The 232,500-nt window shown below is 28.6% G+C and overlaps 53 protein-coding genes across 53 annotated transcripts; 22 read left to right on the top strand and 31 right to left on the bottom strand.

Moving 5' to 3' along the window:
- Nucleotides 1–7,222: 7,222 nt before the first annotated feature.
- GO595_009184 (uncharacterized protein) lies at nucleotides 7,223–7,810 on the top strand (the record flags this gene model as incomplete). The annotated part of the gene is made up of 1 exon (XM_067922841.1): nucleotides 7,223–7,810. One exon carries the CDS (start codon nucleotides 7,223–7,225, stop codon nucleotides 7,808–7,810), a length of 588 nt encoding a protein of 195 aa, XP_067770596.1.
- A 404-nt stretch (nucleotides 7,811–8,214) lies between these two features.
- Nucleotides 8,215–8,493, top strand: GO595_009185 (uncharacterized protein; the record flags this gene model as incomplete). The annotated part of the gene is made up of 1 exon (XM_067922842.1): nucleotides 8,215–8,493. The coding sequence occupies one exon, from the start codon at nucleotides 8,215–8,217 to the stop codon at nucleotides 8,491–8,493; it is 279 nt and encodes a 92-aa protein (XP_067770597.1).
- Nucleotides 8,494–21,891: 13,398 nt separating this feature from the next.
- GO595_009186 (transcription factor Dp) lies at nucleotides 21,892–22,686 on the bottom strand (the record flags this gene model as incomplete). Its single annotated transcript, XM_067922843.1, has 1 exon — nucleotides 21,892–22,686. One exon carries the CDS (start codon nucleotides 22,684–22,686, stop codon nucleotides 21,892–21,894), a length of 795 nt encoding a protein of 264 aa, XP_067770598.1.
- A 3,243-nt stretch (nucleotides 22,687–25,929) lies between these two features.
- GO595_009187 (ubiquitin-like protein nedd8) lies at nucleotides 25,930–26,934 on the bottom strand (the record flags this gene model as incomplete). Its single annotated transcript, XM_067922844.1, has 1 exon — nucleotides 25,930–26,934. One exon carries the CDS (start codon nucleotides 26,932–26,934, stop codon nucleotides 25,930–25,932), a length of 1,005 nt encoding a protein of 334 aa, XP_067770599.1.
- A 24,237-nt stretch (nucleotides 26,935–51,171) lies between these two features.
- GO595_009188 (CAMK family protein kinase) lies at nucleotides 51,172–52,344 on the top strand (the record flags this gene model as incomplete). Its single annotated transcript, XM_067922847.1, has 1 exon — nucleotides 51,172–52,344. One exon carries the CDS (start codon nucleotides 51,172–51,174, stop codon nucleotides 52,342–52,344), a length of 1,173 nt encoding a protein of 390 aa, XP_067770600.1.
- A 1,856-nt stretch (nucleotides 52,345–54,200) lies between these two features.
- GO595_009189 (STE family protein kinase) lies at nucleotides 54,201–55,679 on the bottom strand (the record flags this gene model as incomplete). The annotated part of the gene is made up of 1 exon (XM_067922848.1): nucleotides 54,201–55,679. The coding sequence occupies one exon, from the start codon at nucleotides 55,677–55,679 to the stop codon at nucleotides 54,201–54,203; it is 1,479 nt and encodes a 492-aa protein (XP_067770601.1).
- Nucleotides 55,680–61,501: 5,822 nt separating this feature from the next.
- Nucleotides 61,502–62,014, bottom strand: GO595_009190 (Cap protein; the record flags this gene model as incomplete). The annotated part of the gene is made up of 1 exon (XM_067922849.1): nucleotides 61,502–62,014. One exon carries the CDS (start codon nucleotides 62,012–62,014, stop codon nucleotides 61,502–61,504), a length of 513 nt encoding a protein of 170 aa, XP_067770602.1.
- A 607-nt stretch (nucleotides 62,015–62,621) lies between these two features.
- GO595_009191 (Rep) lies at nucleotides 62,622–63,581 on the top strand (the record flags this gene model as incomplete). The annotated part of the gene is made up of 1 exon (XM_067922850.1): nucleotides 62,622–63,581. The coding sequence occupies one exon, from the start codon at nucleotides 62,622–62,624 to the stop codon at nucleotides 63,579–63,581; it is 960 nt and encodes a 319-aa protein (XP_067770603.1).
- A 2,207-nt stretch (nucleotides 63,582–65,788) lies between these two features.
- Nucleotides 65,789–67,972, bottom strand: GO595_009192 (Adaptin N terminal region family protein; the record flags this gene model as incomplete). The annotated part of the gene is made up of 1 exon (XM_067922851.1): nucleotides 65,789–67,972. One exon carries the CDS (start codon nucleotides 67,970–67,972, stop codon nucleotides 65,789–65,791), a length of 2,184 nt encoding a protein of 727 aa, XP_067770604.1.
- A 2,813-nt stretch (nucleotides 67,973–70,785) lies between these two features.
- GO595_009193 (small GTP-binding protein) lies at nucleotides 70,786–71,373 on the bottom strand (the record flags this gene model as incomplete). The annotated part of the gene is made up of 1 exon (XM_067922852.1): nucleotides 70,786–71,373. One exon carries the CDS (start codon nucleotides 71,371–71,373, stop codon nucleotides 70,786–70,788), a length of 588 nt encoding a protein of 195 aa, XP_067770605.1.
- Nucleotides 71,374–71,662: 289 nt separating this feature from the next.
- On the bottom strand, nucleotides 71,663–72,073 carry GO595_009194 (calmodulin-like protein 1; the record flags this gene model as incomplete). Its single annotated transcript, XM_067922853.1, has 1 exon — nucleotides 71,663–72,073. One exon carries the CDS (start codon nucleotides 72,071–72,073, stop codon nucleotides 71,663–71,665), a length of 411 nt encoding a protein of 136 aa, XP_067770606.1.
- A 4,928-nt stretch (nucleotides 72,074–77,001) lies between these two features.
- GO595_009195 (RhoGAP domain containing protein) lies at nucleotides 77,002–78,480 on the bottom strand (the record flags this gene model as incomplete). The annotated part of the gene is made up of 1 exon (XM_067922854.1): nucleotides 77,002–78,480. One exon carries the CDS (start codon nucleotides 78,478–78,480, stop codon nucleotides 77,002–77,004), a length of 1,479 nt encoding a protein of 492 aa, XP_067770607.1.
- A 451-nt stretch (nucleotides 78,481–78,931) lies between these two features.
- On the bottom strand, nucleotides 78,932–79,930 carry GO595_009196 (uncharacterized protein; the record flags this gene model as incomplete). The annotated part of the gene is made up of 1 exon (XM_067922855.1): nucleotides 78,932–79,930. The coding sequence occupies one exon, from the start codon at nucleotides 79,928–79,930 to the stop codon at nucleotides 78,932–78,934; it is 999 nt and encodes a 332-aa protein (XP_067770608.1).
- A 62-nt stretch (nucleotides 79,931–79,992) lies between these two features.
- Nucleotides 79,993–81,204, top strand: GO595_009197 (uncharacterized protein; the record flags this gene model as incomplete). Its single annotated transcript, XM_067922856.1, has 1 exon — nucleotides 79,993–81,204. The coding sequence occupies one exon, from the start codon at nucleotides 79,993–79,995 to the stop codon at nucleotides 81,202–81,204; it is 1,212 nt and encodes a 403-aa protein (XP_067770609.1).
- Nucleotides 81,205–81,481: 277 nt separating this feature from the next.
- On the top strand, nucleotides 81,482–82,372 carry GO595_009198 (uncharacterized protein; the record flags this gene model as incomplete). Its single annotated transcript, XM_067922858.1, has 1 exon — nucleotides 81,482–82,372. One exon carries the CDS (start codon nucleotides 81,482–81,484, stop codon nucleotides 82,370–82,372), a length of 891 nt encoding a protein of 296 aa, XP_067770610.1.
- Nucleotides 82,373–82,850: 478 nt separating this feature from the next.
- Nucleotides 82,851–84,326, bottom strand: GO595_009199 (serine/threonine-protein phosphatase 6 regulatory subunit 3; the record flags this gene model as incomplete). Its single annotated transcript, XM_067922859.1, has 1 exon — nucleotides 82,851–84,326. The coding sequence occupies one exon, from the start codon at nucleotides 84,324–84,326 to the stop codon at nucleotides 82,851–82,853; it is 1,476 nt and encodes a 491-aa protein (XP_067770611.1).
- A 6,214-nt stretch (nucleotides 84,327–90,540) lies between these two features.
- On the bottom strand, nucleotides 90,541–91,983 carry GO595_009200 (TBC domain containing protein; the record flags this gene model as incomplete). The annotated part of the gene is made up of 1 exon (XM_067922860.1): nucleotides 90,541–91,983. One exon carries the CDS (start codon nucleotides 91,981–91,983, stop codon nucleotides 90,541–90,543), a length of 1,443 nt encoding a protein of 480 aa, XP_067770612.1.
- A 113-nt stretch (nucleotides 91,984–92,096) lies between these two features.
- GO595_009201 (putative centrin-3) lies at nucleotides 92,097–92,621 on the bottom strand (the record flags this gene model as incomplete). Its single annotated transcript, XM_067922861.1, has 1 exon — nucleotides 92,097–92,621. One exon carries the CDS (start codon nucleotides 92,619–92,621, stop codon nucleotides 92,097–92,099), a length of 525 nt encoding a protein of 174 aa, XP_067770613.1.
- Nucleotides 92,622–93,208: 587 nt separating this feature from the next.
- On the bottom strand, nucleotides 93,209–94,423 carry GO595_009202 (U3 small nucleolar RNA-associated protein 18-like; the record flags this gene model as incomplete). Its single annotated transcript, XM_067922862.1, has 1 exon — nucleotides 93,209–94,423. One exon carries the CDS (start codon nucleotides 94,421–94,423, stop codon nucleotides 93,209–93,211), a length of 1,215 nt encoding a protein of 404 aa, XP_067770614.1.
- A 343-nt stretch (nucleotides 94,424–94,766) lies between these two features.
- Nucleotides 94,767–95,693, bottom strand: GO595_009203 (SWI/SNF-related matrix-associated actin-dependent regulator of chromatin subfamily B member 1; the record flags this gene model as incomplete). Its single annotated transcript, XM_067922863.1, has 1 exon — nucleotides 94,767–95,693. One exon carries the CDS (start codon nucleotides 95,691–95,693, stop codon nucleotides 94,767–94,769), a length of 927 nt encoding a protein of 308 aa, XP_067770615.1.
- Nucleotides 95,694–101,612: 5,919 nt separating this feature from the next.
- On the bottom strand, nucleotides 101,613–102,218 carry GO595_009204 (small GTP-binding protein; the record flags this gene model as incomplete). Its single annotated transcript, XM_067922864.1, has 1 exon — nucleotides 101,613–102,218. One exon carries the CDS (start codon nucleotides 102,216–102,218, stop codon nucleotides 101,613–101,615), a length of 606 nt encoding a protein of 201 aa, XP_067770616.1.
- Nucleotides 102,219–110,999: 8,781 nt separating this feature from the next.
- Nucleotides 111,000–113,558, top strand: GO595_009205 (uncharacterized protein; the record flags this gene model as incomplete). The annotated part of the gene is made up of 1 exon (XM_067922865.1): nucleotides 111,000–113,558. The coding sequence occupies one exon, from the start codon at nucleotides 111,000–111,002 to the stop codon at nucleotides 113,556–113,558; it is 2,559 nt and encodes an 852-aa protein (XP_067770617.1).
- Nucleotides 113,559–119,366: 5,808 nt separating this feature from the next.
- Nucleotides 119,367–119,981, bottom strand: GO595_009206 (CAMK family protein kinase; the record flags this gene model as incomplete). Its single annotated transcript, XM_067922866.1, has 1 exon — nucleotides 119,367–119,981. One exon carries the CDS (start codon nucleotides 119,979–119,981, stop codon nucleotides 119,367–119,369), a length of 615 nt encoding a protein of 204 aa, XP_067770618.1.
- A 366-nt stretch (nucleotides 119,982–120,347) lies between these two features.
- GO595_009207 (60S ribosomal protein L18) lies at nucleotides 120,348–120,908 on the top strand (the record flags this gene model as incomplete). Its single annotated transcript, XM_067922867.1, has 1 exon — nucleotides 120,348–120,908. One exon carries the CDS (start codon nucleotides 120,348–120,350, stop codon nucleotides 120,906–120,908), a length of 561 nt encoding a protein of 186 aa, XP_067770619.1.
- A 682-nt stretch (nucleotides 120,909–121,590) lies between these two features.
- Nucleotides 121,591–122,055, bottom strand: GO595_009208 (putative 40S ribosomal protein S18; the record flags this gene model as incomplete). The annotated part of the gene is made up of 1 exon (XM_067922869.1): nucleotides 121,591–122,055. One exon carries the CDS (start codon nucleotides 122,053–122,055, stop codon nucleotides 121,591–121,593), a length of 465 nt encoding a protein of 154 aa, XP_067770620.1.
- Nucleotides 122,056–123,212: 1,157 nt separating this feature from the next.
- Nucleotides 123,213–124,871, bottom strand: GO595_009209 (Alpha amylase, catalytic domain containing protein; the record flags this gene model as incomplete). The annotated part of the gene is made up of 1 exon (XM_067922870.1): nucleotides 123,213–124,871. The coding sequence occupies one exon, from the start codon at nucleotides 124,869–124,871 to the stop codon at nucleotides 123,213–123,215; it is 1,659 nt and encodes a 552-aa protein (XP_067770621.1).
- A 1,445-nt stretch (nucleotides 124,872–126,316) lies between these two features.
- Nucleotides 126,317–134,692, bottom strand: GO595_009210 (uncharacterized protein; the record flags this gene model as incomplete). The annotated part of the gene is made up of 2 exons (XM_067922871.1): nucleotides 126,317–128,781; nucleotides 129,241–134,692. The coding sequence occupies 2 exons, from the start codon at nucleotides 134,690–134,692 to the stop codon at nucleotides 126,317–126,319; spliced, it is 7,917 nt and encodes a 2,638-aa protein (XP_067770622.1).
- A 4,844-nt stretch (nucleotides 134,693–139,536) lies between these two features.
- Nucleotides 139,537–140,343, top strand: GO595_009211 (F-actin-capping protein subunit alpha; the record flags this gene model as incomplete). Its single annotated transcript, XM_067922872.1, has 1 exon — nucleotides 139,537–140,343. One exon carries the CDS (start codon nucleotides 139,537–139,539, stop codon nucleotides 140,341–140,343), a length of 807 nt encoding a protein of 268 aa, XP_067770623.1.
- Nucleotides 140,344–147,669: 7,326 nt separating this feature from the next.
- On the bottom strand, nucleotides 147,670–148,998 carry GO595_009212 (Protein kinase superfamily protein; the record flags this gene model as incomplete). The annotated part of the gene is made up of 1 exon (XM_067922873.1): nucleotides 147,670–148,998. One exon carries the CDS (start codon nucleotides 148,996–148,998, stop codon nucleotides 147,670–147,672), a length of 1,329 nt encoding a protein of 442 aa, XP_067770624.1.
- A 1,758-nt stretch (nucleotides 148,999–150,756) lies between these two features.
- Nucleotides 150,757–151,923, bottom strand: GO595_009213 (uncharacterized protein; the record flags this gene model as incomplete). Its single annotated transcript, XM_067922874.1, has 1 exon — nucleotides 150,757–151,923. The coding sequence occupies one exon, from the start codon at nucleotides 151,921–151,923 to the stop codon at nucleotides 150,757–150,759; it is 1,167 nt and encodes a 388-aa protein (XP_067770625.1).
- A 3,312-nt stretch (nucleotides 151,924–155,235) lies between these two features.
- On the top strand, nucleotides 155,236–158,451 carry GO595_009214 (uncharacterized protein; the record flags this gene model as incomplete). The annotated part of the gene is made up of 1 exon (XM_067922875.1): nucleotides 155,236–158,451. One exon carries the CDS (start codon nucleotides 155,236–155,238, stop codon nucleotides 158,449–158,451), a length of 3,216 nt encoding a protein of 1,071 aa, XP_067770626.1.
- A 647-nt stretch (nucleotides 158,452–159,098) lies between these two features.
- Nucleotides 159,099–159,710, top strand: GO595_009215 (uncharacterized protein; the record flags this gene model as incomplete). The annotated part of the gene is made up of 1 exon (XM_067922876.1): nucleotides 159,099–159,710. One exon carries the CDS (start codon nucleotides 159,099–159,101, stop codon nucleotides 159,708–159,710), a length of 612 nt encoding a protein of 203 aa, XP_067770627.1.
- A 544-nt stretch (nucleotides 159,711–160,254) lies between these two features.
- Nucleotides 160,255–160,644, top strand: GO595_009216 (uncharacterized protein; the record flags this gene model as incomplete). Its single annotated transcript, XM_067922877.1, has 1 exon — nucleotides 160,255–160,644. One exon carries the CDS (start codon nucleotides 160,255–160,257, stop codon nucleotides 160,642–160,644), a length of 390 nt encoding a protein of 129 aa, XP_067770628.1.
- A 404-nt stretch (nucleotides 160,645–161,048) lies between these two features.
- GO595_009217 (Carbohydrate-binding family 6 protein) lies at nucleotides 161,049–166,401 on the bottom strand (the record flags this gene model as incomplete). The annotated part of the gene is made up of 2 exons (XM_067922878.1): nucleotides 161,049–163,039; nucleotides 164,457–166,401. 2 exons carry the CDS (start codon nucleotides 166,399–166,401, stop codon nucleotides 161,049–161,051), a joined length of 3,936 nt encoding a protein of 1,311 aa, XP_067770629.1.
- A 2,698-nt stretch (nucleotides 166,402–169,099) lies between these two features.
- GO595_009218 (ribosomal protein) lies at nucleotides 169,100–169,861 on the top strand (the record flags this gene model as incomplete). Its single annotated transcript, XM_067922880.1, has 1 exon — nucleotides 169,100–169,861. One exon carries the CDS (start codon nucleotides 169,100–169,102, stop codon nucleotides 169,859–169,861), a length of 762 nt encoding a protein of 253 aa, XP_067770630.1.
- Nucleotides 169,862–179,621: 9,760 nt separating this feature from the next.
- On the top strand, nucleotides 179,622–180,176 carry GO595_009219 (Ras-like GTP-binding protein Rho1; the record flags this gene model as incomplete). The annotated part of the gene is made up of 1 exon (XM_067922881.1): nucleotides 179,622–180,176. One exon carries the CDS (start codon nucleotides 179,622–179,624, stop codon nucleotides 180,174–180,176), a length of 555 nt encoding a protein of 184 aa, XP_067770631.1.
- Nucleotides 180,177–180,984: 808 nt separating this feature from the next.
- GO595_009220 (uncharacterized protein) lies at nucleotides 180,985–183,660 on the bottom strand (the record flags this gene model as incomplete). The annotated part of the gene is made up of 2 exons (XM_067922882.1): nucleotides 180,985–181,616; nucleotides 182,370–183,660. The coding sequence occupies 2 exons, from the start codon at nucleotides 183,658–183,660 to the stop codon at nucleotides 180,985–180,987; spliced, it is 1,923 nt and encodes a 640-aa protein (XP_067770632.1).
- A 2,171-nt stretch (nucleotides 183,661–185,831) lies between these two features.
- On the bottom strand, nucleotides 185,832–186,386 carry GO595_009221 (Ras-like GTP-binding protein Rho1; the record flags this gene model as incomplete). The annotated part of the gene is made up of 1 exon (XM_067922883.1): nucleotides 185,832–186,386. One exon carries the CDS (start codon nucleotides 186,384–186,386, stop codon nucleotides 185,832–185,834), a length of 555 nt encoding a protein of 184 aa, XP_067770633.1.
- A 1,665-nt stretch (nucleotides 186,387–188,051) lies between these two features.
- On the top strand, nucleotides 188,052–188,693 carry GO595_009222 (uncharacterized protein; the record flags this gene model as incomplete). Its single annotated transcript, XM_067922884.1, has 1 exon — nucleotides 188,052–188,693. The coding sequence occupies one exon, from the start codon at nucleotides 188,052–188,054 to the stop codon at nucleotides 188,691–188,693; it is 642 nt and encodes a 213-aa protein (XP_067770634.1).
- Nucleotides 188,694–195,466: 6,773 nt separating this feature from the next.
- Nucleotides 195,467–196,630, top strand: GO595_009223 (glycylpeptide N-tetradecanoyltransferase 1-like; the record flags this gene model as incomplete). The annotated part of the gene is made up of 1 exon (XM_067922885.1): nucleotides 195,467–196,630. One exon carries the CDS (start codon nucleotides 195,467–195,469, stop codon nucleotides 196,628–196,630), a length of 1,164 nt encoding a protein of 387 aa, XP_067770635.1.
- A 429-nt stretch (nucleotides 196,631–197,059) lies between these two features.
- GO595_009224 (uncharacterized protein) lies at nucleotides 197,060–198,145 on the bottom strand (the record flags this gene model as incomplete). Its single annotated transcript, XM_067922886.1, has 1 exon — nucleotides 197,060–198,145. The coding sequence occupies one exon, from the start codon at nucleotides 198,143–198,145 to the stop codon at nucleotides 197,060–197,062; it is 1,086 nt and encodes a 361-aa protein (XP_067770636.1).
- A 605-nt stretch (nucleotides 198,146–198,750) lies between these two features.
- Nucleotides 198,751–200,016, bottom strand: GO595_009225 (NPL4-like protein; the record flags this gene model as incomplete). Its single annotated transcript, XM_067922887.1, has 1 exon — nucleotides 198,751–200,016. The coding sequence occupies one exon, from the start codon at nucleotides 200,014–200,016 to the stop codon at nucleotides 198,751–198,753; it is 1,266 nt and encodes a 421-aa protein (XP_067770637.1).
- A 2,672-nt stretch (nucleotides 200,017–202,688) lies between these two features.
- GO595_009226 (polyadenylate-binding protein, cytoplasmic and nuclear) lies at nucleotides 202,689–203,951 on the bottom strand (the record flags this gene model as incomplete). The annotated part of the gene is made up of 1 exon (XM_067922888.1): nucleotides 202,689–203,951. The coding sequence occupies one exon, from the start codon at nucleotides 203,949–203,951 to the stop codon at nucleotides 202,689–202,691; it is 1,263 nt and encodes a 420-aa protein (XP_067770638.1).
- A 367-nt stretch (nucleotides 203,952–204,318) lies between these two features.
- GO595_009227 (Casein kinase II regulatory subunit family protein) lies at nucleotides 204,319–204,921 on the bottom strand (the record flags this gene model as incomplete). Its single annotated transcript, XM_067922889.1, has 1 exon — nucleotides 204,319–204,921. The coding sequence occupies one exon, from the start codon at nucleotides 204,919–204,921 to the stop codon at nucleotides 204,319–204,321; it is 603 nt and encodes a 200-aa protein (XP_067770639.1).
- A 144-nt stretch (nucleotides 204,922–205,065) lies between these two features.
- Nucleotides 205,066–205,641, top strand: GO595_009228 (Bromodomain containing protein; the record flags this gene model as incomplete). The annotated part of the gene is made up of 1 exon (XM_067922891.1): nucleotides 205,066–205,641. The coding sequence occupies one exon, from the start codon at nucleotides 205,066–205,068 to the stop codon at nucleotides 205,639–205,641; it is 576 nt and encodes a 191-aa protein (XP_067770640.1).
- Nucleotides 205,642–205,968: 327 nt separating this feature from the next.
- On the top strand, nucleotides 205,969–207,129 carry GO595_009229 (WD40-repeat-containing domain protein; the record flags this gene model as incomplete). The annotated part of the gene is made up of 1 exon (XM_067922892.1): nucleotides 205,969–207,129. One exon carries the CDS (start codon nucleotides 205,969–205,971, stop codon nucleotides 207,127–207,129), a length of 1,161 nt encoding a protein of 386 aa, XP_067770641.1.
- Nucleotides 207,130–207,813: 684 nt separating this feature from the next.
- GO595_009230 (Copine family protein) lies at nucleotides 207,814–209,433 on the top strand (the record flags this gene model as incomplete). The annotated part of the gene is made up of 1 exon (XM_067922893.1): nucleotides 207,814–209,433. The coding sequence occupies one exon, from the start codon at nucleotides 207,814–207,816 to the stop codon at nucleotides 209,431–209,433; it is 1,620 nt and encodes a 539-aa protein (XP_067770642.1).
- A 1,103-nt stretch (nucleotides 209,434–210,536) lies between these two features.
- Nucleotides 210,537–211,565, top strand: GO595_009231 (CAMK family protein kinase; the record flags this gene model as incomplete). Its single annotated transcript, XM_067922894.1, has 1 exon — nucleotides 210,537–211,565. One exon carries the CDS (start codon nucleotides 210,537–210,539, stop codon nucleotides 211,563–211,565), a length of 1,029 nt encoding a protein of 342 aa, XP_067770643.1.
- A 169-nt stretch (nucleotides 211,566–211,734) lies between these two features.
- GO595_009232 (rRNA 2'-O-methyltransferase fibrillarin) lies at nucleotides 211,735–212,643 on the top strand (the record flags this gene model as incomplete). The annotated part of the gene is made up of 1 exon (XM_067922895.1): nucleotides 211,735–212,643. One exon carries the CDS (start codon nucleotides 211,735–211,737, stop codon nucleotides 212,641–212,643), a length of 909 nt encoding a protein of 302 aa, XP_067770644.1.
- Nucleotides 212,644–213,057: 414 nt separating this feature from the next.
- Nucleotides 213,058–213,525, bottom strand: GO595_009233 (Archaeal ribosomal protein S17P; the record flags this gene model as incomplete). The annotated part of the gene is made up of 1 exon (XM_067922896.1): nucleotides 213,058–213,525. One exon carries the CDS (start codon nucleotides 213,523–213,525, stop codon nucleotides 213,058–213,060), a length of 468 nt encoding a protein of 155 aa, XP_067770645.1.
- A 4,156-nt stretch (nucleotides 213,526–217,681) lies between these two features.
- GO595_009234 (small GTP-binding protein) lies at nucleotides 217,682–218,314 on the top strand (the record flags this gene model as incomplete). Its single annotated transcript, XM_067922897.1, has 1 exon — nucleotides 217,682–218,314. One exon carries the CDS (start codon nucleotides 217,682–217,684, stop codon nucleotides 218,312–218,314), a length of 633 nt encoding a protein of 210 aa, XP_067770646.1.
- Nucleotides 218,315–220,677: 2,363 nt separating this feature from the next.
- Nucleotides 220,678–221,376, bottom strand: GO595_009235 (uncharacterized protein; the record flags this gene model as incomplete). Its single annotated transcript, XM_067922898.1, has 1 exon — nucleotides 220,678–221,376. One exon carries the CDS (start codon nucleotides 221,374–221,376, stop codon nucleotides 220,678–220,680), a length of 699 nt encoding a protein of 232 aa, XP_067770647.1.
- A 1,858-nt stretch (nucleotides 221,377–223,234) lies between these two features.
- On the bottom strand, nucleotides 223,235–225,163 carry GO595_009236 (DUF5057 domain-containing protein; the record flags this gene model as incomplete). The annotated part of the gene is made up of 1 exon (XM_067922899.1): nucleotides 223,235–225,163. One exon carries the CDS (start codon nucleotides 225,161–225,163, stop codon nucleotides 223,235–223,237), a length of 1,929 nt encoding a protein of 642 aa, XP_067770648.1.
- Between the last annotated feature and the right edge of the window lie 7,337 nt (nucleotides 225,164–232,500).

Consider the following 232,500-nt stretch of genomic DNA (forward strand, 5'->3'; position numbering starts at 1 on the left):
AAGAAATTTAATTGTAAATAAATATATAATTGGTGATGAAGACGAGCTAATCAAAATATTACAATTATTAACAGATACAAATGATTCAGAACTCATAAAAGCAGATACTGACAGTCATTGTTGTAAAAGTGATACTTATGATTATGTTAGTAAAATATATATTGAGAAAAATAATGTAACATATAATGTAATTAACAGGATACTTTTTGATAATAATATTGTCTAACAACTTTTTCAATCTCATATAAAAAATTATATGGACAAATATAAATTGAGTTCGAATTAAGTCTTAACTGTAATTGCATCTCCAGCCTCAACCATTTGGATAGAAGTATAACGCTGATAGCATGAAGAAATCCATCTTCCTTGGGCTATAATTTTGCAATCAGCAATTCCAGCCAATGATGGTTCATGAGCGGCATTTTTACGAAAAAAATGTGTTGAATAACACTCTGGATTCACTCCAATTTTTTTAAATTGCAATTTAAACTTTCTCCTAAATGTTCTATCACATAATGTAAAGACATTCGATTATTCTTCATTTATATGACTTAATTCTATCCATTTTGGTAACCATATAAAAGGGGAATATATTGTGTTCGAACGACAAATGTACACATTGACTCTCCTCCCTGTTTGATCTGTTGTAGAATAAGGAATGAGTAATACCAAACGTCCGTCCTGATCATATGTTATTTCTTTCCACATTAATCTGTACGCCTCGGAAATTCGTAAAAAGCCATAAAAGCAAACTTTCTATTGTTATAGATTCTATTTTATTTTTAACATTCTGATTTGTACTTTTCGCAAAAAACTATCATAAGTTGTATTGTGACATACTTTTTAGCATTTGGGAATATATCCCCCTTCATTATTCTTTTCAAGCCAAGCATGTACGACTTAAAATTATTTGTTTTCGTAAAATCATCTAGCTGAGACGAATCATTTAAGGTAGGAATAGGTTGTTTGAAAGTGTTGACTTCTATAGAATCTCAAAAAGCACGTAATTAGATGTCAAAGAAACTATCAATCTAACAAGTTATAGAAATGTTTGAGAAATATGGATATAGTTCATATGAGGATTTCAAATATATATAAAAGAATGAGACACACATTAAAAATCAAACAATCTGAAAATAAAACTATAAATAAAATTAATCAACAAATTAACATGTCAAAATAATTCAACTTATATCCTAAACTCTAATAAAAACAATATTATGTTGAAAGCATTAATGTTTGCTATTAAATATAGACTGCGGTGAAAAACCTGTAGACCAGGATGTAAAATAGCCTTTTACTGATTTGTCTGTGGTCGTCACAATTTGAAATAAATTTGTCATTTTAATGGAAGTGGTCGAGAAGCCACCTTCAAAGCTGAAAAACCTTGATCTTTCAGTATCAGAAGAATTAAAAGATAAAGAAATTTTAATATCTAATATACGAGAATGCACCATTAGGTCTTCTTCGATGAGAGAACAGATCTATAAAATCAGTAACTTGGTCATAAATGGCAAATCTGTTTCTCTACAGGCGATCACCAATATCTCCCACAAAAGAATGGAAGGTGAAATTTCACAAGGCAGAGTAAATCCGATTGTTATCCCTGAATGGGCGAAAGAAGGGAGTATACCAATAGAAAGAATGAAAAAAAGAATTACGATTTTGCACTGCATATTTGCGGATGGGTCATATTTAAAACCTCTTGTTGTTGTTCCAAGGATAACTATAGACAAAGAACTTTATGATATTGGTATTAAGCCAGAAAAAAAGTAATGATCTGTAACCAGGAAAATGGATTTATAAATTTCATTTTTAGGGGTACGCCATGTTTTTTTCCCCAAATAGAAAAAAGATTAGAATCTCATCGAAAGGAAGATCCATACTTCGATAGATCTGCAGTGCTGATACTAGATGGATTGAAGCAACATTTTACAGATTATTTTGAGGATGAATGTTTTGCATTTAACGTGGATCTTGCAGTAGTAATTCCATCCCATTCAAGTGATCAAGTGCAACCACTTGACTTACTTTTGTTTTCTTTGGCAAAAAAAGTAATGCCAAACATACGTAAATCTGATGGGTTAAGCCCTCAAACAAATGATATAATAAGATTGTTATGAAAAATATATTCCAAATATAGATACTGTTAAATATAAACAAAATAAAAAGTTATTTGGTTATGATAAACAAGATATTGACATAGATTATAGATTAAATGATCTGTAAAAGATTATTAATAAATCGAATGTAAATATTAATGTTTAAAACTATTATAAGGCAAGCGATTTAATGAAGAAAATTATGTATGAATATGGTTGTTTTGATAATATATATGAATTGAGTGGTGATATTGCTAATAAAATTCGATTAGAATGTATATATTTATGAACTATATGGAAAAATATACATTTGATTGAGAAATACTATTATATTGATATAAATGGAGCATTAATGTCTAGTGTTATATCGATACCTATCGGATAATTTGAAAAATGGTAATTTTATTAATGCAAATACTAAAATAAAAGAATTAATTGAAAAACTATATAATATCAGAATATTTTTCAAAAATAACAACAACAACAACGAGTTGACAACAACATTAAAATATATGATGAATACATGTTTTATATCAAAAAACCTGAAAATTTCATAAATAAACAAGTAAAAAATTTAGATAAATATATAAATGAATATAAACCTTATATGATTAAATATGATTATGATAATAATATCACATTAATATTAACTTATTTCGAACATTATAGTTTTCCACAATTTTTTAGATCTGTATTATATATATGAATAATATTAGAAAAATAATATCATATATATATTATTTTAGAGTAGTTTCTTTGTTAATATCAGAGGAAGACTACAATAAACTATACAAAATGTATAATATTAATAATAAGTTAAAACAAGTCGAAATAGAACATATACTTTCCGAAGTATACTAGCGATCACTTAATATTTAAAATTTGACCAATCGAATTGAATTTTCATAATATATCAATGCAGTCAACAAATTCAGGCGAAAGACGTTTATTTTTTTGTGATATACAGAAATAATTTTTAGTCACAGATTTAAGCATATATAGAAAATTAAGTTTGCCATGCGACCAAACAATAACCGTCGCTTTTTGACTACTAAGGTCGGGACGATCTCAGGGACCCTAGGGTCAGGGATCAGAAATCCCTGGGATCGTCCCGACAACATTATATATATATTAATGATTTAGCACACGATATATTATACTAATTAATTTATTTTAACAAAACGAATAACGCATGAGACTAATAGCTAATAGTCACACTAAAAATATCGAAAATCGTAAATCCAGGGCAAAAAAGTGACAAGCATTTTGAATACTTTTGAGAGAAAAACAATAATGCGCAGGGCAAAAAAGTGCCAACCAAAAAACACTCTCAATCATCTCAGAAAAAAATTAAATGCGTCTGTGAGCCATTGAATTTTTATCTAGCAGTGGCAAAATATCAGAAGGCGCGTGATTTTGTCAAAATAAACGTGGCGCCAAAAGTTTATTTAAGCCAGAGCCTCAATGCATCTTCCTGAAAGTTGTTCAACCAAAGATTGATCTTGTGTTTCCTTTCAAGGGGGCCAATATGAAGATGATCACTACTCCATTTCGCCATTTGGACTGGTCATGGTCTTGACATTTTCGAATATTGAATTTAGGTCCACCAACATTTCATCCGACCACAATCATTGATTTCGAAGCACAAGTGTTAAATGGTTTGTTTCATTCTATGTCCTAATATTCTTTCTCTCTGATAATTGATCAGTAATCAAACTCAAACAACACATTTTTTATAAACACAATAACAGCAATGACCTTAAGACCAGCGAAAACTCTCATTTTTTCGTTTTTTCAAACTAATAATTGTTGATATCTATTTTTTTAATTATTCCATTTTTTCCACTTAAATTCACTGGTTAAACAGATTTTATAAAGGTCTGCGTTTCAATGAAGTATCGATCACATTTGTTGATTTCCTACTCTTGGTTTTACATTTGTTACGGGTTAGGTTAAATTGGAAAACAACATAACCGTCCGGATAAAACCGTTTATTTATAAATTTGCAGATAGAAATGGAAATAAAAAAAGGCACCCCCATTGAATTCATTGATTATATTGAAGGGAGAATTGGGATGAGTGCTTTTGATGATTTCAAGATCGATATCAAAGACCAAATGGCGATCCATCGATGTCCATATTCAATTGTTGAGTCCAAAAAAAGAGACATTACATCATATGTTTGTTATAAGTGCAGGTTCAAGGATTGCCCAAGCCACTTCAGTGTGAAGTTCAGAGATTCAATCCTATGTAATTGTTCTGGTGAATGGATTCACAATCACTCTATGAATAAGAGATACGTTGAAAGTTTTTTTTGCCTTATTACTTCAAAACAAAAAGAGGAAATTAATGATTTGCGTTCTAAATATGCTTCGCCATATTTTATTAAAAAAAATTTGAATTTATCAATCTCTTCAAATCAACTATACAACTATTCGAAATGCTTTGACAAAAACATTTATAAATGAAATCGAACAACTTGAAACGGAATCTCAAGAATGGAGTAAGAAGTATATTGTGACATTTCAAAAAAAAAGATGATGAATTCCATGATTTAACTTTAATTAATAGCTCCATTATATTCAAACCCTATGCACAAGATATCTATGTGATGGACGATACTATGTGTACTAATAAGTACAGGTATCCAATAATTTTATGTTATTGCTACGACGAGAATGACAAAGCTCAAATGATTGCTTTAGGTATTTTATTGGGGAAAACATTCAATGATTTTGTTGATTTTTTAATTATTCTTTCCAAATATATTAATTTTAGAATATTTATATGTGATCGACTGGAATCTCAAAGAAAAGCAATTAAATATGTTTTTAAAACTCCAAAGATTGTATTTTGTAGAGTTCATATATTGAGAAATGTATCAGATCATTGTGGTGTTAATTCAGTAATATATCAAACGCTAATAAAATTATTTCATGGAGAAATGAAAGCATCAGATTTCGTTTCACTGATTAATAATGAAATCCGAAAAAATATGAAAGAAAAACCTCATTTGCAGTCATTATTGAAACATCTTTAGTATTATGATCCGGAGATATTAGCTCATTATATACTAAGAAATCATTATACTTCGAATTTAGCAGAAGGAAATTTTTCTACAATTAAAAATTGGATAGATCATACAATTGTTACATTAAAAGATATCATTGATGCATTTTTATTACATGCAGAAATGCTTATTAAAAAAAATATTGCAACAATAAGAATTTAAATCAATTTAGATTTATATCACGGTAAGCAACTTGGTAATTTATGTTTCAATATTCTAAATACTGAATACGAAAAAATGAATAATATTATAAAAGTATATGTACAGATTTCTCCATTATTACATAGTATTAATTCTGAAGATTGTAATTGTAAAGTTAAAACAGAATTTGGTTTACCTTGTTGCCACATATTGTTTAATAGGTATAAAGCTGGTCTATTTCCTTTGGTCAAAGAAGAAGATATTCCAGACATTTATTTTACACAGCATTTTGATGAAACAGAAGAAACAGAAATTCAAACCGTGCAAGTAAATAATAATTATAATATGTATAAGTATACAAATCTTATGGATATGGTATCTCCAATAGCAGCAGATCAAATAGAAATCCAGAAATACATAAATTATTTGACAATCTTTTCATAGGATTTAACAATTTAAAAACATGTTCCACAGGATCGCCTGAATTTATTGCACAGAGAGGTCTACCAATCACAAAACAATCTTTATTTGTTGATCACCAAAAAAAATGCGGTGCACATAAAACAAAAAGAACATATCGATGCCATAAATGTGGGAAAGAAGGACATAACTCAGCAACATGTAAATAATAATAAGAGAATTAGACTCATATAAAGCAGTGGGAAATAATAATAAAAAGAAAAGAATGATGAAAGTAAATAGAAAAGAATGCTGAAAGAAAAGCAAAAAGAATGATGAAAGATAAACGCAAAGAATGCTGAATGATAAACAAAAAGAATAATGAAAGTAAATAGAAAAGAATGTCGAAAGATAAACAAAAAGAATGATGAAAGATAAACCCAAAGAATGATGAAAGTAAAGAGAAAAGAATGCTGAAAGATAAATAAAAAGAATGATGAAAGATAAACAGAAAGAATTATGAAAGTAAAGAGAAAGAATGATGAAAGATAAGCAAAAAAGATGATAAATGAAATGAGAAAAGAATGATAAAAAAGCGAAACAAATGATAAAAGATAAACAAAAAAAATAAAGATAGATAGGATTGCTCTATAAAAATGAAATTAAGTGAAAATACACATAAATAATAATATATTAATTAATAAAAAATCGTATAAGATATGAACAAGAAAAAGAGAAAAATAAAAACAAATAAAAAATTATATTAAATGAATATAATTAAAAAATTATATAAATTTCTTGTATTCACAATATATTTTAATGAATTAACATAAGAAACAGAGATATCATACGTTTTTCGTTATTATTTATAAAATAGATTTTCAATACGATATCTCGTTGAATAATGTTGTGTTTTAAGATTCATAATATTCAAATTAATAAAACAACATAACTAAGCAAATATAATAATATTTAATTTTGATCTAGAAAGTCTATGCATCTGGTTTCGACAATCACAACATCTCTTCATAATGTTGAACTAATAATGGAAACCTCATGATGAATATTGCAATAATTTTTAATTTCAGTAATATTCTCTTGCATTAATATTTATTTATTTTAATTTCAAAACGCTCATAAAATACATAATAGTAATTGTTTTAATAATATTGCCAATTTTTCAAGAAGTTAAGCTTGAGCAACAATAAGCATTACATTAACTGTTTCTTTGAGTGTTATTTTCTAAATTTCAAAATTTTCATACTGAAATAGGGGTTTAAGAAAACATTTAGATGAACTTGCAATAAAAAATATCAATGCACAATCACAACTTATATTTATATAAATTCATTTCAATATTTGTTTTGAATGAATTTTTTAGCTGACTATAGCAATTGATTGCGATTCATGAGTGTGAATTGATTTTATTCGTTATTTATAGTTCTTTTCTTTTTTTTTTATCAGTGATCAAACTTAAACAACTCAATTTTCTAGAAACTCGAGAATAGCAATGCCAACTCTCACATTCACAGAATCGAACACATTCATAGAATTAAATACATTCATACTATCAGACACATTCACAGAATCGCTTCGAAGTGATGCAATAATATCATTTACATTCACATTGACGTATTCGCTGTCAGTCACGCATACAATAACTATATGTGATACACAAACAAATTCATTTTCGCTTTCCGCTGTTGGCACGTCGCTCACTCACATTCAGACGGAGGTCGTCTACCACGAGCACACAGTCGTTGTGTATTCTTCGTGCTACAGCTACTACACAAATTTCTTCACTGTCGTATATCCAAATGAGTCACAAGCGAGCGACAACAATGCGATAATTATCACTTCGGTTTGCGCTGCTGTTGCTGCTGCCATTATAGTCTCTCTGCTTGCCGTTGTATTGATTCGTTTTCGGAACAATAAACAAATGAGGAGCGATCAAGAACAAGAACAAGATTTAACCAATTTTGAAGAAAAAGTTTCCGAAACTGGGATCACCTTCACAATTGGGATGACAAGCACAAGCATCGAAGTCGATTCATCTGCAGATGATTTCAAGGAAGACAAATTCGTCGATCAAATATAATTTTCATTTCATTATATAAACTCATTACTATTTTGATTATTATTTTGTGATTTTATTTTATTTTTTTGTTATTTAGATTCCTGTTTGATATTGAATTGATATAAAGCACAATCGTGTGGGCGAGTTTTGAATGACATAATAAAGTTTAGATTTAAACCGTGAAGTTTTCACATTTTTTAATAACCATTGATATTTTTGGGAACGAGTTCCATCTATATTTAATTATGACTCGTGATTAAAATCACTCTTCTCTCATACATTTTACTTAATACGTAATGTTGGGGAATACAGTTTTTACATCCAAAGAAATTTTGAATATGAAGTAACACAAAAAAAAAGCATTTATAGAATCGTTTCGAAGCGACGCCACCTTGTCGCTCACGTACACGCTAACTCTATGTGCCATGCACACAAATTCGCTTTCTTCTTCCGTCGTCACCTCGTCACTTACAAACGTTCGAAGTGAGCTCGTCTATGATCACAGAGTCGTTGCGTATTCTTCATACTACAGATTCTACACGCAACTCTTCACCGTCGTGTTCCAGGCCTCCCCTCCATCCGCTGGCGGCATCACGGCGCCAGCTTTGACTGGTATTGTCTGCGAGTCGGCTGTGGCTATCGTTGCCGGCATCGTTGTCTTCTTGGTGCAGAGCAATAAGGAAAAGAAAGAGTCATTGGCATAAATGGAATTCAAAGACACACTCGACGTCGAGTACAAAGCTTGTCGAAGAGATCAGTGGAAGCATCGAAGATATGGCGAAAGCGGCCGAGGACGATTGGATATGAATATGATTGTATAGATTAATATAAACTTGAGTGTTTTTGTTTGAGCCAATGTGAATCAACGCTTTGAGAGATACCATAAAACGTTCAAGTTTTGGGGTATAAAAAAATTTGAAGTGTGCAATGTTTCACCATGAAAAAATATTATCATAAATAATAGAACTTAGTGAACATTAATTTTGTTTTATGGAACTCTAAAAAACCTCAACAACATAAACAGCAAACTCTATTATAGATTCGCATAAATTATCAAAATAATTTATTTTTGAAAATCAATAAAAGTGCAAAATTCTCAATCAAAAGACAATATTTAATTCGTTGGCATAAAAATACAAATAGAAAATATTTATTACTATTGATTCGGATAACACTTTTTGCCCTGGGATCACGACCATTGAAAATTCGATGAGAATGGAAAAATAGTTTTCGATCATAAATACTCGGAGCATAATGACATTCGACGATGACATAAATATTTTGACACTTTACATCAAGAAATTGTATTAACACATTAAATTATTTGAATGCATTCAAATGTATTTTACAACCAAAATTATTCAATGGGTTTTCCTTATTTGTCGCGGCAATTCAATTTTGAATTAAGAAATCGAATGGAAAATTATTGCTGTCACTTTTTCGCCCTATATCGGTACGGTTAGTTATGAAAAAGTTAATATGATCCATTCAAAAAGTTGGGCACTTTTTTGGCCTGGATTTACGATAAGCCAAAAATATCAGCACTTGATATTATTATAGTAATTGAAATCAGAGTAATTAAAACATATTACCCGATAGATATCTATCTAAATAAATTTACATATGTATTTGGAAAAAGTCGATCATTTTGAACTTATGAATCATATGAACTATTGAATCAAAAATCAGTCACGACAGCATTATATACCGTGCTGCATTCACTAAAGATTGCATTTTAGACATGATAAAGTTGTAGTTCCAATTTTTTTTTTTTTTTATTAGGTTATGATGTTATTGTAAAATTTATTGATGGTTTATCTTCAGAAATATAATGAAAAAAGTATATACTTACATCCTGAATTTATTTTTCTCTGATTAATGGATCATTTTCATTTTTTGTATGAAGTATTTAATTAATATTATTAATTCACATGTGAATGCATGGTAAATCTTTTTCTAATTTATTACATGCAGATTGTGTACAATGCTTGCATTTATGTGTGGTTAATATTTAATTTTTCACATTTCTTCATCCTCTTTGAAATATTATTAATGGCTTATAATCCTAGCTTCTTCTTATCATTAAATTTTGGTCCAACTGATTGTATTTTGATTTGCATCGATATTCCATCATTATTTGTAATTCAATTATGTATAAATCGATTAAATTTCTTTTAGTAGGAGCAACTCATGATTTGTCACTTTTTCGAATAACTAAGACCACCTTCAGCGGCATGTCGTAAAATGACCTCTTGTATCTATTTTATTTTTTTTTATCAAATATGGATTATAATGTTGAATGTCATCAAGGAAAATAATGAAGATGTCTTGAATGATGAAATTGAATTAAATTTTGACGTTTAGTGATATATTAATCTTCAGTTATTTTTTTATTGACATATCATCAGAACAAATCTTTAATCATTGAATTCTCAGTAATTTTATGTTAAATATTCCAAGGAATAAGATTATGGCCTAAATTCTATGTAGGAGATCTCAGAATTTAATAGATTGCAGCAGCAGCAAATATCACTGCTCAGACAGGAAGAAAGCCGAATATACTAACCTCCATTATTTGGACAAAATAAATAATATACAATATTATTTAATTACGTTCATTGCACATAGTACGTTATATTTTTGCAAGTCATAGATGAAAAAACATCTAATGCTTATGCAAAAGCTCATTCATGTTTTATCATAATTTAAAAACAAAAACAATTGATAATGGTAAATGGTGTGTTCGCAATTTGGGGATCCAGACCTAATGTTAATTTTCACCTTAGTTAGCGAATGAAAAGAAGGCGAAATTTCAGAAAATGAAATTAATTCATCAATATTCTAATAAAATCGATATTCGATTCTGGTACCTTGAAAAAATGATTATTTGATGTAATCGATAATTTGAAAAAAAATGGTTTTCAGAGCTTAATTAGTGATATGAATTTAGGGAAAGTAATTAATTATACGTGGAGATCAAAATTTCAAGCACGTGGAGCTCCACATGTTCATGCTCTCTTATGGTTGGAAAATAGACCTTATCTTGATATTATTTCAAATACGTTTTTTAAGATATTATTTCCAACTTAACCCCTAAATTACACAATTTAGTTAATGGAGCTATGTTTCATAATTGTAATATTGCTGAATGTGAGAAAATGATCCTTTAGCAAATTGTAAGTATGGATTTCCGAACCCTATTCGCAAAGAAATACATATAACTGATGAGGGTGAAATTTTATTACCAAAAGATATAACAACTCGTTACATAGTGGATTATTCACCTTTCTTTTTACTTCGATTTAATGGTCATTGTCATGTTCACATTATCGAAACAGGAGAACATAATATTTGTTGGGTTTAATCAGATGTACCCCGGGGACTGTCCCCGGGGACATGTCCTTAGGTGTTCAATTTTTTAACACACACTGTGAAGATTCATGATGTTTTTAATTGCATTTTTTTATGATTTTACTCATACTATATTATAAAAACATCTATTTCAAATAAAATATAAGATCCAAATATGAATTAAGATATTAATTTTTCATTATTTTTCATTAAATTATTTCTTGAATTCATATTTAGATTTGGAATTAATAATTAACGGCTCCCTGGTCGGACTTTCTGTGAAGAATGAACTTTGATCAACTTAGCGAATTATCTTTTTCTAATGGGTCAGATCTCAATTGTTATCTTAAAGAACTAGCAAATAGGAATGGATTCGATATTAATCTAAAAGATTCAAAACATTCGGATAGATTACGACGATTTTATTGTACTATGCATCAATCTCATAAAAATGTACAAAATTTGAGAAATACAGGGTGTGATTTTCGTTTAACTTTCAACAAAAATAACAGTGGAATATATATTATATCAAAAAATTCTAATTTTAAACATTTACATGAGATTCAAAATCCAAAACAAATAGACAACTCAGTGCAAGAAGAGATTGCAACAATGAAGAAAATTGGTATTCCAAATTATTATATAATTTATTATATTGAGCAAAAATATTCAATTTCAATCACAAGAGAAGAAATAAAAAAATTCTCATCTGAAAGTGAAAAAACAAATGAGTCAGAAACAGAAATGATTTCTCAATACATGTATGAAAAAGGTGATTGTTATATATTTGAAGATAAAAATGGATTAATTGCAGATATTTATACTGTTACACACGAAGAGAAAGAGAATTTAATCAAATATTGTGATTTTTTAGTCGTCGATGGTACATCAATTGCCAATTTTTTGTGATCGGACAATAATACCAATTTCACTCCGAGGGAATAATATGGAATTAATTTCAGGGGGAGTTGCTTTTTCTCCATCGAAGAATTTTGAATTTTATTTTTGATTGATTTTTATTATATTATCAATCGCACCCAACTTAAAATGCATAATAAGTGATGAAGATCCTGGTATTTGTTCAGCAATGGATGAATATCCGAATTTATGTCATCTTTTATGCTTGAAACACAAAATTTCCACAGTCCAGAATTTGATATCGAAAAATCATCCAAATAGAGAACGATTTTTAATGTTACTTAATATTTTTTTTATTCACGTTCTTCTGCTCAGTCAAATGAAGCCTTAAATAATATTTACAAGGAATTCCCTGAAATTATTCACTATTTTGACACCAATATATATCCAATTAGATCAAAACTTTTGGTCTCATTAAGACCGAATGTATTTCATTTTAATCATACTTCTTCACAACTTGGTGAATCATATAATAGTATGATTAAAAGAGATTTGACAAATTCTATAAAGCATCTCTATGAGATCCGTGATCACATATCTATCAAATTTTATCAAAAAAAAAAATCTTGAAGAAAATATTCGAAAAAACGCTTTTACTTTTCATCATCCATTAATAGATGTTTATAAACTTGATATATCTAAAAAATAATGTTCAATTATAGATGCTGAAATTCAGATTTTATTACAAATTAATATCAAACGCATTAATAATGATCACTATATTGCTATTGATAACAATAATAATGAATTTAATTCAAATTTTCTCGATTGTGAATGCCATTATCCTGCACATGCTGGATTACCTTGTTGTCATTTAATAGCTTTATTCAAAATAACAGGTAATGCATTTCCTATTCATTTAATAAATTCAAGATTCATAGGAAATTTAAGTGAAATACAAATAGCATCACATGAAACTGAAGAAAACCCTGAATATATAGAACACTTAGGAACACTCGAAATGCCTGAAGACGAACATTATCCAGAATATCCAGAAGAAACAGAAGAATATGAAATAGATAAATTTTCTGATTATTTATACGAAGAAGAAGATGATCAAGAATTTGTTCCAAAGGAACAATAAGAGGAAGAAGAGGATTCTAGTGATTCAATTGAATTTATTGATGAATTTGGTTTTTCGTTTGCATGTAATGACAAATCTTCAGAAAAAATGCCAAAAATAAATTCAATAAATTCTTATCAAAAACTAATGAGTATATATAAAAAAATTTCATCAATAGGATCACAAAATTTAAATGTTTTTAATGAAGTTGAAAAGGATCTAAATTAAATATATGATAAGTATAAACAAAAAACACAATATGGAGAAGTTAAAGAGAAAATAGGAAGAAAAAAGGGAAGACCTAAAATGAGAAGATTATTCAATAATTCACGAATAAAATAAAAACATGAAACTAATAAGTTTTTTCTGTAATCCAAGGATTTTTATCAAACAATATCAAAAAATAACACTAAATCTTGTAATTTTTTTTATGGTTTATCAACACATATATAATTTTCATGATGCATTTTACTAATATATTAAGATAAACTCATATTTTTACATTCGTTTGTGTAAGTTTTTTTATGATCAATTTTTTGATAGGAATATTTAAAAGTGCTGATTTTATTCGAGAAGATACTTCGAAGAAATTTTATTGTGTTAACTTAATTAAGCAATTTTTTGAACCCTTTAAAGTGAGGTCCATGATTTAATTTTCTATACTGTATATATTGTTATATCTTAATCTTAATATTTTAGTCAAAATAAAAGTTTGAAAATTTTTCAAAAATAGCATGGGTAGGGGATCAATTTGTCAATTTTGAATTCGGTTTAATCGTATTTTTGAGTTTTTGTATTACCGATATATTCAATTTTTACTCTTTTTTTCGAAAATCATGAAAAAATGCAATTAAAAACATCGTGAATTTTCACAGTGTGTGTTAAAAAATTGAACACCTGGGGACATGTCCCCGGGGACAGTCCCCGGGGTACATCTGATTAAACCCATATTTGTTCACCAAATGCAATTTATTATTCATAATTTATTAATTATTAATTAATATTTTTATGGCTTCGAAGTAATAATAATTCTATATCAACTATGAAAATTCTATTTATATGCTTATTCATTTAGTAAAGTGTCTACCCGTCACTCAATACGAATCATATTTGAAAAATTGACATTCAAAATGTTCTCTAATGTAAAAGTTATATGAAGTATTTTGCTTTATATTCTCTTCTCTACAATATTTTTATTTGAAACGAACAGATATCTAAATTATGTTATGTCGTATGTCGTATAACAGTCAAATTTGAATCAGAATACAAATGTATTCTCAAAAATATATTTTTCTATATGAATTAATATATCGATTAAATTAAAGAAAAATAGACATTACTTTTCTTGAATTTGGTTTCTTTTTTACAAATCTTTTGTGTTTGAGTATTAATTTTATTAAATGACTTAATTTAAGATGATTTACTATGGGTTGAACAAGATGAAGAAATTATAGGGTGTCTCACATTACCGTAGAATTTAAATGAATAAACAATATTAAAATAATCATTAATTAGGGCCTAACTGGTTGTCACCAGGTGACTGTCTCCTGGTGACATGTCACCATGCAGTCAATTTTTTCACTATATAGTTAAAAATTAACTCTCTTTAGATCTAAGTATAATATGAAAATTTGGTACACCTATGTTTATCATGTTAATAATATCTTCCTTAATGTATTCACTAATATTTGTTGAATGAGTTATTATTTTTGGATTCGAATGTTCGATAATTGAATTTGGTGATAGTTTATAAACTCCCTGTACATTTTTATTAAATACAATATGGAATGGTAAATCATTTCTGACACGATTACAATCATTAAATTTTATTTTTGCATTTGGAAAGATTTTTTCATATTTATCTTCAGATGCAACAATTAAATCTTTACATTTTTGGAATTTTTTTTTTAATTTTATTACAGTATACATGCCAAGTTTCTTATTATTGTATACACTTACATCCAATTGATTATACTTTGAGTTTATATGCTTCTTTATTAACATTAGACATTCATTTACAAATAATTCTAAAAGTTGCATTCTGTGATCTGTCCATTTCTTTAGATTTCCAAGCTCACCTTCAGCACCATTAGTTGTAAAATGTTTCCAAAGTCCTAAACTCTCCAGATGATATGGAGCATAGTATTTATTATCATCTAAAGGATTTTTCAAATGTTTGAAACCAGTTCTATTGATTTCGTTTTCAAGTTCACTTCTATAATCATCTTCTGATATTCTTCTATTTATGAATTTCCATTACAAATCGAGAATTTTATAAATTCTCTTCATTATGTCTTCGAAAATGCGTGAAATGTGTGAACAGCAAAATACTATATTCGAATCAGGATATATTTTTCTAATCGCAATAATTTGGCGTCGTAATCAATTAACAATAAAAATACAAATATTACATATTGACATTTTTAGTGATTGTAAAATGTCACAAAAACATTTTTATACTATATTGATAATTATTCCAACTTCAAGTGTGCGTATATTATTATTTTAGTTAAAAACTAAAAATGGAATGAATAAATAATCGAAATAATTAGTACATGCCGTATCATCCAGTAATACAATATCATTTGCAAATGGACAGTTTTTAATTATTGAATTCATTATTAACAAACTCTTAAATCTATTATCTTCATCATCTATCCAAACAACATTATAATTTTCATCTTTTAAAGCTTGAGTATAATCAAATAATTTTTGGATTTGTTGTTCAAATTGATAATTTTTTGAATATCTGATTATATTATATAATTGATCAGGTAAAATATCAGGGGCATTAAAGCGACAAATTAATGATGCTCAAATAAATGAAGAAATTCAAAATCAATCAGATTAGATTCATGGGTATCACAATCAAAACTTTCATTAAGGGGATTTGTTTACATTTCAGCATGTTGAATAGAAGGTTTTGATATAAGAACTACATCTAAAATTAAAGGTGTATGTGAACGATCAGTAATAACAAGGTTTCAAACTTTTCGATTTATTGCATAAAAAGATATCGAAAAGATATAGCTCAAAATTTACTTGGTGATGGAATAGACGAAATTGATGAAAGTTATTTTTTCGGTGCTAAATACAACAAAGGAATAAGAAGAAATTTGGGTTTATGGCGAAATAGACAGTAAAACAATGAGAGATGTCGCAGAGATTTGCGAAAATAGATCGAAAGAGATTCTCATTCCACTTATTTGTTTAACAGTTGAACCTAATTCAGAAATTTGGTCTGTTGATTGGAAGGCATATAATACTCTTGGTGATTTAGGTTTTGTACACAAAACAGTAAATTACTCAGAAAAATTCGTAGATCGAATCACTGATACAAATACTCGAAAAATAGAAGGTACATGGAATCTCATGAAAGGATTTTTTATAAAAAATGGATTTAGAAATAGAAATGAGCTCATTTCTATCATATTTCTATCATATATGATTCGAATCATATATTCATGTATGCTGCTTTCGAAAGAAGAAATATTGGAAATACAATCGAAAAATGCTGGAAAGCAATAATTGGTGAAATTTCTTGATTAACTGAATTATAATTTTGAATATTTTACTTACTTGATTTTATCATTTTTTTTACTTTTTCGCCACCGGTTTCTCTTTGTATTAAATACAAAATACGTTATTTTATGTCAACAAAAATCACCACCCACATCTGGCTCAATAATACATAACAAAGAACACTTCGAATACCTAATGAGAGAAAGCAACGGGTAATTCATTGTTCAATTGAACAGGTTTTTTAAAAAACTAAAACAAACCTTTGTTTTAGATCATTAAATTTTTATTAATCATAATTTCACACACAACCCATCAAATCATCTGATTTTTATTGCGTAGGTTATCTCTTCTGACCTATTTTGAGATTTCTTTTCCTTCTTTTCGTCTTCTTGTTATTTGTAATTGATATTATTTTGATCGTATTCCTAGCGGTTTTTTGGATGATCTTTTTTCAATCACAAATAACGCATTTATCATTGTATTTCCACTTGCGAAGTAAACGCAAGTATTCGATCATGCATGACTCGGAAGTATTTCCTCCTTTTGAATGCAATATTTCATACTTGCAGGGGTTTGACTTCAACAAATCGTTCATGACATGCGTTCGTTTTCCCGTGTGCAATAAATATCATCGGATATTTTTTGCCTGAACAAGAAATATTAGCAATTACTGAAAAGTTTTTGTTATGATCATCCGGGAGCTGTGCATTGACTTCTTCCTGACCTCTTTGGGCAAGAACTTGGCTTCTGACAAAAACATGGTTCCACGAAGTCTTGTGTATATTGATGATATCATCGTCTTCATAATTTGCTATTGCATTCAAATGAAGATTGGCAAATTCATCAACTTCTTCTTGAGAAATTTCCATTCTTTTCTTCTTTCTCATCTTTATGAAGGAAAGGCCATTTCGTTCACAAAAGTCTGAAACAAAAATGGTAAGAGAAAGGTATGTTTATATTGGAGCGTTCTTGTACATCTAAAGACTTCCATAATTATATAAGAAAAAGTCGTAGTTGTTTCATCTTCACAACAATTACCGGAATAATATATTGGATTTTGATGTAATCTGCAACTGCTTTTTCTTTGGAGTGAATCTCCTTCTTCAAACACCATTCTGCTGTCCGGCACGATAGTTTTTCTCTTTGAGATAATTTTTTTTTTATTTTGAAAGAAGCCTGGACGGGACATCTGTACTCTTTTGAATATCTAAGTTTCATGTACAAATCAAAAACATGAAATATATCTTCTATCAATGTTTTGTCTTCGTGATAACGAGTCCAATGCCTTTTGGCTTTGAAACGATGTGATAACTTGAACTGGTTCATAATGGCCGCACTTTTGTCAGAACAGACTACGTTAAATGGTTTACAATAAATGAAAACTATGGAAAAACTGGGTAGAATAATGAGGTTCTAAGTGTATCAGATTCAATAATATATTTTCTTATCATTCACTTTTTGAAATGATTATGATCTCTTTATCGAAAATCGGATAATATTTTCAGAGGAGTGCAATCTACCAATTTTTATTGTAAAAGCTTTCAAAATCTATAAGTGAATTAAATTTACATTGTATATCAATATACGGATAGGAATAAAAGAATCTTCTGATCAATTTTGCAAAAAAATTATTTTAAAATTACAAAAAATTGTATTCGATATAATCGGTTTCTATTTAAAAAGTGGTAACTTTTATTAACGTTCATCATTTAGTTCGAAGCATCGTTTTAGAATAGTTCCTGATTAGTTTGTTATTTTCTACAGTCCAATTCTTTGTCCAAAATTGTAGAAGACTTTAATCGATATGAGATTGTTTTAATTTTTCGATTTGGGCATTCTGACGACCCATTATTCTTTGATTATTATTTTTTTCCCCTTTTTGCTTGTTTAATTGCTTGGCATGTCTAGCAGCATATGGATCTTTTGGCATCCCAAAAAAAGTGCGCGGGTAAATGTGATGTGAAATACAGGAAATAATGATATTGATTGATTGGAAGATTCAAAAGAATAATACTCAAAATCGATCAGAAGGAAAAAGTTTTCGCTTACAAGTAGATGAAAGCAAATACAATAATCAATTTTGAACATGTTAATTTTTACTTCATAATATAATTCATCGATTTATCCTTTTCGGAACATAATATGTTTCAAACCTCGAGAAAAATTGCTATATCGCATGATACATTTGATATTTTTAGTATCAACTCCTATGGAGATTATTTTTATTGATATTGGATGAAATTATGTTCAAATGATTCAAAAAATGACTCATGAAAATACTATAAGAAAATGGTTCAAAAGATTTGAAGAAGGCTCAGAATATCTTGATGACGAACACCGTACAGGGAGACCTAAAAATACTTCATTAGTTCCAAGTGCAGGATCTTTTAATGAACTATCCATTTTTATCAGCAGAAGCTATTGCCAATATGTTGGGAGCTCCTAAGACAACAATTCTTTAGGTTTTACATGATAAAATTGGTAATGTGAAGTTGAATTTTCGATGGATCCCCCATCAACTCAAAAAGCCAATAGGGTTCAGGCTGCACACGAAATGTTAGAAATTCTCAGAAACAATAAAAACTTCTGGTGCAACATAATTACAGGTGATGAAACATGGATATATTGGGAAAACAACAATACAAGTCAATGGTTTCCAATTGGAAGCAAAAGGCCAGAAATTCTCAAAAGAATTATGACGGTTAACAAAACGATGATTAGCGTATACCTAAGTACGGCAGGGATTATCTTAATAGATCCTTTATTAAATAATATAAAATTTAGTGCACAGTATATGATACAAGGTATACTCCAAAAGTTAAATAATAATGTAAAACAAAGAAGAAAAAGGTTGGGAGTTTCAGGTTGTTTTTTACATATCGACAATGCACCGTCACACAACGCGACCGTTACTTCCGACGAGATACAAAATTTAGGCATTCGAAGAATGTCTCACCCTGCTTATTCACCAGATATTGCTCCTTGTGACTTTTGGCTATTCGGTGTTGTAAAAGAACGGATCAAAGGCTACACATTCAATAACGAGAACGAATTAATTATAAAAATTTCGGAAATTCTCAATGGAATTTCAACACAAGAAATTGAAGATGTATATAAAGAATGGTGCCGCCGTCTAGAATGGGTTATTAATAACAAAGGGGAGTACTACACAAATTAATAAAAAAATTTTTTATATCTAGTTCATTTATTGAGAAAAAGTTGAATTACACGAACTTTTTGACCCCCTATATGTATTAATCATCAAAAAATAATGAAATAATTCTTTGATCAAATTTCGAAATATATAAATATTCGTACATTAGTATAACCTTTAAATATTGCTTAAAAATCTACTTTTGTCTCTCTTCTAATTAATTTTTTGCTTTTTCCTCTCTTTCTTTCGAATTTTTATGATTGACATCTAATCATTGAATCTCAAATAAGATCATTAATAATGCTGAAATTTATATTTTATATCATATTTTATCACATTAAAATTTTGTTTGCTAAAAAAAATTCTTGTAATTTTGAAAACAGACCTTTTTGGAATTCGGCTCAGCAAGGGTGGCCCGCAATAACGAAAATACATTTATTTTTTGTCAACAAAAATTTTTGTGTGAAAAAGTGGACAATTTTTGTGGCCGGAACTGATGCCAGGCATCGTTTTTATAAACACTAGTGCCCAAGTTATTGCCGGTATTCCAATTCTTCCAATCTGTGGCACTTCCAAGAGACAAACAACACCATCTTTTGATATTGTTGATGAACTTTACCACTTCCGTACAAACTTTTTCATGCGCGATTTCAAGATCAAGAATGATGCTGATCATCTTCTTATTTACTTTACTATTATTCTTTTGCAATGAAATGCCTCAAATTCTTCGCAAAGAATCCAAAGGATAAGGATAAGTGCCAAAAGGAAATACTATCCTGGAGCATGAACGCATTCCCAATCCCATACGCAGCCAATAAGCAATGCTGCTCATCAAAGATGTTATCTAATTCGTCTGTTTTCTATTGAATCTATTTTTTCTAAAACTTATATCAAAAGACAGCATAAAAATTTTTGATAAAAATCCTTTTAATACGATCAGCTTCAATATCAACATTAATGTTATATGATATCATTTATTCAACCATATGAATCAAAGATTAAAAGTCAATTAATAATGTTAGCTTTACCCTTGATTCAAGATGCATCAAACTTGGTCCGATTTTAATTATTATTAATCAAAAAATTTTTAATGTCATTTAACTTTGGAAATAATTTTGAGCTTAAAAACAATTATAATACATATTCATCTTTTGTAACAAATGTTTATCATATTAATGAAATAAATATTAAATATATATTTTAAGCAATTGATGAATTATTGAAAGACTTTGTTTTGTTAACAAAATTTTAAAACCTCAGAAATTAACCGCTTTCCGGAATTCAAATTTTCAGATGGCCGATAGAGTTTGTCACTTATGCGAAAGATTCAATTCCAAATTATTATATGAAAGAAGATAAAAAAATAAGTTTTGATTTGAAAAGTCGATAAATTCTGATTTTATAATTAATGAAAAAATTATTGTTCATGTTTTAAATCCAAAAATTAAATTTTAAAATTTTATAAGCCCAAAAATAAAATCAAAAATATTATCGCACATAAAATTTTGAAAATGGTATTTGTTTTTTTAGATGATGATAATGAAACACATTTGTTTATTTAAGGCAGTAACTGTCTTAAGTCGTTGTGGTGCTCTAAAAATGAGCATGTTCCACTGCTTCATTTCATGATAACTAATTGGAAACGAATTTGGCAAAGTGATGCAAATGAATATGGATAAAGAAAAGTGATTTGTTTGTATATAAAAACCATTATACTTTTTATTTTTATATGTTAATGGATTTGTTATTTTCATTGTGCTATTAAATTTTTATGGTTAATGTACTTTATTGTTTACTTATATCTGTCTTCATTAAAAAAAGAGTTTTAGTGGCATTACTTATGAAGATCTCAATTGATTATATTAAAAACTATCCAGAAATTTTCAAAAATAATAAGTTTTTATTGACAACTTCCAAAAGATAAACTTAAAGGAACAAGTTTATTAAAACAAAGTTGATTAATTTCGAATGAATAATTTATCTTTTCATTGTTTTCTTCTCAGGCGGGAAAAGTTTTGTATCGTCTTACATTTTTGAAAAGTTTATTAAAATTAAATTAGTCGATACAACAATGGCGCTAAAACATAAACATTATCACTCGGTCTGTTGTGCTTCATCTTGTTGCATGTCCAAGGTCTCAAACGGTATGCTTTGTTGTAAGTCTGATGGTTCAAATGACATTGCTTGATGCAAGGAAAGTTTATCTCTGAGATTATTGAAAACAAGAGATTCCAAACAAGACAAGTCAGGTATTCTTCTTAAACATTCAACTTTTAGACGATGTGGAAAAGATATCCCCTCAAACACGTCCAATGGAGAAAAAAATAATGGAGGTGAACGTGAAATAATCACTAGTTCATGGCCATTTAAAGATCTTTGAATTTGTCCATTACCAACATCTCTGAAGCCGACAAAAATAGACGAAAGCTGTACTGCTGTTGCAGGTCTTTGTGTTTTTCTATTTCTTTCAATAAGTAATTTATAATATATCAACAATTTAGTTTTGACAACAAGCTCTCGCTCTTTTTGAGCTATTCTTTCAGCAATTTGACTTTGTTCAGGAGTTCCTAGTTTTAAATCTGTGTTAAATTTTTGGTAGGTGATTGTCTTTTTATCTTTGTTTACAAATCCAGCAGCGCATAAAACGTTCAAAACGTCATAAACTCTTCTTTTTAGAGTTCTTTGATCATTAGTTGTATCCATTGTTTTTTCTCCAATAGTTTCAAAGATTTTATCAGCTACTTCATCAAAAGTTGTTTGGCCATTTTCTTTTAATATTGAAAATACTTGGCTTGCCATATTTGTTAATGACATTGGCTTAGCCGAACGAGGCACTGTTTCATGGCTCATTTTGTATAAAATTGCAAACGAACTGTCGGGGCACCCCATTTTGTGATCGTTTACTAAAATCGCAACAGAACAAAGACAACGAAGTACAAAAGCCGTAAACTTTATTAACAAAAAATCATACGAAAAAACAATTTTGTTATCTCCTCAATTGAGTATATTCTTTTGTTGTGGTATCAATGGTGAAGGTTTCAGTTGAGTAAGAGGAGATTTTGAGATGTCATGTGATTGTAATTAATTTGGGCATGCAAATTTGCATTCCAGCCGCTTCTTTAATTTGATGTTGTTTTGATGTCTGATTTGAATGATGGTTTACTTTTTTAGATGTGCGTTGATGCTTTGAATGAATTGGCGTTTCTTCGATTATTATAATACGAGTTTATTCCTTTGACAATTTGTTGTTATTGCATTTCCTGTGATCGCTGTCTCAAGATTTCATAGAATTATTTGAAATAAATAACAAATCACGATTCTATGATAAAATTTCAACATTAATATTTGAAGTTGAGACTGGACCATGGGTGACATCCAAATTGAAAATGCAATACGAAAAATTTTTTAATTAATTGAAGAAGCTGCAATACCTGTTGTAATAAAACTATGTATTTTGACAATACAAAATTTTCGAATCAAAAACTTTTTCCTGTACTCAATATTGCAATATCATAAAGTGAATAATCAATTGAACGAAACTTATAATTAATGTAGCTTAGATATAAATGATCTGCCTCTGAATGAATGTGATTAATGAATACCCCATGATGTTTAGCAGTTGCTTCATAACTTCCATAATTACTTAAAATTTCATTCAGATCTCCAGCATCCAGATGAAAATGTCAAATGAAAACGACAATGTTCTCTTTTTGAATAGAAATAATATTCGTTCGAAACAACAATTGCTGTCTTTTTACTTCTGGCATTATAATATATCTCCATGAAGTTGTAATTGATCTTCAAAAGTACTATCACTTGGGTGATTTCGATTTATAGTATTTGGTAAACAAATTCGATTATAATAAAGAGGATCATCGAGTCGTTTGATACCATTTTCATCAACTTCAATATTGTATCAAGACCAAATTTTGCAGAGTCAATTTTTTTCAAAAGACGATGATAAGAGATTCCAACTGGATTTATATGAACTTGATTTCCAGTGTAATTGTACATTGCATTTCTTAATTCTGGAGGAGCACCACTTTGATGAATGCACTTGATATCGTGGACGCAAAAATCAAGACCAAATATTCTTGATATACATTCTTCAACTGAAAGAACACGAGCATATATTTGGGCGAACACTGCATTATCTATTGATAAATTTGCTACATATGCAGGTTTCGGTTTCATATTATATTTAAAAATATAGTGTGCAGTTGCAAAAATTGCATCTAAATTTTTCGCGGTCTGAAATAATATTAAATGAACGTGACCTCTACACAACAATAATAAAAGTGGATTATATTCTGCAACTCTTTTCTCGATTTTAATATTTCTAGATGATATTGACCATAATATGTAAGGTGAAGATGGATGGAAAAACGATATTAGAATGTATCCTCAATATAATAATTTTAATTTATCTTATGATAGATATGATATAACTCATTTACAATATTTTGATGATGTATTATAACAACTTATAAGTTGATTAACTATTTTATCTTATCTAAATGTTTTCTCCATAGAATCAACAAACAAATGTTATAGATGCAATGAGCGGAAATTTAGAAAACTGGTATAATGCAGTAAATGTAGCATATAAGTTATCGGAAATTATATGAAATTATATGAAAGTATGCGTATTCTACATCAACTTCAGATGGAAACGTTGGTAAAATGAATCAAACTGATACTACTCACGCTACTATATATACAGATCGTCTCAAAATTATGAGTATAAATAATTCATGTTAATTGTTGATCAGCCTTTTCTAAAGCTCCTCTACTATTTTTTCTTTCATAAAATTAATAGTTTGTTGTTTTTTTTCAGCAACTTCTTTTGCTGATTTTATTCATTTCGAATTTAGATAAGCATTACTAGCATTCTTACTTTATACTATTTCTATTTGTGATCTGTATTTTCTTACTTTACTTTTATATAATTCATTCAATCGTTATATTTTATATAATCTGTATTCAATTTGAATTGTTATTTAGTCAAAAAATGATAAAAAGTGTCGACATCGACATATATAGTGAGAGCAAAAACGGTCGAAACGATAGAACACGAACAGAGAAAAATTAACGGCTAACCGTTATATGTAAATTCCGAATTCGAGAATATTGTTTGAACCTATTTTGTGAAATTGAATTCTGTCTACTTAATAATTAAGGACAATGAAACCAATATTTTGAATGCAGGCTTGGATTATCTATGGCATTGTCTGAACAAGCTTATCAATTGTTTCAGAGGAAAGATTATTCCAGATATCTTGGATAATTATCTATAGCTCATGAATTGTTTTGCATGGTTTCTAGATTATGTTTAAATCGGGAGAGTATGGAGGCCAATCTTCCATGAAGTTTACCCCTAAAGTAGTCAAGTAACATGTATGTTTCATTCGATATGTGAAGTTTTGCAATGTCCAACTCTCAGCGAAAAATAAAACATTTTTAAAGTTTGTCCCATTTTGTTTGTGAAAATTGCATCAATCTATTTGTGCTTTTTTCTCACTTTTGGTAATTTTGACCGAACATCTCGGATTAACAAACTTAAATCCCATGCTTTTGAGTGCGTTTGCTACGGTGTTTCGATTTCTGGAAACTTTTTTAATAATAAATCAGCTAATTGCCTGCTTGTAATGTAGTGGTTGGTTGTTCCCGTTTTGGCAAAATGCAACAGCTGTTGAAACGGTGTTGTATGAAATACCTAAATGATTTGCTGTTGCCATGGTGTTTCGTCCCATTAGGTTGAAAATGTTGTAGATTGCCTGGTAGAAATATTGTAGAGGAACATTTTTTATCCAGTTGTTCTGGTCCATATTATTAAACGGTCTATTTTCAAAATTCAAAGAATTAAATTTCAATTGTTTTTGATACCACTATAGTATTAGTTTATGATAGAGTTGTGCTTTTTTATGTGTAAAAGTTATGACCATACCTTTTATATTGTCTTCAACAAAGAAATCAATTATAATATTTTGAATTAATGATCGTTCGAAATATTTGAACATTATGTTTCATTGCCAACCTTTGGTACAATTCATAAATATCCAATTATTTTAATGAATTGCCAAAGAAAATTTACAATATCTAGATATTGGTCAAAATATTTAAAAGAATTATTTAATCATTTATATTTATCCTAGTTCTGAAATAGTCAGGAGCTATCTGTGGCATATTTCCTTCTTTAATAGCTTCTTCGATCATCATGCGGTCCTTGTCCATAATGTCTTTTTCCTCTTGAGTGAAATCGTTATTGATATATAATGCATCTGGAACACCTTGCTGAACTGTTTCGTTTGGTATTGGTGCTGTTGGTATAGGCGCATTTCTCTCTGTTTGATAGAATTGTCTTGTTCCTTCCATTAATGAAAGATCAATATTATCAGAAACCGCTTCATTTGGAGGTGGGAAATTTGGGAATGTAAACACTGTTCTTGGCACAAGACCTGATCCAGGAGTTGCTCCGAATAGTTCGCTTAGTCCATCGGTGATGTGTTCGATGATGCCGTTGGGTGTAAATTCGGGGGGCTCCAAAAGAGGAACAGTTCTTGTAAAAGTGGCGCCGGGGTGCCCGTGATTATCCATAACATGATATTGCTTCAAACTGGTAACCCCTTCCTTCGTTTCTTCAATTACATGCTTCATTATACCGGCAATAGTTCTTGCATTATCTTGCAGTTTTTCAGGTGGATCTTTTTGGGATTGTGCTATAAATGACAAGACTTTGTGGAATCGTTCTTGGATGATAGCGATTTTGTATCGCATGTTACCAAGCTGACGATCAAAGTCTCTGGTCTCAGGGCGGTAATTGAATATTTGTGGTGAAATTGATGTTACATTGACATGAAAAGAAATTGGAAGATATTGTGGTGGTTCACGTGGTTGAGGAACTGCATAAATTGTTTCTCCGTCACCAATAGAATAATCTAATAAAGTTCGTCCTGAAATTAATAATTTTCCTTGATATAAAAGACGAATTTTATCTATAGAAAAATTGTTTTTTTCGCATACAGCTTTCTTAATGTTAGATATTGAGTATGTTTCTGGTACAAATAGTTCGATTTTTCCTTTTTTTCTAAGAGATCTAATAATGATCTTGATGATCTTGTTTGGTGAACCAAACATTTGCTTTTCATATCAAATGTCTGTATTCACAAATCGATTTGTAAACTATACAATATTTTTGCTTCAGTGATGAGAAAAAAATTTGTTGTTTAGTTTAAAATATAATCAAAAATTATATGGTTAAAATTATTTACATTTTTTGTAGTTTTAACATTTACTTATATAATAATCTTATTGAAAATTAACATATTCAATTTATAAAAAATTTACCTTTTAAGGGTTTAAAAACATTTTTCTATAAACTTAGCCTAAGAAGGAATGGATTTAGCTAGTGTTTCAATTGTATCTGTTGTATTTTTCATGTCTCTAATCCATGAAGTAATATCTTGACTGACATTGGATAGTGTAGAAACATCTGAGAGGATACTGGGATTTTTGTTGATTGCTTTTTTCAATTCATTTAGAAGCTTTTGAGCAGATGAGTGCGATTCGTAGAATCTCCTTTTTGCATCCTTAAGCATATTGTAAGGCTTAGTATAGTCCCATCTCAATGTAGTACTATTGCCAACTTGTATTTCTTGTGCAGATAATAAAACTTTAGATTTATTAACCTTTGCAGTTTCAAACTGTTGAATATTTACTGGCTTAAAATCTATATCTTGAAAATTCGAAAGAATTGGAACAAATGAATTAAATTGTGACATCAAAATCGAATCTAAGGGAAAACTTTGTAGTTTTGCTGTTTCTTCATTACCGCTGCTTGTACAAGAAAAAGAACCGATTTTATTACAAGATTCATCCAAAAGATCAAATGATTTTTCAGATATGATTTTAATTGAAAAATTTCCTTTTTCCAACTGATCATAAATTCGTGCTGGAAACCGAACCAAACACGCTTTTTTGTGGTCAATTATTTGTGGTTCTTGGATAAATTGGCTCCCTTCCATTTTGAAGACTTCAAGTAGGTAACTTATCGTCTCAAGGTTTTTTGGTCAGACATGTTAAAACATAAGTATTATTGAATACATCAGCCGTACATGTCTATTTGTAAGAATTGTTTAGAAATACTATAACAATTTACTTAGAATCAGTTCTAAAATGTTTTTATATAAATAACTATTGTAATTTTTATATTAATTACATAATATATCAAAATGTATTATATTATTGGAAAAAATGTCAAATAATATTTGTATTTTTATTCAATCAATAATTATATACATATTTGGAATTGTAATTTTATATTTGTGTATATTGACAATAAATAAATAGTTGATAATTTTTCATTATTTATATAGTTTTAAAAATCAATTATCATATATGAATAATTACCAATTTGAGAATAATTTGAATAAATGCCCTATTTCATGAATAACTTGACATATTAATTTATCTGAAAATATCATTAAATTGATTATGAAAAATAGTCTATATAATTTTTATTAATATATATTAATTAGACATATCTAATGATATATGAAAAAAGAAAAAAATAAGTTTGATCTTATATGTGTTAATATTATGCACATTCAACAAAATCAATTGAAATGAATATAATCAAAAATAATGCACAATATTCTAATTATCAAGAAGATGGTAATGTTTATGATAAAAACATTAATATTATCATCATACAGCCAGGTCAAGAAAATAATACATTTTTATATCCAAAATAGTTATTAAATATTTCTAAATGTTCATTTTCATTTATTTTTTATTTAGAATATATTATAATAAATGAAAATATTACGAATATTTCGAAATACAATTGTCCACTATTAAAATGTATACATCATTTAGAAGAAATATCGCCAATGATCGGAAGTAATTGATTTTTTAATGTTATAACGAATGATGTTATTGTTCCATTAATATATTTAAATACTACATTTGGATCATTAAATATTATAGAAAATCAAGTAATAAATCAATCATTAATTTGCATTTTTACAAATAAATACATATTCTAAATCATCTACATTCATTTAAAGTAATACATTAGCAAAATCATTTTTAATAAATTCACCATCTACTATTATAAGCATCTCAACATATATATTTTATCACACAAACATTATCATTATAGAATACACGAATAAATTCATGGACATTTTCATATATTAATTCATCACATACATATATTGAAACAGGATACATTTATTTATTTTATTTTTCGAAAATTTAAGAATCAAATCACATTAAAATTTATTTTAACCAAATACATCAAAGCCATACCCTCCAACTGCTCAGAGCTTTGTGTAATTCTTATGTATAAGAAAAATGAAAATTTCATTTTCCATACTAAATCATACAATATCTTAATAAAGCCTGATCAAAAAGGTTGTTCCACCTTTCCCACTCAAACCTCTCAAATATTGAATGCATAGTGAAACATCTTTTTTTTAACACTATTTTGTGGTTAACCACATCGTTTTAGAACTTTACTCAGTAACCATTAGGCCCTCCTTGGTGATTTATAACTTCCTGAATCCTATTTGTCATCGAATCCACCAAGTTCTTAATGGTGTTACCATCAATTTCATTCCAAGAAAAAAATGCAATTTCGCTTAATTGATCTACAGATTCAGGTGATAGTGCTTCTACCTTGTTCTTCAAGATAGACCACATATTCTCGATAACGTTAAAGTCAGGTGAGTTCGCTGGCCAGTTTTCGATGACTTTGCACTTATTCTTTGAAAACTCAGTTGTTTTTTTGCTGGTATGTGAAGTGGCTCCATCCTGAATAAGAAATTATTCATTTTCTCCATATAGCTTGTTCATACCTTCAATCATACCTGTATTGATTATGCAATCATTAATGTATACAACAGAGTTGACACTACTCTGGATAGCAATTAATGGTGTTTTGTACTCATAGTTGATTCCATCAAACATTATAACTTTGGGGGTGAACTTTCTATGATGATTAAAAATATCATCACAGACTTCCCCTCGCTCTCTCCAAAGCCACCTAAGGCTATCGCTTAGATAAAAATAAGATTCATCGACAAACAACACCTTTTTCCAATCAGTTCCATTTTGGATATGAAATTGAGCAAAATTTATTCGATCTTGCTTTTGAGAATCAGTTAGAAAAAAGGTATTGCGGGGTGGAAGATAGCTGAATCCTTGGCTCTTCCGAATGTTGTAAACAGTCTAATAACTAATAGGACTTGTTTCTGAAAGGATATTGAAAATTGTTCTTGTTCCCATTCTTCTATTATTTAGCGTCATGCTGTTGACTCTATCGATAGTGGCATCATTTACAATAGATGGTCTTCGAATTGGAGTAGTTTTCGTAAATACAGTTTTATTGTGAAAATTTGTTTAAATCATTTCTAACTTATATCACAAATTTTCGACAATGCCCAGTTTCCCTGAAAATTTGAGTATTGTTTTTTATTTGAGATATTAGCTGAATGATTTCCAAACGATTCTTTATCATAGATTCTGGCATCTTGTATTCCATGATTGATATAATGAACGGTACCCTTTCAAATTGGTGGAACAACCTTTTTGATCGAACTTTATAATTTTATTGTAAAATCGGAATTGTGAACTTAAAGAAATAAATCATTGACATAGCCTGTTTGCGTTAACCCCATTTTCTAATGTTGCCCAGTTTTTCTGTTAGCAGATTTACACTTAAATTATTTTTAAAAAAAAATTTTGAAACCGTTTTGTTTCAATGGAATTAATTTTGTCAATTTATTTCAATAAAAATATATTATTTTTAATTATTAAAAATCAGGGTCTTTTTTAATTTCTAAGTTTGCTAACATTAAATGGATGCACAAGAGCTAAAAAAGTACCTGTTTTCAAGAAATAAAGTAACTCCAATTACCGAACTTTTTCTAATTCGAAGTATCCCAGGATATAAATTTCCTGCTGCTAAAGAATTTAGAATAGAACATTTTTTCTTTGATGTCCCCGAACTTACGAATCTAAAAATTGAAAAACTAAACGAGATGCTCCTTGATTTTACACCTCTTAATGAAGCCCTTCAATCAATTTCTTTTTCATTTAAATATTCTAATGACATTATAAAAATTTTTCAATCCAAAGTAGAACGAGGGCAAAAATTAAGTAATTTTGAATCGTATTATATGCTTATTCAATGTCTTGGATGGTTTATACTTCAGGATACGTTTCAAACAGCTGACTCATTTATTGCTTTAGTGCATCTTTTAGAAGCTTCTTGTATTGATTTTAATATGCATGCAAATCATATTTTTTTGGAATTTGTACGATATGCTACTAAAATCCCTCGAGATTCAATATTTAAAATATTGATCAATCCAATCAATGAGCATATTCTCAAAACTACAACTCTTGATAAATCATTTTCATTTGGATATTTACCATTTTTTAAACGGATTTTTGAACTCAAAGACGATCAAATTCAAAACGAGAACGTTAAATTTCTATCAAATCTATTCAAAAGTGATCGTCAATGGCTAAACGGTCCCTGGCTTGGTACACTTTCATGTATTCTTTCACCATATATCAAACTTCTTGATTTAGATTCATTGTTAATTCTTTGTAAATGTTCTGAACGTTGTAATGCGAATTCTATTTGTGAGATATTTTTAACATTACCTATCTTCATTTTTGAAAAAGTTCAATCAACAGATGTTATAACAAATCCAGATATGTTTCAAACCAAACTTCCTAAAGAACGAGAACATATTCATCATGGAGATCCTCCACAAGAAGTATTTGTTATGCCAGATCCTGAAATCATTGAATCCAAAATTGATATTTATACACTTTGTAATCCATTTTTCAAAGAAACATTACCAATTTTTTTACCAATGTTACAAATTATTTCCAATGATTGTGCTCAACAAATAATTTTTTCCATTTCAGAACTTAAAAACAATATTCTTGAATCTCAATATTCGATTGACTTTATGTTTATTATTATATTAATACTTCAACAAATATCACAAAAAACTTCATTTGAAAAGATATTTAGTTTTTTAGTCAATGATTTAACATTTTATTCCGAATGTAATTTATTTACAAAGTTTGGAATTTCACCTGAAGTAAATTTACTTCGAAATTATATCTTTGAAATAATCAAAAACAATAATCAAAATTTACTTATCGAATTATTTGCAACATTATCACATAAACCATTAATATTTTCTGAATTAATAATGCGTTCATTATATAAATTTCCATTAGAAAATACATTTTATATTACTAATCGAATATTATCATCATTAACAGAAGTATTTTTATCTATAATGCAACATGATTTTCCTATTAAATATATTAATATTCAAAGTGCACGTTCAGTAATATTTTCATTATTATTTAATATTTTAGAAGATTCTAATTCGATGCAAATTTGTTTTGAATCCAAAACATTTACATCTGGTTTTCTTTCATTATTATTTGTACCTGGATTAACATCATATATAGCTGATTTATTATTTAAAGGTTTATCATCTGTTACGACATTACCTGAATCTACATCATTATTATTAATATCAATTTTTAATGAATGTAGTCATTGTAAAGATAAAAATAACTTAGAAAACATAGCTAATAAATTAGCACAAACAATATTACGCGCAATATTACATAATAATTTAATTGGTCCATCATTTGAAATAGTTTTAGATTCAGCACTTCAATATTTACAAATATTTTCATCACAAGAAATGCTTGAAACAATATTAACAATTATTTCATTTATGTCATATGAAAATCAACAATTAGATATAACATCATTACGTTTTAATTTAATTTTAGATTTAATATATAAAGTCGAAGGTAATAATCCATCAAAATCAACATTAATTCTTTTAAGGAATTTATTAAATAAATCTACAAACATTTCATTAGAAAATGTATTTTTAATTAGAAACCCAGGTTTTATTAATATAATTTTAGTTGCATTTTCAAAATCATCTAATTTTAAAGATGTAATTGAAATGATTGATGCATTATGTAATTATTCAATCGAGAATATTAATTCTTGTCATAAAGGTGATGTTGATTATTTATTAATTAAATCTTTAATGGGATCATTTAAATATAAAAGAAGGAAAATTCAATTCGATTTAAATGATGAAACTATTGTTGATTGTATATTAAAATTAATTATCAAAATTATTTCTTTGATTTCAAGTTATAATGTTGATCAAGCATTTCTTAAATTAATTACTCCAAATAAAGGAAAATTATATCAACATGCAGAAAAAGCTATAAATTTATTAACGCCTATTTTTATGTCATTAAGAAATTCTACAATTTATCCAATATGTAATGAAACTCCACAATTATTCATAAAATCAATTGATAAGAAATATGTTATAAATCCATTTTTATTTTCTTTTTATGTTAAAATTGATGTGCCTTATACACAAACATCAAATAATAATTTTATCTTTATGCAAATTACTGATAAAGAGAAAAAAAATATTTTTATTTTATATTTAGATAATAATAATATTTGTGCTAAATATAAAACAAATGGTTTAAGTACATTAGCAGTTATCGAAAAAAATTTGCCATCAAATCAATGGTTTTTATTTACATTTGCTTATGATATCGATCAAAATGGAATTTATTATGTTTATTGTAAAAATGGTGAAAATATTTCAGTTGGTTGTGATTTTCTTCAAATGAATTTTTTAACAGATCCAATTATGGAATTTGGATTTTGTAATAATATTATACCAATTGATATAATTCCACCTGTTTTAATGGGAAACTTTTGTTTTATTGAAGGATCTATACGTGATGAAAAAGTATTTGATGAATTAGAATTAGAAAATTTTGGTAATTTACCACAAATAATATTTAAAAATGATTCTAATATTATAAATATTAATGATAAAAATAAACGAAAATTTTATAATATTCAAGAATCATTATTATCATATAGTACAATTAATGATTTTATGAAATATTTTAAAGAAATTAAAAATAATAATTCATCATATTATTTAAGTCAAATATTAATAGTTATGTCGAATTGTATTAATTATAATGACGTTTTACAAAAAGAATTTTCGACAAATATATTTAATGAATATAGTAAACAATTACTTGGAATTGATATAAATGATAATATATTAAACATTGATTTTAAAATCAAAGTAACAGATATATCAAAATTATTTAATATTATTTTAATGAATATAAAAAATGATTTCATCGATTATCGATTATATTTAACTTTTAATAATTTATTTGAAAATGTTTTAAATAATTTCGAATTATCTCAAGAAATATTTGATAATTTTATATTTAATTTATTCTTTTGGATGAAATCGGATAAAATTACTCTTAAGAAAATATTTAATGATTGGCAATGTATAATTTCTAGAAAATTAAAACAATTAAATGAAAATACATTTATTCGAATATTTATACAATTCTTTTTAGCTATAAATTATTCCACGAATAAAAACATTAATGAATTTCAATCAATAATTTATTCGATATTAAATGAATTAACAATTTATATTAAATCTGAAATAACTATAAGTATAATAATATCATTAACTTTAACAATTTCGAATAAAACTTATCAAGTATTAAATTATTTGAATTTTCTTTCATTAATAATTAAACGAAATCCAGAATTTATTAATTTTAATTCTTTAGATTCATTAAATTTATTATTTGAAGATAAAGAAAATGAAGAAATTTTTAATGCAATTAATGATTTATATCAAATTCCAAATAATTCATTGATAATTAAAAAACGAATTTTTAATCTTGTGAAATATTATTTTGGAAAATATAAAACAAATATTAAAATATTAAATCCTTCACTTGATTTATTATGTATTAAATCATTATTTATACCAATTGATATTATAGAAACTCAAAAAATTATTGAATTAATGGATAATAATAATGATTATACTGATTTATGGTATTTTTGGCCTATAATATTTTCATTAACTCATCCAAACAATGAAATAAATGATAAAATTTTTAATTTCTTAACAAACAATTCAAAAGATTTTGAAAATATTTTATTATTATTTCAAATATTATTATCATTAAAAATGTTTAATGTTGAAATAATTAGAAATAAATATTATAATAATTTAATATTAAAATTCTTTAGTAAAGATTCAAATAATTATCAAATAATTTTATATTCTTTAATAATTATTTATTATCGATTTTCAAATCAAAATTTTTCTTCAAAACTTCTTGAATTAATAAATAAAAATGAAAATTTATTTGGTATAAAAATCGAATATCATAAAAAACATAAACAAGAATTTGATATAAATAATTTCATTTCATTTTTTAATAATTGTAATGATTATAATTTAATATGTATTCCTTATAAATCTAAAAATTTGAAAAAAGATTTTTATAAATTCTTAAAAAGTTTACAACCATTAAAGTCAACATTTTATTCACAAATATATAATTTTATTCGACTTGATATAAGAGATCATAAAATAAGCTCACAAATTTCATTAAATATTTTTTCTAATTTCGAAACTAATCATATCATAAAAGTAAATAAAGTTTTAAATAAATTATTAATAAACATAAAAGAAATATTTAAAACAAATATTAATAAATTTGAAATTAATAATTATTATATATCAAAAGAAATTAAAACTTTTGATACATTAATCGAATTTGGTAAACAAAAAATTAATTTTGATAGTAAAAAAGAAAAACATTTTGAAAAATATTTAAATTGTTCACTTAAAACAACTATAAATCATTTATATAATAGTAATAAATTTAAAGATTGGATTAATATAAATGAGTTTTTAATGCCTAAAACTAAACTTATAACTAAAATGAAATGTAATTTACTTAAAAAAGATAAAAAAGAAAATTGTGAACTTGAATTATTATCTACGAAAATGATTATTAATTTTAAGACTTATAAAACATTTATAATTGAATATAAATTAATTAATTTTATTATAATTAATAATTTAAACATTGAAATATATTTATTTGGATGTTTTTCTGTTTTATTACAAATAAATTCAATTAAAGATAAAATCGAATTTGAAAATTTTGCAATAAAAAATAATTTATTAATTCTTAAAGATTTAGATATATTAATAAAAAATGAAACTAATCGATGGAATAATTCCGAAATATCAAATTTCGATTATATATTATCATTAAATATACTTAAAGGTAAATCATTTAATGATTATAATAATTATATATATTTCCCTTATATTAAACCGAATGATATAAATATAATAATATATGATAATAAATTATATTCACAACAAATTAAGCAGATGTTTACTAATAAAAAATTTGATATTAAACCATTTAAAAAATTAAAAATGATTCCACCACAATTTTTTAATAATAATGATAATAAAAATGAAATATTTGATATTGAAGATCAAAATATTTTGTTTCAACTTCATAAATTAATTGAAATTAATTTCGGTATTGATACTAAAGATCCAATTTTCTCTGATAATAATATGCATAATAATAAATATGCAAATTCTATTTTCTCTTTGATTTCAACTCATAAACATATTCGAGGAGGATTTTTTGGATTAAATAATTCGATATATTATTTAACTCCAAATCATATTCGAATAATTCATATTGATTGGAACCAATTAAAAATCATTGATAAAGAAACAATTCTTATTCATAATACTAAAACATTAAAACTTTCAACGAATGAAATTGGAATAATTTCATATAATTCTTATAATAATACAATTTATCGAATTGTTTCATCAAAACTATTCACATTTGGTCTTTATAATTTCTTAATTACACATTTTAAAATCGATAAAGAATTTATTTCTTATATTATCGATTCACATATTATAAATATTTGTAAATTTGATACTTTCCCTTATTATCAAAAAATTATTTATACTGAAAATAGTCCAATTGTCGATTTCGATTTTAATGCTTCGTTAGGTATTATTTCTTATTATACTCAAAATGGTAAACTTAAAATAATTTCGGCTTCAAATGGGTTAATAATTGGCAAATATAATTATGATAAAGATCAAATTAAAAAGATTTTAATTGCTGATAAAAAACCTTTAGTAATTGTCGAAGTAAATTTGGAAATTAATTTACATAATTTAAATGGAGAAATTTATAAAACATTTAAAATATTTAAAAAAATTAAAATGTGGAAAAAAATTTTAAAAGGTAAAAAGCAATTTTTATTGTTGGTCGATTCTGATGAATGCTGTTTCTTAACTGATTTATCAATGGATGACAAAAGTCTTTTATTGGGATCTAATGGGAAAGTGGTGGATATACAATACATAGAAAAAATTGGTTCTGTCGTAGCATTAAATGAAGTTGGACAAATAGCTTTTTATCCATGTTGATTAATTAACGTTCGTTATTTATTGAAAAATGACAAATTTATGCTATAAATAAAAAATTTTTATTATTATTAGTTTTTCTTTGCATATAATATTGGAATTAAGTTTTTTTTATGACGATCTAATAAGAATATGATCGATTTGATTTAAGAAATCTTCTTCATTGATAATGATGTATTGTTGTAATGTTAGTAATTTATCACTACTCCTTCATAACTTTCACTTCTATAGCAATTTATTTTTACATTACTTACATTACACATTACATGTGTTAATAGTATATATATTTAACGATAAATGTTTAAAAACGTCCACTTTGTGGCCTATTAAATATTTGTTTTTTTTACGGTAATGATTTTTAACATTACACTCTTTGTATACAGATTTGAATACTAACCGAATTTTAAGCGATGTAGATATAAGGGCATTATTAAGAAATCCGGAATTTCAATCATTACAATTTCGAAATGACCAAGTACTTTTTCTCCGTGAATATTGTGAAAATGTGTGTCATATTTTGCTTAACAACAAAAAACTTGAAAAAATATTCGATGTAAGTAATGGGGTTATAGCAAATATTAAACAAAAAATGCAAAAGATGAATTAAGGCGCCCCAGAATTATTAATGATGAAGAAGAAAATCAAATAATTGGATATATAATTGAAATGGCAGAAAAAAACGAATTCCTAACGAAACAAGAATTATTGCTGTACATAAAGACAAAATTCGGCGAAGAAGTTACAAAAGGATGGCTTGCTGGATTCTTTGAGAATTACAAAGATCAAATTGGATTCACCAAAGCTATTCCTCAAGAGAACACAAGAGTGAATGTGCCTAGAGAATTTCTAGATAAGCACATTGAAAATATAAAGAAATATGTTGTTGGGAAAGCAGCCGAATAGGTTTTTAACATAGATGAAATGGGTACAAGCGAATTGGAAGATAAAAAGATAAAATCGGTTATAGCACCAAAAAATATGTGTTAAGCATATGTTATGGTACCTGTAAAACGTTCAATTAGGCATCAAACATTAATTTCTTGTATCAGCGCAGCAGGTGATGCCATAACTTTTATATATATTCGAAATATATATTTTTCTCCAATGACAATAGCTTCTAGCCTAAGAGTTTATGATATCTGTCGTACAGGTATAAGAAATGGAATTGACCTGAAAATTTCAATATCAAATCCTCCATACTTGAAAAAAGAAATATTTTATGATTATATTACAAATATATTTATTCTATATGTTAATAATCAGCAAAGTATTGAGGGGTTTTCAGATGAGTTTGCTGTTTTATTCATAAACAATCATTCTCCACATTGGGATCCTGAAATTTTGAAAATTCTTGCCGAAAATCGAGTTATTGTTATCACATTTCCTCCGCATACCACTGATATTTTTCAAATGCTTGATTTGGTGATATTTGGTGCACTTAGAAATGTTAAAAAAGTTATCACATCAAAACGAACCTTGAATGATGTTGCAGCATTAGCTGAAAAGGTTTTTAGAGCATATGGGCAAGTTACGACCAGTATTAACGTTCGTCCTAGTCTTGAAAAAGCTGGCATATCTACTGGCCTTAATGAAGATATAAGGAGAATAATTTTTGATGAGGAAAAGGTTCGAAATTCATTCGAGTTTACTGAGATCTGAAATATAAATTTGATAAAATACAATTTATCACAAATAAGATTAAACACGAACTGGGGTTAAATTAACAAATAATACTTCCCAAAAGGTATAATTGAGTACACATAAAAAATTTGAAAAATATATAAAATTTAATGAAAAAAAATGAAAAAAAACAAAATTTGAAAAAGTGCGCATAACATTTCACCTGCTTAGATTCTTAAGCTTAAAAGTTATTTGTAATAATTAAATTGCATATATTTTATATATTTATCAAACATTATTTCTTATTTTTAGTCTATCAAAATATATTTTAATTTTTTTATGTAAATTTTCGAAAAAGTGCTAAAGGGGTTAGTACCCTTAAATTCGGTTGATATTTTTTTATCCAAATTTGTAACACCATTTGTAAAGTAAATATAGTTTTATAACGGATATCTTATAACAATTACAACAAAGGGGATCGAGGCGTAGCAGTAAAAAACCATGTTTCGCAAAATTTATATTTTTCGTTTTTAATGGTTTATATCGTAATTTGAATGGTATCGTCCCCGCTACCGTACAACATAGTATTCTAACAGTAATATCATGGGTTATATCTGAAAAACTTAACACAATAAAATTTTATTGTGAAGCCAGTTCACAAAAGTTTGAATGCTTATAAGTATTTGCGCTGTTGTAAAATACGTTGAAAGAATCCATTGTCTATCTGCTCATTCTTTATGAATTTTAAATATGATTCATCATCAGTATATTAGCCACCTCAACAAACCAATTATCATCAATATTACCAACAAGATTCTTCTGATATTAACTATATACGAAATAATCAAGTTATATTTAATACATTCCAATTTTAATGCTATAATTTAAACCATAAACCAACAGGAATCACATAGAGAAATTCGTAAAAAAGTCAAAGGTCGATAATAGAATCGCTGAGAGCGTATTTTACATGTATTTATGTTATTCATTAATGTAATTCATATTGTAATGTATAATGTTATTTATATTGTTATTCATTAATGTAATGTATAATGTATTGTATGATATACTGTATAATGTAATGTATACTGTTTTTTATATTGTTATTCATTAATGTATTGTATAGGGGGTGGAAAAAGTCCGTTCGTCAGCTTTTTCTTCGATTCATATTAGATATTAATGAAATCAAATTATATAAATAAAATTTATAATAAATATATTAACATTATTATTATAATACTTTTTTTCAAGTAAATATGATGCATGAAGTAAAACTACTTTTTTTCAGGATACCTCTGAAAGAGAACGTTTAATCATTTTAATACAACAAACCGGGAGAAACTCGATGTGGATTGAATCTGGAGTGCAAAAACCATACAAACCCAAACAAACTATTGCCTCCAAAAAAGTAATGATATCTGTTATATGGTCTATAACTGGTATCAAATCAATAACAATGCTCTCGATAGGCCAAAAATTTAATCGAATTTTTTTTCTGATAGTGTATTTGGAGATTTGGCGAAAAGAATTTCAACGAAGGGATATTTTTTGCATATGGATAACGCCCGGCCTCATTTGGTTCATGAAAAATTGAATGAATTGGGGATTAAAAGACTTCCGCAACCCACGTTTTCGCCAGACCTCGCACCTTCTGACTTTTTTCTGTTCGGATATATAAAAAAAATGCTCGAAGGTGAGGAGTTTGAAAATGAAGATCAACTTTTTCAAAAAATTGAAACATTACTGTATAATATTCCTAAAGACACCTTAAGAGATGTATATAATGAATGGATGAACAGACTTTTAATTACAATTGAAACTCAAGGTGAATACATATCATAATAAATAAACAAAATTTCTTTTACTTTTTTATTCATTACAAAAAAGGCTGACGAACGCACTTTTTCCACCCCTTATATTATGTTATTCATTAGTGTATTGTTTGATGTTATAATCGACATTTATTGTTCAATTTAGCTCATCATTATCAACATTCCTGTTTTCTTTATCCTTTAGTGTTTTTTGTTGTATTCAAGTTATATCTATTCAAAAGCTTATCGTACTGGGGAATCATTCTGAAAACTCGTTAATAATCTTGGCCATTGTATAAAGTGTTCCACCCCAACTGTAGTATCTCACTCATTTTTTAAGTTTTTTTAAATTTATTGATAAAAATGTAATGTTTATTAAATATACTCTTCATTTGTTTCGATAACTTTTTTAAGTCTTTTTTCCCATTCGTCAAAAACGCTTTGCAAAGTTTCTTTCGGTATATTTAATCATATTGAAGTCACTTTTTCTTCAACCTCTTCTCTACTCTTGTATTGAAATCCCTTCATTTTTTATTTTACATATCCAGATAGGAAAAAGTCTGAAGGAGCTATATCTGGGGAGTAGGGGGATGAGGTGCCCTTTTGAGCTTGTTGGAGTCCATATATAAAGTTGTGAATCTCGACGTATGCGGTTTTGCATTGTCGGCATGTACAGTAATTTTTCTTGTGTAATTTTTAGGATTTGTACCATTTTTTTTGGAAAGTTTTGATTAAATATATTTTACATAATATTGTGAATTAAATGTTTCTCCCTTTGAAAGAAAGTCAATAACTTTAAATCCGTGGGGATTCCAAAAAACCGTCAACATTACTTTTTTTTGCGTAATAGTCCTTTTGTTTATTGTACCTCGTGGTGTTCCTCGTGGTATCCATTGTCGAACATAATAATGATCATAATAAAACCAGGACTCGTCACCTGTTATAAAATATTTATTACTGTTATGTCTTGCAATCTCTAATGTCTTTAAAAGTTGAATTGATTTAGTGACTCTTTGTTTTTTAATATCTTCCGTCAGTAAATGTGGAACCCACTTTAAAAGTTTATTTTCATAGCCAAGCTTTTCAGTAAGATGCCTATATACAGTAGTGTTTGGTATCTCTGTTAACTTAGCTATTTATCTTATTGAAGCATATGGAAATTTATCTAAAATTTTCAAAATTTTTAAATCAACATTTTCGTCAATAGGGGTAATCGGTTCACTAATGTTAGGTGACATTGTTTGATCAAAACTTCTTTGTCTGAGGTATTTACATACTGTTGAATATGAAATACATTCTTCGCCCAATATGATCTCCATTTCGGTATGAATCGCTTTTGCTGACATTCCCTTCATCGCGACATATATTGTGATTAATTTTTGATCAAGCTCCATAATAGAGGAATAAAAATTTTAAACGTCATTTTTTTGCATTCAATAAAAAAAAATTGGATTATTAGTTAATGATAGACTTGACAAAAATTATTTTTAAATAAAAAACGAAACCCATTAAATTTAGTGTTTTTATTTATATAAAAAATATTATTGTATCTATTATATATGAAGAGATACTACGGTAGGGGTGGAACACCCTATATTTTTCACGATATTTTGAATTCAAAAAGTCGGAAGTTACACAATTATTTACGACTTTTTGTTTAATATTGAAAAAATTGAAAGAAGAAAGAAATTCAGAGAAAATATTTTTATTCTATATGGATTTAAATAATTTATGTTTTTCGTCAAAAATAATATGAGTGTAATTAGGAAATGTCAATAGATGGAAATTATTATGGTTTAATTTTGACATATATTTCATTCAGATACAATATTAAGATGTCAAAACATCATTTGCAAGCATAATCAAATTATTAATATATTTAGATCACATGTATAACATATGAAAAAGTGGTCGTGATCCATTCCTTCAAGCAATCAAAGTCATCAGCAGCACGACTTTTGGTCTAGATGATTACATTAACTATCATACATTGCATTACATTATCTATTTTACATTGCATTACATTATCGATTTTTTATTGCATTACATTATCTATTATACATTGCATTTTATAAAGTGAATTTAATGAACAAAAGTTACCCACACATAATTAAAAATTGATCAATATATGCCTACAAATTTCAAATATCATTTTTTGTTAATCTGACATTTTATATTTTATCAGGATTATCTCGACGAAAATAGGAAGTATATATAACAATTGAATAGGTAATATTTTTTCACAATTCCTAATAATTTGAATACTCATTCAAAAATGGCATAACGAAAAAGAAAAATTTATCGAATATAATGTTATAACATATGGAGAATTTGATTATGATATTTATTTTTAACTAAAAAGCAGGTTCCTCAATTTTTGCTTTTTTTCCGCAACTTGAAAAACAATCAGTCGAAATCGTTTTATTAAACGAAATCTCATCTGATAAAATAAATGAAAGCTTTAGAATCTGTGATGTTATTCTCTTCTTACGATATTATAAATTGAATAGACTCATAATAGAAAATATTCACAATAATAAATGCATTATGACGATACAGATTATTAAACCTCTCTTCACAGTACTCAGCATTTTTTAATACGCTTAATTATCGCCATCATAATTTAATGGGATTTAAGTCGGGGGAGTTGGGTGGCCAATCAGTAATCACATCGAGTCTCTTTTTCAGTTAATAAATAGAAACAACAGATGTGTGGCACACCCAATCTAATTTTCCATGAAGTTCATTCATCCTATTGATGAAATCAGGTTTATCCATTTTGCTTAAATTCACAAATTTTTCAGTTATTACGAGTTTGCTCTCATAATCACATGAAATTACCCCAAATATCATGATTGACTGGGAAAATTATAAATTTCTTTAAATTGAATTTGGAGTATTATATCATAATTATGACGTATTTAAATGATCCGATCTAACCGTAAAAAAATTCAATTTTTTTGATTTTCGAACGAAAATCAAACTGAAAGCTCGGTTTTCAAATTTAGGAAATAATTTTTAATTTTGCCCATAAGATCCCTATCATTTCTCTATTCCATATTCCATTTTTATGATCACATGATTCATTAGCAATAAGTTAACCATTTTCAAATTTTAGCTCAAATATTTTTGCAAATTGCTTTGCTGTTTTTGAACTTATTTCAGCATTCTGAATTAGTTCATTAACATCTGAAATAGCCTGAAGCAATTCTTTTTGATAACTTTTAAGTGTTGGCATATATAAAAGCCTTTTAACGATTTTAGCTATATATGTACCAGAACCAATCTTTTCCAAAAGGTGCCTGTAATATATAAATTGTATTAAGTTTCTTTTTTTAGACAAAGATTCTATAGCTCTCCCTTCATCAGAAAAAATTGAGATTACGGTCAGGATATTAAAACCAATAACTTTTTCCAAGCATGAATAAAATATTTCATAATAATTTTTGGATTCTGATGTAATATTACGACATATAATGGGATTGAAGCATTATTGTAAATTAATAATGGAACTGAATTGACATATGGTCTAAGCGCATAGAAAGAAGCATCTAATTGCATATATGACCCAATGTGAATTACATCTTGAACCCGACATGAAATCCAGACAAAGCATTGAACAGAACAATTTTGGTATATAAATAATTTATTATAAATAATATTATCATATAAATAATAAAAATAATATTTACGAGTCAAATTAATAATTTTCTAAAATTATATTACAATGATTGATTTTTCTTAATATCCTATTTTCATGCGATCTCGAGTAAATAATTTTTTATAGAAAATACTTTAAAATGTCATTTTCCGTGAGGTTGTGATTTTTTTACCGATCATCATCAGAGGATGATTAACGTTAAATTTCTATCTGATATAATAAATATCATTTTATGTTAGTTTTGATATAAATATTATATTTCTAAATGTACAGATTGGAATTCAAACATAATGATTAGTAATGACAACGAAATAATATCATTTGAAGATTGTGATAGTGACATCATATTTTTAAAAGTACAAGAGAACATATCAAGTGAATATGATGATGAAAAAAGAGAGTTTATTAATGAAGAGTGTGTACAAATTAAGTTATTTAATGTAAATAGAGTACCGGGAATAATATCTTTAAGCCGCAATAAAACGACTTTAAGGGTTCCTTCGAAAAACTGGAGTAAATTTCACATTAAGTAATAAAAAGCATGCATCGTCAAAATTTTCATATTGTGTATATTTTCTATGAGTTCATTCAATTTTTTTCATTATATACACAAAAAAAGAGCTCAGCAATCTAAAGCCTCCAGTTTTTGCATCAGAGCTCAATCTTGATCACTTATCACCGAATGATATAATCAGTGCTGAAATTCTTATAGAAGATGATGAATTCAAAAATATAAAAACTTACAACTAACAAGTTATATCAGTTTCAAATGCATGGGTTGGAGCTCTTGAATATCATGTAATCATTCCTCCTCATGATCCAGAAGATGATGTAATTTCTCCTTTATTCATCCAATTCATATTGAATCGAATTAGATAAAATGATGTTGAAATTTCTATTATATTGACATCAATGATATCTCAAGGAGTTAAACCTAATTTGATTATAAATACTTTGGATTCTATCGAAGAACAAAATTATGAAAATTACATTACATGTGATTTTACATGGGATGAAAATAATCTAGCTGTTCAAAACTTAGAAAATACTCGGCCGATGATTCAAAGTAATTTTGATCAATTAAATGTAATTACCAAAAGAATGACTTCAATTAATAAAGGCTTACATTTATTACTATTTGTTCAAAATAAAACTAAAACAGGCAAAAGGTAATTGATTTAGCATAGCTGCTAGCTTAATTGATGGACAAACAGCTCATTCTGCATTCGCTTAATATTTAAATACTAATGATGATTGTTTTTCTGGGATTAGAATTCAAAACCAAAGAGGTGTTGTATTATCTATATGATTAAATATATTAGTATTGATCGGATAACAATGTTATCAAAATCAGCTTAAGAATTAATTGAAAATTTATCAAAAACATTAGCTTTAGTAGTAAAAAAGCCTAATCCTAATAATACTTTTGGTGGATGTAATGTTTTATTATTTGGTGACATGTCACAAGTTCCTGCAGTATCAAATTTAAATGATGATTTCCAAGAATCACAATTTCAATTTTTTAATATTTAATGTTGCGATTTATTTTCAAATTTGTTTTTCAGAAAAAGTCGTAAGACAAGATTCTGATCAAATACAACTATTATCAATTATTTGATCAAATAAGAACTTATAAAGAGAATACTAAATTAAGTCAAAAATTATTAAATATTCCCAGATCAAGATAATTAAAAAATATTCATTCAGTCGATCAATATGATATAGTTGATAATTTTGTAGGTAATGGTGATCCTGATGGAATGGTAATATGTTATAAAAATATTGAAGTTAATGATTAGAATAATCGAATTCTCCACAAAAGAGCAAGTGCTGAAGAATTAGTAATTATTGATGCTCATTTAAAACTAATGTTAAAAATGCTTATATTGCAGATCCTTTTGTTGAAGATCTCAAAAAATAATTTAGATACACATAGAGAAATATATGAAACAAGAATTTCTTATGATTCTGAAATAAGAATCCTATCAGGAGCCTCAATATTATAGTATACAAATTGTATAGTTCAAAGATCTTTATCACTTTGCATTAATGCTAGAGTTAGGCTTCTAAAAAATATTAATAAAAAAAACCTTATAAATGGTGCAAGAGGTATAGGGTGTTCGGTTATTTCGCGCAATTTTTATGAATATGAGATTTTAATTAAAATTAGTGATTTTTTATTAATCACTGATGAAATAGGATCCATCATGTTCGAAAACCCATTTGCAACGATTTGCTCATTCATCAAAAACTTTCACTTGACTTTCGTTGAGCAATTATGGGCTTTCTTTATTATGAGAAAATGATAACTAGGTTCGAGTCAATTGGCATACTTTTTTTGACATTTTTAGTTTTATCATATGAACTTTGAACAAGGCTGCATTTACCTTCAATTAGGTTTAAGACAGAATTATGACAATACTGTATTTCACAAGCAATTGTTCATTTTAGAATTTCCAGGTTCTCTTTATTTAACATATTTCGATATTACAAAATTTATTCAAAATTTACCATTATTTATTACATGTAAATAGCACACCATCAGACGAAATAATGATATCAATTTTTCGATATCATGTTCCAAATGTGATCAAATAATTTTCAAATTGCATTTACAAAAAACCTCTGAAACAGGAACAATAGGCTGCAGAATTTTATGCGAACATGTAATCGACCTTCTTCATGAAGAAACAGATAATTCTTCCAGAAAGTTTATATTTGTGTTTCCATTGGATTAAGAAATAATTAACAATCATAAAAAAAATTTCCAAATAATTCATCCGCTTCGGATGATTGGCAAAATAATATATAAAAATACTTCGAATGTAATTTTAAAACATTTTTTAAGGCAAATTATTTTTTCAAATTGTTTGTATTATAAACTTTCGAATCAAAAAACGAAATGTTCAAGTTCGGAGAAAATTATTTTTTCGAGGAGTGGTTTTTTCTTCATATATAAATATGAAGAAAAATCAGATATCGAGAATTTATTATTAGTATATGAAAATTAACCAGTTCAATGCTTCATTTGAATTTTACCTGGAGATTCAGGATTTCTATCTATCGATGGTGGTTGTCTTTATATTCGAATAGATGCTTCGTTTTATGCTTTACGTCCATATGTGTATTCAATACAACTTTTAATATTCAATAATGTATCGATTTCTTCGATAATTATTTTAGGTCCATCGGAATCTAAAAATTTATATTCACTTATCTATGTATAAAAAATAATTACTAATTCTGATCGTATAAATAATTTACCAGTATTATCTGATGAAGGGAGTGCTATTGAATCTTTTGTTAATCATTTAGATTAGAAACAATTTTTATGTTATATGCATTTAATTGAGAAAATTGGTTCGGGGTCTTTTATCGCACAAATTGTGGTAAGATTATTATCTCAACCTAATATTGATAGTTATGAGATTTAATTAGTTCAATCTATTGCAGATGTTAATGAACTCATTATTAATGAAGAAATCGATACAAAAACGATTATGAAATTTGGGAAAATATTTGATATACAAATATTGAATAATAATCTTATTGCAAAAAGTAGTAATCATCGAAATAGTTAATGTAATAGACATTAGGAATCTCAACATGCTCAAATCACATTGAAAGTTTGCACAAAAAAATGAATGTGAATGTTTTCCGATTTCACAAAATTAATCGAAGATTACAAATTGATTTAGATACAATTTATGATATTTATAATAATTTTGAAATAAATTCAGAAAAACAAACTCATAGATTACTTTGCAATTTAAAGATAGTTGCACAACAATCTTCAATCGTTCAATGTGAAACATGTTATATGAATTGTGGGGTGATATATATTCAAATATAATCGGAATTAATGATTTTCCTTGCATACATACTATAAAATGCTCATGTTTATATTTTGAAAATCTTGAACTTCCAGTCTTTAATAATGACATAAATTTTGTTGAAATACATCCATCATTTGATTCTTGGTCGTTTTCTTCAAAAGCACCTGTATACTTATATGAAAAAACATATGATGAATATAATTATTCCAAACAAAATATTAAAGAATGTGATTTTATATATGAATTAGTCAAAAATATATATCACATTAAAGGATGCTTATTAAATTTGATAGAAACTTTTATGGAGATTTCCAAACTATGGGGTGTCGAAACTAATAACAATAAGGAAAATATAAATAATGTGAACTTCAAAGCAAAATTTAAATATAAAGCATATAAAAAAATAATGAGTATTAAATAATGAATAATGTTTCAAAATAATAAAGTATACATATTGTAATATTTATAAATTAATGCTGAATTTTTATAATAATGAAAAACGAATAATAGGATATTATTGTATAATTTTTTGGAGTAATCTGAATGTTAATAAAAAAATGATTTTAAAAAATATGCATAAATATATTAAAAATATTTTTCTATAAAAAAATAACAACCATAATAATTTTTACCTTATCATAAATATGTCAAACTAAATTAAAATACATTATGATATGAACAGTAAAAATGTATAATTGTATATAATTATCATCTCACAACATGATTTTTTTGCCTATGTCTGTTCGCATTTATTGTCAAATTTCATATCGTCATTGAATTTATTTAATACAAAAATAAGAATATTTTCATTATTTATTCAAGTATTCAAATAATTACAAACATTTTATGATTTACCTAATTATTTTGTTATTATTTTTAGAATATGAAAAAAAATAAGCATTCCGTAAAAAAAAGTCAAAAAAATATAGAATCATTGAATCGAACCATTGGAATAGTTAACCCTTTAAATAAGTTACATGAAATTCATATAAATCAAATCAAAATTTATATATAACTATATTAACTTTCGAAAATGCAATAAATTTCCACTCCCGACTATTTTTATTAATGAAAATTCATAAATAAATATCATCATTTAATAAAAATAAATGAAGATATGACTAATTATTTAATTTCTTTGAAAGATGAAGTATCAATAGAACAAAAAAGAATAATAGATAATGTTATTGATGTATTAAATTGTATAATCAAATAATGAATAATTCTATTCCATCTCTTGCTCATGAACCTGTGCCTTTATCAATAAATATATTCATTTTTCATTCGATCCCCCAACAAAAATCAATGCAACTAACGAGCTTATTACAATTATTAATGCATTTAATAATGATCAATGTTTCGTTTTTAATGAAATTAATAGTCGAATACAAAATTGAATTCAAATTGAAGCTTCTATAAGTGGCAAAGCAGGTACAGGGAGAACTTTTTTAATTAATGCTATCAAGAAACTTTTGATTTCGAAAGATATATGTGGTGGAAGAACTGTTTAAATCTGCATTTGGGATAAATTCACCACAATAGACGAAGTAACAATGACATCTGTCACAAAAAAATGATCCAAATTTATTTTTTTGGTGGTAGAAGTATTTTGTTTTTTGAAGACCGTGCACAAGTCCCTGCAGTTTCTAAGACATATGATGATTATTCCGAATGGATTGAACTATTTTACAAAAGCAAATTTTTTATAGAATTTAATAGATTCGATTTAAATATTGTCATGCGTCATAATCCTTATGAACATACTTTCATTTAATTAATTAAATATATAACATATGTTCGAAATAATTTATATTGGGTCATATTTTTATATGAATATATAATGAATTTATTAGAACAGAGATTTATACCCGAAACAATTGACACTGTAATTCATACAATAGATAATAGTGTAGGGGGGATTAATATGGATGGAATGGTCATCACTTTTATTAATCGAGAAGAGATGGAAATGAATATTATAATGCAATCCTATTAAGAAGATTAAATGGAGATCATATTCAAATCAAAAATATACAAGCAAAATTTATCATCGATCAAAAATGTTCATATTATCCGAATGACTATGATGTTCCAATGGAGCACGAACGTGAAATTCAAAGTCAAACAGCTCGCATATATCAAGCTTATAAATAAAATTGGAATCTTATATGGTGTCATGAAAAAGAGATTGATAAAATCTATTATTCCATTTCATCTTCATATAGCACCAAATTGTAGAATTTTGCTCCTACAAAATTTAGATATTAATAGGGGATCAATTAATGGTTCACCGGGAACCTTAATGGAAAATCTATTTTTGTGTATCGATTTTCAATCGAATTGGCATGGGTTGCAGAAAGTGATTTTTAATAAATAAACAAGATTTTTTCAGAATTTATAATATGTATTGTTTTATTTAGTATTTGATTTTTTTTTCATACGACTTATTCTTGATGTGATTTGTTTTTAGTATGGTTTGAGATAGATACGATTTTCACTTTTCTTGTATACCGTCAGTGACGAAACAGCTGTTATTTCAAATTTTCAAATGTTAAATTTCAAAATTTTGAAGTGCTTTTGACTCTTTTGATTTTCTTTCTTTAAGCAAATTATAAACATCATCAGATGTTATTAATTTGCTTGCCAATGAAAACCTTTTAGTTGCTTTTATCATTGCAATCACAAGATCAAATAGTTGGATAATGTTAAATATCTTGGAAAAGTGCATACGATAATATTATTTTTTCGGAAATTTTTTATATCTTTTGTATTCTTTCTTGCTACATGGGAATATAAAAATAATAATATTGGTTGATCTGGGTTCATGTTATTCCTTTCTCTGTATTATATAATTAGATAATTATATAATTATATACAATTAGTGAAATAAATTTTAGAATAAATTTTAGAATATTCTAGAGATAAATCTTGATCCGTTTAATTGCTGAACGTTAAAAAACGTTATTGTTCTTGAAATTGTAATAAAAAGTGGCAGATCCTCAAAAAATTGATAATTTTACACCATATTTCCTTTGATGAACCTGTGGCGTCCTATTGAACAGGCTGACCCATTATTTAGTGAACTCTATGGGCTTGTAAGGACGTTGTCATTTGAAGAATTTCAAAGTCAATATCATTATGTGAAAATAATTCATCAATCACGAAACTCAACAGTTCGTCTTGCTACACATATTGAAACAGGGCAAAGTGTAATTATGAAAACCATATATAAGTCTAAATTGACAAATCCCAAGCAAGTTTGTGCACTAGCGCGTGAAATCAAAATCTTAAGATTTTTTGGCGAAAATAGACATATAACCGAACTCTACGACGCTCTTGATGTAATAGATGGAATTTATCTTATTCTTGAGTATGCTGAAGGAGGTGATTTATATTCATACATTTCAACACACAAACATCTACAAGAATATGAAATCAAGCGCTTTTTTTATTCCATTGTTAAGACTGTTTCTTTTATGCATATTAATGGTTATGTTCACCGTGATCTCAAACTTGAAAATATTCTTCTAGATGAGAATGGTCGTGTTATGTTAGCCGATTTTGGATGTTCACGCGAGTTCAAAGAAGGTGAATTTACATCATCTGTATGTGGAACTGTTCAATATGAACCACCTGAGATTCTTCTTTGCAAGAGCTATGACGCCACAAAAGTTGACTCTTGGGCACTTGGTATTATTCTCTATGCGCTCTTCTTTAACAAACTTCCGTATAACGGGAACTCTGTTTGTGAAGCGCTTGGACAAATCGTTCGAGAAGAAATAGTTATCCCGAATGGAATTTCCGAAGACGCAAGAAAGATTTTACATGGTCTTTTATGCAATGATCCGGAAAAAAGGCTTCGTGTTGTCGATCTTCCGAATCATCCATGGTTAAGAAGGGTTCATTTGATGCAAAAGAACTCACAAAAAAAGGATAGAATACACTTGGCGGCGTTGAAAACTATGCAAGAAAGTAATACCGAAGGAATGGATGAAAATAAACTTGTATCTTATCGAATCATGAAAAGAAAGTATCAAGTTGGTAAGATGCTAAATATGAACCCTGTTGAGCATGATATGGGAAGAATACCAACCCCAGAAGCAAGGGCAAGAGAATGTCGATCAAAGTTAATATTGAGACCAATGTCAGCTAATATCGCACAGAAAAAATTGCTGGCTTCTCTTGTGCCACCATCGAAGTTTATTTAGTGATTGTTATAAAATTGTTACTATAATAAAAGTATTTTTACATCAGTGAGGTGAGGTGTTGTCAAAATATATTCGTCAGAATATTCTTGACGCATCAACATTTGAAAAACATTACTTCTCGATAAAAGATATTGAATCTAACCATCAAGTATATATAATATATTATTGTGTACATAATTGATGATTTAATTTAATATAAATGCTATATTATATTTGAGTAAAGATGAGATAAATTTATTTTGAAACAAAAAGTGATAGAAATTGACTTTTGATAAGTGAAACTGTCCTTTGACCAATTTCCGATCTCTTATGATTACTTTTTGTCATGATGATAAAATTCGATTCTCATCTATAAGAATTTGGTTAATATCTATATCAAGCAATGATGGAAATTTATGTTTAGTTTTCATGAAATAAATCATTAAAATTGTTTTCGATTTGCAAATATTTGTTGATTTCATTTAGATTTACTTCTAATGAAATTATTTCATTGCAATTTATTATTTCGTTGTTATTAACATTAAAACTATCGCTATAAGTTTCGCTATTATTATTATTATCAATGCTTATGTTTTCATTATCTTTGTTATTTAGTTTAATATTTATGTTTTCGTTATTGTTTATTAATGTCAAATTATTTGTAATTAAAGATATTTCAAAGTTTAAGTCGGTGAAATCGAAAGATCATTTGTTTTGTTATCGAAGATATGTCCGCTAAGTAAATTCGAAAAAGGCGAAGGTGAATCATCGAGCGAATGAAATGAGAAATTCCTTAAATTCTTAGTCAATGCAATTCCAGTGTTTTCTTTTATTTTTTTCTGTTGATATTCTTCGAAAGTATCTTCGTTATTACTATTGTTATTGTTATTATCATTTTCTTCTTTTATTTCTTCGTTTATACTATTCGCAGCATTTAAATCTTCTTGTGAAAACTCTTCCCATGAATAAACTTTTTTCGGTGTGAAGAAAACGCTAATTAAATGAAACGTGATGATCAATTTGCGCTTTATATTTTGTCTTAAGTAAATTCTTTTCTTCTTTTAACTTTTTGATTTCGTTTAATAATGTTTCGATTTGTAATATATGTGAATCAAAGAGATCAGGCGAATGTTCATATATAACATTTGTTGTTGTTGTTCTTTCTAAATTATTGTTTGGAATGGGAATTAATGGCGAATCAGTATATTCTTCATGAATTTGAAGATTCTTCTTCGTAGTTGTGATGATTTGATCTAAACGATTCGCTTTTCGGATAAAGAGTGTTATTTTCTTATTCATTATTATAAGTATTTGTTTCTATTTCGTTATCTTTACTTTCTTTTTCGATAATATTTTTTGTTTCTATTTCCTTTTCATCGTTATCTTCTGTATGAGTTTCATCATCAATACTTTTAGTTTCTGTTACATTTTCATTATTGTTGTTTATTTGTATTTCGTTTGCATTGTTATCCTCTGATATAGTTTCATTTATGTTTTTATCTCTATTTCATTGCTTTGAACGTTTTCTTCCGAATGTGTTTCATCAGTATCATTTTGATTAGATTTAATTGCATTATAATACTTTCGACTTGAACTTGGGAGTGTTGGCGGACTAAATGTTCCATTATTTTCATTTGATGCTTTTAATTTATTAATTTCTGAATTCAAATTTTTATTTATTTTTTCCAATTGTTTTTTTTCTTCAGATAATTGAACAATTTTATTCACTTGTTCATTTATTGATAATTTTAATGGTTGAATCAAATCGTCGTCATTAGAACAACAAATTTTATTAAAAGTTGATCTCATAAATATATTTTCGAACGATCATTTTTACGATAATTTTAATACTCATTTACTCATTCCTCACAAAGTAATTAAAATGGCTCTGCCTCCGCGTCTCTCTTTTTCTTTTCATTTAATGCAAACTTAATCACATCAGATATTTCCTTTTTGGTTGACACCCTTGTAAGAAATGGATGCCTTAGTAATTCCTCAGCCGAAGGCCTTCTATCTGGATTTCTTTCGAGACATTTGCTACAAAAGTCATTAAACTGTGGAGACCATTGTGACTTATCCGCACACCCTGAAACACCATTAACTACAATAAGATATAATGCGCGCATTGGAGGTTCATCGATATATGGAGGTTCACCATCTGCCATCTCAATGCACATGATTCCGAGAGACCATATATCTACCTTGTAATCATATTCAAATCCTTGAATAAGTTCTGGAGCCATCCAATAAGGGGTGCCGCAAACGGTTTTGCGTTTGGAGTTATCGGTGTTCAATTGAGCAGTATAACCGAAATCTGCAATTTTCACATCACCTTCTAACGATACTAAAATGTTGTCACTTTTTATGTCACGGTGAATTTTGTGTGACTTATGAATGACAACAAGAGCTTTAAGAACCTTCTGGACAAAATAAGCAATGTTAGGCTCAGTAAGATTGCAAATTGTTAGTACATCAGTGAGCATACCACCATTAATATATTCCATGATAATGTAAAGCCAGTTTTTTGATTCTACTACACTATGGATTTGAACAATGTTCTCGCTACGAAGAGCTCTTTGAACTTCAATTTCATTCTCGATAATTGGTCGTTCATTATGTGCAAGATCAATAGCTTTTACAGCAACTGTTTGACCAGTGGAATTAAGCTTTGCACGAAAAACAGTGCTAGTGCCTCCTGAACCAATTTGCTCAATATCAGATAATATTGTCTTTGGATCAACAATTGGAATCCTGTGAACATCAATAGGTCTAGGTACTGGCGTGACTTGTGTGTTTGGTTTTGGCTTTGGTTCTGTTGACCCTTGCATAAAATTCATAACTTGGATAACTTCACTAGGATGAGCCAAAACCTGTTGTCTGTTTATTCCGGAATTCTGAAGTTGGCGTTCCATCCATTCTGGAAGTCCCGTAAGTCCAGTTTCACTATTCATTGAAACATGAACTTCATGTTCACAACTTTGTGGTTCTGAAATAAGCAAAGGTCCATCAAAACTTCCTTCCGGCCGTACTGACATTTGTGCTTTTGGGTTTTTAACAACGCCTGCAACTCTTTGTTGAGGCATATATTTTGCAAGTTCTTCTGGTACATTGTGAAACTTACCTCTTGAATCAACTTCTACAGAAACTACATGTTCTACAGCTGTTGGCTCTCCTATAACAAATTCTTTTGGTCCTAAATCAAGAGCATCCAATAAACTCTTTAGCATCTTATTGTCACTTTTTCTTTGCGCAAAAATTTGGTTATTTTCAATGGAAAACGATATTTTTGACATTGAATTTCCTATCGGGAATGGCAACTGTATATAGCCGTTCATGAACTTGTGTTCGACAGTCATCCCCAAAAAAAGTGTTGAATGTCGTGAATACCAACCAAAAAAAAAATAGCAATGATATGTTATTATTTATTTGTAAAGTGAAAAATTTAATGTCTTCAGATAATCTTGAAAAAATAAAATGACTAGATTTTTAAAAATATACTAGATATCTTAATTCATCAATATTACAATCTTTTTCATGAAAAATCTGATTTGATACCTTTTCATAGAATTGGCCCACGATTAATTTTCGATAATAGCCACTTTTTTTATCGGAAAAATCGATTTCGAAAAGTGGCGTTATTTATCGATTCTTTATATAAATTGAATTTAATCGAAAATTTCTGGATTGAATGAGAAAACGTTATTGGATAAAAACCTTCTAATTTTCGTGTTGTCTGTGCTGTAATTTGAAATAAAAACAATAATCAGAAACACTTTTTAATTAATTCGTAAATATATTCAAATATTTTACACGCGTAAACTATAAAAAAAGTTAATTGAATGCTTTATATTCCGAGAAAAATATAGTGCTCAAATTCATATAAATTTTTACTCGTGAAAATTTGGTCAAAACGCGATTATTAGAGATAAGACTAAGTCAATAGGGACAATATTCATATTCTTTTCATTACAATCTTAAATAAGAAATTTTTGAATGGTTTTTAATCGACCAAAACCGTTAATTTATCGATAAAATCAGTTAACGGTCGTGCAAGAGCAACGGCCTTATCTTAAAATTCGAGGTAGGTATATAATGCGGTCGGAATCAATCCCAGGGACCCTAGGGAAACTTTTTCAGAGGGACGATAGCACCACTTTTCACATAAACACAACAAAAACCTCGCATAACCAACACGAATTGTCCCCGGTTATATTTGGCCGGACATCTATCCTATTACTTTTATTTTTGGCCGAACAAATATCTTTTTTCAGTAATTAACTTTATTTTTCATAAATGCTCCAATTTGTGACTAAAACGTATTTTTGTACTTCACAAAGAAAACCGTTTTCCTCCTGAATTTATCGTTACTTAAAATCCTAGATATATAGTAGTGCAACAATGTAAGTGTAAATTTAAGGATTATTTAGTATCTGATGTTTCAATGCACGCTGATTTCATTGAACGTGATCATTATGAAGATTATTTTTGTATTTATACGAATGAAAATAGAACTAAATATAAGAAATATGAATATAAAAGTAGAAAACCAAATTTTAAAATATGGTTTAAAGAAATGAATGGTAAAGAAATTGAACCAGAATATTTTATGTTAGAATTATTATTAATTTATTAAATAAAAATCATTTTTTATCGATGTTTAGTATTGAGAATGCTACGAAAGGAATAAAAACTAATGTTATTGCTGCTCCTGAAATTATTGATCAAGATGATTTACAAGAAGTTTTAGAAAATTATCCAACAAATGACCAAATAACAGAAAAACTTAATACTATAACTTCGATTACATTACCTCAATTATATTATAATAAATCAGAAACAGATGAAAAATATTCTACAAAAAGTCATACTCATAATACAATAAATAATGATTTAACAGTAAATGGGAATGTACAAGTTACTTCATTAAATGGTTTTCAATTGTCAACAGCAGAAGGTGGTAAATGAGATACAAAATTATATGTACCATCTATTATTACATTAAAAGATGATGGTGTTGTAGAAGGTGGTCAATATATTGATATGCTAATAATGCAATTATGATAAAGATAATACATGGAGAATTACTGCTAATACTAATTCATTAGATTTTAAATCGAACCTGGATCATTATTAAGTTTTGGAAGTAATGGTAATATTCAATGTTCAACTATAAATAATGTAGATACAACTAAAATATCTTGAAATGATCATAATCATGATGAGATTTATGCTAAAAAAGATCATGAACATACAAACTATGCTTCATCAGATCATACTCATAGTTATAATGATTTAAATGATAAACCACAGTCATTTCCACCTGAAGAACATATTCATAGTTATAATGATTTAACTAATAAACCTGAAACATTTCCACCCTCAGAACATACACATACTGAGTATGCTTTAAAAAATCATAATCATGATACAAAATATGCTGCTGCAAATCATACACATAGTTATAATGATTTAACAGATATTCCTACAGGTTCAAATACAGAAGATATTCATTGTTCAACAATTAATGGTTTTGCTTTAAATTCCGGGACCTTCAGATTCAAATTTAAATATTAGTGTTCCTTCAATTGCAGTTATTAAAAACGATGGTGTTTTAGCAACAGGTCCTTACATAGATATGCATACTAGTGATGGATATGAAAATGATTATAGTTGGAGAATACAATGTATTGAAGATGATATAGCATTTAAACCAAAACAAGGAAATGGTTTTCATTACTCCTCATCTTTTGATGCAATAGGTTGTAATAAAATAGTTTGTAGTGAAATTATGTACTCTGTAAAAACTAATGGCATTATTAATACAGGAAATATAAAATCCGATACTGATCAATTCACTAGTTTAGAATCTACTAAATTAACTTTATTTCACAGTATAATTGAAGAATCAGGTAATACATATCAATTATTATGGAGAATTTATGGATGTACACCTACTGCAGATAAAAAATATGGAAGATTATATTTTGAATCTGTAACACAAAAGAAACAAAATGATGGTACTTTTCTTGATATATTTAGTACAATATATCATATCGCGACTACATTTAATACATTCGAAGGAACTGGAGGTCTTGCACAAATAAATACAACTATTATTCATAATGCTCCTGTTTCAGAAGACTTAACACAATTTCAAATTGGTTCACCTGTATTTTTAACAGGTAATGTTTATGCTTTAACCAATGAAGGTAAATATGACACAAATACTTCATCAATTGATTATATTCCATCAGTTGAAACTACAGGTACATATAAAGAATATTTAGGTATATGTGTAGCTAAACATGAAACTGGTTATAAAGCTTCAATAGGTGATGTCATTAAAAGAGAAATAGAAATTTTACAAGATACTATTGATTTTGTTACACATGGAGATTTTGATTTTAGAGTAAATAATACCGCAGATTATGAAATAGGTGATGTAGTATTATTTGATGGTAATAAATTATCAGATGATTTAGTAATAATTACTATAATATTAAATTCAATAGTTGGTGAAGTAACTGGTAAAATAGATGAACATTTGTTGAGTATATTTAAAGAATAAAAAATATTTTATTTCATTTTATTTTTTTTATATGGATCCAATTTATAAAAGACAAAGAGGAATACAATATTTATTCGGAACACTAGTTAGAAATGGATTAAAAAATCAAAATTCATCATTAAAAGGTAATTTGAGTCTACAAAATTTTATTAATTCTTTGAATGAATAATGTAATAGGGAGTTTAATTCTACACCTGAATTTAATACTGGTACAAAGCCATTAGTTGAAACATACAACAATTTAGTTAATTATTTCATAGATGACAACTTAGAAAAAATTACAGATAAACAATATAAAAATAATCATTTAAACAATTATGAAGAATCTAAATATAATTTTATTAAAATTTTTATCGAAAATGAAAAAATTACACCTATTAATGAAAAAATTGGAAGAAAAACAATTCCAGAGCATTATGAATATTATATTAGAACGATTATTATAAAATTGAATGAGATGTTTGCACACAAAGTTTTTGAAGCTAAAAAAAAGCCTCTCAAATTTAATAAATATTGTGAAGAATTAAGGAAATATTTATATGGTATTGAAATAATTGATAATAAAATTGGGAACGTATTTACATTCGATTCTGCTTATAGTAATTATTTGTTACAATATTTTTAGTAAATTTCCTTATGACAATATATATAGAAATTATAATATTTATGAAGATTCTAAGAATTCACCGTATATTAACACAGGTTTCAAATCTCGTTCGAAAAACAAATATTTATTTGATAACTTTTTACTTCCATATCATATTGATTATTCAAAATTAGATCCACAATTTAAACATAATATAAATTATTTTTCTTATAAAAGAAATAAAAAATATCAATTAAAATATATTGGTAATAATGGTGAATATCAAATGGATTTATTTTTTTCTGGTTATGATGAAACCACTAAAACAGAAACAAAATATTGTTATTTATTAGCAGTTGAAGTTAGGTCCAGATTTTTATTTTATGCCTATACTAATACAAAAATAAATGATAAAATAACTACAAAGAAATCAATAGAATCTATAGCTAAAGCTTTATTTAATTTATATAAGGGAGGATTTAATCCTAAAATTATACATTGTGATTCTGAAAAATCATTTTTATCGAAACCTTTACAATATATAGCAGCACATTTATCTGGTGTAAAAATAATTCCAGTAAAAAGAATAATTTTAGAAGATAAATCTTATCCTATTCATACTTCTTTAGCTATAATCAATAGAATTTGTAGAACTATCAGAGATATAGCTGATAATATGGGTTTAAAAGAAATAGATCCATATCATATGAAGAAAATTGTTAATAATTATAATAATACTTATCATAAAACATTAAGTCAATTAAATCACAAAAAAATTTCACCATTAGAAGCTTTTAATCAAAGAAAATCTTTTGGTTTAGAGTTACATAAATTAAATGATAAAATTATAAATCAAGAAGGATTCTTTTTAAGTCCTGGTACAACAGTAACAGTTTATAACACAGATCAATTAAAAAAGAGATCAAAAATATTATCAGATATTTATATAGTAGATAATTTCGAAAAAGGTAAATATAATATTTATAATGAAAAAGGTATAAAAATGTCAGTACCAAGATATTTATTAAATCCTGTGCCTTATCATATTAATTTTAATAAATAAATACTTTTTCTAATGATATATTGAATTCATCCATTAATGTGTTATATTCTTTATTATATTGTGAACTAAAATCATAGCCATTAATCTTAATTGAGTTAACTTTTTTAATTGGATTTACATGTTTTAAACATCCAGGTTCAGGATCTTCATAACTTGATTAAAATCAATTTCTAAAATTGAACTTATAGCTTGTACTAAATCATTAGCATTAATAATAATTTTTCCACTATTATCAATTAAATTTGCTATTAATTTCATATTATTTGTTTTTAATATTGCACTAAATGTTAAAGCTATATGTTTATATAAAGCACTAGCATTATCAGTATTAAGTTCAGTTTCTCTTGTAATTATTTTTGGTGTTTCTTCATTAACTTCAGGATAATGTGCTGGTGTTTCACTATTGTTATTATTAATAATAACTTTACAATTAGCACTAGAACTATTATGTTCAGTATTATTCTTCCCTACATGGGGTGAGAAATCACTTATTTTAATCATAAAAAATAATGATTATAATTTTTTTTATTCAATTATTAATGCCGTATCCAGTAGCTTCTTGTATATAAGTACCGATAGCACCTTTGATAGCACCTTGTTCACCATTCTTATTTTCTATCATTTCAGTAACAGCTTTTTTACAAGCACTAGTATAATAATTTTCACCAGTTTCTTTAATAACAAACTTTTTAGCTTCATCAAATTTATCTTGTAAACGTTCTTCATCTAATAGAACCAGGATAATTAACAATGTTATTTTGAACAGTATAATCAGCAACCCTACCGTTATTCTTAAGAACTTCATAAGCACGATCTAAATCATATTTAGACATAGGAGGATTAAGAGGAGGAACCAACTTACGTTGTAACACACTTCCCTTATTACGTGAATAATAAGATTCACTAATAGAACCAATGCGATGAGGATCAAACATAAAAATAAAAGTGGGAAAATTTTATATTAATAAGTGATAACATAATTTAATTGAACCCCTAAGAATTTTTCTGTAATTTCAGTACCAGGAACAGAAACCTTTAAACATAAAGCGATACTATCGCCTGAATTCAAATTACGTGCTAACCTCGTACGGAATACTTGAGTCTGTTGGGCATTGGGAGTAAGGTACCCTGACTTGATAACATTTTGATTAGGTTCATATAATGATACAGGGGCAGCAGGGGTACCAAGTGACATTGATTGAGCAACCGTACCATCGGGGACATAAACTAAACCCCATAATAATGGAATATCGACATCAGTGATCATCTTTAAAGTGAAATTCTTTACTTTACGCATACCTTGAGTAGCAACGGCACTAATCAAGGTTGTATTTACTTGATCACCAACAGCAGAATCTCCAGAACCGGTATTGAATGTGATATTCCCAGAACAGTTGAAAGTCTCATTAGAATACTTTACAGTCTTCAATGGACGTCCACGTGAATAACTACGTCTACGTAACCTACGAGGCATAACAATAAAAAATTTAATGTTGTGGGAGATTTATTAATTGAGGGTGAATAAGATATGAAGGAACATCCTTACGGCGACGATCATAACGGATGGCACCTATAGAGATTATTGGGAGAACAATGACCCAAACCTCAACCATCTGAAAATTCTCTTTAATAAAGCCCTTAAGTAAGCCAACATTACTGGAGTAAATTGACTTAACTTGGCCTTCATTGTCTGGCATAAGGCATGGAGCAGGGGGTGTAAAAACAGGAGGTGGAATTGGATACGGTTTTTCTTAATCGTCAGATTGAAGGGCATCGGGACAAACATTACTAAAATCAAAAGAATTGTCATCAAAGCCAAAATTATCAAATGTATCTTCATATTCCATTTGACTAAAAAATAAAAATGATATTCCCACATCAGTGACAAGAAGGAATTTACTTTTTCCTTAATTCATTAAAAACTTTGACAATTACAACACTGCATTGAATACTTTATTTACGATCAAATATTTTGATTGAATTCTGAACCGAAACTTTCAAAATGTATGGGAATAATCATTATAGAAAAATATTGAATGTCGTGATTGATCATGAAATATTTAGATCACTTAATAAAAATTATGGGAGCAAAGAGAGGAATCAGAAAGGACGCTACAAGGTTACCAGTGGAGCCACCAAGAAGAACAATAGTCAATCCGAGAGCAAAGCGTTGGGTATTCACATGGAATAACCCCCCAGATACATGGAAAGAAACATTAGAAAGTTTCTCAATGGTTAGTTACATGATTGCTGAAGTAGAGTTTGCACCAAGTACAGGAACGAAGCATATACAAGGTTACATTCGATTTGATGAAAGAGTTTATAAGAATACTTTAATGGCCAAAACTAATTGTTTCTGGGACATTGCTAGAGGCAGTGAACTAGACAATTATAAATATTGTACTAAATATGGTGGAGAACATTATGAATATGGAGAAATGACTATGGAGACTCAGTTATATAAATCCAAAGAAGATAAAATGAAACAAATGTTATCGAATGTTATGACTATGAAATGGGAACAATTTGAAGATAAATATCCAATTCAAGCGTTTTATCATCAGAAGAGATTGGAGAACTATAAAATAAGTCACATGAAAGTACATAATGATTGGCCAGGTCAATTGGAGAAAAAGAACTATTGGATCTGGGGACCCCCTGGTACAGGAAAAAGTCATTGGGCTAGAACTAAAAAACCGTTGTCCCAGATTTATCCTAAAATGTGCAACAAGTGGTGGGACAGTTTTAGGCCCGGAGAACATACACTGGTCATATTCGAAGACTTTCCATCTGATGGGAGACCGTTTGCGCAGCTCATGAAAATATGGAGCGACCGTTACTCGTTCATAGGAGAAGTTAAGAACGGAGAAGTTATGATCGATCCTGGCACTTTTAACCTAATCGTCACTAGCAATTATTCAATCGAAACTGTTTTCCCAGGTGACGATGGACTGGCAATAAGACGAAGATTTAAAGAAATTGAGGTGAAAGGGCCTGAGGATTTGAATTTACAAAGGGACCTGGAACCGTTAAATCAATAAACAATTCATTTGACAATTATCCCTTAGATTTTATTTTATCGAAATTGACAGCGAAAGTGACACAGATAAAAAAATGGAACAAAAATTCTATCGGTCGAAAGACGATCAAAATGAATTGAATTTGCAAATAAAGTATTCAAATCTGGTGTCCGTTTTTCATTAAATTGGGACGAAAATTCATATTTAGGTCAGGGTAACATGATCTTGAAAGGAGGTACCAGTTAACGTTTTTCGAAATATGGGTCCTGACCTAAAATTTTTATTTTTAACGTCCTCAAATAACGGTCTTATTTAAAAAATAGAATTTAACCTGACCCCCACCCCTAGTACACTTTATACTGATCACCTGTCTACGCCCTTTTATAAAAAAAGTGCTCCGCGGAGTCGGGCTACGGCAGGTTTGTGATAAATGCACTCATTCGCCATTAGGGCTCTCTTTGGGGGAGGAGGTACCTTGGATTAAAGAAAAAGAAAAAAAGAAAAAAATAGATTGCCCATTGAGTGAACAAACTTTGTTATCGTCACTATGTGCTGAGTCTAAAAAAAAAAAAAATAAGTTAACCAGAAAAACAATCATAAGATTACAATCCTGAACATCAGCTCCAGGAGGATTTCTGCAATAAAGAAGAGAGTGAAAATGAATCACAGAGTTGGACGACCTCCTTGTTTAACTGAATCGATGTCAGATTATATTGAGATGCTTTCTTATGCTAATGCTAGGCTTACAGATGGAGACATTGCCTCAGCTGTAAATAAAATATATGCAACAAGTATCTCAAAGTCCACAATTGTTAGAGCAAGAAGAAAGCAGGGTTTTATTTACAGGTCGCCATATATCAAGCAAGAAGTCACAGAAGTACAAAAACATATGCGATTAGAGTTTTGTCAATAAGTACTTGATAACCAATCCCAAGTCAGCAATATAGTTTTTGCTGATGAATGCAGATTTGAAAGAGGGCCCAACAATTGCTGGAGAAGGATAAAGCGCGGCCATCGGAATGATACATATTTTGCTGAAAAAACCAATTTCAATCCTGGAGCTATGGTTTGGGGAGCAATTGGGATTGGTTATCGGTCGCCATTGATGAGATGCTCAGGTTTCGTTGATGCAGGAGAATAACAAAGAATTATAAAATATAGCAAAGTAATTCAGACATGTGTCATGAAATATGGTCAATTTAAGTGGTGTTTTATGCAAGATGGCGCTCCTTGCCATAATGCATCACAAACAATAAAGTGGCTATCTGATAAAGCAATTGTGGTTCCTGGCTGGCCACCAAACTCGCCCGACCTTATTTCTATCGAAAATATTTGGGCGATCATGAAAAGAAAAATCAAAAAATATGAATGGAGATAAGGTGATTCGATTTATTCTGTGCTGAATAGAATTTGGTTTTCCATTGATAGCAAGTTTATGGACGCTCTCATAGCCGATTTCATCAGGAGATGTGAACTTGTCAGGGATCTTGGAGGAGGAAGTGCTTTGCAGTACCTTACCAGCCACATTAATGAGGTAAAAAACAAAGTGGCTATAAATGAAGGTAAAATGTGGAAAATCGATGAAGATGTGAATTTGATCAATCTTCAAGCAGAGTTCGGAAACAAATGGAAACTGATTGGGGAACGCCTAGGAAGAGACAAAACAGATGTTAAAAATCGATTTCAAAATCTCAGTCAAAGGAAAAACATGATAGATTGAGATCTGTTGTTTCTCTCCCAAGCATTGATCAACTCCCCTTCGATCCGAGTTCTGTTTTTGGCAATTGGACACTTCTTGAGCTGACTTAATTGAACAATTGTTCCTTGATTCAAAATTGGAAAGTAAATTGAATGCTTTACAAATATATTTGAAATAAACTAAAAGCGATGATGCTATAAAAAAGTTAATAAACCGTAGAAATGAATGCAATCCACTTACCAATTTTGATTTCCAGTTTATCTATATGATCCAATCAAAACTCGAGAAAATTTTGTCACTCTTATAAATTGTCAGTACCATTACGATCAACTTTTATTTTTGTTATTTTCAAAACGTCTATCATTTTGAATCTATACATCTTCATATTTTAATATCATAATTTCACTGATACAGATGTAGCATAACTTCAATGTAATATCTCTAACACGATGTTTTTTTTATATAATTTGATCGTTACTTCAGTATAAAACAGTTATTTAAAAAAAATTTATTGAAAGACTGAAATTATTTAAATCAACAAGTCATCAACCAACTGATCACTAACTTGTTGTTTAGTCTGTGAAGTTTGTGTTTGTGATGGAATATTGCACATTCCAAATATATTTCCAGCGTTCGTTCTCAACGCAATTTGCAATTCATTTTTATCATAGTTTCCTGCTTTACTTTGATCAAATTCGATCGGAGTTACAACTTCTATAATTTCTCCAGATTCAATTGCATCTGGAAAAGATGGATTTTCTTTCATTACTAAGCCTATTTTATTTACGTTTATGGCCAATGCTAATTGGCTCAAACTTGAATTTGATTTATTTGCTATTCGTAAGTATAAATTATTTTCATCAAAATCAATGAACATATCTATAATTTTTTCATTATCCAAATTAACCTTATTCCAATTTCTTAAGTTTTCATTATCAAACCCGATATCATCGTTTGCTTCAGGAACAAATCGATTCTTTCTTACAAAATCAGAAGGTACAACATGGAGCACCCCGGAAACCGTTCCCATGTTCTGAATTAATTCTGTCAAAACTTCGCCGTCAAATTTTTGGTTTTCGTATTGAATTTTGTCCTTGCCGAAAAAGACAATTTCCTTAGAGAAGTCTTGATCTGTAGATAATAATCTCCAATAAATTAAAGCTCTGTTAACAACATCCGGAACATATTTATCCTTAACAGCTTCATTTAAAATGAATTGTAATTGGTCTTTCGAACTTTCCGGATTTTTCAAATATACTTTGACGAACGCAGTTAACAACTGTAACTGTACATATGGTTGTTCATCGCCAAATGTATCTAAAAATGGGTCTAACAATATGTCGACATTTTTTATCACATCGCAATATTCACCTAAAATCCAAATTCCAGCAGCACGTGCGCGCGCATCTTTTAGACGCTCAATCGAACCGCAAATAGTTTCTATTGTAGATTCGAAAGATCCAGGAAATCTCCGTAATATGTCACATAATACTATCACTGATTCTTCTATAGCATAATCAGCTTTACCTGCAACGAGCCTTATAAGTATATCAACACATCTACGAACAGATGCTTCGATTTTTATCGCAATTTTTCCAATGCATCTAATTGTCTTTCGGACAAACATTACATCGATTTCGTTACAATACTCAGAAAACTCATCGAGTACAATTTGAGTGTTTTGAGGACCACAAATTGTTACAATAATTTCTAATTTCTCCATTTTGATATATGATGGATCATTATAATTACAAAAGAACACACGAATTTCACGCGTTAATGACTTCGGGTACTTTTGTACGAACAATGAAAGTGTTCGAAGTATTACGTATTGGATTTCAGGTTCTGCAGATGTGACTAATGTGATAAATGGTGGTATAATTTGTGGGAATATTTCGGCGTTTTTCTTATGTGAATATGGCATAAATAAAAAGATACACTTGAAGGAACCTATAACAACTGACGGGTTTTTGTGTTTGAGATATGGAATTAATCGATCGATTAAAAAGTCGGCATCGTCAGCAGACTCGGGTTTGTATCGACTGATGGCATCGTATAGAATAGTTTGACACCATTCGGTGCAACTTGTGGTGGCTGATAATATTGGTGTGATTGATTGGGAATTAAGTGTAAAAATGGGTGTGGACCGTTTTTCATTTATCTCTGCAATGGCTGCTGTCGCGTTTGAAACGACCATAGGATTCTCGTCTTGAAGTGATTGTAATAAATCTTCAAAAAGTTGAGCATTCTCAACGGCTTCGGGAATAACATCATAAAGTTTGGTAACACCAAAAACAGCTGTCTTGCGTACATATGGTGAATCATCATGAAGGCATTTTTTTAATGGAATAACCATGTATTCAGCAACACTATGAAGCTTAATTCTACACATTGTACGAACAGCAAGGGCACGAACAAGTGGGTTATTGTCTTCGGAATCTTTGATAAATGTATTAACTGCCATAATTGCTTGCTCAGGTTCTTGTGTTGAATAATTGATGAGATAAAGATATACAAGTTTTTTAAGTTCAAGATCGTCTGTTTTGACACAGCGAAGCATAGAGGAAAATAAAGATTGAACATTTTCGCCACTTCGCATTAAATTAACAACTCGTTTGGCAGCATCCTTTCGAACTGCTGGATCATTACCATCCAGTTCATTCCGGAGCTGAAAAATCTCTCCTTTGATCTCGCCATTAAAGAATTTCGCCATTTGCAGAGAAAATGTTTAATTTCTAAACTGGTACAAATAATTCGAGCTTGAGAGAACATATTGAATTTTTTCAATGAACACCGTTTATTAATTTAAATCAGATGACCTCGTGGAACAAAGAACAGTCAATAATAGAAATGTACAAATTAGGGCACAACTATCAAACAATAGCAAATACCCTTCATGTAGGTACTAACAGGATAAGCAGTACAATTAAAGCATACACCAATACTGGTCAAGTACCTGATGCAACAATAAGAGGAAGATCAGTTGTTATTACAAATAAAATTAGAGAATTTATAGAATTAAAGACCCTTCTTGAACCAACATTATCTTCAAAAGAATTAGCGGATAAAATTGAAGAATGTTTTCATTTATCGATTTCCCATCAATCTGTTACAAAGGTCAGAAACGAAATGAAATTTCGTTATAGACCTTGTAAGGTAGAACAAGATTTAACGCATCAACAAATAGAAGCAAGAATCGAATTTGTAAAAAAAATACTCACACAAAAATCATATCTTGACAAGATCGCTTTCTCTGATGAATCGCGATTTGTCTTGGGAAAAGATAATGAATGGATGTGAATGAGAAAAGGCGAGTATGTCGAAGAAACAATAATAAAAAAGGCCAAATTTTCAAAATCTGTAATGATCTATGGTGTGATATCTTTTGGGTACAAGAGCAAATTAGTAATTGTAGATAAATCAATTGACTCAGGACAATATATACAAAACATGGAAGCTTCCAATTTTATTGAGGATATGAACAAAACCCATGGTAAGCTTGATTGGATTTATGTTCAGGATGGGGCTCGGTGCCATACTTCAGTACAATCTATGGAGTGGCTTGAGGATCGTGTCGATGTAATAAATGATTGGCCGGCCAACTCGCCTGACCTAAACCCAATCGAGTTGCTCTGGGCTATAATGAAGCAAATAATTTACAAGAGGTCCCCAAAAGATCTGGAAGAGTTGAAATTGATCTTGGAACAAACATGGGACAATTTGGACATTTCATTAATTAACAATCTTTGTTTGGGTTTTGGAGACCGTTCACGGCTTTGTCTTGAAATGAATGGAGGTTCAATTTCAAGGTTTTTAGGTTTAGAATAGGAATTTAAAAAAATTCTATCTAACATGAGAACATACTGTCCTTGGTCAGAAGGAGAAGATAAAGTTCTATACGATATGATTTGCAAATTTGGTCATCAATGTGGAAATATTTCCAAATGTTTGCAAAACAGTCGTCCTGTACAATGTAAAGGTCGATGGTTCTGTATATTAAGATTCGACGAAAAAAAACTTATAGAAGAAAGATTAAAAAATTTAATAAATAATTTGAATTAGGAAGAGACTTTTGCTAAAAAATCGAAAATCTTATCAAGCCACTTTTCAAAATGAAAAAATTAAAAAAAATAATTTCGTTCACAAAATTCAATTCAATTTAAAAATCGCAAAAATTTTATTGTTTATATAGAAAGTGCCTCTGAAATTTCAATACCAGCTCTGTTCATGTCTACTGAAACATATCGAGTATATGCAGAACTTTTCCACCTTCCATGGGCTTTTATGATACAATTATTAACATTTTTTAGTGAAACATAATATGCTGCTCCTCTACGAAAACAATGAAATCCATAATTTTGATATTCTTCAACTCCAATAGTCCTAAGTACATAAAGAAGATGAGCTCTGAGTGTGGATTGAGTTCGAGATTCTATGTGATCATTACTAGAAATTAAGTTCAAATATTTTATAAATCGGAATGGGCTATAATTTGTCTTATTATCATAAATATATGTAAACGTACCATTCCCGAATTGATCTGTTTTAGAAGTCTGTATGTTTAGTTTTATTAAGTTTTCGCCTTCAATTACAATATCGCTTTTTTTAAGGTTTAGCGCTTCACTTATTCTGAGAAATGCTGCAAACATTAACGATATCAAAAATATAAACTTCAAATTATCAATATTTGTCAATGGAAATTTTTCAATTATTTTCGAAAACCATTTTGGATCAAACGGTAACTTTGCATTCGGACAAAAACCTGAATATAGTGACCTCCTTATTCCACATATAAATATTTTGAATTTTATTGAATGTGTTAATATTTCCAAGTCATTTTGTTGAAAATAATGTGTAGAACTATTAATGTAAGCTAGTAACGTACAACATTTCATATTCTGATTCTTTTTAAATATAATGAATGCAACCATTTTGTCATGAGTAATAGGAAATGGTTCTTCGTGTATTAGATTTATCATCACTTTGGCATAAGCATGAATCAGCCTATCATATGTACTTTTCGTTCCTGCTGAAACATTTGCAGCTGATATTGTATCAGCTTCAGCAAGTAATTGCTCCATCAATGACATTTTAAATATGATTAATAAAAAGAAACTTAAAAACAATATTGAAAATTGTGAGCGAAATTACTTTTTTTAATATTTTCATTTCAAAAAGTGTCGATGAGAATTACACATAATAAAGGCAACTTTTTAAGACGATGACCAAAGTTCATCGTCTTAAAAAGTTGCCTTTATTATTCGTGAAATAATCCTTTATTCAATTTTGATAAGTTTACAAAACATTTTTTTAATTTTCAATCTATCGTACTCTCGATTTATTTGTACCAGTTTATTTGAATGTGAACGACATGGTAACGTGCGACTAAGGAATTCCCTAAAAATGGAAATGGACACACACAGGAAAGCTTTCCCTATTATCGATAACATTTAGCACTTTGTTTCCACAAATATTTGAAGTGAAAAACATTTTTATAAAAGAACTATCAAAATTAAATTTATTGAATTATGAGCAACATCCCTTTTCTCCTTCGTTTGCTTTAAGGTTAACTGCTTTATTACGGTTGTCGTTAAGTGCGTTTGGATTCTGTTTTAAATATTCTTCGCAAACATCTTCAAAAACTTCACTAATTCCCTTACCTGTCAGTGCACTAGTTTCTCTGTATAATGCATTTATTTCAGCAGCAACAGCTTCACCTTGTTCTTTTGAAACTTGTCGGTTTTCTAAATCAGATTTATTTCCAACAAGACATACAACAACGGAGCTTGAGTTTACATCAGTGAGTCTCTTGTTCCATTCCGTTACGGAATTTAGTGTTGCTGGATTTGTTAAATCGAATATGATAAGTGCAATTTTGGCATCTCGGTAGTATTGAGAAGTAAGCCCACGGTATGCCTCTTGCCCAGCCGTATCCCAAATCAAAAGATCAATATCAGTTTTTCCAATCTTTACTTTGGCATTGCAAAAACCTGCTGCAATTGTGGGGCGTGTTTGGGTTGAAAATTCATCTGTGAGGTAACGAAGTGAAATACATGTCTTGCCAACGCTAGAATCACCAATAACAACAACTTTTAATGAAAGATTGCTTGTCATTAGCCAATAGGCTAAAGACCACCCCGAATTCCGGTTTTTTAGAAAACATTTTTCTGTACCCATTAAGCATTAAATAATTACCAAATAGTATTGTTACGTTTTTACAGAAGAAATTATAATCAAGTTTTCATCAACTTGTTGAAATTAAGTTGTTCAACTGGAAGTCGCACCAGGTGCAAAAACACTTTTAGAAATTCTATGACCTAATAGAAAAATTGAGTGCCCTGTACGTTACGACAAATGAGTTTAGCTCTAAAATAGTATAAAAACAAAATAATTTGAATTATTTTTAGTGCTCTTGTTTGTATCTGATGAAATCATCAAGGGTTAGCAAGCCATCTCCATCAGTATCCATTTCTTTAATTAATTGTTCGGCTTCTTCAATAGAAATCCTGTTTCCACAAAGTTCCTGGAACTTTTGGATTTCACTTGCATCAAGAGTACCATTGTGATCAAGGTCAATGGCGTTGAAGCGATGTTGAAGAATAAGTGTATCATCTCCATCTTGAATACATTTGACATATTCAACGAATTCTTCAAACTTGAGGGCTCCATCATGGTCGTGATCAAATACAGCGTAAACTTCAGCAACTTCTTCATCATCAAATTCTTCATCCATTTCAGTCAAGAATACCTTGAATTCTTCGATGTCAAGAGATCCATTACCATCAGTATCGAATTTGTTGAACATTTCTCTCATTTTTTCAGCATCTTCAACGGTCAACGACATCTTTGTAAACTGATTGCATTTATCTCAAAAAAGCAGATATTTCTATGGAAATAAACCATAGAATAAACAGGGTGTTTATGAATTGTTATGTGACAATGATCGTTCAAGTCCTGGAATCTAGTAGAAAGCACTTTTTAACTTTGTTTTTCGGGGTACTCTCAAACTTTTTGAATACTTTGATAGATCTCATAGAAAATTAATTTGTTGCATTATCAAGAATATTTATTAAAAAGATCACAAGTATTGATTTTGAAATATAATAAAAAACATAATATTTTTTGGTTGATGCTGATATATTATTTTAGTAAATTACAAATTAATTTTCAAATAAACAAATTTACAACTATAACGTTTATAAAATGCTATCATAAAGTATAGAAAAAAATACATGTTTTGATTCAAGGAGGAAAAGGAAAAAAAATTATTCATCATTCAGGCATGCAAATTATTCATAATTTAAAAAGGAATAGAGTTTATATCCTATAATTTTTAATCAATTCCTGAATTTGAAAATAGTGTTTTGTTATACACATAAGAAGCGCAGGCAAAATTTAAATTTTCAATATTTTTATAAATAATAGATACAATATGCTTTCTTATTATTTACAATATCAAATTTGCTATTCATTTGATTTAATTTTTTCGAGAAAAAGTGAAATTAATCGAAAATTGAATTTCGAGCATATTTCAATATAGGACTGGTTATTTTTTATTTATCGTAGATATGTATGCGAACATAAGGAAGATGTGTTAATAATATTTTATTCATTTTATATATTTAATTTGATTCATCACACAATCAAAAATATTAATTAATGGATCGCCTTAGAAGTCATGCGAACAAATCTATTCAGATTAATTTCGAATCACATCACGTAAAATGTTTCTTTTTTTCCACCGCAAGGAGCAAAATTAGGATCTGTATGTGACAGTTCTTATAATCAAGACTGCAAAAAATGAATTCTTCAACACCAGAGAAAAAAAGGGAAGCATTTTTTCAACTTTGTAATGAATTACCACCAGATATCGTAAAAAAATTTTATCATCATTGCAATGGATGGGAAATCCAAGAAAATCACATTTAATTTCAAAATTAAACAAGAAAAAATAAATTAATGCAGAATGATTTTGTAAAACACTTCAATCATCGTGAAGTTCCTTTAATAAGTTGAGTTGAACTGTAAAATAATTTTATAGCATAACCGTTTTAACCGTGTATAAACGGTTTTTACAGCGTATGATCTCTTGCCATGGCGATTTCGATGGGAAAATATTAGATCCTGATTATAAGACAGAAAGCCATGTGCAACCGCCCGAGTATTCCCTCTTTCCTTTGCCAAATGATTTCAAAAGTGAAAAAGATTATATGTTAAAATGTCAAGAATGGGAAGAAGAAGTTACAGCACTATCAGATGGAATTTCTCTCCCACTTCCATTATCAATTAGTGTCAGACGCCCAGTACCACATTTCATTCCTATTAGAAAAGGTTTTAAATTTCGAATCAATTATCAACAAAATCCCCCATTTCCTTCTGCCAACTTACTTATGCATGAGGCGATGGTTTTAGGTCATGATTTTAAAAATATTTCAATACAATCAACATTTGATAATCAGTCAGTTCCTATGAGTGCATATATCCAAGAAAAAAAGCATTGGGGATCTGAATTGTTCCTGCAAGAACCTAATCCATTATATTATGACACTTATGAAGAATATTTAGAAGCGATGTCAAATTGGAAAAGCAACTTAGAAACTCGAAAACAATTTCTTATTCATCCTCGCGAAATCGGTGGTTGTGTTGAAATTCCAGCTAATAGGCCCAATCCTATTGAACAATCGACCAATTCGCAATTACCACGAACACCAAACAACAATGTATTTGATCCTGACAAATACAAAGATGCTGATCCATTAACCATTCCATCTGATAAACATCTTCAAACATTATTTATTGACATTAACACCATCATACTTGCACCCCCCCGGAAGCAACCGTCGCAGAAACCGCTAATTGAATCACTTAACCGTATCAAAGTTGAGAAACAACACATCATCCAACGGTTTACCGATAACTTTGAATCTATTGACAACAAAGACATGATTTTTAGTTTTTATCGATCAGCCATTCGATATTCACGGAACGAATTTTCACATATTAATCGGATTGGACCAGAACTATCTAATGTTAATGATATATCATTTTTAAGTGATTTATCACCAAGTCAATTTAAAGCATTAATTAATTTCCAAGCCAATACAAACACGCCATTATTATTTAAGTTATTACAAGAATTTAACACCTTAATCCATCAATGGAATTATCAAGACATACGAATCATCTCACGTATATATGTATTTCTAGAAGAGATTATGCTTGTCCGACCAGAAGCAATTTTATCATTATTCTTCTCAGATGTCGAATCAGTATCATTTTCGACGTATGTTATATGTACATTTAGTGAGAATCAATATTCATGTCAACCATATTATAAATCTAAAGAAGAGAATCCAATATTTGAGAAGTTAACATACATTGCATTTTCATTACAATTTATTGAAGTATTATCACGTGAATTTGGATCTAATAATAAAGTTAATGAACAAATTAAAGCATATAAAAACGCGTTTAATTTCGAGAAGTCATTAATCTTTGAGAACAATTCACAAGAAATATTTATGTCATATAATAAATCAATTACAAAAGAATCATTAGATTTACATACTTCAGTCTTTATAATCTTAAGTTTAAATGATGCAAAATTATTTATAAAACATATTCATAATAAATTCCATCCATTTTATTTATTCATTGGAAAACTTAAACTTTATAATTCATTTGCATTTTCACGAATTTCAAGTTTCTTATTATATCATACAAATATTTCACGTATTATTGTCGAAGATTATTTTAGTTCTCCTAATGCAATATCAACTGATGAATATATCATCGAATTAAATTCATTTCCATTATTATCATTATTAATTGATTTCCAAGTGTCACGACTTAAAGTTAATTATACTGATTGTCAAACTGCGATGTTTCATTTAATGCAATATGTACCAATGAAGTCGACTTTAATAATATCATTATTATCATCAATATGTAAAGTTATAGTGTTTAAATCACGTAAAAAAGATAAAGGTTTCATTGAACATTTCCCAATATTTAAACAATCGATATTAACAATGTTTTATACACCAAATATTAATGACGACTTAAAATCAAAGTTACTTCGAGCTGTTTGTTCATTGTTTTCTATCTATGTGAAAAATGATTCGGAAGATTTCATGAATCGTTTCTTGCCGATTTTATTTAATATGATGTTATCTGATAATGATAGTTTGTTAAATAGCTCATGGACAATATTTAGAGAATGGGTTTTATGGGATCAAAACTTATATAAATTTATCGATAAAAATAAACAAATGCAAATCCAATTAAAGAAAGTGATGGATCATATGAACGTAATGAAAACAGCAAAGATTCAATACATTTTGTTGCTGAATGGATTCAGCTTGTTCGAAAAACATAACATTAAAACAAACTTCGGTAACGAAAACTTCGCAAAGTTGATCAACCCTTATAACATAAACGATAAGGACGCACAGAAGGAACTGAAGAAGATTCTGCTAAACCATAAGTTCTCGTGGCTAAACAACGAAAGGAAAATTTGGATCAGGCAATTGAGCGCATCGTCGCACAAAAATTGGAACTGAAATGTAAGAAAAATATAACATAATAAAAATGGAAATTTGGAGTTGCAAACATGAAAATGGATTTGATAATTATTTATTTGTTGTGAATGTGAATTTTGTCTTATTATTACAATTATTTATTTGTTGTGAATGTGAATTTGATATTTATTTATTTGTTGTGAATGTGAATTTGATAATTATTTATTTGTTGTGAATGTGAATTTTGACTATTACGATTATTTATTTGTTGTGAATGTGAATTTGATATTTATTTATTTGTTGTGAATGTGAATTTGATATTTATTTATTTGTTGTGAATGTGAATTTGATATTTATTTATTTGTTGTGAATGTGAATTTGATAATTATTTATTTGTTGTGAATGTGAATTTGATAATTATTTATTTGTTGTGAATGTGAATTTTGACTATTACAAATATTTATTTGTTGTAAATGTGAATTTGATATTTATTTATTTGTTGTGAATGTGAATTTTGACTATTACAATTATTTATTTGTTGTGAATGTGAATTTGATACTTATTCATTTTGATGTTGATGCATATTTCGATTTATTATTGCAATTATTCATTTTGTTGTAAATGCTCATTTTATCTTAGTGATTTTAGTTTAATGTTCCAAAGTATGAAATTCATTAATACCCGAAAACAAAAATCTCCGAGGAAACCTTTACTTTTTTATCAAAATGGACAATTAATCAATCTTATTTATAGTTAACCTTGAGAACAGCATTTCTTTGAAAACACATCGTATTAAACAAGCCCCCCACTCACAAAGCAGTTCATTATCGGTCAGCATTCCACCATATCTAATTCCAACTTTTTTAACTTCATCACAAATCAAATTTTTACGACGCAAAAATCAATGACAATCATTTTTCTTTATAACTATTAAGGAACAAGTAGATGCCACATTTTGCTAACATAATATCTAAATTTTATCTAACAACAAATACAGATAAAAATATTATAATAAAAAATATTAAAAAATTGTACAATGAATGATTTTCTTAATTAAGTCACAACAATGTTAAAAAATTTCAATTTTTTTATTAAAATGAATTTATTCAGCATCATTTCATGTCTAATAAAATGGGATTTACCGACACCAAAGAGCGCAACATCCAAAATTCTTCTTACTTTATAATCACAAATTCGCATTTAGTACAAAAGTCGATGACAATCACTTTTCTTTATTACTATTCAGGAATCCCACGTCCCAATCTGCGATTAGTTTTTGCATTGTAGACTTTGCCAATTGGACGTATTCCTTCATGCAGTCGCTTGCCAAATCTCTTGTTTGCAAAATGTTTGATCCGAACAGCATTGCGTACGGCTCTACATCTTTGTTTCCTTCTGTACAAAACCTTCGAATGAATTGTACCAAATATGCCAAAGCGTCTTTTTGGACCTTTGGTAAGTTATCTGCGACTTTTGGCACGTCATCTATTGGTACATCTTTCACATCAGCAATCGAAATTAGTGGAGGCTGTAGTTCGCTTATGAATTTCTTTAGCAATGATCCCAACTCCAAAACAGTTGCATATTGCAATACATCTTTCCCTGATTCGATATCAAACACTAAAGAATTTAATCTTTTTGCTTCAATTGTAACTTGGAAGATACCATCGGTATGAAATACATCGCGCGAAATCAATGCGTCACAAAGTGTTTGTAAAAATACTGGTAATGGTGAGTTATTATATGAATATATGTTTTGGACATATAAGATTTCATATAAAGACGATCCAAATAAATGTCTCAATTTGTTCTCAATAATTGTATCAATGTACGTATCGTTCACTTCACGCGGAGGTTTTCCTTTGATGAGTGAGACAAAACGAAGATATGACAGACGTGATATACGCGCAACGACTTTGTTGTTGTCAAATGAATACGTGGAAAGAAACGAACGAACTAAGGATTGAACTTTTGGGGTTGGAATAAGCAATGTACACATTACAAGTATTAAATCCCATCCTCGATATATAGCATCATTGGATTTACAGCTATAAACCTGTCTTAGTAGTTGAACATATATCTCATCAATTAATATTGAAGACTCATTAACAATATGAATAAGTTGTGATATTGGTGTGGATTCGGAATCATTCATATAATGGACTATAAAGGTAAAAATAGATACACTTTTTTTGACGAGTTTGGAATCAGTGATATCTAATAATGGTATTAAATTTGTATTTTCATCGTATACGAATAGATCGGACCGTGATTTCTTTTTGCCAGTTTTTCGGAAATTCTTTTGTGCAAAATCTTGGAAAGGTACTGTATCTTTATCAGTTAGAATTGAGGGTGGTAAATATGGAGGTAAATCTGATGTGACTTTGGTCTCACATGAAAAGAGAGTTGCTTTTCGTTGGCGGCGTCGGACTGGTGTAAGTTTTGGCTGTGAACCAGCACGACGATTTAATGAAGGCATTGGTGGAAGTTTATTATGTCCACTTGGTGATGATATCTTTGGGCCATTGGGATTAGCTTGTTCATAGTTGATTTGTTGATTTGTTTTACCATCATAAATAATGGAATTATAAGGAACATCCCAAAAAACTTCGTTTTTGACAGGATCATGGAAATAGTTCTTTCCTTTGCTTGACGTGAATAAATAAAAAATTGTTCGATCCGAACTCTTTTGGGAAATCATGGTTGTTGAAACAGTTGAATGACGGTTATTTTATCAGCAAAAACAACACAAGTTTTGATAGCTTTACTTAATCATGAAAAGTGTGCTTTTTCACTTGTTATTTGTTCATAACTTGAAAACACTTTTACTCGCCAACTAAATAAATATTAGTTCTAATATTTTGTAAATCCTTCTCTCCTTCAGGTTTCTACAATTTTATTTTATTTTTTTTTTGTCAAAGGAAAAATATTTTGTAATGGTGTTAAATTCCACCAAAATTCACTTGTATTTTTATCATCATTTTCACAATTGCATTACCTCAAAGAAATCAACAAACATGTTTTAATCTCGTCACCATTTTCACATTTCTCAATATTAATTTTCTGCAATACATTTCATATTTTTCATGACAATGAAACAGTTAATTTATTCTTTTACCGTTTATTATTAAAGTTTATAAAAACAGAATTTGTTAATTATCATTTTTTTTCATTTCATCCAAATATTGTTCAAACTGGGCTCTTGTGAGCTGCAAATTATTTGCTTGTGGTGCCTTGCTTTTCACAAAGTTTCCATCCTTGAGTGTAACGCCTGGCGAGCAAACAAATTTATGGTCAAAAGGTATATCTGTAATTTCTTCATCAAACACAGGATTATCTTGTTCAAGCAATTTTGTTTGGGATTTCCTTCTTTTCATAGGTTTTTCACGTTGTTGGGTTGAATGTCTATTTGCATGAATTGCTTGAGTTGGCTTTACTGGCTTAGTAATCGATACTTTCGGAACAATGATTGTGGGTGGAAGTGTTTTAGGTTCGTTTATTTGTATTACGGAAAAGTTAGAATCAACAGTAATTGATTTCATTGGTGATTTGGTTTTCTTTTTGGCTTCTTCGAATGCCTTTGTGATGATTTGTGCTTCAGTAAGATGTGGCTTGGTTTCAGTTTTTGTATGCGACGAATCCTTTTTCTGAAAAGATCTGGATGTAAATGTAAGTGGCGTCTTGTTGATATCTTTGGACGTAAGCTTCTCAGGAAATGGTTGTCCGCTTTGAGTTCGTGTTGAATGAATTGTCCGAGGTGTTTTGCGTGTATCTCGTTGTGGTGTAACAGAACACCTTAAACAAGTGAGATCAGATTGTTCTCGAATTGGTAGTACACCGCCTGCCCATTCATCAATTGGTGGGAGTTCAAGATCTTCATCAGGTTCTGCATTAATATTTTCATCATAAATTGGAATCATTGTCCATGATGCATTAACTAACAACTCTTCAGCTATAGTGCGCGATGCGTATGGAATCAATTGAGTTTGGATGTATTTTTTGTAAATAATTTCCGAACAATCATTTATAATTTTGTCTATAACTTCATAAATAGCATTATTGGTTTCCTGAGAGTCAAGAATTTTCTGCTCATAGTAAAATTCAGGAATTGTTGGAAGAATTTGTGATTGTTTTGTGCTTAATCTAGACATAAAAACGTTATTGACATTTTTATTTCATCAGAAAAAGAAAAGACAAATAAAAAAATCGATCAATGAACACCTATGGAACAGGTTGGCCACAAACAAATGCATTTGGGAGTACTTCCGGTTCTTTTGGTGTGAATAATGCTGGAACTGGTTTTGGTTCTGCAAATCCAAACGGTACTGGAAGTACTTTTTCTCAAAATCAAAATTATCAAAAAGGTAAAGTAGAGATTAAGCTTAAGGATCCAATTGCTTGCGATTCAATTTCCGATATTTCAATCAATCGTGATAAAATAGCTATATCTACATGGAACAATCAATTATATATTTTTGAAAAGAATAAAACAACTACGACGTCGTATGTACATCAAAGTACTGAGCCATTCAAAGCAATTGTTTCCATTGATAATCCATATGATGATTTTTTAGGTATTTCCCGCTGTGCGCTTGGTGACAATGCTCTATTTTTTGCCACTATCAGCGGATATATTAAGTCCACTGACAGACTCACCGATAAAGTCAAAGATGATGACATTGGCACACATAGTCATTTAATCACAGGACTCAAAATCTTTAACAACAGCCATATAGCATCATGTTCTCTTGATGGTAAAGTGTGTATTTGGGACATACGCCATGGTGCCAATAATCGTTTATGTTTATTACATGAATGTGGATCAGAAGAACGTTGCATTGGACTTAATGTAACACAGAACTCAATATGTGTTGCCACTGACAAATTTAAAGTCCATCGATTTGATATACGTAGTCCATCTGCGCCAAGTGGTGTCGAAAAGTCCACAATGTTAGCGATCAGTGATAATACGACAAAAGAAGGCCAAATGATAACATGCTTTTCAATTACAAGAGCTAATCCCCTTAAATATATCATCGGAACAGGAGGAGGATGTCTTGAAATATTTAAAGACAATATTAAAAATAAGAAAACGCATTTCTATCCAAATCAATCAAATACAAAAGCAGTTGAACCAATTGATGCAGTTGCAATATGTCGCGATTATGCATTAGTCGGATGTAAAGTTGGCGGTGCAACTACTGTCAGTGAAAAACATTATGCTGTGGTAAGGTTTGATCTCAAAAACGAACCAAGATTCTTGTCTTTTAAAGATCCAGCACCTCATAAATTTCAAGACCCAATAACTGCATTACAATTGGAAGAAGACGGAAAAGGTTATTACGTGGCCACTGGTTATAATAAAGCATTCTTTTCAAACAAAAAAGAAATACCGAAATTATATTATGTAAGTGGTTACACTTAAATATTGATTGAAATAAAAATAATTTGAAATCATTTTGCATATTTTTATGGGCATTTATAAATTTGATCGTGTCAAATGTTCTTTGTATAAAATTTTATAAAAAATGTCAAATATAAAATTTTATGTTTCAAATGGAATTTCCGTTCGGCAATCAGCGTTAGCAAAAACGTTAACGTTCTGCGGTTCGAATGGTTATACACGGTTTACAGTTCCATATTTTTGAATAATTTACAAAATAATCCACTGATCAAAACGGTTTATGTGAAAAACTTTACAAATGCTTTCTTTGCTGTTTGGCTCAGTTTCAGCAGGAAGATGCTCAGCTCTTGGAGATATTGACGCAGCTTATGATTTAAGTAGTCAATCATTTACTTTTGTTTCGCCATTAGCATATTACCAATATAAAAATCCTCATACATTTATTTTGCCAATATTATATATACATGACCATTTTTGGGCTTACACAACGAATGAAGAGGGGGAAGTGGTAGAGTCTTTTGATTACTCACGGAATCCATATTATTCCTCAATTTGGCATGATGAACGAGTACCACATTTACACGAGATATGCCCAATGTACGCTGGGGATAACGCTATTGAAGGGTGCTGTAATGCAATTTTTAGTATCAATTATTCCCAAATCAAATCTGTTTTCCCAAGTGATTATAATACTGAAGCTATCAACGCAGGAACCGTAATCAATGAATCCTCTGACTCATCTTCCAGAGAAAGTGCCACTCTTGAAGCAGAACTAAATAGTTACAAATTCAAGCAATATCCACGATGCCTCAATTTAATTCAAAAACTTCCATGCGCAATATGTCACGCCAATATCAGCGAAATGGCCTTTCCTGTAAATATAAATCAAAATGATCCGAATCATATAACTATTGTTCGATCTTTTCCACTTTGTCGATCATATGCACTAAAGATTTATCGCGAGTGTCGCTTTGCATATTACTCGGACATAACTGGTGAACTTTTCACAATTGTTCCTAAAGGAATGGGAGTTGAAGAATTTATGTCAATTGTCCATGCACCATCAGAAGAAGACGAGGTACCGGGTGGAAACTGCATTCCAGAAGGCATATATGGTGGATCTTCAAGTTTTCTTCCAAAGAAACTTATTCTAATTCTAATTGTTTCATTAACGACTCTTCTTCTTTAAAGAACAAACATATGTCCAAAATACTTCAGGAATTTTCTAAACGTATAAATAATTAAATCATTTAAAATTGCAATTTCATTCAACTTTTTTTTTGCTGCATTCATGATATACATTAAAGAATTTGACTTTTGTTTTTGGATGAATGTTCTAATTTCTGTTCTATGTTTTTATGATTTTGATTCACATTAATGTCAGAGAGACTCAAATCTATAATTTATGGTTCACTTTCTTTAACTATCCTTAAAACCATTAAAAGTTTAAAAGGAATATCATTTAGATGTAAAAATTTTTAATTTAATATTTTTCAGATAATTTAACATTTTCATATTAATGTACTTCTGATTAAACTGCAAGGTAACCATTCCAAAACAAGCAAATTTAAATGAATTTCATTGGAAGGATAATGATCTCATCACATATTTATTTTAAAAACAATACAGAAGGAAATTAACCAAACTTTAGTGAAAGAATTGCTCAGTTATATTGTATCAATGATATCTTCATCGTCGATCTTTTTTGTTGGAGATTCTGCTTGAGTATCATCTGTTGATATAGTGTTTGGAGAAGATAACGGAGGTGGGAGGTCACTCAATTCTTCTTCTTTCTTAGGTAATTCTAACGGAGGAACTGGTGCAAATTCGTTATCGATTGCATCGTCAGAATAATCATGATCAAGGCTATCACTATCAGATGATGAAAAGGAGGGGATGTCGATTTTTGAATCAAGGATGTCATCTGAATCACTTCCGTCCATTGATTCTTCAAGATCTTCATCTTCGTCATCATCATACAAGTTATCAATTCCTGTTGGAAGGCTTCCTCCATAGCTTGAGTCTCTTTTTGTTATATAATCTTGAAGTTCATTTTTACAAAATGCTTCCCATTCTTCTGACGTTGGAATACCTTCGATCTTTGATATAGTTTCTGCAAAGTCAGCAAGACGTCCTTCTGATCTGTGCTTCAGAGAGTTCTCTACAAGTTTATGAAGAAGGTCATTTTCTTTGATGATATTTGACTGCTCTTCGACGGTTTTGGATTGAAAAGCACTTTCAACCGCTTCGATAACAAAAGTGCTAATTGGGAAAGTGAATATGAAATTAATTACTTCTGGTTTAAGATCACGGAAAACATGAATTGCGCATGAAAGAGAACAATCGTTCTGGTAGTTATAACTTGAAGCATATTCATGAATCTTAGGGTTATCAAGATTTTGGGAGAAAAGTGCATATATAAGATTAAATGTTTCTGCAGCTAAAAGCTTGTTGGTTGTAGTTGTAGCTGTTTTCAATAAAATTTCTAGTATTTCATCGGTTTGAAAGATTGGTTTCAAATCATCACATTTATCAATAGCTTGGTGAATAGAGAAAATAATATAATAACCAGAACTTGAGTTTGACAATTCTACATACTGTTTCCAGGATTCCTCACTTATTGTATTCCTAAATGGAGATTCAGTGACCAAATAAATGAACAACTCGAAAACACCTAGATAAGAGATATTTCTCATCAAGAAGTCGAATATTTCTGGGAATTTTTCTAGAAAAGTACCATTTGTTAGCCTTGTATATGTTTCAATTATTCTTTGGAAATTGCCGACAATAAATGGTTCCAAGTCAGTTTGATTACTCGTAGTATACTCCTTCAACTTCTCTATAAATTTTTCATTTTGAAGGAAGTTTTGTTGCATTGTTGGTGAACAATTTGTAAATATTGACACTGAAGAACGAGAGTACTTTTGTCCTTTTGGATAATCTTTAAACTTTTTCGTTAAAGCCCATTCAAAGAGTTCATCAATGATTTGAGGTCTTTGAACATACTCCATTAATTCTTGAAGAGAGTTACGTAAAGCAGTTGGAAGAGAACTATCATCGAGGATTTCAGTCAGGGTAACATCGTCTTTTTTGAGCAGCTCGCTAATTGTGTTCAATGCAGGGGAAAGATTCCAAAAGAACATCGTTTTATGGCTTTTTGCCTTTGTCACTTTTGATTGCAATCACAAATTTGAGAAAACTTTGTTCGTTTATTGAATTAAGTACGTTATGATTATTTGCAAAAGTGACCTTTTGGCGCCAATGTTAAGTTACATAAAATTTAATGATTTTTTTGATTTCAATTCATCAACATAAAATTCTTTTAAGATTTCTCAATATTCAATTGAATAAGTAAATTTATGTTTTTAAAAATCAAAACTTAGATCGATATGTACAATTTATATAATTAATTAATCCAATTTCACACAATATTAATTAATTATATAAAAAATTAATTATTTCAAAGAGATCAATAATGAAAGAAGAATCAGTGAAACAGTATTATGTCATAAATTTATAATTATTAAACATTATGTGTAGAATGACTATAATTTGCTTCTAATTACAAATTAATTTTATGTATTTCATTATGAGAATTTACACCAAAAGATTTAATATATATTTTGTTTTATTAATCCGGCAAATCCATATACTTTGACAGCTCTTCTTTCACTTGGAGCAAAGTTTCTTTTGTTGTTGTCTTCTCACTGTCAGTTGTTTCCATTAAGAAGTTATCGCTATCCCTCAAAATTCGGTAATGTTCCATCAACAAATTTCGTAACTTTTGGACTTTCTTTAATTGATCCGAATATTCCTTTGCGAATGTATCATTAAAGAAAGCAGCACAATAATTCTTCACCATAGTTCCCGTTGTAATTATCTTTGAAATATTTTCTTGTATCTGTTGAATGACGACTTTATCAGGTTTAACACCATTTTTCTTATATTCATTTTGGACCCAATTTTTAGCAGATAATAATTGATGATTTTTCCTTGCGATATTTAATGAAGCACATTCGACACATTTAATTTCTTTAGGTTTAGTTTCATATATAATTTCTTGACGACGTTCCATTGTTGGAAATGGTTTTTTGATTTTAAAGAAATATTGTTTAGCTTCAATTGATGTATAACTATTTAAACCTGGCTTCGGTTCATTTGTAATATTTTCTTCTCGTCGAAATATTATTGATTCTTCATTTTCGATTTTTTCGATGATATATTTTGGTTGGTTTTCATTGATATGATAATAAATATCATTAATTTCTTCTTCTAACGCTACATAAACATATGATACATGAATATACATTAAGTTTGGATCTTGTAATTCTTCGGGTGTTGGTTGTGTTTGTTTAATTGTAGCTTCAGTAAACTTCTTTTGGAAATCATAAATTACATTACCAATTGTCGCCATTTTATCTTTTCGATATATAAATTTACGATTACGAAATGCTGAAGGAAATAAATTACCATAAAATGCGCAAAGGAAATAATGTGAAAATTCTTTTTTAACAGTTACAAATCTTTTATGGATTTTAGATTGTAATTGTTTTACTCGTATATATAACTCTATATGTTGAAAAGGTTTAATACATGTATCAATGATTTGTTGTAATAAAGGTAATGCATATTCATCGAAATCATTTTTTATATAAAGTTCAACAATATCAAATAATATTTGTGAATGTAATTCACGTCCACAATTTGCATCATAATGAAGGAATTTCTTAATACGATTATTATTACAAGGTATAAGTTTTAATACGTTTTGTAATGAGACTGCTAATTCTAATTCATTATTACATGTTTTATTTAATGTGATAATTTTCATAAGAATTTTCATTTGTTTTTGTTCATTGTTATATTTGGTAGAAATGTTTAATAAATATATTAATGATTCATTAATTTCATCTTGATTTAATACACTCATTTCAAGTTTTCGTATTGTTGATAAATGTTCAACAATTTTAGGATTATCTGGTGCTTTATTTTCGATACCTGTTGAAGTTTTTTCCGAAAATTTATTGGATAATATTTCGAAATTTGATATTTTTGATATTCTCCATAATGCATCTAAAGTAATTCTTTGAGTTTCAATTGTATTTTTATTAGAAGCAAAATCATCACTAAGGATTGAATAATACCAATCAATTAAAGAATTAGAATTAAATATTAAATAAGTCTTAAGAATTGGATATATCATTTTATAATTTAATCGGTATTTTATTGGTAATTTTTGATATAAATTTAATAGAATAGAAAAATCTAAATTAATCGAATAAATATATGAATAAATTTGATCATCTAAAGGTGAAACTATTGTAACTTTACATTTCTCAACTAAACGTAATATATTTAAAAACAAATTATATTTTTTGTGATTTGGTTCATTTAATAAATCATTTGCAATTGAATTTGAATTTTCTTTTATAATAATTAAACATACAAATAATTTTTGGATTGATGTAATATCTTCTCTTTTATATAATTGTGTTAAATGTTTTAATGAAAATGATTTTGGATGATAATAAGCTATAGCTAATATTAAATCACTAACAATTAAATCATCAATTTCTAATAATTCTGGTATAGATGATTTAATAGTATCAGAATTTGTCGAAAATAATATCGACGTTAAAGTTTGGAATACATAATCAATATGTTGTTTACTTTTTAATGATTCTAAAATTACATTTGAATATAAGTTCTTTAATTTACTATCATTATCTGATTCCCATAAACCTTTACCACTTAATACTAATAATAATTTCATTTTATCTTCAATAAGTGTTTCATTTTGTGTATTAATCGATGTAATAAATTTACAAACAACATTAATAACTTCTTTAGATGTGAAAAACATTATTAACATATCAACAAGCATTGAGAAATGTTGTAATAAAAGTTTTTGATTTAATGTTGTATAAGAATTTTTAACTTTATCTGTCGAATTATTTTCTGATATTATAATACATAATTGATCAAATATTTCTTTAATTTTTACAACTGTTTCTACTTTCGGATTTAATTGATATGAATGTCCTGCTAAGTTTAATAAATATGGTAATGTACGAATTAAATTCCGATATTCTTGTGATGAATGATCTTTTTCTAATGATTCGATAATTAATTGTAACATTATTTCGGCAAGATTTTTTAGGGATTCACAATTCTCTTTTGTGTCGAATTTAGAATTAATAATTTCTTCCATTGCTGTCGAATATTCAGATCCTGCTCGAGATAATAATTCAGTGTACATTGAGATTAATGCATTAAATGCATCATGTGCACAATTCGGTATTGTTGATATGATTTCACATAAAACTAATGTAATTTCGGGTGAAAACTTTGCTAATTCACTCATTCCACAAAACATGAAATTTGATATGTTTTCTTTTAATTCCGTTTTATATAACTTATAATTTAATAATTTAAATAATGTCGCATCTTGTGTTTGTAATGTCGATGCATAAAATAATTTATAATCAATTGTTCCAACTGTTTTAGCATTTTCAGGTGGAAACAAATTGAAATCTGTCGCTTTAATGTTTTTAGAACCTACAAAAGGATATAATTTAATTGATGAATTAGTTTCTAATGTAAAACTTCCTATTTCATTTGTAATATGTAAAACTCCATAAGCACATGGAGTAAAACCTCTTTCAGCAAAACTAATTTTATCCACTTGTATTAATAAGAATAATGAAACAAGTGGTGAATCAGTTACTGTCAAATCAATTGCTGTTGTTTCAAATACATTTTCATCATGCTTCCCATTAAAAAGAGGAGAACACCATATAATACTATCATATGACATCTTCATAATACTTTCAAACCCTTGAACAAATGTCATTGATGTTGTATCGACTAAACGTAATATAAATCGTGTTTTTGAATGTCGAACTTTTAACATTAAATTACTTAAATTTATATTTAATATTGACCGCTTTTCTTTAAGTGATATTGATGTCGGTAATGTTAATGGTGGTACAATATTATATATCTCTAAGTTTTGACTATTAATAATATCAGATGTTAACCCAAAATGTGGTGTAACAACAACTTGGAAATATGGTATCGATCTTGTAATAGTTTTCTCGATTTGTGGTGGTATTGTATCTTGTGTCATTATCTTATGTAAAATATGTCTGTAAACACCTTTGGAATTCATAGATTGGATTTCTGTTGTTGTACTTTTACCAATGTTTTCTTCTTGAATCGGTTCTATCTCCATAAATGCAAATGATAAAAACTTACGTTCATCTGATACATTCTCTAAATGTGATAATAATTCATATGTATAAATACAGAGGAAAATTTTGTTACTTAAATCTCGTTTGTCAAGTTGCTCAAATAATAAATCACAGATGGAATAAGATGGTGATAAAAAAACAGAAACTGACGAACTGATAAACGTTTCCTTCTTAGGATTATATAATATAAAGCGACAGACAACTGGAATCTTAAGCATTTTGGCATTAATCTTGATGTGAATAACAATGGAACTGTTTTTGTTGGTGGTCGCAGTGTTCGCTTGGACTGATAAATCAAATACATCTCGGCCCCATGTTGATAATGTTGTTAACGATGAGAAAAATGAACGTGAACTACGGGGTAATTGAAGAGCTTGTCGAAGGTTATCAACATTCGATGATAAAGTATCATGTGATGCTAACGTATGAGATCCTGCATGTTTTTGACATAATTCAGTTTGTTTAACAACATCAATAATACGGTCGCTAATTTGAATGGCAGTTTGAGGTGGTGAGCTAAGAAAAACATTTAACGCATATTTGACTGTAAGTGATGATTCTAAAAATAAAATATCGTCAGGTTTGGAAAGTAATGATATCCGCATATCTTTAAAATTGGCACATTCATAGAAATCACAACATACTTCTGGAAAAATTCCTATTTGATTGGTATATAAATTTCGCCCACGAAGCCAACCATTTGTTCCTTCAACAACATGAAAATGATCGCCAACAAGGACAGTTATTTGATGTGGTCCTCTTTCAATATATGTATGGGTTATAACAGCAATTCCTTCTTTATTTTTCCAGGAGGTCATTTTAAAACTTTTCTGTTAATAAAGATAATTCAAAAAGTGATGATGGTTAATTTTTAAGGGCAACGTTTCGTTTTAACGGCCTATGAACGTGTACAGAAAAAAAATTTGAATTTTTAAAAACGACTTTTTGAACGTATCGATTATTTACAGTTGTAATGCACAATTTCATTGATTTGTCTTTCCTGGTTTTTAATAACTAGCATATGCATGCAACATATTTTGAATGACAAGGGGACATTATTCTTCGAAGTTATAACAAATCGTGAGCTGGTTACTATAATTAATGATGACATTGAGCGAACTTATAAGATTGACTTTTCAGTACCTTATTTTACGATAGGGTGTAAAAAGGGGGTTTGGTGAAGCAACCGTCCGGGTATAAGAAAAATTGAAATTATCGAATTTTTTCGATCGTCTTTGTGTGCTTTTTAATCGACGAAAGGTCGTTTATTGTCGTTAAAAAGAGACAGACAATGTGAAATAACTTAACTTCTTAATTTTTTTAAACGAATTAATCTTTTTCCCATATATGGAAAATCAAAATTTAAATGAAATATTTTCACAATTATTATGTGAAATTTTGCTAAATTACATTATGCATATGTATAAAGATCATTTTTTCATTAGCATATTGAAATTAAATTTCAACAAATAGTCTATATATTTCTCTGAGTCAAAAAATTTTTTTTTATGATTACATTTTCATTAAATGAAATATTCCAAGATTTCCCTCTGTACGATTTTTTTATTCAGGATATATAAATCTATAATTGCTTTGATAGTAATCAGATTTATAAGAAATTTCATTTCGATTTGTGGTTATTTTTGGATCAACTTTTTAGAAGGTATGTGATGTGTTTTCTAAAAACTTTTCAAGTTGATCCAGAAGCTCGATATTCCTTGCATCCCTTCGAAACAATTTTGGTCATGTTGAGAATCACATTTTGGGTTGCCTAACTATTATTCCATTTTATGATTTTTTCTGGTATCGAAATTATAAAATATAATAAAAAACTAAATTATACTTAGTCTTTCCATGAAAAAATGTTTTTTCGTATTTCTGGAATTTATAATTTTCATTGATTTTTGATTGATTGTAAATTGTTTCAACTCCCTTCATTTCCCTGTAATATATAATCATATCATCATTATTATATTGAAATTAAATTTTGATAAATAAGGGTATGTGTATTAATTTATTTTAATTTAAATTTTTCATTTTTATAATTTGATTGCTCACCCTCAACTCCTTTATAAAAAAACAAAACAAAGAATCCTGTTTTTAATCACAAAGGCTCCGGATTTTCACCGACAGATTTTACCAAATTTATATAATTTTTCCTTGATAGCAAACTGTCGTCCCATTTTTCCAATATTTTATGCCAATTCACCATTCTCTCTGATTCGTCAGGGTGCTGCAAGTACTTCAATATTATTTCGATTGGACTTTTTTCAATAATATCTTGATGAATCAAAACGATTAACAACGCAAACGAAAGAAGTCCTCTTGTTCCATAAAACAAAAATCGTTCGAATATTCTCATTTGAAATTCGGCTTCCCAATTATAAGCTTGAAACGCAGTTATGAACCATCTTGTCGAAAACATTTTAATTTCGATTCCTTCTTTTTCGATATTCCTTAAAGCTTTCGGACATTTCTTTTTCATTAACTTCGTTAACATATTATTCGCAGCTATTAGTCGTGGAAATTGATCAATTACATATCCGCGATGATAAATCTTTGGGCTTTGAAAAACACTTGCAAAACAATAAAACGCATTTTCTTCATCCATGTAACTCAAAAACATTCCAGCAATAAAATTCATACCTTGCGTATAGCCTAATTCAGTGTCGATTTGACTATAGCAACGAAGAACACGTCGAAGTGATTCAATAAAATTATTATGAGAAAAATATCCAACTTGCGGAAATGTACGATTAAGATCGTCATCAATCGTGGAATATGTTACGTGTGGTGGGCGCTGCAATAATTCGTCCATTGGGGTGGTAAATTGTGAACGAATTAAATCAGAATGAAGAATCTTCATCCAAGCTTGAGAACGAATGCAATCGGGAATGCCCTTACGAAGACGAGATGCAACTTTACTATATCGTTTGGGCATCCATTGATCCCAATGGTCTAACATGTTTTTCCATTTCAGTGAACGTGACATTTCTTTGGCGCTTTCGGCAGTGGTAAGTTTCTGATCATATTTGGAGACAGCTTTGGGCTTAATGTACCAGCCATAACGATCGACTTTACGAGAAGAGCTTTCTTCATTTGGTGGAGAAGTAGGTGGTACTTGTGGGTGCTCGGTTTGCTGATTATTGGATGCGTTGGATTGGTTTTGATTATTAGGCTCTGGTTTGGATTGATGATTTTGATGATTAGTTGATTCATTGGAAATGTTTTCTGGCTTAGACCGATGGGTTTTGGAATGTTTTTTGTGGTTTGGATGTGATTTATTGGATGAAGATTCAGATGATTTGTTATGAGGTTTGGATTTTTTTATTTTAGATGACTTGGTTGTTTGTGGGCCTGGCTTTTTAGTGGAGGTGGATGCGATTTCTTTGTGAGAATTTGAATTCACTGTATTATGTTGATTTGAATTATCATGATTCTCTGATGATGAATTACTAGTAGAATCCTGATCATAACTGGAATCAGAAGAAGTTGATACAGACTCGGTTTTTCTTTTTGGTGTCTTTGTAGATCGATTTCCTTTCATTAAAAAATCCGGTAACGAGTTATCTTTTTTTACGCTTTTTTGTAAAACTTTTCATGAAAACGCTCAATATGACTACTTATATGAAATATATTTTTTCCTTTACTAATTATATATCAAAATGATTGAGATGGATCCATAATTGCGATAAATTCTGCTTCACTGATTTGACCATCGTGATCAGTATCAAATTCATCAATCATTGCTTGAAGCTCATCATCTGTCATTGATTCGCCAAGTTCTCGAGCAACACGACGAAGATTTTTCAAGCTAATTTTTCCAGTATGATCGTCATCAAAAAGTACAAAAGCTTTCCGTATTTCCTCTAGCGGATCCCTCTGTGCAATTTTTTCACCAACAACATCTTGAAAAGCAGCAAAATTGATCGTTCCTGTGTTATCTGGATCTTTTGCTTCCATAATTTCTAGAATTTCATTTTTTGAAACGTCAAAACCCATGGCGCGCATGGCAACCCTTAGTTCATGTCGATCAATTGTACCACTTTTATCAGAGTCAAATATATCAAAAGCCTCTTGAATTTCAAGCATTTGATCTTCTGTAAGTTCAAAACGTGGCTGCCGTCCTGTACGACGTGATGACTTTACATATGATTTAGGTGTTCCAGTGCTAGTTCTCTTCATCGAAAATGACACAAATTGTTAACGGACAAAAGCCGCAATCAGAAAAAAAAAATCTCAAATCTAATTACACTAGTAAATACAAAAAATTATTAATTCACTGAGTGAATGTACTGGATTTTTATATGTATAATGCAAGGTTTTTTCATTTGGTTAGTACTGATAATATTTGTGATGAACAGAAGAGCTCTGGGGAAACATGCAACCAAGTTTGCAATATTTCATTGAATGATGGAGACGTATCAATTGTGAAGCTTTGATGCATATATTTCTATTTTCAAGACTAGAGTGTCTCAATCTTTTTTAGAATCATCTTTATTTGATGTTTTCAAAACATTAATAATGGTTGAATTTAAACAAAAGTTTAATATGAAAAACAGATCTAACAATGTTTAATATGAGGGAATCCTTTATATCAAATTGATATATAAATATTATGTTATATCACATAAAACGATAAATTCTTCAATCTCCAATGCATTACATTATACGAAGATCTTTGTAAATATTAAAATACTCAATAAAAAAAATTGATAACGAAATATTACTCCAATTATAATATAAAAATTGAGTAATGATTGATAATATGTTTATTTTTTATAAAACGATAATTCCCACATTGTTGCCTTTCCTTTTTCATTTCCAATTGCCAGATATTGCCCTGTTGCATCAAACGCCGCATCTTTTACTTCTGAAAGTGGTGCTTTTTGCGTTGGCCAATTAGAAAATACTTTCTGTGATGCCAAATGTAATATCCTTAATGAATTGTTCTTTGCTGACGAAGCAAATACAATCAATTCGCCTGTTGGATTGAACTTGACTGTATCGACTTTTGTCGATAAGTTCAACTTTGTGAACAAAGGCCTTGGATGTCTTTCCTTTAAGCTCTGGAAGTCAAAGACATGAAGAACTCCTGCATCTGTACCGATTGCAACTCTGTTATGTGAAAATGCAATTGCATGAATAAATTGCATTTCAGGTTCTTGAAATCTGTTTATAGCAGTGAAGGTTGCACAGTCAAAGATAATGCCATGACCACTCTGTCCGGCTGCAATAAAGAAGTCTCCAGTGTCATCAAAGGTTCCGCAGTGAAGTTCATCGGAGGTTGGAACGGTTTTCAACAGAATTCTGTTCGAAGTTTCAATGAAGTGAACTCTGTTTTGTGCAATGAGAACAAGGAGTTTGTTGTTTGGAGAACAATATGCTGCTGTGATGTTTTCTTGTGAGCTAGGGATCTTTGTAAGTAATGATGTTTGAGTTCGACAATCTATTGTATGAAAAGTTCCTTTTGAACAACCTACAAAGATTAATTCACCGCCAGATGAATAACAAAGGCAATGACGTTGTGCTTGTTTTGGAAATGGTATAGAATATTGAACTTTATTATTTTTGCCATTGACGGAAATAACATGAACTATACCTCTGGAATCTAATAATGCTGCAAGTGGTTCGCATGGGTTAAAGACTAATCCTAAAACAGAAGAACGAGTAGATGGTGTATATAAATCTGCAACTCTTTCAATTAAAAGATTATCTGATGGAATCCGATCTGGAGATTCAGAGAACAAATCAACCGCATCAACAACTTCTTTTGGATTTGATTCTTTTGTGGACCAAGAAACATCTGCATGTTGAACTGTTTTTAAATATTTTTCTTGAAGAGAATCTTCGTTTGGTTTAGAAATTAAAGATAAATCGTCTGGATCAACCCAAGCTGGAGCCTTTTTAATTGGTGCTTCTGGTGCTTTTTGTTTTTGATTATCTGTGAAATGCTTTGTACCAAAGACAATACTTTCTAGTGACATAAGGAAATATTTTTAAATTTTAGCTGACCATGAAAAGGGGGTGCCCTAAATTACATTTCACGAAAATTTAGAGCACTTAACTCAGTATATCAAACTTTGTTCTATGTCATGATGAATTTTCTAGAAAAACTCTCCCTTGAAATAATGAATTACTTTTTTTTCATTTTCAGGATTTTTTTAATCTGAAATTAATCATGAATTCAAGTCAATGATAAAAACTTAAAACAACATCTTTTATAAAAGCCAAAACAATTTCTTTATCTCTGGTTATTATTTCAGTATTAATGAATAGTGATGAAAAAGGATTAATTTACAATTTCTATAAAAGTTTATTTTTTTCTGATTAATCACTTCCAGAATCAGATCCCGAATCATTTAATCCATGAGCATGTGATAATAAAAGAGGTGAATTGAATTTCCGCGCCACTTTTTCAACGAGATCTGGGCTATCGTACGCATCGTCATTCAACATTGATGGGACTGCAGCCAAATTGATTGATGGGCTATCCTCGGGCATCGGCATCCCTCTCACTACGGGAACTAGCTTGACTGGGATAACGCCCTTATCTTCATCTGGTTGCAAAGCGCCACGTGAAACAGTGTGACCTTGTCTTTTAAGATGTCTTGCATGGCGATCACGAGATGAAATTGCTTTTTTCTCTGTGACACCTGGAACTAAACCAACAACAGGGGAAGCATCAAGTAAGTCAGACCCAGAACGAAGACCTTTTTGAACTTGTGGTGCGGCAATTCGATTTTCTTGAATGTATTGTTGAAATCTTTCTGGATAACAATGCATTGCACGTAAGCGAATAACTTGCCACCGTATTTGAGCTGATATGACATTGGAAAATTCTACCGGAAGTGCTAGTTCTTTGACTGTTTGGCGAGCAAACTCATCTGGATCTGCTGATTCATCGAAGATATCCCATTCAATCATGTCACCATAAACAACAGCATCTATGCCTACTTCAATGGTGAGAATGTGTACTGCACTTCCGTTGATAGCCCATTCTGTTGTTGGAATTTGAGTACTAACTTTGTTGAAATCATCATATTGGGTTTCAACAAGAGATAAAATTGGTTCAATAAAACCTCGACTAATACCAAAGTCTTCTACAAGATTATTAGCTATTTGTGTAGGATTGGCTTCGTTTAATGGAACTTGAACAATTTCATAAAGGCGCTGACTATCATTAACAACATTGATAAAAAAAGGAACAATGTCATTTGGTTTGAGTACTGTTCTGGGTGTTTCTGTTTGTTCCATTTTGTTCCTTGTATAAAAAGTGGAAGTCTGGGGGCCGTTTATGTGTTAAGGAAAGAAAGTATTCAAAATAAAAAAGTGTCAAAACAGAAGCATCATTTTTATTAATATTGATCATGTTGGATCCATTTTACGTAAAGGAAAAATTAATTCTTTTTTTAATTTAAAATTACAAAAACAAAATAATTGTTTAAAACAAATATTTATTTCTAAAAAATTATTTAAATTTTGGATATGTTAATCTAACACGAATATATATGAAATACAACAAACAAATAAATGTAATGAAAATCAAATGTTTTTCCAACATTTGCATTGATACATTGTGAAATATCTTCTTTTCGCTTAATGACAATTTCCCTTTGATAAACAAAATTGTATTTTTGATAATTATTATATGTTTTATCATTGGTTCGAGCAATGCAAAAAGTGGTGAAGTGAGTTTTAGCATATTCAGCCATTCCATTGCGTCCTCAAGAGGAGATGTGAAAGCCATCCACATCATTGATGCGCCATCCCCAGACATTGCACCTTTTGTTCGATTTAAAGATTGTGTGTAATTGTTGGTAAAGTTTTGTTTGAAAGAATTAAGAGACATATTGTAAGCAAGTTCGTGCTCTTTAGGATCGATATTGTACCAATTTGTTGATAATAAATTCATGTCAATCATCTTGATAAAAGAATGGATAGATCCTTTAGAAACATATCTGTTGAATATAATAGACCATGGAGCAAAGTTTAAAACTCTTCTTAGCATTTCATTCCCTTTTTCACAATCTTGCTTTGTTCCAATTCCTTCAATATATAACTTACCAACCTTATAAATAGAAGGAAGATATCCAAGAGCTGCAGCCCTTTTATATTGGATAAATGCCTTTTTTTCATCTTTTTTAATCCCTAATAATCCATATCTAATATATGTAGCTAAACGGTGGATAGCTTCGGGGTTCCCCTGTCTTGATGCACTTTTCAGATAAGCTATAGAAAGCTTTGGGTTTGAAACTGATGGATCGTCTAAAGAATAGTATTCCGACATAAGAAGCTGGGCATCTGAATCTTGTAACTCAAGTCCTGGTTGTAAATACATAATAATTTCAGTTATGTTATCGTATTCAACATAGCCTTCAAGATGAAGACGAACAAACGGAGTTACAGATTCATGAAAATTTTGTAAAATTGCATTCTCTAGAAGAGATCTGGCAGTACTTATTTCAGTACTAGAAATATAAGGTTGTGATAAAATGAATAATGCTTGGTTATGAAGTGAGCGTGCATTTGACTCATTAAAAGGCTCTGGATTCAACTTAATTTCACGCTTTATCATACGTGAAATAGCTTTCCCAATTGGAAGAAGAATATTGCTTGATAATGAACATGATTCAGATCGAAGAATTCCTGAATTGTATTGAAAAGCAGTTGAAAGTGATGATTCAATAAACTCTTGGGTAGAATCTGCTTGGGCAATGGATAAGTTGTGGTTGTTGAAATAATGTCTATTTAAAAATGATAGTGATGCTGATGAATTTGCTTTCTTATAATATTCATATGATAAGGGAATGTCCTGTGTAATATTATAACTTCCAAATTCATAAATTCTTCCAATTATTAAACACGCTTTTGTAATGTTTTGATTACAAAGAGAAATTAATTGATTGATGTTATCTGTAATATTTATTTTTTGATTTAAATTAGATATATAGTATGATCCATTGAAGTCATTGGAATCATTATCTTCAATTTCTGTGAGATAATCTTGGAAAACAGGTTTTGAATAATATTTTGATTTATTAAGAACAAACATAGGTGGCACTGGAAGATAGTTAGGGTCTTTCATTAATATTGATTCTTTCCATGGCGCTGTTGATTCCCAATATGCATAGCATAATAAAATCAGCATTATTAAAACGATTATTTATTATTCAATTTTTTGGTACGCCGATAAGATCATTTGAGTCGAAATCGATTCCTCTTTCATCACCTCTTCAGGCTTTGTGTTTTTCATAAATTAATGAAAGCTATTGGAAAAAACAATTTTAAGCCACTATTTGGTGCTGATTGAAATCTATTAGCAAAAGAAATATTTACTAACAACTATTTCGAATTCAAAAGGAAAGAATTTCAGCAAAAATTTATTTGTGTTTTAATACATCAATACAAACCTTATTCACCATCAAAATAATTTTAAATAAATTTTCGAAAATTTAATCAAACTAAAATTTATCAAGAGCAATATGTACGCACTGTGTCTTTTGATTTTTATTATACCCATGATAATTATAAGGTGTGAAGACGAAAGAAGAGCTATTAAAAATTGTTGACAATTAAAAACAGTAATGTTTCCATGGAAATGATTATTGACTTTATAAAAATTGTAAATTTGAGTAAGAAAAATGTGCACATTCATAATGATAACTTCTTTAATCTAAATTGTAGAATCCCATTACAATTACAAATTATTTCAACAAATAAAAAAGATAAAAAACATTTACAAATTAAATTACATTTTATATATCGCATTAACACAATCTTTATCAAACATTGGACACTTTTTTACCGTTAATTATATATTTTCTTTTTCCGTTTTTCAGCAAAATTGCACCTTTTGTTACATTTTCTTTTTTCAAGTTCAAAATAATTTTTCTTCTTTTTATTTCCTCGTCATAATTCAAATTAAAGATAAATTCCTTTCTTCCGTAATCGAATTCTTTCATCGGTTTATCTATTTCTCTCATTAAGTTAATTATTTCGAACTTAATAATTTCGTCGTCAACTTTATCATTAATTATTTTATCTATAGATTCATTAATCATTTGGAATATCATTTTCGGCTCATTTGTATTTCTTATAGTGAAAGTAACAATTTTTTCTTCTATGTAAACATTTGTTGACAAATTTACATTTAAATTATTACTTTTTAATAATGGAATTATATAATAATCATTTAATATATTTGTAACCAAATTTGTTGCCAACAATAAATTAATACTTTTCGTATTTAATAAAATGGCTAAAGTTGAATAATTGTTTTCTTTTGAGTTTGTTACCAAATTATTTTTGATTTCATTCCAAAAGTTTTTATTATATTTTTCGGAATTTCCAATTTTATAATTATTTAATTTGTTTATTAAATTGGTTCCATATTCATTTAAAACTTTTGATAAACTTTGATGACAATGTATTGACAAACTAAAATTCGATCTTAAAAATACTTTTTTATACGTTTTCTTAAAGATTTCTAATATAGTTTCATCATCATTATTATCTAATAACTTTTTAATCTTATTAATCGATGAATAACCATTCCATATTTCATTTAATATTGTCGAATTTGTAAAATCGGATGATGCTAATCGAGAATTAAACTCAACTTTATTATTATCACTATCTTTGTTTAAGTTAAAGTTTAATTCTTTTATCGATTTTAAGATTTGTTCATTATCAAAAAAATTTTCTTTTAAAAACATTTTCTCGAATATCGAAAATAATAAAATCGCATTTTTTAATTGTGCTGATGAACGTATAGTAAAATAACCATTAACAGTATTATTAATATCATCTTGTTGTGTATGTAAATTACAAATGATTCCACTAGTTAAACTAATTTCTTGAGAAGTTAAAATTTCTGAAATAAAATTATTTTCATTGACACTTTCGAATAAACCTTTCAACAGTGGAACATATTCTATATATATTGAATCTAATGGTAATTTACATTTAATTTCTAATGAAAACATTTCTTTATTATCAATTGGTATAATTTTAATATCATCATTATCATTATTTATAGTTTTTATATTAATATTTCTTGGAGGATCTTTAAAGTCAGTAATTTTTATTTGGTTTTCATTAATTAAATTTAAGTCATCTTTCGAAGTGGAATATTTTTCGATTATATTTGATAACATTTGAATGTTTCGAATATCATTTTTAGAAAGTGAATCTTTAATATAAGTAATTAATTTCTTTTCGTTTTCTTGTTGATAATTTATTTGGTTTTCATTTTCAATTAATATTAATTCTAATTTTATCGGATTATTAATAATTCGTTGTTGCAAAAGCTCTTGTAAATAATGCGGATATATAGTTATCATTTGTCGCAAGCGCTCAATCTCCCAAATAGGATCAATTAATTTAAATGGATCAATGTCATTCACCCATCCATTAATGATACGTTTCCATATTTTATATCCTTGAATTTCATCATTAATCATTAAATTTATTTCATATTGATTTAATAACTGAAAAATTAATATGTTATCAAAGCCTTTTGTTATTAAATTATTTAAATATTGTGTAATGCCAATATGAATTTCTTCATTTGTTGTTATTGTTAAGAATATTTGTGTACCAAAATGACGAAGTTTAATGGTGCGATTATGATGTGGATAAAAATTAGATAAATGTAATAATAAAAAATTAAAATCAAAGTAATCTGATGTGTTATGTAAATCACCGGTAACCCATGATAATGAGCGAACTAGGCCATTCTTTGCTGGTACATAAATGGCATCAGTTTTAGATCGATTAAGTTTCTTGATTTTGAGTTCTTCAATATTCAATGGTTTACTGTGGTTAAATGAGACATTACTTATGACACTTGTTAACTTGTTTAAGATGGTTTTAGCTGGTATTGTGCCATAATAAAAGATATACATGTTTTCGGGTCGATAATATTGTTGATGAATTTCTTTTAATTTGTTGACTGTGACATTAGAAATACTATGCTCGGTTTTATATGAAAATAAGTCTTTGTGTAATGCTTCAGTAAAGATTGTCTCGGGTTGACTGATGTAATTTTTTAATTCATTATAAATGGTGCCATTAAATTGTAATGGCTCTGATTGTGTTGGATCATATTCAAGACGAAAACATTCACTCGAAACTGTATTGGTATTTATAAGTGGATGGAAGATTGCATCAAAAAAAATTGGAAAAATATTGAAAAAATCATTTTTGTTGGTTGTAGAAAAATAATAAGTGGTATAGGTATCATGAAATTCCGATTCTAATTTTGTTGCAAATGAAATGTTTTTGAGATGATAAAAAAGATTCTTGATTTGATAGTTCTCAGAACTAAAAGTAATTAAATGCCGTAGTGCATATAGATCATCTGTGGGTATTGTTTTGAAATTAACTGAGAAAAAGCTATGACTATCATTTGTAGGAACATAAAGAACAGGAAATTTATATTTAGCATGTTCATACATGAGAGCTAAATTATGAGGGTAAATAGATTTTGTCCTCCTTAAAACGAATCCATCAATATCATTTGGAAAAATTTGTGTAATTGATATAATCGTTGATATAAATAATATAATTGGGACTGTGTATCCGGTGATGTAGCCAAAATTTGCACAAAAAAAATTTTCTTCTTTTGTGTTGGGCATTTCCATCACTATTTTGTTGACCTGTTTTAATCTGAATTAAATTAACGGTTTTCGGGCCTAATGAATTTTGAGCGAAAATAAATTCTCAAACGCATACTTTGGCGGAAAAAGTTGTCAAAACCAACGACTTTAAAATTTGAATTTGCTATCGTTCAAAAAATCTGATCAGGAAATAGGAGTTTCTGCATTATGTTCCAAATTATAATGAGGACGAGGTTAATTAACGATCTATCTTATAGAATTTCTTTTAAATATAAATTTTATAGTAAGTCACTAAACCCACAATATGTTCGTCAGAACCTCAAAACGATATGTGTTAATAAACAAACTCAGTTAAATCAGCTATAACTTTTTGATTATTTAAATAGCCATATAAAATAAATGTCGTTTTGCTTCAATCAAATTTGTAAGCATTTTATGGGAGATTTTTGTTTCATCCATATATTAATTAACAATATTACAATAGAGAAAAAATGACTTTAAAGCTAAGGATTATTTTAAGGAATTAATTCCTAGAGAAATAATAAATTGGAAGTTAACAGCATTTATTCTTTCGCTCTTTTTCTGATACTTTTTCAATTGTATTTGGTGAACCTGCATTTGGGGATAAATCCTTAGATGCAACTTCAGCAATTTCTTCAATCATTCGGTTGATTGATTCAGGGTCTTCTTTAGCACTAACTTCATAAAACTTACTGTTGAGTTTAGCTGCAAGTTCTTTTCCTTGTTCAGTTGTAACTTGCCGATTATCAACCAAATCATTTTTATTTGCGATTAAAACTACGTGTGGCATTTCTGGACAATCATCGCAAAGGCCTCTATACCAAGTATCGATTGCATTAAAACTATCAGGGTTATCAATCGCATAAACTAATAAAGCAAATTGGGCGTCACGATAATACATTGGTGCAAGAGAACGAAATCTTTCTTGTCCAGCGGTATCCCATATGTGAAGTTTCAAAGCTACATCATTAACTTTCATCTTTTTGATATGGAAACAAGCGCCGATTGTTGCTGTTTGATCTGGAATAAATTCACCGCCATGTACAACATTTACAATGCTAGTTTTACCCACAGTAGACTGTCCTAAAAGGACAAGTTTAATATTTGGCGCATTCTCGAATCCAGTTTGGGCGTTCATTTTTGTGAAGAATTTTCCAATAAAAATAACCGTCATTCACGATTGAAAAAGTTATTATACATTACACTTTTTGTGGCGTTTTCAGATTTATATTTCGGTTTATTTTTACGACGATGAAAACTTCAATCTTTAAGAGCTGTAATTGGGCGTGATGGAGTTTGAACTTCAATGTGATTCATCTGTTGTATTTTTTGCTCAAGTTGTTGAGTATCTCTTGTAACCTCATCCCGAAGATTTTGGATATCATGACTAACGACAAAATTAAGTTTTTTCTTATTACAATCGCTTTGTGATGTTGGTGGTTTTATTTGAAATTGTATATTAGTGTTAAATTCTTCATTTGTAAAATTAATTTCGGGAAAGGCTGATAATTGAGGTACTTGTGAACTTTGAATATAAGAAGAATCAATAGATGGTAAGCTAGCAGGAGAAACTTGCATATTTTGAAAAGAAGATTTATGATTTCGAAGTTGAATTAAATTATTTTCAGTAGAATTGTAATAATCGGGGGTTTCATGTCTTTGATTCATTTGTGGTTCTTGATTTCTTGAAGGAGAATAAGATTCATTCGAATTAAATTGTTGTCTTTGTCGAATTGATGAAGGTATTGTAGGAGATGCATATTTTTGTGTGTTTGCTGGCTTTGATTGGTTAGAAAATATATTTGATTCTAAGTTTCTTGCTCTATTTTGATTAGCTGCTTCTAATCCTTGATATGTTTCTTGCGGTAACTCATAACGTTTTTGCTGTGGTTCGTCACCAAACAAATGCGATTGATTATTTCTTTGTCTATTTATTTCAGATGCAGAAGACATCACAAAAAAAATTGGACACGTTTAAAAAGACCGTTAATAAAAATCCGATTTTTTACACATCCATAGCAGGCAATTCAAAAGGAACAAAAGAGACTTTTCCATTCTGTGTAATGACTACTACACCAGGGAACTTTGGAAATGGTGTTATTGATATGACTTTACTATCTACTTGAATCAATATCTTAAATGTTTCAAATCTTAGAGCTTCAAACATATACACCTTGTTTGAATCATCAGCAATTATAACATAATCAAATCCTTTTACAGAACTCCAACAACTCCAACATTGTATTTTAATTCCTAAACCCCATTCGCCAATTTTTCTTCCATTTATAGTATACATTTTTAGAAAGCTATCATCACAATGAACCAAAACAAATCCCCATTCATTAGTTATCATAATTTTAAGTGGTGTTGCATCAACATTAATTGATCTTATATATTTTCCTTCTTTTTTATCAAAGAATATTATTTTCCCACTTTCAACACCAACAACTATTAGATCGAATTTGTTAGATGCACATACACAATTAGGAATTTCAGGAGAAACGTGACATATTGCGGTTATTTTGCCGGTTTCTTCTGAAATCACAAGTGAAGTTCCTTCATTCGAATAAGAAACAATATCTTTTCCATCAAAAATAGTTCCTGTTTTGTCATACGACTCGATTTTCATTGTTTTTATTTGGTTCTTGCGTAGAGTAGTCATCTCTGATTCAAGAGGATCAATTAGAGTAAAACCACGATTTGAATCACAAATGAGAGAATGTGAAATATCAACATCTGTTTCAAAAACAGATATTATTGATAAGTTATTGAAGTCTATAAATCCTTCAATAAATTTTCCTGTTGTTGAAATGAATCGTAAAATAATATCATCATTAATAAAACTAACATTCGATGATTTAATTTCACGAAATGGAATTTGAACAAATAAAGGTACATTAGAACCTTCGAATTTCGAATCTTCATAATAAGAAACTCTCCGATTTCCTGAGCTAACTATTTCATCAAACTTATGTCTATCATTTATATTATCAAAAGATGTTCTTCTTTTCTTTTTACGTAAAGAGTTAGGAACAAATTGTTTTCTTGGATGAGGAACGTTAAAAAGTTGTGGCGTGTCAATTCTATGATTTATACCAAAAGTGTTATCGATCCAAATATTTAATTGTTTTGAAACTTCTTCTGATTCAAGTTTAACTCTCATGTTATAAACAAATTTTATAGGGTCATCCACGAGTGAATCAAAACATTCTGGAATCAAGTAAAATTCCGGTGTTAATTCATATTTTTCTTGTTGGAATAATTGATTAAATTCCTTTGAATTAGTATTTGATATGTTTTCACCAATCGGGAAAAACTCGAGCCAAACAGAAGGCTTCGAAACATAACCAATAGAGTTATCATTAAAATCTCTAATGAAAGGTAAGATAGGATATTTATCAATAATTTCATAACTTCTTCCTCCGAATATATTTAGAGCTAAAATATAATTTAAGTTTGATATTTTATCATCGATCCAATCTTTAGTTAAATTCATTTGCGAAATAAATTGTGAAAATGTATTTTTTTGTAACGTATAAGTTTGCTTAAAGAAACTTGGTTTAATTTGTGATATTACAATTGGAAAATCATTTTCAATGAATTGGAAACAATACGGAACAAAATTTTTGGTAATTATTTCGATAATATAATTTTCTCTTGTTAATATATAACTTATATCATTAAATTCAATTACTTTATATATTGTTGAAGATAATATTATTATTTGAGTTCCTGAAATTATAAATTTACATTTCATTTGTTTGTTTAATTGGATATATATTGAGTTACAATGAAATAAATTTGATATATTTAATGTAAATTTATTTGGTGGAATTCCAATCTTTTTAATAAATGGTTTTAATCGTAATTTTTGGAAGTTTTTGCTCATTTTTCGTGGTAATATTTCTTTATTTGATGGATGTGAAAATGATTTCCAAATCGAATATGGAGTTAAACATTGAAAATTGTTAATGTTTTCTTTGTTCATCATGTTGCAATCATTTACTTCAAGCATTATTTGTTGTGAATGTAATGAATTTAAACTAAGTTGGATATTTGATGATATAGATAATAGTTCTATTGAATGATTACATGTATTTCTTAAATGTGATTGTAATGAATTTAAACATTGAATTGATAATTGTAAAAAAATAATTGAAAAGTTTTCGACATTTTCTATTTTTACTTTTGTATCATGATTTATGATTTTGTTTAGAAAAATAACAAAAAAATTTAATAAATATTCTTTTTGGCTTTTAATTTTTGAGCTTAATTTTATAATTAAATGAATTATATCATTAAATTCTGGTATTAGATCAGAATTTATATTAACTCTAAATATTAAGTTAATATTTGTTAAATCTAATTCAATAAATTGATGAATTACATTTAAATTTATATTATTTCTTTGATATATTTCATTATTATTAAAACATGAATTAAAATATTCATTAAGTAATGAATCTGAATGAAGTTGATAATCAAAAGAAAACATTAAATAACGAAAACATAATTCCATTACTTCTTTTTCATGTCCTTCAATAAGATCATTTTCTAACAATGATTTTAACATTAATAATTTATATTTATATAAATCAATTTTTAATTTAGTTTGCAAAATATCAATTAAACAAAACAATTCATTAAATCCAATGAAGTTTTTTGTAAGAAATATATAAGAAAAGAAATATAAAATATTTTCTTCGATTTCAGGATATGATACAAAAGTTAGAAATGGATAAATATACCAAGTATTATATGAAACAAAACGTAATGAATTTTGAACAACAAAATTTTTATCAGAAAGTTTTTCATTAATTATTGATTCGCAATTACAATTTAATGAAATTTGTATTGCAATTGATAACAATTCTGGATGATCATTAATTAATAAAATAATATTATCAAACAAATCTTTTGTCATTTTGATTTTTTCTAAATGAAATGATAAATATTCTATTTGTGAAAATTCTTTTAAACTTAATATAACTTGAACTGTTAAAATAAAAACATTAATATTTGAACTTAAAAATAATGGATTTAATTGATTAGCTGCGGATTTTTTATCTTTTATAAAATCAGAAATCTCATTTAATAAAGATAAAAACATACATTTCTGTTCGATATCATTACACGTATAAATATGTGATATTAAATATTCAACATCATTATCAGTAAGTTGTATTGAAGCATATTGATATAATAACTTATTTAAATGTATTCGACAAGTTTTAATTTCTTTGTTTATGTCATGTATTTCTACAAAATCAGAATCTTCTTCAGAAAAATAGAAAAATAATCGAATTTGTGCTAAGATTTCATGAAAAGGAAAATATTTTATGAAAAATGTCGAATAAGTTGGGAATAAAACATTACACCAATGTTTAACAATTCTTTTTAAATGATCGGATTTAGCTGAAGTCCAAACCTTAAAATTAAATAATAATTTTTCGAATATAGATTCATAATTTGTTAATGTAAACAAAGTATAAAACCTTAAATATAAAGAATAAACTAAAAACGAATTATCGAATTGTAATAAATAATAAGGAATAAAATCAAAAACAGTTTTATCATGAAATAATTGACATATATCAATAATTTTTTCAATGAATTGAGGAGGAGATGTAGCAGTAAACTTAAAAAATTGTATTATTGTATCTGAAAATTTATATCGATCAAAAACATCTTTAAATGTTTGTATATAACCAGATTTATTAACTAATTGCTTAGCAATTAAATTAATATTTGTCCCTATACCAGCTGAAAACAATGAACTAATTTCAGATATAGTAAATATCTTCGAAAAAAGATAAATATCTCCTAAAAAACAATTTATTCCCTTTGATTTTTTATCAACATTTTTAAATCCTCCATAAGTAATTGTTAAATTTTTTGTATCAAAATTTGGATTTGGAGCAGTAAAAGCATAAGATTGTTCTTTGCTTAACATAAATAAAAAATTGATTTCATTTGTATCTTTTAATATTTTTGTCATTATAGATAAATATATCCAATTACATGAAGGCAATGCCATTATTACAGGTGCAGAAGAAATTTTTGTTTTTGTTACAATTTCGCAATTAAGTGTTAAACCATTTAAATAAAAAACCATTGAAGAACTTCCATCATTAAATTTGACTATTAAAGGATTTGATGTAGTTAAAGAAGGGTGATCTAATAATAAAATACAAGCAAAAGTAAATCCTTTATTAATATCAAAATTTTCCAATTTTTGAGTAATACTTTCTGATTTAGGATGATATATATATTTAATTTCAGGATTTAATTTGTTTTTAGATACAGACATATTTAATAAAAAATCAATTGTTTTATTTGTAAATTTCGGAAAATTTTCATTTAAGTCGGGTAAAATTGTTGATATTAATCTTTCAATAGAAACAAAAGAAGATTTATATGAAAATATTAATTTTAACAATGGATAAACAATTTCATCCAATTCCTTTTCGGATAAAACTTGTTTAAAATTAATAGATAAATATTGAAAATCATTTGGATATGTTCTAATTAATTCAATTAAGAACAAATCTAATCCACCATTATGAAGTTGAATAATATTATAAATCGAATATTTACATAATTTCATAAACTTTTTTAATAATTTTCGATAATCATTTGACGAATTTGATAATAAAAGGATAATAAAATATGGGTTTTTAACTAAAAATGTCATTGAACTTGTTAATTTATTTCCTGAAAGTAATGCTAATAATATATAAAAAGTTGATTTAGAACAATTTCCATTTTCCATTTCTTTGATTTTACTACCAAAATCAATCATTTCTTTATTAGACATATGGAAATTATCAATATTACATACCATAACTAATAATATTGATAACAATGATTTGAATAATTCTTTTGATGGGTTTTTATTAAAATAATTTAAAACAGAAGAAACAAATTGTATGAAATATTTAACTATTTCTTGATTAAGTAAAATTATATCTTCAATATATTCAAGTAAATTAATTGCAATTTTAAGTGGTAAATTATTACTATTAAATAATATAATTAAATATGATATTATATTATTTAATGCTACTTCATTAAAAGATTTAGTCAAAAAATTACGAACTAGATTTAATATTATTGGGCATAATGAATCATAAAAAATATGCGCTAAATAAATTTCTACAAAAGAACTTGAAGAAAAAGCAATTTTTGTTGCTTCATCATCTTCAGTTAGATTTAATACGAAGATAAAAACAGTTGAATAAGCCGAAAAAATCAAAGAATTATCTTTATTTTCATTAACTAAACAAATGAAATATTTCAAAATTTTTGCTAACTCTTCAATTAAAGGATTTACTAAAAATAAAGAAATGTTGGAATATGGAATAACGGAATTAATTCTACCAATATGTTCTGCAAATAAAAATGGATCTGATTCAGATTCTAACAAGAAAAAAGGAATATCATCTGGCCAATTTGTCATTATTGTTTGAAATGTTAAGTTTCTAAGGAAATTCAATATTTTAAAATTATTTTCATCAAAAAATAATAAATAATTTGATGAAAAAACAGGCGATTGTTGAATTGTTTTTATTAATGCTTTTGGTAATGAAACATCAACAAAACTATTTAAAATTGATATAAAAAATGTGTATATTTCAATAAAACATTTACTATTATAATTTAACCTTAATAGATTTGTAAATTCTAATAAAAATGTTGATGGAATCGTTGATGTCTTTCGATGAAGTAAGGATTGAAATATATTAAAAATGGAAAACAATTTCTCATTAAGAATATCATCGATTTTAACTTGAGAATAATAAATGTCACTATTCATAGGGTTTAATTTTGGTAAATCTTTGAATAGTTCTTGATTCAATTTTACATCATTTTGAAGTTTTGGGACTTTATTAGGATCTATAGGCTCTGGAAAATTTATTTTCCCATCGGTTTGATATTCTTTGATAAAAGAAATTGCAACAGAAGCAAGTTTTGTATATATTGGTAAAATTGAATTGGACGCACCAAAAAAATCAGAAACAGTGGCTAACAATGAAAGAGATTCTAAATCAAGTTTATAGATACGATCAGAGCAAAGAAAAAGTGTGGCTGTTAAATCAATTCTAAAAATGGATTTATCTGACATTATGATAAGTCTGTTAATAGCTTGAATAACTTTCGAAATGGAATTGTGGTCTTGTATAATATATGATTGTTCAAGAAGGAGTTGAAGTATTGGAATTGAGACAGTTGGTTCTTGAGGATTTGAAACAAGAAACTCTGTTAAAGAGATTATATTTTTGGAATCAATAGTTTCAACCTCAGTGAAAATGATAATAATAATGTAAATACAATTTAGAAGTTGTACTTCGTTGATATAATGCATTAAATCTATAATAGCTGTTAACAAAAGACAAAAATAATCTGTAGAAAAAAATGATGGAGAAGAAATCCAGCCAAGTGAATTTGAAATTAAACCAAATTCTTGTTCAATAATTGAAAATTGTTCAGCAATGCAACCATTAATAAAAGCTGGATCAAAAGGAAAATTGGAATATAAAAGCTGAATTATTTCTTCGAATGTTGGCCTTTTGTTACCTAAAAATTGCGAAAAAAATTGTTTCTCGAGTAATGGGAAATTATAAACATTGCTATTTTCGTAACTATAAAATTCCATATATTTAGGCTGTTGGAAGTATGTAATAATTTCAATTAATTTCTCAATAATTAAATCTGAATTCTTTTTCATTTGCTCTGATTGGTAGGCACTTCAATTTTCATTGAAATTTCAATGACATTTTTAAAAAAATTCAGTCTATCGTTCATATATAAAATATCAAGCAAAAAAAATTGTAAATGCACAGATCTCCTAACGTCTATGTACTATATAAAATAGAAAGAAATACAGAAAATCTATTGTTATTTCTATACATTTATTTAACCTAAATTTCGATGTTGATTAATTTTCATGAATATCGTTACAGTATTTCAAAAAAACATGAATACTATAGGTATCCATACACAAACAAAGTTATTTAAAAAAAATAAAATAAGTTATAAAAAAGAAGAATTAAAGAAGAAAAAATTGGACCAGCCTTTATGAAAAAAGTGACAAATGGATTTAGAAGTATTTGGTGCAATAAATCCAGAATCTTTTCTTGATGATATCTTAACAATTGCAAACAAACTTGAATCCAGGATGCCATTTATCCATACCCTATCAGCCCCAACAATTCTTCATCTTTCATTGGAAATTGAACGAGATTCAAACAATGCCGATATGGAGACAAAAGGTCAACTATTGCTATCGACAGAGAAAGTTGATTTCCCACCTACTCTTAATTTACCATTAGATGTTCGTTTAATAACATTAGATGAAAATTCAACAAAATCAATTTCAGATCGCTGTAATGAATATTACCAGTATTCCATTGTTGAGGTGATTAAAAAAAGACATAAGTTAACAGAATCAATTGGAGATGAATTTATTAAAAAAGCTCTTGGTCAAAGCAATCAACATGAAAATGATTAAACATGTTCAACATGAATATTTCAAATGGTATTTAATACATTCCAGGAATTTATTTTATCTCAACAAATAAAATCACTTTTTTGTTTTACATTACTTTTTTTCATCTGTGTTTTCAAAGACATATCCAAGTTCTTACTTTAAGATAAAAGTAAATATAAATTGGATTACCTATTAATTAAATTTGATAATTAAATGTCAAATTTAATAAAATCTTCTTTTACTAGAGTTGGACCACCATTTTTGGTTTTGTTTTCAATTTCACAAATCATATAAGTTTTTTCTAGAGAAATTAGACATATATAATGACATTTATTTTCCTATTGATTGGTTTCTGTGCTTTGAAAAAATGACTTTTAGAATACTTTACAGTTTATCGATTTCATAACCCCCCAGTTTGCAAGAAAAAAAATGAAAAAAACAAATTCTAAATCAAAACTTGAAATATTAGCTGAAGAACAAGAACGTCTTATCTCAATTGCTCAGCTTATTTCGTTTCAAACTAATAGTCAGAAAGATATTTCTGATTTACTTGTCAAAGGATCTAAAGAACTTACAAGTGAATTAAGACTTCTTTCTTTAGTAAGAGCCAAGATCATTATGAATAAAATTCGTTCAGCGGATAAGATTATTTCTTCACCAACATTTCAAGGTTTACAATTTTCAAAGATGGAATATTTCCCGCCATTTATAGATCCAAACTTATGTAATCATTATACATATTTTTGTACCTTTATGCGTAAAAATCCAGAAATTTTTGCAAAAGTTTTATTTGAATATTGCATTAAAAATCCTCTTAAGACAACCAAAATAGCATATTCCGTTTTTTTATCATTACATCAACAGGGCTGGTGCATTGAAGAAGATCATATGTTATTTGAAGTATTAACCTGCATGGCAGATCTTCAATTTTCTGTTGAAGAAAAAGCACATCAAACTCATCTCGTTGATTTAAAACCATATCCACCACGTCAACTTAAATATTCTCTTGATACAAGTGACGCAGCAGTCGCTAAATATTTACCATTTATCACATTTTCCACGTCATATCTCTTTAATGGTGCATCATTTGCATATCTTCAAACCTCGTTATCCCCCATCATCTTAAAACTTCATTCCTTATCATATTTATATGATTTGCGAACGACATTTGAAACATTAGAAAATGTTCAAACAGTATCACTTGCCAATTTTAGTTATTGGAAAGTGATTCTAATGTATTCCAAACAAGTTTTACAATCCTTAGAACAATGTTTGCCATTATTACCGCCATCTACTTTTGGATTAATGGCATATCTTAAGTCGCTTAATGTTGATTTATTTTTAGTGTTTTTTGAAGCGTTTATAAATCGTGCCTTAGATAGTCCTGCAGTCTTAGGCTTATTATCATGGCATCCATCACATAATAATTGGAATCCATCGAAAGATATTGCTGATATCTTTCGAACCAAATCATTAAAATCATTACCATCTAAACATTTAAGTTGTTTAGAGAGAATCTTAAGTATATTACCAGAATATTCGGAAATTAACATTGAAGAATTTTTGGATTTATTAATATTACCATCGGATTCACCAGTGTCTTATATGATTAGTGAAGCCGAACTTTTGTCGACTAATCCATCATTTCCTAAAGAGTTATTAATCACTTTGGGAGATATCTCTTTATTACATCGCGCTTCAATATCATTCGCTGAAAAGAATGAAGCGCTCGAAAAGATATTACAAAACATGGGCGATATCCCTAAAAAAGATGAAAACACAAATTTGCATTTTCGTATAGTTATCACACGACAAGCAAATAGAAACAGTTTCATTGAACTTACGTCAAGTCGTAAGCCGAGTTTTTCATTGTTTCGGATAAGTTCTGATCCGAATATAAATTCATTAGATAATAATAATAACAAATTATCGGATCCTTATGCTGAGTTCTTTTGTAATACGATTTGTTTAATGCCTTCGCCAAAACAATTCGGTTCTAAATCAATGAATCAATACTTCCAACAAATGAGTTTAGTTACGTCATTTTTTGTTCCCGAGAAAAATATTCATCAAGCGAATTGTGTATTATGGTATGCATCGACACAACTTAAAAACGAAGACAAATTATTAAAACGTATTAATAAAGTTGTAAATGAACGTGATGAACAATCTATGAATTGCGCTGATCGAACTTCTTCATTACGTACTCAGAAAGAACGAATCGAGAATTATGTTTATATTGTTAAAAGCATACGAAAGAACTTACAAAGTCATTTGAACTTAGAACTTTCCGAATGTTTTGCGCATGATATCTTATGTCAACAATTCATCGAAGCTATGCATCATAGCCACACATTTATCACTGACTTAAATGAGTTTCATAAAGTCGTAACAGAAGTTATACAAAGCGCTAAAAGAGAATTAAGTCTCCGGAAAATAGATGAAACAACATCAAAACAAATTTATCGAATTTTGTTCTTTAAAATGACTGAACATGTAACATTCCGTCGGTACATGCAAAGTGATGCAGTTGTATGGAAGAGAAGTGTTATAGTGTCGAAAATTTTGGAAAGCAAATTCGACGAAATCATTTCCGCCGCGAAAGAAGATCAGCCGCCTTCGTTCGATAGTAACATCCATTACTTACAAAGAGCAGCGGACTTGTTGGGACACATTCGGTCAAATTCGGGTATATCTGTCATAGTTTATTACGTCATCGAAGCTGTGGAATTGGTCCAAACGTTATGCAAGAACTGTAGGGAGTTAAGCTTCGACGGATGTTTGCTGTGGACTATAGTAACGCCGAAAATGAAACACATTTATTTGCTCAGTAAGTTCATACAGCACTTCTTGTTGTCGGGTAATTTCTTGGATAAATTTATGTCGTCCGATGAAATCAGTTTGTTGGCGCTGTTGCCTTCGGCGGTGGGATATTTGGTGAGGCTGTGTGGTAAGTATGACAAGAGAGTGGTAAATAGTTGGGCATAAATAAAAAAAATATTTGTTTCGTTGGTATTTTGAAGAGAATTTCTGCATTATTTATTACTTGTTGGAATTTGGCTACGAAAACAATAACAAACTTTGCTCAAGAAGTTCTTTTTTCATTCATTTTTTTCGAAGACTGCAATAATAGTAAAAGGAATAAATACTTTGCTAAATGTTCTTGTTCGAAATGTTTTACTATATGCTCCAAGTATTTTAACGCACTTTGGAAACAAACGTTTGACATTTGTGGGTAAATGCATTATAATCAACTTTTCCCCAATCACTATGCATATTCACATTTTGTAATAGTTCCTCAATTTTCATTAAGTATGAAATTTCACAATTAACGGAATGTTTTATGTCTTGATTCATTCAACGTGTAAAGTTTTCATAAATCTTAGCTCATCTATTCCTTTGTAGTAGTGAACCTGTTCCTTGTAATCACTCTTTTTCTACCATATTCAACTAAAACCCCTTACCAGAAAAAATAAATCTTATTTTGGAAAAAATGGATACATAGATATAAACATACAAAAGGAGCATCTTGCAATCAACAATATAATATTTGCATGAAAGTGAAATATTTTCTTGAATGTATAATTAAAATAAATAAAGCATTAAGGAAACCAACCGGTATCTTGAAAAAATCCAAACATAATAAAATTAATCTCACATGTAATCAAATTTAAACCTAATGAGAAAAACCACAATTCTATATTCAAAGGTTTTTATAACCAAAACGAAAAAATTCATTAAAAAAATGATAATTAATTATATATAATTTAATATTTTATGCATATCAATTTATCATTCATCAAAAGATTCAATTAGTTTCGTTATTGCAACTGCCGAAGTCTTTGAGTGGTACACTCTGTTTAAGAACTTTTTATCTTTTACGCATTTCAACAAATTGTTTGACGATTTCATCAGCGACAACGTCAAGAAGATATGATCCAAACAAATTTCTTTATAATTTTCGTCAATTGTAAATTCGTTCACAACATAATTTTCTAACTTATCCCTTAAGTTATATTCGATCACATAGTTAACAAATTCATCTGATTGACATATGCAATAATAAAACAATTCGAACATTTGATCAAATTGATTTGAGTATCGACTCCAATAAGGTTCAAATCTAAATAATTCCGATACTTTTTGATAACAATGTGGAACATCATAATCAACAACAATTTTCAAGATTTCTAATGTTGTTGTTCTTGTAATTTTTGGTTTTGGATATAATAATGAATTTTGTATCTGAAATTCATCCCAATTTAATACAATATATTTACATAGATTTTCATTACATTCCAATTGGTCTTTAATAATTTTGTTGAATTTCGATATAAATTCTTTATCAACGCAAAAAAAGCTTGTTTTAAAAAAGTAAAAAATTGCGGTTTTAACGGCCAACATACTGTCACTTTTTGTAATATCGAGTAAAACATTGAAAAATGCGGCCGATAAAAATATTTTACTTGATTTAAAGAAATTATTTTTGTTTTCAATAATTTCTTTACATTCTTCATCATTATTAATGAATTCGGAATCACTTTTAGTATAAAACAATAAATAAGCATTTGTTTTAGAATCTCCATAAGTTCTTTTCTTTACTTCTTTACTCGAAACTTTGGAAACATAACTATCATTAAATTCGAACCATTTCTCATTTTTTTTAATATAAGAAAAGTAATGACCCGAATTCACATTTCCATAATGTACAATTATTCCTGTTAAATTATAATCATCAAATAAAACATCTGGATAAGCGAAATAAGAGTTAACTTTTTCTTTTGTATAATTTTCATAATTGTATTCAAATCGCTTTAATTGAACAATTAAATGATTTGATGTCTTATTAATTGTACACCATTTCTTCGCGTCTTGTAATGGTTCGTCATCATTAAATTTATATTTTACATAATCAATAGAACTTAATTGTTCTAAAGATTCATCCATTTTACTTAAATTTTTTACGACAAGAGGTAAAACTACAAAAGGTTCGAATGAACTTCTTTCAATAGTTTCATCTGTATTCGAAATTATATGTTTAAATTCACCATCGAAAACTTTGGAGTTAACTTTATCGATTAAATTAATTAAGAATTCACAAGAATCCATTTGAACATTTATATCAATATCACCTATAGCTTCAATTAAATCCGTTGTATCAATTGATTTAAGACAAGAAAATTCCATTTGCGTAAATAATAATTTTAATTCTTTTACTATTAAATTATTTGAATCAGCAGCAAAAATTTCGTTTTTAAAATCATTAATATAAAAAAGTTGTTGTAATACAGCATTTATATAACATGTATTACTTAAGTTCTTTAGGCCGCAACCATATTTATTTCGAAATTGTATTGTATCACCATTAATAGGATAACCATAGTTTATTGGATATTTTCGTAAATGTTTATTAATTTTATTTAAAATAGTTAAATCGATTTCATAAAAAACAGAAATTAATTTTATAAAATAATTAAATGATTTCGATTCTAAAAACTCAAGATCAGATTTAAATAAAATTGTTTTAAATGTATTAATAATTCCTTCAATTTCATTTTCTTGTAAACATTTATTTATTATTAATTTTTTAATACATTTTATATGGCCTATTGAACATCCACATTTTTTCCTATTAAAATTAAGTAATGAAATATTTGTAACTCTTTTATTACGTTCTTGAGTTATATGATGACTTAATGATTCATAAAAATTAGAATTCGGATCATATTCAGAATTATCATAAGCTTTAACATATAAATCTAATGGAACATTTATATTTTTTAAGAATTTCGATGCATTTTTAGTAAAGTCATCATCATCATTTAATAACAAAATCTCAAGAATATTTAAGTTAATTTGGAAATTTCTGAGTTTTGATCCTAAATTAAATATTTTTTGGAATAATTTCTTTGCTGATGTCTCTGCTTTAGTTGAATATTCTTGAATAATATCAATGATTTGATTGGAAAAGAATGGATATTTATCTAAGATTTGATCATCATAAAAGTTATTAATAAATTCTAATATGTTTTCTAATAATGTTAAATTACGTGTAGATAAACCACATGTAATTAAATAATGTAAAATATCAATTTCTTGAAGTTTTACATCCATTGATTTATTATAAAATATCATAAAAGTTTGGAAGTTATATAAAAATAATGTTGTGTTATTATAAGGAAAGAATTTATCTAATTCGAAATTTAAGTTATTTAATGATGTTATAGTTTCATCATAAGTTGGTAAAAGATTTAATAGTTCAATTGTTTTAGAAGTTGGCGAATTAAATATTAATTCATAAAGATTTAATTCACCAAAAACTAATGAAGGAAATGAAGTTCTTTCTTTAATATCATTATCTTTATCATAACATTTTATAGATGTTAATTCGATTTCTTTCTCATAATAATTTTTAAAATTACTTTTAATTATACTTTTCGGATCTAAAATTTGTTTTTTATACATTAAATTAATTCGTTGATTTGGTGAAATTTTTTGTGCTAAAGATGAAATTGAATTTTCGCAATCAACTGTATAAATTTTATTATTAACTTTAATATTAATTTTGTTGTATTCATTTAAAAATCTATGTCGTTCAAAAGGAACATCAATTAAAAACTCGTACTTTTCGATAAACTTCTCTAAAAGTGAAATCAAGTAATCTTTAATTTGATTATCAGTTGCTTTAATAAATAAAGATTTCCATTGATTATAAAATTTTAAAATCATTTCATGATCATCACATTGATTCCAAGTATAAATTCTAGATAACAAATATTGGAATCTATTTTTAGCTTTCGAATATAAAGCAAAATGCCATATAATGTCTTCTTTTTCAAGTGGATATTTATCTATTTTATGTTCTTTACAACTTGGATTAGAATCGAAAATAATTTCTTTGATTAAATCATAAAAATCTGCAGTTAAATCATCTGGTTTTATAATATTTAAGAAGATATTAATATCAATATAATTATTTTTAATTAAATATCGTAACAATTGATAACATTTATTGGAATAAGTTTCGTTTTTTATTAATTTCTTTATCATTGATTTAGTTATATTTGTTTCGTTTGTTATAATCTTTTTAATTGTTGAAATGATTATATCAAAATTACAATTTTTCCCTAAAAAACTAAATAATAATGGAACCAAATTTTGATAATTAAAATCTTTTACATTTTTTTGTTCATAAATTATATTAAATATTTTAAAACTTGATGAATCGACTTTCTTTTTCGATAATTTCTTTTCAAATTCACTTAAAAATTCTTTGCATTCTTCAATAGTCATTGAATAAGCAATAAAATTTGGTAACGATTTATTAGAAATTGTTTTTAGTTCGGAATTATTTTCTTTTGTTATAATCTTCAGTACATTTAAAAATGGTTTTGTATCAAATTCTCGTTTTAGAAATATATTTCCAGTGTTAATGATAAAGTTTAACCATTCTTTAGTTTTAGTTTTAGGATTAAATATTAACTCTTCATAATTCTTGATTTGGTTTTCTAATATTCCATAACTAATACCATTAAATACATTATAATAACTTGGAAGCAAACTTATGTGTTGTGTCGAATGTAAATTCCATAATTGCTCGATTTCAGTCATTGTAATTATTGAATTTTTAATAAGAATTTCATATATTTTGGATAAATATTGGCTATGCTCTTCACGAATTGGTATTTTAAGAATTTTGTGGATAAGTTTTTTATCATTATTTATATAAGTTAAAATTTGTTTCATGTAAAAGTCATTGGTCAAAAAATAATATAACGCTTTTAATGAAAAAAAGCTTTGATTAATACTTTGATAATTAATGTAATTAAATATTAAGTCGAACCATTTTAATAGAAATTCGTTCGCTTTGATTTTTTGGCGTTTGATTTCATTAAATAAGTTTTGAAATAAAATTGTCAAGTTTTTCTCTGGTGAAGTTGTGAATATGGTGTTAAAGGCTTTCGTATAAGAATCAGTAAAGCTGTTGAAATCAATGAAATTTTTTATTGAAAGACTTAGAAATATAGGTTTGGTAATTGATATGAGATAATCAGAATTTGTGAGATCAATTGTTAGAGCTTCTTCAATTTCTTTGTAATACTCTGCTTTTATAAAATAATTACAAACAGATTTAAAGATTTCTGGGTTTGATTGATATAATGAAGAGCTTTCAAAAATTGTGTTAATAATTGATATTAATTTTTCATCTTGGGTTACAATACACTTTGGTATCAAATCTACAAAAAATGTTAAGAGAGTAACGACAATTTCGGAATCTTCCTTACTTAACTTATTAAAACATATTATTTTTTGTAGAATGTAATGATTTAGCTTATTAAGCAAACTATGTTCTTTAATCATATAAAGTTTTTTGATGTCTTTGTTATTTATAATTGATTGAAAAACATCTTGTATGTCATTTAGATAACCTTTTAAATTTATAGGATTCTCGATTATTTGTGAAATAACATCAAACCATGTATCTATATCTGGTGTAGGAGTTACCAATGGAAGTGTATCCATGGAAATTTTGAATATTATCGAACGTTTAAAATATGAGGCACCTTTAATTGACACTTTTATGTTCCAAATTGAATAAAATAACAGACTTTTAAATCCGATCAGAAATTTCTTATGACAAAACAGAAATTTTGCTCACATTTGCTGAATACCGTTTATTTGCGTTTATTTTTACAGAAGCGATTTAAACACCAATACACACAGGATTAAGATATACAAAAAATTTTACATTAAGTTTGTTTAGTAAATTACCACATTTTTATAAAAACATAGAATTTATTCGTCAGAAATTATATCTTGAGCATTTGCAATAATTGCATCGAAAAGAGCTATAATACTTCCATCAGTATCAGTTTCGTCGTTATGATATCTTTCTATTTCCAAAGCACTTAAAATTGGATTTTCAAGGACTTCAGTTGCTGTTGGTCGATCGTCGGGATTTAATCTTAACATGCTTGAAATCAATTCAATATATGGGCTACCAAGGAAATCTTCATAAATAACTTCTCCTGATTGTATCTGTTGAACAAGAGCTCCATCATAATCTTCTTCGTTTTCATCGATCATCCAAGGAAGGTGATTATATAACATGGCATAAAGACAAATTCCAGCCGACCAAATGTCTGCTTTCTTTTCGTCATAAGGTTCGCCAGTAAAACATTCAGGTGCCATGTATTCGGTGATGTTAGATTCGGCAGTAAGAGCTGGGAAAATGCTAGCGCCATAAAGGATAAGAATACCATTACTATCAATACGCATTGAAGAAATAGTAATGTTCTTATGTGGAAAATCATGATCATGTAAATATTTAAGAGCAAGCATAAACTGTTTAAAATATATAAGATTAGATTCAACTGGTGCCCCACTAAGTTGAATTAAAGTTTCTTCCATGGTTTGCGCAGAATAAGGAAAAAAGAGATAAAATTTACGGGTGGAAAATGAAAATTGGATATCAGTAAATTGAAACAAATTTGGGTGCCAAAACTTTAGATATTTTTTAAATACACTTTCATGAATAAAATAAGAATAATCAATTGTCATACAAAATTGACGCCTATTATTTAGAGTATTAAAACACAGGTAAAGGTCTACAGATTTTTGATCGAATTGTTGTTCGAATTTGTAGGGCCCAATAGGATCTGGAAGTTTTTCCATTTTTTTTCTTTAACGTTCTTTTCATAACGTCCTCCAAAACCGCCGACATCGCACGTTAACTAATTGAATGAAACGGTTTTGGTTTGGCCGAGCCTTTTTCGAATGGGTGTTGATATAGATCATCGTGTTTCCCGCAAGTCAAGGAAGACACCAAAGTCAAAGAATGTTCAATTAAATATGCTCTTCAGGCTTTACAGCTACCTTGCTCAACGCACTGGAAATGATTTCAACAAGAAGATCGCTCACCGCATGTGCCTTTCCAACACAAACCGCCGTCCATACTCACTTTCACGCCTTGCTGTTGCTCTTCAAGGTAAGGAAGATGATACAATCGCAGTTGTTGTTTCAAAGATTGTTAATGATGAACGCCTTTTAATTGTTCCAAAGATGAAGGTAGCTGCTCTCAGATTCTCAGAAACAGCTCGTGCTCGTATCCTCGCTGCTGGTGGTGAAATTATCACATTCGATCAACTTGCACAACTCCGCCCAACAGGTGAAAAATGCCTCCTTCTTGAAGGTGATCGCAAACGCCGTGAAGCTTGCCGCCACTTCGGAGCTGCCCCAGGTGATGATAATAGCAAGACACGTCCAAAGGTTCGTGCTCATGGCCGTAAATTCGAAATGGCTCGTGGCCGCAGGAAGTCCAGGTTATACCACGTTTAAACAGCCCAATAATTTAAATTTAGTTTTATTTACATTTCGATCTCCCAAAAAATTTTTTTACATGATTCTTTGGATTCACTTCTGTCCTTAGTCACCAAATGATACATTTTTTGTCTGCAATTAATGAATGAACTTGTATTCGATTTCTTCAATTTTTTTTGTTAGCTTACTAAAATCCAAATTGTCATTTTTCTTTCTTTGTAGTGCTTCTTGTTTCCATTGTTTTCGAACTTCATCAACATTTTTTATATGATCTTGATAAATGGATGATAAATAATTATAGACTTTCTTATTATGCATCACCATATTTTTGCGTATCCTTTTCATACAATCCAAAAATGGCTTTGAAATTTTATCTAGATAATCAATGAAATTTGAAATATGTGTTTTTGCTTGATTAAAAATATTACTTGAAATTTCACTTGAAACATCCATCAGATTGACTTCCATTTGCTTCGTTTTTGCGTGTAAAAAGAAATGAAAAACAAGCAAAATCATTTTTCTTCTTCAAGAAATAACCTTAACGTCAAAAATACTTCTACTAGTATTATAAAAGAACAAAATTTGAATCTTTTCGTAGGTTAGATCACTACCTATGTATAAATTATTCTTATGATGATTATGATGAAATATTATAGTTGCGTGGGAATAAATGTATTTGACGAGATGTTGATAATTATGTTTATTTCTTACGTTCAACACCAACTGCAACGCCACGACGACCAGTTGATTTAGTGCATTGACCACGAACCTTAAGACCAAGGCTATGACGGATACCACGCTTCATCCTCATCTTCTTCATACGTTCGATTTCGTTACGGTGGTTAGATGAAAGATCAGTTGAAGCCCATTGAAGGTTCTTGCCAGTTGCACGGTCATTTCTACGGTTGAGCATCCAGACTGGAATTCCATTTTCAACTGGGTTTTGAATGATTGCAACAATACGTTCTTCTTCTTGTGATGTAAGGGTACCAGCGCGTTTGAGTGGATCAAGACCAGCACGACGTGCAACAGCATGAGCAAATCTACGGCCAAGACCAGCAATAGCTGTAAGTGCCAAGTAAAGTGGCTTGCGACCATCTACGTTTGTTGAGAGCATACGGACCATATCACGGAATGCTGATGGATCTGTTACTTCCAAAGGCATTTGAACAAAGGCCGACCAAAACCGTTTTTATTCGCACTTTTGGTATAAGGCAGTTTAAGTGAATTTTTGAATGTTGACCGATTAAAAATCAGGGTGGACCAAGAAATTCCCTTACAAAAACAAAATTACCATTTAACTTGAAGAAATGAATTCCTTATCAACAATGTTAAATGTTGAAAATGATAATTAAACTGTTTATTCATAGTGGGTAATAAATATTAATACTGAAGAAATAATTAAACTTTCTTCCAGTTGAAAGAAGAAACAAAATGACTATGTTATGTTTTTAATTCTAAGTAGTCAAGTATAACCTCAACTTTAGATGGAAATAATTTTCAAATTTCAAAAAATTGATTAAGTGTTTCTTTTTCTATTTCATGTGCACCAGTCATATGAAAAAAATTATTTGGCTTGTTGCAAAATACAAAATGTTAAGCTATTTTAATGATGGATAATTAAACAATTAAAAATACATATTGAATGATGATTTCGATAATACATTCAGAATTTTCTTGTTTACCTATAACTCCAAAACAAATTAATTCATTCACTAAATCATATTCTTTAACTGTTTGTGGAATACAAACAAAATCATTTTCATTGCTTGGAAGTAATTCGTCAAATATTTGTATTGATACGGAATTTATTTTTTATGACTGAACAATTATTATTTATTCGCCAATATTTTTCACAAATGAATCTCATACAAATAACAATATTGTTATTGTTTGTGTAGTAGTTGTTGTTATTACTTATTGCTTGATTGGTACAAATTCGAAGTGAAAAAGAAGAAACTAACAATAACGATGATTCAGAAATACAAAATGAAAATGAAACAACAAAAACATTTATAACGAGAATTTCTGCTACGAATATCCGGATAAGATCATTTCATGCTGATATTAAATAAGGTAAATTCATAAAACAAATATAATTTTTGTTTAAATAAATAATATATTTGTGATTTAATTTTGCATTCAATTATAAATGTTCATAAATTTTGAGGATAAATATATCACAAATTTTTTTTTTATTTTGATTTTTTATTTTATGATAAATTGTTTTCTTATTGTAAAATATTTTATATTTTTGAACATAATAAAAAAAACATTATATCATTTAAGCAAAATTTGATATCAAAATGAAGAGGTAAATTTTTATTTAGCCTCAAATATGTAGCATGTAAGTGGATCACAATTCAAGTTGAATCCACCATTACCGCTGTATTGTTGGCCTGATATGAGATCTTTGAAGTATGAACCACCACAATTAACATATACTGTTGTTGGCATTGTTCCTGTATTAACAACAAAGACGATCTTTGTTTGTGTTTGAGAATCCCATTTAACATTAATAAGTGCACCATCTTTAGTTGAAACACTGTTAGAACCTCTCCACATTGCTGGATAATTTTGACGTATGTTCATTATCTTAGCAGTATAATCATGCAAATCTTGTTCGTTATTGTTAAATCCTGAGATATGTCCATCAGTACGTGCAACATTATCACCAGCTGTATTACCACCACATCCATAAGATTGCCAGCAGTCTGCTATATCACCAACTTCATCACCATAATAAATTGTAATTGGACCAGTATAAGCAGCTAAACAACCTAAAGCGATCTTATAACGTTTCCAATATGAAGGATTACTTCTATCATAACCATATTTGTTACGGATTAAGTTACCAAATCTCCAAACATCATGGTTTGTAATGAAAAGATTTGGATAAACATCTGAAGAATATCCTTTTTCACTTGGTGACTTAAATATATTTGTAAGTGTACCAACACCATAACCACCAGCACCACTTTCTTCTTGTGCAATAACTTGAACAAGGTTATAACGTGATGGGAAATCAAATGCTGATTTAAGACCATCTTGTGAATATGTTTGTGATTGGATTTCACTAGCACCACTCCAATGTTCACCAACCATATAACCAAGTGTACCCCATTGTTTACCTTGGCTCTTACGTTCATTACAAACACTTTGAACAGCTTCACGAATTTCATGCCAATAGTTATGACCATTTTGATAAACTTGATAGCATTGATCAAGACGCCAACCATCAATTTCATATTCACGGATCCAATATGTTGCGACTTCTTTATAAAAATCTAAGCTACCTGGATATGAAACTGGATTACTTCCACCTTGTGGATATTTACCGCTTGGTGATCCTTTAACATTACCTCCATGATGACCGAAAACACCATCTAAAAAGATATACATTCCACGATCATGACAACCTTTGATAAGATTACGAAGATCATTATTAGAACCGAATTTTGGATCAACGTTGAAATAATCAGTTGCAAAGTAACCAGTTGATTGAAGTAATGAACCACCAGTTCCACCTGTTGAATCAAATACTGGTGTAAGCCAAATTGCATTAACATTAAGACCTTTAATATAATCAAGTGCATTAATGATACCTTTAAGATTACCTCTATGACTACTTGGACCATAACCTGTGCAATAACATGATGAACCATCACCTTGGAATGATGAAACCATAATTTGATAAATTGTAAGTGAGTTGAAATCTGTGTTTAATCCATTTGATGATCCAACTGTAGTTGTATCTATTGTTGTTTGTGTTGTAGAAGTTGTTTTATGGAATGAAATATACCCAATTGTAGTTCCAACAACTAAACCAATTCCTACACATAAAGCCGCAAACCAATAAAACCATCTCTTTGGTTTGACTTCTTTATGGGATCCAATATCCTTTGAACTCAGAAGAGGCTCATTTTGGATTTCCTCCATGATAAATGAAGTCAGGTAGGAAGGTGATGTGATTTCTTTCATTTGAAAGGAGGGAGGTAGGATTTAAGAGAAAACGGTTATCACAATTAAAATAACCGTTATCTATTCAAATTTGAGTCATTCAAAAGTCAATTCACCAAATTCTTCTGAAATTTCTATCTTCGACAATGAAAAAAGAAAGATTTTAAATTCCAAAAGAACACCATTTCATAAACAAGATCGATTGGCCAATTCTTATTTTTCATGTAAAATTCTAAATGCTTATTATTTTAGAGTAATTAATTTATTTATCAAAGAAATTAATTTAAGAAAATTTATATAATAAATTCAAACGATTTAATTTATAAATGAACAATTAAATATCAAAACATCCCCAATAAATAAAAATAAAATCAGGTAATTTATTATAGCATTTATTCACAAACACATTTCTATTTAAATTTCTTTTTCGAAATCATTTTCATCATCAACAATTTCAGCGTATTTGAATCCCAAAAACTCGTAAATTCTGTACCTTTGCTTATATATTCTTTTGTATCCATAGTAAGTCATTATCGGCAAAGGATACAAAGGTTCCATTGGCCAACTCGGCAATGGAACTGTTTCATCATTTTGAGTACAGTTTACCAAATAAATATTTCCAACGGATATATATTCGATGTCTTTATCATATACGCAATGAATTAAACTTATTGACGAGCTCGAACTCATTCCACTATCTACTAAATTATTATGTTGAAATATGCAATTATAAAGTTGCGTATCTATAAAGACTCCCAACCTAAATATTCCACATAAGCTCCCAGGCTCTTGGATTATAGTGTTTTTATAAAACGCGCAATATGAAAAATCTTCAAATGGATTTTGATTACCTGTCATTGTTATCAACGTTGAACCCGAATTATTAGTAAAATAACAAAATGAAATGGTTTTAGATTCAAAATGTGAAAATACCGAAGATTGAGTTGCAAAATTAGATGTGAAATTGCAATTTAAAAAATTTATTGTGTGTGAGACATATATTCTACAGATGTTGGAATCAATAGCGTGGCATGAATACATGGATGTATAATTGATGATGGTTGGATTTATAGATTCTGCAGCAAGAAATGAACCAACAGCTTCACTAGTACAATTACCACAGTAACTTGAATATATGACAAGATCGTTAGTCGATAAATAAATTGTCGGTAAAAATTCATAATTTAAATTTGTATTTCGACAATTGATAAATGATGAATAACAAATATAAGCATTCATGTTGGAATTGACTAAACAAATAGCAGTTCCTGGTGAACTTGAAATTATCGATTCAAAAATACAATTAGTAATTGTCACTGAACTTTCATATACAACTCGATTATTGAAAGAAGTGTATTGAGTAATGTCAGGTTCCGGTGGTATATCCCAAGAAAATATCAAACAAAAGAACACAAAAAACATTTTCCTTTGTCAGACATGTGACATGAAAAAATCAAATTTTTTTTTTAGTGAGAACTATTGAACTTTTCAAGTCTCATTTGTTGATTTTCGAGTAACATTCTTGCTCTTATAACTCTTGATTCAAGATTTAATCTCTTCATTAATTCTTCCTTAGTCTTAATAGGAGCTGAAGAAGGTGGAGCCTTATTCTTTCTTTCTTGAGCAGCCTTTCTTCTTCTTTCTTCAGCTGCAGCTCTTCTTTCAGCTCTAAGTTTAGCAGCCTCAGCCTTTTCGATTCTAATTTTCTTAGATTTCTCAGCAGTATTACAAATAGTATCTATACCACCAATAATAGCATTTAAAGTTTCAGCATGAACTTTACCTTCAGTAGATTTATTATTAAATTGACTCATCATTAATTTAATTGGTTGAATTAATGATTTAGCTACTTCAATAACTTTATCTTCATTATCTTCATCGTTATTCAGATTTGAAATATTCTTAACGTTCTCCATAAACTTTTCAATTAATTTTGATGTTTCATTTGATGCGTTAACTACATCTTGAATTGATTTTGATATTTCTTTTGGATGATTATAAAGATATAATAAAATCTTTTGGAATGATCTTGTAGAATTAATACATAACTCTGATAAAGAAGTAGCCCATTCACGTTGGATTCCTTGAGGCTTATCATTTAATGAAGAAATAAATGATTCTATTGGGGCTTGAGAATTCAATATAGCCTTAATCGAAGATTCAATTTCAGATTTAATTTCATCAGCTACAGCACTTTGTTCTTTCTTATGTTCCATAGCATTATTAGCAATATTTAAGATTTCAGTAATCTTTTCTTTAATAGCTTCAAATGATTGATTAGCTTCATCAGCCCAATCATTTCTTAACATTAATCTATCTTTAATAGATTTATTAATCTTTTCAACTTCATTTGTTAATTGAGAAAGTTGTAACGTAATTTCACTTTGAGCTGAAATGTCATCAGAAACAATAGAAAATTGTAATGAAGAAGTAATAAATTCAGTTGAAGTCTTAAAGAATTGATTAGCATAATCAACAATTTCTTGATTATTAGTTGAAGATTTATCGAACAAAAGATTTTTAAGGTTCATTTGAGATTCTTGATAATTATTCATTATTTCTTCTAAGGTCTTTAATGCTATATCGATATTAACTTCTTCAGTAGGTAATGAAGGCATAACAAATTTCGAAGGTAATTTAGAAACACTTTCAGAATCAGGTTGTTGTACATATACATCTGATAATTGTTTAGATATAATACATAATTGTTGTAAATTGGATTGAAGTTCTTGTGCTCCTTCAATTAAATCCTTTAAACTTTCTGTTGTTTGAATTAATACTTCAAAATCATGGAATGATTTCTCAAACACTGAACGTTTATTATTAAATGAATCAGTAGTAGTTTGAGAATTATTCATTTTAACCATTTCATCAGCTGAAAATGAAAATTGATTATAACAATTTTGGAATTCTTCTTCGAAATCTTTCATAACAGAATCATAAACTTCTTGGAAAGGTGAAATAGCAAATGTTGAAATAGCATAAGCAGTATGATAATAAATTAAAGAAGCTGACAAATAAAACTTAAGTTTCTTAGTTTCAAATTCAGTAAATTCATTATTCGGTTGTTGGAATGAAGCATCTTCTACTACATAAGATAAACCTGCTAATAATCTAGCCAAAGATCTAAAAGATCGTTTAATAGCTACATCAGTAGGATTACCAAATAATAATAATAATGAAGCCCACATTTGTTGAGAAGTTTGATAAAAATCAAAATAAATTCCTTGTTCAATATTACTAAAGAATTTAAAGGAATGGACTGTTAATGATTGAGAATCTGCTGCTATCTTTGCTAATTTCTTTAATTCTGCTGGTCGATCACTAGAATCAATATATGAAATTAATATTTCATTTAATGCTCTTTGTTGATCTATGAATGCATCATTAACATTTAATATACCTTGAACTGATTTAAGTAATGAAGTTTGCCATGGTAAGTTTTCAGTGAAATATTGGATAAGAATTGATTTATTCTTTTCAAGAATAGCAAAGTTACCATTTTCAATAGCTTCTTTAGTTTCTAATGCCCAATTCTTTAACATTTTAAGTTTAGGTGTATTATCAATTACTAATAATAATGTATCAACTAAATTCCTAAGTTTATCAATAGATCTATCTTGAATTGCATTATAAATATCTAATACTAATTTATCAGGATCTACATCAGGTTTAATTTCTTCTTCTACTTTCTTTTCTTCTTCATTAGTTTCGATATTAATTTCTTCAATATTATCTTCTTTAATTTCTTGAGCTAATGGCGCTTCTTTTTGTATAAGAGTATATTGTTCTATTTCTCCTACCATATTTGATAATTCTTGTACAAGATTAATCATTTGAGGTATTAATGTACCAAATGCTTTTTTAGCTTTTTCACTTGTAAGTTCAACATAAACTTCATCACATTTAATATCAATTTGATTGGAAACTTCTTTTAGAGATTTAAGTAATTCCATATATTTTGAAGAATTTGGATTATTTTTAATTAAGTTTTCAATTTTTTCTAATTCTGCTCTAGGCATAGAATAATATAAAGGAATTTTTTCAGGATGTGTATTTAAACACATAGAACATAAATTCAAATGTGACTTTAAGTTTTCTATTGAAGATTGTAAACTTACTTTTAATAAGTTTTCTACTTGTGAACCAGGAGGATTTAACCATTGCATTAATATTGGTTTATATTGATTAATATTTTGTAAATAAGTTAAAGCATCTTTAAGATTAGAATTTTGTGAATTATTAATATTATTCATTTCAGAACTAAATATATTTTCAAATTCAAATAACATAGAAGTTAATTCAGCAGCTTTCGATATACAAAATGATATACATCGATTATTAGATAATAAATGAGTTGAAGCCTTTTGAATGAATTCATCATATTTACCTGACATTTCTAATTTATTTAAGATATGATCATAAGAAATCATAAAATCATTAGATATAGAAGAATCAACTTCATTCATAAATTCTAAGAATTGTGTTGATATTGTTGAAAATTCTTCATCAGTAATTTGAACTAATGGTATATATTCAGCTATTTGTTTTAATTGAGGATAAGCTAATAAAGCAGAAGGTAAATTTTGATGTTCAATTAACATTGATAAATCAGCTTGTTCTAATAAATTAATTAAACCTTCATGATAAATAGTTACAGGTTTAGTCTTCTTAAGAATTTCTAATAAATTCTTAGCTAATAATGCAGCTTTAACCATACATTTAATCATAGTTCTTTGTAAATGAACATGAGATTTCATTGGATCTTTTTCAGAACAAGCTAAAGTCCTTAATGAACCCATTACTACAGGAATATTACCTTGAGAAATTTCAGGTGAAAATACATTTTGAGCATGTGATATATAAGAAGGAATTAAATTCTTCTTTTGAGATAATTTATACATATAACCAATTAAATATTCATTCATCGATAAAGAAATTGGTGTAACATCAGAAAGTTGATCAAGGATTTGATCAAATAATATATTTAATTCAGATTCACCTACAGGTTGTTCTTTAACAATTAATGAATCAGTAATATAAATATTCTTTTGTTCACAAGATACATATTTACCTAAACCTTTTTGCATAATTACTAAATCTCCTGCTACACCTATATCATTAAGAATTCCTAAATAATTATTTAATAATTCAGATAACATATTATAAATCTCATCACAATGTGATTGTAATTGTGATGGTTTCATTGTACTTAAATCTTCTGGTAATTGATCAAATAATTTAAGTGAATTATTAATGAAATCTAATAATGCTTGATCACTTTGAACAATTGGATTTTCTAATATATCAAGTAATGTTTGTTTCATTTGATTCATTCTTGCCATTTCATTTTCAATGAATTGTTGAGCTAAAGCAGAAGTCATATGATGATGTTCAAATCGTTTAACTACTTGTAATACATTTTGTTGGAAATTAATACATGAACCAATTAATTTATCATCTGTAAATAATGGATGAAGTAATTGTACATTATAAATAATGACTTCTAATGTAGGAGAAATTTCTCTACAAAATGCTTCTAAGATTGATTCTAATTCATTCTTCTTACTTAATAATACTTGATAATTATTATTAAAGAATGTATATAATTGAGAAATAAAAACTTGTAATCGTTGACTACGTTTAACTATTACATGTGTAAGTAATTGTTTCTCAAATACTGATGAAAGTGTTTCAAGTTGTTCTAATAATACATCACCTAATTCTTGGATTTCTGATGCTACTGATACTTCAAGTTTTTGGAAGTTTAATTCGATTGATTTAAGTTTAATGAATTGACGTGCATAATTAATGGAATCCTTTAAAGATAAAAATGCATGTTGCATTAAATTAATAGTTTGTTGTTGATTAGGAGCATTTAATATATCTTTAGGTATTGGAGGACAAGCATTATCTATTTGTAACATTGTATCTCTTAATGTAATAATAATATCTTCATCATATTTATGATTATTAATATAAGGATTTAAGAAATTAATTAAATCTTTAAATCCTTCACTACAAACATATACAAATTCCTGAGCATTTTTAGATATATTACTTACATCTAATGTAGTAAATTTAGTTAACCATTCAATAGTAGAACATAATAATTGTTCAAATAATGCTTCTGTAGTAGGTAATCCATAGATAATCTTTTCATTAGCATTTTGTAATTCATCAATTTTCTCAGTAATTTCATTCGAATTCTTAAATTCATTAATTTGATCACCTCTAATATATAAACTTTGGATATAACGTTCAATATTAATAATTAAATTATCAAAATCATGTGAAGGAGATTTACCAGCTTTAGTTACATCTACAACCATTTTCATTATTTGATTTGATTCATCTGTTAAGAATTTAGCATCGTCTTGATTTACGCCAGGCATTGTAGCTACATTACGTAAAGCTGCAGTAAAGTTAATTAAATTCTTTCGATATTCAGTAATACCTTCTGTAGTAGGCAAAGGACGATAAGGACTAATATGCATTCGACCAACTTCATCGAAATAATCACGTATAGATTTCATAGATAATGCCAAACATTTTCTAAATGTACAATTTAATAATATTGTATCTAATTCTGTAGTAGACTTAATTAAGTTAGCTTCAGATATTTCTAATTGTTGAATTGTATGTTCTATTTTATAAGATATAGAAAATGCATAAGGATTATCCATTATTAATGATCGATCATTAGCTAATTCAATATAAATCTTTTCTAATACTTTAACACGTTTTGAAATATCTTCATATAAAGCTTTAGATATTTTAATATAAGGCTTTTCAATAGTAGTTAAATACATATTAATTAATAATGCTAAGTTATAATGCATTTGAGAATATAAATGAATATGATCACATTTCTCATATTCATCAGTCATATAAGGATTACCTAAAGCAGCTTTTAAGAATGGTGAAATTAATTCTATAATTAATGGTATTGTTCGATGTTTTTCAATTGGTAAATATTTCTGAATGAAATTAACATCTTTTAATGTTATATGCATTAATTCATGTAAAGGTTGTAATAATCGTCCATCTGTAGGATGTTCTACTAATTTCTCATAATGTTCTTTCATCTTATTTAATGTTGAAGTTAATCGATCAATCCATTGTTGTTGATTTTCAATATTATCTTCAGCCATTTCTTTAATTAATATAGTTATAGATTTAATACATGTATCAACATTAGTAGGTGAAGTATTACCAGATGTTAAACTATGTAATGAATTTTCAAGAAGTTCAAAGAATGAAAAGAATTGTTGTGTAGCATCAACTATAGAAGAATAAGGTTGAATCACTTCAAATAATTCAAACATCTTTTGTCGTGCTTCATGAAGTAATTGAATTGAATTATTTCTTAGTTTTTGATCATTTGGATTACTTTGAAGTTTCTTATAATTAGATAATGTTACATCTTCTGTCTTTTGGATGAAATTCAATGCTTGTTGTAATGAATTATTTACTTCTTGATTAGATCGAGCAAAATCATATTGTAATAATGTCTTTATAGTTTGTTCCATATCTTGTAATGCATTCATAGCATGGAACATATGAATTAATGTACCTGGGAATAATCGATAAGAAGAAGTTTCTCCATCTTTAAGGAATCGAATATTTACCAAATCAAATGTCTTAAAGACAAGTAAAATCCTTCGTTTGATTTCACTATAATAAGGTTCATGGACTACACCTTTATTAAATGAATTATTAAAGTCAATGAAACCTGTAAATAATGAACAAATGATTTCAAATAATTCGGAATCTAATACATCTTTCTTAATTAAATTAATTGCAAACTTTTGAGATTCAATGATCATATTATTAATACTTGTACATAAGATATCATATTGTAATTCTAACTTAGAGATTTCAATTCGATTCCTATAAATATATTCACTTAAGTCTTCTAAACACATTATAAACGCTAAAATAGATAATTGTCCATTATTAACTTGTGATAAAGCAGATTCATCTGCTTCAACTGACTTCGGTCTTCCATATCTAGATTTCTCTATGAATCCAATCGAATTTGGCATTTCATTAATAATACGATTAATATATTCCACAATTTGACCCGATATTTCAGATATACCACGTGATCTAGAGTCACTATCAGACACCAATTTAAAGACAGTAGTTAATACATCTTTAGCATTCTGTAATGTATCTGATAAATTCTCTTCTTGAAATGCTGCAATAGTAAATCCTAAGTAATCAAGTGTAGTCTTAAAGAAGAACTTCGCATCTTTAATATTAGCATTAAATATATTATTACGATACTCAATTAAGTTCTCTTGTATCATTTTAATTCTTCTAATTGCACCTTCAAATATGATATCTTCTAATGCTATTACTGGCATACGCTTCAAGACTATTTTACCTGTGTTAGTACTTTCGCCAATGAATTTCTTTAATTCAACAAAGTCTTGTGTCATAGTCTTATCATTAAATGTACATTGTTCTGGTGTTGTCGCTACTACTAATCCATAATCAGTATAATCAACTTCGGGTAATTTCTCTGCTTCAAATAAGAACTGTTTAATTGCTGCTTCAGCTTCAATGACAGTCATGTACATACCTTGGACAAGTTCGAAGTTAAAGTCTTGATCAAGTAAACCTGCGGCACGTAAGTTACGTCGTTCACGCATCTTAAAGTATCTGTTACATAACACTTGGAAGTTTTCCTTGATATATGAATATATAGCATCACCTTTCGGTAATGAAAACGTGGATATATCAACTGCCGATTTACCGCCTTTACCTTCTTTGACATATTTGATCGCTAACTTCTTGTGATGCTTGGAATATGACTGTAGCTTTAAGATATGAATGTTTTGAATGATTTTGGTCATTTCCTTATCGTAAACAGTGACACCTCGCGGACCAACTAACATGCGCACTTTTTGGGTCTGCCCCTTCCCCAGCACCAACTTGGCGGGGTAAACCTCACAACCGTAGCCAGGTAACGGCCGAACTTTTTGAATGAACTGAGAAATTGCTTCGTGACGATCAAGTGGTGGACTTTCTTCGAAGAGTTTAATGATCTTTTTACGAAGCTTTGGACTTTGTTTAACACACGGTGGTAATAAGTCATTAAGTGGACCACCTTTTTGAAGATTAGCAATTACTTCTTTAGCTTCACTTGGAGTGGCTGCACTTGCATACAATAACGGATAACAAATGTCTAACGCATCTTTTTTGTTTGAAATCATAATCGGCCCTTCGAAATATGCTTGTTTGACATCTCGGAAGATGTGTAATGCGTTATCATAATCGGCAAAATGATCAATAAAAATTAGGTAAAACCGACGCTTGAAGACAAGCTTTTCGGTGTTTGATGTCTGGAGTGCAATAGGTTGTAATTGCTCAAGTGGTTGCTTGATCTTTTGTTCTTCTGTCTCTGTTTCCTCTGTAAGGGTATAAAGTGTGTACTGATCTGCCTGACAATGGAATCGAAGCTTCTCTGCGATCATTGACAAGTATTCACAGATTGGGACAGTCAGATCAATCAAAATGGAACGGGTACATTCCAAGTTTGTGATTTTGATGATTTTCTTGACTTTAGAAACGACAAGCGCGTTATGTGCAACGGGCATAGATTCCTTAAGTGGCTTTTCAAGGTTAATAAACTTATATCCTTCGCTAATTTTATGGACTAAACAATGTTCACCTTCTCTTTCTTCATCGTCAAACTTCAAAAAATCCATCGCTTCTTCAAGAATTTCTTTCCCGAGTTTGGTAACGTCAATAGTCCATGAGCGGCCATGAGAACCGATTCGCTTGGAGATACGGAACTCCATCATCGTTGTTTCAGTTTCTCCCTCACTCATCGCTTAATTTGACCAGATTAACAAATAACCGCCGAATATTGCTTCAATTAACTTTTTCATTCATTTTGAACTAAAAGTGACTTCGGGTGAACCGTTTTGTTAAAGAAATTCTGAGGAAAGAAAGTGTCTTTTTCATTGTCGTGTGACATGTTTGCGTTTAACATACAATAACAAAAAGTGATATAAATATTTTTGCAAATTGAGATTCGATATTGGAACACAGAAAGAACATTAATGATATAGATTAGACTTAATTATTTGAGTTGGTGTGCATCTAGTTAAGAGGGGAAAAAAATTTAATAAATCTTTTTACACGATTTTTTTCCAGATTATTTGGGTTTCATTAAGTGAAATTGAGATGGCAGATTTAAATAAAAAAGTGAAGTTACTTAACGGATATCTAGTAACCGACAAATATAAGGGTAAAATTAGGAATTTCTTTAATTCAAATATTGAATTCATATTGTTCGTTTCATTTTCAAAAAGTGGTCTAATCCAATATATATTAATAATAAATAGATACCTATATACAAACGCGTGAACATGATATAATTTTTGAAAATATATTGGTTAATTTTATAATGCTTTATATTTTTATACATAATGAATCATCAATCTGAATTTGATGAGAATTTTTGCCTAAATTATATAAGAATAACGTTATTGAAATGAAAGTATAGATAAATTTACATATCATAAAAAATTAGTACATAATTATTTATAAATTTATCTATATAGATCATTTTTGGAAAGTTCTTCGAAATTTTCGCGATTTTTCTATGAAATTTATCCGAAACTCCGATTTGAAATTTTTTTTTTGGAAAACAATCTTTGAAAATGTATGGCTCAATAAAACCATAATCAATTAATTTATCAAGAAGATAAAAAGATTCAAACCCATATTGTCTAAAATATAGACAATTCTTTAAAAATGGTGTTTCGATTTTTGAATTCCTATAATGAATTTTATATATATTTCATAATCTTTTACTTCCAAAACAAATGAAATGTATAACATGTTATCAATTCGCACCTTTTTGTTTAATAACAAAAGTGACTTTATAAAATTTCTAGAATATGGGTTTTCATTAGGAAATTTAATCATTAAAGTATCTTTAATTTGTAAATTGTTTTTAGAATTAAATATTCTAATGTTAAAAAAAATCATTCATTTACATATGTACATTTTTATACATTATTTTACATCTTACTCAAAAATCATTTTTTTGGATGGGTGGAAACCAAAGTCAGGTAACACCCGATTATAAGAAAAACTTACAAATGTTACAAAACCTCGAGAATGTTATTTTTGATTTAAATGAAAATAACATTGATAAATCAATAGAATCGACCATTTTTTTATTTTACTTTTATGCAGAATTAGCGTATTCATTCATACTCATTACATGTAGAATTATATATTCATATTTTGTTTCAAAAAATGTTTATAAATTATGTTTCCAATATTTACAAAAAATTGATATTAAAGAAAATGAAATTACAAATAATTTGCGTTATAAATTCATAACTGTTTTTACCAAATTTCTGTTATTTATTAGAACCCAAGAATCAAATTATCTTGTTGAAAAAATGATTGAAAATGAATTAATTGATTCAAAAATATGTAAATTGAAAAAAACTTATTATTTTGCCCAATGCTTTTCATATGAAGAAATTGAAAAATTTAAATCCAACGAATTCTCAGTTTACTTTTTTCAAAACTTCAATGAGCTATCAAAGAATGATTGGGAACTTCATAAAAAATATATTAAAGAAGGACATAATCCAAATGAAATTGCAAAAATAATTCGAAATGATGAAATAGAAAAACTTCAAGAAATATCATCACAAACAAATTTTGATTTTAATCAAACAATTGAACCATCACTTTATGAAAGATGTTCTTTTATTAATAAAGATAATATTACATTAATTGATTATGCAGCATTTTTTTCTTCAGTTAAATGTTTTAAATATTTACTTATGAATGGTGCAAATGTAACAAATACAGGTAAATATGCAGTTGCAGGTGGAAATGAAGAAATTATTCATTTATGTGAGCAGAATCATTCATCATTTGAAGATGCATATGAAACTGCAATTGAATTCCATCGAAATGATATCTTTCATTATCTTTATGGAAAAGGTAATATTGAAATCATAAATTTAACACAATTGGCAATAAAGTGTATTCTGTATAATAGTTTTAACATTCTTTCATTTTTAGAAAAAGAAGGAATGAAACTCAATAGATATCTTATTATTGAATCAATTGAAACTGGTAATATTCACTTTACAATATTTTTTTGAAAAACATCCAATATCAATAAATTTTTCTGAAAATTCAACATTTTTAGGTAATGAAGAACTTTTTAACTATCTTATCAATGAAGGATATATATCTTTACAAAAAATTGTTTATTAATTTTCAATTTTTATTTTAATAATTTAAAATTTTAAATTAAAATATGGAAATTATTTACAATTTTTAATGAAGACCTTATTTATGCATCTTATAAAGGCAATACAGAAATGGTTCAATTACTTCTTAAACAAAAAGGAATTGATGTAAATGCCAAAAATATTTATATTCTTCATTTAATACTTATTTAAACAATTTTTTATTTTAAAAGAATATTTGGAAATCATTCAAACTATTTAATAAAGCACTTGTATTAGCATCTCAAGAAGGTAATACAGAAATAGTTAAATTACTTCTTGAGAAAAAAGGAATCGATATCAATGGGGAAAATATTTATTTATTTTATTTTATTTTTATTTTAATAATTTTGGACTATTTCAAAATAATATTTGGAAATTATTTAAATTATTTAGAACAGCACTTATAAAAGCATCTAAAAATGGTTATATAGAAATAGTTAAATTACTTCTTGAACAAGAAGGAATTGATATTAATGCTAAAGATATTTATTTATTTTATTTGAAATTTATTTTAATAATTTAATATTTCAAAATAATATTTGGAATTTATTCATAAAATTTCACACAGCACTTATTTTGGCATCTCAAAAAGGAAATATAAAAATAGTTAAATTACTTCTTAGACAAGAAGGGATTGATGTTAATGTTAAAAACATTTATTTGTTTAATTTTATACTTATTTTAATAATTTGATGTTTGTATATAATATTTGGAAATTAATCAAATTATTTTTGACAGCACTTATTTTAGCATCCATAAAAGGTTACACAGAAATAGTTAAATTACTCCTTGCTCAAAAAGGAATTGATATTAATGCTAAAGATATTTATTAATTTTATTTTATATTTTTCTTAATAATATGACGTTTCGAAAAAATATTTGGAAATTATTTAAAATATTAATAACAGCACTTATGTATGCATCTTGGAATGGTTATATAGAAATAGTTAAATTACTTCTTGAACAAGAAGGAATTGATATTAATGCTAAAAATATATATTTACTTTGTTTAAATTTTATTTTAATAATTTTTGAATATTTCAAAATAATATTTGGAAATTATTTAAAATATTTAATACAGCACTTATTTGGGCATCTAAAAATGGTCATACAGAAATAGTTAAATTACTTCTTGAACAAGAAGGAATTGATATTAATGCTAAAAATATATATTTGCTTTGTTTAAATTTTATTTTAATAATTTTTAAATATTTCAAAATAATATTTGGAAATTATTTAAATTATTTAATACAGCACTTATTTGGGCATCTAAAAATGGTCATACAGAAATAGTTAAATTACTTCTTATGCAAGATGGAATTAATATACATAATAAAAATGTTAATATATTTTGTTTGAAATTTGTTTTGATAATATTCTGTTTTGATATGATATTTGGAGAATAATTACTTTATTTAGAACTGTATTTATGATAGCATCTTTAAATGGACACATTGAAATAGTTAAATTACTTCTTGCTAATGAAGATATTGCAATTAATGAAAAAGATAATTATTTATTTTATTTAAAAATATTTAAATTATTTGATATTTCAAAATAATATTCGGAAATTATTTGGAACATTTAAAACATCATTCATCTTAGCAAATGAAAAAGGTAACACTGAAATAATAAATTTACTTCTTCAACAAAAAGGAATTGACACAAATATTAGTGTTATACCTTGAAAAAGGAGGTGTTTAGAAATTTAGTTAATAAAAACATACTTATTTTTGTAATTTGATTTCAAATGTACTTAATAATTTAGGAATTTTAATGTTGCGTTTCTATATATTATATAAAATGAAAAGTAGGCTTCCAAAAAAACATATATAGACAAAATTACAGTGTTTACAATTTTAAAATAATTATTAATATGATGTGTATCTTTAATAAAAAATGATGTTTTTATAGATTATGATTTTTTTGTTTCAAAATTCGTGTTTTTATGTTTTTGACATTTCATCTATTTTTTAATTTAATGATTTACTTGCCCACCCTCTTCCCTATATCATGTCAACCGGCGAGTTCCTACATATACTGATATGATTACCTATTTTTATTAATTTTTTTCTTTTTTCATTATTCTTTTATTATAATATAATTTTCTTTTTTTTATTAATTTTTATCCAAATTATTTAATAGGTCATTTTTTATAAATTAGATATTTTGAATATTCCCAAAAAATCATTTTAACTTCATGAGATTATAAATCGAAAGTATTCGAATTATTTTAATTTAATTAGTCTATATATATTCTTAAGAATATATATTTTTTCATACATTATTTATAATATCTCTCACGAAAATTAGAAATATTATAAATAGTTATGATATTATTTTGATAAAATGATAAATGACAGTTCAAGTATAGAAGACGTTTACTAAAAACGTTAAAAAAAATGGAAGAAAACAAGGAAAATGCAACAGATGTAATTGCAAGTATCCTTTATAATTCTCTTCCAGAAGAATACGAACAATGTTATTCCTTGCTCTCGGAAATTGTTGATAAAACGCTTCTTCTCGAGGCAAGAGCAAAAACGATACTCAAATGGAATTTGCGACAATGCACATACGTTCCTTTTCAAAACTATGGTGCTATTTTGTGCCCTGAAGCACTTCAAAAAGACGGAACATTTTATGATCCAATCGCTTGTAAAACATTTCAATATGATTTTTCCACATGTTCAGCAGTAGGCGAAAGAAGAGATCCCGAAACAGAGCCATCGGAACTACGTGACTGTCTTCAAAACATTTTTATTGGATATGTTCGTCGTTCTTATCATGAAAATTCTGCAATTGGTGTTTATGACCTACCAAAACAAACCATAGCAATAGTTATTCGAAGTTCTTTTATAGATACATCTGAATATCAATCTGGTAGTGTGATTAGTCATTACTTATATTGTGATAACATTTTATCTGGCCGAATTGAATCAATTCAGCATTTTTTCGAAGGCCTTAATACGCTATGCCAAAATAGGTCAAAATTACATCCGACTTATATTGAAGAAGATGATGATCAAAAAACTGCCAAAAAAATTCTCGATGAAATTGTAAGGTTCGAAGAGCGCTGGTTGGACAGTATTAGTGAAGCATTCTCTAAAGCAAGTGAAGGTGGACTCAATAAACTCCGTTTCCAGAATCCAAGTAAGAGATCTTCGATAAATTGGAAAAAGGAGTTCACGAAAAATGACAATGAACGCTGACGACTTTTTTGTATTAGGACCAAATTTTTGGAGAGATAATTAAATTTGTCAAATGTTTGATTAAAAACATAGATATAAAATTTGATAACTTTTGTCATTAGGAAAATGGAGAAACATTTATTTTTATTCAAACAAATTATTTCTAATTAGATAATCCCGAAATATTTTATCCAACGGCATTTCTCTGGCCATATTTTTGTTATTTGGAATAGACATAACATCGCACGTATAACTAATGTTACTTTTCTGTATTGCGTCAAACAATGCAAATAATTTTCTCAGATTATCCAAAGCGTTTGGTAACATGACATTGTCGCCTTCATAATTTTTAATTTGATATTCCTTCCAAACTGATTCTGCGATTTTGTTTAATTCTGACATTCCATATTTCTTTGTTAATTTAGTTCCAGCATATCTTGCCAATATTTTCCCTGTATTTCTAACCAAGTAAGCTATTGCCAAATTTGTTTCTGTATCAATTTCTCTAAAGTATTTATGACATGGGTAAAACTTTGATCTAGAAAATGCTCTAACAGGCGTCACTCCATTACCCTTACTTCCTATCTGATGTTTTCTTTCGCTTATTTGATTTGTACTTCTATCTCCAGGTATTCCAAGCACCAAAAACTTTGCGAAATCATAACCGACATTTTCCAGTACTTTACTCGCGGTTTTCGACGGTTCGATGCTGTTCATGTTTGTGTACGCGATAAGAAGCGAATTTACGGGCTCCGTCACGATTTTGGGCCTCTCCTTCGCCTCCCATGCCCACCTGCCGTACTCGTTTATTTCGTCTATGCTGGCGTATCGTCTTTTTGTTGGGAATCTTGGGCTTATCATTTTTAAATTTTTAATTTCATTATTTTGCTTTGGCTTTTGTTTGGAGCTTACTTTGCGTACACTAGGGTTCTGCTGTTGAATCGGAATTATTCGCTTTACATGTTGTACATTTATATCTGACGTGTTTTTCTTCGAGAATTTGTTATCAGGTGAGTTACTGCTCGCACGCGTTGCCATTGGATGTTCATGAACATGCGATGTTATGAGAGGCTGTGGAAATTGGACATGATATGGATCACTGTGTGGAATCGCGTTTTTGTTTGTTGTTAATAATGATAACTTTTTTTGCTGGATGTTCGACGCAATTGACTCCTTGAGATTTGCCTTACTGAGTGCCTGAATATTGTACGCAAGCTTGCTAAGGAATGCGAAGTGATTCGACATTACTTGTACACTTGGTACTGATTGATTGTGATTATTATTGGTTGGAACTTGGAAATTTGTATGAATGGCTTCACTATGAATTGGGGTTTGATTAGATGCGCGAAATGTTGCATGTGCAATTTGACCTTGTGAAGTTTTTATGATCTCGGATTTATTCTGTGCTATTTGGGTTTGGTTATTAGCAACAAATTCATTATTTAGTGGTGATGCTTGACTTTGATTATTAGGATTAATAAATTCACTATTAATTAGTTCTTTACGTTGATTATTAATATTAATAAATTCACTATTAATTGGGAATATTTGACTTTGGTTATTAGTATTGATAAATTCACTATTTATTGATTCTTTACTTTGATTATTAGCATTAATAAATTCACTATTTATTGATTCTTTACTTTGATTATTAGCATTAATAAATTCACTATTAATTAGTTCTTTACGTTGATTATTAGTATTAATAAATTCACTATTTATTGATTCTTGACTTTGATTATTAGCATTGATAAATTCACTATTTATTGATTCTTTACTTTGATTATTAGTATTGATAAATTCACTATTGATTGATTCTTTACTTTGATTATTAGCATTAATAAATTCACTATTGATTGATTCTTTACTTTGATTATTAGCATTAATAAATTCACTATTTATTGGGAATATTTGACTTTGGTTATTAGTATTGATAAATTCACTATTTATTGATTCTTTACTTTGATTATTAATATTAATAAATTCACTATTAATTAGTTCTTTACGTTGATTATTAGCATTAATAAATTCACTATTGATTGGTTCTTTACTTTGATTATTAATATTAATAAATTCACTATTAATTGGGAATATTTGACTTTGGTTATTAGTATTGATAAATTCACTATTTATTGATTCTTTACTTTGATTATTAGCATTAATAAATTCACTATTTATTGATTCTTTACTTTGATTATTAGCATTAATAAATTCACTATTAATTAGTTCTTTACGTTGATTATTAATATTAATAAATTCACTATTGATTGATTCTTGACTTTGGTTATTAGTATTGATAAATTCACTATTTATTGGGAATATTTGACTTTGGTTATTAGTATTAATAAATTCACTATTGATTGATTCTTGACTTTGATTATTAGTATTGATAAATTCACTATTGATTGATTCTTGACTTTGATTATTAGTATTAATAAATTCACTATTTATTGATTCTTGACTTTGATTATTAGCATTAATAAATTCACTATTGATTGGTTCTTTACTTTGATTATTAGTATTAATAAATTCACTATTAATTGGGAATATTTGACTTTGGTTATTAGTATTGATAAATTCACTATTTATTGATTCTTGACTTTGATTATTAGCATTAATAAATTCACTATTTATTGATTCTTTACTTTGATTATTAGCATTAATAAATTCACTATTAATTAGTTCTTTACGTTGATTATTAATATTAATAAATTCACTATTGATTGATTCTTGACTTTGGTTATTAGTATTGATAAATTCACTATTTATTGATTCTTGACTTTGATTATTAGTATTAATAAATTCACTATTTATTGATTCTTGACTTTGATTATTAGCATTAATAAATTCACTATTGATTGGTTCTTTACTTTGATTATTAGTATTAATAAATTCACTATTTATTGATTCTTGACTTTGATTATTAGTATTAATAAATTCACTATTTATTGATTCTTGACTTTGATTATTAGCATTAATAAATTCACTATTTATTGATTCTTTACTTTGATTATTAGCATTAATAAATTCACTATTAATTAGTTCTTTACGTTGATTATTAATATTAATAAATTCACTATTGATTGATTCTTGACTTTGGTTATTAGTATTGATAAATTCACTATTTATTGGGAATATTTGACTTTGGTTATTAGTATTGATAAATTCACTATTGATTGGTTCTTTACTTTGATTATTAGCATTAATAAATTCACTATTAATTGGGAATATTTGACTTTGGTTATTAGTATTGATAAATTCACTATTTATTGATTCTTTACTTTGATTATTAGCATTAATAAATTCACTATTGATTGGTTCTTTACTTTGATTATTAGTATTGATAAATTCACTATTTATTGATTCTTGACTTTGATTATTAGGATTAATAAATTCACTATTGATTGGTTCTTTACTTTGATTATTAGTATTGATAAATTCACTATTTATTGATTCTTTACTTTGATTATTAATATTAATAAATTCACTATTTATTGATTCTTGACTTTGATTATTAGGATTAATAAATTCACTATTGATTGGTTCTTTACTTTGATTATTAGCATTAATAAATTCACTATTGATTGATTCTTTACTTTGATTATTAATATTAATAAATTCACTATTTATTGATTCTTTACTTTGATTATTAGTATTAATAAATTCACTATTTATTGATTCTTGACTTTGATTATTAGCATTAATAAATTCACTATTTATTGATTCTTTACTTTGATTATTAGCATTAATAAATTCACTATTAATTAGTTCTTTACGTTGATTATTAGCATTAATAAATTCACTATTAATTGGGAATATTTGACTTTGGTTATTAGCATTAATAAATTCACTATTTATTGATTCTTTACTTTGATTATTAGCATTAATAAATTCACTATTAATTAGTTCTTTACGTTGATTATTAGCATTAATAAATTCACTATTTATTGATTCTTTACTTTGATTATTAGCATTAATAAATTCACTATTAATTAGTTCTTTACTTTGATTATTAGCATTAATAAATTCACTATTAATTAGTTCTTTACGTTGATTATTAATATTAATAAATTCACTATTGATTGATTCTTGACTTTGGTTATTAGTATTGATAAATTCACTATTTATTGGGAATATTTGACTTTGGTTATTAGTTTTAATAAATTCACTATTGATTGATTCTTGTCTTTGATTATTAGTATTAATAAATTCACTATTGATTGATTCTTGACTTTGGTTATTAGTATTGATAAATTCACTATTTATTGGGAATATTTGACTTTGGTTATTAGTTTTAATAAATTCACTATTGATTGATTCTTGACTTTGATTATTAGCATTAATAAATTCACTATTGATTGGTTCTTTACTTTGATTATTAGTATTAATAAATTCACTATTAATTGGGAATATTTGACTTTGGTTATTAGTATTGATAAATTCACTATTTATTGATTCTTGACTTTGATTATTAGCATTAATAAATTCACTATTTATTGATTCTTTACTTTGATTATTAGCATTAATAAATTCACTATTAATTAGTTCTTTACGTTGATTATTAATATTAATAAATTCACTATTGATTGATTCTTGACTTTGGTTATTAGTATTGATAAATTCACTATTTATTGGGAATATTTGACTTTGGTTATTAGTATTGATAAATTCACTATTGATTGGTTCTTTACTTTGATTATTAGCATTAATAAATTCACTATTAATTGGGAATATTTGACTTTGGTTATTAGTATTGATAAATTCACTATTTATTGATTCTTTACTTTGATTATTAGCATTAATAAATTCACTATTGATTGGTTCTTTACTTTGATTATTAGTATTGATAAATTCACTATTTATTGATTCTTGACTTTGATTATTAGGATTAATAAATTCACTATTGATTGGTTCTTTACTTTGATTATTAGTATTGATAAATTCACTATTAATTGGGAATATTTGACTTTGATTATTAGTATTTACAATTTCATCATTAATTGGTACATGACTTTGATTTTTATCATTATCAAATTCATCATTAATTGGTGATGGCGGAAATTGATTGTTGTCATTATCAAATTCATCATTACTTAGCACTGTTTGAATATCGTTAGTATTATATAATTGATCTTCTATTTGTGAATTTATTTCCTGTTGTTGCATATTTTTGCATTCAGTATTTTGCATTTCCGCTTCTTGACTATTTTGTTGAGGAATAAAATCGTCTAAATCATCTGATGGTGGCATGACTACTTCATCATCAAATTCCATGCTTGCTTCATTTACTTCGGCACTTGGTTCATTATAACCGACTGATTTGGAATCTTGATTTATTTCTTCTGATGAATCAGAAGACTGTTTGGCAGCCATACTTCCTTTATAGTTTGAATCATGTTCTTGTAATGTTTGTGGTAGTTGTGGTTGTTTTGGAGGTGTTTGTTTGATTATGGATTTAACAGATTTTATCGTTCGTTTTTTTAAAAAAAAATTTAAGAATTCATCATTTTCAGGATGAAAAATTTGAGATAATTTTGGCTCGTTAGGAATGGAAAGAGATGACGTGGCAAATAAACCATAATTTTTATAAATAATAGGATCTTTTGTATTTTTTTGAGATTCAGCATATGAAGGTTCGCTTATTGTTTTTGGTGATTGCTTTTTTGACCTGGACTTTGTTCGCCTATTTTTTCTCGTGGATTTCATTCCTAATTAGCTGGAGGCTGAATAATAAACGGCCAATGTTTTTATGTACGTTAAAATCCAATAAGGATGAGAAGCATCATAGAGAAAGTTAAAGATCTGAGAACAACATTAAAATGTGAACTAAACAATTTTGAAGTAAATACAGGAATTCACTTTGATTGGTTGAAAAGTGTTGAATTTCAGATAAATTGTTATGATACAAATATTAAAAAAAGTGATTTTACTTCTAATATATCTGAAAAGACAGACAATTCAACAGACATATCAGATGAATCTCGATCATACAATTCAAATATGCAATTTATGGATGAATCTATTTTATCTGATTCTGATATCGATGAAACAGAAATAACTCCTAATACATGCGGAATGTATCACGATCTCTCAGAGTTTGCATCTCAATTTCACCAGAAATGGGCAATCAATACAGAAAAACAAAAGCGTTCCGCATCTTATGCTGCGCCACCAGTACCATTTAGATTCTCTATTAATAATATAAATGTGAAATCATATCAAATGACAGAAAGTGATGATGAAGATTACAGTGATTTTTCAGATAATGAATATGATGATGAATTACTTGAAATTCATGGAAAAGCAATTCCAATTTGGGCTAGTAAAAAGTTTGTTTTTGAGCAACTTAAACGACAGGAAAATGAAAATCCAAATCAAATATTCAAAGACCTTCCCACTAAATGTGTTTTAAAAGCTATTTTTAATTAGCTTAATCTCAGTAAAATTGTTTTATGTTTAATAATTTGTCTGGTGTGAAACACAAATGTTTTTAAGTTTGGTTCCTTAACAATTCTTTATTTATTACTACTTTTCTTGTTTAAGTGATTTAAATCGCTCAACTCTGGTATAGACACACAAATAACAATTATTGTACTTGGATCATATGCTGTTGGTTATAACAATTACAACTACAAATAATTTAATGATGATTACGAAAATCACAATTTTTCTATGTGAAAACAAAGAGTCAACGGTAAAGAAGTATGTACCAAAGACCTTATAGGCCCAGATGAAGAGAATATATAATTTTAGTCAAAAAATTTAACTCAAGGGGACGGATCCATCATCATGGACTCAAGAACCAAAGAATCGAGTTTTAGAGCTATAGGAACCTTTTATGAGCAAATGAAATTTGTAAAAGAAACAAAAAATAACCAGATTTTGATATGTGGGAATAAATGTAATCTTTCAGATGAAAGAAAAGTGAGCAAAGCTTTGCTCCTTGCGAGGAAGAGAACTTGCAGAAAGCCTTGGTACAAAATTTTGTGAAACTTCAGCAAAAGAGAACATAAATCTCCAAGAAATGTTTATTGTTTACTGTGCCCAGCCATCAAAAATTGGAATCAAATAACATAATAAAGGATGAAAAACCTAAAATACATACACCCCGGAAAGAGATATGTTTTATCAACTGATGCTCTGACACTTATGAGAAATTTTCCAAAAGAAATAATAGTCAAAAAATTAAACGAATAACATAAATTTATTTTGTCCCAATGGAACATAGTGAAATTGTAAATCAGTTTCAATACATTCCGATCAAAATGTATTCAAAAGAAGTCAATTGACAAAATATTTCATTATGTTTTATTCATGGTATAAAATTAGGCAAAAAACAAAAAACAGTTATTTCCGTGATTTTTTCTTTTGCGATCGCTTTGGTCCGTGTATAATTTTATTTGTTTTGAATGTATGTGCATGTATTGGGAAATCTCCATTTCCCAATTTAGCAAAGAACGGAAGCAACTTTCTGTGTTGTCCTTCTAGCCTCTTTATTACACTACCCTCCAAAGTTTCCTTATCTATGTTCTTTGAAAGGAGTTTGCTAATGATGTAAGAGATAATCTGATAACTAAAAAGTGCTTCGTTCGCAAAATCAACGCATGTGTCATGAGACAGCATCTCGATGATGAAGTCGACATGGTTTTGGAGCTTGTTGATAGCTTTAAGGCAGATTGGAGAAGATCCAACCATCTCAATGTTGTTTTTGACGCAATGTCGTTTGAACTTATGCAATGAGAAATTGCCTTCGAACATTGGGAACTCTCTGTTAATTTCGACTCGTGAGTCCCATGCATTTTGTGCATATTCATCATGAAAAATTGGAGCATTGGAGAGCACAAAAGAGATCTTTGTTTTGCTGGAATGAAGAATACAAAAGAGAAATCTTTGAGTTTCTTCAGGTGAGAATTGCATTTCAAGATTTAATGTATTGTTGAAATCATTTGGAGTACTATTTAAGAGTTCGTTAACCAAATTGTCACGGTCGTTCATTATTCGATCAAGTATTTCTTCAACATTAACAGGAGGAAGAAGATTATTAAGGCGGTTAACTTGTGAGTTGATTTCATTCAATTGTGATTCACTCAGCCGTTTAAAGCGGTTAATGCGGTTGTACGATACGTGCTGCCTTCTTTGAAGTCGTGGGATTTGATTCAAAGAGGCAGATGTGACCTTAGAACCTGGCGGTGGAAAAGATGGAAGTGGTGGGTGAGGTGAGTGTGGGAGAGATAAGATTTCAGTTGAACAATTTGGTTTTGGTGGGTGACAATGTCGTGGATCAGTATAAGCAGGAAACAATAAATGAGTTTTCGAAAGAACACCAATTATTGTGGGGCGACAACGTGGATCAGGGTTTAAGCAAAACTTAATTAATTCTGTCATTTGACTATTAAGATTTTCAGGTATTGCGCATTCTGCATGAATTATTTCGGACTCTGTTTTACCTTTAAATGGTGATTTTTGCGTACACATTTTATAAAGAAGACATCCGAGTTGCCAGATATCAACTTTAAGGCTATCAACTTCGTTTCCAAGAAGTATTTCTGGAGGACAAAGCTTCTTGCTAATGGAATCGTAGTTGATTGAATCCGAATCAATGGATGTTGAGCTTCCAAAATCTGTTATCTTCCAAACGCCATGGCTATAAAGAATATTACTTGCAGTGAGGCACATGTGCGCAATTGGGTTATCTTGTATATGGAGTGAATGAACTCCAGTACAAATTGATTGAAAAATTTCAATAATTTTTTTTTCTGTCATTTCTTTTGCTTTGTTTTTCATATACTCCTTTAATGAATACTGTGCAAGTTCCATTAAAATTATGGCAACTCTTGCTTTTGAAAAAAATTCTATTCCAAAAATAGAAATAATATTAGTTTCTAACGAAACTTCCTGATAAATTTTGCACTCCTGAATAGAATTCCTGAATTCACTATCATTTGGTGATTGTATTGCTTTTAAAGCATAACTTTTGCCACGGATATCAGAAGCAAGATAAACAATTGTGTTCTTCTTTTTGGAAATTTGATTCTCAATGACCACATCCAAGTTATCTACACGGATTCTTTTCCCCAAAAGTTTCTTGATTTCGAGCTCATCTGTTTCAACGGTCATGTGATATGTTTCAATGTATTGAATCCACTTTTTATGTAAATGTTATCGTTTATCAGAAATTTGTTTTCAATTATTTACGCGAAAAAAATCTCTTTGACGGTTTCTTCTAATTTGTCACATTCTTAGGAAAAAACTCCAAAAAATAAGGAGAAGATAAATTCTGTCATTTTTGTTTATTAGTTTTTAAGATATCTCAACATTCTATTAAATCAATTGACTTTATAATCAGAAACATCTTGAAATATTCCATTAAAATGTGTAACACCATTAGGTGAAGTTTTATTTGTTGTGATTGAAATTTTATTTTTGATTAGATAAAATAATTTTAAACTTATAGTAAAAATCTAATAAAAAATATAGTGTATATCCCACCTATTTTTATGCAGCATTATAGAGAGGCTTTTAAAAATAAAGCTCATAAAATTGAAGTTCTCTAACTTAGAGCAATCCAAAAACTCACACCTCCTCAAGTCGTGAAAAGAATAAATTTTACTAAAAAACAATTAGAGGGAGAAATTCAATGGGAATCAGATTCATTAATGATTATAATCCTAAATAGAAAGACTTCAATATATCAACATTTTAGCATATGATGAAAAATATTTTTTGTTAGCAAACCAAATGTTATATTAATTGATTATGGAGCTTTTTTTGATTCAGTTTCCATTTACTTATGAATGCAATTATTACTTGTAGATATGCAGCTGGATGTGGAAATGATGAAATCATTCACTTATGTGAACAAAATCATTCAACATTTAAAGATGCATATGAAGCAGTAGTTGAATTTTCCTTAAAATTTCTAAAACTATTTTATATAGAAATAGTTAAATTACATCTTGTTCAAGAAGGAATTGATTTTAATGCTAAAGATATTTATTTGTTTTATTTAAAATTAAATTTAATAATTCTTTATTTCAATAATAATTGGAAATTATTTAAATTATTCCAAACAGCACTTTAGCATCAAGTTTGTGTCATTTAGAAAACTTTTTCTTCTAAATAGATAAATTACACATTGAACAAAAATGAATTAATGTTAATTAAGTGTTGTCTATCGCGTTTTTCCTAATTCCGACCACGAAGATTCGTTGCCAAATTTTAATTTGGGTGAATCTATGTCTGTATAGAAGTAGGTGTAAAAATGTTTGAAAATGAGTTTTCATATGCGAACAATAATAAAAAATTGCATAAATTAAGTGACCAACTACATGAAACAATAATAATTACATTAATTGCTTTAGCAGAAGTTTCACTTTTAAACATTTACCATATCGACAATTAATTTATATTTTATTAATAATTTATCTTTATATTTCATTCGTTCTTTGGGTCAAACGTATCGTGGACTTGTCTGGCGTATATTACGTCTCTGCTTACTGCGTCTTTTTCGTGGTTTATCAACGTGTTATTTACGATTTCGTCCAATTCCTTTTCGGAGTCGAACATCGGCACAATAACAAACCTGTCGCATGCGAACGCGTCCAAAAACTTTGCCCTCGAATAGAACGAAACTGCAAAGAGCCATTTCTCGTGCATGAGCGGCGAGAAACTTGGAACGCCGAACAGGTAACTCAGGAATCGCTTTATCTTTGTTTGCTGCGGCTTGTCGCAAAGTTTTTTGATGTAATTACGGAATATGTTCTTTACCTTCTCGAAGAGTTTCGCGTTTTGCGGACTCTTTGATAAGTCCATTAACTTATCAGAGCCTTCGCCTGATAGGTCAACGCCTTCATACGCTTGGAAGATGAATTTGTCCAAGAGAACATGCGCATGAATCCGTGGTGAGCCAACTATTAATAGCTGCACTGACTCTGGTGATATACTGTTGATGATCTTGTAAAATTCAGTGAGCTCTTTCTTGGATTTTTCCATTTCGGTTTTAAATGACTTGGGTAAAAAGCCTCTTCGATAATTTAAATTAAAGCCATCGTATATGGCCCTAAAGAAGAGCTTTCGATTAAATAAGAATAACTTGTTTGTGGTTACTTCATACTTAATGAATTCAATATTATTTGATTCTTTAGCAGAACTTAAAAATTCGGCAAATTTGTAATCGTATAAAAGACTTTCATTAAGTAAATGTTTTGTATTGGAACTAAACTTCCAACTTAAGGCTTGAAATATCCAAGGATGGAAAATGAGTTCTGTTGGCATTTTCTTGTTATTAACATCATTGACGCCTCCCATTTGTCTCATGTCTATTAACGTTTTTAAGAATACAACACCAAGTCCGTAAAATATTCTTTCAATTTCATCGATTCTTTCTTTGGAAGCACTAGCAGCAGCAGTCGGCAATATCATTGTAGTATTTTCATCCACATCGAATATATCTAATTTTGATAATTCTTTAAAATAAGAATTAAACAAATCTTGAACGGGTCCAGTTCCAGTTGCTTCCTCGCCGATAGGTGTCACTTCTGTATAAAGTTTTGGATGTATCAGGGCATTTGAATCGGCCAAAAACAAACAAGGCAATTGCATAATTAGATATCGATTATTAATCATTATCACAGGCGAAATATTAAATTCCAGATTATAACGATTAATTCTATTTAAGAGATAACTAAAAAGTTTATTTGCATCCAAAAAAATTGAAGAAACATTTAAACAATGATAATCAGTTACACTTATTGAATTATTCAATGGAATTTTATCGTTTGCTTTCATACTCACAATTTTGAAGTTAACGTTCAAAATATGTTTCTTTAACGTTCTCTCCAGATAAAACGGTGGTTTTTCATTTGGATATAAATGTTTCCAATAAGAATAAGCAAGTAATAAATCATGATCATTTAAATCAAACGGTTTAATTATTATCCACATTTGCTTTAAAAGCGACACTTTTTTTTCTTTTATAACATAATATAAAGGTGTTATAGGATTAGCTTCTATTGCAATTAATTTATTCAAATCATTTAAACAATTAATTAATAACTCTGGATCATCTCTATCCAACAAAACCTTTAAAGCTGATTCATATTGTTCGGAATCAAAATTTATAGGATAATAAGGAGAACTTTCATTATGTCCATGAATAGCTATAATTGGATAAGTACAATATTTACAAGCTAAGATAAAATCATTTGGATTAGTAATCGTTTGAATGTTTAAATTATATTTTTTATATACGAAATATATCGTATGAATTATATCTGTCAACGAATTTGTTATTAAATAATTCATGAAATATTGTGACGATGATAAAAATATACAAAGTTTAGAATTATATAATAAAAATTTAGATGCACTTTCATAGTTTTGTTTCTCGAAATAATTCTTAAACATATAGTATTGAATTGTATTAATGATTGGCGAATTAACATTAACCAAATTATCTAAAAATGTATATATATAATTCTTAGATATAATATAATTTTTAATTTGTTCGATTTTTTCTTTATCATAATCTTTACATATATTATTAGATATTAATGATAATCCATATTTAGGTTTATATAATAAACATAATTTTATTAATTTCGTTTGTGTTTCGGAATCAATTTGTCGGCCTCTTTTAATTAATGATAATATAAAATTAATTGCAATGTAATACATTTGATTTTCGCATAATATTTTGATGATAATTTTAAGGTTTTCATTAAAAATGTCTTGAACTCTTAAGAAATTTATGAAGTTTTCGATTTTGTCGGGATTTTTTTCAATGATAACTTGAATAATATTTATCCAATTTGGTGAATAATCAGATTTCATTTGAAATATTTCTTGGACTTTATTATACATTTCGTTTTCGATACATAACTCTAAAATATTATCATACATCTTTAAATGATCATAAAACTTCATAGCAATTCGAATATCTTTCCGACATCTATCTGCAACATTTTTAGTTATAGTTAAATTATCAATAAATATTTGGACTATTTGCATTTGTTGATTATTTTCGATTAATAACTTACAAAATATAATTGTTTCGATTTCATTAAATTTGATATTTTTCATAGAGATCATTTGATTTAAGAATAAATACGTAAATTTTTTGTTGTTCTCTTTTAATAATCGTATTAAACAAATATCTTTATAATTCGGATTAGTCGATGCCATTAATGAAATTGCTGTATAATTATTTGATGAAATTAATTGCTCTAATTGAACGTTATTAAATTCTTTGTTTGAACATATTGAAATATAATCATTCATTGTAAATAATGAACTTGGAATTTCTTTTTCAATTATAATATAATCAATAAATATTTGATCATTAAATTTAATTTTGTTGATACTTTCATCTTGCAATAGTATATATATTTCATTCATTTGTTGCGAAAAATAAAATTGTTGAATATTAAGTTCCTGACTAATTATCATGGAATATATTACTTCTGCAGTTTGTATATTTATTATATATAAAAAGCCTTTATTAGTAAATACAAATGCACTGGAATATCGCGGATTATAGATTACATATGTCGGATAATCTTCAATTAATGTTTCTTCTAAATGAATATTAATGATTCGATTATTAAATGAATCATCAACATCTGTTTGATCATCAACTTTAATTATAAATACTTTTATCATATTATGGATTTTGTGACAGATTATAAGATATGAATAATCATCAGTAAATGTTGAGGCTGTACCTTCATATATTCGTGGAATATCTCGGCCTTTAGTAAAAAGAAGAACTCGGCCAAGCGATTTATCAGATTTAAGACAAGTAACACAAAAATAATTCTTGTCAATTGATTCAATGCAATTTGAAATGATGTCAAATTCAACTATCTTGGGAATATGATAAACATCAGATGAAGAACTTGTTTGTTTATAAGTGTCTATTTCAATATGAAAAATAAAACCATCATTCCGAATCAAAATTACAGTATCATTAAGAACCCATTTTAAAAATGAGATAAAAAAATCGCCATCAAGCTTGTATGAAAGAAATATGGTTTGCGTTTGATAATTCATAAAGTGTATTTTTCCAAACTGAAATTGAACCATCGTATTTAATGATGGTGAAATGTCTACATTTGTAGTATCGCCTACATCTAAAAGTGTGGACGTTTCAGGATTTTCCAAATTTACAAGAAAAAAATTCGAATTCGAAAATATTGTTATTGTTTTTTCATTAATTAAAGAAATAATTTGATCATCTGTAAATACGAGCCCTGTTTGAGCCAGTGAATCCTTGAAAGAAGCTACTGAAAACACATCCTCAATATAAATTGGTGAATCCATGAGCTTCTCTTCGGAAACCGTTAATTCAACAAATGACTTCCCCTGATTTAGTTGCGCAGGAAAACCAACCTACAGGGGAAAAAATCATTAAAATTAAATCAATCAATATACAACAGAGACTTCATTAAAATAATTTATGAAAAATCCAAAAATAGAAAATATTAATGTATTAAAATTACAATATTGAAAGATGAAAATTTTTACAACAATGAGTGCATTAATAAAGTATTTGAAAGTTTATAAAATATTTTTTGAAAGATGATGAAATTTATACGGAAATCTGATCGTCTTCAGAAATACATTATGATACAAACACAAAACAGTGGAATTGTCACTCAATGTGATAATTTTTTACTGATATTTGTATTCCATTGTTGTCTTTGCAGTGTTTTTGGAGAACACCGGAATTTGAGTGCTTTTGTCAATTTTGGACCTGATCGAAGTTGAAATTTTGAACATTAACCGAAAATATTGGAAACTTTTTGATATAATTTTAATTCAATTCCAAAAAAACAATAATTGAAAATTGTGTTATTTGAATGGGCTTTTCGTAAATGATACAATTTTGAGTGGGCTTAAATTCATTTTGGTGTAATGATCTTGTGCTATTTGTTAGTTCAATTTTGTTCATGCAAAGGCATTTGTGTGGCGAACAGTGCAGACCTGTGCAGTAGCGTGACCGCAGATTATGTTCCAATAACTCAATTTTCTCAAAGTTCTCTCACAGGATATACCAAACTCTATGTTAATGGCAATATTAGTTCTGTTATCGTCGACGCTTCTATCCTTGAAGACAAGCTTGATATAATAGGTCTCACTCCTGAATCAATTGTCAGTCTTAAATTTTCTAACTCGTCTCTCAAAGATAAAAAACTTGAAATCATTAATATCACTGTTGAAGTTCATAGCGCAGAAATTTACAAATCTGAATTAATATTGGAAAATGTTGTTCTTAAACCAATTAATGGTGCTCTTAAGATCTTCTCAGATGAATTAGTTTCTGACACTAATTCTATCATTGGCGTAAGTCATATTGAGGTTTGCAAGTTTGAATTAACAAATATTGACGCAAATCTTTCAACAGATTTAACAATTAACTTCAGGTTCTCTCTTTCTAAGTCAAACTCAATCAAAATTGCAAAGGAGATCACCGCAGATCTTAATTTACTTATATCTCGTCTTAGGCTTGATGTCACACCAGTTGGCTGCGAACATAAAATCATTTTTAACTCGACATTTGTTAGACCTAAAGTTAAGTTCTCTGGCATCAAGAATCATGTTACTGTATCACATGAAGGCTGGTTTACATATCTTGAAATGTGGGAATATGAATTCAAACTTTCCGGCGGTACACTTAGCTTCCCAACAGACACATGGCCACTTACCTTAACAAACCTTGGTGATGATGACGATGATGATGATGAATTATTCTTTGAGATCAAACAATCACATAAATCAACCATTGAAATTGGTGCACAAAACATTCCAGCATATATCATTAATGATTGCAAAGAACCACTTGACATAGTCGTTACATCTCCAAATGCAGGTATTACAGGACGAATTGAAGTTGCTACAGCTAATGATATGATTCGCTCAACACTTCAAGAACCAATTACATTTACAACAAGTAGTATTCATGGAGAATCTAATGCTAAGATTAATGCCAATACTAATTCTACTCTCACACTTCATCTTCGATTTGAATCAAGTAGCAAACATATTGCAAATAATATTAACACAATTTATGATTACATTGAAATTGAAGACGAAGTTAAATATCTCAAAAACTTTAACCTTGCATCCAATGGACATTTACAAGTTGAAGTATCAATTGAAGATGATGGAGAATTCCAATATGGAAGACTCACAACAGACTCAGCAATTATCCCAGAAAGTGGAACCAAATATAATATGGACCTTAAGTTTGATATTGAAGTTTCTACATCAGACTTCGAAATGATTAAATCTAAATTAGATATCCCAATGAATGTTGTATGCTCTAAACAATCAATTGAACGAGATTCATGGGTATTAAATTATGTTACTGAAGAAGAAGAAGAAAATGATGACGATTATTATGAATATGAAGAATATGAAGATGAAGAAGATAAATTCGCAAGAATGTTCTCTGAAGTAACTGAATTAAGATATGGAACTGATAAAAACCAAAGTTGTGTTCAATTAGTATTTATAAGTCTTCCACCAAGTATTGCTGAGAAATATTGCGTTGGCGGAAAATGTGATCAAGGATATGTTACTATTGATATGCAAACAATGTCAGCAATTCAAAACAAAGTTCATAAAGGAACAAAGAAGATTGACTTACAAATTAATGAAAACATGACACAACAATACTCAATTCAACTTCCAAATCTTCTCAATAAAGAAGCAGCAGTTACAATTTCATCTAAGACAAAGTCACAAGTTAATGTTGATATGGACTTAACAATTAAGGATCATTGTTCATCACTTTCTGTTACAAATTCAATTCTTAACTTTAACATCAAGAATTCGCCAGTTGATAATTATACAGAAGTTAATGTTCCAACATTATCAATTTATCAATCAACAATTATAGGTCAACTTAAAGACCAAATCTCATTTACTGGTAAGAAGGTATATTTAGATCTTCAAACATATCAAGAACTTCATAATTCTAAATATGGAAACTTAACAGTTGAATTTGATCAAACAGTATCAGATATTACTATCACATCCACTGGAATTAATGCAAATGGAGTTCTTATATCTAAAGATAAAGTTGCTGGCACATTAGGCACTAAATTCACATCAATGAATCCAATTAATTTAATATTAAATTCAACAACAACAATTCCAGGATTTAAAGTTGATGTTTCACCAATTGGAAATAACTCAGTAATTAACTTTGTTGGAAATTGGGAATCATTACAAAATGTAAACGATAGTGTTATCGTCATTAAACATGCAGGCAATGTTACAATCAATAACATCACAAGTAACTTAAACATTTCACTTGAAGGTACAGGTAATGTTATAATTAATCTTAAAGATGGCCAAAAGAAACTTGTTGTTGAAAACCCAATGAAAGTTAGTGGTAATGTAACATTTGATATTAATGGCGAAGTCGAATTTAATGAAATCCAATTCTCATCAAGAGCACAATTTAAACTTAACTCAGCTTCTACAACAACAACAATCGAAAGTAACGAAGTTAAAGCTAAAGATGTCGTTGTCAGAACTACAGCATCAGTTGGAGGTTCAATTAATTCGAATGACGTTGTCATGAAATCAGGTACATCATTAGTTGTAGACACAATTAACATAAATGGAAATAAGATAATATTTAATTATCACATTGGCACAATTCCAAGAATTGAAACTAAGGCATTAATATCTAAGCCAAAGCAAATCATAATGAATTATGAAACGAAAGATGGTAACATTGACTTAAATAATTACATCGGCACGACAAATGAAATTTATTGCACAGATAACACAACATTTACTTTGGAGACTTGTGAAAGTTATTTGGGATTAATTACTTTCCAAGCAACTGAGAAAGATCTCAACGGTGAGAACTCTGTGCTTAAGGCTTATTGCTCAAATAACGCAGACACATTAAACACAAAGGTAATGACATGCATTAACGTGAACTTAACTGCTGCTCCTGAAATTAGCGGAGGCGGAAGCAGTGGATCAAAGACTGCTATAATTGTCGGTTGCGTAATAGTCGCTGTTGTCGTTGTTGCAATAATTGTCGGCGTTATTGTGTATAAGAAGAAGAAGGGAACCGGCGATTATAAGTCTTATAATACTATTGGTTAAACATTAGGAATTTCATGAATTTTCATTCAAACTTAGGGAATACAGTGTATGGAATATTGGTGTTTACAGTGTATGGAAAAGAAATTTGATTATGTTTGAGATATTGGATAAAAAATTGTTTGACGCCATGAGTAGTGAGAAAACGACATTCAGCAAGTTAATTATGCTATATAGATCGATGCTATATTCGAAACAAAATATTCTTTCAATATATATAGTGATTTTATTTTATTGTTATATATATATATTATTTTCTAAAATATTGGATGCTGTAATAAACAAATTTAATTTGGAATCGAAAGTACCCCATGTATTTAAATTTTAATAATCAATAAGGAATTAAATTTAATTATATTTCTATTTTTACTTATTTTATATTTGCTTGAGTTCAATTTGAATAATTCATTGTTTGAACTAATGTAATATAACATTTTAATATATTATTATTTTTAATATTATCCATTATATTTTCATAATTATAAAATTTATTGCTTTATGTTATCTACAGATAACTTGTTTGAGCCTCTCTATATGTAGTGAATAATATCAACTAATAAGTTTCCTTTATTTAAGAGGAATTGCTAAAATTCCCTATTTCATTAAATTGAATGTATCAGACTCAGGCGACCGTTTATGTAAAGCCCGGAATGGAAACAAGCAAAAAAGAAGCAAAATTTAACTTTACAGAAGAAGAAAACAATATTTATAATCAACTTGATCCTTCTTCACAAGAATATTTATTAATGAGGCTTGAGCAAGAAATGCTGCCGATCGAGAGGGAAAGAGAAAGATTAAAAAAGGAAATGAATGAAGAAATATTGTACATGAAGCAACGCCTTTTATACAATACATGCGGAAAAATTCAAGAAATTACAGATGACCCAAATGAGTATGAAAAATTAAAAAAGATTTGCCCTGATTTGTTTATTAGATTCCCCACTAGAGGTACTAAAAAAAGAATGAGAAAGAAACCAAAGCCTCAAAAGCTAAATGCTGAATTCGCTGCGGCATGTGAACCTTTATCTCAAGAAGAAATACTTTCAGATCTCAATTTTGTTAAGCAAGAAAAACAAAAGCCAAGCAGCACAACAGAAGGTATGTCTATTATGGTTACAAAATCTGGACAAAAATGGATTGTCGATAAAGAGATTCTTGAAAATGGTACAATTAAGGTCACTTATTTTGATGGAACCAGTTCAATGATTTCGAAAAATGATTATAAAATGTTAGATATACATTTTGATCCGATCAATCAATGAAAAATTTTCTTCTACAAAACGTTCAAAACAAGCAAATCACATGTTGTGTAATGTGTGAGTGCGATAATTAAAATGCCTCTACTTCATGTTAAATTAATCCAAGTTATTGTTATCTTTGTTTACAAATTATATTGTCACTTAATCTAGATTGTTGTTCAGATCTTTGTTATGGAAAATTTATGACAATGAAAAAAAAATAAAAAAATATACTTATTATCTCATGTGCAACTCATACGAACAAAAGATTTTTTTATTTGAAAAGTGTCAATTTGTTTGGCCTTTTGAACGGCCGTTGTTAGTTAGCCAAATTGATACAACGACCGTTTATCAACCAACATGTAAAATTTAGGTTCAAAATTTGTGAGGCTAATTCAATTGAATTCAATTTTCAGTAACCAGAACCAAAATTTTACAGATGAATCTGAGCGTGGACCAAAGGCAGCTAATCACAATACCAAGAGTCGGTAAGCACAAAGAACTCACAAAGCAAACACAAAAAGATCAGGTCATGACAGCAAACCGAATCAAAATTAATCAAGCATCTATGCCTCAAGTTCTCCAAACTCTTGAATTAATTTTTGGTGCACCACCGCAAAAGAAACAACTTCTTGATGCGGCCCTTTGGATTTCTCCAAAAATTAACGTTCGAGTAGATCGTTTGGCAAAACGTTCACGCGATTGTCTAATATGCTGGTTTTGCGAGAATTGGAGCAAGGTAAGCAGTGTACTAATTGGATCCGTTGAAACGCCTTCACCTGAATCTTCTCCATCTCAAGTGTCACCTATTCCAGCTAATCCAGTCGAAAATGAAAGTGTCTTTGACAATTTTCAAGATGAAGAATGGCCTTCTGTTTTTGACTGTCCATTGGAAAAATCGCGTTTCTCTTCCTTAATGGAATTTTCTGATTTTTCTACTAGCATGTGCATGGTTTAGCAAGTGCGCGTGCCAATTTTCTAGCAACGATAATTGATTGCTAAAAGTGCGGGTTTTAATTTTCTTTTTTTTTATTCATCTCTTTTGTCTACTTCTTTCTGTATTATGCAAACTTTATTTTTTGCAAAATCAAATTCGTTTTTTAATTCTCTTTGCTGAATTTGTTATTTTTGACTTGATTTCGACATCCAATAATATTCTAACCGCCGATACTGATGAACGATAGAATATCAGATGTTGATAAACTTGCTTATGCAGCCACACTGATATAGCTATTTCAAATTTATTCTTTGCTTTAGGTTAAGAAAGTCCACTGATTCCTTCACAACACCTTTCACGATATAAAAAAATGTTATTTAAACAAAACGAAAACGTCGCATCAAAAGCACATCAAAGTGACTCATTTATTCAAGTGTTTCCAAAATTGATTTAACTTTTCCTTGAATCAGCAATTGCGTATACACGTATACACCACCATGTTCGAAGCAATCGGGTGCACTTGGGACGATCATAGCGCCATCGGCTGAATCAACACCTTCACCAACTGGCATATTACCATAAGCGGAATATTTCAACATCCAATTAACTCTTTTGCTGATATCCTTACCAAGAGCATGTTCAGCCCAAGCAACATAAGCAGTTGTCACCGGCCAAGCTGGTTCATTTCTTTGAGTTTCAGAAGTACCTTCACCACAAGGATTCCATTTTGAATCGAAGAAATATGGGTCTCCTTCATATCTGGAGGTACCTCCGCCCAATTTTTCTAATTTATCGACACAGAAGTTCAAATGCGATTGAGCTCTAGAATCCCTTACGAGGCCAGTAAATATAACTGATAACGAAGAAGAGTCAGCTCTAGTGTCTGGCATAAATGTATCTTGCCATCTACCTCTATAGAAATGGGAGTTAGTATCATCCCATAAGTATTCGAGAACAAGTTGTTGGATTTCATTTGCTCGTGAATTATAAGAAAATTCTTTCATTGATGTACCAATCTTCTTTTCAATCATTACGGCAGCTTTTAAGCCTCCATAATATAATGATTGACTAAATGTATAATATTGTTCAGGGATTGGTTCACCTGTATGATGATCAGTTGATTCTTCCCAAGGTGAACGATCACTTAATCCTAAGTTTTGTGCGCCTTTATTATCAATTATCCATTGCGCAAACTTTTCGATGGTTGCAAGATGTGACTTAACCCAAGTTTCATCACCATAACATTGAAGATGATAATTCATAGCAATTAGATAATAACCAATTGAATCATATTGTGGTTCAACAAATCCGACTTCAGCACCTGTAAATGTATTATAACATGTGTGGAATGCTCCATTTGATGTTAATGGTGCTTTTGGTATCCAATCGTAATAAAGCTTAGCTTCAGAATGATGACCAGATGCATCTAACATGAATGCAGCCATGATTGAGTCACGGCTCCATGTTTTATAGCCATAAAGTGGATGTAATGATGATGCAATGGTACCAAGTTTTGGATTTTGTGAATTCTTTAAAACAAGAAGTGACTTCTTATACATGTCGAGTGCATCTCCTGTTAATGAAGGAACTTCTCCGGAATTAATCCAATTAGTATATAATGTATTTGTTGTTGCTTCCCATTGACTGCTGGTTTTAGATAAACATTTGGTTAATGTTGAACGAGCATCGTCAAGTGAACGTCCAAATGCACGATATGAAATGATTGTAATGGTACCAGTAGTAACTTGAAGGTTCTTGTAAAGTGCTCCAAAACCAACTTTGAATTGATCGTATTCAGGGAATGAAGGAACTTCACCATTATTTTGGAAATGTGTTAATGGATTGTCGCTTTCAGTGAATTGACCATTACCCATAGTATATGATACTTCATGAGTGGTATCAACGGAAATAGCAGTACCATAACCAAGGCAATATTGTTGATCAATAGTACAAACTCCATCTGAACATTTACCACGTGCCCATTCATTACATGGTCCTGATGAAAGGAAATCGAGGAGATCAACTGTATGTGTTGCTCCATCAGTTGATGTTATTTGATATTTGACCATATAGAATTTTTCATTTGGTGGCATTATGAAAGAACGACGTATCTTAATAGGAAGTTTTCTTGTACCGTAATGAGTATATTCTGTCCAAAGTTCACCTGTAGGTTCTTGAACACAACCTCCTAAATGAGATGAGTTCATCATAAGTGGGTCACGATAACCAATGCCGTCAATGTTGAAAGCAAAGCTATCATCTGTAATTAGGTCACGCTCAAGTTGATCAAAAGCACGGAGAGTTTGAATACCTGGTCGATATTTTGGTGGGACTGACCAAGAATCTGAAGCCATGTTCCAAAAGCCAATCAGTGTATCTGTGCCATCCCAATTGTTAAGCCAATACGAAGGAATAGCTCTTTCTGTTGAACACGATGACAAAGCCAAGAACACAGAAAACATTTTGCGGTTCAAAAACGGTTTATCGTAACAACTTTTATTCAATTCGTAACGGCCCTATTGAATTCCGTGATGATACGAAAATTCTTTGAGTCAATTCAATTAGCTTCGGATTTGAAAAGTCATTATTTTCTGATATATAAAATCCATGGATTTTATATATCCCACCTTTTTGTGTAATGAATGAAAGATCTGCTTTAAATTCATTAAGGTTTGATAAAAGAATTCTTCTTTTACCTATCCATCGACAACCAACAACTTGAGATCTTTCATCTACTACGCCTACAAGTTCAAATTGAGCAGGTTCGACAAATAATTTAATGTTTTCATTTGATGGATTTAATAACATAATTTTTGCATTAATTTTTTGACCTATTTTACATTCATTAGGCATTATAAACTTTAATGAATATTTTGATTTCGATTCCATTACATTTAAGTTAAATTGACCATAAAGTTTTTCATTATCAACCTTAAATAATATTGACATTGGTGCTTTACCCATAACTTTCGTTCTCCATTCATCAGTTTTTTCTATTGTTTCTTCTGAAGTATATCCGAAGAAATTAAATTTCTTATTATTATTAATACATTGATTATTATTATTATTTTTAATTGTCTTTAATAAATATCCATTTTTATTAATGAATCCAATGATTTCAATGTTTTTATTAATGGATGTAACACTCGATCTAAATATCATATTTGTAGTTTCATTTTGTTTCTTGATTATACAAGCTTCAACACGCATTATAGGTTTAGTGATAACTTTCTTTTCAGCATAAGCATATTGATTACCTTCAATAGCTACGAAGAATCGATAATATGAAGTTAAATTACTTGAAATTTGTACTATGAATTCATTAGTTATAGTTTCATTAGGTTTAATTTCTTTTCTATAAGAAAACACTCCAATTTTATCGAATATTTTATACTTATTTTCTAATGGTACAATTACTGAAGGTTTATCATATATAATATCATAACCATTAATTGAAAAGTTTCCATTATTAGTAATTGATATATAAAATTTATAACATTGACCTAAATAACATTCTGATGGGAAATCTATAATATCCATAGTAATTTGTGGGATATTTTCAATCGAAGTAAATGTTAAAGGTTCACAATTTACTTCAGTATTAATATGACCCCAATAACTTTTATTAAATTTATCAATAGTATATTTACCAGATAACAATGGAGTAAATTTAAACTTTAAATCTATAGGTTTCTTAGTTAATCCAGGAATATTTATATTATTAATTTGTTCTATTTTATAAGTTTCAATATTCTCTTCATTATTCCCAACGAAATTTGCTTGTAAAATAGCACTATTTAAATGTATCGAAAACTTATAATGATTATATACACTAATGATAACTATAATTTCATTACCTATTCCAACTTTGTTAATAATTTTCTTCTTCTTTGAATAATCATTTGAATCTTCATACCAAGAATCAAATGATACACTTGAAGTAAGTCCTAAAGCTTGTTTAGCATGTTTATCATATTCATTAATCATTTCCATGAAGTCATCATTATTTAATCCGAAATATTCCGGTTCACTTTGATCTACAATTTGTATACCTTTTATATCTAATAATGATCGAATATTAATTTTCTTTTCTTCTTTAATAAGAGAAGTTTGATTATAAGGAACCCAAAATGATGACATTACTTGTTCATGTAAAGATTGATGTAAGTTCGGTAATGCCAAAAGTTCTTTTAAGTTATTTAAAGCTCTCATGAATTGGTTTAAGTTACAAAGAATTTTCGCCTTCTCGAGCCAAGCAGTTTGACTTAATAATACCCATTGGTTATTCGGTAATAACTTTAATAGCCATATATAACATCGTAATGCATGAGGGATTTGTTCACATGACAAATACGTCTTCGCTGCTATCGATGTATATAATAAGCTATGGTTCTTATCTTGCGTTAAGCCTGCAAGTCGTTCATATAATAATCCAAGTATAGTACTTCGGATGTCGATGTTGCCTGACCACAATTTCTTGATTTTATTGATCGCTAACTTATACAATTGACATGACTGATTATAATCGAATAACGACGAATAAAACTCTGCTACAAGTAATGGAACCATAATTAGGAATCGAACGCTACGTGCTTCTGCTATATGCGACATTAAGTATGTAATTCCATCCTTCAAATGAGAAAGGAAATTCTGCTTATTAATACATGAAAATGTATGTAATAATAAGCAATGTAATCGTAGATCATTATGTTGCTTATTAGAAGAATATAAATTCGATGCCTCATGAAAACTTTTGCGCGAATTGTCATAATTGCCTAAGATCATATGTAACGAAGCGATCTTTTGATGGATGATAATTTTCCATGGAATTGAATGATAATCAGTAACACGCTCCGGAACGTTCTTCGAAAACAAATTCTTAAGTTTATTCGAAACGGTGTTCATCCCTTCGATTTCAAAGTCGTGACTTTTGATCGTAATTTCAATGTCGGCCGTTATGATTTTGTGGAGAATGTTAAGAAAATCTTTGACACTTTTGACGTCAGATTGACCAACATCAGAAAAGAAGTCGTCACTTTTCGTAAGGTGTGTATCGTACTTGAAGAGATTTTGAAGTGTGACCTTATCCATTGGAGCGGACATATCAATGTGTCGTGTGCGGAAACATAGGTGATAAATTTCCTTGAATTGACCTTTGGATGTATTACTTGCTGATGTTACAAGTCCATCATATACAATCACTCGAACAATTGGGATGCCACTAACGAACTCATTCATCCATTGTGGAAATGCTATTGAGTGAATAACATCAGTTGGCGTCTTAAGTGGGATTTGGGAATTGGATTTTGTCGCATAGACAATGCACGTTGGAAGATCGCAAAAGTCAAAGTCCGTAAATTGCATCGACTTAAGAAGTTTCTCGGCAAATAACGAGAACCATGGAGGATTCATTGATTCTTTGGATGGATAATGAATTGCCTTTGGAAATAAGTCGGGAATAGGACTTAGCTGCGGATCAGTGGCGTCGCTATCTTCGAATTCTTGGAATGCAAAGGATTGTGAGAATAGGAATGTGTCATTTCGAACATTCATTAATAACTCTTCTTGTGTCTCTTGACGAAGCATATCGCCGGTGATGATTCGCATGGGATTATTGTCGTACTCTACAAACGCGGCAAGAAAATCAGTAAAGGTTAAATTACTTTGCTTGAAAAGTTGCTCAACATCGTCTTCAACAACAGTGACAACTAATGGTGAGTAACGGCGTTTGATGTATTTCTGTGGATCGAAGGTATGGAACGGCTGCGATGTTTTCATTTGTGACGCGAACGGTTGGCAAGAAGATATTTGGGGTGCCCCGTGCGTTATGTTTTTTATTTCGCGCGTTCTTCGTTCATCTTAAGGGTGAAGCTCAAAAAGATAAAACTGTGTCATACCTTCGAAGTACTTAGCAAACATTAGCCTCATTTTATTCATTAGTAATATGTATCAATTAAATCTTGTTAACAAAAATGCATAAATTTTTTGGTTCTTGTGCTTTTTTGTGAATTAACAATTCAAAACTAGACTCATGCCACAGAAGAAAAAAAGTGTTGGAACATATACCGATAGAAAGAAAACTTTATGTATATATAATTGGTCAAATAAAAATTACAAATTCTTGGTTGTCTCCATATTTTTTGCTAAAATTTTGAGGTTTCAAAACATATTTTCTCATTATGTAATGAATCTTTTTAATGACCATACTTTATATTTTTTGTTATTTAAATTATAACACATATGTCATGTGTCATCAATTTATTTTTTAATTCCGCAGAAAGAATATATTTTATATGTGATAAGCAAGAATCCATTTTTATTCATAAAATCATTTACCACTTTTTGTCGAATTTCCAACAAGTAAAACTTAATAAATAAATCTGTGCTTTTGTGATTTTATGTGAGAAACATGTAATTCAAATTTGTTGCAGACATCCAATGTCCATATTAAAAATACTATTGATGATGAACTTTCGAGTTTCTAAGGATAAAAAATTAGATTCCAATTAATTTTTATGAATATATTCTTTTCGTTAAAAAAATGGATCAAAATTCATAAACATGTACATTGGTTTCGATATATTTATAATTATTTGCATTTAAATATTTAAATAGAAAAAATTAAATTTTTAAAAATCAATATTTCGAAAAATGAAAGATCAAAGGCGAAAAAAGCATCATAGCGATAGTTCTTTATTTAATATTTTGAAAGTTATAAGTTATTTTGAAATCACAAGTATTTGTCAAATTTTGCAAAACTATCTTAAAGATAGCCTCCGCCCATTTGACATGCACACTTGGAATTTGGGCTGCGTTTCAATGATTTTTGGTAGTTCTTCTTCTTCTTTCTTTGCATTTTGATCATTTAACTTGTTCTGTGAATCGAAAAACTTTTTCGCCTTGTTTATAAATTGTTTTGATAACTGTTGATCGCTACTTGCGCAACGATTAATTCTTTTTGGTGAAATTTCGAGAGCACTTACTGTCATTCTTCTTTTTCTTTTTGTGAAACGTGGCACTGTGATTTTGATTTGCTTAGGGGTCGAGCATTGAGGCCCAATTCGTATTCTTTGGTAATTTGAGTTTGAAATATTTTCTTGTGTTCGTTGTGAAGCTATTGGGCTTGGTGAAAAATCAGCGCTAGGCATAAACTCTCTTTTCCTTGGTTGAGGTCTAACAATTTGATGTGCTTCGCTTATCATGGAACAAGATTTTTGAAATTCAGTTCAATGAAGACTTCGGTTTCAGAGAATGCATACAAAAAGTCACTATAAAAGTTAACACCTCTGAAAATATTTTTTTTTTGAGAGCAGAACTTCGTTATCGTTATAGTCTTATCGGTTCATATTTTGCGAATAAAATATTAATTTAGAAATACGAACCCAACTTATCACAGTGTTTAGTTATAAAATAAATTTTAATTTTATATTAAAATATTACTCGAAATTTTGATCAGATAATTAATCATATTGACCAATTTTTTACTGGTAGACAATTTAGCCAATTACCGATAAAATTGGTCTCAAAAATATTTTCTTTTCAAACTTTTTTGAAAGACGAAAATTTGTGAGGAGAAATCCAAAAATTGAATCCAATTATTCCAAAGTTGTGCAATTGAATTATGGGAAATTACATTCAATAAACGACGTTATTCTATCGGTTGCAACTCAATTTTGAAAATAAATTGAAAAGACCGGTTGTAATTGAATCAGTTATTTTCATCTTTTTTCGCTACATCGAACTGCGTAATCCTGAAATCGGAATCATTCTTTATCCAACTCTGAATCTTCATGTGAAGCTATTCGCTCAATAATGTAATCAAAATGGTATTGTTTATTTTCTTTTATTTTTTTTTTGTGACCAAATATTGTTTCTAAAGTTGATCATAATAATTATTTTGGTTATGATGTATTTTGAAAATTAATGTACTTGTCGTATTCAAATCATTCTTCTTATGAATTAAAATTTTCAAAATTTAGTAAAGTCGTCATTTAAATGAAATTAACTTCTTTTATATGCTATTGCATAACGAGAATTTCGTTGTTTTTTGTTTTTAATGATTACAAGGATTTATAATTTTTAAACAGTAATTTATTATTCTCAAAAATATTATATGTAAATATAGGCGGTGAGTGTTTCTGAGAATTGAAATGAGTTTTGAGTGTAATTTAAATTTGACTTTATAATTTATAATTTGTATTTTAATTTTTAAGTTACATAACATCCAAGTTAGCAAGCCGATTAGAAAACACGATTTTTTTAATGGGAGTAAACAACTTATTCTTTTCTTCAAAATCAAATTTTTATCAAATAAGAACAAAATATAACACAAATAACAACATGTGAAATTCAAACTATTCACATTATTTTAACACTCGGATAGAAAAGAAATCTTCAGTTTACCAATGGTATTGGTTTTCTTTTCATCATAAGAGCAAATAACCGTCAAATAAGCGGTTTGGCCGTCCTTTCGTCTATGCAAACTGATAGAGAAGCCTCCATCAAGAAAATGCTCGCCGCTAAGGTACATATTGGTTCATCCAACCTTTCCTTTGGAATGCAACCATATGTTTTCACACGTACAAAGACAGGAACACACATCATCAATCTTGGAATGACATACGAAAAAATTAAGCTCGCCGCTCGTATGATCTATGCTGTTGAAGAACCACGTGATGTTCTTGCTATTTCTGCAAAGCCATTTGGTCAACGTGCAGTTCATAAATTCTCACAATTCCTTGGATGCCTTTGCATCAACCAACGTTTCACACCAGGTTTCTTCACTAACCACTCCATCAAGGGTAAGTTCATGGAACCACGTCTTATCATTGTTTGTGATCCAAATACTGATACACAAGCCATCACCGAAGCTGCTTATGCCAACATCCCATGCATTGCTCTCTGCGATACTGATGCCAGCCTCCGTTATGTTGATTGTGTTATTCCATGTAATACAAAGAATAAGACCTCAATTGGTCTTGTTATGTGGTTACTTACCCGTGAAGTCTTACGTCTCCGTGGTGAACTCCTCCGCACACAAGAATGGAAGGTTCTTCCAGATCTTTACTTCTATCGTGATACACGCGATGAGCAAAACATCCAAGAACAAATCGATCACGAAGGCGAAGAAACAGTTGCGACTGATGTTACAACTGTTGATTCTACACCAACTGCCGAAAGCGGTGCAACACAAACTGAACAAGAATGGAACAATGCTGGCGAAGGTGCCGGATGGTAAATAAAACCCAATTCAAACTATTCATAATAGCTGTTGGATACATTAAAATATTACGTGTGCTGTCATTAAGCGTAAAATTTCAATTTTTTTATTTCTTGAGGCAAAAGAACTTAATTCATTTTATAAGTGAAAAACAGAACACAAATTTTTTGGTATAAATGAACATAAATGATTATGATTTGGTGCATAACGGTCGCTGCGTTCTGAATTGTTGATTTGACTTTTTGTAAACTTTTTAAGCGTGTTGTCAGAAAACGGTTTTGATACGATTTTGACATGAGCACACAAAAGTTGAATGACTTTTCATAAAAAGTTGGTTGTATTTGTCGTTTTCCCTTAAATTCCATTCAAATGTCAATTCCTCACTTGTGAGCAAGTAAATGAAATCTTCTCATGTCACTTAATGCTTCATGTGCTTGTCTTGACATCCAAAAAAATTTCGATGAAAACTCACATTTCACATTGAACAACAGTTGTTACACACATTTCTAATGAAAAATTTGAGGTTATTTGGAAAAGCCAAATCCAATCCCAATATTGTAAACGCATATACCAAATCGATGAAATATGATGGATATTCTCAATTGATGATAGTATTAATTCACATTGGCACTTTCATCCTCCTCGTAAATATCAGCAACAATGTTTTTATTCGAAATAAATATTATTTTAATTCCCTCACAGAAAATAAAACAACGAACATGCATGTGCATAACCAAAGCATACATTATATGCCTATTGATCGGATAAAACACATAAGAAGTCAAATATTTTCATCTAAAATTCAAACAGCAAACAACATAAATCATTTCTCACAATTGGTTTCATTCAACAATTCTCTTGATAACAATGCAATATGCTTTTGGCACATCATTTCTCCAAAATTAGTAATTTCATATTTTTATTCTAAAATGACTGTAATTTTTTATATCTTACATAATATATATCATTTTAATGAAAGTCTTAAATGTTATTTTTCAATTAATTTCAACAATAATATTCTTAAAAATCTACCAAAGATATTCAATGCATTAATTACTTCGGTAAATGCAAACATAAATTTGTTCTTATTTATATTTTTTGTTTTTACTTTCTTTTTTATAATTTATTTTAATCAGAAAAGCATTCATCAAAAAATCAAAGTTATTCCGATTTTAATGATTATATTTTTTGTTAATACAAAACAATCATATGACGAAGAGACAAAAACACTCACAATATCTGATTCCAATGATTATTCAAATGCTTATATGAATGTTACAGAACGTGTTATAATTATTAATGTTGGCGAGCTTGAAAGTAATGCATTCAGAGAATGGCCTTTATTAACAACAGTAATAATTGGAGAAACAGTTGGAAATATCGGTAGTGGAGCATTTGCATCATGTAAACAATTAAAATATGTCCAATTTCCAGATAAATTAATGAGTGGAATTGGAGGAAGTGCATTTGCAGAATGTATTTCATTAAATAACATTACAATCCGTTGTAATAGCATTAGTGGTAATGCATTTTATAAATGTACAGGACTTGAAACGATAACATTATATGAAGGCGTACGAAATATTGACTCAGATGCATTCAGAGGGTGTACAAACCTTGTGAATATTTATATACCAAGTTCTGTTACTTCGATTGGGAATCCATTTTTAGAATGTACAAATCTTCAATTTATTAATGTTTCAGAAGAAAACAAAGGATATTCGAATTATGAAAACGATGGCGTTTTATATAATAAAGAAATTACATATATTATTAGTTATCCGAATATGAAAAGTAAAACATTTACAATTCCTAAATCAGTCATTTCTATTATGAATTATGCTTTTGCAAGTTGTAATAATTTAGAAAGAATTTTTATTGATGAAAAATGTTCAATATATTAATTCATGTGCATTTACTAATTGTACATCACTTCAATGTATTCATTTTAATGGAGAAACTTCACCAGAAATACAAAATGATGCATTTGTTAATATCAATGCGACAACAGTTATGACAATAGAAACATATCAAAATGAAACATTTGGTAATATGGAAATTACTAAGGGAACAACACTTGACGAATGTCTCCCGCCAACACTCACATTCACTAACTCAAACACATTTACAAAATCAAATTCACTAACTTCATCAGTTACTCATTCATCGGATGTAACTTTATCTTTAACACATTCGTTCACTTTGACACATTCATTATCTATTACACTTTCGATTACATTTTATAGTAAATACATAAATACAATTTCATTGTTCACATTTGAATCAACTTATAGTTATATATCGACAAATGTCATTTATTACGATTACACTGTTATATATTATTCGTCTTATTACAGTTATTATTCTGACTTTTATACATTAGTTGTCACTGATGTTACACCAAAAGATAATTCGATCTCAAATGAATTGTTAATTGGTATTATATGCGGCGCTATTGTGATAGTTTTGATAATTGTCGGAATCGTAATATTTATGTTGAAGAGAAATAAGAAACAAACAACAGAAAAAAAGTCGTTGTCGAATGTAAATAATAATACGTCATCAACTACGGGAGGAAATCACGAAGAAGTGGACAATGAATTTAATAGTTTGATAAAGGAAGATGAGGACCAATGGATTTGAGTATAGTAAATTTGATGAAATGTGGTAATAAAATGTTTTTCTGTTTTTGTTAATCTTTGTTTGTTGTGAAAAGAAATTTGTTTTACATAAAAATATGGGGAAGGAGCCATCAGACTGCAACAGAGCACAGTTTTATAGTAATAATATTGAAAATATTTTATCGCATGCGTTAATTTTTTCAAAGATTTTATAGTAAATCAGTTTAAAAATTTGTAAATATAATTTTTATGTGCAGAATATTTTCCTGAGTACAACCTATGGCGATATGCAATATAATTTATTACATATTTTAATTTTTATGAATCATTGTGTATCACACTTCTGATGAATAATTCCTGATTAAGGTTTGTGTCTAATCATTTTCAACTTTATGAAATTCTAAGATATCGAATTTATTTAAATGCCATGTTGTATTAAAACGAGTTTTCGTCTGAATAATGAATACGAGCAGTCAAATACGAACTCTGCGAAATGTTATAAGAATTTTAAAGTATTTGTCCTGAAAAAATGGAATGTTTGTTTCTATTGAAATTGCGAATAGATGAAACACTGATAAAACTTGGATTAACCTTATTAAGAACTTGTTATAGTATAAAGATACCAATGATGATTAATGTTTGTGAAAGTGTTCGAATGAGTTATTATGAATCTAAATGAAAAAGATCATGAATATATGTTGATTTATAAACAAAATATATTTGGCTTATTTTTCTGGATATATCGATTTGCTTAGACATATAATACGCTTCTGAAATACTGCTGGATACAAGAAATAAGCTATCAACAAAAAAACAACGAGTAATTCTTTTTAAAAATGTTCATTGTTTATGAAAATAATTTCTGTGAATATTTTTGAATAAATTTGACTGTAAAGCGCAGTTAGATTTTAAAATAATTGATACGACTATATAGAAAAGCTGAAAATTTCAATTTGAAAGCTTAGTATTGAATTATTGTCGTATTGAGTGATTTTGATCGTTTTCATAATCAAAATGCTATGAAAACAAAAAAGATTTTGTATCAAGTTACAAGCAAAAATGAGAAGAGTACATTATCATCTCACTTATCATTGTCTATGACTCGTATCGATTAAATTTTTGTAGACAATTTCAATTTCAGATGAAAAACAATAGGTTTCATACATTTTTGATGAAAATTTGAAAGTCATTTGTTCGAGTCAAAATCAAGAATATATCTTCCAATTCCAATCATTAAATTGATGAAAAATAATGAAATATATCTATTAATGGCCTTCAGCATTTGGTTTATTGATCTTATTTACAACACATTTCATGATGAAAATATTTTTAATGAAAATATGAAATATATATATATCAAAAACAAAAATGTAACAACAAATCAACAGAACCATAATGAATATACTCATTATTTGTTCAACAATAACAAAAATCATTCAAATTCCAAAAATTTATATTCCTCATATATAAAGATTTATCAAATAAGTTTCGAATATTATCATTATTTATTTAGTCATATATTTATAGAACTATTTCATATCTTTGACAAATGTTTCGAATTAATTCCTTCTTTCTAATTTAAAAATCACTTTATTTATTATTTAGAAAAAAATGCAATCTATTTTGATATTTATATAATAAATAAAGTGAAAATATTTTATTTTTTATTGAAGAAATTTTATTGTTACATATTTAAATCAACAATTAACAATTTGTATATTATTTCATTTTTAATTATATTTGATATTCTTTATCTTATTATTAAATATTTTTATAAAAGTTATTTAATTTATAACAAAAATAAGCAAAATATCAATATATTTTTGATTTTAATGATTATATTTTTTGTTAATACAAAACAATCATATGACGAAGAGACAAAAACACTCACAATATCTGATTCCAATGATTATTCAAATGCTTATATGAATGTTACAGAACGTGTTATAATTATTAATGTTGGCGAGCTTGAAAGTAATGCATTCAGAGAATGGCCTTTATTAACAACAGTAATAATTGGAGAAACAGTTGGAAATATCGGTAGTGGAGCATTTGCATCATGTAAACAATTAAAATATGTCCAATTTCCAGATAAATTAATGAGTGGAATTGGAGGAAGTGCATTTGCAGAATGTATTTCATTAAATAACATTACAATCCGTTGTAATAGCATTAGTGGTAATGCATTTTATAAATGTACAGGACTTGAAACGATAACATTATATGAAGGCGTACGAAATATTGACTCAGATGCATTCAGAGGGTGTACAAACCTTGTGAATATTTATATACCAAGTTCTGTTACTTCGATTGGGAATCCATTTTTAGAATGTACAAATCTTCAATTTATTAATGTTTCAGAAGAAAACAAAGGATATTCGAATTATGAAAACGATGGCGTTTTTTATATAATAAAGAAATTACATATATTATTAGTTATCCGAATATGAAAAGTAAAACATTTACAATTCCTAAATCAGTCATTTCTATTATGAATTATGCTTTTGCAAGTTGTAATAATTTAGAAAGAATTTTTATTGATGAAAATGTTCAATATATTAATTCATGTGCATTTACTAATTGTACATCACTTCAATGTATTCATTTTAATGGAGAAACTTCACCAGAAATACAAAATGATGCATTTGTTAATATCAATGCGACAACAGTTATGACAATAGAAACATATCAAAATGAAACATTTGGTAATATGGAAATTACTAAGGGAACAACACTTGACGAATGTCTCCCGCCAACACTCACATTCACTAACTCAAACACATTTACAAAAATCAAATTCACTAACTTCATCAGTTACTCATTCATCGGATGTAACTTTATCTTTAACACATTCGTTCACTTTGACACATTCATTATCTATTACACTTTCGATTACATTTTATAGTAAATACATAAATACAATTTCATTGTTCACATTTGAATCAACTTATAGTTATATATCGACAAATGTCATTTATTACGATTACACTGTTATATATTATTCGTCTTATTACAGTTATTATTCTGACTTTTATACATTAGTTGTCACTGATGTTACACCAAAAGATAATTCGATCTCAAATGAATTGTTAATTGGTATTATATGCGGCGCTATTGTGATAGTTTTGATAATTGTCGGAATCGTAATATTTATGATTAAATATCAAAATAAGAAGCGAAAGCAAAATGAAGAAGAAATGAATATTTCAGATGAAAATAATAATCAAATTACTGAAATAGATAATACATTTTCAGTTGGGATCAATAATTCAAATATTGAAGAAGATCCATTTGCAGACGATTTCAAAGAAGAAAAATTTATAAATCAGATGTAAATAAACATATTTTAAAAACAAAATAATTTTTTTTTATTTACAAATACAAATTTTATTTCGTTTTTTGTGAGAGAAATCCACTCAAAAGTCCTAATGAACAATTGGATACAATAGACCGTTAAATTATCATTTATTATGGGAAACAACTCAAGCACTGCTACCAAAACTGTATCTACTAAGGTACCAGTACCAACTCCAGTAATTATCCACAGACCTAAAAGCAACTGGGTTACATCACAAATATAACTTTCACTTGAAAAAATTATTTTTAACTTAAATGAAGAAAATATCAAAGAATTTGTCATAAATGTAGAAAAGCTTATTCATAATAATAATGATACATCTTTGTTTAATATTTTTCTTATTCATTTGATATATTCTTCATTTAATGACCAGTTTAAAGATATAAATATATATTTTAGATTTGAAACAAACATATACTATAAGTACTACTTGAATGCCAAATAATTTTTCGATAAAAGGGAAAATTTGTATTCATCCGTCTAAAAATGTGATCCTTCCTGGAAAACCAAAATCGAAAGATATACATAGATTTTCGAATTGTGGTGAACCAGATCACAATATTAAAACATTTCCCAAAAGTTAAATCAAAAATAAATATTAAATTATAATAATTTTGATAAAATATAAATATATAGTAAAAAAAGAAAAAGGATTCAGTTTATCAGTTATGAAAAATAATCCTAAATAAATAATATTTGATGACATTTTGCTCCACCTATTATTTATCTATCAAATTTAATAGAAGTAAAATGACATACATATTGTTTTTTTGCTATCAAAATTGACAAGGTTTGTCTGTAGCAAAAAAACGATTGCCGTTTTGTATTAGAGACAAGAATCGTAACAACAAAAATGTGAAAAAGAATATCATGAAGCTATTGTTTTACAAGCAATTTAAAATCTTGTTATTAGAGATTTTTTATTTTTCCCTGAAATTTTGGGAATAGCAATCTTTCCATTTTCTGCACATTTCTTATAAGTAAATATTGCATTTAATTTTAATAGATAAGGATGTAAGCAATGAATAAAATTTTTTTCTTATTATAAACATCATTAGATAAGTTAGCTATCATAAATAACACACTTTAAATTATATCCTGATTTGTTTGAAAAATTATTATCCTGAGTTATTAAAGTTACAACAGGGAAGTTTTTTTCGATTTAAGCTTCTTTAAAATTTCATCAATATTTAATTAAATTGTAAGTTATTCGATTATTGTAATATTAATATTAACATTTCTTTTAGTAAAAAAAGAATTATAATTTTTGTCATTATAAACATTTATTTTTATTAATTCAAACACGATTGAATATCATCCAATGGAATTTTTAGTGATTTTTTCTTGAATCATTTTATTAATTTCTTGAATTCCATTAACAACATTTTGGATTCCTTTTGTTTGTTTATCTTTCATTTCATTTTGTTGTTTATCAACTACCTCTGCTAATACATGACTTCGATTCTTTTGAGGTAAAGGCTTCGTTAGAAAATCACCAATAGGCCTCGTTTTGATTGTTACATCAATTCCATCGACATCATCGTCATTTTCGAGTTCTTTCAAATCAATTGATTCAGGACCACTCATTTCTGATAAAAAGAAATCGGGAACTCCAGCAAATGCAAATGGAGCGACACACGAACTTTTAGAAATTGATACTTTTTTTTATTCTTCTAATGTTGGCAATGAAAGAATTGAAGATTTTCCGATTTCATTTTGTAAATCAGGAAATTCCATAATTTGCGGTATAAGGGAATATGAAGGATCAAATGAATAATATTGTGTCGAACGTGGATAATTTAATATATTAGAAAATGTAAATGAAAGTGAACAAAATGATTTTGTTGAATGTGAATTTGTGATTTTTTGTTGAATTTCTTTCTCTTTCTCTTTTTCTTTCTCTTTCTCTGGAAATTCGTTGTTCGATGGAACACGTTCAAAAAATAGGTTGCTCTTCTTTAACATAAGGAAATTTTTCAGGTGGCGCAATTGGTGCTGCTATAAATGTAGTCGTATCTGTTCGACTGAATGATGAAAGTTGATATTGTTCAACAAAATCTGGTGAATAAAGTGGAAATGGTCGTGAAATTTGATACGCTTCAATATTTGGGGGTTCTGTTGGAAGAGAATCCATTGTGGAAGGATTGAAGCTTTTTGGAAATGAACGTAAACATGAAATTTTGAGTGAAAGAAGTGAATGAAAATTAAAAACAGATTTTTCGTAGGAAGAATTTTGAAGAGTTTCAAAAAAATCTGTTGATATTGTACTAAGATATTGAGAAAGTTGCTGAAGACGAGTTGAAACTCGATGTTGGATAAGAATACACGAAACAATCATTTTGAAATTAGAGAGATGTGATATTCTTGAATTAAAATTGGTGTTTTGAAGGGGATTAAATGTTGGAATTTGTTCACTATTTACAAAATTAGCAGGTGTGGGATCTGACTCTGTTTTAGACCGTGAAATCGTTTTTCGAATTTCGGTTTCTTTAACGCGTTCAAATAAGGAATTACGTGTGTTTAATATTTCTGAAATCGTTTCCGGTGGAAGAAGGGGTTCAACTGGAGAATTAGAAGACTTTAATTCTTTGGTTCGAATTTGTAATGTTTTTTCTTCAAATGCCTTCATGAACAAAAAATATTTTTCTTTACGTGTCTTTGTGAGAATGATGGAAGATATGGAAAAAGAGGTTTACTTAATGAAAAATCATCATTATTTGGACTTGAATATCTAGGTGATAAAACTGAACGTGTGCGTGAATTGTGAGTATCTCTTCTTATTAATATTTTTTCTTTGTTTTCTTCTTCTTTCTCTTCCATAACGTATTGTGATAGAAAAAAGGTCCACTTTTTGATATTCCACTTTTTTAAAACACAATTTAAAATGGAAGAAAATGAACAATTATCTAATTCAAATTGGACACAACAAAGTGACGAAGCGTGGGAAATTCAAGATCATTCATTACGCCGTCCAAAAAATGCATTTCTTTTATTTACAGAAAAATTTCGATTAACTCTTCCAGAAGAATTTGAAAGAAAATCAAATGTTGAACTTACGAAAATAATCAGTCAAAAATGGAAAGAAATGAATGATGATGAAAAAGAACGATATAAGCAAAAAGCATCAGAATTATTTTCTGAGTTTAAAAAATAAAAAATCCAAATTATAATTACAAAAAGGTACAAAAAAAGAAGAAACTCAATAAAATTGCGAAAACTCTTTCAGAAAATCCATTACTTGAAGCTCAAATAGTTTCTGGTCAATTTGGTTCTGATGTTTTTCATTACCCAGTTGATCCAAATCTATTTTTTCTTTTTACTATTGGAAACAGATACATTAATAGAGCGCTTCATGGGAAACCATTAAATATTTCATCTAAGTAATTATCTAGATTATTTTGATTGAAAAAGAAAAGCACTATTTTTAACTTAAAACATCACAATAATTAAATGCAATATATTCAGTCAGAACTTAATGCGAAAAAATGTTAAAACAAAAATATACTCCATGTTCCCAAAGCGTGGAGTAAAATTCAGTACAAAGTCCACTTTTGATAGATCTCATATAAAATTTCCTATCATATGTTGTAAAATTCACTTTTTGAATCATCTTATACAAATAATTATTAGTTCACTCAAAAGTGGAGAAAGTGAATTCATCACAAATTTTGTATACTTTATATAACTCAAAATGTTGGAAAAAATGCCAACACCTCACATTCCATCGAACATCTATAAGTTCACAAATTTTAAATACTATAAACCGTTTTTTATGAAAAACAAATTGTCAATTCAATTAATGCTCATAAAGTGCGTCGTTATTGGTGACAAAGACATTGGTAAAACTGAACTGGCATATGTCTACAAAAATCACGAGCTTAACCACGATTATAATAAACGTAAAGTTACAATAGTTGAAAATTATCAAATTGAAACTAATTTTAATAAGCATGACATAAAGATAAATGTATGTGACACATCAGGTCAAGAAGAATATGATAGGCTCAGACCAATTTCATATTCTGGTGCAGACGTTTTAATCGTATGTTTTTCCCTCTTTTCTCCAGAATCTTTTCGTAATGTCGATGAAATGTGGCTAAAAGACATTAGAGAATATTGCAAAGGAGTACCATACATTCTAGCTGGTTTGAAGAATGACCTTATAGATAATATCTCTTCGGAAGAGATAATTACAAGACAACAAGGGGAAGCAATGAAAGAAAAAATTGGTGCTTATGGCTATATCGAATGCTCTGTTGATAAATACACAAGTGTAAACGAAGTTTTCGAATTAGCAATTCGGGCTGTCATCGCAAAAAAAGAAAAAAAATCCAAGGGATGTGAAATATATTAAAAAATATTTTTTGTAAAAAAAATCTTTTTTGAAGGAAGCACGTCTCGGATCGGTTTTACAACCGTCACACATTGTCAATGTAACATCAACCACTTACTCAAAAAGTGGTATAATTGGTCATAAGCCATGCTACAAAAGACAACAATCATTCACATGCTAAATAAACAACTCTCACATAAAACAGATTTATATTTAGATAAAGAAGTTAAAATATCTTTTCTGTACAAAACCAAAATGATGGAATAAAAATAATTCTTTTTTTAATATTTTAGAACGACTGTTTACATGAAGAACCAATGAGATTAAAAATTTGAGATTGTTCAATTAATTCAAGAAAAATTACCAAGTAAATGTATGTTTTGTTGAGAATAATATTATAATAATTATCAAGAATAACTCGCTTAAATAATCATCGTGGCACATGTAAAATCTCAATATATAAATTAATTAATAAAATTAATGGTTATAATGAATTTATTTTCATAATTTTAAAAGATGAAGGTGGTTTGAGATGAAGCAGCTCATCATAAATAAATATTTTAACAGTTTTTAAATATTTTTAAATTTTCTCCATGATTTTTTTTCAAAATTATTAAACTTATTAAAAAGAACATTTTTGCATTTTTAAGTGATCAGTCACAGCTTAATGAGAAAAGCTTGTAGACTTACACGTTGTCATTGAACAGAGAGAACACAAATTTCATATAAAAATTTTTATTTTCTAACAAACTCTTAAAAAATGTTTTTTCACGACAGTGTAACTTATTGCTTTTCGTTAACTTAAAATGAATTTTAATTTTATTTATTTTTATGCCTTTTTCATGATTTCAAATAATTCCTTCGCTTTTTGTTTTAAGTTCAATTCATCCTTTCTTCTACCAGGCAAAGATAAACAATAAGCGAAGAGCACCAATTGGTAATTTTTAGCTCTATTTAATATGATATTTCCTTTTGTTCCAAAAACGTCATTATAAGTCTTAAAGTAATCGAGTATAGCGCTTAAGCATTCGAACGATTGTACAGTCATATTTGATATTTTATCAACAAGTGTATTAATGAAAAATTTCTTTAATTTTCTATTATCCAATTCTTCTGGCTTAACTGTATATAGTAAAGCTTCGTAACCTCTAATTACAACAGTGTATAATTCGGGTGCGAATTTTCCATCATCTTTATCATTTAGATTAAGTGGTGTATTTAAGAACGATTCGAAGATATTCATTATTCGATCCCTATCTTCAATACACAAGATAGGAGATACAGTTTTAATAACTTTAGCGAAACTTCGAAGTATTTTAACGTTAATTTCACGTGTGAAGTTAAACTTATCCAAACAATTGGATATTATTTCGAATGTTGTAGGGATCTTTTCCAACAATTCATGACCGCATTCATTTGAAGGTCCTTCAACTAAAATATTTCTATATAATTCGGCAAGTGCTGCAAGAGTAGTATTTATTGTTGAAGGGCTTCTAGTTTTTAATGCATAATCAATACAATTGGACATTTCCTGAAATATTTGTTTTGCTTCGACACCTAATGAAGATATTATAGATATTAAACCATATAAACATTCTTCAAATAACACATTTTTAAACCTGATTATTCCTAATAATTTTTGTGCTACAGATACACCATAATGTCGAAAATAATCAGGAAATCGATGGAAACACATTGTAACAAAATAAATACTATCTGATACTAGGGCAAAGTTTGCGCTGTTACCCGCGTTTTGAAAATCTTTAGAATTATCTATAGTTGACATTGATTGGTTAAATATTTTTTCAACACTTTCTTTTTTACTGTCTGGTGCATACTTAATTAAATTTATCATTACATAAGAACATGTTTGTAATAAACTTTGTGGAGCATTAAATGTTTGAGTAAAAAAATCTAGAAATTTTGCACAAAAGTTTCCTAAATATTCATAAAATTTTTCATATAGTGATATATGATTAAAATTATAACATCTTAAAATTATTTGATTAACAACTGAAAAAACTCGTTCTGTAATAATAGGATGTCTCATAAAATTCTTTTGCATTTGTTGAATTAAAATTTGAAGAAATTCCTCTGCCATATATAAATCAAAGTTTTCTTCTAACAAACTAATAACATAAAGTGCAGTATCTGATACTCGATTAATTGGATGATCAATTGCTTGAACCAAAAATTTGGTAATAAAAAATTGACCTTCAGCTAAATGATTTCTTGTTAAATAGTTATAAACATCATTTCCTTGTTGAGGTGATTGAGGTGGACGTGAAATAATTGCTATTGCTAATAATAAGGAATGGAGAACTGGATATGGAGAAGCAAGAGGATTATTCTGCGACCAATATTTTTGAATCTCAGAGAATACGCAATCAGGATGATATTCATAGATGTTAGAAAGAACTTGAAATGCTTTCCCATAAATTTGGGTTGGTTGGTTTGGATCTTCTGGTTGTTGATCATCTTCTCTCATAAATGTTAACATTTGTATTAAACGAGGAACTAGATTACCAAGCACTGGTAAAATTAAATCTCTCATATGATGAATACGTGCGTCTTTCATATGTGGTAATGAAGTTTTAATTGATGATTGACGTTCTTCTAATAAATTTTCATATCTTTGTTTAAATTGAATTGCTTTGACTTTCTTCATTTCAAACTTTGTGAGTTCGATCCAAAAATCAAGGATGTTGAGGAGTTTCCCATTGTTTGTCTCTTCAAAGAGATAATTGAGAATAGCGTTACCGATATCGATGAATTTGAAGCCATCGTATTCATAGAATCTCATTGTGAGTGTAGTGTAAATCTGGATTAAATTTCGATGGAATTCTAGTTGTTCATTCGTTGGATTATTACCAATCATATTGAGATAATTTTGAACAAGTATAACAAACTTATCAAAAACTTCACGTGGATAAAAGAGTGGTGCTGCATACTTAATTAGTGTCGTGCATATTTCGCATAAAATAATACAAATGTCGAGGTTATAATTAATGCTGGATTGAAGTCCAACAAAAATACCACCAACAAAATTAAAAACCCTTGTGTAGACCCCTTGGACTTCTTCACCATATTGACCAATAATATTATGAAGACTTTCTGCACAAATTTCATTAAGAACTTTGAGACCATTGATGTGTATCGCTTTGTTGTATTCAGGACTACCAATGAGATGAAGTAAACGATCAATATCAGGGAACATGAATTCCCTTTCTATCTTAAATAATTTGCAAAACGCTTGAATAGCTTCATTATTCACAGTTGGATCTGGAAACATTAAACCGCGAAAAATAGCATCCTTGAGAGATCTTCGTTGGTCTTCATCAGTAGACATCCAAATATTTCTGATTGATTCTATTTTAACAACATCATTTGGAGTAATACTTCTGCCAATAAATAGTAAAGCATAAAAATAGGCTGATGCATGGTGGCCATCTTGACTGAGAATTTCTCCGCAGGCATGAATAAATCTAATAGGATCTGCAACCATTTTTTGATTAATTGCCATTTCAGATGATTCGCGAGCTGTTTGGTCTTGAGAAATGAGATTACTAAAGTTTTCAATTAACTCACTGCTATCATTGGAATATTGAAACATTTTCTTGGAAATCTAACCGTTATAACGACCTTTGGACTTCATAATAAATGAATAATGAATTTATTAATCCGTGATTATTAAAGGCATCTTTCATATTTTTTTGATAGCATGCTATCAACTTAAAGCTTTAAGTTAACAATGTATGAATTTTCTTGAAAACATTTGCAAAATTAATTGAACCCATAAATGTCATTCAACGATAGGATCAAATGAATGAATAATCATCGGATCAATATTCAAAAACTGAATTTGAAAGAAACATGTTCTATCGTATCTCTATCGTTTGCTCGCTTATTCAAAAATAATTTTGGATGCGGAATAAATTTTCATCGGAAGAAAAATAAGCGACAAAGATCACATTTTAAGAAAATTATATTCTGGCACAAAGCTGATTTATAGCATGGAAAAAATAAAATAAAATACATGGGAAAGACTTGGATGTCCTACAACTTCTAATTCTATTGTATATATTAACAGTCATAATATGAGAAAATGCCACAAAAAGGAACGTTTTTAAATCACTGAAAAATTCAAAAAATGTTCTTTTAAATAAGTTTAATAATTTTGAAAAAAAATCATGGAGAAAATTTAAAAATATTAAAAACTGTTAAAATATTTATTTATGATGAGCTGCTTCATCTCAAACCACCTTCATCTTTTAAAATTATGAAAATAAATTCATTATAACCATTAATTTTATTAATTAATTTATATATTGAGATTTTACATGTGCCACGATGATTATTTAAGCGAGTTATTCTTGATAATTATTATAATATTATTCTCAACAAAACATACATTTACTTGGTAATTTTTCTTGAATTAATTGAACAATCTCAAATTTTTAATCTCATTGGTTCTTCATGTAAACAGTCGTTCTAAAATATTAAAAAAAGAATTATTTTTATTCCATCATTTTGGTTTTGTACAGAAAAGATATTTTAACTTCTTTATCTAAATATAAATCTGTTTTATGTGAGAGTTGTTTATTTAGCATGTGAATGATTGTTGTCTTTTGTAGCATGGCTTATGACCAATTATACCACTTTTTGAGTAAGTGGTTGATGTTACATTGACAATGTGTGACGGTTGTAAAACCGATCCGAGACGTGCTTCCTTCAAAAAAGATTTTTTTTTACAAAAAATATTTTTTAATTCTCAGAAAACTTTTTGATAATAATTTTGTGTAACAACTTTTTCAATCTCATATTAAAAATTATATGGACAAATTTAAATTAAGTTTTAATTAAATTTTTACTGTAATTGCATCTCCAGCCTCAACCATTTGGATAGAAGTATAACGCTGATAGCATGAATGTCTCTACATTATGTGATAGAACAGTTAGGAGAAAGTTTAAATTGCAACTTAAAAAAATTGGAGTGAATCCAGAGAGTTATTCCCCTTTTCTATGGTTACCAAAATTGAAAGAATTAAGTTATATAAATGAAGAATCTGCACGCCTCAGAAATTCGTAAAAAACCATAAATGCACAAACTTTCAATTGTCATAAGTTCTATTTCATTTTTTACATTTTGATTAGTACTTTTTGCAAGTCTTATCATAAGTTGTATTGTGACATACTTTTTCGCATTTGGTAATGTATCCCCCTTCATTATTTATTCCAAGCCAAGCATGTACGACTTAAAATTATTTGTTTTCGTAAAATCATCTAAGTTATTTTTTCTTAAATAAGATACAACAGCTGAGACGAATGATTTAAGGTAGGAATAGGTTGTTTGAGGGTGTTGACTTCTATAAAATTTAAAAAAAGCACGTAATTTATTCTCAGTAATGGGATATGATTCGGGTGCATTAAAAATTTGATTCATTGTATTGTCATATGAACGCAACTTAGAATTATATGTTCTTTGTGTGTTTTCAGCAATCCTTTGTTGTTCAACAGATACATTAGCTTGAATTAAACTATTAAAATCCATGTGGTAGCTCATGGACCACTGGTCTATTGAAAAAGTTGTTACACAAAATTATTATCAAAAAGTTTTCTGAGAATTCAATTATAGCTACACTTTTTGAGCTTCGCTCAAAAAAGGTCCGTATAATTTTAATATATTTCACATCCCTTGGATTTTTTTTCTTTTTTTGCGATGACAGCCCGAATTGCTAATTCGAAAACTTCGTTTACACTTGTGTATTTATCAACAGAGCATTCGATATAGCCATAAGCACCAATTTTTTCTTTCATTGCTTCCCCTTGTTGTCTTGTAATTATCTCTTCCGAAGAGATATTATCTATAAGGTCATTCTTCAAACCAGCTAGAATGTATGGTACTCCTTTGCAATATTCTCTAATGTCTTTTAGCCACATTTCATCGACATTACGAAAAGATTCTGGAGAAAAGAGGGAAAAACATACGATTAAAACGTCTGCACCAGAATATGAAATTGGTCTGAGCCTATCATATTCTTCTTGACCTGATGTGTCACATACATTTATCTTTATGTCATGCTTATTAAAATTAGTTTCAATTTGATAATTTTCAACTATTGTAACTTTACGTTTATTATAATCGTGGTTAAGCTCGTGATTTTTGTAGACATATGCCAGTTCAGTTTTACCAATGTCTTTGTCACCAATAACGACGCACTTTATGAGCATTAATTGAATTGACAATTTGTTTTTCATAAAAAACGGTTTATAGTATTTAAAATTTGTGAACTTATAGATGTTCGATGGAATGTGAGGTGTTGGCATTTTTTCCAACATTTTGAGTTATATAAAGTATACAAAATTTGTGATGAATTCACTTTCTCCACTTTTGAGTGAACTAATAATTATTTGTATAAGATGATTCAAAAAGTGAATTTTACAACATATGATAGGAAATTTTATATGAGATCTATCAAAAGTGGACTTTGTACTGAATTTTACTCCACGCTTTGGGAACATGGAGTATATTTTTGTTTTTAACTTTTTTTCGCATTAAGTTCTGACTGAATATATTGCATTTAATTATTGTGATGTTTTAAGTTAAAAATAGTGCTTTTCTTTTTCAATCAAAATAATCTAGATAATTACTTAGATGAAATATTTAATGGTTTCCCATGAAGCGCTCTATTAATGTATCTGTTTCCAATAGTAAAAAGAAAAAATAGATTTGGATCAACTGGGTAATGAAAAACATCAGAACCAAATTGACCAGAAACTATTTGAGCTTCAAGTAATGGATTTTCTGAAAGAGTTTTCGCAATTTTATTGAGTTTCTTCTTTTTTTGTACCTTTTTGTAATTATAATTTGGATTTTTATTTTTAAACTCAGAAAATAATTCTGATGCTTTTTGCTTATATCGTTCTTTTTCATCATCATTCATTTCTTTCCATTTTTGACTGATTATTTTCGTAAGTTCAACATTTGATTTTCTTTCAAATTCTTCTGGAAGAGTTAATCGAAATTTTTCTGTAAATAAAAGAAATGCATTTTTTTTTTTTTTTAATGAATGATCTTGAATTTCCCACGCTTCGTCACTTTGTTGTGTCCAATTTGAATTAGATAATTGTTCATTTTCTTCCATTTTAAATTGTGTTTTAAAAAAAAAAAAAAAAAAAAAGTGGACCTTTTTTCTATCACAATACGTTATGGAAGAGAAAGAAGAAGAAAACAAAGAAAAAATATTAATAAGAAGAGATACTCACAATTCACGCACACGTTCAGTTTTATCACCTAGATATTCAAGTCCAAATAATGATGATTTTTCATTAAGTAAACCTCTTTTTCCATATCTTCCATCATTCTCACAAAAGACACGTAAAGAAAAATATTTTTTGTTCATGAAGGCATTTGAAGAAAAAACATTACAAATTCGAACCAAAGAATTAAAGTCTTCTAATTCTCCAGTTGAACCCCTTCTTCCACCGGAAACGATTTCAGAAATATTAAACACACGTAATTCCTTATTTGAACGCGTTAAAGAAACCGAAATTCGAAAAACGATTTCACGGTCTAAAACAGAGTCAGATCCCACACCTGCTAATTTTGTAAATAGTGAACAAATTCCAACATTTAATCCCCTTCAAAACACCAATTTTAATTCAAGAATATCACATCTCTCTAATTTCAAAATGATTGTTTCGTGTATTCTTATCCAACATCGAGTTTCAACTCGTCTTCAGCAACTTTCTCAATATCTTAGTACAATATCAACAGATTTTTTTGAAACTCTTCAAAATTCTTCCTACGAAAAATCTGTTTTTAATTTTCATTCACTTCTTTCACTCAAAATTTCATGTTTACGTTCATTTCCAAAAAGCTTCAATCCTTCCACAATGGATTCTCTTCCAACAGAACCCCCAAATATTGAAGCGTATCAAATTTCACGACCATTTCCACTTTATTCACCAGATTTTGTTGAACAATATCAACTTTCATCATTCAGTCGAACAGATACGACTACATTTATAGCAGCACCAATTGCGCCACCTGAAAAATTTCCTTATGTTAAAGAAGAGCAACCTATTTTTGAACGTGTTCCATCGAACAACGAATTTCCAGAGAAAGAGAAAGAAAAAGAGAAAGAGAAAGAAATTCAACAAAAAATCACAAATTCACATTCAACAAAATCATTTTGTTCACTTTCATTTACATTTTCTAATATATTAAATTATCCACGTTCGACACAATATTATTCATTTGATCCTTCATATTCCCTTATACCGCAAATTATGGAATTTCCTGATTTACAAAATGAAATCGGAAAATCTTCAATTCTTTCATTGCCAACATTAGAAGAATATGAAAAAGTATCAATTTCTAAAAGTTCGTGTGTCGCTCCATTTGCATTTGCTGGAGTTCCCGATTTCTTTTTATCAGAAATGAGTGGTCCTGAATCAATTGATTTGAAAGAACTCGAAAATGACGATGATGTCGATGGAATTGATGTAACAATCAAAACAGAGGCCTATTGGTGATTTTCTAACGAAGCCTTTACCTCAAAAGAATCGAAGTCATGTATTAGCAGAGGTAGTTGATAAACAACAAAATGAAATGAAAGATAAACAAACAAAAGGAATCCAAAATGTTGTTAATGGAATTCAAGAAATTAATAAAATGATTCAAGAAAAATCACTAAAAATTCCATTGGATGATATTCAATCGTGTTTGAATTAATAAAAATAAATGTTTATAATGACAAAAATTATAATTCTTTTTTTACTAAAAGAAATGTTAATATTAATATTACAATAATCGAATAACTTACAATTTAATTAAATATTGATGAAATTTTAAAGAAGCTTAAATCGAAAAAAAACTTCCCTGTTGTAACTTTAATAACTCAGGATAATAATTTTTCAAACAAATCAGGATATAATTTAAAGTGTGTTATTTATGATAGCTAACTTATCTAATGATGTTTATAATAAGAAAAAAATTTTATTCATTGCTTACATCCTTATCTATTAAAATTAAATGCAATATTTACTTATAAGAAATGTGCAGAAAATGGAAAGATTGCTATTCCCAAAATTTCAGGGAAAAATAAAAAATCTCTAATAACAAGATTTTAAATTGCTTGTAAAACAATAGCTTCATGATATTCTTTTTCACATTTTTGTTGTTACGATTCTTGTCTCTAATACAAAACGGCAATCGTTTTTTGCTACAGACAAACCTTGTCAATTTTGATAGCAAAAAAACAATATGTATGTCATTTTACTTCTATTAAATTTGATAGATAAATAATAGGTGGAGCAAAATGTCATCAAATATTATTTATTTAGGATTATTTTTCATAACTGATAAACTGAATCCTTTTTCTTAGTTCATAAATCATATCATTTTTTTTTGCTTTTATACACTATATATTTATATTTTATCAAAATTATTATAATTTAATATTTATTTTTGATTTAACTTTTGGGAAATGTTTTAATATTGTGATCTGGTTCACCACAATTCGAAAATCTATGTATATCTTTCGATTTTGGTTTTCCAGGAAGGATCACATTTTTAGACGGATGAATACCAATTTTCCCTTTTATCGAAAAATTATTTGGCATTCAAGTAGTACTTATAGTATATGTTTGTTTCAAATCTAAAATAGCATTGTGTAATATTTGAGGAACAGTTTCGCTTTGCCCTGCAGATATATGCATAAAAAACAAAATTCATTATTATTTTCATTTGTTTTTGATAAAATAATTTCTTGATTAATTTTTTCTAAATATAATCATCTAATTTTTTCGATATCTTCTTCTTCGAAAATTATTATTTGTATTTCCATATTGAATTAAATTTTTTTATATAAGATCTGTCATTTTCAGTTGACGAGTTTACCAAATTACGAATTATATCAATCATTTCAAAAATTTTGAAATTATTGTGTTGTTCGAAATTTCCAGTATAACCTTCAACACGATTTGTTGTCCAATCCCAATAAGCACCATGTTCAATAAGATGAATTGGTAACCAGTCTTTTTCATATTTTATCATTTGCTTTGATAATTCTTTTCCTATCTTTATTGATTGATAAGTTTCTTTGAAGAGATTCATATGAACGAATTATGCCTTTCTGTATTCGATAAAATCCCTTAATAACATTCGTTCAATAATATCATCCAAGTTCCCTTCTTTATTTTTTTAAATTGATTCTCCTTGTGAGATATATAATATATCTCTGGAGGAGATAGTATATGGTTGTGTTGCCTAATTAATCCAGGTGGCACACCTAAAGCTTGTTCTTTGAATTGAATCTTTTCCACAACAATTTGTATGGCCTTCTATAAATTGTGGATCTAAAATGTGATTATGGATAAAATTTGCTTTTTCTGAGATGTAACAACTTCCATTTTTCAAAAATTTGATAAATGATTTGCAATCAAATTTCACAGAGACCTTATTGTTTTGAGAAACTCTTCCGCCAAACCTACATGTAAATATTTTCTTGTAACATTATAAAATGAAAAAACAAAGTAAATGATCTGACACTTGGGAAAATAGCTCTGGATAGCATAAGTTCGTTCTTGAGTGCTTCAAGTATATCTTCATTTTAAATCATCTAGTAATGGTTATATTTTCGACTCAAAAGCGTGGCAAAAATACCGCCAAATCATATCATAATTTTTTCGCTACGAAAATTGACAAGGTTTGTCTATAGCCTGCATAATTTCACTAAAAAAAATGTGAGTTACTTATGATATTCTCAAAAATTTGATTGATTAAAGCCTTCCAATCTCCTATATGGCCGACAGGAACAAATGAATAAGCTTATTCCCAAATACTTGCTTTTTGTTCTACATTTGGCGTTTTGTGAGCAGAAAATACGTCCCAAATTAAATACCCTTTATGTTTCTAATGAAATTATACAATTATTTTAAGTAGTTTATATATACATATCCCTTTAGCTATCCTCATGATCAATATATTAGATGGATTTTTTCTGTTGCTATTAAGTGCTTTATTCGCATATCTTTGAGAAACCATTTTTTACATTTTTCAGTAGTTCCAACAGCTAAAATTCAGAGAAGGTAATTTTTCTCCAGATTCGTTTCGCAATTTCTCAATCGCTTAAAAAAATATCTAAAAAATCATTTGGATTTATTCTACTCTTTATGTGGAGTTTTCTCTAATATAAATTATCATTTTTCGATTAATTATTTTGCCAATTTCTACTTGTTTTAAAATCATTTGCTCCATTAAGCGATTCTTTTTTGGAAGAAATCGCTCGAAAAGCTCTTGAAGGTAGATATATGATTTGTGATAGCTAATCATTATTAACTGTATATATAATTGATTATAATCTTCTTGAAGAATTTGTATATTAATTACTTTCGGACCATGTTTTAATAAATAGTTTATATTCTTTTTTTAAAAATCAATTTTTTTCTCAATGTTCGAGATGTTTTTTTTGAAATTCTATCTATTCGTTTGCGTTTCATTTCGTTTTTGAGAGATAATTCATGTTATAATAATTTGAAATCTTCATTCCTAAAAACTTGTCATATCACTGATGTTGATGTTGAAAATGCTGTATAGGATTTAATTTGTGGGCTATCATTTTCAATGTTTAAATAATTATGTATACCATTTTTACATCATGTTGGCCATTTCAGTTTCATTATAATGAATGTTGCATTTATAAAAATATCGATAGTTTTTAGTTAATACATTCTGATTTTTTGATATAAAATAATATAAAGTAATATAAATAATGAAAAAAGTATTTATATTGTGGCATTAATTTAATGCCTAAAACAGCTGAGTTATGTCATAAAAAGTGGACCAATGTTACTACCACATAATGAATCTCTGTATGGATAAATTTACATCTGCAAGATTTCATTTCTGAGTGATCAACGAAACTGGGTTTCAGAATCGAATTCACATGGCCACATTTTGAGGTTTAAGCTGGTTTTTTTGTTCAATTTTTGATTGTATTTTGCCAAAATTCAATATTGCGGAATCTTTTTGCATGTGGGCAATGCGGTTTCAATCAAAAGTTTTAATTTGAGTTTTTGATCAATAACCGATAGAGTCAACCTTTTCATTAGTTTACATTATAAATGATATCAGAGAAAAAAGTAGATAGGTTTGGCTGGTATTTAAGCAATTCAAATATAATTACTGATGAATCTGGAAAGGAAACTTCTCGTGAAACAAAGTGGCTTCAAATGATTTCAAATTGGGATTCAATGATAATAAAAAATCGAAAAGTTGTTTCAAGAAGAATTAAAAAGGGAATACCAGATTCAGTAAGAGGTAAAGTATGGGATTTATTAACAGAAGCAAATCTCACTAAACAAAAATTTCAAAGTTCTTATCAACATTATTTAAGACTCCCACCACATGAAGACTACGACAGAATTGAAAGAGACCTCAACCGTACCTTTCCGCAAATATCATATTTCTCAAACCCAAATTTTATTCAATCTCTTCAAAATAATTTACGAGCTTATTGTCAATTTTCTCCCGAGTTAGGATACTGTCAAGGAATGGCATTTTTAGATGCCATGCTTCTCATGTATTTTGATGAAGAAACAGCATTTTGGGCTTTCAATAATATATTGATTGGCAAACGAACAAACCATGTTGGATTTTTCCAAGAAGAAACGCCTCAGCTTGTAGCTTCCACACATATGTTCAAAGATCTTGTTCGTGAATCATATCCAAATGTGATGATTAATTTTGAAAAGCAAAATCTAAGTTTCCACTTTTTTTGCACCAAGTGGTTTGTTCCCGCATTTCTTGCGATGGAATGGCCCTCTGAAATGCAGCTGCGCATATTCGACATGTTTCTTTATTACGGTTTGCGGTTTCTTCTATCGTTCGGACTTGTCATCATCAAGTTGCATCAAAGCGAATTAAAAGCGCTATCAATGGAAGAAATCCTTCCGATACTGCAAAATCCAGATAAGTCAACGAAAATGGCTGATTGGCCTATGATATTTTCGAAAGAGTTGTCAAAGGTTTTCGTGTCTAAAAAACGATATAAAAAACTACTGAAACATTATAAAGTTCAGTAGGAATATGTAATTAATATTTAAAACTTTAAATGCGATATGTTTTTGATTATTATGTAATTTGAATAAAGCTTCAAAATAATAAGAAGTGTAATGCGCTTTCATCATCAACAAAAATTATAAAAATTTGGAGTTAATTAATATGTTTTTATCCAATTGAAGTGTTTTCCTCAAATGAAGGTTTTTCAACTTTGGATAAATCAACATCTGTAAATCTATCAGAATAGAAGATTTATTTATATCACTGTGGTGGTTAATTTGACAATATGAGTTAAATATGCATAGAACTGAAATCGGAGCTTATAGATTATACATTTCTTAAAATTAGTCATATTTGCTAATGTTTAAATCAAGATAAAATATGAATTAATTCATATAACGAAGTATCAGAATTTGGTAATCAAATGGCTTTTTTCCTATACATTCATTTTGATTTTGATCCTTCATAGTGGTGTGACTGTGATTTGGATAAAAATTTTGAGTAGAACCATGATTACAAGGAACTCTTTCAACAGATTCACATGTATCATATAATGGATATGTGTTATTAATTGGAGGAATTGCTTTCAAAAATGAAGTTTCGAATAAAATTCATACTTTCTCATTATATAATGTATATATATTATGGAATTTATACGTTTTCAAAGATGCATACATAAATATTTTACGTTTAGGTTAGATTTTAAACCAGGTTTAATTAATTAATCATTGGGTTATCCTATAGGACTATAATACGAAACAAAGTTTTCATTAATGTTATTGCATTTTGGTATTGATTGAAATCAAAATGATATTTAGGATTTGTAGAATAAGTGAAAATGGTATGTGTAATGAATTATACATAAAGTTCGTATTATAAGAGAAAAAATGAGTTTATCAATGAAATTAATATGAACGTTCATTTTAATCTAATATAACAAGATTCACATCTCTAAAATATGAAACATGGTCGTGAGTTAATTTATGAACAACTTTTTGGTACCAATTTTCTTATATAATCCTAAAAATGGTATGAATAATGATTATCACTGTGAATTTTTCACAAGATTATTTGTTTAATTTTTTATTAAAAACATAATCTTTTGCATATATTCCTAAACATTTCATTTCTGTTCTAAAATGTTTCATGCATAAAAATCATAAAAACAAAAGTTCAAATTGAAAAAGCCAATCAAATTCACAACTCAAATGCAATTAGATGGGAGATAACTTCCATTTTCTACATGTTTATTTCAAAAATTGAGTTAGCACTTTGTTTTTTTCCAATAGATTAAATACAGAAAATTTAAGGGCGCCCGAATCGTCACAACTTCAACAACTTTATTGAATAATAAAAATATTTAAGGAATGTCGAGTCAAAAGATTTATACATTACCAATTCTTTTTAAACAAACACCAAAAAACAGACGTTCTCTTGGACTTCGTCATAAGTTTACACAAGAAGAAGATAAGTTATTAAAAGAGTTAGTCGATGAACTAGGCACAAAAAATTGGAAAGAAGTGGCTAAAAGAATGGTAAATAGGTCATCGAGACAATGTCGCGAAAGGTACAAAAATTATTTAGCTGATACTGCAAAAAATGGACCTTGGACACCTGAAGAAGAAGCATTGTTAGAAGAAAAGTTTACTAAATATGGACCAAGATGGGCAATGATTGCTGGTTTCTTCGATTCGAGATCTGATGCAAATGTGAAAAATCATTGGACAAATATAGTGACAAGAAGAAAAAGAGAAAAGTTTAAACGAACAAAAGACGAGACAAGAAAAGGTGATAAGAAAGAGGATTTTAATAATGTCCCAATCAAATTTGCAGAAGTTGAATTTGGTAATTACCCGAATGAACCACCCGATTATTGTTCATTTCCGGGTGATGATTTTTTCGACTTTTAAGTTGTGAATAATTTTGCTGTCAACATTTGCATGTGCTTTATAATTAAAAATAAGGTGTTAAAATTAATTTGTTTTTTTTAAATTATTTCTGTAAAATATCACTGTCAAAGCATTAGGCAGAATCAATCGTAAAATTTAAGAGTTGTTATAGCTGAAATTCTTTGATTACTTAAACAAGAAGAGGAATAAGCTTCCCTTTGTATAAGAACGATCAAAAATGATTAAAACAATAAACGGGCTACGATATAATCTTTTGAATATAAAAAGTGACCGAAGTCTGGTCAGATGGCTTTTTGATTTTTTTTGACTTCATATTCGGCTGGATCATTGTTGTGATGACAGAAGAAGATGAAATGCATAAGTTTTGGAGTAAGCAACCGGTTTTAAGGGAAAACGAAGAAGGCTTTGACGGATATATTGATACTTCAATTCCAGTTACGGCACCACCAGATCATCCAGCATCACTTCCATCTGGTTATACATGGTGCACTATTGATATCAACGATGACCAACAACTTCAAGAAGTATATAAGTTTTTATCTTTAAATTATGTTGAAGCAAGTGATCATAGATTCCGTTTTCTTCTTCCAGCTTCTTTAATCAAATGGGCTCTCCTTGTGCCAGGGTACATACAAGATTGGTTTATTGGTGTCCGTACTAAAACAGGAGCACTTTGTGGTTTCATATCAGGAATCCCAATCAAAATTAGACTTAATGAAGATGTTCAAACATGGTGTTCTGTAAACTTCCTGTGTGTCCATGCAAGGCTTAGGTCAAAGAAATTAGCTCCTGTACTAATTTTCGAACTTGCAAGACGTGTTCGATTACACAAAGTCTATAGAGCTGTTTTTTCTGGTGGCGATGATGTTCCGTCTAAAGCGTTCTCTCAAGTCCAGTACATGCACAGACCATTAAATCTTAAAAAGATGAGCGCATCAGGATTTTATCCAATATCAAAAAGTGCAATGGCTTCAGCACAAAAGCGTTTTGCCCTTCCAAAGCTTGTCCATGGTAATATTCGTCCATTTTGTGAAGCTGATGTTGAAGGTGTCACTAATTTATTCAAGAATACAAGCTCAAACTACAAATTTGATATTGATTTCACTCCAGAGCTTGTCAGGTATATGTTTATGCCACGTGAAGAAACCATTTATTCCTATGTTATTCCGTCATCAAATGGACCAGCAGCATTTGCTTCATTTTACTTAATGAAATGGTCAGTCCTAAACGAAAGTTCAAGCACCGTAACTGAGATCCGAGCAGCGTACATTTATTACACTGTAACTAACAACATCGACATGAAGTCACTTGTTGCTGACATTGTAAACAAAGCGGTTAACGATGCAAAAGCCGATATAATAAACGGTTTCTCTTTCACTGGCGAAGGTGCTCTCACTGCCCATAAGTTTGAAGCTGGCAGCAAGTGCCTTCAATACTATTCTTATAATTACGCAGTTCCAAATATACCAACTGAGGAAATGCGTTATATCTTTGTCTAAAGAGAATTTACAATATTTTTTATTATTAATTTTTATTTAATGGTTTTGTCAATATGAAAAAAATATTTGTATTCTTTCTTTGTTCATTCTCTTATAAAGATGAGTTTCTAAAGATCATATGAGTTCATAAATACTTTCATATCTTTATCACAAAAATTTTATAAATCACATATGTATTAAAAAGATGAAATTATTCTTATGCTATCAAACAACGCAATCAAAAAATGAGAATTTGCAACATTGTATATCAATAATGTACAATAAATTTTAAAATTATTAAGTTACATTATTGTAAATTGCTTAATATTTAAAAAATGCGTGAATATTCATAAATATGAAATGAACATCGATAAAACATGAAATTATTTTTAATATTATTAAACATTTATTTAAGGAATTTTCTAATCATTTTTTCTTTATTAACACATTTTATTGATTGTCATCCATTACTGGCTCGAAGTATACATTAAAGTTTTCATCATTTTCCATTGTTCCTAATTTTTGATTCAATTTCACTGTATAATTCTGTAGGAATCTCTTCGGCTGCTTTGTGATGTCACGTTTTTTTGATTTGCAGAAAAACACAGCCAAAACGACAACAGCCAAACCCAAAACAATTAATCCGATTATCAAAGAATTTGACTTTGGCTCCAAATAATAATTATTAGACCAAAGTTTCTCATCCAATGAAACCGCAACTTTTGATACTTTTGTTTTTGTTTCCGGTATTAAACATCGAATTGTATCATCTTCAATCGATATCGCATCACTTTTTTCTCCATCGATTCGACAAAATGCCCCTATGGCACCCGGATCAATATAGTTTATTATTACGGTAAGAATGTTGTTATTATCAACCTTAGCGCTTGTGATTTTGAGTGACTTTTTTTCGCACGATTTGATGCCGTCTCCAAGAAATCCTGAATTACACACGCAACGACCACTCTCAGCACAATGAGCATTCTTGTGACATTCTTTGGAACATTTCCAACAACCTTTGGTTTCAATTTCGGAATCTGATATGTATCCTTCCATACATACGATTTGGCCATCTCGAAGAATTGTATTGGGAGGTAAGCGTGAATCAGAGTCATCATTATGTTTGTATTCCATTTGATCATCGCCGTCGAAAATTTTTTTGGGCTTCTTATCTGGTTGTTCTTGTAAATCATCTTGGTCAAAATCAAAATTGATTTTGGTTTTTCTTGTCTTACTTGGGTACTCATAGTCTTCTTCTGTGTCTTTTTTTCGTTTTTTATAATCATTTAGATATTCTTCAATGAAATCAAACTTGGATTCGATTCCTTTCTTTTTTTTGGATATAAAATCTATGTCATCAGATTCATCACTCTTTGTAGATTGGCGATCTTTTAAGCGTGGTCCACCTTTTTCTTGAAAATATTTATTTATATATTCATTCATTTCATCCATGTTTGAAATTTTGGTTGATTTTTTGGTTAAACCAATATGCTGTTTTTCAGGAGTTAAAATAAGCAATAGAAAACATAGAATCATGAAGAAAAGATTGAGATTTTGCTTTATGTAAAGCACACAAAGCGCAACAAGGAAACAACTTTTTGAATGATTAATTTTTTGGGGGTCATATGACACCGGCACTTTTATTCGAAAGTATACGTTTTTTATTTTTTTAATGAAACTTCTTTCGAAATAATTTATCCATATCTATGTAGAACAATTATTTTTTCATTTATGTAATATTTTTGTTTGATATCATTAAAGATAAAGTTAAAGTCTTGGGAAACAATTATATTTGATTTTTTCTGAGTAAAGAATTGAAACATATTTCAAAAATAATACATTTCAAAGTTTTCTTAATTAGCAAATTTGCTAAATAACGAACTTTTTTTAGATAAAAACTCAAGATAATAATATGTTTAATTTATTCATATAATCCATTAAAAGAAAAAATAAAACACTCTATCACATACACTCAGTCCTTGGCATCGACATGTCGAAACATAATTAGAAATGATGATAATCCAAAATTATAAAACTTTTTCAACACAATTTGCATTTGATACTTTCCAAACAGTAAATACTCACAGCAAACAAAAAGTTTAACATTTTCCAACATATCCAAAATATTTACTCTATTACTTCTATTCTTTATTCTCATCATTACAAAATTCATTAATTTTCTCCATCACCATTTCAGGCATATCGCTCTTATCAATAATGCAGTTGACTATTGTCTCCATTTCATCCTTTGTGAACACCCTCATGTTCGCCAGGTAAACCAGCAAATTGAAGTCGAACATTGCGTACCAAAGCGGGCAAAACTCCTTATCGGCGAAGAAATTTTGAACGTCGAACTTTGATGGCGCGAATGCGGGCGGCGGAAAGCTATGGCTGATGAACCTGGAGTTCGTTGAGCGGACTCTAACGGCGCAAAGCAGCAAGTTCACGTCAGCCTCGTTCTTCTTTTGTCCGCAAACAAGTAATTTCTCTTTGAAGTGGACTATATGTTCATCTGTTGACTCACAAAAAAGTTGTTCTCGATATATTCGGACTGCCGCATCACTCATTTGAAACGCTTCTAACTTAACATCGGAATCTCCTTCTGGCATTATAACAACTGTAGTGAAATATTCGCCAAAAAGATTTTGCAAGCGTGATGATAATTGAACCATGTAAGATGTGACTGGATATTTCTCATCTGACAAATGCGAAATTGCAATACCAACACATTCCATGCCAAACATTTGGGCAACTTGTACAGGTGTCGTTAAGTCAAATGTGGGCGATATTTCACATTTCTCATAAGTACTAATTTGCGGTGGCTCACATGAAACATGAACAGTGACTTTGCCAGTAATACGATTGATTCGACCAAAAAGAAAAGTGAGTCGATGCGTTGTAAAATTGGATTGATATGCTTGCATGCGAAAACGTGAAAGACATTCTTGGCCAATACGAAGCGCATAACAACTTGATTCAGGTTGAAAGTCTACTTGCGGTTTGAGACTCATTAAATGATCAAAAAAACACGATGAAACTGCTTTCGGACCAAAATCATGTTGAACACGTTTCATCTCTGATGTCATTTCTTTTTCTTTAGGCCCAAGATATTGTTTGTATATATCAACAGGTTCTGTCATTTGGCAAATGGGAACATGTACATTTTTGACATTTTTGGTTAGAATTTTTAAATAAAGAAAAGATCTGTCTTGAATTTTAGCGGATTCGACTGTTTCGCTTTTTGGTATAACACGCGTAAAATACGGGTCGTAATATAAGTCAAGAAAATGTTGTTCAATTCCAATTTCTTTCCCAATTTCGATAACAACACTCCTTATTGTGCTATCTAGTGATAATACTTTTGGAATTGTCCCACGATTCCATTGTATTCTCACCGAAACACTCATGATGTGTATGGCAAATTTCTGCCTCTAAATGGTCGGGTGAAATCGATTCATTGAAATTAACGGTCGACCGAGTATTTGAGACTTCTTGTCTATATACATAAGCATTAGGTACATATTCTTTAAATTGGTAAATACACCGAGTAATTTCATTATAAGAAACAATTAATTCTTCAACATCAATAATATTTGTAAACGGTAATTGAATATATTTTCCTTTATCTTGTTTAATCCAAAATTTGTCTCTAGTTGATTCAAACTTAGCATCAACAAATTCAAATTTACCAAAATTATCATGTGAAATAGAATACATTGTTGTAATAAAATCAATTGTACGATTAATGTTTGGTAAATAAAAAGGCCTTTGAGTAATAAACCCTTGTGTATCACTAGAAAGAAATCCTGATCCATAAGCAGTAGTTACTGGATGGAATTATGGAAGTTTCATTTTTTCTAATTCTTCAATTGCTTTTTTCGTTAATACATTATCATCAATACCTTCCCAATTATAATGATATTTCATGTTTCTGCCAAAAACTTTTGAAGCACGAAGCATTTCAGCACCAGCAGTACCATAAATATTTCTAGAAATGATCATGAACATTAGTAGTATTACAATTCCATATTTTAACAATCGCATATAGCTAGAAGATGAAAAGTAAATTTTTTTTATTTATTATGATCAAATTATAATTATAAAATTTGTGTATAAAAATTATAATAAAATTTGTGCATAGCTATATATAAAATTGACAATACATACATTTTAATGATGTATCACATTTTAAAATTCATAATGCTAGGCTGTATAGTGGATTTGATTTGAATGAGTGTGAAGAGATCGAAACCAATTTGATAAGGTTTGTTCGACGATAGGATTGCAAGGTGTTGGCGGTTATTTTGCAAGAATTGGACAAATGGAGGGCAAAGAACTTTGCATTGGACGCAAGCCCTCTAAAATTACAGTCGACCCCTTGTTGTGCATTTCAACGTCAGCCTTTTGTACACCTCTTCCATGCAGAGAGGCTCAAATTAGCATGATTAATGAATTTATTGATCAGTTTTTTGTTTCAAATGGTCCTATGATATTGAGTATTTCTGGCAAGGAAGGTACTGGAAAAACATCATCTATTAATCTGTGTCGTTTAATGACGCCATACGAAAATAGAATTAGAATAATTGACTGTAATAACGAGTCTCCATTTCAAGAGTTTGATATAGGAACTAAGCAGCTCATTGTTTTGGATCATTTTGAAGATTTTCTAATCATCATAGATTTACTCAATTATTATTGCAGAGAAATAGACAATGGCCTTATTATTATTTCTAGGATGCAAATTCCAGTAAAGTTATTTCCCAATGACATTATTTCTAATGCGATAAATTTTGGGCAATATTCTTCAGATGAAATAATAACCATATTGAAAGAAACAATTTTAAATTCAACAGACATAATCTCGGAGCAAACATTAAGTTCGATTGCTCACTATGTCTGCAAACAAAATCTCACAATTTTTGAAGCAAAGAAAATTTTATTTAATTACATCCAATCATCACTTGAACAAAATAAATCATTTCAAGGTTTTGATGATGCTCCTGGAGAACTTCCATTTAATGATAGTTTTTCAAATCATCAACAAGCAAATATTTGCTTTGGATTTGGTACAAATTGATAAAAAAGCTTCATTAGCTGATTTGATTTGCATGATTAGAAAAATTAAGTTTGATTTTCTTCTTTGTATTTACTTCATAAACATCATGATGAAATAACTTTTTGTGTACTTTATTCTAACTCATACAATTTTTTGGGAACTTTATCGAAATACTTCGTTCTGCTTTCAAGAACAAATTCCATTGGCTTGCAATCATTTAGTTATAATCAATTATCTCAATGCAAGTTTCATATCTTTTTCTAGGTTGTGAAAAATTGAGAGATAAATAGGTTCAGTTTTAATCTGATTTTTTTTTTAAGATAATTTCACAACATCAAAGTTATTTTATCTAAAAACACTTTTGATATCCTGAAGGCTTACCTCTGAGATTTTAGATAAATAATTAAAGAAAACAATTAATTTTTTAATAAGTTAAAATAACAATCTACATGTATTCTTTCCAAATGCATCTGTGCGAATATTCAAGTGGCTCTGAATGAATTTTTACCACTTCAAATTTCTTCTTTGAATGAGGTATTTCGAGCTTAGCCTTCTCATATCTCATATTCATTACAACTTCAACCTCGTCTTTTGAAAGTTTAACTTTTTTGTTTCTCCTGTTTACAGCTGAGTGTATGTTTTTTTGAGTTGGTTTCTTTTGTTTTTCTCGATAAAACTGTGTTCCTTTTTTCCAACTTTGAACCGGGATTGGGAATTGTTGGCTTTCATGGAGAAATTTTGACTGAATTATTATGTCATTTGATTTTTGAATCGGATTTTTTTTTCTTTGTTCTTCTAAAGCCTTTTTCTGTCTTTTCATCCCATCAGATGCACACTTTTCTAAGTACATATTTTGCTTGGAAAGAACTTTGAGCCTTTTTTCAAGCATTTTAATTCATAAACGTACAATAAGAAGAATACGTTAATTTTTGATTTTTTATTTAAGTTAAGAATAACTTATTTTAAACTCACACCCTCTATTAAAATTTGATCTTTTGTTTATACTGCGTTTTTCTCATTATGTCAGAAATTTGTTTTTGGAGGATTGTTAATAGAGTCAAGCATTTTCAATTGTTCAATTGACATTTGTGGTGTCTTTTGTTCATTTGGTGAAGGGTATTGAGGCATCATAGGCAAAGGTTGTGATGGGATTATTGTTGGTCCATTTTGTTGAGGTTGACTATTTTGCATTGGATTCATAAAATTATTCTGTGGTGATTGTTGTGCCTGTGAATTTGGAGAAGCCACTGGAGGCACATTATTAAATTGTTGTTGCCCAGGGAAATTTCTCTGTTGTTGCAATGGTTGACCGTTTGTCGGGGGAGGGGGCATTCCTTGGGGTGCCCCGTAAGGGGGTTGCATGGGTACCCCGCCTTGGGGCACCCCGGGATAAGGTGGATATTGAGGAGGAAATTGATATGGAGGAGGTGGATAAGGATAATGTTGATTGAAATGACCTTGATTGTTGTCATGGCCATGAGTAAGTTGAGGGTGGGCCGAAGGGTCATCACCCTCATCAGCTTCAGGCAAAAATTCAATCGAAAGAGTTTCACCTTTCACATCAATTGAACCTTTTTCAACAGCAGCTTTCGCAGATTTAAGGTTATAGAACTTCACAACGAAATCACCAGTACCGCGAACGGTAGAATCACGAATCTCACCGAATTGTGCGATTGATTCTTTCACATCATCAATTAAAACATTAGAAATGCTCTCAAGTGATTTCACATGGACAGTAGAACACGCACTATGTGGATCTCTTTTAGAATGTGCAGGTGGCTTAAAAGCAAACGATGTCTTAATTATTCGATCATGAATTTTTTCATAAGGATTTTTCACGGCGTTAATTGCATCACGAATGTCATAGTAAGTCACAAATGCCATACCTCTTTCAAAGATAGAATAAATATTTGAAATCTCACCATATTTTGAAGCATATTGTGAAAACTCATCATATGTTACATTATAAGGAATATTGAAAAAGAAAACAGTATGTATTGGTTCTTTGTTATCATCTTCAGCCCTTTCATAGTTATTAATAGAGCGCTTTTGATTACGATTATGTTGGCGAGAGTTATTGTACCTATTATTGTTATTATTACCATAACCGTGCCTTTGTTGCTGTTGCGGTGGAGGATACATAGGAGGATATTGTTGAGGTGGATACATATATTGGGGCATAGGGGGATATTGGTATTGACCTACAGGCTGCTGAGGTGGGAAGGGAGGATATTGTGCCTGCATATTAGGGAAGTTATTTTCGTTCTTGAATTGCGGGGCCGTCATTTACAATGGCAGTTTTGGGCGGTTTTGACGGCTATTGTTGTTTATTAGGCGGTTTGAAAAAGACCAAAAAGAAAATTTTCAATAAAATTGTTTAGTTTATTATCGATATGATTCATCACTATCGCGGCAAATTGCCACTGAATGAATTATTATATATAACAAATGGAACTTATTATATTACTTTCTGATCCAATTTTGAAGATATTTTTTTCTTTTTGATTGGCGAATTTGAAATTAAAAATTTGTAATTTAATTCTTCATGTACTCCTTTTTGATACAGAACTCTTCTAATACTAAACATTAACATTAATTATTACAGATGATGTTTGAGTTAATTTTTTTTATTTACCTTGAATGTACACAAAGTTCATTCGGGTTGTGGCACTTGCTCTCCCCACCTATACAATCTTTGGGGAATTTCTGGAACTTCTTCTGTTTCGTTTTCAACATTTTTGAGAAAAGGACAAAATGCTTTGTATTTCAATGGAATATTGTTGATTTTATGAAACATTATTGGTAAGTCTGGACCAAAATATGCACCATCTATTTCCGTATCAGTTTCATAAATATCGTGGCAATTGGGACACCAACATTTAACTTTTTCTTTTCCAGGTTCTTCTGTAATACCCATTGGGATCAAGTGCTTCTTATTACATGCAATTCTTGGGCAGCATCCGTATACACCACGTTGGTATTTATGGTAAACCCTTCTAATTCCATCATCAGTAATCACATAACGTTGATGTAAAAGACCGTACAATAAACGACATGATTCAGCAAGAGAATCAATAGAGTGACGAGTCATTCCAGAGATATCAATAGTGCGCCCTTTAATGATAGCAGAAGCTCTAGAATAATGGGGAACTAAATTGTTAAGACCGTAATAAGATACAGAAGATTGTAAAAAGAAGTCATCGATTTCAACAAGCCAACTATTTGATGAAATGTTAAGGATCTTGCTCTTGTTCATATAAACGGTTATGACGCACTATCGTTTCGGTGTACCCCAAACATTCAAAAAAAGTTCGTTTAGAAATGGTGATATCCCGCCATTTTTTCTGAACATAACCGTTCTGAAAGCTCAAACAAAGTAAGTCAAAATTCATACTTCAAAATGAATGAATATGATAAAAACTGGTGTCTTAAACTTCTTAATGATCTTCACAAAATGCCCATAACAGCGCCTTTTCGTGCACCAGTTGATCCTATTCGAGACAATGCACCACGTTATCTTGAGATTATTACGCATCCAATGGATCTTGGTACAATGAAAAAAAAACTTACCAGAGGTGAATACACTACGGTAAAGGAATTCGTGGCAGACATTCAGTTAATATGTGATAATGCTAAAAAGTATAATGGAGAGACAAGTATGTTTGTTCTTATTGGAGATGACGTTATGGCTTTTGTTAACAGACATCTCAGTGAGAAAGCAAACAGCGTAGAAGAAGAATGGTATAAACAGTTATCTAAAATTACTGAAAGTTTAAATGAACATATCAGATCGGCTCCCACAGAAATATCGTTGATTAATGCGTTAGAAGAGCCTCCAGATTTTGACGTTTTACCAGAAGACAAAATCAAAAAGATTCTTCTCGAAACGGGCGAAAATGATATACAAAAAGTAAAAACAAAATGGCCAATATTAAGTTCTGATGCGCACAAAAATATATTGAAGATAATTGAATAAAAGTTATTTTTTGATTGAACTTTGCTTTTCGAAGATTATTAATTCAATTGAACAAATATTTTTAATAATATTATTTGAGTATATCTGGTTATTCTTGGTAATTAAGTAATCATAAATTTAAAATCCTCCTTTAAAAAAAATTTTGCAAAAATTTGATCAACTTATTATTAAAATTTTATATAAAATTTAATTCATCATTTCATGTTTTTATTTTTATCTGATTGTTTTATTTGGCTTATTTATATTGGAACTGATAATATTGGAAAGGAGAATTTTCAAAAATTTGAACCTGTTCAAAGGGACATGTGATTTGAAAAGTCAAAAAAAATGTTTAATCACAACAGACTTATGCAAAAAGAAAACGAAATTCTCAATGAAGAGAATCAAAAGCTTTTACACCTTGTTAAAATGGCTCAAGAGCGTGTAAAAGAATTATCAGGATCTTTACAAAATAGTAAAGTTAGTATTTTACCACCAATTACAGTTTGCAATGAACTTGTTGAATCAAATGGTCAGAAAAAATCAGAGAAGTACACGTCATTTTTTGATGCTGTTGGAAAAGTATCTTTATCTTCAATACCATTGACGTTATGTGATGGACCACTAGTAGCTGTAGGAGAATCCAACGGTTCAATTTCTTTGTGGGATTTTAATACTTTAAAGTGTAATCAAAACATGCTTTCACTTTATAGATTCAGATTTCAAGAAAGTTCAGATGCAAATATTGGTCCAATTAAAAAAGCATCGCAGCCGCTCACTGGACATGAAGGTCCTGTAACTTCAGTTAAATGGGTCAATGATTCTTCACTTTCAACGGTTTCACTTGATTCAACATTAAAAATATGGGATATTGAAACAGGGGAAAACCAATCATTTTACACGAGTGTGCCAGCTGTTTCACATGCAAGCATAGAGTCTTCAATTCTTGTTGCCAGCTGTACAAAAAATCTTGTATCAATAGATGTCCGAGATCCTAATCCTACAATTATGGAAATGAACACTCCTATTACTGCTGTTGCGTCCACATCACTTGGAATTTTACTTGGAACATCCACTGGATCGTTATTATTATTTGATCCTCGAACCAATAAAACATATCAATCCATACAAGTATCGACTGCGCAGCTCCCTATTTCTAAAATTTCAGGAACCAAGAATATCACTGTTACTTCGTTTGATGGAATTGTTCGACAAATTGGTAATGAACTTCCTATTTATGTCCAAAAAGAGTATGCCAGATCACCAACGAATGGCTCGATAATTGGCTCATGTTGCGTCTCATTGGCGTCAGAGGAATTTGTCATCAGCGGTTCGACGATAGGGAAAGCGGTTATTTGGAAGTCATCAAAATATGTACAGACGCTTCAACACTCAGGAAATATAGTGTACGACTGTATCCCTCTTAATAATTATGTGGGTGCTTTTGTTACTTGCGATAATAGCAAACAAATGACAATGTATGCTCGATCTTTTGATCAATTTGTTTGATACTTTGAACTTAAAAATTTGTTAATAATAAATCGGAATGAAATGAATAATTTTTTTTTGATTTGATTTTTTGGAAAGTATATTTAAAATCTTTTAAAATTCTTCTGAATTCTTTTGATGTTTCTTCTCTTACTGAAAGGCTATCTTACAACATAAACAAAAATGATAATGATGCAAATATTAAAATTAATTTCGTTTGTTTAGAAAATCTTCCTTTTGTTTTCTTGGAATCATAAATTTTATTTCTTTATTTCTTGATTCAAACTATAAAAAAAAATTTGTCTAATCTTCATAAAAAATGTACCGATGAATTTTTTTTTCTTTCGAATAAGTTTGATGATAAAATCTTAATTTTATTTCATAAAAATAAATTCTGATCCACACAATCAATTCATTACCCAGAATCCTTTCAAAAAATTGAATAGAGTTTGATAATTGAATGTGTGGATATCTTCGATTTGACTCCATCTGATCGTACAACCAATTCCACATTTTTCACATAAGTAAAAGACAAATTTTATAGAGGAAGTAGTTTTTTATTTTAAGACAGTTATCATGTATATTGTTCGTACAAACAATAATATTCTTTGTCTTTGAGTTTTTATAAAAATTTGAGTTTTTTAGAAAACGGTTAATATTTTTGGTAATATTGAATTATCGGTGCACAAAAAAACAACATAATTTATGAGCTCCGAAAATGGCTCTTCTTCAAGGAAGTCACTGCCAATTTCTCAATCAAAATACAACCCATATTCAGAAATAGCTAATTACATAACAACAGATCTCACATATTCTTTACCAATAATATATTTAAACATATCAGCACAAAAACTTCAATTACCAGATAACCTCACAGAGTCAAACTGCATTTGCGTACTGTTTCTACGTAATAAACGAAGTTTGATCGAGGTTGGAAGAACAGAGCCCCAAACATCTCCAAATCCAAATTGGTCGCACAAAATCAAAATCGTTTACAGGTTTGAAATGAAGCAGTTGCTTATCTTTAGGGTATATAGTGTTAGCGCAAATACCAATGATTTATCAAAACAAATCATAATTGGAGAATCCAAAATTCAATTCTCAAAAATCATCACAAATAATTCAAAAACAGAACTCAAGCTCAAGAACTCACAACAATCCGTATGTGGATCTTTATATATCAATTCAAGTCAAATTGATAATTGTTCATCATTAATAAACGGACAAATTCTTGGTGTATCCCTAAAAAGACACTCGTTAATCTTTCAGAACGAGGTGTCTTTTTCGATATCCAAAAAGACAACAGACGGAAATTATGTAACAATTTATAATTCCGAAGGCAATAAGAAGATGCAATGGGAATCCTTTTCTATTGCGTTCCAACTTTTATGTGACAATGATCCAGAGCTTCAACTTCGTATTTCATTTTTTGATCATAAGAAATCTAAATCGTCACAATTAGTTGGGTATCATGACTCTACATATGCTCGCTTAAGCGAATCAGTGAATACACTTCTTCCCATTGTCAACAATTCCAACAAAAATGTTGGGTCATTTAAAATCCTTAATCTTTCACTTCAACAAAAATCGAACTTTTATGACTATCTTCATAATGGCTTTGGCCTTAATGTCATTACAGCAGTTGATTTTACCCTTTCTAATGGTGATCCTAAAGATCCCAAATCATTACATTATCTTGATCCTACTGGGAAAAACAAAAACCAATATGAGAAATGTATTCGATGTATTGGCGATATTATGTGTCCATATGATCGACATCAGTCATTTCCAGTATTAGGATTTGGTGCGAAAGAATTTCCGCAACGATGTTTTCCATTAATACCAGGGGAAGACTCAAGCATTGCATGTAGTGTTGATGACATATTGCGCTTATATCGAAATGCTGTTTCTCGCGTATCGTTCAGCGGCCCGACACTTTTATCTCCAGTTATCAAAAATGCGAGTCAAATTGCGTTGAAGTCATTTGAAGAACAACGTAATTTTAGCGTGTTAATAATACTCACAGATGGTCCTATTAATGATATGAGTGATACATTAGATGCAATTGTCGAAGCATCGAGAATTCCTTTGTCAATAATTGTTGTCGGGATTGGTGAAGATAACTTCGAATCAATGGTAAAATTGGATTCGAATAAGTCGAAGATTGTAAATTACGCAGGAAGAACTTTGGAAAGAGACTTAATCAGATTCATTCGTTTAAAGGATTTGGGCGATGAGCATCTCGCTGAAGAGTTGTTGAAGGAAATCCCACGGCAATCAGTGCAATGGGCGGAAATGAACGGTGTGAAACCTTACAACAGATGAACTTGTGTTTGTTAAATATTATTATTGTTATAAATTTTGTTTTAATAAAATTTTCTGTAATTTAATTTATCTTCGAAGATTTCGTTAATGATTTTAATTATATCATTTATAGATATGTCATGAGAATAAGATCCATATGTAGGTTCATATGAATACTTATTATGATACATCATTGATGCTTTTGTGTATCAGTATTTAATTAAGATTAAAGAATATATTAATGTATCACATTTTTATTTGTTAAAAATTAAGCAATGTTTCTTTAATTATCTAATTTTAATGTTTATAATGTAATTTCATACGTTGAAAATGTATTGTTAACTCTCCTTTGAAAATAAAAAATAACCAAAAAAAAAATCAAGGTTAACAAACTCATTATCATCAAATGATAATTTTTTTTTTTTTTTTTTTATAATTTTTTAGATTTTAACATGTTATTGTTATAATTTAATTATTTAAAGTATACTTTAAAGTTCTGATTTCAATGCATAGGAAACTTAATAAAGATTGAATTGATAAATGATGAATGGCAATTATAAATGGGATCAAGGACGTATTGACATGATCATGTAAACATTCTTATCCTTGAACCTATGTACCACAGGGAAGAATGGCTGAAGCTTCATCTGAATCAACGCAATATCAAACTGTCTTCTACAAAATTGTTCAATGCTCAATTGAAAACCGTGCTGTGATGTTTATATTACTCAAATTACAGACTTATATAAAATCTCAGAAGAAAGAACATGGAATTTAAAAACATGAATCCAACTCAACCAGTAGTGCATCATAATGTAGTATTAAATAATATTATTTAAGAAATCTATTCATTTTGCAAAATGAATATAGTAACAAAAACATAAAATTCTGCTTTAAACAATTCTGATAGTATCCCAAAACTTATTTTTTTTAACTTTCACTAATGTTTCCATTTATAATAAATTGTTTTATATTTCAGTTCTAAGAAGTCAATTTTTTTGGGCAAACGAATTTTGCCAAACACTTCACATAATTATTTAACCACTACAAGGCAAAAAACCGTCCTATCGCATGCGATTTGAATAGTGCTTTTCTTAATTCATAAACTATAAAATTTATAGCGTATGGAAACAGCGGAAGTTTACCCAATCCCATCTAGGTATGTTTTTAAAAAGGAAATGCCTCTTGGGGTTCTAGGGAGAACCGCTCGTTTCGAAGATAAAGAAACAGGTAAATTTTTTATTTGTAAATCAATCGAAAAGGATCGATTGTCAACAAAGGAAAAGAGACAGAAATTCATTGGCTTCATCGAACGTGTTAAAAGCCTCAAGAATCCAAATATTTTATCTTTTGAAAATTATTATGAAAATTCAAAATATTATGCGTTTTTAAGACCATTTATACAAGAACAAACACTCACTGAAAGGATATCATTGATAGCAGAAGAGGATTCCATATCTTTGTTTGAAATATGGAAAGCAATTTTTCAATGCTTTTCTTTTCTTCATTCACATGATTTATATCCTAATGTCATTAAGCCAAATAACATCTTCATTCTGAATGATTCTGATATTATTTTAACAGATCTTTATCCACTTCCGTTTGATATTGATTTAATGATAAGTTCTCCGTCTACATTTAATGTTGGTTTTCTAGCGCCAGAATACTTTAAAGGTGAAACAGATGTCGGTTATCAGGCAGATTTATGGTCACTTGGAGTACTCTTAACATTCATGCTCACTAAATCTCTTCCTTGGCAATCCAAAAACGTGTTTACGATGTTGCACCTCATAAGCTCTGGAAACATAGACTTTGCAAAACCTATTTCACCAGAAATGAGTAATGTTATTAGAAATTTATTACAACAAAATCCATCTGACAGGAGGTTCCAAAACGTATCTGGATACAGCCCATCCAAAAAGGTACAAATCTTTTTTGAAGGTACAAAAGTAAAGGAAAAAGATTCAAAACAACATAAATCATCTAAATGCTCATCAGGAAGGTTATCAAACGCTGGTTTCATGGTTCTTAAGAAAGGAAATTCAAGAACAACAAAATCAATGACTAACCTATTGGGAGATGGAAATTTCCAGTTAAGAAACCGGCCTGCTTCACGACATACAAGGAACACTTCTTTAGGCGAAAAAGCCTAATTTGAGTTCGGTATTTTTATACGAAAGCAAAAATTTAGTAAAGAATTTGTTTGAACAAAAAGTATTTTTTTGGGGTACTCTTAAAAGTGACAGACACTTTTTGGTGTAAACGGGCTACCGACATTTTGGTCGAGCAATTGAATAGTTTACAAATACTAGAGCAGATACAATGGACAGAGGAAGAGGTCGAGGAGGGCCTAAAAGGAATGGTGGCCGTGGTGGTTTTGGTAATGATAGAGGAGGTTTCAATAAAAAAGGAGATCGCGGCCGTGATGGTAAATTTAATAGAGATAAAGATCATAAAGGAAAGTTTGGTGGACGTGGTGGTCAAAACAAAAAGCCCCGTGGTGCTCGTGGACTTGGATTTAGTGGTGGTAATCGTGCTGCTATTGAACCATCTCCATTCCCAGGAGTTTTTGTTGGTCATTCCAAAGGAGATATGCTTCTTACAAGAAACTTAACACCAGGAAAAACAGTATACGGGGAAAAATTAATATCAGTTGATGGAACTGATGGACCAATCGAATATCGTGAATGGAATCCATACAGATCAAAAATTGGAGCATGTATACTATGTGGGTTTGAAAAAATGGAAATCAAGCCAGGTGCCACAGTTCTTTATCTTGGTGCTGCATCTGGTACAACTGTATCACATGTGTCTGACATAGTAGGACCAACAGGAAGAGTATACGGTGTTGAATTTTCTCCTCGTGTTGGACGTGAGTTTGTTAATTTAGCAAAAATCAGACCCAATATTGTTCCAATTATCGAAGATGCAAGGCATCCACAAAAATATCGTATGCTTGTTCCAATGGTCGACTGTTTATTTGCTGATGTTGCTCAGCCAGATCAGGCCCGTATCTTTGCTCTTAATGCGGAATTTTTCTTGAAGAATAATGGATATTTCATGATCTCAATCAAAGCAAGTTGTGTCGACTCAACGATTCCTGCGGCACAAGTTTTTGCTAATGAAACACAGTTTTTGATTAAAAATGGGTTCAAACCAGAAGAGCAAGTTGATTTAGATCGTTATCATAGAGATCATACAATGATCATTGGAACCTATAGGCCAACATAAGTAGTCAATAAATTAAAAATGTTCTAATTAATTAACTTGTTCATTTGTTGTGAAAAAAAGATACATTTTTCTGATTTTTTTTATACATATTAAATGGTCACTGTGAATCTTATTAATGAGAAAACATTAAAAACAACAAATTTCCCATATATATTAAATATCGAAATTTATTGATTTGTAAAATTTATAATACTCTTAACTAACACTCTTAAAATATTTTTGCAACATCACATGTATTGTATGTAGAGTGATGATCAAACTTAAATATTATTATGTTTAGGAATTCTAAATGTGAAATACAACATTTGCTCGAATAAAACAACTTACTAAAGCCAATCGTTGGAGAATTGTTGTTAATGTATTTTTGACTTATGATTTATGATTGAGAAAATAAAAAATATATAGTTAATTTGTTTAGAAGACTCTGAATTGCTTCTTGTCAGCACCAACAGCACATGGCTTAACAGAAATAACGTTGAAATGAACTGTCTTTGAGAGTGGACGGCATTCACCAATTTGAACAATATCGCCTTCCTTAACAATGAAGCATGGGCTGCAGTGAGCAGGGATCTTTGTGTGGCGTTTTTCGAAACGCTTATATTTTCTTATGTATTGAAGATAATCACGACGAACAATAACAGTTCTCTTCATCTTGGTTGAAACAACGATTCCACGCATTACACGACCACGGATTGAAACGTCGCTTGTGAATGGGCATTTGTGGTCAATGTATGTTCCCTCAATTGCAGTCTTTGGTGTTTTAATTCCAAGACCAATATTCTTTGTGTAGCGTGGTTTTTTGTCGGAGCCGCGGTATTTCTTTGATGCGAGGCAAATTTGTTTTTGCTTTTGGAAAGCACGTTCTGTTTGGATATCAGACATCGAAAGGTCGACCAAAACCGATAAAACCGCCGTTAATTTCAGAAACCTTAAAAAGTGCTTTTGTGCAGGAATCGAAATTTGTGTTATTTTCAGCCTTTTTTGGGATAAAAATAAGTGTTGCCTTGAATGTGCTGCTGTTTAAGAATAAAATAAAGCATTTGAAATATTTTCTAATTTTGCAAAATGTATTTATATGTAAAATTAATCAAAGTCATAACAAAATCATCGAGATTCAATACTAAGTGTTGGATTAGGATAATGTTATAATGATGTATCAATATGTATATTTTAACTAAAATGTAGATTTAACTTTCAATATTCAAAGTATCATGTAAACTATTGAATTATCCAAACATTTTTTGTTCGCCTTAAAGTGAATGCTTCCCAATAATAGCAATCAAAATTTTTCATCTCTTGAATTTCTTTGTTCGCTTCAAAAGATCATATTTGATTTATATGAAAATAATTTTTTAGAATCAGTTCATCAAACAATGAAATTATTTAATTCAAATTTATCATTTTCGTATAATCTTGTTTTAAGTAATTTAATATATTTTGCATTTTGCTCACGAAAAAACGCAGCTGATATTTACTTGAATTACTTAGAATCAATTCAAATGAAAGAAGAAGAAATTAATAATAATATTCCAAAAATTATTAATTTTTTTGTAGATTACATAGTTAAGACCAATTCACATGAATCATATTATTTAATTGAAAGAATGATTAAAAAAAAGTTAATTGATGCAAATATCGCAAAAAATATTGAATCAAAATATTTTGCTCATTATAGAACAGAAAAAGAAAACAAAAGTGAAAATTTTTATGAACCATTTAATAGTTCTTTTCTGAAAAATTATTCAGATCTTTCAAAGAATAATTGGGAACTTCATAAGAAGTATATTAAAGAAGGAGTTAATCCCAATGAAATTGCGAAAATAATTCGAAATGATGAAATCGAAAAACTTCAAGAAATATCATCAGAAAATGATTTTGATTTTAATCAAATCATTGAACCATCACTTTATGAAAGATGTTCATTTATTAACCAAAAAAATGTTACATTAATTGATTATGCAGCATTTTTTTCTGCTATTAAATGTTTTAAATATTTATTATTAAATAATTCTAAATTAACTTACACAGGTAAATATGCAATTGCAGGTGAAAACTTAGAGATAATTCATTTGTGTGTACAAAATCATGCATCATTTAACGATGCATATGAAACAGCAATAAGATTTCATAAAAATGATATCTTTAAATATGTTTATGAAAATAAATTGGAGAAATTAAAACAAAACACACTAATAAACTTGGGATATTTTTGTATTAAATATGGTAATTATGAAATTTTTTCATATTTAGTAGATGAAGGAATGAATGTCAATGATTATATAATTAACGAAACAGCAAAAATCGGCAACACATTCCTTGTTAAATATTTTTTCGTAAACGATAAAATTCCAAAAAATATTTTAGTTTTCTCTATAGATTCAAATAACAATGAACTTGTTGAATATATATTACAAAATTTTATTGATGTCAATGCTAATGATGTATGTTTGCTTTGTTTGATTTTTATTTTAATAATTTGCAATTTAAATAATACATTTGGAAATTACTTAAGTAATTTGAAACAACACTTATGAAAGCATCTGTTAAAGGAAATCTAAAAATCGTCAAATTACTTCTTAAAAAAAAAGATATTGATGTTAACGCTAAAAATATTTATATGACTTATTTTTAATTTGTTTTTATAATTTCTGATTTCAAAGTAACATTTGGAAATAATTTGATTTTATTGATACAGCACTTATTATGGCTACTTGGAATGGTAATGCAGAAATAATCAAATTAATTCTTGAAAAAGGTAAGAATATTAATATGAGAGGTGTTTATTTGTTTTAATTAAAGTTTGCTTCAATAATTTTTTATTTTAAAATAATATTTGGAAATTATTTAAATTATTTAATACAGCACTTATGAATGCAGCACAATCTGGCAAAATAGAAATAGTCAAATTACTTCTTGAACAAAATTTTATTGATGTCAATGCTAAAAATGTCTGTTTCTTTAGTTTGATGCTTATTATATTTATATGATATTTCAAAATAATATTTGGGATTAGTTTAAATAACTTGAAACGGTGCTTATGAGCATGTCTAAGAAAGGTAAAAAAGATCTTGTTAAATTACTTCTTGAACAAAAGGGAACTAATATTAATGCATACAATATTTGTTAATTTTAGATAAAATTTATTTACGTAATTTGATATTACAAAATAATATTTGGAAATTATTGAAATTATTTGATACAGCATTTATTTTAGCATGTAAAAATGGTCATAATGAAATCGTTAAATTACTTCTTGAACAAAAAAGAATTGATATTAATGATAAAAATATTTATTTATTTTATTTAATATTTATTTTAATAATTTTGGATTTTAAAATAATATTTGGAAATTATTTAAATTATTTGATACAGCATTTATTTTAGCATGTAAAAATGGTCATAATGAAATCGTTAAATTACTTCTTGAACAAAAAGGAATTGATATTAATACTAAAGATATTTATTTGTTTTATTTAATATTTAATTTAATAATTTTCTATTTCAAAATAATATTTAGAAATTATTTAAATTATTTGATACAGCACTTATTTTGGCATCTGCAAAAGGTTATACAGAAATAGTTAAATTACTTCTTGCACAAAAAGGAATTGATATCAATGCTAAAGATATTTATTTGTTTTATTTTGTATTTATTTTAATAAATTGATATTTCAAAATAATATTTGGAAATTATTTAAATTATTTAATACAGCACTTATGTGGGCATCTGCAAAAGGTCACACTGAAATAGTTAAATTACTTCTTGAACAAGAAGGAATTGATATTAATGCTAAAGATATTTATTTGTTTGATTTAATATTTATTTTAATAATTTAGGATTTCAAAATAATATTTGGAAATTATTTAAATTATTTAATACAGCATTTATAAAAGCATCTCAATTTGGTAATAAAGAGGTAGTTAAATTACTTCTTGAACAAGAAGGAATTGATATTAATGCTAAAAATAATTATTTGTTTTATTTAATATTTATTTTAATAATTTAATATTTTAAAATAATATTTAGAAATTATTTAAATTATTTAATACAGCACTTATTTTGGCATCTGCAAAAGGTTATACAGAAATAGTTAAATTACTTCTTGAACAAGAAGGAATTGATATTAATGCTAAAGATATTTAATTGTTTTATTTAATATTTATTTTAATAATTTAGGATTTCAAAATAATATTTGGAAATTATTTAAATTATTTGAAACACTACTTATGAAAGCATCTCGTAATGGTCATACAGAAATAGTTAAATTACTTCTTGAACAAGAAGGAATTGATATTAATGCTAAAGATATTTATTTGTTTTATTTAATATTTATTATAATAATTTTATGTTTTAAAATAATATTTGGAAATTGTCTAAATTATTTAAAACAGCATATATGATTGCATCTGATTATGATTGTACAGAAATAGTTAAATTACTTCATAAACAAAAAGGAATTGATATCAATACTAAAGGTATTTATTTGTTTTACTTGCAACATAAGAGGTATTCAAACTGAGAAAAGAAACATATAATGGTGAATTTTTTGATTTCTATCAGGTCCCTATAATCATGTATATTTAAATCTGCCTTCAATTTAAGGCTTAAATTGGATAAAAAATAATCAGATCAAAATTGAATTTTCGAAATTTTTTCAAAATATATATTTTTGATTGCCAATCTTAATTATTTTTGATGTGGATCCTTTAACACAAGTGGCAATACTTGAAACCTAAAGGATTATTTTTTTCTCTGTGTAATAGATATTATAAAAAGTTTATAAAAAGACGCTTTCAACCAAATAAACAGTCGTTTTAAATCAGAAAATCAATTTTTTTCATTTTCCACTGAACTAAATTTAAAGAAATATAAATAAATAAGTATACACATTCTATTCAACCAGCTGGTAGGCCCTCAAAATCGTTGATACTTTTACTATCGATAAAGAGACCAAATATATATTTAAATTATTTTGAATACTTTATTTACAAAAATTGAATAATTTTGAATCTTTTTGTATACAACAAAAAAGTTTACATGACGATAATTCAATTTGATTTAGTTCAAATGATATCAAGAGTCAAAGCAGTATTAATTGGAAATTCAGGCGTAGGGAAAACGTCAATTTTCCAAAGGGCTCACTCTGACACCTTCAACGATGAGCACATACTTACAGTTGGTGGAGCTTTTGCAAAAATTTCGATAACTTCAAAAAATGGTAATCAAACAGAAATCGGTTTATGGGATACCGCAGGCCAAGAACGCTTCAGGAACGTGATTCCAATGTATTTTCAAAGAGCTTCTTTCATTATTGTGGTATATGATATTTCAGATAAAGCATCTTTTGATGATATGAATTCTTGGATTGAAACTGCAAAACAAGAAGCACCAGTTGAAGCTAAAATTTTTATTGTTGGTAACAAATGTGATCTTGATAATCGAGAAGTTACTTTCACTCAAGCGCAAGACTTCGGTCACGAACAAAGTGCTGCGTTTGTAACAGAAGTTTCAGCAAAGACAAAATTTGGTCTTGATATATTATTCCAAGAAATTGCAAATCAAAGCGAAGATATCAAAAGCAATATTGATGACAATCCGGAAGACAATGATGACAAAAGTCCAGTCGATAAACAACAGGAAAAAGAACCTAGTTCTAAAACATGCTGTTAAATTTAATATAGCATAATTCATGAATTTTAAAATAAAACAATTTTTTCTTTATTTTCGTTGCGTATCTCTTTTTGGTATATTCAAAGTTATTTCTTACGAATTCATTAATAAAAATTATGAAGATTTTTGGCAAACGGTTACTACCATTTTTTTGTCATCACCCATAATGAACGAAAACCAACAAGGCAAAATCATTGTATATTTTGAAGAATTACAAAGTCTTCTGCAAATTGTGATTTATTTAAATGAAAACAATGTTGATGAATCAGCTGAATTTTCAGTGAAGTACTATGATGACGAAAATCCATATTCATTCAATATTACTCTGTGCACCTTAATATATTCATGTTTTGTGGCTCGTCCACAAAAAGCGCATGTTTATATTAATTATTTAAAATCAATTAATGCAAAGATAAATCAAAATGATTATCAAATCTTTTCACAGTTTTTAATTTCCCTCGAAACTCAAGAATCAAATTATCTTCTTGAGGAACTTATCGAGCAAAATTTGATTGAACCAAAAGTAGTTAAAAGTAAAAAAACACTATTTTTTTCGCATTATCAAGAAAGAGAAAAATTCGATATTAATTTTCCATTTGTGGCCCAATTCATTTATAATCTTGAAAAACTTAAAAAGAATGATTGGGAACTTCATAAGAAATATATTAAAGAAGGAGTCAATCCTATTGAAATTGCAAAAATAATTCGAAATGATGAAATTGAAAAACTTCAAGAAATATCATCACAAACAAATTTTGATTTTAATCAAATCATTGAACCATCACTTTATGAAAGATGTTCATATATTAACCAAAAAAATGTTACATTAATTGATTATGCAGCATTTTTTTCTGCTATTAAATGTTTTAAATATTTGCTTATGAATGGTGCAAATTTAAAAAACGCAGGTAAATATGCAGTTGCAGGTGGAAACCTTGAAATCATTCATTTATGTGAACAAAATCTTATAGTATTTAAAAATTCATATGAAGCAGCAATTGAATTCCATAAAAATGATATCTTTAAATATATATTCGAAAAAAATTTGGGGGTAAAAGATTTTACTAAATATGGAATTGCATGCGTCGAAAATTGTAATTTTGAATTATTGTCATATTTAATGCAAAAAGGAATGAAAATCAATTGCCAAATAATTGAAACAGCAATTGTAATGGGTAATTTACTTCTTTTAAAGTCTCTTCTTGAAATACAATATCTTAATATTAATGAAAGAGATATTTATTTATCTGATTTAAAGAATTTCAAATATTTATTTGAATATTTTATAATAATAAATGGAATTCATTTTTATATGATTTTTGACACCACTTATGTATGCGTGTAAAATAAATAATATTGAAATGGTTAAATTACTATTAAAAAATAAAAATACTCAAATTAATGCTAAAGATTTTTGTTTGTTATTTTCATAATTTATTAAAACAATTTTTTGATATTTCAAAATAATATTTGGAAATTATTTAAATAATATAGAACAGCACTTATGCACGCATGTATGGATGGCAATACTGAAATAGTTAAATTACTTCTAGAACAAAAAGGAATTGATATTAATGCGAAAGATATTTATTTGTTTTATTTGAAATTTATTTTGATAATATGACATTCCAAAATAATATTTCAAAATTATTTCAAATATTTAAATCAGCACTTATGTGTGCAGCTAAAAAAGGACATACTGAAATTGTTAAATTACTTCTTGAGCAAAAAGAGTGTAATATTAATTTCAAAGATATTAATTTTTTTTGATATGATGTTGATTTTACTTGTTTAGTTCATTAATATCATATAGGGAAATTATATAAAATACTTAATACAGCACTTATAAGTGCAGCTTTCTTTGGTTATACAGAAATAGTTAAATTACTTCTTGATCAAAAAGGAATTAAAATTAATTTAAATAATGTTTTTACATTCTACATAACATTTATTTAATCCATTTAATGTTTAATAATTTTATATTATAAATCAGCTCTTATTGCTGCTATTACTAATTTACATGTTGAAATAGTTAAACTCCTCTTAGATCAATCAGGTATTGATATTCCCCATGACATTTTTTTGATAGATTTGAAATTTTATATGATGTAAGAAGATTTATTACACGCCCTTATAATATTAAAAAATACGAGGAAATTAAAAAACTAATTGATGATCATAAAAAAGGACAAAACAATGAAACAAATTAATATATACATAAAAGCATCTCATAACATTTTAAAATGTTTTTTGTGGATTAATTAATGAAAAGATAACAATTGTATTCAATTTTTTAAGTTTTTTTTTTTGAAGATATTAAACAATTTCACATTAAAAAAAGTTTATCTTTAAATATAATTTATTTACTCCCACATACGATTCATTCGAACAGATTCTCTTAAACGAAGTACTGATGATGAACTTCGAACTTTTGACATGTTTTTTAAAGTTATCTCTTTGGTTCTCATTCTTTTATTGAATGATTCAATTGAGTCTGTTGTCGGAGGGTTAATTGACTTTATTTCTTCCAATTGTTCAACATCTCCAAATAATGATGATCGAACTTCTTGGATCTCTAACTGTATTTGTGCGTATTCATCGTCAAGAAGAGATTTAATTTCATCTATTGAATCTGTTAAATTGGTCGATATTGACCTTGTGGAATTTCTTAATTTATTTCTTCTTGGGGAAGTTACAGGTGTTGATGTCCGAGGCCTATTAAGCTTTGTAAGCTTTAGGTAGTTGATTACTTGTGAATCATTATCATTTGATGGTTCGACACAATGTCCTGCTGAACGAATCGAATCCAAAAATCGAATTGCTTTATCAATAGCAATTTTTCTACTTGTTGATGTAAGTAATAAAGGCGATTTGTTTTCAATTTCATCAGAAAGATCTGCTTGAATATTTTTTTTCATATTAATTAAGGTTGTTAATTCTTGAAATGCTTCTTCATTTCTTGAAATTTTTGCCAAGCCAATTCTTCTTGCATATGCATCGACTTCTGATGGGTTAATATGTCTTTTAATCTCATCCCACACAAGAGTGGTGCCTTCTTCCATTTGTTTTAACGAACATTTTACAACGACTTTTTGAACGACACTTTTTGTTTACAGAGATTTTGGAAAAATATTCTTCTGTTGGTTAAATCAACACGAATGAACAAATTTTAATTGTATAAAGGCATCAATGTTTCACAATGTCAAATTTAATAAGTCTTAAAAAAAAATTGAGGAAAATATCATATTTAAAAACAACAATTTTTCAGAAAATCATAACACATACTACTAAAACGGGCTTAGAAAAAAAGTTCATTAACCATTTAACCATCAAATTTAATTTTCCCTTCTTTCTTGATGGATCGAAATCTTTTTTTTTAAATATCCACAAATATATCTAAAGAATAAACAAACAACTTTAGTTACACTTTAACTAGACAGTACCCTTATAGATTTCTATCTCTATTTGGAGTATTAATTCCTGATATAATCCGAGCAGTTCTTTTTGCATTGTAAGGTGTCACAACAGGTGCTTTTTGTGGTAGCAGAGGTTTCCTTGAAATATCTCTTTTTCCTCCTGATGTTTTACTAGATCTAGCTGAACCTTCTGTTAAATCACCTTTTAATTCTGAAAACACATCCATAGCAAACTGTTCTGTTATTCTATTTACTATATCATTGATATCTGTTTCTGGTTCATTTGCCTCACTAATTGATCCGAAATTTGCAAATAGTTGACTTTGGCTACTTCCAACAGATGGTGTTGCGAACACAGCTCTCCATTGGTTACTTTCTCTCCAAGATGCTGCATCATTTAGCAAAGTATTTTGGGAACTCATTGGAATACACGACATGTTACATGAAAAATACGTTAGGAGTTTATATTATGCAAAATCATCATATATTTAAGTTTTATTCTTCATATCCCATCTGATATTTTGATATTTCATTGCAGGAGATCTCCTGAAATCCAGAAATTTCGATGGACTTTTTGTGGAGATAACATGTTTTAAATGAATGTAAAGAAAAATGTATTTTAATTAAAATTCAATTTTACTAAATTTTTTCTTCAGCTTATTATATATTTTCCACAATAATGGAACATACTTAATTTTTTATAAATATTGAGAATAATTTATGGAATTTTCCCAATGCTCCTGTGCTGATTATCGTCTGTGTTCATATGATTTTTAATTAATTCAGCAATTTCATAGTAATGACTTTTCTAATTGTTCTGTTTCACTTTCCTCTTCTACCATTTTTCTTTTTCCATTGACTCTTCAATTGTTTCTATAGCACCTAAATACCCATAAATTCCCTGTTTTACTTCTTCTTCTACTGTGGCATTCACATCGATTTCTTTATGTTTTAGAAGTAAATTCTATTTCACTGTTTTCAACAGCGATATGAAGCATTGGCATTTTTGATTTCTTTTCACGATAATAATGTTCATTACCTTCAGATTTTATATATATATTATATTTACCTCAATCTTTTCTTGTTCATGGGGTAATTCAACAATTTTTTCGGCACCATTTTTATATGCACAATATAATAATGTCATATATTTTTCATTGGCATTAAGATCAATGTCTTTGTGATTTAATAGGTAATTTCCATTAAATTATAATCAATTGCAAACATAAGTGGATTCCAGTTAAGATGACGAGTATCATGGCACCCACTTTACCAACTTTTACATTTACGTCAATTCCTTCTTGGTGCAGATTTCATCACGCCCGAAACGCATAGATTCTAAAAGTGGAGTACTATTACTTGGTCCTTCATCACTATGTTGTACCATACATTAAATCAATTCCTTTTTGTTCAAGCAACTTCAAACTATCAGTAAACTCAACCAATTATTTAAGTTCTCATTCATAATCAAACAAATATTTAAAATAATTTTACTTGAAAATTTTCAAATAACAATTTCTTTTTGTTTTTCTTCATCAAACTCATCTCCAAATGGGTCGTCTCTGCTATTACCGAATAATGGGTTATCAAATTCCACTGTCGCATCATTCGACTTCATGTCTTCTGGATTTTGAGGCAACAGCTCGTGCTGATTCCTTTTTCTTTTCATGACATAAGTTAACAGTACCACGATAATGACAGCTATGACAACAACAGCCACCACGCCTCCAATGATTCCATATTTTGCTGAGTCACTTAAACCTTCGTTATTATTCGTATTTGTATAAAATGTTATATTTCCATTTGTGAATATATTCGATTGCGTATACGTATTCGATTGTGAATATGTATTCGTTTGTGTATACGTATTCGACTGTGAATATGTATTCGACTGTGAATATGTATTCGTTTGTGAATATGTGTTCGATTGTGTGTGCATTGGCATCATCAAATGCGCAGTTTCACTGATTTTACCTGAAAGATCAATTGCTGCTGCATGGATGTATAAATCTTTGTTTTCGATATTTTCGACAATACCATTCGTTGTCTTATTGACGATGTCTGACATTTCAAGTGTGATTTGAGTGTTTGCGTTTTCATCAATAATATAATAATATTCTTTAATTCCTGTTGGTAAATTAAATATTACATTTTCGGAATTGTATGTATTAATTCCATCATAAGTAACGCCAACAACTTTATAAAGTGTTGTTTCGATTGGATCTTCTGAGCTAATGTTTATGATTCTTTTGTTTAGATCAGTTATTGTGATGTTTGGTGTTAACGGTGCTAACGTATCTTCGATTGAATTGTCATATGAAAAATGATTTGATGTGCGTTGGTATAAGTAATAAATCGTATTCGCTAAAACTTTCCGTTCATCATCTGTCGATTCCGCATTACTATGGCCAGTTTGAATCATAGCAGAGTTCATATATGTCGTCAGATAAAAATGCGGATTGCCATGTCGAGGTTCTGCATAGCCAGTAAGATTCATCGTATAGCTTTCAGCTGGCCCAAAATCACCAGTATAACCATCAACATCCTCTGGGTTTGTTGTACCAAGTGTCATCCAGACATCGCCAAATGCTGCATTTTCACAAGTATGAGTCAAAGGAATATTTAAAAGGTTGGATTGGTTAATCTCATGCGGAAATTGTGTAAGAAGACCCGTCTTGTTGACTATCACTTCTCGTGACCAATGGCGCCATTTTGCATTAATTGTACCAGGAGAACAGACAGGGAAATTCACGCACTGGTCAGCTGTACCCAAAACTATACCAAACCTATGAGCAATTTTACCAAGGCCATAACTGTTACCAAATTCAGATCCAATTACATCATGACCAATGAGAACACCATAACCAAGATCAAGATATTCTGAAACACGATCAACTGCTTCATCACTTATGTATTCTTCACCATTAGCATCCCATGTGCCAAATACAATAACATCATTTTGTTTCATTTCTTCTAAAGTTTTCTTATTGAATTCATCTGTAGTGCATGGAATGACGTTGATAATTTGTTTACCTGTGTAAGGATTTAGTCCATAAGGTTCAAATGAATAATTTTTATCACCATAAATATAATAACCTCCTTCCATCCACACCTTCAAAGCTGCAGATCGTTCTGTGGTAAATGCTTTTGTATCTGGGTTTATAAAATTGAATGTAACTTTATCAATTCCAAAGTCATCTTCCTTAGTAACAGGATAAACATTAAGGACCGTAACACTTTGGGTTGTATTGTAATCGAATGAGCTTACAGGGTTCCAATTTACGCCGTTATCCTTTGATGAATAAACTGTGTAGAAAATATTTTGATATTCATGAAATCCAGTCCAATCCAATTTTACTCTTGTTCCATCGTATTCAACCGTTAGGTTAATAATGTCTTCTGCTTGGATAAGGTAGAGCAGAAGGATTAACATCTTCCAAAAATGAATTCTAACCTTCCCCCATTGAATTGAGGGGCTACAGATTGTGAATTGAATGAACAACCGCATTCTTGAACACTAAAAGCAGATTTTTGAAAATATTAAATTCGAACGTATTCAAAATTTCAATAGCTATAACCTTCCCTCCAAAAAATGAAAAAAAATTCTATAATCCAATCCTAATACATTCTTTTAGGAATCTCAATGATTTTAGCATAATGCCATTATGATTTTGAAAGAGATATTCATAAAAAATCAAAAATTCAAATCAAGTAAATTAATAATTTATTAATATTGAATATATATTATTTTTAAAGAATGAACTAAGACAATTTTTAATAACAAAACAAAAAAAACGAAACAAAACATTTATTTACACGTATATGGTATCAATAACATTTTCCCATCAGCGTTAATGACAGCTATTTTTCGGCTATCATATAAGTACGTAAAACCTTTAATCGGAAGAACCAATTGACAAGGAATGCAATTTGGAACATGGAAATATGCTTCAAATGCAAAGAGTTGTTTGCTCTTTGTAATGTACGAAACATAATCAAATCCTTTGTTTGACGTCCACGTGATCACTTCTATCACTTGTGAATCTGTGCGTGAACTTCCGATTTCGATTCCGTTGATGGTAAATAATCGCATGGAATTTGTTTTATTTTTCCGGACAAAAACAACTATGAAGCCCCAAGACGGCGTTACAATAACTTTCTTTGGAATATCTCCATTTAACTCAATTACATGAGTGATTTCGCCAGATGTGATTGAACTTATTATTAATGCGCCATCTTTAGTTCCACTAACAAATGCATTGAAGGTCCGAGATGCATAACCACATGTTGTTACGTCACGGTAGAAACATAATGAGAAATATATATTAATTAAATTAATTTCAAATACAATTGCTTTAATTTCATTAACAATGATTGACACATAACCATCACTGGATAAAGATATGTCAGAGATGTGAGCATTTTGTATTGTATTTTCTTCGAATTTTTGTGTTAATACATCAAATACATAAATTTTAGAATTTTCAGATTTTTCACAATACGCAAGGATTTTAGTTCCACTTGAGATCAAAGTTACATCTTCTTGATCAAATGGTAATGATATTTTCTTTAATTGTGTTGATTTAATTGCCGAATTTTCGATCGTTGTCAACAAGAACTCAGAATTAACCGTCAAAGCGTACACAGAAATTTGTTTGCTTAAGTGGTCGACGAAAGTTCCGATTTTAACGTCTCCCTCCGATTGAAGAAGTGGAATTTCACTCGGTTTTGAATTCTTTACATTTTGTTCTTTTTCAGATTTTTGTTTATGAGGTTCTTTAAATAATTGCATTGGTAAATTGGAATGAGATTTCCATAAATTTTTATCTTTTTGTTTATAACCCCAAATCATATCAATCCATTCGTTTAAATACTTTGAAACGTAATCTGATTCAAGAGCTTTTCTATTTAAATAAATGAAATCGATTTCATTATTTGCCCATTTTGGCAAATTCACGTTTTTAACAATTTCAGGTTGGAAATAAAACTCAGGAACTAATTCCCAGCCATTTATATCCACGCAAACACTATAAATTTCGATTATACTATCGAATATTAAACCATTTTTGTTCATATTTTTAAAAGGTTCCAAATGCGACAAGAAGAAACAAACAGCGTTTTCATTTGATAACTCTAAAGGTTTATCATTAATCGGTTTTGTTATATCTCTAAAAACATTTGGATTATCTAAATTTAATTTGTCAGAAGTAAAGTCTTTGATTATTAATGGGAATATTGGATATTGTTTTATGTCATTATAAGTTCGACCACTAATAATGTTTAACATCATTAAATATTTAAAGTTCGAAATCCTTCCGCGTAACCAATCACAAGAATACAATGAATTTTGGAAGAATCCAATGTTTGATAAACTTTGGACATTTTCTAATGTATTATTACAAAAATGTGAAAGTTTAATCATCACATTATTACATGAATTTTCTTTCGAAAAATCAATTAAAAATGTTTTCCCATTATTTAAATATAATTCAATTGAAGTGCTTTTACGTAAAAATATATAACGAATTGATTTAAATTCGATTGTTTTGATTTGTTGGTTATTAACAAGTTCAATTTGATTTTTTTGAAAAACAAATTTTTGAGGTTTCGATCCATTAACTTTTATAACTTTTACGTCATAAGTTAAATTCGAATTATTATTTGTGGAATCGCTAATGAATTGTGTGTCTGCTATTTTCGTTGTTTGTTTGACACGAAGTTTAAATGGTGAAAAACAATAACAATAACATTGATCACGTTTATAATTTAATGTTTTTTTGTTTTGATTTGTTTCTTGATACCATGGAGCTTTAGGTAATGATAAATTATTCCAAAGCTTGAACCATAAAATAACTGATTTTTCTTGTGATTTATAATTTATTGAAACTTGAAGTTGTTTTTTGATTGTTTTAATATTTATATCTTTCGAATTACCTTTTGAGAAATCAAAAATTGTTGAAATTGATTTACAAATATCTTTATAAGTATTTTTTAATCGATAACTACTTCTAATTTCATTTGATTCACATGCTTTTGTAATAATTATAAAACTTTCTAATGATCCTAATTCAACATCTTTCATTATTTCATTTGGTATATTTAATAATTCACACATAAATAACCCAATTTTATAATATTTTTCTAATGAATATTTCATAATTAATTGGATACAATACATTGATAACCCTTTATCTGTCCATGATATATTACCTGTAATAGGATCTTTACATATTTGTAACCCGAAATAACGTTTTTCTTTTCTTCTCGGCGTAAACTTCATAAACTTCTCAAATATTTGAGTGCTATTTGAAAAGTCGTTTATTTTCGGTTTTTCTGATTTATTTTTTTTAATTTTTTTATTTGTACAAAAAACCGAATTTTCGAAATCTTCTTTTAACACTTTATTTATTTGATGGTTAGGTCTAAAAAATATGAATTTTAGACATTCCAAGATCAATTGATCTATTTTAGTAATTCCAGCGGCTTTAACATTCGAACATATTAAAGTAAAATAAGAAGATAAAATTGGTTCCGAATTTATACCGAGGAATTCACATATTATATCGATTTTGGATGCCATTTCTTTATATGAATCTTGAACTTGATTAATAATAAACTTCATTAAAATGATTTGTATGTTTTGACATTTTTGAGTAATTAAAATGATTAACCAAAAATACCAAAGAGAATGAACTTTATAATTTAAAGTACTTTCTTTTAATATTTGACATATTGCTTCAGTATTTTCATCATGATTAACACCTATCCAACAAACCAAATTTAATAATTCCGGATTTCCATAATTCATCATATTTAATAATTCATTAACAAAAGATCTCGACATAGTAATCGGATGAATCATATCTAATATCTCTAAAATATGTATCGATAGTAATGAGTTATCCAAAATGTTTTTTCGATGTATTTCGATGATTGTTATTATTAAATTTTTATAATATTCTTCGGAATGTATTAACGTTTGATCATGTAATAAAGAAATATCTTTTTGAGTTAAAAATCGTAAATTATTTGGTATTTCATGGACAATTAAATTTAATAAAAAGATCATAAAATCAACTGTTTTCTCATTTGTAGATACCGAAATAAAATTAATAATTAAATAATAATCGTTCTTAGTAAATGATTCGCGTGCCATTCGTAATAATATTAATCGGATTTTCCCTTGGATTTCTTCTTGTTCAAAGATCTTATGAAATCGTTCATCATTATTATATGTATAAAATAATGTTAACATCTCGGAAAATGGAAATACTTTTTTAAATTGTGAATAATGATATTCGAATAAATCAGAATTCCAATGTTTAACAATTAATGTAAAATCATTAGAATATATCCATATTCCAATGTTAACTAATATCTCTTTAAATATTTGGACTTTTAATTCATATGACGTGATCATTTTAAATAATGAATCATATCGTAAATATAAATGATATGTAATCATTGAACTTTCATATGTATGTAATAAATTACTAATAATTAATATATGATTCGATGCTGCAAATGATTTTTGGATCTTTAAATCATATGATATTGCTTTAGTTAATATAGAAAGTGCTATGTTTGGAGCTTGTTTCCATATTTTATGTTCATTTTGTAATGTGAATAATGGAATTATTAAATCAAAGTTCCAAATCTTTATTAAATTATATGAAAATGATTTAGTTAATGTATCTTTTGAACTATTTCTATTACCAGGAATTAAATTCTTATGTGAAATCATCTTAAAATCTTGAAAAGAGACAATTGGTATTATCCAAAATACGCCAATTTCGACATCACATAAATCATTTAATACATCGCCATTAAATATTATAAGTTTCGAATCTGTTATACTTATTGAAGTTCTAAAATTACATACAAATTCACTATTTCTAATTCGTACAATTAAATTTGTCGAATTATTTAATTTATTTAATCTAAAAGAGAATGACATTAAATTCCAAATTTCTTTATATATCTTAAAATCATTAATTTCAACACATTGATCTTGTATAAAAATTATTAATTTATTTTCTTCAATAATTACTTCGAAATTAATTTGTTCACAAATAAATTTACAAATTTTTTGTTCATTATTTTCTTCAATATCATGAATAAAAATCCAAAATAATATCGAAAACTTTTCCATATCAACAGAATTATTTAAAGTTACTTCAATTTCATGCGTATCATTTAATTTTAAGAATTTTGTTCTTTTCCAATATTCATTTGCTATTAAATCATATAATATTTGTAAGAACGTCATTTCATATCTTGATAAAACATCATTTTTTAAAGGTGCTAATAAAGAAATATATTGTTTAACTACTGTCGGTGATGAAGATATTAAAGCAATTTTCTTAAACAATGCTAATAATTGATTAATTTTTTCTGTTTCTAAATTTTCTGATTCATTAATTTGTTTAATCATTTGTAATATTAATAAATCGATTTTATTCTTATTACATTGTATACAATTCTCATTTGAAAAATCACAAAGTTTTATAAGGAAATCAATTAAATTAAATATATATTCTGATTCTAAATATATTTGAAACATTAAAGGTAAAATACTTTTGTTTTGGATAATAAATGTCGGCGCTTGAGATATTTCTGGTTTACCGATAAATATTTGTAATAATATTTGATAGATTAAATATGGAGGATTATTCCCATAAAACTTTTGTATAGAATTAACTAAAATTTGTCCATTTTCATTTGCAAATTGACATTTATATGTACCTTTTGTAAAACATTTTAAAAAGTATATTAATATTTCTTCACTTTGTTTAAAATCACTAAATTGTTTTGTCATGTTTAAAATAGAATCATGAAAATCATCTAAACAATTAGTTAATGAATCATAATGTATTTCAACATTCGAAACTAAATCAATAAATTTTATGATTAAATCTTTATAACGATCACTTTCATTTATTAATGGAAATATAGAACTAATAATAAATGAAAACGATGAAATTATATTCGAACATTTTAATGGTTTCGCCTTAAAAAATTCTTGAATATGTCCAAACGTAAATGAAAATAATTTATCCTCAAATAAAAAGATTAAAAAAGTAAGTAAAAATAAATCATTTGTCATGAAATATTCCGAATTCCGTTTTAATATTACATCTATAAGTGAAAACTGTGATATTCGTGAACATTCGATTTCATGTTTTCTTGTTTTATTATGAAAATGTGATGTTCTATAAAACGATAAAACTTTATGAAATAATTTCATCACATTTAAATCTATTGAAACTAATGATATAAATGAATCAACTCCTATTTGTAAATGATAAAATATTTCAGCCATTATTAATGGATATTTAATAAAATGATTAATCATTGATATAAAGACAAATGATGGCTCATATAATATCATTAATATTACAAATGATCGTAAATTCTTCATAACTTCATATTGCTTTTTATCTTTACAATTAAACTCAGTGATATTTTGACAAAATAATGACGATTTCAAAAGTCGCATACTTGACTCATGTTTTTCATCATCTTTTAAAATTCTAGAATAATAATAAACTAAATAACAAAAATATGAACCAATATGATCGTTGTCACTTTTGGAAATAATGTTATCAAAAAATTCATTGAAAATAACAAAATTGAATTCTTTGATGCTTTTGTATGATGTGATAACAAGATCAATTACATTCGTAATGGTACTTGAACAATATTGCATAATATCAGCGTTATTGTCTTCAGTATTAACTAATACTGGTACAAAATCATGTTCAAATGTTTCCTCATCATGAAAAATAAAAGATGAATCAGATCCATAATCTTCAAGTTCAAATGCTTTTTCATATTCATTTAATTGTGGCCAATCTAAAGGTTTGCATTGATCTATTAACTTTATAAAATAACTAGGAATTGTTTTTGCTATAACTTTGCGGACTTCATTAGAACTACATGAAACAATCTGTGAAAAGCATTTAATGGAATTTGGTTTATGACCAAAATCAGAGAATGCAAATGTTGCTACAATGAGATTAGTGAAATCAACACCAAGAAAATGTGGATTCATTTGACAAATAATAATGATAATTTCAATAATAGTATTTGTGAACTCTGGTTTGGAGATTAAGGATATAAAGGAAGTAAGTAAGTATGCAGAATAAGAATTGTATTCTTGTGGTACGCTAAAAAAAGTAACAACTAATCCCAAATGTGTATTTTTGATGTCATAAGGAAGAACCTCAAAAAAATAGGAAAAAACATAGGCAAACATCCGATATCCGTTTTTGTCTTTGCAATGATCAAGGAGTAACTCAAAAATTAATAAAATGTCTGAATCGTCAAGTGTAATTTCAAAATATTTTAACCACTCAACAACTGATTTTAAGATGAATGTTGAAATGAATTCACTGTTGTTGGGGGTTTTTGGTTGATATGAATTAATTTCCTTTAACAATTTTATATAAAAGGGAAAATAATATCCGTATCTACATAAACATGAAGAAACCGCATAATTGCCATTAAGGGCTTCACTTAATTTTTGAAGTTGTTCTGATGAAAATTTTGGAAATTGAATTTCACTTAATGCTTTTATCAAAGAATCTGATTCATCTTCAACTGTTAGTTTGTTTTGCAAAGATAAAATTCCAGAAAATAGTTCTCCTCTGGAAAAAGTCATTAAATTGTTGAACTTTCTTTGAGCTCCTTTGAAAATAACGGTCGACAAGTATTTGAATTGTTTACATTAATGTAAATGATGATCAATTTTTATGGTTTAACAATTCA

Source organism: Histomonas meleagridis (assembly GCF_020186115.1).
Source record: "Histomonas meleagridis strain 2922-C6/04-10x chromosome Unknown contig_88, whole genome shotgun sequence".
NCBI lineage: Eukaryota > Parabasalia > Tritrichomonadida > Dientamoebidae > Histomonas > Histomonas meleagridis.